Below are 288,358 nucleotides of genomic sequence, written 5' to 3'. Positions count from 1 at the left end.
CCCAGCCCTGTGAGGTGGGCACAAAATGTACCCAGGAGCAGCTGATTCTATCAGCCATGAGTTTGAGCAGCAGGGGCTGCCAGACCTGTGCTGTTTCAGAGAGTTGAGGAAAGCTTCAGGAAAGCTCCCTGGAAAGGCCCAAACTTTGCAGCCTCAAACTTTGGAGTCATCCAACTCAAACTCCTCAGCTTTGGAGTCATCATCCTTGGAGAGGTTCGAGATAAGATTGAATGTGGTGTTTAGTGCTGTGATCTAGTTGACAAGATGGTAATCAGCCAAGAATTGGTCTTGATTATCTTAAAAGTCTGTTCCACCCTAAATGATTCTGTGATTCTGTGACTTTACAAGCAAAGGATACAGCAGGCAGGACCAGTGGGGCAGAAAAGGAGGCAAGGAAATGATGCCAGGCAGTGTAGAAAGGGACCTGGTGTGGGTTTTTCTAAGTTAGCATAGAGGAATTTTAAGAAGTAACTGGAGAGATGCCAGGAGATTTGCAGGATTCTGCTCTAGAGCATCATCTAAATGGGAGTGGCAGCTGGGAAGAAAGTGGAGGAGCACTTGCTGGGCAGTGGGGAAAGGATGGCTTTGGTGGGGATGGGGTCCAGGAAAGGCCTTGAAAACAGACAAGCAAGCTGTGTCAAAAAGCTGTGCTTGGAAAAGAGCAATGAAGCAGCAGAGAGATGCAAGAGGAATAGAGCAATGACCAGCGCTGGGCTGGGAGAACCACCAGCACAGCCACCTCCAGGAAGCTGTCCCTGGGAAAGCCACCTGCAGGAGGCCCAGCAAAGCGCTGGCAGCAGCCAAGCTGTGGAGCTCTTGAGCAAGACTTGGGGCTCTGAGGATGCCCTGCCAACACCGGATCACGGATCCTCTGCAGCAAGTGTGTAGGGAAGGTGGGCTCTGCTGGTGTCCATCACAGGCTGCTTCCCCCTTTGGAAAGGTGCTGAGATCTCCCTGTGCTGCTTCCCTGCCAGCTCACAGTGCAGGCAGACCGATAGAGACAGAGATTATTCAGGACTGACTGACCTGGAAGCTTCAGCTTTCACTCTGTCCTGCCTGAGTACAGCCTGGGTTTCAGTTTGACAGGATCATGGATCAGCAGCACACAGGAGAGAATGGAGTTTGTGTCTGTGAATGAAGAAATCCCTGAGGAGAGGTGGGTCAGGACAAAAGGAGGAGAAAAGTATGGTGTTCCACACTCACTGCGGAAAGTTGGAAGTATTTGGGAGTAAAACAGCTCATCTATGAAATTCATAGATTGGAGAAGTTTGCTGAGAGAAGCAGAAAAAGAGGTGTTGTGAAGGATTAAAAAGAGTGCTCTGAGAGATGCTACAAAGCACATACCTTTTACCCCTTACTTCATTACAAAATAGTAATTATCAGCCTTGTCCTTTTTCCCCCTTACTTCAAAACAAATAGTAATTATCAGCCTTCAGTCCTAGTGACTGAAACAAGTCCTGCAACTGAAGGCTGTCTTATTACTGACACTGAGTGCATGCACAAGTGACAGCAGCAACATTCACAGGTGCCAAGCTCTACAAACCCATTTAAATCAATACAATATTCCCATTGATACAGTCTTCACACGTTCTGGCTGAAGCTGTGTCCCTGTGGCTGGGTTTCAGCATCCCCTGGTGTAAATCTTTAGAGCTTGGTATTACCAGGTTGTAACACTACAGGAGGCAGAACAAAAAGCAGAACAAAAAGCAATCCATAACCTAAAGGGATAATACCTTGGATATGTTTCTTACCCAAGGTCTAAACAGAGTGAGAAAGCAAACGCTCTTTACTGACATAAGACATAGCAATAGAACTAGAAAAAACCCCAAACCCTATGAGCAGAGAAACTTCAGTTGTCAAATTTCCTGTGGCTTTTTCTTCCTGTTTATGTTCCTTTCATGCCACACATACGAAGGGGTGAGGTCTCATCAGGGTTTTCTGGGTGCCTGTGCCTGTGGCAAAGGACTCTTGTGCATGTTTCTCCATCAGGGAGAAGGTGAGTGGCAGCTGCTGAGGGTGATTTGCTCTTGCACTGATCATCACAGGTGTCTACAGTGGCCCAGAGACTAACAGAGTGTTGAAACCTGTGTGCAGCTGAGCAGAATGAAAGCAGTGCAAAGACATTGTGACCTTCTACTATTCCTTCATTTTAATGATGGAGGTGATTTAAAAAGAATCTGCATTTCACAGGACTGATAATTACCCCATTAAACTTGCCACTATCTTGCATTTAGGTTCCAAGTATGAAGCTTTGGGGAGATTTGCTGGGAGCCAGTTCACTCATTGGCCTTACCCTGGATTTGAGCTCTAAGCCGTGTCCCTTAGACTCACACCTGCAGTTGAATCATGATAGCAAAGAAAAATAACCCCATGGTGGTATCACACTTAAGCTGGGAAACAAGGTTCCAGCATGGATGTACGTGTAGATGGGGCACTGAGCAACAAGATATTTCTGGGCAAGGGCCCCGCAAAAGATTGGAGAAAAATGCCATGAACCTCTGCAACCCAAAGAGCTGAGAAAGTGTAAAAATACAGAGGCAAGCTTCCTCCACTTCGGCCTTCTTTTTTCAACCGTGTCCTGATCACTCCATAACTGCAAGAGATACGGAGTATCTGTAGTGGAGTTCACCATTTACCTCCTTTCTAAAACAGAGGGTCATTTGTTTTGCCATCTTGAAAAATATTGCAAAACACTCCAAACACTGATTGCAGGCATAAGTCAACAGCATTGCAGGTGCTGCCCATGGCCGGGCTGGTTTTGCTCCCTGTACATCCGACACAGCAGCACAGCCACAGCCAAACTCTGCAACTCAGCTCCCTGGGGTCTCGTGGGCATTTGGGTTGGGAAATGGGAAAACTGAAACTCAGATCTAATGAGATAAAGTGAGATCCTGAGTGGGGGCTGGGAGGGGATGGGAGAAAAGGCATTTTAAGGCACAGGCAGCCCTGCCAGCCGCATAGGCACAGTGTTGGGCAGCGAGGAGAGGCCCTTCCTGAGGTCTTACCTGTGTGCCCCCACTGACTGCTGTGGTACCTGGCAGTGCATCAAGCCCTGCTGTCTTACAGAAGTTTAACTTCCAGCAGGGATTAGCTGGCTTTGGCCTGGTAAAATCCAGACAGCCATGTTGGGTCAGGTGGGCTGGGGGCTGTGCATCCACTATTCCCAGATTTCCACAATCATGGAATAACAAAGGCACGTGGACAGCAGTCCTGTGATAATGGACACTCTATGAATCCTCCAAGCCCTGTGGGTTTTTTCCTTTGTGCATCTCCTTTAAGTTAACAAAATAGCCAGCCATAGTGTGCAAGCAACAGCATTGAAATTCTGGCACAAAGTGGGAGATAAGGATCTGAAGAGCACTGGGCTTTTAGGGAGAGGTTGTGTTTTCTCCAGAACCATGAACAAAGTGGGACAAAGGGGCATTTTGAGCAACCTGTCCTTTTTTACCTTCCTCATGTCTTCAGCTCATCAGGGCTATGACAACTACTGCATCGAAAGCAGTGTGGCCAGCAGGTCAGGGGAGGTCACTCTGCCCCTCTATCCCACTCTGGTGACACCCCCACATGGAGTATTGAGTCCAGCTCTGGGGTCCTCAGTACAGGAAGGACGTGGACCTGTTGGAGTGAATCTATAAGAGAGACACCAGGATGTTTAGAGGGATGGAACACTTGTCCTATGAGGAAAGGCTGAGAGAATTTGGGTTGTTTAATCTGGAGAAGAGAAGGCTTTGGGGTGACTTATCTGAGGCCTTCCAGTACCTGAAGAGGACCTACAGGACAGATGGAGAGAGGCTTTTTACAAGGACATGTAGTGACAGGACAAGAAGGAATGGCTTCAAACTGAAAGAGGGCAGGTTTAGATTAGATGGTATGAAGAGACTCTTTACTGTGAGGGTGCTGAGACACTGGAACAAGTTGCCCTAAGCAGCTGTGGATGGTCCATCCCTGGAGGTGTTCAAGGCCAGATTGTTTAAGGCTGTGAGCAATCTGGTCTAAGAAAAGGTGTCCCTGCTCATGGCAAGGGTGTTTGAACTAGATGATCTGTAGGGTCCCTTCCAACCCAAGCCATTCTATTGATTTTATTAATCCAGACCTGTGACTTAAGGAGAAAAAACAATAGTGTATCTTGATCAGTTCTGGTTGGTGTTATAGTTTAGCTGTGCTGTCAAGCTGAGGGACAGGAAAGCAACAGTATAGCTGAAGTTCTTGACATGAGTAATCAGATGTGATGATAGGTCATGTAGTGAAGCTGTTCTCAGAGCTATCTTCCATGTCTGCTCCCTTTTGCACATGAAACCATTCAATGCACTGGTATTTGGCTCTGGCCAAGGGAGAGAAATCATTGGCTGGGCAGGCTGTGACTTCTCAACAGTGAAGTGAAATGTTGCTGCTGAGAGTGCCAGGTGCTAAAAGTCACACTGCTTTGGATAAGTGGTCATGAACCAGTACCAGCAGGTGAGCAAGTACTTGCAGATGAGCTGAAATGTTCTGCTTTCAAGAAGAAGAACAAGATTCCCCAGGCTGGGAAGAAAGAGGAGAGAATGTGATGAAAACCTTAAATATGCAGTTCAGTTGGAAAAGAGTGGGGAAGTCTGCACAAACACTGCCAGCAGATCTTCTAACAGCTTTTGTGTAAATGTTCTCTGCAGCTATTCCACAAACTGTTTACAACAGGTTTATGTGCATTAAGATTTAGCTTGTCAAGCAGTGAAACACTTCCCTTCCTTTGAAGCTGACTGGGCACTATTAGCATCTGCTTATCAGACTTTTATGAATCCAGCCCAAGGTATAATTTTTTAAGGCCTTCATATACAGAGAGCTCTTGACTCTTCAGCCAGATCCATTCCACAAGTGAAATGGCAGTGCAAGAGGAAAAGAAATGCACTGAAATTATACATAATTGCTTTTTCTCCACCTCTATTATACAGGGAGCAGGTGAGTCAGCACTCCCATGGAACTACTTTACTGTGAAAGAAGGAACTCTGCCTCAGCCTGGTGGCTGTTTACTCTTGCCTCTCCTTTTGGTATCTGCATACTAAAGCTTTCCTGCAGGGTTGGTTACTGCTTATAAGCATCATAACATGCATACCTGTGGAGTATTCCTTTCATTAGAAGGAGGATTTGCCACCCCACATGTAATTACTGAAAGCAAGGTGCAAATAGTGACCACAAGCACCTGAATTATGTTTTTCAAAATAGTCCCACTGTCATAATGTACTACTGAAATCCAGTTGGGTTCATGGGTCCAGGTGTCATGCCATGACTTACAGAGCTAAGGAAGCAACCTTTCTCCTAAATTTGCACTGCCTACATTGTTGCTTCTGATTGTTGTTGATTTATTTGAAATTCTAAAAACACAAGCACAAATTAACTGTGCTACTGGAGAACCCCCATACAAAGCAATAGTATTTCTTGTAGCACTGCACAAGAGCAGGATTCCTGAGACAGAGACACTATTGTACCAGACTGTAACACTGAGTAAGAAGAGACAGCTGTTATCTCTGGGAACTTATCCTCCACGTAGTCTGAGAGAAATAAAGGTAATGAGGAAAACTCACAGCAGGCAGGTAAGACTGGGAAGGTAACTTAAATTTCCTGAGTCTGAGCTGGCACTGACTCCACTAGCCTACCTTAAGAGACAGTCCCTCTGAAGACCAAGGTTGATTGATCTCCTGGTTATTTTTTAATTTGGGCATTTTAGCTTGGCCTATTCAAACCTCCCCTGCATGGCAATGGTCTTTTATCTGTCTGCCTCTCTCTGATCTGTGCTTGGTAAGTCAGCAGGTAGAGTGCATCACGAGCCTTGCCTCTGCATTGCATGTCACTAATTAAAGAAGCCATTCAAAATAAAGCTCCTACTCATGTTCTCTATTAATAGCCAGGAGTTTTCCTCCACCCTACCCTCCCACGACCTCTTTCTTTTAAAGTGATAAAGCAGCCCTGTCCATGGTTTTGAGATCCCTTGCACTCGGATACCAACGCAGCATTTTTCCAGCTGCATTACAGCAGTTCTCTGAAGAACTCAAGGCAGTTTCCCGAAAAATATGCCACATAACACCCCTGTAACCCTATCAAGACATCAGTAGCAATGGAAGATTCTGGGAATAGATTACCTAAAATTGATGTCAGCTTTTACTGTGCCATGAAAGGTTTCTTATTCAGACCCTGACACTGATAATCCACTCACTTCTGAAAGCCTCACTTCTGTGGGCTTAGCAAACGTGAGAGCAGGGCAACGGCCAGAGTGGCAGAAATGACTTGTCAAAAAAGAAATGCAGCAAGATGGGCTACAGGAGACATGAGTCATGGATGAGCTGCATTCCAGAAACAGCTCAGCAGGGCCAGCTGCTGCCTTTCAGAAAATTAACTTGCTGGACTCGACAAGCCAGCACTGGAGGTGCAGCAGAGGAGCTCAGCTTCAGCTAGTAGTGCATCCAAAAGATGCTGTATCTGCTCTTGCTTTGAGAGGATGGTCAGGTGGATGTGCAGAGGGTATGGAAAAGCACTCTGGAGATCAGCGTTGCCAGGCCACATACATGAAGGCAGTCAGCAGACAGGACATGTTATCCAAAAATTACCCTTTTGTTAATAATTAAACACTGATTAGAAAAGGTGAAAGAGCCAAAGCTTTAAAGACAGTGGTGAGTTGAAAACAAATTTGTAACTCGTAGTGACCATTTTAACTTCAGATAGAAAAGCCTTAAATTAACTGTTTATAACTGGGTCCCTCTTTTTTTTTTCTCTTTTTGTGGTCACATTGGGTGGTGTTGCAGTATGAGCTGGAGAGTGCACCAAGGAGGAAAGGCTGGAGCTATATTTAAATAGACCCCCAAAGTTGTAGCATAGGAGGCTGCTGCAGGGTCCGACAAGCTGGGGGGCACACAGAGAATTTCCTCTTTTTTCAGCAGGAAACCTCTTGAGGAGGACCCCCCTTTTTGACACCCCTATGCCTCCTTCACCATTGGGAGGTGAGTGAGGTGACATCCCAGCACCTCTTGCCTCTCCTTCTGAGATGGGCAATGGTCCCTGACAGCCCCCATCACCTCATGACAAGTGGGGATGGGAGCTGGGATGTTGTCTGTCCATCTGTCAGGGGATGCCCAGCACAGTCTGGGGTAAGTCCAGTGCGTGGGTTGGCTCCCTCTGTCCTCCTGTCCTCCAGTTTTGGAGGGCAGGAAAACACCCCTGTCATGGGGTGGAACTTTTCTCCCCACAAAGCCGTGGGACCATGGCAGGATTTAAGGAACAATATCATCTGTTTGGGAGAGTGATTGATGGGGCAATGTGCCTGGTGAACATTTCTGCAATGCATATCCCTGCAAAGTATTTTAATGTGAAAATCCACTACAAAGAGGAAGGTGAAAAGAGAAAAGTGTCTTTCCCCTCTATGAAGAGAATTGAGCTATTTTAAACAATAAATACATTTTTAATTAATAAATCAAAGGATGTGTTCATACATGTGGAGAAGCAAAGCTCCTAATACCTGATTATTATCGTGAAGAAACATATTCATTCTGCTTTGTGAAGCCAATAGACAACATATGACTTTTCTTTATATTCTACCTCAGTTTCACTGGGAAAATTGCCATGAAAGCTTCCACTTCATTGAAACACTCTATTGAAGCAGAGCTAAGCAGGATCACTTTCAGGTGTGATCTGCTGAAGCAGCCTGCCTCCCATCCAGGCTTTCTCTGCCAAACTCCACTCCAGCCCTGAAATGTCAAGATGCTGTTATGTGTTTTTAAAGGACTTCTTTCCTCCCTAAATTTTGATGTGTGGGCCAAGAGATGTGAGTAACCAAAACCACCTCACAATGCTGTTAAGCAAATTCCTGGTTCCCTTTCTTGTCTCCTATTAAATAAAGTGAATTGTGTCCAGCAGCTGAGCTGGCAGAGCCATGGGCTGAAGTAGTGCACCAAATAAAAGCAGTGACAAGTAATATGAACAGGCACTATAGTCCTCAATAGTGTTCTGCAATGTCATGTGTTTGGTTTGGGCTCAGGGGACAGGCTCTTCCCAGTTACCTGTCCTCCTGCAGCACCTGGCTGCAGCCAGACCATTGTGATTGGGAAGGCATAACAATTTCTTAGTAGAATAATGTCTGTCACAGGTTATTGCTTTATCTCTTGGCTCTTTCTGACCGAATTTGCTAAGGGCTGGATAAAACAACACCTTTGTGAAGACACTTGGCTTTCCTGAAAGTACAAGAGGCTTTGAATTGCAACAGAAAAGTTTCATTTTGCAGTTTAGAGAAGCTACTCTTTAGAGATCTGGTCTGAGCAAATAGATTTTTCCATCTGGAACGGTTTTCTGTAATTATTACCAATAAAAACAAAGCCATACTCCCACCATCTCACTTCTTAGCAATCAGAAGAACAGCACAGCTGGAATATGAGAGCTGAGAAGTACTCACTAGTGCAGGCACCCTGTTAAGCCTCTCATAGGTGGGTGTCCCTGCTGGCCCAGCCCAACCAAAACCAAAGGAAATATCCCATGGGTGGATTTGCTCCAAAACGTAGGCACTCAGGAAGATGTGGGTAATATTATTAAAGTAAGAATTATATGACTCTTGCAATTGATTTATTTTCTTGATACTGTCCTGTAACATAAATTAGCTTTCCCACTTTAATGTATCAGAAAAATAAACAGGTCAGCTGTAAGGGAGTAGGTAAGCTTGAGTCCCAGCTCCATGAGAAAATTCACCTTTTCTAATTCTACTTATGAATAGTCCCAATGCCTGTGACAGTGATTTTAAGAACAAAAACTATGTCAGCTCAACGTAAAGACAGGGTAAAACCCACAAGAAAAGGACCAGAAAGGGAAGATGTAATGTTATTAAACTTTTCAAAAATACTATTAAACTTACAAAACAAAACAATCAAAACAAAAACAAACAAAAATCCACAATAAAATGGCTGGCATATTGCATATTTATTTACCTTCTGGAACTTAAGGGATTCCCAGTCTGAAATTTTTTTCTCACAGAAATGAACTCCAGGCCAGAAAAAGAGACTCATTTGTGAAGAAAAGGCAGGATGCTAATGGAAGCAACTAATTCCAGTAGCCAGATCCCTAAAGAAGGTTGTTAAAAGAATAAGTTGCAAACTTTGGCAGTTCTGCAGAAGAAAGGCAGTGGATATGTGATGCTTCTGGGTTAAATTCTCTGATTTTAAAGCTGCCATATCTCACTGAAACAGCAAAGTCACAAGAGGTTAAAGTCTCTTTGTGGGGGCAAAGAGTCACTGCTGAAAGTTAAGTTTAGAAAACTAAAGCTGCCCATTCCCATTACCTTTCAGCATTAAAAAAAGGAATCACAACAGAAGATTTAACTTCTGGTATAACTTCTGATTTTGTGGTGCTAGGAGCTGTGTAGGGAAAGGCCTTTGTCAATGTACAGAATGCATCAAGATCTTGAATGTGCTCCACTGAGAGCAGGTGAAGGTGGTACTAGAAAATGGCAAGAGCGAGCTGCAAATTCTGCCCAATGGCTTGGCTAGTGTGTCTCAGGGAAGCTCACTGTTTCCTTTGACCAAAACCAACTCATGTAATTCATAGCAATGACACTTAGTGTTCACTGAATGAGACATTAAAGTATTAAAATGATGGTATTTTTTCTACACAACATTTACTGATACATAAACTACAGTATTTTTCACAGCTGGCTCATTCTGCAAACAAATTAAAAGCTCATACTAGAAAAAATAGCAATGTCTGAGTATTGCAAAAGCCAGCCCAAGTCACTCTACTCTTTGCTTGGAGGGAGGTGTTGGAGTAGCATTCCTGCACTGAACCATTCGCAAGCATTTCTATTCAGGCAGGACTTTTTGAAGGGTACCAAAGAGGTTCTAGCCCCTAGAAGTTTGTGGCTTTGGGGGCTGTTTGCAGCAGAGTTGGTGTCTTTGCATTTAATAGACCTTGTGGAGTTTTTTTGTTCTGTGAATGTGTACAGGTGCTTTTTTGGGATCCCCTGTGAACTACTGGCACCTCAAAGGAGGATGCATGAAGATCCACTTCCTTCTGTTTGCTTTAAATGGGCCACCTGCTAGTTTCACTTGATGCTCTCTAGTTCTTATATTAGAAAAGCAAGCAAATAATCCACCCCTACTCCTCTCTACTCATTATTCTCTCTGGTCTGACTGTTTTCTGTTGTTTATCACTTCTCCATCATGTATAATCTTGGTCACTTAAATCCTTGTATTACTCTAACATCAGGATGGCTCCGTGTTTTTCTTTATGTTTGTTGCTTTTCTCTGGATCTTTGCTGTTCCTGTTACACATGGGCCAGAGCAATGGAAGCATGTTGCAGCCCTCCCCATTCTGTTCTTTGCATTTCATCCTGCCATCTTCCACCAGCTTTGGGACAGCTTCTGAGTGCTGAACCAATTCTTCCATGAGTTATTGCAACTGTTAGATCTTATTTCTGAGTGGGAACAAGTTGATTAGAAATTTCTCATTTTCAATCAGTTTACTCCTCTCTAATCCAACCTGGCCATAGTAACTATCTCTAGCCTGGTCAGAGGGCACTAATACCCTACCTTTATCCTAGTTAGACCTTCAGTCTGTGAAAATTTGCTTTTAGTTATTGGAGTTTTCTGATTTTGCTGTTATTTTGTCATGGAGTTCATAGCCCCTCGCCCTATAGCCACAGCCTGGTCTGACCCTCCTACATAAGCTGTGGTCTGTCACTACCATGTCTTGCTAAATATTTCCTTTCCCTGCACATCTATTCAGTCAACATGCCAATCTGAGCCAGGTGTCCCATAACCCTCATTCTCATTCCACTGTGGCTTCATGGAAAATCAGTCTCTTCTGGAAGTGTCTGGGAGTATCAGCCATGTGAGTAGGACCTTTCTTGCTTCTCTTGTGCCCCTGCTCTGGGAACCTGTGTCCCTCCACATGAATGTGGATCTCTCCTTACTGCTGGGAATGTTTCTAGAGAAGTTTAGAAGGAGATGCTTGATTTTACTGTTCTACCTGGCATGTTATGTCTTACTTCCCAAACCTCTTCCTTGACCTTTCCTACTTCACTGGTGCACATGTGGACCACAGCCACCTTCTAGGCCGCAGTGGTTTTTTGGGAGGTGGTAGATTGCTGACATGGTCTCTGCCAACCTAATTTGTTTTGTGATTATGTTCTCAGTGCAAGGAAAGCCTTTTCACAACAGGAGGTCTCGTCACCCACAAGGGTGGACTCCCTGTCTCATTGCTAGCTCGGTGTCCTCTGCATGTCCAGGGATGCTGCCACAAAGGATCCTCAGTGCCCACAGCACCTGGAGAACAGCTCCCCCTCCATTTGCTGTACAGCTGGAGAGCACGCAGCTCCTTGACCACTCCCCTGTGCCACTCCTTGCACAACACTGGGGTCCCAGCACTTCTCCCAGCCCGTGCATCGTGTGCAGCACAGGGAGCTGCACCGCTTGGCTACCTGAGTGCCTTGGATGTTTGTGCATACAGCACACACATAGATGGATATGTGTGCGAGGGAGATATATACACCTCTCTGTCTCCATATACAGCCCTTTGAAATGACTACATCTTATATCTCCGCCAGCCTCCAAGTGCTCTTTTCCTTTCTCATTTATGGCTAGAGCTAGGAATGGCACATTGCAACCTCAGTGGATTTTATTTACTGTAGTTTGAATCGGGATTATCAAAACCCTGTAGAAAGCTTTGGTCTCTACATTGACTCCATAACTAACGGAGTTTGTAAAATCCGTTGAAATCCAAGAGCTCTCTCTTGAAGTAAGCCAGCTGCTTGAGCCTCGCTGGGTTCAAAGGATCTGATCTGTAATTGTCCTCGTTGTGGAACTACGACATTGTACTTTTCCAAAGGCAATGACAGCTCTCGCATGCGCGTGTACCAGACCGAAACCAAGACTCCCACCTCAGCAGAGGGGCTAGAGACGTAAGGAGCGATTCAGTCCGTGCTGGTGGAGCTGAGCGGCAGGGATTCCTCTCTGGTCTCCGGGAAAACCTGCTTTGAGCGCTGGGTTTGTGCGTCCCAGAGCAGCGCTCCCTCGCTCCTCGCTCCCCGGGGCTGGCTCCGGCTCTCGGTGCAGCCCTGCGGGCCCAGCGCGTGTTGCGGGAGCCGGTGCCGGGCGGGGGTCGGTGGCGGAGTCCTGGGCTGTGCCGCGCTGTGCCGTGCCCTGGCGCTGTGCTGTGCTGTGCCGTGCCCCGGCGCTGTGCTGTGCCGTGCCGTGCCCCGGCGCTGTGCCGTGCCGTGCCCCGGCGCTGTGCTGTGCTGTGCTGTGCCGTGCCGTGCTGTGCCGTGCCCCGGCGCTGTGCCGTGCCCCGGCGCGGCGGTGACGGGCTCAGCGCTTCCGCGCCTGCCGCCGCAGCCCTGCCCCCGCCGCCTGCGCGGCCGGCCCGGCCCGGCGGAGAGGCGGGGGGATTTCCAAGCGCCGGCGGCCTCGCCGCTTCCTCTCCTTGTTTTGCTTTCGATCTGGCCCTCTCTCCGCCCGGGCGGAGGCACTGAACTTTTAGTTTTGCTCCCGCGATTATTCAGCGGCTGTTTTCATTTCCATTTCGTGTCCCCTGGCAACGGAGGTAACCTTGAGGAATTATATAAGGGCCGCGAAAACGGGCCGGCAAGGTAATTTTGAATTATTTTCTATTTTTTTTCCTATTTATTCTTTTCTTCGCGTTTAATTTTAATTTTATTTTTCCGCATTGCTGCTTCTTCCGTGTGCGGGGCAGCGGGGGCTCCCGGGCAGATGCGCATCGGTTTTAAAAACAAAAGGTCGGGCTGCAGCGACCGGGGCCGAGCCCGATTCCGCCGCTACGTTTGAGAACGGGGGGGGAAGGGAAGAGGCGGCCGCGGCAGAGATGGAGCGGCCGGGGGGTACCGCCGCCTCCCGGGTGGGGAGGCAGCTCGGGCGCACAGACAAAGGCGGGGGCGCTGGGCCGGGAGGGCCGCGGCGCGGGCCGGGTCAGGCTGGGCCGGGGGGCCCCGCACTTGTTGCGGGGCCGGGCGCGCGGTGGCTCCGATGAGGGAAGGGAAGGGAAGGGCAGGGGAGCGGCGGCAGCGCGGGCGGAGGGGCCGCGGGCGGGGGTCGGTGCGGGGGGGGGTGGGGGGGGCGCTGCCCCCGCGGGCCGGGGGCGGGAAGGGGCGGGGCCCGGCCCGCCTCGCCGAGCGCCCGTTACACAAGCGCGGGGCGGGGCCTCTCCCCGGCCCTCAGCGCCGCCGCCCGCCGGGCCCGGGAGGCAGCCGGGCCCGGGCCCGGGATCCCCCCCCCTCGTGAGGGCACGGCCGTGGCAGTACGGAGGGGCAGACACGGCGGGGCGGGTTCCGCGGGAGCAGCGGAAGGAGGAAGTGGCGCGGGCGCTCGGCTCCCTGCGGAAAGGGCCTCCCGTGCGGGCACGGCGGCGCGGCCGCCTCGGCAGGCGCTGTCCTGCCCCACGCTAGCGAGCAGAGCCCAGCGCTGCCGTCTAACCCCAGAGGGAAGTTAGCAACAAGGATTTCCTTTGTGCGCAGTACGCAGGGTCAAATGTCCAGCGTCTTGCCATGGCTGGGATCGAATTTGCAAGTACCTGAAGGGTTGGATCCCTCGGCCCAGATTCCCAGAGCTACTTAGGTCTTTGACTCTCGTTTTGATTAGTGTGAGCGCCTAAGCAGCGGAGTCTGTGTCTTAACCTTAATTCGTTAGACACAGAGCTCAGATAAAGGAATTCCGGGGTGCAGAACTTTCCTTCCGGTGAGTGTACGGTTGTAATTTATAGCCCACCTTACCGTGCTCAGGTCTTGCAGACAGCATTCTCTTGAAGGTATGAGCAGTTGTAAAAGAAAACCTCAGTTTCTGGAGATGAAATACAACGTGTTTAAGTTTACAGTTATTTTATTTAAGTCTTAACAATCTTTGCAGAATGCCTGTGTTAGTACCATAAAAAGGGAGTGGAGCAGCAACATTTAAATTCACCCTAACACAGAGACAGTCCCACAAAAGCAGCAGAACTGATCTCTGAGCAGATGGTCTCAGTCTGAATCGCAGTCTTTCTTTGCTGCCAGCCCCTTCAGATGCATCAGTGTCCTTCTTTGGCCCTGTTGGTAACATGCTGCCGGGGAATTACTTCATGTGCCCCTTTATTTTTGCTGGTAAGCCATGATGAAAGGTGTGAGAGCTCCACCTTCTTAGGCACAGTACATTTCATGTGCCACACTGCAGCTCTTCAGTGAGGTACAGGCATGGCAAGGTGTCAGCCTGTGAGCCCTGTGTTACCTCCCTGAGGCTGGGGGTCCCAGCAGGTTGGCAGAGGCAGGCAGAGCAGTCAGTCACTATTATTGTTTGGCACATGTATTAGCACTGCTACCCAGTTACTTGCTGATGACAGAAGTGACAGATTTTAGGAGCTGTCAAGTCAGTCTCTAGAGAAGAGCTGCTCATCACAGACCATGCTGTGTGGAAATGGGTAGCCAAGAGGTATGAGAAGTAACATGCAGGCTATTAGGAAGGAGGGGTTAAAGGCCCCTTTCTCCATTGAGGAAAGGTCTTAAATGTGTGGGACCAAGTGGAGTTAGGGGCAATTTTAATACAGAGTTGAAAAAATTATGAAGAAAAAACTCTACTAAGATTCAAGAGAAAATAAAAATCTTTATTTGAATAAATAGAGTCTACATTAGAAGAATAGGCTTTATGTAAATAAATTTGCAGCCAGGTTATGTATGCCTTCAATGAAAACATGTGCTTATATATACAGTATATATAATAATATATCTTCAAAAACCAAACAGTGGGAAAAAGCTGATGGATAAGGATTGTAAGGTTTGTCATTATACTCTCTCTTGAAGTGATGCATCACCTTCATGGTGTTAAAACATCTTCATGGTAGAATACTTGGAGTATCAAAAACTTTGTGGGTGCATGGAGACTGAGTAGGACTGAGTAGCTTGCACACGCATAATGTGGGAAACTTTTTGTTAAGGAGGAAATAACTGTTTGGGGAAGTAACACAGGGTCCCATGTCCTGATGTCCTAGGCCTGTGCAGGAAGAGCAGAGAGATTAGGGTTATGTGACTGCCCAACCTAGATGTTGGCAATAACTGTCACATATGAAGGGAGCGTAGAGAAATTCCAAGAGTAGAAAATATGATTGTCAATGAGGGCCCGCAGTTGCCACTGTGTAGATTATGTCATGGTCCAACATGAAATTTGCCCAGGTGCCAAAAAACCCTACTTTCTGGGTGTAGCTTGTACAGATACACTGGGGGAAACAACTCTGGACAAGGTACTGGCCAGCAAGAATTAAATTCAGAATTTTGCATTCAAAATCCCAGCAAGTTCTGACATGACCCTGTTCATAATGTCCTTAAAATCAATGTTGTTTCAGGAGCTGCAAAGGCAAGGATTGTTGTAGCAGTGTTTACTCTTCCAAAGTAGTTCTTCATATAACGAGGAAAGAAGTTAATCAAATGGTGAGAGGCAGCCAAAAGTGTAAAATTGTTGCAAGTGGCATGTAATTCTTCAAAGACACTAATAGTAAAGGCTCAAAGCAATTGTGTGTCAGCTGTCAAAAATACCAAAAAAGCTGAGCAGGCTGACAAGCAAAGTAAAGCAGCTCAGTACAAGTAAAAAGACCTCTTTCAAATGTTAAGATTTTGTCTTCAAATGGGAAAGGTGGAAAAGAACATAACAAATGCCAAACACAGTTAGATAAGCCAAAGAGTCATGCAGCTAAAGGCATGAGAACAATTAGAATGTACTCTTTGCAGCTCATCAAACCCAGGAAGCTTGCTGATAAGTTATCCATGTGTAGAAGGAGTGCCCAAGGAAGATAAAGTCAGTGTAAGAGTGAAACAAATTCTCTGAGCCTTGCTTCACCAAGAAAGAGTTTAAAGAGATTCTTTTGCAAGTGGCTTTCTCTTTTTTTAAAGGAGTGAACATGTCCGGGAGCTCTCCAAAGTCAAGTGTCGGTGAGAGAGGGTATGAGAACAAACCATTGGGAAGGATGAAGCAGAAGGCAGGAGGTGATACTTGTTGCAGAGTTTTGAAACAACCGAAATGGAAAGTTGCTGAAATGTTGCCTCTTGTGTATAACTCCTTGTGTAGGCCTGCTTTGATGCTCCAGAAATAGAATGTAACAAATGAGCTGTCCCTTTTCCAGGGTTTCTCTGGAGACTCAGAACTCGAGGATGGGCATTTTTGTTTGGTTGGTTGATTGCCAAGGGTTAGTGAATGGGACTAGTGAACATGGGTATAAATGTGAAACAATGACAAAGACTAGGCCTGGCTTATGTTGCCAGGGAGTTGAGTGTCATGACTCTTCTGGCGTTCTCTGAAGGTGTTGCTGAGCTGTTGTCTGGTTGATGCAGTCCTTACTAAAGCAGGGCCAGCTTCAAGGTGGGATCAGTTTGCTTTGGGCTGTGTAGTCACGGCCAGTTTGCTCATTGAAAAGAGTTTGTACTCCTCACCCCAAGTCTGCCCGGGGCCTGTGCGATTCAAGGGATGGAGGAAGGGATAGGTGGGAATGTGACAAGTTTTCCAGTTCTATTAACTCATTTGGAGCATGAAAATCCCAAAGGCTGAACCACAAAGTCTGCAGAAGAATCTTATTTTGAAAGTGTGGGTGTAAGTTTGCAGATGAAGTTCAGTACAGACCAATTTCAGTGTAATACATATGGAAGGGATTGCAATCCTAATTTTCTATACACAAAAATGAAGCATGAACTGACTTTCTACTCAGGAAAAAAATCATACACCTTGTATAATCCAATGAAAGGATAAGCTCTGTGCCAAGATGTGGTTAGTAAAGGACAGGACAGGTTAGGAATTATTAGGAAGGAGTTAAAAAAAGAAATAAAAAGCACCATCGTGGCACTACAAATCCATGTTACTCCCCTCTCCTGATTCAGGAAGTAGTGAAATTTGCTGAGCTACAGAGGAGGATGTCAAAGATGATGAAGGGTAGCGATGAGCTTTTGTGAAAGAGCAAGTAGCTTGGAAAAGAAGTGACTGAAGGGACCGTGGGGATATTCTTTAAAATCATTAGTGTCATGAAGAAAGTGAAGAGGCAAGATAAATGAGACCCAAATAAAACAATTGGGAGGCAACTTCAAAAAAAACAGATGCTCGTCCTGCAATACGTAAATTGTGGTGCTCACAGCCACTGCGTGTTTGTCAGGGGTTTACTCAGGTTCACAAGTGATTAGTCAGTCTTTTGGAGAGAAACTTGCTGTGCAACTTAGCAGTCAGGACAGTTCAGTATCAAATTTTGGGCACTGACTACTGAGAATTACTGCAGATGCTGATCAAGAATTACAGAGAATTACTGCAGATGCTGATCAAGAATCATTGCTGAAAACTGCTAGTAGAAATTTCCACTGAGAAGCATAAGCTACCATCCATTTGCAGATAGCAGAGAGAAGCAAGGCCGTTTATTGCCCTTTGTTATGTGAAACTTGTGGCATAAGATTTTACCAAACTTCCAGGGGAAAAAATAGCCTATAATGATCCTTTTTAATGTGGGCTTGCTACCCCAGCCCTTGCTAACCTGACGCCAGTTACAGTCAGGTAAAGGCAAACCTTACAATCCGTATCCTGTATGCATTCAACACTGCATTGGAGTGGTAGCCCTGCAAAATTCCTCTGACATTTGCAGGATTAGAACCTCAGTTTGCATTTTGTGCATCGTATGTTAAAAGTCATGGTCCGTTTCTTGGTAAAGATACAACACTAATCAGGTGTTATTCCTGCTTATCTCTGTGTCTCATTTGTAAAGATTGTTCTTTTGAAACCTGATTCTTCAAAGGCCTGCAATGATTGTGATATTGAGGACATAAACCATGATACAGTGTTTACAGAAGTTTTATTGTAGCTAGTGCTGCTACAAACTGTGATTAGTGCAAAACATTTTCCGGTTTGTCCTTTGAGATCTCAAGTGCAAAACAAAAGAATAAGTAAGCTTAAAAGATTCTGGATACAGTGAATGAGAGGAACAGATTTGTTAAGGTGCATATTCCTCATGTATGAATAGCATTATGCAAAATATTATTCCGTTTAATTAAATAAGTTCCTCTTGGGGTTTTTTGGTTTTGTTTTGGTTTCATTTTTTTCAGAAGTTTTATTGGAATGTATGAAGGTTCTTCTTTGTATTGACTATGTGTAAACTCTTGTGTTAAGATGAAAATAGCCACTAAAAAAACCTGAAATCAACAATTAACAGTTAGTGGAATGGAATCCATGAGACCAGTTTAGAGTTTAATATCAATCTACATGTATGTAAATATATATATACAGATGTACATATCTACGTATCTACATATATATAAAATTAAGATAGTTTGTATATAGCAAAAATAATACATTGTACAGCACATACTTCTTATTAATAAACTGTGAAAAGATTTTAAAATTTGCTCTTACAGTTAGTGCTGGATATGTTTGCAATTTCTTGGAAGCTCATGTAAAATTTCTGGTTTTTTGAATGACCCAGAGAAGAAAGAAAGAAGTGGTAAGCAGTACAGTAATGTTTGATTTCTCAATTTGTAATATATTGCAAGCCCAGCTTTCTGTATGCCGGAAATCTTCTGATCCCTTTGTTTGCTTTGGAGCAGATTGCATTAAATCAAGTGCAGCAGTCTTTAGGACAAAGGAAACATTTTATCTTGTTGCACCTTGGACACACATCCAGGAGCAAATCTGCCTGCATGTGGAATATTGTTTCACCCCAGGTGCAGAATTTAAATTTTAACTCTGGAGTTGTTTTAGCATTCAATTGTTGCTATATAGGTTGCTATCTTTCAAGATAAGCTTGGAAGTAATAATTTTCATATTCCTGTCTATTAAAGAGGAGGGCATATTTCTGTTTGATGGTTTTTCAGCTAACGTTGACAGGCTTGGTTTGTAGCTCCCAGCATATTTCTGGTGTTAGGAATGGCATTAAGGTGTGTCAAAACTGGTTAAATTTGTCCTTTGTTCTGAACTGCACGTGATAGTGGATGTTGTCCAACCATTTCCCTTTTGCTGTAAAATTATTTTAAGTGCTTTTAAAAGACTTAGATACTTAAGATTAATGCAGCACAAAAGAAGGAAGGGTTGCTTACGCATTTGGTTTTGAAAAGTGTGACCTGTGGTTAAGTTCTGCTTTCTCATACATATGGAGGGATAGATGTGACTTGAAGGGCCTGATAAGTGCACAGAAGACAAAGCCTGGACTGTGATATTTCTGTTGATATTGCATGTTGCTTGACAGCATTCCAGGCAAGCCTCTTACAGCTTTATCTAAGCAAGACACTGCCTTTGTTGGTTAATAAATTAAGGTAGCAGTAAATTCAGCTCTTTATGTGCATTTTGTGCGTATATGTATAACACATTTCGTGCATGGCATGGGCTTTTGTGCATTTGGTGTACTGGCTGTCTTTTAAGGTGTTTTGTTGACTCCTGTATTCAGGACTTTATATGCAACTGAGACATTAATCAAGTGGAAAATAGTCAAGTATTGAATTTAATTGGATGAGGCATATAAATCTGTAAAATCAAAACTAAACAGCTCTACCCCAAAAGACTTTCTAAAATTGTGACAGCATCTTCAAAAGTTTATTTAAGGTAAAAATAATTCTGCAATAAGAAAACAGGGAGGATAGGAGAGCAATGTTTTTAAATTACTGAGAGTTTGCCTGCAACATCTGAAATCCCAACAGTGTTACATGAAAAAGATGAAAGCAAAACTTGAGGATAAAATTGAAACCAAATATAAACAAAAGTGAAACCAACTCCGTTGGTTTTCATTTCCCAGTTGGCAAAAATGAAATAAGCACAGAGCAAAGAAGCATGAGAGCTTGAAAAATTAATTCAGTTTTACCATTTATTTAATCTGTCATCTAAATTAGACTGCTGCCTGGCAGCACTGCCTTAGCAAACTACACAATAGAGGGTAGGGGCTGCACTCCTGGTTTATTTAGGTACCACTTCTCACAGCCAGAGGTCTGGGCAAAGGTCCTGCAATATGGGAAGTGGTGTCTTCTTCAGTAACAGAGGTGCTGTTTTGAAATCTGTGGCAAACATGTACACGGAGTACAGTGGAAGTGATGACATCCAGGACGATGAAAGGGAGTCAGTAACTCAGCTGGCCAGAGCACTCGAGCTTTAGTCTTGTTGAGATTTGAGTTGCTAATAAAATTTGGTATAAAATACATGGTTGGCTTCTTTTTTTTTTTTTTTTAATTTCACCTTTGAGGTCATCCACATAGACTGGGGCCAGATGTACGGTAACCAAAAGATGTAATCCAGTATCAGTTTTGCTGATGGTATGAAATGACTGTGAATGGTTTCACTCAATTTCCACAGATCAGTCAACAGCTAGAATGTACTTTGTGATGTTGAGAACTACCTGGTGAATTAGTCGAAAGATGGGCAAACAGTGGATGGCTGTGTAATCTCAAATACATTAATCTGAGATTTCATTTCTCCTTCTCCTATTTAGATTTGAGATTTCATTTCTCCTTCTCCTATTAGAGATGCATGCTCCTGGGCTGCATTGAAAAAAAGCTTGGGTGTTGACGAGAAGCTTTGACAATCTCTGCTCTGCTAATGCTGTGCTGGGGTGAAATGAAAAACTTTATTTCCAGAGGTCCAATTCTCACACATTTGAACACATTGCATTTAAGCATATAAAACCAAAAATTTTTGGACGCCAGAGCAATTCTGAGATTTGAGATTGATGAGAGAATACGAAGAAGTCTAACTTTGTTTAGTTTAATAATATTAATGCAGCTTAGATGAGAAATGAAGATGAGTTGAGTTGCCTCACTCTAGCTCAGTAGTATTTTAGGAAACTTCCAAGATAGAAATAGCTGCTGCAGATCACAAAGTGAGGCTAATTGCTGTTGGTCTGTGGTCAGCACAAAACCTTTAAATTAAAAGCATATTTTGTAACCAATGCTATTAACTATTCATATCCTGTGTGTCCTGTGGCATAGGAAAGAGTAGCACTTCTAGAAAAAGGAGCATTAGATCATATTATTTCAACAAGCGTAAGTACAAGCATTTAATACTTAGTACACTTTAAGTGCACTTCTTTCAGTTGTGTGTACAAGAGAAAGATATTTCTTTCTCAATTTCTCCAGTATCCAGCAGAATCTCTGTAATAACTAATTCAATTTATTTTTTGTGCTCAACACATCTGTGTCTTTCATGGTGCTATTTTTGTAACTGTAAATAAGTTCATGTGACAGACATGTTTCCAGCTCACAGTGGGTGATTCAGAGGATTCCAACCTCCAAGTATGCGCCTGCCATGATCTGTCTGTAAAGAAAGTGTCTAAGTAATCATTAGAGTATTTTTTACAAATCTGAAATAGTGTATACTTTTCTTGAATACCTTTTCTTAGAAGTATAGGAGAAATTGCTGAAAGGGCTGCTTTTGCTTCTCTCAGTGAAGTTAGGCAGAGGTAGTTTATGCCTTTTGCTGCTGGATCTGGGTGCTGTGCTAACAATTACAACTTTGGATAGCAAAGGTATAGTTGTGGGTTAGCTATTAACTTCAGTGGTAGAAACTGCCCTTGCCCAGACAATAAAATGAAAGCTTTAAGCAAATATTAAATCACACTTCAGTGTAGTGTGCAAATAGTTTTTGCTGTGTGTTGCAGAACAGTATGTTATACAAACAAAGGTAGCTGTGGGAAACAAGCCCAGTCCAGGAAAGGTGGATTATATCAGGTGCAGGTCATGGCCAGTGAATGTGAAAACTCTTCCTTGAACACATTTCTCAGTGTTTGCTGTTGGGAATAATTTCTCTCTGCATCCATGAGTGCCTCTAAAATATCATTGACTTCTTGCAATCCTGTCTGAGCCTCACAAGCCATCAGTGTGGGAAAAATGAGATTAAGCACTTTTGTTTTACAACGACTCTTTTCTAACGTATAGCACCCTATAAAGCACTCACCCTGTACTTAGGCAAAGGAATGTTAGGCAGAACACTGAGATAAAGACTGCCCAAGCTTTAAAAGGTACTCTCACAGTTTAAGTTCTGATCCTGCAGGTATGTGCATGCATAAATTTCCCACTGCTTTCAGAGGGATCCAAGTAGTAAAAGTGCGTAAGAGTTTTAGGGATGTCTCCTGTAAACCTAGTCATGGAGCTCATGAGAATGCCGGGGTCTAACAGAACCATGCCATCGAGTTGCATCAGTGAAGTGATTGTTTATAATTGTTTGAGCTTTAATAGACTTCTAGTTTTCACCTTGGTGGAAAATTCTTTATGAATCAGGTGTCAAGTGCTGAGTTTTCCTGGCAGCTTTAAAGAACACACAGAGTTTGGCTTCCATGGATTCCAAATGACAGCTAAGTAGCAGCAGCAATTACCTGTGGGTATTCAGGAGTAGATTCACATGTGAGTGTTAAATTCCAGAATAAAATTGATTATTTTGAGGATAACTACTCTCCAATGCAAAGAACTAATTGCTCCCTGACAACCATGACAACAAATCCCTTGTTGTAAACAAGCCCCTCCCAAACTTGTCCGAGTGAAGTACAGGAAAGTCACCACCTCTCTTTTAGGCAGCGCTTGAGAGAAAAATATTTAGAAATCCCAGATACTGAGGACAAATCATGGTCAGTCGTCAGATGTAACACAAAGCTTAAGAAAAAAACTAATCAGATATTGGACTGATTATAAATAATCGATTTATGGCTGCTTTTGAGACTCCTGGAGGAGCTGGCAAGATGTGTTGTCATCCTGATGCCAGCAGATTCTGGCATCTCCTATCTTCACTCCCTGAATACCTGAGAAAAAATATGAAAGAAACCTCCAGGAAACAAAGTATTCTTGTAAAGCTGAAACTAAAGCAATCATTTTGTATTGTCACCAGACTAGCAGACATCCATGCTTGTGCAGATGAGCATTGTGGCAAGGATACTATGGAGATGATCTTTAGCAATCTGTTAAAAGCCTGGCCCAAATTCCCAGCTGATGTAGGTTGCTGCAATGCCAGAGAAGTGGATGTGCTCAGCCACAGACATTGTGTTCTTCAAGTGTTGTGATAGAAAGAACCATCACAAGGGAAATTTCATTGTGGGTACTGGGAGGCTGAAGCCTTGCTTCATCATGGCTAAGTCCAGAAGCAAAAAAAGAGCAACCTTCTGGGTTTATTGTATTAAAATAAGATGGATTTTCTTCGGTGAACTTCTAGTCTGCAAATCCAAGGGCTAACTTTAATGAAGCCTGAGATCACTGCAAAATAACAACTCATGTCTTTGCTGCTGAGGGAGAATAAGCTCTGCATGGAAACCAAAGGAAAGAGTGTGTTTTGATGTGTAACGTTTGAATCCCAGCCAGGGCATGTTAACACCCTTTGGGTGGAACAGAAATGCTATAGGGCTGATGAAACACACTCCATATACAGTGTGAGTTCTCACAGTACATTTTCCTGGGCGTGTTTAACGTACAGTCTCTAATGCTGATATCAGTACATGTTTAAGTTACTTTTGCCTTTGTTTTCTTTGGTTTTTGTTTTGCTTTCAGGGAAAGACGGGTTGGTTGTTTTTTGCCCTCTGTTGCTTGAGGATAAAAGGGCTTTTCTTCATTGTACTTTGTGTATCGTTCTTGGGTACAGCAGCAGGAGAGGAGTGCATGCTGAATGCTTCCTTCCTCCGTCTGTCTTGCAATGAGGTAGGCACAACCTGGACACTGCATTGCAGGGCCTTGGAAGGTTGGGTAGCTGTTGCTAGCATGAATCTGTCATGGAGAGCTCGATTTCCCAGGTTTTCACCCCACAAAGCTTTCCCCTTAGCAGCTATAGTCCTGTTGTAGCCCTGTCATGTTTTCTTTGGGAACCTAGGGAAGCAGGTGAAGTATTGCCTGGTGGTTGCTTGTACAGGTTCTTCTTAATGGCCAGGCCATGCCTTACACCATTCTGCCCAGGCCCTGTGCTCTCCCATCCTGCCTGCCCTCCAATTCTTGGCTTTCTGGCCTTTCTTGATGAAGTTGCGTCCTTCCTGCAGGCACCAGAGTAAATAAGGTACCACCTTTCCTGGCTGCAGTGAACTCTTGGTGAAGGACAGGAAGGACACAGTCTTTTCTGCTGCCACTAAAACATTAGGAAAAGCAGGAAAGATATTGCTGTGGCTACAATATGGATCAAGGTGTTACAGCCAACACAGGAACTGGGTCTGTGGAGCAGACTGGGCATGATGAATACTCTAATGGAGCTTACAGCAAGAGGTGCTTAGTGAGAAACAAATCTGCCAGTGTTGTCTCCCCCATCCCTCCCTGTTCATCAGGGCATCACTGACAGAATAATGGTGAAGAAAAAAGAGGCACCATTACATGCAGTTAAAAGACCAGAGAGTGTAGGTTTTGCTTTCTATCTAGCTATGAGTCCAGAAAGTCTATTACTGGCTTTTATGGGTTTTCTTGCTTCATTTCTAAGTGAGGATTTCACTTTGAACCTGTAAGCCTTGTACCTCTAAGAATGGCAATACCCACTTTTCCTCATTTACTTCTCTTTAATGAAGTGTTTTGCCGTTGGTTCCAAAAACAGATGTAGGATAATTTGGGATTATCGGAAAGAAGGCATGTTCTGCAGCACCTGTGGTAAGATCCTTCTCCACCTCATGGCTGATAGGAAAGGTACCAGGCAGAGGTCTTGTCTCCCCACACACTGCAGGCAGGGGGAATTCAGGTGTCCACAGTCAAAGCAACTGAGTAAAGTGCACTTCTGTTTTCCTTTCAGTATCAATCTCACATTTCTGAAGTATTTCTGGCTAGATGAGTCTAACAGTTTTTTTTACCTGAGAGAAGGCTCTATCCCTCTGATGAGTTTGACTTCTAAGCAGGGCTTTTCTCAGAGTACAGATGGTGAAATGTTTGAAAGTGGTATTCACAGCAGAATAGCTGAAAAAGGTGGTCATATTGCAAAATCCTATATGAAAGCAGAGTTCAGTCTGTGACCAAAGAGCAGAATTTTGCTCCAAGTAGTTCTTTAAAAAAAGATCATGTTTCTGTGTATGCTGGAACAGTCTTGGCAGAGACACAAATACAGAACCCATTTCTCTGAATCCTAAATTTAGCATATGGTCTCATTTCAGCATATCTCTTTGGTCACACGGGATGATTGATGCTTTTCTTAACTGCATCAGCCTTAGTAAACAAAGGGAATAGTTTAAAAGTTTATCAGCAAAGCACAAGTAAAGATAACTTCTCAAAAAATAGTATTACCCATTCTGTATTTGCAGAGAAAAGATAAATTGATACCCTGCAATGTTCTGCACATATCCTCTGAGGAACAGATGTTTTTCCACAGCTTTGAGCAGAGGCTGTGACCTGCTTCACAAATGTGCCTCCAAGATCTTGTCCCACCATAACTTTTCACAGCCATTAATAATATTTCCATATACTGACAAATCTTTTAACTGGGTACTTTGTGATAGGGAAAGAAGAGCTGCTTTTCCAGAGGTTTTTTGGTTTTGGGGTTTTTTTTGGTTCCATAGGAATATACTTTTAAGAAAGTACCCACAGATAGAGAGTAGTTTGTGGTTTTAGGATAACCTTTGTGCCTTTTTAGTTATCCAGATGCTGCCAGAGTGAAACTGAAGGAAAGAGAACATCGTGTACTGCTCAGATGTAATGCCTGCCATGCCATTGCTTTCACTTTCTGTCTACAGCTGCTGTAATTCTAGTGAAGAGCTCTTCATTCTCAAAGGTTACACTTTCTGTATGGCAGGAGTGTTATCTCTGTGAAGGAAAAAACAAGTCAGACTTACTAGAATGTTCTTGCGGTGAGTAGGGAGGGACTACAAGCTCTTTATCAATCATTATGGAGTGAAAATATGTGTATATGCATATTGCAACCAGTTTGTACCTTGCTGGGGAGTAGCCTTCACCGTGTTCTTGAAGTTTCTCATTGTAAAAAATAGGCTGAACTGACCACAGGACTAGCATGAATAGTGCAGTGATTAAAGCTTCAAAGAACATCAAAATAATCCCTCCATAAACTGTGGTGGCAGCCAATCCATGGGCCATGCTTCTTGTGTGGGAATGGCTCTTCACAGGTTCCCAGTGGGCTCCCCCTCTATGCAAATCCCAGTGAGCTGGGGCTGATGTCTTGCCCACTTGCCACTGGTTTGGGAATAATTTTATTGATGTCTTCATGTCCATCGATATATTTAAGCTCCCACCTCTGAAACAATGCCCCTGACTGTGGTCCCCTCTAATATTAAGTGGTTAAAATAGAGCAAGAAAAAGGAAATTAATTTCTGCAGCTACCAGTCTTAATACATTTGTAGGAGGCACGATTAAAAATACTGATTTTTGAAGACTGGCTGTCATTACTAAGAATGCCTTACTAAGAATTGTAGAGTGATATCCTAGCAGGTAGTCTTACTTACAGTGCTTAAATGAGCTCCCTTTTTCAGATGGGGTGAAAAAAAGCTTTCTGAGGTCCCATCTGCAGTTAACTGTGTTTCTTGGTGATTAGTCTTCCTTTCCTACACCATGAGAAACCAGAAGAAAAAACAAACAGGAATTATTTTCAACATAATGCCAGAAAGACTTCAAGTTTGGGTCTCTGGGAATATTAATAATTTTCCTGTGAAGCCTGCTAAATTCCTGGACTTCTTCAGAAGGCTGACAATGTGAAGAGTAGCATTAGCATGCAGCAAAACTGGGATGGGAATGAAGGGTGATGGAGTACAAGGTGCTTCTTTGCCACTGGAGGAACTGGTGCTGCACCTCCCCTCTGCTCCTTCCTTCCTCCCAGGCTGCTCTGCTCCTCTCCCTGCCTCCATCCATGGTCTCTGCAGTGTGGAGGAGGATGGTGCCAAGTGACCCAAGGCAGGCATTAAGCCATTTCTCTCCTGGTAACCAGAGGGTGAAGGTTCAGGCAGCCAAAAGTAACCAGGCTTCTGGAGAGGTTTGCTTAGGCCAGCAGATGGGTACCCACAGCTCAGGAGATCATGGCAGCAGTGAAGCCAGTGGGACCTGGATGCTTTGGCAGCTCTGAAAATATTGTTAGGCATGCACTTGCCCCACGTACAAAAAATTCCAACAGCTGTATGTAGCTTCTTCTAAGTGAGAATGTGCTCTTCTAAGGGGAAGTGCAACATTGAGGCTGACCAGGAGTGGGAGATAGGTGGGTAAGTGCTTCTAGTTTTACAGCCAGCTCCAGATTATAAATGTTGATGTTTTGTTGTCCTTAAAAGGATTGACTGTTTCTACTTTTTTTCTTTCAGCTGGGTAAACACTGGAGAGAGGCTGGCAAGAAACTTGGCATACCTGCTGTTTTGTAGGGCTTACCTTAGTTTCTGACTTTGTAGGTTTGTTTAATAACTGATATATTCTGATGGATGGTGAAGCTGGTGTGGTGTTAGGCAATGGCCCCTGAAACTTCACCTGTATTTGCTACCTATTTTGGATCATTTCAAATATCTTTACAAACTGGAATGATTCTTAAAGTCAGGTGATTTAATCTGTACTCACTGATGGATGGACTCCAGATCCTCCCACCTGGAGTCAGTGAAATAAGGCTTCAAGTGCACCCAGTAATCCCATTTATGGACAGACAGGAGCTACTTTTAAGGCACTGCAGATGCTGATGTTTCTTTCTGTACAAATAAATCATGCATTTGACAGCTCTGGATGGAGATAAGGCACCTTCATTTCCCACGGCAATTACTTGGTAGAGTTGACTTGGTATTTTCATCAAAAGAGTCTTGTTAACTTACAACTGACAAAAACCCTGCTACATTTTGGCACCATTGTGGTCATTGCTGTCCTGAGGCAGATAGGTCTGGGAATGCCTTCTGAAGCCATCCACCTTTATTTTCATCAGCATGTGCTCTAAAAGGAGCATGGGGTAGGGATTGTGTTTTGATGAGCAAAAGCACAGCTGTGCTTGCTCCTTTGTGAAGGACATAACTCCAGAAGATTCTTGCTGTTCCCTCCAGCTGGACATTATTGTAGGATTATTTTTACCTGGGTTTGAATTTACTTTCAGATGAACAGGTCTTGGGAGCCTCTCTTCTCACAAGCCAAACTTCCCTCCTGATTACCTTGGATTAATTTGTCTTGGTGTGGGTGATGGATGGGAAGGTGTGTGTTGACAGCTGCAGTTACTAATCCCAGAGGAATCCCAGGGTGGCAAAAAGGAGATGAGGACCTCTCAGCAGCATCTACAGGGGAGCAGCTGGGGAAGCCCCCAGGGATGTGGGAGGGAAAAGACAGGTTGGCTCAACTCTGCTGTTTTGGGCAAGACTGGCTTCCATGTGGTAGCGATTGTTGGCAGCTTACTCGTTTCCTGAAATGTATTGCTTTTGTACAAAGGCAGCTTCTGTTTCTTCCATGTTGTCTGTCCCAAGTGGGATTCATTGCTGCTTTCAAGATGACTTTTTTGCCTTCTGTCTAAGTTGTTCATTCAGATGGGCTTGAAATTTGTCTTAGGGGCTCATTACCCAGAAGATAAGTCCGACTGCTAAATGGGAACATTCATACTGAGTGTTGAACCTTATGCACAGTGTTTCCAGGAATTGTTTCAAAGTGCATGCATACTCAAAGATACCTTAGAAAGAAATGCATCTGTTGTAGATAATTGTTTTTTCCTTCTCAGACAAATAAAAATTTGCTCATGTTTTTAGTACATTGCCATTTGCATTTTTCAGCTTTGACTCAAACCATAGTAGGGGAAGATGGTAGAGATCTCCTGTGCACATTCTGCAACCTGGATGAGGATTGTTGGTTCCAAGGGGAGGGGGGTGCAGTGGCTGTTTGCCACCAACCTGGGGGCTAAGTTGAACCCACATCACCCTTGTCCAGAAAACAGCTTCCCTCTTACACAGAGAGGGGATATGCACAAAGGCTTGTCTGCTCTTGGATTCCTGGGGCTGGCTGTTTTTTAATATCTGAAGTGAACATGAAAGGGAGCTGAGCAGTTGCAGCCGTTTTCTGAGCTATTTTAGAAATCTGTAGTTTACTGCAAGAGGCTGCAGCTGAAGCATGAGTGACCAGCTCCACAGAGTAGTAAACAAAATACTAATATGTTTGCTGAGAGATTAGTGTGAGCATGGCTGCTGGTAAATTCTCTGAACACATCAAAGAACCTTATTGTTGCATTCAGATTTTAATTCCTTATTAGTTTCAAGGAAATACATGTCCTCAGAGCAATGAGAGGAAACTTTGAACGTTTTTCTTCCTCTTGTGCTGGGTGTGGGCTTGGTACTGCCTAATTGTTAGTCTGTCCCATGCCTGTACTCCCATAGGAAGCGAGAACAAACCCATTTACATTTGTGCCATTCCTGCGTGCTTTCAAATTTTTCTTTCTCTTTTTTATTTTTAAGATCAAAGGTGACAAGAACAGTGGAGCAGAGAGGTTACAAATGATGCAGAGAACACAGATGTGAAGACCAAAAGAGAGAGAAAGGAGCTGAGCCCAGTGCAGAAGGGGCAAGGAGAAGCAGCAGCCTAAATGCAAGTACTTGAATGTGGAAATGATGGGTTCCAGGGTGTTTAACAGGCATTTAATGTGGTGCTTTAATCTGCACCTAGTGCCAGTTGGTTAATGTTTTTTAAAATTTTCTGCCTCAGGTTCAAGACTTTGGACTCTTAAGTCAATAATTTACAGCTCTAAACAGGGAAGTGGCATTGAGGTGATGTGTGCATGTGTGTGAGAGAGAGAGAGACAGAAGAAGAAGTCAGTTTGAGTCTTAACTGGATAATAAAAGGTGGCATAGTGTAGTTGAGGGGTGTGTGAAGAACTCACTTCATAGCTGAACAGCATTGAAATGTAAAATAACAGCTAAAAAATCAGTGAGTGGATTGATCAGAGAAAGCTGGAGGTTGGGGGTCAAACTACTCAGCTAGAATCAAAGTGGTCAGTTAAATTGCTGTGATGTAAAATGTACTTTTATTAATTCTAGTCTAGTTCATGGGACTGAAACTGCCATTTGAAAGCCCTTTCATTAGCAGAAGCATCATTTTAGCTAATACAATGATGCCTCCTGCATGTGTTATTTTTTCATTACATATGTTTTCCTTGGCAAAATAAGGTCTGCAAATGCAGGTATGTGGACTGAAAAGAGGTGTCTCCAAGAGTGTAAGTGTTTTTCTTTGTGACTTCTGGTATCCCACCTGTATCAGCAGACAAACTTTTGCTGATATTCTCTGCCATCTTCAAATGAAGGTTTTCCTAAGACAAGTGTACCAGAAGAATATTTTCTGCCATAAAGGAGACTTCATCTCAGTTGCTTTTAGGGGAGGCTCACACACAGAGCTAAAATAATGTTTATATTTACCATGTTCAGTGCCTGCAAAGCTGTAATAAGTGTACTGTGCAGAGGTGGGGGAGCTGCCTGGGAGTGCTGCCTGGCAAACAAGTAACCTTGTCCCTTGTTCCCTGCAGCTCCTTCCCAGGTGGGTGACAATGCCAGTCGAAAGGATGCGGATGCGGCCCTGGCTGGAAGAACAAATCAACTCCAACAGAATACCGGGGCTGAAATGGCTAAATAAGGTAAGGGGGGGTGCATGCATGTGCTGAAGGGGAACTTGATAGCAGTGGCTGAGGTCTGCATAGGTAAATCAGCTCATTCCTGGTTTTCAAAGGGGTGACAGGGAGGAAGGGCAGAGCTGAATGCTTCCTGCTGAACCTGTTCCTCCGGTCTCGCCTGCCAGACCTGAAGCGTCCTGCTTTGGCCTGGTGGATTTGTGGCTCATTTAAAAGCATTTTCCAACTCTTTGTTGTTGAAGTGAGTGTTTCTGGAGACTCTGCTTGGACTTTATTTTTAACCTAGGAACACATTGTTCAGCAAATAGCATCAGAGGGATGTGTTCAAAATACCCTTCTGTGTTAGGTTCTGAGTTGAAGCAACAATCAGCTGTTTCAGACTTGTGTGACTTCTCTGACACTTCTCAACTTGAGAGAAAATAGAGTGACTTTTCCCCTGTCCGACTCAAACCTAATATCCCTGGTCCTGAGCTCTTACTAAGTGCTCAAGACATTTTGAGAGTGCAATCGAGAGCTCAAAAATGTCAGCGCCCAATTTGAATTTATTTTGATTGGTTGAGTAAAATCTAGGAGTGTATTTGAGACTTTGAATAGTAATGAATTGTGGAAATGTGGCATGCTTTCTGCACAGTGCAGGAGAGTAATTCACCACACTGAAAAGCATGAAGCTGTTTTTGCTACAGATGCTACTTTATTATCAGAATGGGTGGAAATGCAAAAAATCAGGGGCAGAAACATAGGAACTGCCTGTCTGGTTAAGTCACTAAGACAAATAGTCTGGTATCCTCCCTTTAGCAGTAGTAATTGTGGTACTCAGGTGCTCATTTTTAAAGTTGAATAATGACAATTGAAATTACTACCTTTTCTTTCATCTTTCAAAGCTAGAAATGCTCAGGACTATGAAATTATCAGGAGCGCTTTAAATTTCATCTATGAACCTTGTTTCTCAGTAACTTCCTGCATCAGTGAGTCTCATGCTGTGGCTGGGTAAATAAATATTGCTTTATCCATTCCCTAGTTAGCTACACTGTGAATTTGAGTAGGTCCTTGTTCTTGCATAATGGGGTCACAGCTGAAGAGGAGCCCGGTTTTTATTGTTGTCTTTGTCATTTGAGTCCCATGTTCGGGTCCTTCTCCTTGAATATCCCTATTTTGGTGTAAAGTTTCCTACTGACAGGCCATGTCTACTGTCCTTTGCTGGGTGTTCCTGCCTAATCCTGAAATAATTTCTCTGCCTTGAGGTTTATTAAACTCTGATTCCCCACTTCTACCCTCTGATTTGGCATCAGCCTGGATTGTCTTTACTATGCTCAACAAGAAAATTGCACTCCTGAGCATTTCTGTTTAAAAATGTTTGCACATTCATTCCAGCAATGGATCATTAAACCAAAAATATTTCTATTTTTGCTTTAAATCCTGACCATAAACAAAGCCATGCATGGAATCAATGAAGTGTCACGTGTATCACAGCCTGTTCTATACCCACAGAATCAACTTCATAGGCTGTAGTATTTTAATCAGAGTTTGGTAAAGGATAGTTCACAGTTTAGATAAGAAGGTGTGTCAGATTATCAAGAAACTGAAACTCATGTGTGTGCACAGCTTTTAAGGAAATAAGGTTTAAATATGAAAGAAATTATTACCATTCTGGGTTGTCATTGGCTGTCTGTTTTTGGGGATTTTTTCTGAACTGAAGAAAGAATTAAACCTCTCTCAGTTAGAAATGACAAATCAGGTACAGGTGACACATAATTCTTTCCCCTACTGTCAGTTCATCATTATACCTCCAGAACAAACCCCTCCTTATAGGGCTTAAAGCATAAATACTTATGGACCTCTTTGGTGAAATTGTTGTCCTTCTGAGTGGCATGAAGGAGGAAGGGAATTTCTTTACCTTCCCAGAGAGACAAAACTGGGAGCTGTGAATGAAACAACATCATTCAGCAGAGGGGATGTGAGGAGGGGGAGTGAGAGAGGTCAGTGTTCCTCTGAACACTGGAAACAGAAACACCTGAGCTGTCATAGAGTATGTAACACAGTAAAATGTGTATTATAAAATTATAATATACATAGCTTCTGTGATTTTGTAATTTGTGTTATAATTTCATATAATTATTGTGCTTCAAGACATCTGGGATTGGGAAGAACTTCCTGTAATGAGCAGAAGCACTGTAATGACCACTTAGACTGCTGTCGAGTGTCCTTGCAGCTTCTTTTGAAGCAGTGAGTACAGTTGATGATGACAGGATGCTATGTCTGGAGTCATGTTCAGTCTGCTAGGTTTTGAATTATCATATGGTCTATTTTAATCTGATCTATTCTTAAAGTTCTTGTTGATAGAAACTGTTTTCTGTCGAAGTGATGATTTTTTTTTTCCCATGCTTATTATAGTCTATGAAGAGTAAAGGCAGGGAAGCTTATTCTAGATCTGATGAATACAGTGTGTTGTGGACCCCAAAAAGTGGCTTTGAGGCTTTCTTTTGACTGCTTTGAGTTGGGGAAAGAAGCATCTGTGATGATGATTTACTTATATGTAGAGGGAAGAGTAAAGAGGCAAAAGACATGTGACAGAAGTGATGTAACTACATTAAGAGGAATATTGAGTGTGAGGTCTTGAGGGGTCTGAGGAACATGTTAAATAATTGTTTGCACCAAATTAAAGATGAAACCAAGCAAAAAGGGAAAAATGCAATTCTGAACAAGCAAATGTGATGGAAAAGATTAAAGACGAGTTGAAGGACAACAGGCAGGCTCAGAAGAAGAAAAGATCACATGGAAGGAAGGGAAATAAACCTAACCTTGGCATGAGTGAAATATTAACCAGACAGCCAGGAAAGAAAAGTGGGGAAGGGGAAAGGATGAAGGATTCATCTCACCCAGCCAGATATCTACAATGCAGTCATTTAAGTGAGAGCTGCCTGTCTAGAGTTGTATGTAGTCAGTAGAGAGAAATAGGCTCTTTTAGGGTGAAATTCAGGCAGCATAGCTCAGGTGGCTGCTGCAGGAGGAGGGTGCATTTTGCCCTGGAAGTACTTTTCTCTTCATAGACTGATAATTGGATGTGGACCTGCAGTGACAGTTTATAGTACAAGATGTCTGCATGTGAAGCCAGATAAGTATTCTTCCCAACAGGGGATTAAAAAACAAGTGTTGTGGAACAAGCTCAGTTTGTATGGCTTTGCAGAAAACAGCATGAAGAGTTCTGAAGCAGCCCTCTAGGTCAGGACAGAGGAATTCATTACCATGTTGTATGACATAAAAGCACATCTGATCCAGCATCCTTCTGGTCCAGTATCTTGTGTGCTAAGTGCTTGTGGAAGGAGTGTAGGAAACATGTTATTCAAGCTCTGAAAGTCATTGGGCCCCCAGAGCTGGAGCTACATGCTGAAACTATCATCTTTAATAGTTGCCAGGGATCTTCCATGATCCTTGAGGAATGATTATACTGACACCATGTAAGGCATGCCCTGATTTAGCTGTGTGTTAAAAAACCAAATTTTTAAAAAACCTTCCTTTGCATTTCTTAAGATGCACTTTTATTTGGTCTAAAGTTTCTGAACTAAAATGTGTTTAGGTATCTTCAATACACTTCTTCATGAGTGTCACTTCACATGAGTGTCTGGTTTTTTTTATCCTCACTGCAGAGATGTCTACTGCTGATATATTCTTTTGCTTGGCATACAAATTTGCAAGATCTCTTTTCTTCACCATGCTAGTATTTATTGGCTGAATTCTAAAGCCTTGATTTTGCTCTGTTCCTATGGTTGTTTTGTTTCAGATCTATTTTTGCTAATCATAAAAGTGTCTGTGCTGACAAAACTACCCTTTGTATGAAAGCTTAGAAATATGTAGTACTGCATGTTTTTTCCATGCGTCAGCTCGGAAAGCTGCCAGGCTCATCTTCCGTGGAGTGGCTTCTGAGTATTTCATACTCTTGGACTCTGTTCTGCTTTGGTGATACCAGTGGATATTTTCCTGCTGATTTCAGTGATACTAGAAGGGAGCAAAACACTTGGAGATGCTGAAACTGTGCTTATAAATTAGTGACTTAAAATCATCAGAAGATTCCTCAAGTCTATCAGTGTCGGCATTTCCTGTTTGTTTTCCCTTCCAGGAGAAGAAGATTTTTCAGATTCCCTGGATGCATGCTGCAAGACATGGTTGGGATGTTGAAAAAGATGCTCCCTTATTTAGAAACTGGGCAATTCACACAGGTATTGGAACTCTTTTTTTACAGGACAGATTTTCACATTGTTTTCCCTTTTAAAGTTACATTTTCCTTCTTTCTTGTCTTTGCTTTTACTAACACAGAGAGTGAACTGAAGTTTCCAGATTTGTGGGAGGCTAAGTGTTTTTTCATGGCCTATGGTACTCTCTAGCTTAATTGAAGTGCCATAACTCATTTGCATTGAGGAACACAGTAAAACTTAATTGATTTAAATGTTAGCAATTGGGTTCAAAACTGTCAGGAGTAGAGCACAGTCAGCACTTTGTAGACATAGGCCCTTAGGCTTTTTATGCCTTTCTATGGATTTGAACCTGAGATAATAAAGGTAAATGCTGTGCAAGCTTTTCCACGTTGTTATGGAGTCACATCAGATCTGCAGTGCCCTGGGTCTTTCTTGAGCACAAACCATTCATCATCTGTTCTAGAAATGTGCATGAGAATGAGATCACAGCACTCTCTTGCAGCCTCAGCTATTGTTAGAATGCTTGCCATGGGAACCAAAGGCTGATACCTTGAAGCTAACCTGCGCTGTTATTAATTTGCCTCAAATCTTCAATCACATGTTATATGTGCCTAACTTTTCTTTTCTTGCTCAGGGAAATACCAGTCAGGAGTAGATAAACCTGATCCAAAGACATGGAAGGCAAACTTCCGCTGTGCTATGAACTCCCTGCCTGACATAGAAGAAGTGAAGGACAAAAGTATAAAGAAAGGAAACAATGCCTTCAGGGTGTACCGGATGCTGCCCTTATCTGAAAGACCTTCCAAAAAAGGTAGAGGGGAGAGCTTGTCAACATGAAATGCTCTTAGGGGCATTGTGTTGAGAAAAACACCTACTGCAGGTAGCTCAGTATGCAACAAGCCACCAATGCAAGCTGCACATGGTGCCCTGGCTGGCTGGGAAATGTCTGAAACTTAGGAACAGCTGTATGAAAAATGGGCTGCATTCAGAAGAGAGGATCAATGAGATGTGATACCCCCAAGCTGTTGATATTTGTCTGTTAAAGCTGCTGGAGTTGTGTTCAGAATCTAGTCCCGGGTCTCCTTCAGTCAAGGAATGTGATTAGGGGGTGTTAGAGCTCAACACATTGAACTCAGTAGGGGTCATTCAGAATATGGTGGCAGACATTTTGGTATCTTTTTTCAAGCAAGGATACAATTAAACTGGCTCTGTCTTGAGAGCAGTACACTACTCAGAACACTAAACCACAAAACCACATTGTTAGTTACAAAGACCATGGAAAACCAACCCACAGAGCACAATAACGGTGAAATGGGAAATCATCTGAATCCCCAAATTTAGGAATTAAATCTCCTGCCTGCCAGGAGAAGGCCTAACCACCAGGTCAATCTTATGAGTATTTGGTTTCTTTCAAAGTAGAAACATTGCTTTATTTAGGTCTCATTAGCTTTCATATGGCTTCCTTACTGGTTTATGCAGTAGAACAATGGTTTCCTTAGTCCTCTGGTATCCTGTGTTGTCTAGAATTCTGGATTAAAAGATAACCTGCAAACCAGACACAAGGTGTTCCTCTAAAATCCAATTCAGTTCACCTGTAGCTACAGTTTGCTACTTTCTTAGACTGAGAAGTGAAAGGCAGATTTTCAGTTTAAGGTCAGTGTTACTGGCAATTATGAACCATGGCATTTTTGGGGCAGAATCATACTGTGAAAGGAAGATCAATGTGCAAAAGGTAGAACATTTATCTTGAAAGTGTTTTCAGTCTCTTGTCAATAGTGTATTTTATATGTTTAAACACATTCCCCTGGACCATAACATGTCTCTTGGCAGTAGATTCCTGAAGGAGCTACGAAAGTTCATCTTTAAAGCTGAGATTCTGGGAACAGGGGCTGTAGCAGGAGAAGATTCTGCAGAAAGTCCATTTACTGTAAAACCCTGACATAGTTTGGACCTCATATATATTTTCACATGCCCTTTTTTTGTGTCATGTGGCTAAACATTTGTGGGAGCAAAAGAATCTGGCTGCAAACATTTCTAATTTTCTGTGGTATCATGTAGTAGAGAAAAGCTCCTGGGAAAAGCTCCTGGGACACATCTGTGCTGACACTGGGGCAGAGCTGAGCTTGCACCAGCAAGTCTGAGCTTCTGCATCAGGTCAGAGCAGGGGCAGCAGCACTAGGGTCTGCCAAGGTGCATAACATTTTGTGAAGGTCACATGCACTATGGTTTTTGGGATTCCCAAGCCCATCATGATTGCATAAACCACTCTTGCATGAATTGTATTTCCTTACCAGGTTGCAAATATTTACAAAAATTTTGGTTGAAGTTTATTGTGTATTATTCTCTTTTCACATTAAATCAATTAACAATCTCCCTTTTCCTGTAGCTACAGAGAAAGCATCAGAAATGTGATGAGGCATATATTTTGATTTTTCTTCCCTTTAAGAATATTTTTCTCCCCCTTTTTTTTTTTCAAACAGGTCTTGTTTTTTAATTTGTCATTCTTCCATATTTTCACTTTGATTTTTTGACTGCGGTTGCTTTCCTTTGTCCTATAGTGGTTCTCTTTTGTAGCCTTTTAAAAAAGAAACACAAACCCAGCAATTCAAGGTGAATTTTTTGCTGCCCAGGCCTTAAGAGAAGGGTAAAATTAAGCAAATGTGCTCTCCCTTAACTAGGAAGTCCTGCCATTTTGAGGCTCATTTTGGGGCTATTTGTTGGTGAATATAGAAAGTGTGAAGGATAACTCATGGCTCACAGGACCTTATGAAATCTTCCTTCTGTTGTTGCAGGAAAAAAGACGAAATCTGAGAAGGATGACAAATTCAAACAGATTAAGGTAAGAAGTGTCTGTTTAATGGTGCAAGAGCTTGTGAATACAATCTGTTGCAGATATTTTTTAACAGCCCTAACTGTATGTTGTGGTGGGTACTTGCAAATGCTTGTGGTTTGGTTAAGTAACTACAGTTACCCAGGATGTTTGGGGTTGTTTTTCTTGAAATGTGAAGGCTGTTAAAGCCGTCACTTACGTCATCAATGGACACAGCCCTTGTGTTACAATGCCTGGAGGTTGGAAAACTGGCAGTCTCAGCAATACATTTGCCATTTGTTTGTCTCTGTAAGGAGAAATACAGTAATTAGGGAAGGAATGCTTCTGAACAATAGAGCTACCTTTTGGAGCAATTAATTTCTGTGTGTAAAGCACTGGAAATGCATTTTCATTTAGGCAAGGGTCAGAGCTGCACCTTGTGCTCATGTTTGTCAGTTAGAAGGCCTCAGCTGTAAAGCTCTTCAGTTGCAGCCTGAGATTTCTGCTCATTCAGAGTGTGGGCCCAGACTGATGTCTGCCCTCCCTGTGAGGCATGGTGTTTCCTAGCTTTCACACCTCTGCCAAGGGCCTCTGAAAGGTGGTCAGTATTACACACCAGCAGGAGCTAGTCCACCTTCAAATTTTTAACAAAAAGGGAAATCTCAGAGATTTCAGACTCTCAGCTTTCAGTAAAATTGGTGTCCTTGGGCTTCGTGTAGCAGCTGTGTCTACAGTGCAAGGGCAGCTTGGTCCCCTGCTGCTCACCTGTGAAGGGCTGTGCCACCCATGCCTGGGTTCAGGCTCTGCAGGCTCTGTCCAGGAGATTCTCTGGGCCAGGTGAACCCAGAAATGTGGGGAAAAGTCCTCCACTGAAAGGGTTTGGAAAGCAGGTGCTGCCACAGCAGTTGTGACTTGTGCAGTTACATGTCAGAATGCTATGACTTTTAAATTGTCTTAAAAGAACCACTTTGTAACTGTCCTGTGTAGCTCTTACAGCCACATGTGCTTGTTATCAAGTGACTCTGATGGTAGCTGATGTTCAGAGGGAGGCAGTAAAACTGCTTTGGTCAAAGCAGAGCAGTGTGCCAGCACATACACCTACCTACCAGTGATACCTCCTGTTAGTTCTTGTGCTCTGAGCTGGGGCCAGGTAGTATTCCTGTCTGTTCCCCCATTCTGACAGAAGTGTGCAGTGGCTGGTCTGGATTGGAAGAGGTGCTCTTCCTGTACTCAGCCACTCTTAGGCTGACTGTTGGATGTTGAAGGCTGTAGTAGTGAAGAAGGGTAGTAGGTGAATTAAAGCAAATGCACATTTCTGAGCATGAAAGCTTCTTATAATTGCTTTGCTTGGTGATGAGAATTCCTGAGATCCAAGTTGCATGTTTTGAATTGAATCCCTTACAGTTACCCTGAAAAATGTCTTTTAGTGGAGCCCAGTGGGAGGTTACTCCACACTTTGCCTGCTAACTACAGTGGGGTGATAGCAACAGAGGGAGAAGCTGAGAATATGAGCACAGATCTACAAAGGGACTTCAGCATAGCAAAAGCCTTGCAGCAGCTTCCCATTGTTGCCACTGCTGGACCCTGTGGGCACCCACAGCAAATGCTGGTGGGCTGAGCTTGGGCATGGTGCTCAGGGCAGTTGCTGCTTATCCCTGTGCCTGTGAGAGTGTTGGGCCTTACCAAATCCCTGCTCCACCTTAGCAAAGGGGCAAGCAAATCTCCCACCTCACAGGTAGGTCTCCAATCACTGGGCTTTTGGGCAAATTGTAATCTGTCATTACAATTCATTAAATTCTTTTAAAAGGAATTCTCAATAATGGGAAGGAAATGGAAATGTCAGAGCAGCCCAGATAAAACCAGTCTCTTTTGAAACAAAGAACTGAACTGAGGCTTAATTTCTACCTTATCCTAGCCGTATCCTTTAGACCATGCATTCCACATTGAGAGTTATTTTTAAAATCCTAGTGACAGCTTTCTCCATGCATTTGGCTTAGGGTAGACATCTGAACACTCAAAATTTAGGTGATTTAACACCAACTGTGCCAGTATCCAAGTCTCTTTGTGGATCTGGCACCATTACCTGAGTTCTAAGATGCATATTTGTTTCTGAAGATTGAAAGGGGCTACTAAATAAACTTCTCAGTAATCAAGCCTCAGTAAAAGTTGAGCAAGTGCTGCCTGCACAGTGTTTCCATGGGGGCTGCTGAGTTTGCTGTGAATTAAAGCAAGCAGCACCAGATACTCAGGGCTCCAGTGTGCAGCCCTAACCTATCTTTGCAGTTGTGACCCTCAATGGATCAATAGCAGCTAATTTTATCTTTTCAAGCTCTCAAGTCTTTGACCTGTAGGGCAGCAGAATTGGTGCATCTCATCAAAGACCTAGTTGCCATTAACACTTAACTGTCCACCCTTCTGATGTGCCAGGAATGCTGTGACAGGGTGCTGTTTGCCTTGCTTTAGTGTCTGGGAAGGTGCTTGTGTTGAAGTGACAATTCTTTTTGGGTAGATCACAATCACAGCATGTGACATCCAGGAAAAAGCCTACCACAGTGCTCCCAGTATTTTGTCCCAAGGATAACAGTTCAACAGTACTGGGATGGGCTGGCACTGCAGGTCCTGAGGCTTACCTTTGCCTGCCTTTGATGAAATGCTTTAGAGCAGTGAAAATGAGCACGGTGTGGACAGCTCTGCACCTCTCTGTGGGTGAGCAAGCAGGCGACAAGTTGCAGCCTTGCAGGGCTGGTAGAGTAAGAACAGAAGACTTTAGACATTGTAACCAATAAACCTGTGAGAGAGTCAATAGTGGAGAGGAAGTTGCATGTGTAGAATAATCCTTTTAAAGAAATCCTGAATTAATGGAATTAATTTTTTGGTGTCTACCCTGAAGGGATTTTTTTAGATTCCCACTCGAGTGTATCAGGCTTACAGAGAGGCATCTTGTGGAAAGCTCAGTCTGTGTAGAACAGGTGGTGTTTTCCAAATGCTGTTGCCCTGTGGTAATGTTTATGATGTGATCTAAAAGGCTGTATTTAGTGTAAACACTTTGGTTTGCTTTCAGGCTTGCTGTAGAGAAAAATTAAGGCTAGAATTTAGTAATTGCTGTACAGAAACTAAGACTTCCTTTTAGAGAGTGCAAAGAGAGCATATTTGGAAGGGACTAAGGATGAATATTAAATAGAGTACTGTTTTAAAGCAATGCTTCTTCCTTGTTTGTTTCAAATGTTAATCTCTTGTAGTAAATAGCTTGCTGCTTCCTTGCTCTCTGAAGGCTTACTCTAAATTTGAAGATTAAAAATAGCTTTCCTTTCAAAGCAAAAGATTTGGAAATGAATTAGTCCCAGTCTTCTCCTCACAGAAATATTTGTTCTAAGACAGTGTCCTGCAGAGAGCAGGGGGTATATGGCAGGCAGAAGTGATGGGATTTATTACCATCTCAGAACAAAGAGATAAGATATCTCCTAAAATAAAGTAATCCTGACCCAACTGTACTGTTTTCATTCTAGCAAGAGCCAGTTGAATCATCTTTTGGGATGAATGGGCTAAATGCTGTCACTTCTGACTATTTCCTGTCCTCCAGTATAAAAAATGAAGTTGACAGTACAGTGAACTTTGTAGGTAAGTACTCCTATGCTTTTTTTACATACTAAATACACAGGGGACTTCAAAAACCCTTCTGGTCTGCCAGACTTATCTTTCCATCAGCATTTTGCACTTCAGGGAATGCCACAGTTGCAGTCAGGTAGACCCATTTCTCAGCAGCCTAGGCCATGCAAGATTGTGGTTGCAGGCCAGCCCCACCATCTGCAGAGACAGTGAGCAGTACTGTGCCACTGGGGTGGTTCCCTTGACAGTAAAGCACTTCCAGGCACTCTCAGCTGGCTTCTCATGGTGGGGACTTATTCCACAGGATAGTCCTCAGCCATGAAGAGGCTGTAGCCAATGTCACATGGGAGTTAAATTGCAATCAGATGGCAGTTTCCCATTGCTTAAAGCAGAGGTTTGTATAGAATACCATTTTATTTGGGTGTTCAAACCAGCAGGCAAAATGTAGATACTTGGTTCTTTTCACTGACACCTCAGTTACAGAGATAGTTCTTAACATCACTGAGCTAACAAAAAGAATCATCAAAGGCTGCATTTAGAAACCAGTACATTAGAAATAAGCTGTCATCTCAGCATGTGAATAATTGATCCTCAGTAGACTAATTGGACTGGGCTTTTGACAGCTCTTTTTTGGCTAAGGTTGTCATTGCAGCAAGAGCTCCTAAAAATATGACCCACATACTATTTTGTCTAGAATTCCATTTTTAAATATGACAAATATGTTAGTATTCTGCTTGGAAAGATGGCAGAAATCATGTGCAGTGACTACTTTGATCCCCATTTCTTAGGTCACAGGGCTTTGCATAGTCATTCCCCTGAAGTACTTGTGTGGCTGAGGAGTTTGTGAGTAGTTTTGCTCTCTTTATGGCAGCTCATTTAATCAGCTGTTGCTTTGTAAGAGTAGTAGAACATGCTCTTACTGTTATAGCTTGAAGGAGTAGCACCAAAGTGCTATTAGTGCTTCCTGTTCACTGACTGAGGATCAGGTAGGAAACTGTCACTCAGTGTTGTTTAATTATTGAGATGTGAGGTGTGCTGCTTATCCAGACTGGAGAAAGAAACTGTTATTTAGGATTGCAGGAAGGATTTTAATGTAAACAGAGAGGAAAAAGTAAAATAGAATTGTTCTGCAGAAAGACAGGAAATCAGCCAGAGTGGATGAAAGGCAAACAGCATCTGCAGAGTTTCTGCCATAGGTGCAGCTCACTGGAAACTGTGGCATATTGCTCAAGTGAGCGGTAGTTTTTGCTGTGCATTTTATCTCTCAGGGTGGGTAAGAATTTGTCAGGTATTGAGGAAAGAGATAAAACAGTGCAGATGGCCGCTCATTCCCTGAGTGGCTTGCGCAATATTAGTCTCTCCCAGATAAAAAATTACCTGTACATGCTCTTGCACCTCTCTCACTACACTCAATAAAAGCTGATTGTTTCAGAACCGGGAAAGGTGAAATAAAAGTGTAACAAAATATCTGAAACATAATTATACTAATTGTAGTGATCAACTTTTAAAAAGTCTATCCAGTATGTATGTAATTTTCTTTATGCTGGCATTGTTTCTTAAAATCCGCATCTAAGTTTTGAAGATTTTCCAGGGGTAACCTAGCACTTCACAAAGCAAAATAATGTGCAGCTTTTCCCTGGGAAAAATACCCATCACTTTTCTTTTTCAAAAAGCCCTGGCTAAAGATAGAATGCCGTAGCAGATTGTGTGTATAGACATGTGCATTCATGTTTATTTATCTCAGTTCATGAAGGAATAGATGCTATCTTTTGACTTTTTCAAATTTAATAATTAGTATATTCAGGCTACTTAATTGAAAACCTGCAAGATCTGTTGTATTTCATTGCCTACGTGTTTTTCCCCTCATGGATCAGGAAAAAAATGGACTGTTTGAACAACACAGTGTTGTGTTTGTACAGAATTTAGCCTTTTGTTCCTTGTGAAGCTTTATGTTCAGTGAAAAAATATCTATAGTCTTTCTCTTGGGTAACCATGGTTTCAGGTTAGCCATCCTCTGAGATGGCTCCATCCCTGTGCATTCTTCTGATCTAACTCGTTGGCTTTCAGTTCTGTGCTGGATTAATGCATTTGTCATGTGTTCATAGAGCTGGGATTAAAGGAGGAGTTGTACAAGACAGGAAATTCTGTCAAGCAGCTTCAGACGAATGGGATTCTGGCTTTTACCATACTTTTGCTCTGCTCAGTAACTTCTTGGTACCTTGGTTTGTCAACCTTTTTCAAAAGGTTGTAGTGTAGAACAATTAATATCTGCAAAGCATTTCAAGACACTTGGAAAGCATCCATGGTTGCTTCACTTTGTAGAAATAAGTAACACTCCTTTGATATTAAATTTCATGTGCTTTTTTGGTATTAAATATCATGTGCCTGGGGGAATAGGAAACCCCTCAGTTAATAACTAACCATACTGTAGCTTTCTGTCACAAACTGTGGGGATTGCAGGTACAAATTTGTTTTCTGCATACCATCGATAACATTGCAAGGGTCAGTGAGAGTAGCCATCTAACTGGAGCAGAAATTTTCCATAGATTCATGTCATATGTACATCAGAGTCCCACAGTGTTTTGCTTGACCCCATGGCAAGGTTTTTGCATGCTGGTTCTGGTCTTCTGTTGTAAAGTTTACCTTAGAGCATTCAGAGACCATGGTTTACAGCTTGCTTGTTGAGGATCACAGATTTCCTTTAGAACTCTCACTGAAACTTATATCCCCTGAAAGCAGGTGGTGGGCATGGAAAAAAGTGCTGAGACTGTTGAAGACTCAGATACCAAGCAGGTTCTTAGAGGTTCAACAGAGTTGAGATGTTATCAGTAATCAATTTTTTTTGTTTCTAATCCCAAGTTGTAGGACAGCCACACCTTGATGGCAGCAGTGAGGAGCAGGTGATAGTTGCCAACCCTCCTGATGTTTGTCAGGTGGTAGAGGTGACAACAGAAAGTGATGAACAGCCCCTCAGCATGAGCCAGCTGTACCCTCTACAGATCTCCCCTGTCTCATCCTATGCAGGTAAGCAACTTGGTGTTTCTTTACATTCCCTTTTCTGGAAATGTTGGGAAGACCCTGGGAGAAAGAGGGCTCTTCCAGGCTAGCTAATGAAGATTCATAAATGTGTACCCATCTGCCTTCTGAATTGTTAATGAAACTCAAAAATGCACAGTCCTCCGCTCATTTCCTTGGGAAACAGCTTGACAGATCTCAGTTTGGAAATGTGAGCTGCAGGCTTTATCTTGTGAGTAATGGAAAAAGAGCATTAGGTATAATGCAGAGATCTTTTAAAGGGGGATTTTTAGTACAAGTGACATGCCCCCTGACTTACTAAAGATCAAAGGTCTTTCTTGCTCTCTGTTTACTCAGTGTCTAGCACAGTGTGCAGTGCTAAGGGCTGCACTAATGGTATATATGCAGATATATGCTGAGGGCCTGGGGGGAGTGGATTTGTCTTGCTGCAGTCTAGAAGAGCCATGCAGTGACTGATAACAAGTGATCTTTCAAGCAGCAGAGCTGTGGACATCTGGCTTCCAACGTCTGCCTGCCATCTGGATTCTCTGATACCTAAAAAGAGGATGCAATAACAGGCTTCCCTCTACTCCCTGTGAGGGTGGTTATGGTTTCCCTTTTCATCTGGCCCCTTATTTTCTTATAACTGTTAGGAAGTCTTTGGCACTCTTTGGCACCCTTATGCAAGTCTAACAGTGTGTTCAGAAGTTTCTAGGGGTGAACAGACACAAATGTATGTGTGGACATGCTATATAGAGTTCCCACGATCATATAAGTCTTATTTCTTAGGAAAAAACGAATGTGACAAATGTGTCAAAGCCACATTTGAAAGTAAAAAGGTTTCAGATCCGAACTGTCCTTTCTGTTTTAACATGGTGCTAATTTGCAAGCCTTAGGAGACTGGGTAAAAACACAAATGTCACCTTTTAAGGCAAATTTAAGTATAAATAGTTCTCCATGCATTTTATTATTTTATGCATGGTTTTGCCTTTGACTTATTAGGCTGAAATTCCTTCCAGACACATTTTTACAAAATATGTATTTAGTAATTTTTATCTTTGGGTCCTAGTGAATTGTGTGATGTTCCTTTGGATTGTGTCCACTGTTAGTCTCACATATGTTGATAAACAATTATGCTTTCCAATGTGTTTAGTCTGCAATGACCAAAGCATTTAGAAGACCTTTGCAAAGCATAAGGCAGGGAGATAGGAGAGTGCTTAAATTTATTAGCAGGAGGGAGACAAGGGCCTTTGAAACATCTTTCCTCTTTACAAATGCATCTTGGAAAACTTTTCCATGTCTGCAAACATGACAATGATGCAATCTTTTATCTTCAGCTACAGGACGTAAATTCTTGAAATGCAGACAGAAGTCACTGTCTTGGTTTGGAAGTCATGGTGGTTTCTTGGACTGGAATGATAGAGAAGGGTGGTCTCGTGACCACCTTGACATGAGCAAATCATGAGCTACCTGCCCTTAGGTCATTGCAATCAGCCTGCATAAGGAAAAAGATTGAAGTACCTCTGCTATCCCCTTATGCTGTCTTAGTACCTTGGTGGCCTTCAATTGTCTTAACTTATACCTGGACCTGCTAGCCCAAAACTCAGATAAGAGTTTCATATCACTGGCATGCTTTTGAGCACATTTCCAGGCAGCTCTTGATGATCCTGACTACTGTAGCTAGAGGCCAGTAAGAAGTGAAGTACTGCAAGGGTCTGTCCTGGGGAAAGTCATATTTAATATATCAATGAGCAGAAGATATGTTAGAGACATGTTTGTGAGCTTCAAGGGGACACCAAATAGGGTGCACGAGTTTTTTTGAGGGCAGAGCCATCATCCAGAGAGTCCTGGAGAGATTGCAGGAATGGATCAGCAGAAACCTTATGAAATTGAGCAAGGGCACATGTGAAGTCCTGTGCATTGGAAGGAAGAGATCTTTACAGCAATAGCAGGGGCTGATGGTATGGAGAGTCGCTCTGCAGAAAGGCGGGTAGGCAGTGAGTGAGTGCGAGACACCAGAGCACCTCAGCCACAGGGAAAGCCACCAGTTTTCAGGAGCATGGCCAGTAGATCTAGGGAAGTGATTATCCCCTTCTACTCCGCGCTAGTTGCACTACTTTAAAAGTACTGCATCCAGTCTTGAGCTCCCCTGTCCAAGAACCAAACAAATGGGAGCAAGTGCAGAGAAGGGCTATGCAGGGTATGGCCTCTCACTCTGTGAGAAGACAGAGGGACTGGGGCTTGTTCAGCCTGGAGAAGAGATGGTTTTGAGGACTTCATAGCAGCTGCCTCTACTGCAGGGATGTTCCCAAGAAGGCAGAGCCAGGCTCTTCACAGCCAGTGCATGGTAATAGGATGAGAAACAGCAGGCTAAATTGAAACAAAAAATATGGTCCAGCTGAATATAAGAAAAAGTATCACCTGTCCTTCACCACAAGGACAGTCAGGCAGTGGAGCAGGATACCCAGAAAGATTGTGCTACCTCCATCCTCAGAAGTTTTCAAGACCTGAAGGGATTTTACCCAAGCAATCCAATCTAGTCCTGTAGCTGGCCCTGCTTTGAGCAAGAGGTGGGGCTGTAGACTACCTGAGGCCCCATCTAACCTGAATTGTTCTGTGAACCAGTTTTTTTTTAAAGGATGTATTTGCTCTTGAGGCTGGAGCAAGGACAGAAATCTGTGTGTTAGAACCCTAAAATTTCTAGGACACTCTTGTGACTATTTCTGCTTTGTCTTGCTCCACACAGACCTGTATAGAACCACAGGAACTTTGGCCCTGTGCTTGTGGTTTGCTCTGTCAGGTGCTACTGGCTGAATGGCAGGAAAGAGTATGACCATAACAGCTGTGCAGGAACAGTTAGTTGAGCTCTTCTAAAACAACAACCAAAAAAAGTAGCCAGATATGTCAGCTGTCCTACATAAATCTGGTTTATTTCAAAACACCCCTGGTTCCTTTCTGAGGTAACTCAGGCAAATGACGTGAGTCGCCCATGTGAGTTTTTTCATATATCCGCTGATGTCTATGAAATCCTTTTGGCTCTTATTACCCAGGCTTTTGTCAATGTTTGACACTGATTCAAATACCCTTCTTGATAGAAATAACCTCTCTAACTTTCCACGCCTGTGTGGCCAGCTTCCCTGGCTTTGCTAACTATAGTGCTATCTCTTACTCAGCATTTTGTTATGTATAAACACCAAGGATGGATTCCTTTTCAGCTGCATCACTCTGTTTTTGTTGTGGCATGCTTCTTCATGTCAAGGAATATCTGTTACTTGTCTCTATGTGTATTCCTTCAATTGATTCTGTCTTCTTTGTGTGAATTAATTTTTCCTCTCCTCTCCCCAGTATGGCTTAATTAGCCAGCTTAGTCACATTGGCACATCTTTCTCTGCCTGGGTCAGTGAAGGAGAAGCCCTGCAGTGCATGAGCTTCTCAGGGCATTGCAGCTTGATTTAATGTTTTGGACTGCTCCTCTGCTTACTGCACACTGTGGTGGAGACTCTGGCACAGGAGAGGTGCTGGCTTTGGAAGCAGCAGTCTGGAGTAGCTGGGCTGGAGTAAAAGGACTTTGGGTACAGTTTAGACCCTGGGGGCTGAAACAGTGGTTCAGCCCATTGGTTTACAGTCTCCTGCCTAAACCTAATGCTTAGCCAGGCCTTGAGAGGATGGCAAGGTACTGCCAGTCTCTCTGAAGGTGTGCAGGAGCACGATCCATGAGGCATGATCCATGCACTCTTAGCACTCACATTATGTCCAGTGCAGAGCATGAGACTGGGCTCTGGGAAGGCAGAGTTGCAGTGGCTTTGCAAAGCAGTTTGCATGGACTGAAATGTATAACACAGAGCTGAGGGTGAAAACTGGGGCTTCAGAGCTCTCTTGCCTGCTGTGATAATTCATCACATCATTCCCTGAATTGTGTGATTTCTGTGTTCCTTGTGGATGAGCCCTGTCTGTGCAGGGCTCAGGGGGTTGGAGTGCTGGTATCCTGATAGATGCCATGGGTTATCCTCCCAGGAAACAGGACACAGTGGTTCAAAACCCCACAAGCTGAAGAAAACCTCCAGTCCAGGCCTCCACTGGATTAGTCTGGGAACCAGTGGCTGTGCTGAAGGCAGCAGCCATCACTGCAGACTGAAAAGAGGGGTTTCTGCCCTGTCTCAGAGGCATCTGAGGCACAGCAGTCTCAACCACTCATGGGCCAGGAGCCTGACCTTAGGAGACGTGTCTTCAGGCACACACAGGCTTGAAAATACAGTAAAAATTCCTGGATTTCAGGCTCTTCTGCAAGCGAGGGCTGCAGCTGCAGGAGGATGGCTGTTCCACTGGAACTGTGCTCCTGTATTTGTGCTCTGGTTCAAGTGATGAGGGTGAGGGAGGCCATGTGCAGTGGGGACAGGTGATGGGGCTGGAGACTGTGGTATTGCCACTTGCTCAAGTGAGGGGTGAAGGGTTGAGAAAGGCTGGGGAGTGGTAGCAAAAGCAAAACTATACCAGCTGTACCAGAGTATGTCAACAGTAATAAAGCCCCAGAAGTGACAACAAGCCCTTGAGGTGGCAGGCTGAGATAACAGTTAATGAAACAAAACCACATTTATCTCCTCTAGGATGGAGTTGTTACTAATTTTGCCAGGAGATAAAGATTTGGACAGAACTTTGTCTGTTGCAGGGCCTGGAGTGGCTGTAGAGGGACAAGGGAGAGGGGGCATCCCTGCTTGCTGGAGATTCTTCCCAGAAAGCACATATCTACTTCTTCCCTCTCTATTGCTGTCTTTTCCAGAATATAGACATGTTGACTGTGATAACCATGTGAATTTACCCCAGTTGTTCAAGGCAGCTGTGCTGTCTAGCCCTGCTGTGGCAGGGTCTCCATGCTTCTCCATTGTTTTCTGGTTGTTTGACTTGACTCTGTTTGCTTCCACTTGTTGGACATACCTCAGGCCTCCTGAGCTGGAATTTGTTACTATAGATAGAACAGCATGAGTTTCATTTTTGTTTCTATTTTGTTTGACAGAAAGTGAAACAACTGACAGCGTTCCAAGCGATGAAGAAAATGCAGAGGTAAGTGCTTTCTGGATTTTTAGCAGTTTGGACCAAGGTCTCAAGATCCATGCCCTGAGATATTTTTGCCCCTTCTCTACTGCAGCTCTGTCTACCAGTGGAATATTCATTTTGGTAATAGCTAGGGAAGAAAAACAGACCAGGAAGGTTCAGGGGATACAGACATTTGAATGATTGTCACAGAATTAGAATCTCTACAAATTAACTTTTCCTCATCTGTCCAAACAACAAGATTAGTTTGCACAATAAGATGTTCTGCAGTGCCATCACCAGTGCCAGCTAGTATGTTAACATGATGCATTGACCTTGCTGGGTAGTGAGTATTTTATCTTGGTTGAAAGCTTGCTCACTTTGTTTTCCTTAAATGGCATGTGAACTCATATAACTGGAGGAAATGCTTACATCTATGACTGAAATGAAGCTAGAATGTTTGAGGTAGGTAGGGCAGAAAGCTTTCCTGAGCAGTCATTTGGGTATTGCTGGGTGAAAGGAATCCATGGAGAAAATAACCTAAGCTGCACGTATACAAAAACACCACTTGCCTTTTACTTTGGGGCTGCCATCAAGGTACCAGACCTACCAATCTCCATGTGTACTTAAAGGCCAAGTGAAGCTCATTGAGGGCTCTTGGATGCCCTGTGCTCCAGCTGTATTTTTGCATAAGGCCTTTTGCAAAGCTCTCTCCTGCTGTGTCCCTCACCAAAGGCTCTCTGAACCCTCCTTCTTGGAGGACCACCAGTTGTATAACAACACAGCTAACCCACCTGGTCTCTGGTGCCTTGGCTGGGGTGGTGCCCATATGTAGACTGCCAGTAGTGACTCCACAAACCTCCTCCAACAGAACATGCCATTGCTGCATCTGTGGTGGGCAAACAAGATGTGCTCATCTTCCCTTGATGAACTTCCCTGTGATGAGGGATGCACTGTCAAGTGACAGTGGTTTCCCAGCAGCCTCACATGTATTGCTAGCTTGGGTAGTGTTGGGTCTCTGTGCCTGCCTCTTGGCAGGAAGATGCTCTCTCTGGTAACAGAGGAGACACTACCATTTGGAGTTCTAAATGTCTGTATCCATTTTTGTCTCTGGCATCCTGGGAATAAGGCCTTTATTTTCCATTCAGAAGAGCAGATAGTGCCCCTTGAGTGCTGGAGAGCCAACAAAATTTAAGCACATGACTTCAGAAAAGGAGAAATGGCTGAGAGACATCCTAAGCTAGTGGCTAGAGGCTCAGGCTCCTAGAGGCAGGATAATTCCTGTGCAATATGTGGATATTTCTATCTTCATCTTGTTACTTGGAGTACTTCACAAAGTTGTGTTCATTTACAGTCTTCGTTTGTTTCTTTCTTCCCCCATTTCTAGGGACGACTTCATTGGCAGAAAAAAAACATTGAAGGCAAACAGTATCTCAGCAATCTAGGAATGAGGAACACTTCTCATATGCTTCCCAGCATGGCAACTTTTGTAGCCAACAAGCCTGACCTCCAAGTCACTGTCAAAGAAGAAAGCTGCCCACTGCCTTACAATAGCTCCTGGCCTCCTTTCCCAGACATCCCTCTGCCACAAGTCGTGTCCACAGCCTCCACAAGCAGCAGCCAGCCAGACCGTGAGACACGGGCCAGCGTCATCAAGAAAACGTCAGACATCACTCAGTCAAGAGTCAAGAGCTGCTAAGCCTTTGACAGTGTGGTTTTTTAGCTTTGTTTTGTTTGGTTTTGTATTTTACGTTTCTCTAAGAGAGGTTCATCCCTTGACGCACACCAGACAAACCCTAAGGTAAAGCCTTGGCAATAGAAAACATTGCAGCGTCTGACTCCAGTGCCGGAGTGGTTTTAACTCAGGACTCCAGCAGTCAGTGTGTATACCTGAACCCATCTTTCCAAGGTTGCTACATAGGAAAAGAACCCAAGAACTTTGGCCCACTCGCAGGTTCCAGTGTTTCATAAGAGGACCAACCGACCACAAGGGAAGTGGTGCTGCTGCGCTTCTTGCTGTCAAGGCTGTGATGGAACTGAAAGCCTCAGAATGGGAGAGAAAATGTGAACTAGCTGGAATATTTTTAAATAAAGAAAAATCTATTGTGAATATTGTACATAGTGCAGTACTAGCAAAGTTGCAGTCTGCTTCTGCACCTTATTAAGAAAGCACTTACAAAAGGCCTTTTATTACCTTGCTCTACTTAATGGCACATTGAAGGTCCCTCTCCACCTGTATTCTTTTCCAAGGCTATTCTTGCTAAAGTGTCTTTAAAGAATAGAGGAAGGGAAAGGAAACTAAAACTTTCCATGTGGATTTCATATGTTCTGAGACTGCTTTCATCATGTTTGTTTCTAATCTGCTATGCTTGAATGCCGCGTGGTACAATAGAAAAAAGAAAAGAAACTTATTACAGAGATATTATGCAAATTCCCAGATTTAAAAAAGAAGAAAAATACTCTAATTCTAACCAGAGCAAGCTTTTTTATTTTTTATACAGGGGAATATTTTATTCAAAGTAAAATTCTAAAGTGAATATAATTTTTTTTAATCTTTTCTACAGCAAAATTTATAATTTTAAGATTCAGTCCTTGGTTATCAGCAGTTATGACATCCTTGTGGCACATTTTTTTTTAATTTTGTAAAGGTGAAATAGCTTTTATGAGCTCATGTAGCAATCAGATTATCCTGTGGATTGATAATAAATATGGTATATAGTTAAATTTTTAATAATCCTCTTGTTTGTCTCTCATTTTTAATCTTTCAGAAGCCCCAGATGGTATGGGTTTGATAGGTGAATGTGACCTCTCAGAGTGAGCAATTGGCATAAGCTGCCTGTGCAATTTCTGGAGCACCCATCCAACAGGATGGGAAGCGCTGTGCTTGAGGCAGCTCAAGGTGGAAAGAGCAACTAGAACTCAAAGGTGATTTATTCAAGTTTGGCCTCAAATGTAGAGGTTGGGAGCTGGGCACCTCTTCAGCTGTTACTCCATGGCTGTGCTTTGAACAAGTTACCTCATGGAAGGGATCGTGTCAAAATCCATTCCCCACCCAATGCAAGCTCAGCTGTACTTCCACTGTTCCTCATAGATCCCCACATGGCTTGCTTGCAGTTTCCTTGTCTGGAAAAATCTCATTTTGCAGTTTCAACCAATTAATAGAATTAATCAGAAATCAAGTTAGCATTGATCAGGGCTTTCAACATTGCTGCATGATGGCAAGTTGTGATTCCTGGAAAGCTGTAGTGTATCTCAGTAAGGGTGCACAGTGACTCACAGGGTTGTGGCAGTGGGATGTGCCCATTGCAAAGCACTGTGCACTTTGGGCTGGCATGGACAGAAAGAAGTTGAGAGCACTCACCCTTTTGCAGTTTTTTAAGCTGTTGGGTGTGACACAGTTTGATTCAGATACATAAAATACGTGGACAGAGTGCCCTTCAGATGTGATTACCATTCTCTACCAGCCTGACAGGTGTGTGAGCTGAGAGCAGAGTGTATTGGGCTGATAAGCAATAACATGCACACCAATGGCTGTGTCACAGGGAGAGATGTTAGCTGGCTACTGAAAAGGGAAAGTAAACAGAAAAATTTTGCTGTGTTCTTAACCTGATCCTACAGTTCCAAGTTTCTTCATAGGTCCGTGTAAAACTTGTAATTTTGTCACCCACTGCCTGGTGGCCTGGGAAGACAAGGTTAGAGGTTTGGTTAGAGTTGGGAGTGAGAGGAATGTCCAAGCTGTATTTGGAATGGATGTAAAAACTTGCAAGGGTTAAAATTATGTATGTAAACTGTGTATACTGTCCTTTTCATTTGGTCCTTCATTTACCTTTCCAGTTTCTTAGTTTTCTAAGGCTGATTCAGCTGCCTACATAGAGCCTGACCCCCAACAGGGCTGCCAGAGCAGAGTGAGGGCTGAGCTGTCTTTTCTGTGTGTCCTGCCTGACCTGCCCTCAGTAAGCCTGGCTGGTCACTGGGGTGAGAAGATGGTTGTCCAGGGGCTGCCCTGGGGTATACAAATGCTTGTTTGCAAAGTAAGAGCTACCACTTGCCAGGAGAAGGATTTGCTGCTCTTAGCATCACCTATCTGAAACTCAGGAGTAGGCAGCAGGGAAAGGCAGGCACCCTCAGCTTAACCTACGAGTTAACTTTGACATAGCTGAAGGAAGTTAAGAGGTCACAGCTCCACTTTGGTCATTCCCTGTGAGAGTTGATACCAGCATGCGGATGGCCAGGCAACCTGGCTTGGTCTCCTCTAGGTCCTGCAAGGAGGGCAGCTGAGTTGCAAAACCACTGACCCCCACCCTGCTCCAGAAGTGAGCCATAGGAGACACACACGCCGCCCCTCCCCAGCTCTGGGAGCAGTGTGTGTGCTTGGCAAAGCCCCCTCTTCCCGGGGCTTGTATGTTTGAAACATTTCCAGGAGCTATGCAAGCATGGCAGTTACAGTATGCATCCATAACTGATCCATCAAAGACAGCACACACCTTGCAGAGACAGTGACACCTCTGCAGCATGCTCAGACCAAATGCACTGTGGGGTGATGGAATGCAACAGAGGATTTCTCTGGGCTGGGACATCAGACGTTCATTCTGAAATCCAGGGGTCAGTGGCGTTTGTTACCCGTGCTTGCACAAAGTCATAAAAGCCATCCAGCCTTTCACAGCAGTTAAACTGCTCTTTGACCTGCCAGTTCAGCTCTGAAACACTGGGAGCCAGGTGCCTGTCCATTAGCACTACCAGCAATACCAAGTTAATCTTGTGCAATGCTGTGATGTGCTCAGCCAACAGGCCTGCAGGAATCTCTGATGGGAGGCTGGGAGGGAGGCAAGGGCCAGGCTCTCCCTGTGCAGCTACGCAGTGGCCAAGGCACTGCCCGTGCTTGGGACACCCATCTCACTTCCTTAGATGTTTCCCTTAGTCTCAGGGGAACAGTCCCTGCCCCTGTGCCCCTCTGGCATCATCCCACTTGGTAGTGCAGGTGGCAGGCCAGCTTGGCTTCATTCCTGCTGCTTTTGCAGTCTGTTAATTACTTTTGTCAACTGGATTTATTACAAGGGGCTAGTGAGGGGACTGCTGGCACATGTGTGGGTGTTTTCTTAAGCCAGAGAGGGTGCATTGTCTCCCTGCTGATGCTACAGCAGAAGAAACAGCTCAATGACCTTTCTGGTGAGTGCTTTGAGGGGGATTTCCACCTCTGCAGTAACAGCAGCAGGTGCACAATGTTTCTGTCAACAATAATGAAAATAGTAGTGGGGAGGAAGGAAACCATGGGCGCCACAAATAGTGCTTTGCACAAGACCCCAGACTTTCTGAGGAGGCAAAGGCAGTTGCACAAAGGCTTGGGATGCACAAAATTCAGCTATGGTACATTACAGCTTTTCAAATGAACTTTTCCTCTGTGTGTGGCAGCTTTAAATAACTCAGCAAAGGCACAGAAAGCCCTATCAAAGTTTGGTGTATTACTTTTTGATGAGTAGCTGATGATAGGTAGCTCCTTTGGGCTAGTTCTGCTCTCAATTACACACCCATGGTCAAAATAATTCAGCAGCAGCTAAAAGGTGCATTGCCAAGCTTCTCACCACTGCAACTCAAGCACTGCCCAGCCTTCTTGGTGAATTTGTGTTCAGAGCTAATTTTGGAGTGGAAATAGCTCCTTGTTTTATTCAAACTAATACTGGTGTAGAGACAGTGGAGAGGAATCTGAGTCACTGATTTTATTTTAGTTTTGTAAGGAGCACCTCTCTCAGACCTCTGAGCTGTAGCTGTTCTCTGGAGAGCACCTGATGGTGCCTGCCTTCATTCCCTCTGCTCTTTTGAGGTGTGGTTTCTCAGCTGATTTATGCACCTCATCCTGCCCTTTAAAGTCAGTGCCTTTGTATATGTTTCTCCAGACTGTTTCTTAGGAAAAGGTGAACTTTTAAGATGTCCAAACCCAGGTAGCAGGATGGGGATTTGCCAAGGTGCTGCATTATTAACCCCTGACACTTTGTGCCCTGAAAGGTGGGGGAGCAGCAGGAAGTTGGGCGGCTGCTCTGTGCCCGTTTAGAGATGTTATCTCTCACAGTCACTGGTGTTAAGTTTCAGTTTTCGGTTGTATTTTTACTCTCGGGCAATTTCTTTTTTTTTTTCCTGCCCCCCCCCTTTTTCTTTTTTTTTTTTTTTAAGAACTTTAAAAATTACTGTCACACAAGCCACTGTAATATTTTAAAGGCCACTTTTTGTTCCTGTTGCACATGACAAGGCACAGGTCTGTCAGATCCAGCAGCTGAGATACTTTTCTGAATACAGTTCTCTTGAGGGCAAGAAAATATAGAGATATAAACAGGGGTGTGGGCTTGTTTCTGGTGCAAGCCCTGAAGAGCTGATGGCTGTTAAAGTGTGTTTTGGTGCCTGGGGTGGGGTCAGTCTCAGTGCCCCCAGAGGCTGTGCCAAGCTTCCAGGTGGTCATGGCCCTTGTGCGCACACTCAGCCATCGGGGTATTTATTTGTGGGGCTGCCGCAGCCCAGCCCAGCTCCTCCTGCCTTCATTTTTGTTTTCCATTTGTTTTCCCGTCACATCTTTGGTTCCTTAGCCAGGTTTCAGCAGTGTCACACGTGCACTGTGGAGTCTGTCTCATATCCTTTCCAGTCTGGTCCTCCTTTGTCCCTCCTCCCTGGCTGCCTTCCTGCCCTCTTCCCCCCTCAGTCTGTAGGGCCCTGCCAACCCCCCCACCCCACCCTCCAGTTTTCCCCAGAGGTTTGACTTGGTGCTTTCATCCTCTCCTAAGCAGCCTCCAGCAATGCTCTGGGCATCTGTAGGGAATACTTCCATCCTGTACCACCCTTGGGGCAGTGTGCTGGTTTTGGCTGAGGCCAAAGTCTTGGACTAAATGAACTTAAATGTACATTCTATGGACACTTTATGGACATTTCATGGGCATTTTGCAGGGGTGGTCCCAAGGGAATGATATCTGTATATCTTTCAAAGGATGGGAAGGGGGTGATGGTTAATTAGGATTTATTGGGTACCGTGGGACCTAAGCATGACATAAATGGTGAGGGATAAGGAGTGGAGAATGTGCTGGTTTCAGCTGGGGTAGAGTTGATTTTCTTCACAGTACTAGGAGGAGGCTGTGTTTTGGATTTGGAACCAGGATTGCCCACTGTGCCACCAAAGCCTTTTTGCCTCCAGTGGACACCCACGTGATGGAAGAGGATAAACCAATTCACAGAGATTGCATAAAACATGGCATGGGGCAGCCCTGAGGTGAACTCACCAGTGTGGGGCTTTCCCTGCCCCAAACCACTGCCCTGCTCCTCCCAATGCTGTTCATGGAGCACCAGCTGGGGGCTGTGCACCCACCCACCACCCTCACAGCCCCAGGGGTGCCTTTGGGGTGCTGCACCTTCCCTTGGGGTGCTGTGGTACCCCACTGTGCACAGCCACATCCCTGCTGGCCCAGGACAGAGGCCCTGGGTGAGGTGAGGCCATTCAAGGTGGCTTTCCCTAAAGCCATTTCCCCAAGGCTTCCGCTGCCCCAGCACACGCGGCGTGACTCATCCTTGTGTCTGAACTTTTTGCAGCTTCCTTTGGCATTTACCATACTTTGCTGGAGAAAATGAGAAAATTCCTGTTTTGCTGGAAGGCCTTACAGTGCCATGGCTTAGTGCATTTTGGGAAAATATTGCTACGCCTGTTTGGAGACACAAGTTTCTTGGTATCACAGAGACTTTGTGAGCATTTGATGTTTATTGGTAGTGGAAAATTTACAGGGAAAATGTAAATGATGGACATGGCCAAATCTGATACAAGACCTCTTTATGAGCATTTCAAAGGGTTCTTCTACAATGAATGATATAAAATTAATTCTGTAGAGTAATAGAATCTCCTGAGGTTGAAGGGACCCACCAAAATCCAACTCCTGGCCCTGCACAGGACAACCCCAAGAGTCACACCACGTGCCTGAGAGCTTCGTCCAAACACTTCTTGAACTCTGTCAGGTTGGTGCTGTGATCACTTCCCTGGAGATCCTGTTCCAGTGCCCAACCACCTTTTGGGTGAAGAACCTGATATGAAGAACCTGATATTCAATGTAAACTTTCCCTGACACAGCTTCCTGCCCCTCCTGTTAGTCCTGTCACTGGTCACCACAGAGAAGACATCACTGCTTGACTCTGCTTCCCCTCACAAGGAAGCTGTAGACCATGGTAAGGTCTCCCCTCAGTCTCCAGCTGAACAGACCAAGTGACCTCAGCCACTCCTCACAGCTTCCCTTCAAGGCCTTTCCAACAGAATGAATACTTCTAAAACGAATGGTGTGTAGATGTGGCACTTAGAGATGTTGTTAAGTGGTGGGCCTGGCAGTGTTAGGTTAAAGGTTGTACTTGATGATCTAGGAGTAAATGATTCTATGACTAAAATATAAGTGCAACCTTTCTGAAAGAAAAAAAAAAAGAAATATCAGTTTAGAATCAGTTACCTAGAGATGAGCAACCCACTCTGCCATGCCTGGCCCCTCAGCTGTTTGGGGGAGTCTGCCTGGGCACCTGCATGCCCTGTGTCAGGCTGAGTACACCCTCTCCTGGGGAATGCCCCCAAATGTCCCAGCCAGCTCCTGCCACAGCTGGAGTCAATGTCCTCACACCTGGCGCAGCAACTGGAAACTGTGAGCTGGGGAGCTCACGACACTGGGACAGCAGGGCTTCCATCACACAGCCCAGTGGCCACCTCTGCAGAAGCTATCCTCACCTGAGCTTGTTCATTTTATGGTTTTATACTTTCAGATTCCAGATGGGATAGAAGAAAATCAAAACCAGAGCAGCATAAATAGTAAGGAATTACATTTACAGCAAGTCTGCATTTATTCATGGAAATCTGGTTAACTGGGTTCTAAATAGTTTTACTTAAATCTCTTAAGTTTCCATCTGAACAAGGTCCTTAAAAGCAGACAGATGATAATAAATGAAGTTCACTGCAGGTTTAGCTGCAGGGACAAATCATCCTATCCCACTGATCCACTTTGACTGCAGCAAATGCTAATTTGTGGTAACATAGCCTCGATGAAGGGAAAAAAAGGGATTAACTAAAGGAACATCCATCCCAGTAAGTCAGGGTGATGTGATTTTTATTTAGACGCTTTCCTTAACCAAACACCATCTTCTTGTGTAAAGAAGCTTCTCACTGCTCTGTGGGACTCAGAGCACTCAGGTGCAGGACAGTGGTATCCAAGCCCCCTTCATCAGAGTTACTGCCTCTCTCACTCTCTGGGCACATAATCACCACAGTCCTGCCAAGCTGAAACAATGTCCCAGCTGGGTCACTTCAGGTGAGGCAGCAGGATGTGCATTGGCTTCCTTTCCCTTGGCAGCAGCACAAACCTCCCCAGCAGTGTGCCGGGAGCGGTGCCTGTGACCAGATGCATGCTGTCCAACAGTGGCTGGCACCCTCCAGACAAGAGCTGCTTCTTTTTCTCCTGTGCTAAATGGCACACAAGGCCAAGCCATTCTATTACCTTACAAAAGAAAGCCTGGTTTCAGCAGGCATGAAGCTGCCTGGGTTATTTTGGTCCTCCTTTGGATGTTTCTTAATGTGCTAACTTGAAGTAAGTTGTTATGAAAATAGGCTTCAGCTTCAAAGAGTGGTGTGAGGAAGAGCAAGCTGCCTGCCCTAAGCCACTTGCCCCCAGTGGAAGAGGTGAAGGTGTCAGGTATGGCTGTCAGGTCATCAGGTACAACCCCAAAGCCCCAGATAAATCTGTACCCAGCTGGAGACCAAGCATGGAGGAAAAGTGTGCTTGAGGGTTTCCAGGGAACTGCTGTCATGGGATCTTCCAGCTGGTTAATTATTACAGCCATAGCTTTACAACAGGAGGGACATCCTGCCCAGCACCTCTGTCAATTTTTCCAATGGCTTTTGTTGATCTGGAGACAAGAACATGGTTTGTCCCTTAGAGCTACGCCAGCTGTCATCTTGTATGTCCCTTAATATGTGCTAAGTGACCCCTCAAGTTCCTTGTTAGGACAGAGACAGCAATCATATCCTCCAGGATATCCTCCAGGATATCCCCACATCAGCTCAGATGCTGGGGTGCCTCTGCATCTGGGGTGCAGGGCCTGGATGGCCATACCCTGATGTCCAGAGGGCTCAGGCTGTAGGAACTGCTATAACTCACAAGCCAATTGCATTTTTCCTAGACACCTCTCCTTGCAGCAAACCAGGTCTGCTTGGCCAAAGCTCAGGTTACCCTTCTGGATGCTGTGTCAGTTTGGAAAGAGTGGGGACTCTCTTTTTTGGGAGGGTAAATCATGCTCTTGAAGAAAAGTTTGTGCCAAATTTATGCTGAGAATTTTATCTGCCTAATAAAATTTATATGCATTGGTTGAGGCCATTCTGGATTTTTGGCAGAGGCCAAATTGATGAAGACCTTACTCTTAGTAGTGTCCATAACCTCCAGCTTCATCTGAAGATCTTTTACATGCTCCTTACTGTAGCAGCAGCGCCTTTCACAAAGTACAGAGTCCTGTGTCCAGGCAGTAACGTCCTTCAGCTGACAATCTGCACACCTTCTTATGCATCCAGAACATTCCTGTAGCTGCTTTTGCTGCAGTGCTGCCTTGAAAACTCACATTTGATTGTTTCTGCAGTGGGAACCCCACACTGCCTATCACCTCTGCTTCCCAGGATCCAGGGAAGAGCCTGCCCACCTTGTTCCCAAGCTGCCTACCTTCAGGCTTACAAAAAAACCAGTATAAATACTTCAGAAACTCTTTAAAAAATGAAACATTATTCTGCTTTGACCCCATTTCTACTTAAAATCCTGCCAAACTGGTTGTCTCCTGCAAATATGGGTGCAGTTACTGTCAGATGGGCAGTCCTGCCCAACAACATTGAGCTCAACTCCATTTTTGTCACAATTGGGCTGCAGTTTTGCAAAAGTCCAACCGTATCTTCCACTGACACCACACCCTCATTCTGCTTTTGGGAATCTCTGGTAGGTGTTTCTGCTGTGCTTGGAGTCAAACTCCTTTTTTCATTGCTTTCCCTGACTGAGTAAATATGTACTCAGTGCCATGACATTGTTCTTTGGGCTTGGGCTGTTTCCAGCTGATTAATTATTACAGCCATGCCGTAGCTTTTACAACAGGAGGACGGGGATGTGCGTCAGATTGCTGGCCTGAATGGACCGGTATCCTGTCCCCAAGATTTTGGATAAGTATTTGGACAAGATTATTGGAGCCAGGGCAAGTGAATATGACTTGCCAGAGTGAATTTGTCCTTGGTAAATCCCCCTGCCATTTGCTAATCAGCATTTTGAAGAGTTTGTGAGCTGGAGGTTGTATCCAACTGATTATTTAATCCCAATGGACACACTTTGCGCAAATGGGCCCTCTGATGTTCCCTGACAATGAGTTTCTTCATCCAGATATACATTGTGTAAAAAAGCACTGCTCTTCAACTGCTTCAGAGCAATTGCCTGACAATTCAACCATCAAACAAGCATTCTGATTTTGTCAGATGTACAAGCTAGGAAAGTGATGACATGCCCTATATGTTCACATTTCCCAGATGGGTTACACACAGCCACTGTGTAACCCATCCCTGCTGTTCTGGAAGCGTTCTGGAGCTCCCTGCCATTGTGCTCCCTGCCTGACCATGGGCTAGGGCCCTCTGCAAAGAGACAGTGCATGCAAATGTCTTGTACATCTCTATTTCCACCTATGCAAAGAAAATAGCCCATTGTGTGCAATCAACAAACCTATATTTGAGGTTTTTCAAAAAGCTTTTCTTTCAGACCGCTCTCTGGTTTTCACTGAGGAGTGTTACTTTCTTTCAAAGAGGAGGCAGGTGCTTAGAAAGGATTTGTTTCTGCCATGAGGGGGAATTGCAGGAACACTGGGCCATAGCTCAGCCCCACTTTGCCTGATTCAGAAAGCCTTCAGAAAGCCTTCAGCAGAGCTATGTGTGATGAGCACCCCTCTCCTCAGGATCTTTTGCTGGTCACCATGACCCTGAGGATATTAAAAGTCTCTTTTCCCACCCCAAGTGCTTGAAGAAAGAGTCAGACCTCTCAGTTCTGTCTCAAGGTTGTTTATTGTATCTTATCTATAAAAAATTTTTTCCAGCCCTGCTGAGGTCCAGCAGGACAGTTCCAGGCACTCTGTCTGCCCCTGGGGCAGTGTTATGTCTTTATACTAAAAACTACATTTACAATGTTTACAATTACTTTCCAATACCTATCACCTGTGTTAGACAGTGAGCTTCTACTCTAAACCAATCTGTGAGTGCCAACACCACACATTAAGATGGAGGCCAAGAAGGAGAAAGGCTGGACACACCCAGATCCCTCCATCTTGTCCCCTGAACCCCCATTCTAGAAAGCCCAAAATCTACTTTTTCACCTTGTGATAACTGCACTATTATTCTACCTAAGCTGTTGTGGCTTGCTGACCTTCATATAAGGTTGGTAACTTGCTCCAGGGATCATAATCAAAACCACAGGTGTTTTGGGCTCCGTGCCAGGGCTTCTGAGCCCCCTGGCAGGGGTCTTGGCCATTCTGGACAGCCAGAGGGATGTCCTGGGTTCTGACACCCTCCCAGCCTGCAGGGTGGCAGCAGGAGCAGCCCCTTCCCCTGGCAGCCCAGGGGGAGAGGGGCACAGCTCGTGCCCGTGCCCTCGTGTCCCTGCACACAGGCTGTCCCTGCCCTGTGAAGGGCAGCAGGCTCTCCTCACCTTTTACTGCCTGGTAGAAAAGAGATAAAAGAGAAATTTCTATGGTGACAAAACGGGCCTGGAAACAAGTGTCACTGTCAGTCATGGCTGGACATGGCACCCTGTACTTGGGGAGTCTCACAAGCTTCATCCAAAAGTCTAGACTTGACTGGGATGGGAAGGGGGAGGAGAGGAGAGGAGAGGAGAGGAGAGGAGAGGAGAGGAGAGGAGAGGAGAGGAGAGGAGAGGAGAGGAGAGGAGAGGAGAGGAGAGGAGAGGAGAGGAGAGGAGAGGAGAGGAGAGGAGAGGAGAGGAGAGGAGAGGAGAGGAGAGGAGAGGAGAGGAGAGGAGAGGAGAGGAGAGGAGAGGAGAGGAGAGGAGAGGAGAGGAGAGGAGAGGAGAGGAGAGGAGAGGAGAGGAGAGGAGAGGAGAGGAGAGGAGAGGAGAGGTAATACTGACTTGTTTCTCTGTCCTTTTCTTTGGTTACCCTTTCTTTCCTACTTGAGTGAAAGTGGCCACTGGGTTGAGAAGCTTTTGAGCAGGATTTATTAACTGCTATGCCACCTGCTTCTCCACAAACCTGGCAGAATACAATTTTTTTTTCCTTCTTATTCACAGGCTTTTCAAAGAAATAAAGACAGGTGATCAGTTTTAACCAGAGATTTATTTCATCTCACTGCCCAACCAATACTTTGACCATTTCAGAGCAGTTGTGGACGAAATGCTGCTTCATCACACAGGAATTACTCCCAAATGTGGGCAGAGGTCCCACTACCCACCCTCACCTTCTGTGGCAGTGGTTTGTGTGTGTGCTGAGCCAGGGTGTCCATGGTGTCTGTGCCCAGATGGGTGCTCTGTGTGGCCTTGGGAAGGAGCACACTGAGCAGCAGCAATTCCCAGGCTGTCTGCTGACAGTGACCCTCGGGGCAAGGCCAGCACAGGCTGAGGAGCAGGGCTTGGTTCCCTCTCAGCACCCCTTGGCTGGAATTGCTCAGTGCCAGGGCTGCCTGGGCACAGCCTGCTCGCCCTCCTTCCCCTCCTGCAGCAACTGCACAGGCCTGCTGGATGGAAGGGAGGAGAGAAGAGAAACAGGAACTTCTCTTTGGAATCACATCAGCCCAAAACTGAGAGAAGAAGCGAAAGTTAAATAAAAGAGACTGTTTTTAACAAAGCTTGTTGAACTTCCTAACCTCACAGCGAGCAGTTCCTATGCTACAGTCTTTGGAGGCATGGCTTAATTCAGTGCAACATTTTCAGCTCCATATTTCCTGTCACTAATCTGTATTAATTACCAGCTGGCATTATATGAAACATTCTCTTGGTGTCTTCTGATGCAGAGGGAAATCTCAGACTATCTCTAGAGTGAAATTTAGCAAAAAAAGTATGAAAGTCTCAGCTTCTGAGTTACTAGGGAAGCATTGGATGAAAGTAGAAGCAGCTTTCTACACCCACTGTGGTTAGTATGACATATCACATACTTAGCTTAGCCCAAAAAAGAAACAGCACCTTGACTATTCTTCAGTGCCTGCATCGCTCACAAAACTCTGGCACAGGAGAAGTGTGGGCCTGATCTTCAGATGAATGGTTCATACAATTTTCAGTTCTGAAGGCTGAGAGCAGCATAGTGGGAGCTCACACCCAGTGGGACTTTCAAAAGTGGGTGGGTGGTAAGGTTGAATGGCAGGTCAGGAAGTTTTTAGCATCAACTCTAGTGCAAATCTAGCAATCCTATTAAACTCTAGGAAGAGAACATGTTAGCAGGGACCAGTGATCTCACAGGTATCACCAGGCACTTGCAAACTCTGCTCCAGTGTGAAAAGGACCCTGATATTTCTTCTTGTTTCATCACTGCATGTTCCAGATGCGGTCAAAACCAGTTTTGATCAAAAGAGGTAACCTTTTTTTCAGATTGCAAAAGAAAAATAATGGGGTAACCACAAGCATTGTTCTGTAATGCATATGACTAAGCCATGAAAGATGCACAGATTTACAATTTCCATGGGAAAATAAATGAAAACTATGGCATGCTCCCCCACAGCTTCCATACAGTAAAACTTCATTGTGATCCAGGGATCAAAAACCAATGTCTCCTGTCAGAGAGACTCAGGATAAAGAGTTTCTTGAAATATCATTGAAAAAAACTGTGCTGGGCACTTGATAAGCTTCCCATCCTTAGGATGATATTCACATCTGTTGCTCTAGGAATAAGAAAACATTTCCTATTTCTGAGACAAAACTAGGCTAAGATGGAATTATAGCTGGAAGCAGATTAATAAACCCCAAAAGTAAAATATATTACATGACTAGCAATTATCTATCAAAACAAAGTATGTTAAAACTCCAGAAAAATCAGACTTACAGGTAGATTTAAATAGAAATGTAAACACATGAACACAGAAAGACATAGGCAGCCAAGCACAGCAGGGATGATGGTGCCTCTGTGAGCATGGTGTCAGTCCAACCCCACAATTTTGGGGCAGCACCTGCTTCATCTGGTGTGCTCAGCTGAGGGCCCTGGGGCCATGTTCTTACACAGTTTTACCTCCATTTAAATGAAAGTTTGTGTTTTCATCAGGTCCAGACATTATCCTGGAGCATTTACCCCTTAGCTGGTATAGACATTAGAGTATGTCAGTCCAAAACCCCAATTTTATTATTAGTTCTATGAAAGGTCATACCACCATAAGACCCTGCCTTACCCCATCTTTAGCTTTCCAAGCATGCTGCCACATTGACTTTTTATACATTTTTAAAGCAGTTATACCATCTCTTCATTAAGCAGTTATATGCCCCTGGCATTCATGGGAAGATAGACACCAAATCTCTTATTTTCTGTTGTCCAGACCCAGCTTATGATTGGTTAGATGGCATGCCTAGTTATAGCTCCCTCACCCAAATATTTACTCTTGGCTCTAGTTACCAACAGCAATCCCACCTAATTCATACCTAAGGAGCCAGAACCATCAGCCAACCCCTAGCTCCAGTTCTGCCTGCTGGCTGAGGAATAACCTTTCCCCCTCACACAGAGATTTCTTTAAACCCAAACCTGTACTTTGAGGTTGGAGTTTCATGTCATTTTTAGGGCAGACTGAAAAATGCTTCCAGTAGCAATACAAAAACTCCCCACCCTCCTTTCATTTCAGCTAAGTTTAAAAGAGATCTCATCCAAGTTGACAGTGTAAAAAACCTCTCACTCCCTCTCTCAAGTGGTTTGATGGGGTTTTACATCTCTGTCTGATCTGCAGGGATTTTCTCCGCGCGTGTGCTGTCCCTGGGGCCAGTAAGCAGAGCTGCTTCTTCACTCTTGGGCTTCGCTTCAGCTCCTTTCTTAGAAAGTACAAGCCATGCAGAAAACCCTGCTGAAAAGTCACTGCATGCCTGAGAAAGTGAAAAACCTGCTCTTGGGCAGGCCCTGAAAGTCTGACCGTCAGCACGGAAAGCTCAGGGGCGATGGAGCTCCCGCAGCCCTTGGGAGGCAGTGGGTGGATGCAGGGGTGGCAGAACACCCCAGTGCCACCACCCCTGTGGTCTCCTGTGGCATCACCCCAAGCAATTAGGGAGTAACCATCATGCAGTTTAATCTCATATTACTTTATGCAGCAGAGACAGTTTAAAAATAGGTTTCTTGTTGCCAGCCCAAGTTTCCCATCCCCTGACGTGTGGCTGAGTCTGGCTGTGACAGTCATGGAGGCAAGAGCTTTGCTCAGTACAACATGAACTGAGCAACCTTTTCTAGCTAGTTTCTGCAGATACTCTGAAGGGTGCCAGTGAAGCTGCTGCTGGGGTGTTGTCTATATTCTGGAACTGAAATTTATCTCTAACAAAAGGGTAGAGGGAAGAAGAAACACTGGAATCTCCACTACTGCAAGCTCTTTGACAAAGTGGATTTAGATGCAAAGTAGGTGTGCCACAGCCTGGACCAGAGTATACAGAATGAATGTGACACTGATGAGCAGAGACAGCCCCAGCATCAACAACTCCTCCACAGGAGTCCTCAGATGAGGTGTAAGGAAGAATCAGGTATGGCTGCCCTGAGGTGGGTGCATTTCCATCCCCCTCTCCACCAAAGCATTTTTACCATTTCTGTTTTCAGGATGTGCTGCTCAAACTTTTGCAGAAACCCAGTTACTGTCCCATAGCCCAAGGTTGCCTTACTGCTCCCTAGCAGGCTGAGAGTGTTAAGATCATTCTTGCAGTGCATGTCCCCATGGGAAGGTTATCAGAGAGTACTTGTTTTGCCAGGTGGGTGTGAGACCACCCCATGACCCACTGGCATACTCCAAAGCCAGTACACACTTTGGAAAAACTGAACTTTGCATCAGACTGACTTGAATTAGATGTTTTAATGAGAACAACTCACAGGCACCGCCTGTTCTTTCAATCTTCCATATCACATAGAGGTTTGCAGATGGTTTATGAGATGTGATGGTCTGAGCTCTGACAGCTGCAAGATGTTCAGGTTGTTTATAGAGACTAGCAGAGAAAAAATTCAGCCTTGGCCCTTTCCCCACCTACATGTGAAGCTAAATGTGGAACAAAGTGTCCAATGTTTGCACTGAACCTCGCTTTCACTTGCAGAGCTGAAGACAGGAGGAAACAAGAGCAGAAGACTGCAGGACCTGAACACAATCACAGACATTCACTTGAGGCTTCTTTCAACAGCCCACTCTGCAATCCAGCTTTAATATTTTCTCTGTTATTCAGATTGATACTTCTCTCTGATATGATCTTACTGGGGAGAAAAGGTGCTTCCTGAGGGGACCTACAGCTGTGCATCCACAACAGACCCACTAAAGTATCTGTAACCTCAACATGACAGGAAAAAACTTTGCTCTGCCAACACCAGCCCCTCTTGGGCTTGTCATCACTTGGCAATTTTTGGTGTTCAGACATGCTGCTGACAGAAATTGTGTGAGTTGCTTAAACAGGAGAATCTGTGCTCTGGATAATGGCAGTGAATCATCATCAAACTTCTGGGAAAAGGTTTTCACCAAGGTTAGCCAACAGAGCTGTAAAGTCAACTACCTCAGAGAAAAATGTCACACTTAGAGCAGCAGAGGGGAAAAGTCTTGGCTAAGTGAGGGGAAGGCTTAAGAATCAGCATTACTCTCTGAGGGAATGGATAACTGTCATGTGCACTTTTATTTGCTGTGAAATAGATTAGACACAGCAAACAGTAACATTTACAGAGAATTCTGCCTGGTCCTGTAACAGCTATGAAACCCAAGACTACCAGAAAAGCAAAAATGGAGCTTTTGCCCAGTGTGTCTTGAAGGGACTGCTCCAAGCTGCTGTCTCTGATGGGTCAGCCTTTCCCTGCCCCAAAGTGTGCCAAAAGCTGACACTGCATTGTGGAGGTTGGTGTGGCTGAGGAGCTTCATCTGCAGCTGAGAATATGACCTAGCTGCCTGAAGGAAGAGCAGTGACATCTGAAGGCTTGTGTTTCATGCTCCCAGAAGAGGGGCTGCAGTGACCAGGAGCCTGCCCCAGGCTCTCTTGCTCTGAAGCAGGTTTCTCACAACACAATGGGACATGTCATTAGGCAGAAAGCCGGGTGAGAATTCTCACTCTTGGATTAAAAGAAAAAATTATTTTCACAGTTTCCAGGAGTTAATGGTGAATGGTAAGATCAGCTAGGATGATTTTTGTGAACATTATGTTATCTGAGAAGAGCAAAATGTGACTGAACACACATCAAAAGAGTGGCTTGCTCAGGATTTTGTAGGGGGCACAGCTTCTCTTGGGACTCTGACAGCAAAATAAATGTGAAATGTAACAAACCAGGACCCCCTCTGACTCCAGAACAACTGAAAGGTCCATATGGAATTTTGAACCACAGAGGTCAGAGATAGATTTCAGGGCACTGTATGGCTGAAGCCATGAAAAAGTGTTACATTTAAGAGACTGCAGAACACAATACCACTGCCCAAGTAAGGGATCATGCTGCAGAGATCAGGAATGGCAGAACAGGCAATGAGCTAAGGCCTAAAGCTTTGCCTTTGTGGGTTCTCAACTCAAAACAAGTGCAACTCCTGGATTCCGGAAAAAGAATGGGCGGGAAGGAAGGGGGAGGGGAAGGGGGAGGGGAGGATTTAAAATCTAACTGAAGGAAATCCTACGTACTTGTTCTGAGTTAAAAGCTTAAAAAAGCACACTCACTATAGCCACAAAGGCACTAATCTTTATGCTGTTTGACTGGGGAGGCCCAGAAATTCCGATGCACAAGGCTCCTGTTTCTGTGTCAAAGTGAATATTGCTATGAACCACGAATATTTTGTTCATTTTGGCACTGAGAAGATGGCAAGAAACTGGAAGGGATTCAAACAACAGTAGACGTGATTTAGGAGACACTGGAAGAACTGGCTTGAGAAACAAGCAAACAAATGTAAAATGGGATGAGCAATGTGCTAGAGCTCTTTAGAGACTATAAAACCACTGAGAGAGGAACTATTTAGTTTTATAGAACAGAATATAAACAAAATGAATGTGCCATGAGTAACAAAGAGCTCTGCAAAATTAACTCTCACAGGTCTCACTGCACTGATTTAAGTTACCAGTCCTTTTTCTTGCATCCCAGCTACACCAGGGGCAGCAAGACAGGCAGGGCAGCCTCCCCTCTACTGGCAGCCCCCTGCATGGTGGATTTGAATCCTCATTTCTTCCAGGCAGGGCAGCCTCCCCTCCACTGGCAGCCCCGTGCATGGTGGATTTGAATCCTCACTTCTTCCAGGCTAGAAGGGCACGCCAAACTTGGGTGAGCTTGGGTGGCCAGTGCAGTCTGCTGCCATTGTTCCTGCCCCAATATCTCCAGTAGTGCAGGGATGAAGGGGAAACAGTGGTTGGCAATTTCCACAGCTACCCCAGCAAGGGCTTCTTGTTGCTGTGAGTAACCCCCAGCAGCAGCTTCTCTGTGGGGGTTTTCAATAAATCTGTATGGAGGTGAGGTAATAAAAGCAAACTCCTTGATGTGGTGCCCCACACCAGAACCCCTCTTTTGAGGACTGCCAGCTCCAGTATGGACTGGACATGACTTCACCTGCTCCCTACAGCTGCCTGACCAGCAGCTGCTGGGCCCTGCTGTCCTCCTTGGCTGCATTACCTGCAGGGCATCAGCAGAGCAGTGAGCCCAAACAATTTCAGAGGATCTCTCCCGCTCCTTCACAAGCCCTGTGCACAGCAGGAGAGAGCACCAACAGGAGGGGTGGGCTGCCTCTTCAGAGTAGCCCACCTTTGAACTCCTGAGTGCCTACTTGTGTTTTGTCACCTTCATGACTTGCACATGCACAGAGAGCTGGCAGTGTGTCGAGCATCCTTGCAGCTCCACCCCCTCCCTTTGCAGCACTCATTCCTATTTCTAAAGCAGGCATGAAGTTGCGGATGCCCATACTGAGCTCATGCAAAATATTTCAGCCCATTCACATCAGACCTTTGCTGTGAGGCATGGATTGCTCCCAGCTAGTGGTCCTTTGTGGCATGCTCATGCCTGCAAGTGATCAGAGGGGTGCTGTGCCCCCAGTGGGATGCCTGCCCTTGCATCCATGCACTCCCACCCCATGCACTCGTGCAGCAGTGCATTCATGCACCTGCACACCCATGCACCCACCTTCCCCTGCACCAGGACTCCGTGTGCCGGGGAAGCCACAGCAGCAGCACCTGCAGCCCTGCAGCAGCTCCTGCCAGCCCTGCAGCAGCGCCTGCAGCCCTGCAGCAGCTCCTGCAGCCCTGCAGCAGCGCTGTTTGCTGCCTGCACTTCAGTGGCCATGGCAACTGTTGTTGTGTAATGAAGTGTTGCCAGGATCCAGGAGCAGAGCTTTGTAAAGGAAATGAAAAATAAAAAAAATCAAGCCATGGAAAGGCATGATGTCAAGCCAATGAAGTCCAAGTCCCCCCTCTGCCCGGCGTCACGCGTGCTTTCCCACACGGGCCGCCTGCAATTCAGCCTCGCCACTGCTGACCCAAGGAGCAGCAGCTGAAGAGTCACTGCTCAAACCAGTGCATGTGGTTGTTTGTGCCACTGTGTTCTTTCTTTCTCCCAGCAGTAATCGAGAACAAATTGTATCCAGCACTCATCTAGATTTGTTCTTTAAGGAAGTGGTTCAGACAATGAAACACATCTTACCGAGCAGCTAAGCCAACAGAACAGGCTACCTACTGCAGGATACCAGGCTGGGGCACCTTAAATACTTGTTCTTTTGACCCAGAGTTGTTTGCATTTGCTTTGCTGAAAATCCCTTCATTGAAAGAAGAGGGGTTTTCAAAAGTGCAAGAGCTTGAAGGTCTCTCTAGGTTTGTCTCCATGAGGGGCAAATTCACCAAGGAAGCAGGAGGCCTGGATGCAGGGATGCCTGAGCCCTTCCTGTGCCAGCCAGTTCAGATGCAGGAACCTCATCCCTGCTGTGGGGAGCCCTTGCCAGGCCAGGGGTGTCCCAAACAAGCATATGAGAAGTACACTGCACCCTATGGAGCTGCAACTCAGCTGGGTGATTCCTGAATGCCTCTCATTGCAAGACAGGACAGAAGGAAAGACAGGTGCTGGGCAGGGAACCTCTCACACATTAAAAAAAACCAAAACCCAGAGGGTGAAAAAGAGGAACAGAGGTGAAGGAGCAGGTATGAACTGCCAGCCTTTAATCCCTGCATTCCACAAGGGCATCTCACCTCTGGAGCCTGTAGCCCTTGCCAGGCTGGCCTGCCAGAGAGTGAGTTTGGGAGAATGAGAGGGAAATGGGGAAGGAAGGCTGTTTTCCAAACAAGGGAAGGGAAATTGCTTCTGTCCCTAGAATGGAAACATGAGGAAATGCTACGTTTTCACTGGGCAATTTCTGTTTTTCTCTCAGGGTTTTCAGTCAACACTAACCTTGGTAACTGGTGTCTGTGAGCCAAACAGTCTGGGACAACAATGCTGTGAGGAGAAAAAAAAACACTATTGGAGCTTTAAATTACTTGCAAAAAGTACCGCGGTGAGTGCTGTTCCCTGCCGCTGCTTTCCCTCGCTGGAAAACCCAAGGTGCCCCATCAGCCTGAGCTCAGGAGAGCCCACAGCTCGGGGCTGTTTCTGGCCCACAGAAGCCCAGCGTTTCTCCAGGGCAGCACTGGCAGCTGCTTTCCCTCTCCATGGCCACGAAGGCTGGCGGCTGGCAGCCCTCCCTGGCAGCCAGATCCTCCGGGACAGCCTGGGCGGGGAGCGGGGAAGGGCCGCTCATGGGCTCCGGGAGGTGTCAGCCGCCTTCTGCCACGCCTGGCACAAGGGCAGCAACTTCGGGTGCGAGTTTTCACGCCTCCAAATGTATAATAAATGCGTGTTTATTTTAAAAGGGAGTTAGTGCGAGGCCGCGGGAGCTCACCCCTCCTTTCCCCCTGGCCGCTCCGTGCAGGTGCAGGTTCCTGCCGCATCCCCAGGCTCCCCGGCAGCTCCTCCGTGCTCGGGCTCGGAGCAGAAGCTCCGGCGGGTTTGGGCTGACATCTAGTGTCGGCATGGAACGGAGCCTTCCCTCCCGACAGGGGATCTGGCAGGAAGAATGAAGAGGAGTTTGCTTTGGATTAGTACTTTTAATCTGGTTAGAGACCTGACCCATAAACCCGCGAGTATCTTTGCTCCGTTAAAGACCGAATCATAATAACAGAATCAATAATCACAGAACGCTCAGAAGTGGAAAGAAATATTGTTAAGGAAATTTCCCTAGCCCAGATTTCCTGCAGCAGAGTGTCAGGGGTCTGATTTCAGCAGGGGGGAAACATGAGATAACTGATTGCTACAGCAATAGGAACAGCTCAGCCTGGGGGCTTCAGGGAGGGACCACAAACAAAGGAACCCCCGGGCTTCTATACCCTTACAGTCTACCTACCTGTTCCAGTGGTTATTTTTGGGTCTGGGGTCTTCCAGTTGTCACTGGCTGGACAGTTATCACCCTCTGTCACCTTTCACCTCTGTTTTTCTATTTTTGATTTAGATCTGTTCTAACCTTTCCACATGATACATTAAAAAAAAAAAAAAAAGTTGTAGCAGGCATTTTATCTGAAGCTGCAGAAACAGACTTCAGGCTTGTAAATTTGTGAAGGAAGAGGAAGAAGAGGAAAACGTGTTTGTGCTCTACTTTCCCCAGAAAACTGGGATAGATTCTTGTGCAAGAGGGTTCTTGTTGGTCAAAGTCTATAGTGTTTATGCAGGAGCTGGCTTTGCTAAAAGGATCAGACAGAGTCAGGAGTAGATCTTATCATCCTGACAGAGCAGGCATCCTGCCATTGAAGTTTCCCCAGGAAGTTTCCTGTTGCTGTTTAACCTTTAAATATGTGGTCTTTCTTGTCAGATTTCCCATCAGATAGCCCACTTCAGACAGCCAGGGAATTCATACTTAAGTTCAGATGGAGCAGGGAATCTTGTGGAACCATAAACTGTTTGCTCTTACACACACTTGAACTTCAGAATGTACACAGAGATACTTTATATTAAACTTTGTCCCATTTAAGGACAAAATAATCCCCCATATTGTTTTAGTTACAGTATCTTTTACTTCATGAAGCATTCAAATATATGCATATATGCATTTATGGCCACTGTTTATGTTTGATAGAGACCCTCTCTTTATCTTCATGGCCACATTGCTGCCATCACTCCACATGCAATCTGCCTCCCCAGCACAAAACCAAAACAGCAGAGAGTTGATCTTGGCATGTAGAAACAGCCACTGGAAACCAACCTCTGGAGAGGAACAAGCCTATCACCAAGCCCTGCAGTTCCTGAAAGCATCCTTCAGTGACAGGTTTCCTCCTGGCTCAGCCATGATGCTAAGGGGTTTGGATGGTGCATCCTCCAGGGAGAAAATGGTCTGACACAGCACAAACAAGATATATCAAGGGTAGTAGCAAAGGCTGGGGTTTCATAACCCTCTTCTGTGATACCAAGGCCATCATAGCACTTTAAGAATGAGTTTTCTTCCAGAAGCCTTATTCCTGAGCCAGCTGCTGCTGGAAGTACCCACTTGGGCAAACACTGCCTCTGCCTTGGCAAACTGCAGCACAAGGGGCTGTTTTGAGACCACACCTCAATTATTAAATCTGATGTGTTGGCTCAAAAGAAGACAAAATCCACTTCTCTTTTACCATGTATTCTTTTAAATTGAGTGTTGTAAAGCATTAGTGGTTTCACATTTCATAAAACCATTTAATGCTTGTTTTGAGGAAAGACATACTAGCAGCTGCACAAGGGCCACATAAAAAACAACTTTGGATGAGTAATCATGAGTTTCTGCCTATGGGCTATCCAGCATGAAACCTGCTTCAGAGACTGATGCTTCTCTTCTCTTCCTCAGAAGAGCTTTTCTAAGCTCCTGTGATCAGTATCCCACAGATGGAATTGCTCAGTCCAGTGTTTTGGCGGCTTGGAAGTGCTGACTTGCTTCCAGGGCACTTTAGAGTCTCTCTCTTTTGGCTGATGGCAACAATGCTGTGCCACCCACAGAGAGTTTTCTAAGGAAAATATTTCACACGGGGTATGAGCAGCATTTACCTTCCAGTTTCTTTGGCTTCAGATGTGCTTCAAGTGTCATCAGCAGGAAAACATTTAATGGCTCATGCAATGTATCTTTAATTACTATTCATCCAGTGTCTTACTAATAGATGCTCATGTCATACATTTTAAAATAACAATGCTTGCAATTCATGTTTAGAAAGTATTGGTCCAATCTACCACTTGTAGGTGATTCCTGTGGCATATTCCACCCTGGCAGCAGTGCTATGCTATGAGGACTGAACGAGCAGGGAGTGGTACCGCACAGCACTCCCAAGGGATGTGCCTGACCCCTGTGCAATACTGGTTCCCAAAGGAGAACAGAAATTGGAAATCACCTTCCCAGCCTACCAGAGCCAGGAGGGATGGTGGAGATGCTGGGCACAAGGAAGAGCCTGGGGAGTGGCACAGTGACTGGCAAGGGGCAGTGTGAGCTGCCAGCACCCAGATGAGAGGAAACCACATCAGAGAGACTCAAGCTGGTGTCAGCCTCAGTGACACTGACTCCTTCCCCCAGGAAAGGGAGTGGATAACTCCAGCACTGTGCACAAAGCATGGACTGCATGTTGGCACAGGCTGTGCTTCCACAGGTAAGGACCATCTCCTGGATTTGGGCTTCACACCCAGGTGTGGGGACCTCAATATTTCTCCAGTCTAGCCAGGGTGGACACAGTTTGAGATGCTCCCTTCCTGCTTGCAGTACTGGAAATATTCCTGTTTTTTCCGAGACTCTGCTGCCTCCGGTGCAACCATTTCCAGCTTGTGGAGGAAACTGCAGCTGTGGGGAAGTATAACAAAAAACAAGCAGAGCAAACAAGCTCTTAACCTTATTTCTTGGAAAAAAAGATATCCGTTTCAAATGTTTCTTGCACCTGTGAAACGCACTAGCAGTGCTGTTGTATCCTGAAGGAGCAGTCCTGATGAAAGAAAAATAGCTTCTTTGTTGGGACCTGGTGTGCTTGTGACAGCTATTCAGGAGATGATTTACAGCTCTGTGCTGGAAGCTGGACAGCCACACTCAGTGCTCACATGGTTGCTCTCCATCGTTTCCAAACTTCCTTGAAAGAGCTAAGCACTTTGCCATCTATTTTCTCTTTCAAAAAAACCTCAGAATGAGGTTTTGCACGTGTTGGCTATGCCAAGGAAAATAAATCCTTATTGGGAACTGGAGGCAGAGGGCCATTGGCCCTGGAGGTTATTACAGGGTGTCCAGTTCCAGGAGCTGAGAGTGCTGCAGGAAATCTCAGACGTTTCTTGCTGCCATGCTGTGGATTAACACATCAGCATAATGTCAGGAGGAAAAACACAGAAAATATGAGCCACATGCTATTAAAACAGACTGAGCAAAGAGCTTGGTTGGCATCAGGCTGCTCCAGTGGGCTGGTGCTGGAGGAACCACCCATGCTTTCCACCTCGGGCCACCAGCTGCCCCTGCTCTGCCCACGTGGCCTCAGCCATGCTTTTCCTCTCCTCTGCACAGGAGGTGGCCAGGGTCATGCCTAACAGGATGCAGCCCAGAACCCAGTACCACAGTGCTGGTCAGCCCTGGCCCGTGGCAAACAAGAAGCCATTTTTTCAAATAGGTTTTCACTCAAAAAGCATGGTGAGGCAGGGGGCTGACTGCTTCTGACACAGTATATCAGAGGAAACACTTGTGGCCTCCAGCACTCACAGGCACAGCACAGGGCTCCCTGGAAACAAGGTGAAAATGAACTCTGGGAACATGAACTACTTTGCCGTGGCTTTCTGTGGTGCCTACTTAAAGTGGCAGTGGGAGCACGTCATTTTGTCAAGATGCACGTGCCATTTTTGTGGGCTACTTGTTTTGGTGATAAAAGAGGAAAGATGACAAGGATGGCAAGTTTTTACTGGTTATCCTGAGCAGGGGAAAGGGCACATTTTCACCTGCTTCTCTGTCAGTGGTCAGCATGGTGCCTTCCAGCCCATCCCACTCCTCCCTGCCCTGGGTCAGCCTCAGGTATAGATAGCTACAGGGAACAGTATGGGGAAACAAGAGCCTGAAGTGATTTGGCTTCATGACAACCTTCCTTGTCCCCTGAACAGGTGATAGATCAGGCAGCTGATGTTGGAGGGCTACCAGAAGAAAAGCACCTCTCAGAAAGAATGCAAAGTACTGTGACTTCAGGGATCCCCTGGGATGATGGTTGCCCAAGAAGAAGTAAGCCTTCCAACTGCTTATTTCTCTTCACTTCAGGTAATCAGAGCTTTGTTTATTTTCTTCTCCGAGAAAACCATAAAACTACCTGCAGCTTTAACTCCTCTGAGTCATTCCAGCTGAAGGGAGCACTCAAGAGCAGCCCAGTCACTCAGGCACAAGGGGCAACACTGTGCATGTCCAAACATGCTTCACACATGCTGCCCCTTGGCTTGTTTGCCAGCGTCCAGATGGGCTTATCTGGGCTAGAGGAAAAGCTGTGCCACAGAGGATGTGTAAAACAGCAGGACAAGCAGGATCCCCTTGGCTGGAGGCAGGGAGGTCTCTCCACAGGCAGGAGATGGCCCCTGGAGTCCAGAGTCATTTACAAAAGAAGGAGAAAAGGAAAGGGGGGGCTCTTCAGGTTTTCAGCTTCTCCTGGCAGCATGAACTGTTGCTTTTTAGAAATGGTGATATTGATTGAAAACATATTGACTTCAGGATGTCCATACAAAGAGAAAAGTATTTTTACATATCACTAAATAGGAGCCTCCACACTGGGGGCATATTTCAGGGAAAAGAAAGGTATGATTTCACTCAAGTCTATGATAAGGGCTTTGACAGAGAGCAGAAGAATGTCAAATGACAGACTGTCTTCACTACTGGAATTGAAAAATGTGATTACAAATCCCAGTACTGCGGAGAAGAGCAGTAATACAAAACCACAAAGTCAAGGTAACAGAAATGGGATGCAGATGTGGCACAGTGAATTCAGAGCAGACTAAACATCCTATCTGCAACATCCAGATCCCACTGAAATCCTGCTGAAGTCTGCTTGGACTTGCAGTAAGAGATAATGAGGACAGAAATCAAGGGAATTTATCTCAGACAGAGACCTCTGAGTACTCAGATGGAAAAATCAGATCAGATACCCCAGGACTGAGGGCTGTTCTAGCTCCTGTCCTCAGATCAAAGATTCCTGCCATCACTGAGACCAGCTCCAGCCATAAGTAATATGTTAGGATTTCCCAACCTGAGCCCACAGCTGGTGAGAGAAAGTAATGCTGATCCTGATGACCAGATATGACCCTGCCTTCCTGTAGGGAAGGACGTCATCCATGGTGCTTGGGCAGGGATGGGACTTTGCCTGTAATAAAATCTGATGCAGATAAGGCTTTGCTTGAGAAGTTGTAGCTTGTTGATGGAGAAACACCCAAAGCTGGGAAACAGATATCATGAGAATATTTCTTTACCCAGAGCAGCAGTTGGGTTGTAAAACAGCTTTCTCTTCTCTTGGGAGCAAATTCCCCAGGGGTGACTCCGCGCTCAGCAAGATGAGAACCAGACACTCGTAGTTTCTGAACAATGGGCAAAATTGAGACTTTAATTTGTGTCCTCCAGGTGAGGATTTCAACCTCCAGCATAGCCTTACTAATGAATAAGATACAGCAATGAAAAGCCAGGACTGATGAGATCAAAAATAGGAAAGCTAAGATGGACAATTTGTGGTGACACACCAAAAAAGTGAAGGCAGCTGTAGGCAGCAAACTCTCTCAGCACAGGGCATGCTTGCTGCAGGCAGCCTGTCAGAGACCAGCCTTTGGCACCTCATTATAAATATTCTCAGGTTAGCTTAAATAACTACTGTCAGAATAAAGGCCTGTTTCTTTGTTAGATCATGAGGCAATTCCAACTCCCTCAGTTCTAAGCACTAATGTCAAAAGTTAAAGCTGAACTCCCTGTAACCTCTGGGCTATAAAGGATGCCAAATGCCAAATATTTTTTGAGTTTTAAAATTACATTTTATGCTAGACCTGGATAGTTTACTTTGTAGGTATACTAAGTTCAAGCCAATGTTTTAAGTCTCTTTGTGCTCCATGTAGAAATCTAGCAGAAAGATCAAACATAGAAAATTTTTTTTGTTCTTGGAAAGTGGGCACTGGAATTTTTTCCAGATATTTTAACCTCTCAAATTACCCCTCATTTAATGGGAAAATATGAAACCCAAATACTTTTCTGTATAGGTCTACATTTGACTAGCACTAGATGTCTGTAAGATTGTGCAAGATTGTTGGATTTAATCTCATACTTTCATGTTTTAAGGCTGATGCTCGAGCAAGAGAATAAACTGGCAGGAACTGCTGTGCAAGGCACTGGTGGATGTGCAGAATACCCTGTTGTTTTCTTGGAGGAGCCACTGGCACATGCATAGGTGTGTTGAGTTCAAGTGCTGAGGAACATGTTAGTGTCTCTGCACAGCAGGATTAGTGACACCTACTTTATTTGGCTGATTATAGTTTTGTATTTTTACACTAAATAAATGAAATAATCTTGATCAACCTGCTTAGCTTGCCAAGTTTTCATTCCCACTCACACTATTACATATTGACACCAGTCTCTAGAACAGCAGTAACCTTCACCACAGTCCCCCCCTGTATGAGAAAGGACCACACAGCATAGATGAAGTAGAACATACAGTATCCAGGTGCTTAGGAGTGACTATCTGGTTTTGCTGTCTAGCAAACTTAACTTCTCTGATTTCAACAGAGAAATGCATTGCACAAGATTTCCTCAATGAGATAAAACCTCCTGTTTTTATCTCCTGTTACAGAACACCAATGTTCAGACAAGCACAGTCTTGGGCTAATTAAGCAGTAATGTTGCAGAGATGTGAGTTAGAAATATTGGGGAAATAGTGGTGGTGGAGATGGGTTGATATCCAAGCAAAACTCAAGCTCTTTGGAAGGGTTGAAGACTAGTTTCAGTTCAAGAAAATGAGTCCCCTTGAGCTGGACAGTCCTGTGCTCAGGCTGCCACATCATGGGCTGAGGGAGGAGGTGGTTTTGTGTCACATGCAGCCATCTGCTGGTGCAGGCTTCCCAGGGATTTTTGACCTGCACTCCTACATATCTTTCAGTGACAGAGGTTCCCTGTGTAGTGAGTTTAAGCCCACTGGTGAACTGTTTATTTCTCTTAATTGCCTTCACAACCACTAGGTAGTAATTCATAACCCTCCGTGGCTCTGCAGGGTTCAGGTCAAAACTGTTATTCCAGCCCACACTAGCTGTATGAAACATGCTTTTCCTTAGGGACCTCTTTTGGGAGCTCCTTTGAAGTGATATTTGCATCCTCTCCTTCCCACCTCAGGTGTGCAGAAGTGCAGCCTCTCCTGCTGGGCAGCACCTGTCTGATATAGGGGCTGACATCAGGCAGCACTGCCTGGGTTCAGTCCTGTTGGAGACACATCCCCCCTGCTGCTGGCCCCAGAACCCTTTTCTTCTCTTCTTGGCTATGAATGTGCACTGCAGCAGTTCAGATATCTGTGTAAAGTGGGCAAGAGTGAACTGCAATTAGTGCCCAAGAGAAACCATTAAGAGAAGGTGCTCTTGGAGCTCTGGGTAGTGATCATACAACACTGGGTTAAGAGAGGTGCTAAGCAAAACACGTGAAAGGTTCTCCTAGTAATTAAATACTCCTGTTCACCCTCTGTAAGAACACAAAGTTCTAGGATGGCTGGAGTGTGTGCTGATTGTGTTTACCAGCCCTGGGTGCCCTTTTTTCCTGTGAATCTGTCCCACCTAAGGTTTTAGCAGTCAGGGTTTCCAGGCAAAAGGCCTTGCACACCCGAGCAGGCTATGGTGCCAAGAGCCAACCTCTTTGTTCATTCTAGTTACACTTAATGAAAGCACAGCCTGTTCCCCAAGGACACCATTGTCAGGGAGCATTCACAGAGCAGTGCTGACAATGATGTACCAAGCCCATGCAGCTCCTTGCAAGGAAACTGGAAGCCATTGAGGGGTCTCCACTAATTCATTAAATTTCTTCATGTCCAAGAGATATTCTTCACCTAGGAAAGATATTGATGTGATTGTTGTAGTGAAGGACAGAGTAAGAGATTTGGAGAGGTGCTCTCTAAATGTCACAAATACCCGAATTGAGGAACTTCAAAGAACATTAAACAGCCCCTGGCTGTCAGTCAGGGTGGTCACTCTCCTACTTTGATGTACTCCTTATTCGGCATGTGAGTGTTTTCAGTCAGGCAAGTCTCATACCAGATAGTTAGGTCAGAGGAAAAACTTTGCCTCAAGAAATAGGGAAAGATCCCTGCTTTTCTCCAGGAAAGCTGGAGTTTCTGGCTTTGAAATGCTCTGTAGCTAACAAGTGTGTGACTTTATCATATATACCTGTACATGACTGACAGCAAGAGCAAACCGCTTCTTATGTCTTGAATTCCTCATGGATGAACTACTGCATACCACAAGATCACAGAAATAACTGACTTGACATAAAGTATCATCCAGGAAGAGCTAAGGGACAGCAGATGCCTTGCCTAATGCACACCTCCATGCAGAAGCATTTGTGAGAATGCACACGGCAGGAGAGCAAAGAAAGTGATACTAAACTCCTGCAGCCCAAGACTTCTACCAAGCTAAGACCTTCTGTCAGCTCAGAAGCTAATACAGGTATTGCCAGAGGTTTTCTGTGGAAGTCAGCAGTGGGCCTAGTACCACCTGTGACTTTTTTATCTTGGGCTTGGTGGGGAGAAGAGGAAGAAGAACCTTAGACCAGCAGAATTAAAACTTCAGACTGGCACAAACCCTCTTCTTCAAAGAAATGCAAGCAGCTCAAGGCTTATATGTCTGGATGTGGCCTGCATTCTTCTCTAATGACAGAAAAGAAACAACCAAACTAGTCAGGCTGTATTGGCCAAAGTATTCAACTACTACTGTGTGTGAAGGAGAACGGGAACTGAAAAGGAACTACAAGCTGTCAATGAGTCATGTTATGATTTCTCTTCTTTCTTTCAGAAGAGAAAGAAGGACAAGTTTTCCTCTTAGATTTTCTAGTTCATTGGGAAAAAGGGAAATTTTGTTTTATTTTAGCAGCTGTTGTTCTTGCATGTGCTCCTGGACCTAAGAGCACAGATAGAGTTGCACTGCCAGGAAGGCTGGTGTATCTGACAAGGCAGACTGAGCTGCTGGTGTGAGCCCAGAGAATTTTCTTTCATTTCTATTGTAATGTCTGTGATTTCTGTAGGACTGGGGGAAAAAAAGGATAGATTCAAGGACACTGGAGGCAGTTTCTGCCAAGAGGATTTTTTGAACAATCTAAGTGGCTGAGGATCTCTTCTCAAATAATTTTGGATCAATGGGGTGTCTCCTCACGTTCAATTTGGGTTGAGGGATTTTCTTTCCTTTATGCATGCTTCTTCCTAAACCCTGTCTAACAGCTAACTAGTGAGGACTGTTGTCCCTAGACACCAGCTCAGGCTCTGTTAGCTTTTGTAAGAGCATTTGTATCAAAATATTGTTGTGCTGGAGTCTCCACGGCCATCTGGGGCTTTGTGCAGACAGGGTGCTTACAAATGAATGTGAACCAAAGCAAATCAACATTGCTTGGCATGAATGAAATGTATTGCTAGGATCTGTCTCTGCCAAGCTAGAGACTGTTTGGCTCCAGTCCCACTCTTCAGGGGGATTGTCTGTCAAAACACAAGTTGGTATTATACAGCATCATGGTTACATGGCTCACTAGTCCTTTAACCCCTCCCAAGCCTTACTCTTATTTGTTGAGTGGAAACCTGTAAATTCCAATTCTTAAGGCAGACTTTGAGCTCTGATACCTTGCTCCAATTGTTGCTCATGCCACTGTCAGCTCAGATAGAGCTTTCTCTTAAGGGGCTGTTAAATAAAAGATTGCAACCCTTTTGAAAGGAAGGCATTATTTCATAATGCCTTACAATGATAAGAAGACATATATTTTGTACCATCCCATGATAGAAGCCTGTCTTCTTGGTCTAACCACCTCAAAAACCTTGTCATCCTTTCAAGGTGAGAGAATATCTCAGACACTTTACTGTCTCTCCTTTATTATCCCATTCCTTCATGGGCAGCAGCTTCTGCTGCTGAGCCCTACTGCTAAGCCCAGAGGCCAAACATTAGAGGCCAAGCCAAGCCATCAGTGTGAATGACCTCGTGGGTCTGCCAAGAGGTGCACAATAATATTTCCCTCCCCATTTCTGGATGTATTTCTGACTTCATTCAACATAAGTATGGACATAATAAATTACCACAGTGGCTTGGCCAAGACATGACACTACAGGTGGCTCCAAGCCCATAACATCCAGTTTTTGCTATAGTGAAAATCCACAGTGAGCACTAGTGCTCACTGTGGATTTTCACTATAGCAAAAAATGCTATAGTGAAGTGCTGTATCTGAACACAAGTTCTGCAGGGCTACCTCCCATCCTGGAAGCCCAGCCAGGGGCAGCAGAAGAAGGATGTGCACATTCCCCTCAGGAGGTGGATGAAATGGCAGATCCTTGGCTGAGACCCCGTGGAGTCTGGAGCTGGCTGAGAAGAGCAGTGTCTCTCCATAGGTGTGCCAGGCAGCACGTGCCATCCCTCAGGCCAGCAGCTGCCCAGAGCAGTGCCCAGGCTGTCACGTCTCCCAGCAGCCTGGTGCAGCTGCAGCTCATCCCTGGGGGCAGGGCAGGGGCAGCCTTGCACAGCCTGGGACGCTGGCAGAGCACGGACCGACTGCCCGGTCACGCAGCCTCATGGCTTTCCCTTGCACGGCAGGATTGGTGTGTTCTCCTCCCACATCCAGGCTAGAGCATGCCCATGTCTGCTCAGGGGACCAGGACCTTTTATCATCCCGGGGACCACAGTCCAGATTGCCCTCTCATGGACAGGAAGCTTTATGGATGGCCCCAGGGCTCAGCTGTCTCTGACACAGGTGTGGCACAGCTGTGTGACCCCAGGTTGGTTTTTGCTGAGGAAACTGCTGCTGCACTATGAGAAAATAAATTAGTTACAGCCAAGCAAGATAAAAAAAGTCAAAACATAGAATTAAAGTTGTCAAGATGATGATAGCTAGCAATGCAAGGCTTCCAAAGTAAATGTTATGTGAAGAGGGATAAAGCCCCAAATGGCTAGGTCCCTATGTTGCTCTAAAGATGCCTGAGCTGGAGCTTAGAAATGCTCCAAGTTCTTGCCTCAGGTTTAACTGATGTGAGGGTATCTCCCAAGTGCTGGACTCCAAGATGGGAATGGAAAAAGGGGCACATGAAAAAAAAGGGGAAAAAAAAGTGGCTGGGCACATGACACAGAGGGAAATGTCGAAAAAGAGTGCATTTAGTCTGCTGATGGGGAGGAAGCGTGAGGAATTTTACTGAAAAGGTGAACAACAGCACCAGTAGCTGAAGGGCCTGTGCAGTTCTGCTGGGCTGCACTCATACTCCATCCTCTTCCACCTTCCTGGAATGACTACCTTGTACAGAAAGTCCCAGCACCCTTTCCCTGACAGAGCATCTTTTTTCTGGAGCTGGAAGCCCTGTGGGAGGAAGGCATGAACAGAACATCCCCAGCCATGTCCTGGGAGCAGTGACCTGCAGGCAGCAGTTTTGGCTCATGGGCACCAGCACCCCGTACAACATTGTGCAAAAGGCACAAGCTTTTGTGCAAAAGGCAGGCCAGGACATGAGGAGGGTTTGCAAGGGGCTAAATAAGAGTTTGGTGCAAACGGGGCTGAAAGCTGTCTTGCTGAGCTTGCACCAGCACAGTATTTGGTAAGAGGTAACTGGATGTGCTGGATGTGCAATGGGGAGATTTTTAAGGAGCAAGGAGAAGTTCAGATGCCCACATTGGAGCGGTGGCCAGCCATTGCAACCTTCCCCTAGTGGAAACATCTGCAAAAGGCATTTCCCACAGTTAGATGTTATGTTATCAATGCTATGAAATTCTTTTATTTGGCAAAAAGAAATAAAGTAAAGAAAGTAAAGTGTAGTTATGGTGTACAACAGGTGCTGGAATTGCATTAGAAATATAGTTAGGTTTTTGTGAAGGAGAGGCACCTGGTGGTGACTCATGACTAAAATGTGAGCACTTTTTTATTTTTAATATGAAATTAGGCACCATCCAGCACTTCATATTTAAATAATATCAACAGCCAGAAAATACATGTATCAATTATTATCTAGCTGAAGCTAGATTTTTCTGCTGGTACATCAGGAGCAGGGCAGCACAGACGAAACCGAGAGGACAGGAACCTATGTAGGGAGTTGCATCTAGGTAGAGGAGAGGCTGCTCAGCTGGAGCTCTGCGGTACCGCCATGCCATCGAAATGCTGGACCTCAACTCACATATACTGCACTTCCCAGCTGGAAAGATGCTTTGTCTTAACCTCGCTCTGAGTTCTATCAGAAGCCACAGCCGGAGAGATGCGAAGAAAGCCGGCGTTCGCGCTGCTGGGGATGTGAGGCTGTGTTTCAAAGGCTGCAGCCCCTCTCTGCGAGCCCCCGGCTCGGAGCGGGGCTGTGCTGGGCGGTGAGCGGGCTGCGCTCCATTCCGTGCCGTTCCGTGCCGTTCCGGCGGTGGGAGCGCGCCGGGCTCCCGGTCCCTCCTGGCCGGGGCCGGCGGGCAGGGTGCCCGCGCTGCCTCGGGAGCGTCTGCGGAGCGTCCTGAAAGGCTCCGGCTACTTCTATGCTGGATGTTCCCCATCGGTGCGAAGCATTTTTTCCTGCAGCTGGGCAGGACCAAGCTCTTTCCTCAGCTCGAGGTTAATCATCTGCCTGCAATTAACCAGTGACCTCCCACGCCTGGCGTGCAGCGCTGTAGCTTTAACGCGGGCGCTGCGAGCGGAGGGGACAGCAGCGCCAGGGCCGGCCCGGAGCCGCTCAGATCCCTCAGATCCGTCTGCCATGGGGAGCCGCAGCCTCCTCGCCGCCCTCCTGGCCGCTGCCCTCGCCGCCCTCCTGCCGCTGCCCGCCGCCTCCTCGGGCCACCGCAAGCTCCTGGTGTTCCTGCTCGACGGCTTTCGCTTCGACTACATTGATGACAGCGAGCTGGAGGATCTGCCGGGCTTTCGGGACATTGTGACCATGGGGGTGAAGGTGGATTACATGACCCCAGACTTCCCCAGCCTCTCTTACCCAAATTACTACACGCTGATGACGGGTGAGTACCTGTATTTCTGTGCTGAGATGCTCCTCAGAGCTGCCAGCTCCCTGTGCCAACGTGGAAGGCAGCTCCCTGTGACTTTTTCTTCCAAAGAAGTTATAAAAATAACCCAAGTCGTGCTTTTAGCTGGGAGTTTAAAAGCACTGTGGCATCACAGCTCAGAATTGTTTCTCTGAAATGTGTTCCAAATGTGGAAATGCCACCTGGAATTAATTTTCTAAGTTCCCTTTTGCTCATGCAAGGTGTAGCTGGGTCCCAGCCTGCTGCCAGCTCAGCATCACGGCCAGCCCACCTGGTGCAAGCACCAAGGGGACTACTGCATATATATAGAACATAGAAACAACTGGGATTACGTGGGAAATGAATACAGAGACTGCTCAGGGGCTTTAATAAAAATGCATGTGAACCAAGTGTGGCTACACTAAGAAGTTATTTTCAGTCAGCAGGTCTGACTGAAAATTTCAGTCAGCAGTTTTGGCAAGTTCAGCATTAAATTTCTTTTTAAATTTAGTAGATTTTCTGTTTTCTTAAGTTTGCTACAAGTCCTCATATCTGTAATAACTCAAAATAGCCAAATGGAAAAACAGTCAGGATTTTTGCTTTTCCTCCCCTGCAGTTTTTCAGAATGTCCACAGGAGGCTTTTAGAAAATTGAGAGGACAGACATAATTTTCAGGATGCTGATTTGCTTTTAATCTTATGTGGAGGACACATGATTATAGTGACACTAGGAAGGTGCAGAGAGCAGAGCTGGGCCAATTCCTTCAGAGGCAGACACCAAGGAAGCAAAAATTAAATAAAAAACCCAACAAAACAGGTTGGTTTGTTTGTTTTTTTCTTCTGGAGTTTCTACTTGGATTTTTCTCTGGGACTATTGAATAAACAGGAGTTTCCAACCAATGAGGAGATGTAAGAAAATCTATCCTCTCCTAAGATATGTGGCATCTTCCGCTATTCTTGGAACAATGCAGTGCCCAGTGATTCATATACTGCTTGCTGGGAAAGCAAATAGATGCCATTGTAAGACAAAAATCTGACATCAGTTGTGCCCAGCTTGTTTTGAAACTGCTTAACTCCTTCTTCCCTCTCTCTCAAGAGAAACACTTTTCTCTTGCTCATCTCTGATCAGAGAAGAGTATAAAACCATCACAGGGCTGGTTTAGATTCTTTTTCATTATTTGGTGCAAATATATGAATGTAGAATAAATGTTGTGACAGAAAACAGAGGTGTTCCACTCCAGGTCATGTTCTTTAGGTGTATGTAGGCAAACCGACCTAACACTTCGTAGGTGCAAAAAAAACTTGGATGGAGCTGTTAAAGAGAAGAAGAAAAGTGAGTGACATTTCACTCCTAACCACATTTAGTCATCATTCCTATTAAATATATATATATAAAGTGAAGTCTATTATCAGCCTTTTGAAGAGTTTTGAAAACCTCCTACTTTGTACTCGGAAAGAAGTTTTGTTGTAAGAGATGAAACACCACTACTGGACTTTTCATATTTTTAGTAGAGTCTTGCACCTCAGTCTGAAGCAATAACATAGTCTGTGAGACAAAACAGTCTTATTGCAAGTCTCCCTGACTTTATGATAGAGATATCAATGCAAATACAATTTAATTGCAAATAGCAATTCACCTCCCTAACACATGAGTCACAGTAGTATTAAGTAGGTCAGGAACCAATTGAGGACTAAGTTTAGGTGAGGAACATCGCCCAGAGGAACATCCAAGTCTGCCCTTTGGCCCTTGGGGTGTTAGTTAACCCCATGACTGTGTCTTGGCATGACAGCAGGGTAACTGCCATAGCTGCACTGTTCTTACCCTTTGGGGTCATGGTGCCATTTCCACTGAGATTTTATGGGATGGTGGGGTTAGGAGTGCAGAGCCTGTGGCAGATGTAGTGTTAAGCTGTGTTTAGTCTGCATCCATTAAATTTGCAAAGCTGGGACAGGTTTTGGAGAAAATTCAGCATGGCAGGGGGACACAAGCACCATGCCATAGTGACCTGCTTTGGGAATGGCAAGCTACTGTTTCCCTGGTGCTGCTGTATGGGCATGGGGAAGCTTTCATCACATCTCACCAGCCATGCAGCCCCTCTGCTGCAGGCAGACACAACTGTAACTGCTTTTGGTTCTGTTTGTGACTAGGATGTCTGGGAGTTAAATGCTGCCATAATTTCTTCTGAGAAATCAGGAACAAATTATTTTTCGTGTCTTGTCCTACACTGCTGTTTCAGGAGCTACTCAGAAAGTCTCATTTTAACTTCCAAAACATTGCATTTGTCTTCATTGTAGTATATTGGAGTCTTTCAAATCAGTTTAAGAAATTGCACATTGCCTGGCTTGTTCATGATTTCCTACTTTGGGGTTTTTGTGTTTGTTTTGTGATTTGATAAATACTCCTGTCCCTTCTTTCTCTGCTCATTCACAAGGCCTTATGGCTCCACAGGAGCACTCATGGCTGCCAGGTCTTGGACAACATGTGCATAGAAGAGTTGTAGTTTGTGTGTATCTGACTTGCCTCTGCTCATTCTTGTGAGCAAGGCCTTTCCTTTCTGTCTACTGCATTTCACCCCACATCCATGCAACCTTCAGGACTCCAGAGCAGTTGAGTTGTTACCAAATATGAGAAGTTCTGACTCGTTTCTGTGGCTTTGGAGGAGGACAGTGGACTCTGCCCCTCAAATACCATCACTGTTGGGACTGGTCAGTCTCTTCAGACATGAACTCAGCTCCTCCTCCTGCCCAGACCTGCAGGCAGAGGTTGTGGAGATCAGCAGCATCAGCCCCAGGGCTTCTCAGCGCAGATGCCAAGCAGATGAAACCATAACTGTTGACCAGAAGCCACATATCTAAAAGCAACTAATGAGAACCACATCCCTTTCTGCTGAGGTGAGTTGCTGGGTGAAGCACTGACACAGCAGGACAAACAGGGTGCAGCCTCTGGAAATTTTGGAAGGAAAACATGGGAGGGACGTGGCTTGCTTGTGGTCATGCAGTGCTGCAGGGCTATGGCAGAGCACTTCATGGGTCCTCCTCCTGCTGCTATTAACCTGTGAGAAGATACTTGCTGGAGCTTCCCCAAGACACACAGAAGGCCCCAGCCCAGAGGTCTTTTCCTTTCCTACCCCAACTATGAGAAAGAAAACCAGAGCATAGAAAAATGTAAAATCACTAAGTAACTCAGAGTTTGGGATGAAGCTCCAGTTTTCCTGCAAGCCAGGGCATGGCATCAGGACCTGCTATTTGCTTGAAGAAGCATCATACAAAATCCAGATCAGGGCTGGTGCAAAGGGATCTCACTGACAAGCAACCAGAGAAGCTGTTTAGTTGCAAAAACGTGGTGCTGTGCAAGGTAGCTCATGGATGTGCTAGCTTAAAATCCAACTCTTTGAAAAGCAGTCTTCTCTGGCAACTTCCAGCATGCTGTGTTTCTTAGTATTGGCTTCTACTGAGGCAGAAAGGCTCGTTTTTAGGTGGTTGGGCTGCTTTCTGAGCTGCTGGACTGAATCCTGCCTGGTGTGCTGGCTCTCCATGGTGCAGTTACAATATTGCAATTGTTGACCTGAAAAACATGAAATGGAGAATTAGGTAGAAGGAGATGTTACAGCTGTGACAGAGCTTTTGCAGGACTCTGTGGGCTTGGCAAGGGAGGTAAGAAGTCCAAATATGTCTATTCGAAAAGGCTCCCTTAATCATACCATGTACTGTTTGTTTTGGAAAGGGAGGAATTAAGACCACAAGCCATCTTGGGTTGTTATCCTGTGGGGAGTTTTTAATTTTTCCCTTTCCCTGCTGCGTCCTGGCTCTGCAAGGAGCTCTCATGCCAAGTTCAGTGGAAAATCTGAGGTCTCCCCTGTATGCACTGCAAGGCAGGAGTTACTGCTTCAGAGCACTTCAGCCACATCTGTCAAGAAAAGCTGCTCATGCTCTGGTTGGGTCTCCCTTACCTGACAACCTGCAGGTGTCGGAGGGGTGATGAAGGACTCCCTGCAGCCCAGCTCTCCTGAAGTCTCCCCCAGCTGAGAGCACTCAGGGGCACCTCACATTTCCAGCCAGCTTAAACAAGAACAGAGAGTATCACATCTGAGATAGAAATCCAAAAAGGATTTCTTTTCCAAGATCATAATTAGAAATGAAGTCTTTCTGGCAGGTCTTCCATGTGGGTGTGCCAGCTGCCTGGTCAGCTGTGCAGCCCCACATCCAAGAGTCACTTGGCCTCCATGGGAAGCAAAGGGATTGCAGAGATGGGTGGGGAACTGCTTGGAGAGGAGCCAGCAAGGCGCCTCCATGTGCCTCTTTGGACAGGACCTGATCTTAAATAAGTGGCAGAGGGGCTGTGAGGTCCCCTGAAGCTTGAGGGGTGGAGGAAAAGGTAGACCAGAGGACATTTTAGTCTCCTGCACCCCAAGTGAGGGCTGTGGCCCTTTGCGGGGGTGCCCAGACTTGCTGTCACACAGTGATGACACATTTGGGTGTTATCTAAAATACAGGGGTGGTTTGTGGTGTTTCCTCAGCCACTGCAGCTCATCCCTACATATGCCATGACCTCTTCCTCTGCATACCAGTAGGGAATGGGGTGACATGGCAGAGCTCCCACGGATAGGTGACATCAAGGTCCACTCTGCCAGACTGAAGATTTCACCCATCTTCCATGTTTCAACAATCTTCCCTTCGCTCCTCACTCTTGATGTTGGCATACTTAACTGCTGAGGGGCTTTGGTGGATGATGCCAAAGTCTAACAAACAGTCTACATCTGTTCTCCCCTGAGCACAGCAACTCAACATACACTGCACCCCATTTATTCCATGTTTTCTGGGAGAAAATACCCTGTGGGCTCCCAACCCTGGAATCCCCTGCAGTCTGGCTGATGTGCACACATACTCGTACTGTTTACTGTGAGAGGTTTCCTGATTAAAAATACAGCAGCTCCAGGCTCCTTCCACCCAGTACCTGAAGGAAGCCCAGCCTGGTGATGGTTCTAGTGGATGCCTCTTTTCTGCTGCACAGGTAATGGCATCCTGACTCCAGCCTGGTCCAGAAAAGGATGCTGACAATTTCTGTTCAGCAGTTAAGCAAATTCTGTGTAAGCAATACCTGCATGTTTTCTGAGGAGTAAAAAAAAAGGAAGGATAGGAGTACAACAGGGAAGTTTATTACATACACATGAACTAAAACTATCTCTACTTTATGAGCTAGAAGCTTAGAAAAAATCCAGAAAGACACAAAGTGCACGATGAGTGAAAAGGGAAAATTACTTTTTCTCAAAGATGTTTCTCAAACATCTACAGATGCCAGCAGCAGCAGAGATTTAAAAGATTCTGTTTGTGACATAAAGCTCTGAAATCAAGTCTCTTCTTGGATTCATTAGCTTTCCATTTCTAAAATTCTGTGTTGGGAAGCAAAAGAGCATGAGCTGTGGTAATACTGTTAACTGGCAGAGAAAGGGTACTGTCACAGCAAGAACAGGCTGGAAAAGTTAGTGGGAACCAGGAGGATTTTTTTTTTCCACATTTTTCCTCTCACGTTGTTTACTCACCACCTGCAGAAAAGCTGCAATGCCAAGCGTCAAGATTTTTCTCTTTCTCAGACAAAATATTGCAAAAATCTGTGTTTGCTTCTACCAGTTAAAAAATTGGAAACACTCCTAAAATGTAGAACAGAAAGTTTTTTCTAACCCATGTTCAAGTAACAACAATGCTACAAATTAAAATACAGAGCTTTTTTTCTCCTCATTAGCTACAATCTCACAGCTCACAACCAGTGTACCTACTGCCAGCTGTTAGCTAAGTAGACATTCACATATCAAGGTATTTCTTAGCCCAGAGCTGAAGTCCCTACCAGAGGCTCATACTCTGCTCAATAATGCAGGCAGCAGCTTTGCCCATTGTTCTGCCCTGTGCTTGGAACTTCAGTGCCCTCAAGTCACATCCAGCTCTGGGGGTTCAGGGGTCCCAGAGTGGTCCCTGAGCCCACAACAATTCAGTAGAACAATCAACAGCTCAGAGTCCTGGCTCTCTAGGGACACAAGACCTGACTTCCCACACAAGAAAGCATCTGCAAAGCCTCAGCTGGATGATTTATTAGCAATTTTTGTGCACCCCAGCCCTGGCCCCATTATGAAAGCATTAAAGAGTTTCAAGGTCTTACTAAATGAATTCCCTTTAAGGAAAAAAATAATGCTGTGTATAGCTGAGATTTTTTCTGTGCTTTTTGATGTGATCCTACTTGAATTGCAAAGTCTTGCCTGACACAGGCTAAGGTGTTCATGCTTTGGCTTTGTCTGATATTAGAGGTCATGAAAATTTGGAAAGATTTTGCCAGCAAACTCCTTTGGAACATGAATTGCCCATGCACATCATGCAAATACTGTTTTTACTTAGGGGTCTGCAGATGGCAGGGCCACTTTGCCCAGGCCAGCATTCCCCCGAGACTTCTCATGAGCTCTGGCCTTCTCCAGGCTCCTTAAGGTTTAGCACAAGGGTTTTGTTTTTACCCTGTGGTCTTTCTTGTCAAAGCAGAGCAGGTGACACCCATCAGGGGAACAGCAGAGCAGTGCATAGATCAAAGCTTAGTTCCTGGGGACAGCAACTGCTATATCTGCTCCGGAACAGGAATATGGTGCTGGCGACTTTTAAGTCCTGCTTTCTTCATCCTTATAGGAGGCAGCATGAGCAGGGCAGAGCATTTCCCAAGGCAAGTCATCCAGCTGTTTGCATGGAGGAATTTCACTCTTCCCCAGACTGCATAGCCCTGTGGCAGCCTTGCAGTGCTTGCAGCTGCCCCCCTGACTCTTGCCACTTTCCAGAGAGTGGGGACATCGCGGTGGAAGATGAGAGGAAAGCTTCCACCATAGCAGCAAGGCACATATATAATATTGCATAGTACATTTAGCTAAATGCAGGTACTGGTCTTCACCATCAGATTGTGGCACCTTTGCTGCATTGGCTAATAGACACACTGTGGGTTCTCTGATAAATCTGCATTGCTCAGTGCAGAGATGGCAGATGCCCCAGGAGTGCACATGCTGGTTTCTGGATCTCACACACAGCCAGGGCAGGGTGCACAGCACTCAGTATTACTGTGCTGCTGCTGTGGGTGGCCCAGTGGCTGTGTGTTCTGCTGGCTTTTTAAATTTCGTCTTTGTTTTGCAGAGATTCATTTGAATGCTGACAAAAGTGCCTGGAGACACGGGAATGTGCTTTAGACAAATGCTGTATGAAGTGTAGTGTCCAAGTAAGCTGGAGCATGCAGACTTGCAAATGCTTTTGCTGGCTCTCCTCCAGAAGGATACAGCAGTTATCATATTCTTGGGAACTATACCCTCTTTGTTTTCATCTGTTGCTTGAGAAAGGAGTAATTTTTACTACAATTACAGTGAGTTTAAATAGTGACATCTGCATGCTGAAATTGCTTTCTGCCCCGTTTCTATTTTTGAAACTCTTAAGATAATGTTTGATTACTGAGGAAAGCTACAGTAACGGAAGAATTAATAAATTCTGAATGTTATGGTGACTCTCTAACAACATGTTGCTATTTTGATAATGATTAAGGAAGTACACCAAAGGCAGTTTTCTTAGGCTGGAGAAAACAAGTAAAAACGGGATATAAAGAAAAAGAGTTGGATGGGTGACCCAAAAGAAACTTGAGAAATGGCCTAAATTCTGTGTACAAGTATCCTGGGGGGAGGGGGCAGGGGCAGAAATTCCAGTTATTCCAGGGCTTTTCAATCTAGTGAGCAAGGCTCAGAATAGCCATGGTTAAAGACTACCAAGGTCAAAAATAAAATTAGACATCAGGCATACTTTTGAACATTGTTAACTGATGACAAATATTGGGAGGAAGAGGTTAATTGCTTGATTACTGATGTCTTCCAAGGAGGTCTAGGGGCTTTCTGAGACACAGGCCACAGGTAAGCAGGCATGAATGGCATTAAATGGTCATATCTTTGACGTGTTGCTCACCTGATCTTCTATTCTGACCCTGTGAACCAGGGATGTCTGCAATGAAAACTGATGCCTTACAGTCTTCCAGGTCTCTTTTTCAACAGTAAAAGAAAGGATTTGGAGTCCATAGAAAACTGAACTAATCAAATGTGGAGAACAGAACACCGTCCTCTGTATTAGTTCAAACAGTTAATTAAATTTCCCAACAATACTACAAAGAACCATCTCCAATCTCTTCCTTTAAAAAGTGGACAAACAGCAGATCTTAAGTCCTGTAGGATGAGTAGCAGCTAGAGCTCATTAGCTCTATATGAAGACTACATTACACATCATACAGATCCCTAATATGTAGGTTTCACACTGATAGAGCTTCAGCTCTGACCTGTAAGTTTCCCAGGCTGGCACAAATTGCCTGCTGCAGTTTATCATGTTGATTGATGCTTAGGAATACATGGGATTCAAGAAGCTGAGGTTGTCCTGTAAATTGTACAGCTGTGCTTTTGATGCACTCTAGAGACTTCCCTTCTCTCTCTTTTGAGACTTACAGAAAAGAGAGCACTTGGCAGCCTGAAGAGAACAGATCACTGCCCATCCAATCCATCAGTTCTCCTATATTAAACCTGTTTGGGTTAGTATGATAAGTATTGACTGCCACAAACTGGGACCACTTTTTTCCTCTGGGAAGGAGGAAATGTTCTGCATGATTGAAATACTTTTTAGTAGGGAAGGAGAGTTCAAAATCCATTTCAAGATCACATGCTCCCAAAGCATAGAGAGTCCTCTGCATGAAATGACATCTTTTCAGAACAAGAATACCAAGGTTATTTCAGTTCTGATCACCATGCTCAGGCTCAAAATAATCAAAGCCTGTTATCTGAATCCCTGCAATAACATGACTCACCAGCTAATGAGGACAGTGTCTATCACATGTCATTGCTTTTTAAGATATGTAAATAAGGAACTTCCAGTACAACTTATTCTTCAACATTTCTTTTCCCATTTATGTTAATTCATCTTCAGAATAATTATTAAAATATAGCATCTTCTCTTCTGAAAATTACAAGAAGTCAAGAAATAGAAGATCTCTCTCAGTTATGATATACTAGTTTCTTGTAATATGAAGTTGCCCAAGGGCCCCTCAGTACAGTAAGAAGCCTGAACATGTCTGATGAAGTTATTGCTGTGCCCACAAGCAAGAACAAAGCATGATCATTGCAAGAAAAAAAAAAGAAAAATGAACAATAATGGAAAATAACAGTAACATATAAATGTTTTTGCCTAGGCTTTGCCCGTTTGCAGAAAAACAGTGTGCCCTATGGATCAAAGAAGGAGAAATACAAATTTCTCAATCTTTGTTTCTAGATTGTGCTCTTATCACCTTCTGTTCACAGCTTGCTTCCCACAGCAGGTTGTGAGTGCTGATGGGTACCTTAAAATGGCCTCAGACTTGGCAGGTGTTGGGTGTGTTGAAGGAGCCAGGTGTCAGCCAAACATGTGGCACCCATGGGCTGCTGCTGACATAGTTTCTGTGTGGGGCTGGGTTTGAAATGTTAAGCAGGACACGGGGTGCAAGGTTTGTTTTTTCTGGCCTCAGCTGTTTAAAATTTGGCTGCCTGAAGCTGAGAAAAGGCTGTGATCTTTCTCTATCAATAATTGAGAGCGTGTGCACCTCCAGATACCCCAATGCCTATCTTAGGGTGGCACGAATTGCTTTCTAGACATGACTCTTCTTATCTGTTGATTGTGAAGGGAACACAGGGGGCTGAAAAACTTTATCAACTAACTTTTGGGTGCCTGAACTGGGGGATTTAGTAATCAAACTGAGCACCTCAGTGAAAGGTAAGAGTCATTTCATGAATGGTTGCAAGGTAAGAGATCCTGGAATTCAAGACAGGGCTTTTCAGCTGATTTGCTGGATGATCCAGTAGTAGCAGTGGTGGTGATGCCAGCATCCTTCTACTGAAGAACACCAGTCTGATTGTGCTGCTTTTGTCTCCACTCTCGAAGGTCGCCACTGCGAGGTCCATCAGATGACTGGAAACTACATGTGGGACCAGAAGGCAAATGTATCATTTGATATTGGTGTGAATAAAGAAAGCCTGCTGCCTCTCTGGTGGAATGGATCAGAGCCTCTGTGGGTCACTATGATGAAAGCTAAAAAGAACGTTTCCATGTACTACTGGCCAGGTTAGTATGTGAAAAATTCCTACAATGCACCTTGACATCTGAGCACTCCGTATGCTGTAAGAACGGCTCTCTAATACAGTTCTGAAATACAGACAGGAATTTTATGTGCTTTACTAAGCAGGCATAGAAATGAATTAGCTTTTCTTCAGTCATGATAATTTGCATATGCTTAGAAAGGAGAAAACTGAAGTTCAGTAGAGGCAGATTTCCACTAAATGCTAGCTTCAGGAGGATGCTGGCTTGATGAGCATCCCCTCCTCCATCAACTGCTTTTTCCTCTTGTCCACCTGTAACTTCTGCTATGCTGAATGGTTGCTCCATGGTTCACGGTCCAATCAAAGTTAAACAATAACCACCTCCCCCAGTGTTTCTTTGGTTTTAATGTGGAAATTAGTAGCTGAGAGCTGAAGATTATCTGCTCTCTGAGAACAAGAAAATCCAGCTGAAAGCAAAGCATCCTTGTCTTCTGGTCCTCCTTCATTGTTAATTCATCTGTGGTCCCAGTTGGTCTGAGTCTGGGCCATTATTTGGAGGGACTGGCCTTTCTGTTCCTCATTTGTTAGATATTGGACCACTGGAATGACTAGGGATGTGCAATAATGAGTCCTTTTTATCAAACAGAAGTATTGTATCCCCTTAGACCACACGTTTAGGGACTCACATGGAAATAGATGTTCCAGCTGAGCAACCAGACCAAATCCCTTGCAAAGCACCCAGATTCTCAACATTTTTACTTTCTAACTGCTCCCTACCCTAAGCAGTCTGCAGATACCCTCAATGTGCAAGCACAGGCTGGAGGACCAGAGAGCTGTTAGGAGAGCTGTAGAGCACAGCCAGTGCCAGCAGCACAGCACAGGGCAGTGGCAGCTGACTCATGCCATGGGCTCCTGGCCAGCTTGTCTCTGCATCCCAGTGCACGTGTGCCTGGCCACAGGCTTCCCATGCAATGTGGCTAAGGGTGTCCTGGCAAAAAGCCCATGATTCTAAGGAATGGGAAGAAAGAGTGAACCAAGATGAAAAACATTGAAAAGCCATCCAGAGTGTTTCTACAGTGCTGAGGAGCAAAAAGATCTGAGGGTGACAATATTGCTTTATGGACTCAGAGGCAGTCAAAGAGTTTACATCAGCCCTGAAAAAAGGCTGCTTCCTACTGAAGATGTCTCAAGTGATCTAACAGCAAGGCAAATAGTAGGATATACAAATTATACAAGAATGTACGAATTCTTCTAAAAATTTACAAAAATACCTCTTTCTGTAGACTATTCATTTTTAACTACTATTGTAATTGCTCTCAATAGGTATAATTATGTACTGAATAGATGTAACAGCCTACAGAGAGCTGTTGAAATCCAAAAAACCAGTATCACTTTTCATTAAATGCCTTTGGACTTCACCTAGCTCTTCATGTTGCCCTCTGAGCAGTGTTTCCCAGGGAATATATATGTATCCCCTGTATATTTTCACTCTGCCTGCAATTTCTAGCTGAATATTGCAAGGAACAAAAGAGACCCCCTTTCCCCAGTGCTTACACTCCCAAATGTATGCATTGAACTATCTTATGACACAGAGGGGGAATTTTTGCATGGATCTGGCATTTTAGCTGTGGACTGTGACATGTAACTCTGTCTATCCTTAATTATTTATCTGTGATGGCTGACCTTTGGCAAAGCCATCAGCGCTTCAGTTCAGCAAAGGCATGAAGCACATGTTTATTTTCAGGGTACTCATGGTCTCAAAGGACACATTGGCCATACAGGGTCAGACACAGGAAGCAGAGTGAAATGTGGAACTACTGAACTAAAATACAGGGCTGTTGGGCTGCAGTAGGACTCCAGGTATAACTGGGGTGAACAGAAGTCTCTTCAAATGCAACAGCATTTGTTATGTTTTCCCTATGATTTTTTCCCAAGCATTTTCTTGTTCCATAGCAAGGACAAAATCCTTTCTAAAAATTCTACATCTATCATTTTAAAGCTTAAATTCTTAACAAGCCATTTGAATGGGGAGCGATACCAAACAAAATGAAAATAAAACCCCAAGATTTAATAACCAAGGTGAGTAGAGGTCCCACAGGCATTTGTACTGCATATGATCTGCTATTAGTGATTAGCTTTCCAGCATAAATACACACTGCTGCTTAGTAATGAATCTTGCAATTATGATAAAGATCCAAACAGAAAAGTTTGGGAAACTCTTAATAGGAACTGCAATATGTAGCCAAATTCATTCCACTTTGCTCTGGAAGATGCTATTTTCTCTTTAGCTATCAATAGAGACAAACAACATCAATGAACCGTAGCAGGAATGCATTGGAAACACCGGAGTGCTGATTCCCAAGATTAACTTTTACCAGTGTCATTTCCTCCTCAGAGCCAGTTCCAAGCTTTGCAAAGTCTAAACCCAAAATCTGCTGCTTCATTTTCTTCCCTATGTTCCTCTCTCATGTGTAGTCACTGCCTAAAGAAATAAAATCTGGACCCCAGCACACAGGAACACAGAACACAGGAGAGCTCTGGGATGCAAACAATCACACAGCTTTATCTGTGAGCCTAACATAAACCCAGCAAAGACAACTCATGAGCAGAATGCATCTGAGATCTCATGATTCTAGAAGCAGAGGAGCCAAACTATCACCATGCTGGGTGTCCCAAACACCACTTCTGCCAAAACATAAGGCCTTGCCTTGTAGGGATGTTTTTCTCCTTTCTTCATGCTCTGTGTGGGGTGAAAGGAACAGCCTCACCCCCAGGTTGCCTGTCCAAAGCACTGCTGCTCCAGCAGGTGGAGAATGCCCAGAGGAGCGCAAGAGCATCCTGGTCAAAACCTTGGAGTGGTCCTTGCCCTCAGCCCAGTAAGTGCCATCATCCCAGATGCTCAAGCTCCTTCATTTTCCAGCAGCCCATGCAACTACTTCAGCTGAAGTGCAGTGAGAACTTCTCTAAACACTGAAATGAGAGACAGAGGGGCAAAGAAAAAAGATTCTAAACTCAACTTTTGCTATTTAAACATAATATTTACCAGACCATACAGCTAGTCTGGAAAGTTTTCAAAATCTTTTGTTATGACATGAAGTGTCCAACTGTTAAATAAATGTTTAGAAATGTAATTTAAAGCTGGCAGAGATCCAGGTCTCCATGTCAGATAGATAAAGAGGGGTTTATCACTCTGAAAGAAGTCCTTATTCCTGCGCCAGTAGTTCAGGTTTTTAAATAAAGGTTTAGCATCATACAAAACAATGCAGAGGTATCTAGCATTACATCTTAGTAAATACAGCTTAACTATTTGTAGTTTAACCAAGAAAAACTTGGCATTCCCTTTGGCTGCCTCCAAATCTGTTTAAATTTTCTTTCCCATAATATCTAAAAGAAAAAACTTACCATCTGTCCTGGCCTCTTCCAAAATGAAATTTAAATATTAAAGGGTCTTCATAGCCACTATTTTGGACTTGTAACAAGCCTTGACATTAAAAACCCTAATTTAAGTTCTATTCATCATAGAGGCAAAAAAAAAAAAAAAAAAAAAAAAAAAAAAGAAGAAGCACACTTGAAAACCACTATTTCATGGCCAAAATGTTTAAATTATTTCTAATTGTTGCTACCCTGTAGTCTTTTACGTCATGCTCATCACTTGACAACCTAGAAATAGCAAAGATAGCTCAGAAACTTAAATATCCCAGATCCCCAAGAGGTTAATGCTCCCAGTTAAAATTATCTCATGAGTAATTCTGAGGAAAGTTATTTGAGAAAATTACAATCTGATGTCAGTATCTGAAGAAAGAAGAGGCAAAATGATCATATTAGTCACTGGCTATGAGCAGTTATCCAGCTGCAGTTAAACACAAGGTACTTCTAACGACTTTCCAAACACATTCTTAACTTCTTGCCTGTTTTTCAAGACAATCTTGAGCCAGACTCAAGTATGAAATGAGAAATTGGCTCCAAAGTTCCAATTCAGTCCTGAAATACTAGCAAAGCCTGTAGAGGACAACTGCATCACCTCTAGCATCTGAGGTAGCTGAAAGCCCTTGTTTTGCTGCTGGTAGCACCCAGGACACCCCACAAAAGGCTGGATCTCTGAGCCCTCAGGGAAGGGCACTTCCTGGGTACGACTTCAGGCCATTCATGGAATACATTTTTCTGATGATTTGGTTCAGTATCAGCTCAGACCCATCTCTGCTGCACAGTGTAATTTACTGGGGACACTGTGTGCAGATGTAAAGGAGTTTTATTGTGGGGTGACCTAGACAGTCAGTTATTGTCACATAATCTGCTGGCTGCTTATCCAGGCTGCAGACAACTGTCATGGGGAATCATGGTGGAGAGATGAACACTGAGGTACTCTCATGCAGAAAGTGGAAGATTAAGTCCTATGTTTGGGGCAACAGGGGAAGTATGAAAAGTAAGCACCATCTCACAATTTTGATACAAATAAAAATTAGATGTAGCTTCAAGAGTAGGCAAATGTGTTTTTACAGGAAAATAAATCAGTTGACTACATTAGATGTTTATTATTGCAAATAAGCAATTAATCATAACAGATGGGGTCGCTTGAAATGCACAAAGCATGTGGAGACCTGGGAGCTGCTACCACAGGCAGAGACTGAATCTGTCATGTGTGCTATGACCCTTTTACTTTTGGAAAGGATAATTTCCATCTGACTTATCTGGCTTTCTGCAAATCATTGAAGGTTTTAAAAACTTCCTAAGCTTAAACACATAAGTTTTTCTAATTTTTCATAGTACTCTTGAACTATCACATCAGAAGACTCCTAGCCAGCTTGGCCTGCAAGCGGTGTGCTTTTCCCTACGTCCCAGCGCTGCACCTGAGTGATGTGAGCTCATGGGAGCTGAGATGCAAGACTGACAGACTCTCTTTATTGAGTGTCCCAGTAAGCAAACCACTGTAAATCACCTCTCTTGGTAGCTCTACTTGCTCTAGGGCCCTCTCTCTACTTACACCTCCTTCTTACACCCCCAGCAACAAGTCAACATATGACAGTCCTTAATGCATTTCACTTTCCTCCCAAAGGAGAAGCAGAGGGACCCAGATGTATAGATTCAGGCTTTGGCTTAGAGCTGCCTTTTTGACCAGACTGTGTTGCTGTATGCAGAGGCCATTTTGCAAAAGGTGGGGTTTTTTTTGGTTTTGATTCCTCCTTGTGGCCCTTGTTTTCTGATGTATTTCTGAATACATCAGAAAATGTCTAACTGTGATGGGAGGACTCTGGGGTTCTGGAATGATAATTTGCATTAATCTAGTGTTTCTGGAAGCATACTTCTTTTAAATATTAATAGTATTCAGCAGCATAGTAACTGGCGAGCAAAAGGGCAAAGAAACCTCACAAAAACATGTTTTTCTATGTTCAGGGCCATGTTCTCCTGTAGGATTTGTTGCCGTAAATTTTTAGGCCACAAAGCAGACTTTATTTTGCAAGAAAGGCTGCAAGTTACCAAGAGAGTTAATTGGTTTACATTGTTTTAATAGGACCTCCTGGGAAACAGATATAACAGTGGAGAGCCAGTATCACATCATAAAACACAGTTTATAGAGGATATTGCAACGTAAGAGACAGTGTGTCTAACTGGAAAGTATTTGCTGAAGTTTCAGAGAACAATATCTAAATCTATTATGTTGGAAGCCTGGAAATGAGGCTATATGGCCACAGAAGTTAAAATATAAACAAGCTGGTGATTTAGGTGGAAATGGTTTGCCATGAGGGAATCAAGCATTTTATTGTGGGCAGGTCACACAGAGACCTTCCTTTTAGAGAGGGAAATAAAAGAGTCCAATGTACAGTTTGCTACAAGCACTTGTCAAACCAACCTCTCTCCCCTTTTCCCTTGTCAACCACATGGTTTCCTGCAGGGAAGGCATACGGTAAGTAATGTCACAGGGAATTTACAGACCTGAACATGGACACCAGGGTGGGAGGTCTGTGATCAAGGTGAAATAGCAGAGCTTACCACATTTTTGCTCGTAGGTTGCGAGGTGGAAATCCTTGGAGTCAGACCAAGTTACTGCCGCGAGTACTTCAGTGTCCCAACAGACAGGAACTTTGCAGACGCCATCAGCGATGCCCTCGAGTCTCTGTGGTACGTCACGAGATTTTTGCAGTGTGGGGTTTCCTCTCTCTGGGACAAATCTTTGGATTTACTATCAGGGAAATTTTCAGGATGAGCTTTCAGGTAGGAAGATGAGGGCCAAGAGTGCTTTATATAGTATCATCATAGAAACAACACCATAACAGAAATAGACAGTAAGAGTGGAGGGAAAGATGTGCTCCTCTGTTTCTGTGTAGTCTGCAACAAGGAGGAGACATCCTGACTTAACTGCTTGTAATTTGCTGTTTCAAACAACTTCAGGATGAGCCTGTGCATGTCTACTCCTGCAAGAAAAGGGTTTGAAATGCTTGTATTTAGAGAGGGAATTTGGAAAATCTGAAATTCAGCTCCAGTCACTTGTTTATGAGACTGATGGTCTGGCTTTTTCTTCATTTTAGAACATCTCAAGCCAAATATTTTTGGACAGGGCATTCATTTTGTGCAAATATGGGAATAGAATAGAATAGAATAGAATAGAATAGAATAGAATAGAATAGAATAGAATAGAATAGAATAGTTCTGTTGGAAGGGACCTACAACAGCCATATAGTCCAACTGATGGGAATATATCTCTCAGACAACTCCTAGGAAAAATGTATGCTCCAGACCCAGCTTTCAAGTTCCACCATCTCTCATTCAAACATTTACAAAAGACAATTCCAAATAGGGTGTAAAATCAGGGAAGATTGCACCATCATATGCAGCACCAATGTCTTACTTGGGCAATAACTGAGCTCCTCCTTTAAAGCCTTGTTGGTTCCATAATTAATCCAATCCTAGGAAACCCTTCTGCTTCAATACTTGCAACTGCCATAGCAATTTGAATCCAAAAAATTTTGTATTCAGGAGGTGAGTGTTGATTGTTCTTGAAATAAAGGCTCCAAGTTCATGAGAGTGCTGTTGGGGAAGTTGCTCCCAGTTCCACACTGGGTCCTGCTGCACAGAGGCTCACAAATAAGTGTTGTTTGCAGCATGGGCTTAGACAGAAGCTTTCTGAGACCATGTGAGAGGTTTTATCCTGAAATTATTTAGCTTAGATTTAAAGAAAGTTACCTGCATGTGACATGAGGAAGCCATATGTGTCATAGGAGGCTTTCTGGAGCATTTGCAATGCTTTTAATTCAGTGAATAAAAAAGGGAATGGAAGATGTAATACAGACATTGGCTCTGACTTCTGGTGGAAACCCAGAATTAATGTAGAAAGATTTTTGGTCTGGTATCATTTTGGGATGGGTCAAGATATACTTGAAGCTTCTTGCCTGGTTTCTGTGAAGCACAGTATGTAAGGGTGCTCAGTGCTGTTTTTCAGCTCTGTAATTGTGAACACGGTGAAACATGAGGCACAAACTGCTAAAAGTACCAGCACTTCAAGCTGTTATTTTGGGTAGTTGGAGAGTTTCAATAGCTAATTCTGTCCAAGCCACAAGGCTGCCTGTTGCTGTCTGTGGTGGAAAAGGAAAGGAACACAACAGTGTTGGTGGAACAACTTGGAAGAGGTGAAAGCTGATGATTTCAAGAAAAGTGTAAATCCCTCCCACCAAGATGTCATAAATAACAGCTACAGTCTTCTGAAGTGCCCAAATCCCACAGATCATCCCAGTGCAGCAGGAGGTCCTGTCACTGGTGTCTGTTTACACACCATCCCTGGTGAATTTCTTCCTAAGTTCTTTTCATTTGAACTAAGTGCCCTGTATCCAACAAGGTGTGAAAGAGGAAAAATTAATGGTCTTACATAAAACTAATAATCAGGTTTGGGTGTGAATACTGCAGGGACTTAAAGTAAGAAGGGAGGGTAGAGAATGAGAATATTAAAAATCTGGTAGATTTTCCTTATTCTTTCTCTCATCCATCCTCTTTGTTTATTTCTTTAAGATTTAGAAGAAGTTCCATGCTGCTATGCCAGCCCATAAGAAGTAAAGCCTCTGAAATGCTTTTATTGTAGTCATATTCATTTAGGAGGATTTAGCATCTCCAGTAGAAGAGCCTTCAGCTTGTCATCTATATCTTTCACAAGTGCTTTTGACTTCTGGAGCTGTTCAAAGGCTGGCAAATGCAGCGTGTTTCCTTTCCACACCCTAGGTAATTGGAAAAGCCCATTAGGCTGAGACTATCCTTAGCTCTCTGTGAGAAAACAGCCTGTGTAAGGGCAGTCTGTTGCCTGGCAGTCTGTCGCCTTGCTCAGCAGCCCTAATGGCAGGTATTAGTAGTTAAAGAACTGCATTTGTGCTCCCACCATTAGCAAACCTTGCAGGGACTCCAGGGTAAAGTATCTAACTCATCAGGGAGCCACTGAGCTTCTCTTGCAACCAAAGGAAATCAACCTTCAGCAATACTCTCCAGTGTTTTCAAACAGGTGCTTCAAGACCACTATTTGGACCAAGAATATTCAAAACAAAGTCAAGCATCTGTTTTTGGCAAGTGAAACCTCCCTTGAATCTTTTCAACAACTGTAACTTATGGGCTGTTGTAATCGACCTACCTTCCTGGGGAGGTGTCATGAGGTCTGCATTGTACTTGCAAAGTGTGCTGGTAGAATGTAAAATACTTTTTGGTGTTGCCATCAATGCTGTCCAGCTTTCTTCAGCATTCTTTTCTAAGTCATTTATTTGGAAAGTTACTGGTGATGGAAGAAGACAGGACTAACTGAATGCTTCTGTCTAAAGACAGAATACTTCTCCCATACAAGCCATGATAAGGGTTTTCTTAGAAAACTTAGAAAACCCCTTTTTTCCATAGAAAAACAGGCAAAAATGGAAACAAAGTCAAGCCCCAGACATGCTGTACCAAATCCTGCAAACTCCTAAGCATGCTGCATTACTGGAGCTTGTCCCATAGAAGTAATTAAATATTCTTCCTTACAGAACTGAGGTCTCATGGAGAAATCTCACCACAGCCTAAATGAGATCACTTGCTTTATGCAAAAAATCTCTTTCTTAGCTTCTATCTTGGTCAAAATGATAATTTACTTTTAGGTGAGAAGACATAAATTAGTTTACATAGATTATAACACAGGTACTGCAACAGAAGAGAACTATTTCAATAGGTTCAATGACTGTGTATGCAATAGAGAAATTACAGGGTCAAATTTTAGAAAATAATTTATGCCTCATACAGATGGAAAGTAATGCTTAAAATGAAACTGGGAAGACGGGAGTGCCGCTTCATTTAAATTATTTTAAAACCTTGAAGAGTGAGGAACAACACTGTTCTGCAGGACCAGCAGTGGAGAAATTCCCACCCCAGCAGACATCTTCAGCTTCTCACAGGACTGCTCCTCTGAGGCCTTCTACAAACTGAGAAATGCAAATGACAGACCCTAATTCATTCACTCAATCCCTCATCTCTGATTTTGCCTCTTCTGTCCCACTAATTACACCAGACTACCCAGGTGTCTTTAATCATACATGCTGGACTAACAAGTCTTTCTGTAGAGATCTTAATATGGATGAGAGCATGTAATATGGATGGCATGCTCTGCCATATATTAAGTATAACACAAAAAGACTGGGTTTAGGTTCAGGAGTATAGGTTTGTGATTTTATCCACACAACTTCTCTCAGGGAGATTTACAGAGAACAGTAAAGTGGTCATGAAAATGAAATTAAGCACTGATGTGTGCACTATCCCCTTTAATGAGGCTGACAGCAATCAATGCAGAAAAGTGCGATCAGCTAAACTTGTGCAATTTTGAGATTACCTTCATTTCCCTTGCTCATGTTCCTGAATAAAACTCCTTCCGAAAATCTCATCCCAGTTCATACTGCTTGGTATTTTGTAAGGCAGAGCACATCCTGAGTTGACCTCTGTGGTTTGGAAGACCTCACACAGGAGAAAGCGAGAAGTGCCAAACTTTAATTAAAGCACATTTGACTGGTAATTCCCATAATCCTTTTAATAGGGGCATTCAGCACAGAAATCAGAATTTCTTTGTTCTTAAAGGGAAAGCTTCTTTCCTGATTCAAATAGGTTAGTAGAGGAATGCCAGGCCAGCCTGCACATGGCAGTTTCCACCTGCTGCCTCTGATGGGAGTCTCAGGTAAACTCAGGAGACTCTGGGTGTGAATAATGACCTCAGCAGTGCAATAGGTGGTAGGACAGCACAGGCTGGAAGCAGAAAATGGGGTTTTGTGGCTCTACATGCTTGTGAAGACAACAGTGCCAGCAGCCAGGAGCTCTCCATGTGTGTCAGCGTTTCACTCCCTGCTCTCTCCCACCCCCAGCAACAACAGTGCCGAGATGGCCGCAGTGTACTACGAGCGCATCGACGTGGAAGGCCACCACTACGGCCCTTCGTCCCAGCAGCGCAAGAAGGCTTTGAAGGAAGTGGACAAAGCCTTGAGCAACATGATCTCACTCATCAAGGTGAGTGGCATCCATAAACCCAGCTCCTGGGTGCCTTTGGACAAGGCTTTTAAAACTGGTCTTCGTGGCACTGCCCAGAGCCTGTTTAACACCTGTAACTGAATGCGGTGGCTGTAAATTTTTCTTTCCTGAGAAACAGGTTACTGAGTTCATGTGGAAGTCAAGGCACCATTACCCTGATTATTATTTTCATTGATGGCATTATCACCCTCCTGGTGGATTTATACCAGTAGCCCCAGGAAGCCACAAACCAATATACATGTTGCTCTGTTTATGACTTGTGTTGCCAGCTGGACTTCATTGTAGGTGAAGAAATCAAAACTGTGTTTCCTAAGGTTTGTAGAATCAGACTATTAACTTTTATAGCAGCTTTTATGACAGCATTCAGAACTCTGTACTTTAAACTTTGTTTTAAAAAAGCGTTATTGAAATGATTTTCCAGCGAGAAAATCTTTTGGGTAAATGGCAATTCTATGAATATTTCTGACAATGATAAATGCATGTTGGAGTTTTTATGTGTTTCAGTGAAGAGAGGAATATGCATCTTCAATTTCACTAAATATTAAAAGCTCTAATGCTAAGTGCTCATGTTTGGGAGGGAAAGAGAGAAACACCCCTTCCACAAGTGGTATCATAGCAAAATTGCTGCGCAGACTTGTTTAGGAAAAACTCTGGTGCTAACCTCTCAGACTCTTCCAGAGCAGCAAGTAAAAGTGGGTATCCACCATTATGGGTGGTGGCAAAGCACATTGCAGGACATTGATGGATGTGATCCTTCTGGTTAATTTCCACAGAAACAGTGGAGGTCAAAAGGTGATTTACATTTTCCAGCAGGCACAGACAGTGCCAAGCTCTTACATGGCCCTAAACGTTATCATACACTTTCCTCACAGAGCAAAGGCCTTCAGAATGATATCAACGTCCTCCTCTTCTCTGATCATGGGATGACAGACATCTCTTGGGCAGATAAAGTGATTGAGCTGAAAAACTATATCAATATGAGTGACACCATACAAATGAAAGACCGAGGTCCTGTTGTGAGCCTCTGGCCAGCTCCAGAGAAGCATGCAGAGGTGAGTACAGCCTAGTTGTAACCCTCAGTTTTGTGTTTTCTCAGTTTTTATGCCAGTTGTGTCTTCTGTTTTCTCTTAACATCCAAATACTGCTCTCAGAGATGTGTGCAAAAATCAACTCTTATCAGGAGTCAGACTTGGATCCTGTGACATCCTTGTGATGCTGGTTTCTGAAGGAAAGTAACACCAGGCAAATTAAAAAGCATGAACTTACACTGTTACATGGCAAGGACACGTGCTTTTAAACTCCACCCTCATTAGCTTCTGATAAATAGCTAAAAGATTTTAGTTCAAAATGCACTTTTAGGATTTTATATATATTAGTCAATTTATTGACACTCTAGCTAGGATGTTCAAACCATCTGAAGCAGGTTCAGGTATTTATATTCCAGTAAACTTTCACTGAAGAACCAACTCCATTAGACCAGAATTGCAATATTGTCCTTGGAGGAATTTTTGATGAAGCATGTTGGATTGAGTCAACCATAAAAGCTCAGTGCTAGAGCTTCAGGGTTTTGAGGGATAAATTAAAACAATAGAGAAAAGATTTGAAAACCACTTGAAAAGAATTAAAATGTAATTTCTCTGACTAATAGACAAGTACATTATAGTTTAACCCAAAACCAATGCATGAGGAGTCATTACTGCTGTTCTCAGAATATAGATGAGTGGATGTACAAAATGGGCAAGCTGTTCCCCAGGCAAATAATTTTGGTTTCTACATTATATTTTATCCAGTTACAGTATATTGTAGCCTGTGCAATTTTTAAAAGAGAATATTTGCTGATCTTTGCACCCAATCTCTTTAGGAATTTTGTGTCTGTGATATTGTGAACATTTCAAATTAGTGCCAGAACTGAAAGTTGTCTTAGAGGCATGAATGAGCAATTCACTCTCAAGTGCATCACAGGAGATCACAGCATTGATGTGCTTAACCCAGAACTCCCTGGTTTTGTAGGCCAGACCTTCAAACAAAGGCAAGTTGCAACTTCACACAGCCATAGGGTTTCATCCAACAAAGCTCTTTAGCACATGCTTCTCTCTTGTTAAACACCCTAATATTCCTAAGGAGAATAAAGTACAATGCCTTATACTATTGTTTTGTTTCCTTCCTTCATTTCTTTTTAGGATTTCTTACTGGAGGGATGCTTTTTAAGCAAAATGAAGTTGATTTTCAGTTTCCCAATAGCTAGATTCTCTATTTCTAATGAATTTTAAAGCGCTATGTTTATGAGTTGGAGTATATTATAACATAGTGGTTATCATCTCTAAGAATTACCCCATTTCAAAGCACCAGTACTGGTGACCACACTCTAGCCCTGGTCATGGTGGGAGAAATTGTGTCATCACACCCTGGTGCTGTCTTTATGGTCACTGCACATCAGTGCACATACCTGGCACACATATACACACAAGGGTGACTTAGCTGAAAGGCTAGTGAAGAACCTTGCATTCTTTGAAGAACTGAGCTATTTATTCCTGAAGATTATTTATATTTAACTTATTAAAGAACAATATAGAGTCTGGAGGCTCCAAGAGCTGCCTTCTCTTTGGCATATGAACATCTTTTCCAGGCATTTAAAATCTATTTACTGAATAATTTGTGGTGCAATGACATTTGTGTGATTATATTCCAGACAGTATAATTAATATTAATAAACCACTTGTATGGCATTGTGCAGATTCAAAGCTGCAGGCTTTGGCTAATTAATCTCACATCAGATAACTAACGAAGCAGATAACTGAGCACTATCAATCCCTTGATAGTGATTGACTGGGTGAGTGCAGAAACACAGGTGAGGTGACATTCATTCTCCACTCAAGAGCACAGAGGGAATGAGTGGCAGACAGTAAAGATGGTATCTCTTTTCCATGCCTGTCCACAGTCCACATGGTGCCCTTGAGTGTCTCACCACTTCACTCACTGCCTCCTGTCTCCACAGGTGTGGTTTCTCCTGGTCTGTTTCTGTAGGCTGGTACACTCACATGTATACATTTGTGAACATGTGTATTATAAATACACACAATACATGAATTCATGCATTCCTATGTGTTTATGATTCGAGTTTTTAGAATCCCCTAAAACACACAGGCAGGTTTTGTCCAGCCATGATCTTTGGACAGGCAAAGTCCTGGTGTGAATGTGCTGAGGATTAACCATTACAGAGGATTAGCCATTCTGCAAATCCAGGTGTTTCCATGTACCCATTAGTGTTTTTATGATCTTTACAGCCAGATGGTGTCCTAACATTCATTTGTTTTGCAGATATATCAAAAACTAAAAGCTGTGGAACACATGGATGTTTATAACATACAGGATATTCCAAACAGGTTTTTCTACAAAAAAGGAAAATTTGTGTCTCCACTAACTCTCGTGGCTGAAGAAGGATGGTTCATAGTAGAGGTAAAGTATAGAAGAAAAATACTTAGACAGGAGCGTGGAAAGGTGCAATATATTACTGATCATTGAGTTAAAGTCAATGGGCTGACTACAAAACAAATGTCAAATTCTGCTGTGTGCTTAAAAGAACTTAAATGTATTGCAGCTATCCTAAAGGCAACCAGTTAAATAGTCAAGGTGCCTCTTTTTTCTCTGTTGTCATAAAGCAGTAGTTCTTGTATTTCACATTCCAGTTTTGTTGCTTTACTCTTCTTCTCCCCCCTTGCCATCTACTTTCATTTCAGACAAAAAGAGTGTTTCCATTTCAAGTCCTTACTATCCTCCTCCTCCTTATTATGCTTCATTCAGCAATTGTGGCAATTTTTCCCTCTGCCTGGCTTTCCTCCCATCAGACTGTCCTGAAAAATGCCCCATTTCTCCCAAGCCCACCAGTCTCAAAAGGGTCAGACTGGAGATTTACTCCTCAGAGATTCCCATGCACACACTGAAAACCTGGGAACTTGTTAAACAGAGAACACAAACATGAAGAGATTTTTCATACTAACTTATTTTTTTACTATGAATTGTTGTTGTTACTTTGTCCTCTTGTCACCACTGGGCACCACTACATTACAGATACTAATTGCAGCTCAGCACAGCTCAGAGGGTGAGACAAGTGTGTATTTTTTAAGGAGGTAAACTGAGCAGTGTATTAAGTGATTTGCCCGAGGCCACACATGAATTCAGTAAGTTGGCAACAGAATCACGGAGTCCTGGGTTTCTTTTGTGTCCCAGAATAGTCAGTGCACTTTGTTGCCTTGTAGGTTATTGTAACTCAGCTCAGCACCTTTCATGGCCTTCAGAGCTACTGCTCACCAAGCTTTGCTCAGTCCACACTACAACATTTCTCACTAGCCAACATGAATTTAGCATAATAGCTTCTACAGCTGAATAAAAATGCACCTCTAGAAAAACCTGATGGCTTTTGAATACAGCTGGATGAGTACCACATTTCTGATAAAAAAAAAAGTATAAAAAACCAGAGTTAAGACTGAGACAGGTAAAGTAAGGATCTGAAACATTTTTCTCCAAAATTACTTTTAAAAAATACAACTAAACTCTCTCGTACATAAGTTCAAAATAGAACGTTTTTACATATTCTGTAGAAAATAAAAAAGCACTTTAAAAATCATTGAAAGTCTGACAAACCTTAATAACAGTGCAGCAAACACTGCTGCTATGATAATTATTTCTGTCTCTCTGCCCATTCCTTCCCATTGTTTCTGATTTTCAAGAATGTCCTCTCATTAATGCTGTCAGATTTTCCTTCTCTTCAGTACATTTTCATTATCTGTGAATGGGATATGAAAATGAAAGTTTCCTGTCATATTTTTAAAGAAATTATTGAGCCTTTTATTATACTTCCTGCCCAAACCAGTGAAGAGAGGATATGCAGCTCTTCCCTGTCATGCTCCCAGGGCTTTTTAACTCTCTGTTAGCTAATGGATAGCTAAAACCTCTTTGAAAAAGGGGATTTTTTTGATGGTGGTGGCTTTTGAAAGAGACAAAGGAGGTGTATCTGGAAAGTTGTTTCCCTCATCACGGAGCATAGGAACTGAAGCCCATCTATGTTTTGGTTAAAGCAGGATGAGGAGGGATTTCGTGCTGTATCAAAGCTGATCTGCTCATATGCCATTGTTCCTTTCACATGAGTGAGTGGTCCCCATCCTTTGGGCATTGCACACTCAATTTTCTTTCTTAAGAAGATAAAAATCAGACAAAAGAAATGTTTATAAAAGGAAAGGGATCCTCATTTAATCTGTTTCACCATCTGCATGAGCTGCAGCATTTGCCTGAAGTGGGAATGTGGGAAACTCTTTTGGGGCATCTTCTGTCCTTCTGTACCTGAGTGAGAAGGCTAGACCTGGACACTCTAGAGGACTGTGCAGCTCCTTCTCTGTAATTATCAGAGAAATTAGTGTCATGGGTCTGTTGAACTGTCAGTTGATGGTCTTTGTCTAAGTGAAATTCCTGCCACAGTTTTGGGATAATGTGGAGTGCCACATCTGTCTGCTGCTATCCCTAAGGAGCACAGGACAGGAGAAACTCATGGACAGGTTGGTCTAGCATTTGATCAGCCCCTAGGGACTGCTGCTCTGACAGATATGGCACTGTTGTAGGTAACAAGCTGTTGATACAAAGCAGAAGAAAGTAAGGAAGGAATTTAAGAGTATATCTTAAGTGCAGTATGGGCTAGGAAGAACAAGATTTATAATGATAAATTAATAAAGCATAGATCCACTGAGCAAGGAAATAAAACAGAGCACAGGCCACAGAGAGTGGGACTGTCTCAGGTTAGAACCAGTGTTCCCTGGAACAAACCTCATTGCTTTAATATAAAAACAAGTGGGGAGAAGAAATAATGATTAGAAAATATCTAGTAGGGGGAATATTTATATTATTAGGCTGAATAGTCAAATGGAGCAAAAAATTACTTATTTTTTTAAGGTGTCAATGGCATGTGGGACAGAACAACTCCCACGGAAGTGCATGGTGCTGGGTGGGAGGGCAGTGCTGCAGGCATGGGGAGAGGGACAGCACCTTCCTTACACAAGTCACATACGACTGTGGTACTTCGTGTTTGTGGCAGAAATCTACATGGGTTGTCCTCCCCTCCCTGAGGAGGGGGAGGTGGTTACTCACTGAGGCAGCAAAGCCTGTCAGGAGGGTTCACCCCTCCTGGGCATGAGCTCCTGTGCAGGTGACAGCACAGTGTGGGGCCTGAAGGGGTGGTACAGCACATGGAGACACAGCATGGCACCCCACAGTGCCCCAGCACAGCCCAGCAGGCAGGCAATAACCTGCTCCACTGTTGTCACCCAGAGCAGGGACAAGCTGCCCTACTGGGAGAACGGGACGGGGAGGAAGGAGGCCTGGCAGAATGGCTGGCATGGCTACGACAATGAGCTCATGGACATGAGAGGCTTCTTCCTCGCATATGGCCCAGGTACAGTGCCACCATCCCTGGTGTTCCACTTCCCCTGCAGCCCCATGGTCCTCACCCCTGCAGCCCTGCAGCCCCTGGCACATCAGGACCCCAATGTAGCACTCTGCGACACCCAAAAATTACAAATAGGTGGCAGGATTTCCTCACAATGGAGGGGTTGTTGCACTGCATCTATTTTATAGCTGAAGAAACAGGGCAGAGAGATATGAAGGGATTTAGTCAGCCTCTCTCTGATGTCCCAGTGCAGTTACGAACTCTTTGCCATATTTTCCTAAATTTTGGCCAAAATTTTCAATTCTATTTGAAACGCATGAATCCTGCTTTTGTCAGGGAATTCAGACTCGCTACAGCAGGGCACTTTTTTTGGGAAGGTTGCAGCATACCTCACCCATGTGTCTGATGGGCAGACACATAACTCCTGGTTTCTACTTCATCAGGCCCTTTAAACAGGGCAGAGCACCAGGCAGAGCACCAGGCAATCGTATTGCACCAGTGAAAGCAGAATGTGCAATACAATTATGTCAGGCTATTACACCTATCAAGCACATGCAAAGTGTGCTTCTAATTTGCTTCCAAATTACACATGCAAGCACATCTAAAGTAACTCCTGTACTTAAAACTTCAGAGCTTTCTTTAGTTTTTATAATAAAATTGGCCTAGAAGTAATAATAATGAATAAAATTGTTTAAATTAATGTTTTTGCTGAGCTATGCTCTAAATTGTATAGCATGCCACATCCCAGCCTGGTGGGTCAGTCCCAAGAAAGGCAAAGGAGCCCTTGCCTCACAGCACCCCACATTCCAGGGTTGCCTGATGCCAACTCCTCTCTTTTGCCTGCAGATTTCCGATCCAACTACCGAGCGCCTCCCATCAGATCTGTGGATGTTTACAACATCATGTGCAGCCTGGCAGGAGTACAGCCACTGCCCAACAATGGCTCCTGGTCCAGGGTGGAGTGCATGCTCCGAAACACAGCCCCCTTGGCACCACTCCCCCCGCGCAGCAGCTGTGTCCTGGCACTAGCTCTGCTCTCCCTGTTCTCCAGGCAGATCTCCTTACTGTGATCCCTGAACAATGTCAGTCAGTGTCACCAGCAACTCCATCCTTCTCTGTTTGTTTTTTTAAAAGTTCTTCATTTGAATAATAGCTTCATTAATAGAGGACTGTCCCCCACTCCTCCATTGTGCTCCACCAGGCATGAATCTGACCCATCCTGCATTTATAATGGTTTTAACATGAAGCCAGGTTTTGTGCTGCTCCAAACACAGCTAGGGACAATGGTGTCACTCACCTAGATTTACAGCACTGGCAGTGAGGGCACAATCCTGGCTGGGTGTCCACAAAGTTTTCTGGTGGGTGCACATGGGGATCTCTGAGCATCAAACACATCTCACCCCAGCATCTTTCACTGAGGAGCTCACTCTGGTTGGCCATACTGAGAAGTTCAGGAGTGGAGACAACCTCTCTGTGTGTAGATGGGATCATCCTGGTTCACCCCTTCATCTCCAGCTCCAGCAGCAGCAGAGCCCCATCTTCTCCTCACAGCACCAGCCAAGCCCTGTCTATACAGACACAGTCCTTAAAGAGCCAAGAGCTTTGCTAAGGGACCATAATGCTGAGAGAGGTGGGTCAGCAGGAGAGCAGTGAGAGCATCCTACTTCTCTCAGCCTTTCCTTCTTTATTTTCACGAGTCCTGGCTCTGCCCATTTCCAGGGCCAGGCTTTCCTCACAGACCACAGTGGAGGGAAAGGCTGGGAAAGAAGAAAGTGACAGAAATCCTCCACTTCAAAGCCAGTGGGAAAATGAATAGACATCTGGACACACAAGGGTCAGGAGAACATAGGATGAGGAAGCCTGGCATTTAACAGCCTCTCTGCTTTTCCTGGTCAAGATAATATCATCTGATCATGTTTTATACCCAATTGCATTTCTGAAGTTTTTTCAACATTTACTGCTCTTTTATCTGCTTTTGCTCTCTACAACTCTGCCTGGTCATCAGCACATTTCCCTTTATTCTGCAGCAGGGAGAGAGGTCTACACTGATAGATCTCCCACCCTCCCAGCTAATCCAGGTGATTTTTTCCACCATGGGCTACCAAGCACAAGCAAAGTTGTAACGACAAAGTTAAATTAAACAGCAGGAGAGGATAGAGCTGTTGCCAGAGGTGCCTTTGGGAGTGCACAGCGCTTTATCTGATATACCTCTGAACCAGGAGCTTTCAGCAACAACTGCCTTTGGAAGGACTGAGGTCCCTCCCCATGTAAAACAAACCTCTAGGACTCACTACTCTTCTGGATCCAGGGACAAGCACAACTCTGGTATGTGTGCTACAGTGCATTTAAGGGTGAATGATTACACTGGAGGGGGGGAAAAAACAAACACCAAATTAAACTTGACAAAAGACTTCTGTAATAGCTGTAAAGATTTATGTAATGTGTTATTAAAGCTCAAGTGAACCATCAAATCAGTTGGGAGAAAAATGGAAAAAATCAGGCTTTGTTATTAGACTGTTGAGTATAAAAGGCAATTTAGTGCTTTCGAAGCATTTGCAGTAACTGTAAAACAAGCACCTATTGTTCAGAGTTCCCTGTTGCTCTTTAATGGACCAGGCTCAATGAAATCACTGGAGCACATTTTTAAAGAAAAAAAAAAAGAAAAAAGAAAAAAAGAAAAAATTAAGTCAGCTCACAAGATAACTAAATTACCAAGTTTTATCTGAAAATCATCAGGTTAAGATGCCATCAGTGCCTGCTAACCCCTCCACAACATGCCATTTTAAGTCTTACCAGAGAGCAGAAGCCAAGGTCTTCTTACAGAAGAAATGTTTCTAAAAGTATAAGGGTACATTCAGCTCCTCAGTTATACAAACAGAAACTGAAAATAACAAATTGGATCCCTTGAGTTGTTCCATGGATGGGCCATGACACATGAAACCAACACTGATTCTCGTGAGTACTTTGTGTAACTCATTTTTGTCAGGGTCCACATGCAAATTCTGAAGGGTAAATCCAATTGCAATATTATTTGTTTGACCTTAATGCAAGCCTTGTGTGTATGGTAAAAGATACTTGGTCTATAAAAGCAAAATTTGATGGCAGACCTTCAAGAAGCTCGCTAGCTTCAGGAGAACTACAGCTCATTATTTTTTGGAAATTGCATCTTTCTTCCTCAGAAATGTCATACCTCTGAATCAATTCACATTATTCTCATTCAAAAATCAAGTGTCTTAACTCTCGCCTATTTTTCTGTATACTATGCAATGGAGGTGGGTGTATTTTAAAACCTATTTCTGAATGATGTTTTTATACAATGACTGATTGTGAATGAGTGAAGAATTCTAAAAATGGTGTTAGAAAAAGCACTTCTTTGTAAATACTGTACGATTTTTGAAGAAAAAAATAGCCCAAAACCTTCCCTTCAACACTTTGCCTTTCTTGTCTAATTGCTGCATCAAAGTGTGATAAACAGTGTTTGAAGCTTGTGCTGATTAATTATCAGAAAGACGAATGATAACATTGTTTAGAAATGGCAAAGTTGTCAGCATGTAAATTAAGGACATTAAATGCATCACATGAGATGATGTAGCTCTTATATGCAGTCCTTTTTTCCAGATGTATTTCATTATTTAACGTTTTGAACATCCATTCAGGAGCACATCATTCCCACTAGGCAATGGACATGACAAGACATTTTGCACTTCTAAGAAGAGAGGTGAGCCCTGGATGTTCTCTCCAGACCCACTTCTCTAAGCCTCCTGTGTCACCATCACATCAGCTGCTTGCACAGAAATTAAGAACACTGTCCCTGCTATGAGGGTGCACTAGGCTCAGGCTGTCTAGAGCCCCCCTTTCCCAGTGGGAGATGGCGCAAATGTCAACAAGACCTCAAAAACCAACCCTAGAGGCCTCAAGGACAAGGGGGCCCTACTCTACTCTAAGCTCCACAAACCAACAATGTCCATGGAAGAGACTAATTTAATAGAAACAAGTCTCCAATCCTACCCAGTAGAATTTATCTCCTTTTCCTTATATTAACTGACCACAGAGCAGGGAGTGGATGATGGAGGAGGACCAGTGCAGGTATGCCAACAAGTCCTTTAATTCCCAGCAGGACTCCCTCTGAACCAGGAGCATTGCCAAGGTCTGCCAGAGATGCTCCCCTCATGTTCCATGAACATGGGTCCTCAGGAAAGGGAGGTGCTGAGAGACTACCTGCACAGGAATAAGTCTGTCAGCTCCCCATAACAGTGCCAAAAATGGCATTTTCACAGCTTACTAAAATGAGTCCATTTTACCAATGACCTTGGTGGCCATGCAAGTGGCATGGCTGGCTAAGCCTCAGCGGGTGAGCCTTCCAGCATCCCTCTGGATGCAGCCTGCATTGCCTGCACAGACTGCAGCACCATGGAGACACTTTCCATTGGCCCAGACACTACCCTTCACAAGTACAGAGACTTTGCAAATAAGGGGTGAATGAGAGGGTTTTGCGGTGCAGGTCATCTTCCTTGTCTCCTAACTAATACATCTCAATACATCACAAAATCAGAGTATTCTGAGTTGGAAGGAAGCCGCAAGGATCATCAAGTCCAACTCCTGGCCCTTCACAGGACCATCCCCAAGAATCACACCCTGTGTCCAGCAGTATTGTCCAAATGCTTCTTGAACTCTGTCAGGCTTGGTGCTGAGGCATCTGTCAGATGTTAGCCCATACACCCCAGGGGAGTTGCAGACCAAACAAGCTCTGGCCACTGGGAAGTGAAAGGCATTGGAAAAGCTCCATGTAACATTTCCTCGCCTTCTTTTCCCTGTAGGGCTGTAGCAGAGAGGGCAGGTAGCAGCAAATCCAACTGGAATTTTTTAAGAAAACATGGCCTAATGAGGAGGAAGGTGTGAAACCCTGTATTTTAGCATAAGAAGTCTTTTAACAGCTGTTTTAAAAGACAACTGTCACATACACAGAAAAACATTTTTTGTGTAAGTATTGAAACAAATCTAAGTTAAGGCAAGGTTCAAAAATAAGAACATTTCAGAATTACAGTTGACTGAACACAGTAATTCTCCAGCTTCATAGAGATGGACTGCATGGATTATATGGACTGTATGGATTATTCTGGTATTTCAAATACATGGAAATTGATATGGACTTAAGAACCAGTTGAGGTTGTCCCAAAGCCGTATCAATTACACCAGTTCAGGCCTGCCAGCCCAGTTTCATCAGGAAACCACTGTGAGCGGCCAGGCGGCCTGCCCTGCTCTGTCCCACCGCAGCCAGGTGTCTGTCTGTCCGACATGCGGAACGCCTTGAGCAGCCGCAGCACCGCACCAAGGCTGCTGCGGGTCTGCTGCCCCCCGCTGGGCCCGCTCCAGGAGCTCCACGTCTCTCACGTACCGAGGAGCCCAGAACAGGACACAGATTCCCCCACACGCCGCCTGTCCCCCTCTCCTGCCCATTCCCCGCCCGCCAGGCGGGGCCGAGGCCGCGGCCCTGAGGGAGGGCGGGCGGGCGGGCGGGAGGAGCCGCGGAGCCCGGCCCGGCCGCGCCCCCTGGCGGCCCTGCCGCCAACCGCGCCTTGGGACAAGCGTGATCCGTACCTTGGTGAGGGGAGGAGGGACTGGGACTCTCCTTCCCTCTGCGACTCTCACCGCAGCTTTTCCTCGTTCTCCCCTTTAACTCTCCTGGTACCCTTTGCGCTAGGGCCGATTCCTCCTCACCCCAAACCTGCTGCCTCCATGTAGCACTCTGAGCTAGCTTCCCACCTGCTCCTGCTTCCACGGGAGATGAGTGGGCAGAGCAAGACCTTCGTGTGTACATGGCCCTAAATGATCCAAGAGAGGAACCAGCTGGATGTAATCCCCACTCTCAGGACTTGGGCTGCGTCTCCAGCTGCTTTTGTTGTCATTGTAGTCTGATCCCACTGGTGGGGAACAAAACACATAAAAGCAGGGAGGGGAGGGGAGGGGAGGCGAGCAGGGGGGTCACCCACCTGTTGCTCTGCTACTTGTGTCCACTTGAAGCTTGGCTCGAACGCAGAATCCTTGGGTCAGATGTCCCAGCAGTGCCACACTGCAAACTCTGAGCCTTTGTCAGCACAGGGGAACTCGGACTACAACAGTCACAGGTAGCAAAGAAATGGAAGAATGGGCTGAGGTAGAGGAAATTCAGTGCCCACTTTCCACACCAGCACAGATCAGGGCTTAGCTGAGCTCCAGGGAGTTGATTTTGATCCTCCCTTGGTCTCAGCAAATGAGGCATTTTAGTATTGGGATTGTATCTGTCTTCAGGAGCAAGGGACACCAGTGCACGCATAGAGGATGTTCCTCCGTCCCTCACCAGCCAGCCAGCCCCAGAATGTCAGCATTCTCTGCTGGGAACACGACCAACCAAATTTCTGTGGCTGCCAAAATGGGCATTGACAGCTCTTGAGCAGACCTCTGCTTTTCCCAAGAAATTAATAATACACTAAAACATTGCTCATCACTTAGACACATTGTTCAACGAATATTAATTAAGGCACAAAATTGGCTGGGGACTGTGATTTCTTCCTTGCCAGACAGAAAAAGGGAGGCTGAGGTGGTATCAGCTGTTGCAAAGTCTTTGGAGCATAGGTCAGGCTTGCAGGGGATCATCCACAATCCCTACTGAACACTCAGCCTGCTGCTCTCACTGGGCTGCCTCCAGGCAAAGGCTTCACATAGGTGTATATAACCAGGCCATGTGTCCATTAGAGGCACTTTTAACCTTTCTTCAGCAGCCCCACGTGCTGTTCATCCTACAACACTGAAACAAGCAGTGCATTGGCATGCACTGTACCCCCTGTTCAGGTTAATTTTAGCCCTGCAAGGACATGACCATACCAAGGGACTCAGCAGGAGCCTGCTTCTGATTCCTGAGAGGTGCCTCACACCCTCTACATGATCCCTGGGCAGAAGGAGGCTCTGACAAATTGAAGATTAATTTTTTTGGAAGGGCTTATTTGCCTCCCAATGTATCCATCCACCCACCCATCCATCCATCCATCCATCCATCCATCCATCCATCCATCCATCCATCCATCCATCCATCCATCCATCTGTAAATTGCACACTCCCTTGATACTTCTTCCATGCACTCCATACTGGCGGAGCTTTGGTGTGCATGACTTTGTGCCCTTGCTTTCCATGGTAGGCATCAATGTGGTTCTCATCTTACAGCTCATTCATTGTCCATGAGAATGTGAGGGCTAAAAGAGGGGTAATCCTGCTGACCCCATCTCAACTGAGTAGATTCTGTAAGAGAGAGGGATAGCAGCCCTTGCACATCCATGGAGGGATTCTCCAAGAACAGCTATAACAAGGAAATAATTTTGGTCTTAAAAACTAAGATTTTGTAGTAGTCTTCAAATAGCAGCTGTGGAAGAAGACCAAAAAAAAGCTGAATGTTTTTTAAGGTAGGATTCAAGCAGTTTCTGAGCTGGATTATACAAACTGCTTGCTTACACTGCTGCAGAGGCTGGGTGAAACACCCTGAAATATTCCCTCCTGCCTTAATCTCAAGTGGTTCCTTACAAGAACACTGCTGACAGAGAAAAATAACTATTTTTCCCCCTCTAAACAGAATAAAATTGTGAGGGCACTGAGCTTTCTTTGCGTTTCATACAACTTCTTTTGTCAAGAACAAATGGGACGAACAAACCCAGGTCCTACAGAGAAGAAGATATTTAATATCCATAAGGTGGGGAGCTTTCCAGCAGGAAAAAACTCAGCAGAAATAGCTGAGTGCCTGTAAAGGCCTAGCAATTAATCACGCACTTGAAGAAATACAACACGCTCATAGAGGCTGAATTTTAAATGCTTGCTGCTCCGGTTTGGACAGTGACAAATTAAGGCCCCCACAAAAGCAGGTGTGATTCTTGAAAAAGCCCTCTGAGGGCAATTAAAAATGGGAAACCAGCTGGTAACTGTGCAGATGTGACAGCTAGGGCAGCTCAGGAAATTAATACAAAGGAGGAGGATGGAGGAATAAATGGTGTAGGAGCTGAGGCAATAGAAACAGGACCCGCTCTCCACAGGGGGTTGCTCCATGGCAGGTGAAGTGCCTCATCATGTGGGATGCACAAAGGGGGACAGCCACGTATCCCCATTGCCCTGGAGAGCTGCCAGAGACAGGCTTCAAATGAACCCCACACTGAAGGACCCCAAAAACCAGAGGAGCTCCTGCTTTGTGTGTCACAGAGTTTCCCCTGGTGCCCAGGGGACAGTGGCATTCAAGGATGTCTGAAGCAGATGGCCTGGGCACATCTGAAATTGTCTGTGGTACCCTCTGATGGAAATGGCAAGGGATGAGGTCAAGGGTGGATTTTCCCAAATCAGCTTCAATGAGCTCCAATCCAACAGGTAATATCCAGCCAAGTTTCACATACAGTGCTTCATTGTTCTGGTCAGTTAATTGTCTCCAGTGTTCACTGTTCTGAATCAGTCAAGAAAATGGTAGTTTGTCCCATTGAAAATACAGCAAGTAATTCAGACACATGACAGATTATAAGGACATTCCATTAGGAGTACCACTGAGGAAGTGTGAGCAAAATTATAAACAGTGCTATGCAAACAAACTGTGTATAAGTACAAGCCAGAGCTCCTCATCCCATTTGGAAAATGATGTCCCCATGATTTTCATCACAATTGCTCAGTGCTGTTCCTCACACGTCTACTCCTACTCTGCCTTCCTCCACACATCCAGTGTGTGTGAGGCATCACTGGGACAGAATTTACCTTCTGCCAAAGTGCAGGCTGGGGGACTGGTCCCATCAGTCTATTCTTCTAAAGTAGTTTGTTGATAAAAATATCTTTCCTGTTGTGAATTCTATGGACTATTTCTCAGAAAAAGCTGTCAGCACAGATCATGATACATTACTTTTTTGGTTGGTTTTTTTCACTCCTTGTCCATAGGAAAGGTGTATTCCTGTTAATGTTAAGCTTTGGCATCCTTCTAGGAAGATGAGCAAACAGTATTTTATTTGAGACTGCTGATAAAAGGGCAGAGTAGACAGGTTCTTACCAGTCTCAACTGGCAATAAATAAAAAGATCTCTCTAGTGAAGAGCTGCTCGGCCACTTGCTTGGCTCTGTGAAGCTGAGCATTCTCTTCTCTCTTGAAAAAAAAAATAAAATTCTTGTTTTGTGGGACCTATTTCCAGCACAGTGTTGACAGCGTGAAGCATAGGAAATTTTCTGTGTAAAAGGAGCTCTCTTTCTGTGTTCCCCTTCAACACTTGCTGCTTGTCACCAGTGTGGGTCATGACAGTCCTAACAGTGCCATCCTAGCCAGAATGCCAAATAATAAGGCAGGAGGGCAGATTCACTGTAAGAAAGTACCATCCACAGTACCTCAGTACCTGGGCACAGGAAGTCATTGCAGCACAGAAACCCTCTCTAGCCTAGCAGCTTTTATATGATAAACACACCCTAAGACTGAATAACTTTTATAACAAGCTCAGCAACCAGGGTCTCAGCCAGGGACAAGGGCCCCAGCTGGCCAGGAACAAACCCAGCCTCAGAAAGCAGGAATTTTTTGCCAAAAATGCTGCAAGGGTGGGAGAAAGGATGCAACCAGAGAGAGCCGTGAACACAGCCTGAGGCTGTACTGAGCACACCACCAGCAGCCACAGGGTGGAGACGATCTCTGCCAGCACTTTTCCTCTCTTTGAAGTGATGGTAATGGGCTAATTTGGAACTGGCAGTGGGTAAACAAAGAGAAGATATAAGATGAATCTTATAGAATGATCTGAACCTGTTCTGCATCCCCCTTCCAGTTCCCCTGACAATCACAGCTAGAAATGGAGAAGCTTTCAAGTGATGTTTAAAAAGTTTCATGTACCAGCATGGCAGAGCCAACAACAAAACTTCCCAGCCTCCAAGAAGGGACAAGAGGAGAAGAAATTGTTTGGTGCTCATCCATTTTCTCCTGTAATCTGTGGTGACTGGTGACTGCAGCCACGTGCAAACATCTGGGATGCACCACAAACCTTCTGCTGGAGAGAGGAGATGGTTTTTTGGACACAAAATAAGTTTGGAGACACTTAACAGGCCTTGCAAGGGAATGAACAGCAAGCTATTGCATGTATGATAAGAATGGGGGGAAAAGGGAGAGCATTTTATTCTAAGACAAATGTGGGTGCCTTGATGGTGACCAAAACTTTCAGGAGCAGAAACCTGCACACATGAGGAGGGGGAGGCTGATAGGTTGAGACAAGCAATTATGACTTGTGTTTTAGGGGCCTCCCTGAGCAGAGGGGAATACCTCACCAGGTTTGCAAGATATGCCTAGTTCCTACCTACTGGGTGAAGGGTGGCAAGTTGTTCTTCAGGCCAGGAGTTAACCAGGAGTGAGGAGGGGCCACTGCACTTGAGCACAGAGAGGAGGAGTCCGCATGGCAGGACTGCCAGATGGCTCCTACCAGGATCTCTCTCCATCCTTTCCCACAGGGCTTTCAGGACTCCACTCTGCCTACAAAGAGGGCACCTCCAGGAAAGCCAACCTCTGCTTCCCTCAGTGGCTGCACCATCTCCTGGCCCCAGCTGGGCATCACTCAGGGACACCAATGCTTACAGTACCACCACAGACACCTCAGAACATTCCAGTATCAGTTCCTATTTATTTTAAGTCTGTATAAACCATGAAGGCAGGCACATGTAGTTCCCCACCTCAGCTGGCTTTTGGGAGTTCAGGATCCTCCAGCCTCCCAATAATGCAAAGAATTTTTTCTTCTGTCTTGAACTGATATTCCTTCTCCAGCTGCTGGTCCTAACTGTGAATCCCCTGCTACTGAAGAACATCCTCACATTCCTCTGTCCTCAAGTTTTCCTCTTTATTTGGTGAACTCTCTCAGGATTTTAAGCCCTGATATTCCAATTCCCTCATCTTCCTTATAGAGAACAGTATCCACCCTCCTTCTCTTCCCCTTGAGTTGCAGAGATCCCAATTTGGAAGAAATCTGGGCAGAAGCTGGTTCCTTCTGCCTGCTGACCTGTCTGTTCATGGAGACCCATGCCAGAGTTGCACCCCTGACTGCATTATCCATGGCACAAGGCAGCAGTCAGGAGACACAGAATTCACATAGTACATGCCAATATAGTCTAGAGATTATACTATTATTTTTATTTTTATTTTTACCAAGAAAGAAAGAAAGAAAGAAAGAAAAAAAAAAGACAAAAAAAAAAAAAAAGGCTGGCAGGTGAGACTAACTCCCTTGCTCTTCTCCTGAGAACCTGGTGGTCTCAACTGACTGGACCTGACGACCTGCTACTAATCTATTGTCAAAAAAGGCAGCTTCCTCTTCCACAACATCCCAAGCAACTCATTTTTAGAAAGAAAAACAGTTCTGAAACTGCAATGGTCTAAATATTTTAAGACAATTGTCTTTCATTAGTTTCTGGATCAAAAAAGGTCTACCCATCTCCCAGCAAGTGTTTTAAATGCAGTGAAAGAGCTTTTCAAAGCTGTTTGTCATTCTGTACAGCTTTAGCTTTCTAGGATTTTTTTTTCCTTACTTCTGTGTGCAAAAATGAGTGGGTTTCTCCCTTTGGTTTTCTTCCCTGTGATTTGGTGAAACTTGTTTGTTCCTAACAGCAAAGCATGAGAGGTAATTGTCTCTTGATATTGGGTTCTAGATAACAATAAAACCATAAAGGCAAAGGGGTCTACCTTTAAGGAGGAGCAATAAATATATTGCCTGCCTTAGGTCTGAGGACTTCTAGTTTCTTCATCATGAATTAATAATAAATCTCCAGGGTCCACTGGCACCTACTTACAAATAAAGCACTGTGGTTACAAGATAGAATAACTTTCTTTGTAAGTAAGAAGTAACTGGGGATAAGATGGGACACTAGTCCCATCTAGATGGGACAGAGCCCATGATGCTGGGAGGGCTCTGGGGAGCAGTCAGCCTGCCAGGTGCAGGAGCCATGGGACAGCAGAACAAAGCTGAGGAGCTTTTTAGGTTTCCTTTTCTACTTCATGGGCTGGAGGTGTCCTCCTCCCCCATGCGGCAAGGCAAGTGGAGAGGGTTGCTCTGTGGACTTGGCACCTCTGTTCCTCAGGCTGGTCACCAGGGTGGCCTCGTGCACTTGCATCATGATGGACAAAATAGTTCCTGCCTCTCTCCTCCTGCCTGCCCTGATGCTTGTGTCACAGCACTCCTTTAGAAGAAAAGAAAAAAACATACTGCTTTGTCCAGGTTAAAAAAGAAGAGGGAAAAAAAATAGGTGGTTACTGTTTTACTGAGCTGTGCCAGGGTCATGCTTTAGGTGAGTTTTACAGCTGGACCAGTTACAAGTATCTTAAAGTCACCATCAGCTTGTGTCACACAGAAGCACATTAAACTGCAGCAGCTGGATGTACAATAGGGCTGCTCTGACAGCTTCACCTTGGGGCCAAGCCAGAGGCTTGCACTAAACTGGACAGAGAAGAGCCTCTCCCTCAGCACAGCCTCCTCATTAATTAATTTTAATGGACTGAGGGGCGTGAGTGGCAGCAAGGGGCTGGGGCCCCACAGCCCTTCAGGGAGGAAGCTGAGACTGGGGATTTGGTTCAAGGCTACTGAGCAAGGAACAGCAGTGCAGAGGGAAGGGGGAGACCTCACTGTGGAGGCAGGGACATCTACCATCTGCCATAACCAGAAAGTCAAATGTCCCTCCCTGCTGTCCTTTTCCTTGTCACTGCCCATAATCCTAAGGCACACCGTGCCCAAAGGTTTGCACTTCTGAGTTCCTAAGTTTGCAGTCCTGATGGCCGCTGGCAGTCACTGCCCAGTGGTACATGCTCAGTGTGTGCAGGTACATGGGTCATGGGTGGGGTTTGCATTCAAACCCTTCCAGTGCACAAGCTGCCCTGTTAAGTTAATTACTTAGGTCCTCATTTTCCAAAACCCAGCTAACAGGACCCAAAAAGGCTGTAGTGCTGTGGCTCTGCTCCTGATGTGCATCCTCTGGTACAGAAGTTTCATCAGCAATTGGTGCAGCCCATCTGTGCTGAGACTGCAACTGGAGCCACAGCACAGAGTCACAGAGTGTGTGGGCACCCAGGACAGCCCTTGCTGGAGCACAGCCCTGCTTCATCTCAAGTGGCAGTGCTGCTGTACCTTCTGGCCTCTGCATGAGGAAAGCCCATATCCACAGGAGAGGCCCCTGGCTCTTGCTTGTCCTCTCACTACTGGTACACTACGGAACACACTGGGAGCTGCTACTTTGCAGCTTCCTGCCAGAGTGACCCTCTTTGGTACTTAAAAGGCAACCGGCCTAATTTACCAGCAACAAGCACAGGGACAAGAAGAAAGAGATTGAGAGAACTCAAAACAAAAGGCTTCAGGTTTCCCTAAGCAAGCAAGCAACCAACATATATAACTATTTCAGTGTATGCACAGCCATGTTGGTAAATTTATTTATTGTCGTCGCTTACTTTCACATAGCTGGCAGAACAGGGTTAGGTTTTATGTGCTTATTAGGATGAGAGAGAAGAAAAAAGATATTAAATAAAAGTATGTGGGATTTCCCATTCCTTGTCCTCATTCATCACTTCTGTGACAGCTGGGCTAAAAATACTTTGTTAAACATGAGGACCTATGGGCATGAAAGGAAGTTGCTTATAAATGCAAGCTCAGCCATCTCCACACAAAACAACAGGCAATTATCAAAGCACCAGCATCACTGACTGCTCAAAACCCTTATCTCTTTAAGTACCAGCTATAGTGAACAGGAGTGTCAGAGCCATGGGCTCCTTCCCTGCCATTTAGGACAGGCTAGTAAGTTGAGGCCATTTTCTTCAAATCCATTCTGCAAAGCACAGCTGAATAGATTGCTTTTTTAAGCATTTACCTGAGGCCTTGCTTGATGCCCTGAGGAAGACAGATGTGACCTGGTGTTCCAGTACAGTTAGGGGTTTTGTGTCTTCTCTTTCAGCCCTCAAATCACAGAGATGCTGGAAAGAATAGCACATAGTCTTAACAAAAACCCCAGGAGCAGCAGACAAAAGGAGGAAGAGAACAGAAAGGACTAAAATATGGGGGTATATTTACATTCCTAAACATTTTTAAAATTATAAACTGCAACAGCATGGCCTGAAAGGAAGTGCTGACAGGAGCACTGCACCTATCCTGAAGCAACTGACCACCTTTTCTTCTCTAAGGTCTCTCTAAGGAGCAGGGAAACTGAAAAAGGGAAAGTAATGGAGAAGTGGAAGATTAGGCTCTAAGATTAGAATGAGGTTTTGAGAGGGTAGGATGAGAAATGGGCCAGAAGAACCCTCCTGTCAAGTAATATGTAGGGAAATAAAACCCCAACCTGAAGGAAAGCAAATGTCAAAAAGAAGCAGAAGATGAGGGGATTCAATAGAAGAAGGGTATTATAGAAAATAAGTTATAAGGAAAACAACAGACTAAAGAAACAGTTGAGAGGCTGATGGAGACAAAACCTGGAGAGAACATATTTAAAAAAGTTATCTTACAGAGGTAAGATATCTGTAGATACTGAGGGATGTAAATCTACACAGTGCTCTCAGCAGAAAGGTGTGACCTAACAGCAAGAGAGTACTTCTTCAGCCAAGCAGTGGCCCTAGACATTTTCAGTATATTACAGACCATGTTTGACAAAAAAGATGTCACTTGATCAAGATCTCCAGTTTACCTGTCAACAGAGTAAGTATAAAGAGAATTCAAGCCAGGCTTGCAAGCAAGTTTTAAAGTGTACTGTGTGGTAACTTTGGACAACAGTAGTTTCTTTCTAATTAATGATTCGGCTAATTTAGCACCTAAAACACAAGCACACCATAAGGAGAGAAACAAAAACAAAGTGCTCTGTGAGGGGAAATAGTGCTTGCAAACTTCTCCAGTAATACTGAAAAGGCCTTGAAAGTTTGAGTCTACAAAAACCCAAAATTGACTTTGCCTGTGCAAAGCACTAGTGCTGGCATAAAGCCCTAACCAAACCCTGTCTGGTTTGGGGATTTTTTTGCCCCTGTAATTCAAAATGCACAATTTCATGAATATGAATTACAGTGGAAGCAGATGGATGAAGGGGAATGAGCTAAGACTAGGAACAGTGTGGTATTAGTATGTGCCATTAGCAGGTGACAAGCCAAGGTGCTTCAGACAGCACCTATTTTCAAGAGATGCTGCTCTGTTTTTTATCTTATAAATGTTGTAAATTCTCATAGCTGACCTTGGCAAACAGCAGTTGTCATGACACAGCTCTGGCAAATCTCCTGGACTCTAAACTTCCTCCAAACTTTCTTCCAGGTGGTGGTAGAAGGTTGGAAAATGATACTTGCATGTTACATTGTCCACTTGGGCCTTTCCAAATAGCAGCTATCAGTTTTCTTAAGAATGTTAAAAAAACTCCTTCCTAGAACCCTCTCTCTTGGATGCACCAGGTCCTTCTTTAGCTCATGAGGATGGAGAGGAGAAGAAATGAGGGACCTGACACCCGTTGCCCTTGGCATCAGGAGGTCCTAATGCACTTCTCATTTCTTGGAGCTTGGGTGCATCTCAGCGGGACACTCACATTCAGTGGAGATCACTCTCCCCCTGCAGCTGTCAAAGTCACATCCAGTCCAAGCCAGAAAAAAAGGTGTATTTTCTCTCTTGCACTCTTAATGGCCCAAAGAGCGTTTATAAAGTAAAGGGGAACACAGCGAGTTGTTACAGTGCTTGTTTATCTGAGGTTTCTGGTTTGTTGTGCAAGGTTTCTTAAGTGAGGGAGAGAAACGGCATGTTAAATGGAAATATAAGTATACTCTCTAAAAATCACCGATGAGTGCAAAGAATCCACTTAGAACATATAACCAAATGTTATTTAATATCTTAAAAAGTAACACAATCCAAAATGGATATTTCACACAACACTACATAAACAACATGAACACAATATTACCATATGGAGGGACTTTCAAATATAGACTTACAAAAATCCCTGTCCTTTTTTTTCCTTTAAATTATTATACTAAGCATGACAAGTAATCATCATTTACAATATGGTACACTGACACAATAAAAACCATGTTACAAATGTGCTGTTATAAATCAGTAACGTTAGGGAAGACATTTCATGAACTGCAATTATTTCATATGAAATACTATACAATATAAACAGAACATCCATCTTGGATGACCTTTACAGCAACCAGAGACCAAGTAATTTTTAAATTTTTTTTTTCAGTGCAAACACATTTATACAAGGCAGTCTTGGCTGCAAAACTCCCTTCTAACATACAGTAAGTCCCACTTGCATTTATTAACTCATTTAAACCTAATGCAACAGCCACATTCAGTCACTCACAGAAAATTACCTGCAGAATTATGATCCCTTTAAACTTAAAATCTCCTCCACACATAAAAGTAACATCTGTGCCAATTACTCCAAGGGCCCTTTCATACATCTGGGTGGGTATCCTTTGGGTGGCTCTAACCGAGGGCAGTGCACCACATGGAGAATCACCCTTGCAAGGCGGGGCACGCTGGCGGCTGGCCCGGATCCCGGCTGGGTGGCTGTGCATTCCAGCAGGGATTCAGCCCAGGCTGCCCTGCCAAAGCCAGGTGCATTCCAGCAGGGATTCAGCCCAGGCTGCCCTGCCAAAGCCAGGTGCATTCCAGCAGGGATTCAGCCCAGGCTGCCCTGCCAAAGCCAGGTGCATTCCAGCAGGGATTCAGCCCAGGCTGCCCTTCCTAAGCCAGGTGCGTCGCCCTCTGCTCCGTCTCTGCCTTTAGTGTCTCGGGGCGGGGGGAGGAACACGGAAACCCTCAGCTCAGAACTGAGCTTCAATGGAGTTAACGACCCATTCCCATCTCTCAGATCCTCAGAGATCAGGGGAGTTATGCCAGATTCACACTCGCATAACTGGAACCAATGTTTAGAGCGCCACTATAAAAGACATGTGATAGTCCCGTTTTCTTCTAGCACCAGCTTGGCTTTTGGTGGGTCCACTGCATGTGTCTCATGCAGTAATGATGCACTTTACTTATGCTGGGGGGAACATTTTAGATATATAGCCTTTTTTTAAAAGAATTTTGTAAAAAATAGAACTTTTCTCTCTAATACTGTACAGTTTTCTTCAGAAGAGCAAAGAGAATTGTAAACTGTGGGTATGACACCAGATTAGGAGTGCTATTTGCTTTCTCAGCACAACAATTTGAACAAGTGTTTGGGAAAAGCACTAGAAAATGTATTTGAAAAACAAATTTTTAATTAACATGACTGTTTCTAAAACCACTGCTGCCAGTACTCATATGACTGCAAAATTGTTTTTGGAACTGCTAATCCAAGAGTGTCTACAGGGCTGTAAAGTAGTTTCTTGCTTAAACAAACTGAATGCGTCAAAAGAATAATTTCAAAATATAAACATTAAACACTTTGGTTAAGTTACTTCAGTAACTTTAAAAAAGCAACTGGTTAATAAATTAGTCTGCAGACTCTTAGCCTTTGCTTTTTCCAATGGGTCCAGACAAAAAGTAGGGTCAGTGAACTCTGCCTACCTCACAGGCAAGTGCTTTGAGACCCTCAGGCAAAAAGGTGTGATTTAAGTGCAAAGTATTACCTGTGTTCATGATGGCCTCTGAATACTGGTTTGCTTGTTCTCTTTCCTAACAATGACTACTGCTGGCAAGCACTTCGGCCACGGTTTTAATTAAAATGTTTGTTTTCCAATACATTTTTATTTTTAAAGTTGAGTGAATGTTGTTTCACATATAACAGTCATTTTACAGTGGTGCTGGGAGTCAAATGGCTAATGATTTCTTCTAAATTTTAACTGAAATACTTAAAATGGCAAAATTAGCTCAACTGATGATTGTTTATTAATCTGCATCAGGATAATGGTACTAGGATTGCTGAAAGGTGTTCATAAATCGGGATTTGTATATAATGCGACCTGTTTAGGTTCAACTGCCACTTTCTTCCTTTGGTTTTTGGAAAAATCTTTCTTTCTTCCCTCTTGAAAGGTGGCTTGTTGCAGCTGGCTACTTTTCAAAAGCCAGCTTAATTTCTCTTGGAAACTTGCCCACGTTCTTTGAACAATAGGCACATACCTCGAGTAGGGACCCTAATACTGCTCCCAGCAACATCAGTGAAAGGCTGTTGGTAATTTCTATAGGAGCAAATGTTTTAGATGCACACAATCTAGAGACCAGAGTGCACATCATTAAAGGAAGAGTTGTTTTAACACCCTTGCCAGTTCAGAGAAACCATGACGTACTAATGTTGACAAAGATGGAGGCAGAACAGGGCCCCAAGTATCTGAAGGCTGCCAAGAAAATACCCAGAGTGTCTTCTGTTAAACCCCAAACTGTCAATCATATTTCACAGACTGTAGATGTTTCTAATTTGCTAAATTACAAATACATTTTCAAGTTCTACCAGGCAGAAATTTTAGCAGTAACTGGGGAGAGGATGGAAGGTTTCAGCCTCCCTTTCACTTTTATCCCAATTATGCAGCCTTGTCAAAGTCTTAAGTGACTCATCTGAAAGCCATCTTCTTAACATTGTAGAAGGAAATTGTGGCAATGGAAACATGATGACTTCATATGCAAGCTTTGACACACAAGAGAACGCCATGACCTAATGCTTCAAAGTTTCTAATCTTGCTTTGTACAATACACTTTTCATGTTGCTGCATTTCATCAAATTCATGGAGGTAGTTATATGTGTAAAAAAAATTACCATAAAAGTAACATGTTGTATTATAATAATACATATTAAGTGTGCAAAATGCCGACAGATTTGTGTTGACCCTTTACAGTTGAACACAACACAGATTCAACCTAATCTAACTCTGTAAACCTTTAAATTGATACATTAGAATGATAGATAAGCAACCACATAATACAAGGCTATGATTTCATCAAAGGATTAGGGTGACATAAAGCACTCAAGCTCCACTCTCGTGGTTTTGTTACCAGAACCTCAAGATGGAATTTTCTTATTTTCCATTGTTGATTTTAAAAGGAAAAAAGAAAATCAAGATTAGAACGTTTCTATTTGAAACTTCTGTTTACATTCCATATTCCAAGAGTCACATTAATATTGGTACAATGCCATGTCAACATTAATATGACATTTATGTTGTCTGCTGGTCTCTGGGAACTTTAGGAAATAACATACTATACAGTTTATAGGTATGTACTATCACATTTTGTTGGAATTATGTCTTCTGTACAACCAGCTGCCTGCACAAATTCTGATAAGCTTATGACAAACAATTATTTCTCCAAAGGTGACACCTGTTTCTGCTCTTCACATTTTAATACTGCCATTAGTACTTCAGATCATCACTGTAAATTTTTTTACCATTTCAACATTTCTATTTACTGAATTGATACATAGTACTGATGTCAGAGCTCATCTCAGAAACAAAATCACAGTCAGCCACTGCATAGTATATGACAATTCCCCACAAGAACTCTGAATCTACAGTTCGCATGGAATAAGTACGGCTGGAGTTACATATCGAATAAGAAGATGCATCATGCAAAGCATTATATGGTGATTAGAGCACATCTTGGAAGGTATGATAAGGCAGAAAGCTAAAGGCCAAGTGACTTTGATAACCAACCAAAAGCACAATAGTTTCCTTTATGTGCACTGAAAGGTCTTATTGCTCCTATGAAATGGAAATTATACACTGAAATCAATGAAAACAGACCTGTGCATTGACTGTGTATTCTTGACAGAACTGATTGTGTCCAGAGTTAGAAAGCTGTTTCATAAGCAAATGATCTATATCCCATGGTGTAACATAAGGCTGAATTGTCAGTAAAGATTTCCGATCACAAGAGAGAACATAAGTGAAGCTCAAATGACTTTGTATACAGAGTAATAAATGTCACCAGAACCTGATGAAAATACTGGGTTTTCATATGTACAGTTGGGTTTCATACCTGTGTACTACAAGAGCTAGACAGGGTAAATGTCCCTTTTCTATGGAACAATTTGGGCTGTTGCACATTTTAGTATCTTTGTTATTATTCCACCAATTCGTCTGTTCTGATAAAAAAAAGTCAGTTTGTTGCACTACCAGGTTGCATGAGCAGAATGTGACCCTATACCTAAAGTTACTCTTGGAGTTTAACTATCTGTAGAATTTACTCTGCAGTAATTAGCATAGTACTAATTACATTGGAGTAACAGTTTAGGGAGAGCAATTAGGATGTACCGTGCCTGCAGGACTCAGATTTCTACTGCAAACCAAGTGGACACATTGAATTTCTAGAAACCAGACATGTCCATAAAATGGTAAATTGCAAATAACATCCACTGAATAAAAAGGCCAGAAGTTTATAATTCTCTAAATTTTGTTCTCTGATAATCATTACACTGTATGCTATTTTTAATAGCCTAATTTAGGCACTCTATTTAATAAGCTACATAAAATAGTTTTAGGTCCTTCCACTAGAAAGAAATCAATTCTTCAGGCCATACTTGTCATTTATATCATAAAGTATATTTTTGTTCCAAGAAATTAGTTATCCTGATTTCTATATTAATGGCAAGTTGCAATACCAGAAGTGACACAAGAATTAGATTATCTTTTTAAAATAAGTGAATTATACTGAAGACATTTAATATATTTCGTGTCACTCCACATTGTGGCTCCATGACAGTTACATCTTTCCCTTCCCTCCCCACTCCCCCCACTCTGCAAAGGCCCACCTCCTCACGGGTGACTACGGAAGGTCAAGTAGCAGGTCTCATTAAGTAAACATCTCTCGTATTTTTGAAACAAAAGGAGGAGCTGCCTCCCTTCCCACCCTCCATACCTAGAAAAAAAGCAAATCAAAACAAACCCCAAACCTCCTTTTACTCGCTTAACTAGGTATTTGTAAAATTGTGTCACAAAAATGCACAGTGAAAATGACTGATTAGTATCAATAATTCACATATAGAGCTGAGGTCATGACTTGTCATGTTTGGCATTGTTTTTCCTCATGGTGATCCTGGCTGGTTACTTTCAGCAGTGGCTCAGTTTATGAAGAAAAAAATGATGAACTCTGCAGCAGAGTTTAGCCTCTGACCAGGGGCATCACACATCTGTGGCATTTTTTAAATGAAGTTGGCAACTGCATGGACATTGAAAATGCAGATTACACTTACAGTGTCTAGACTTTCATATATGTGCTCAGTTACAATTAAGTGAAGCAAAAAGTGTACATATTATCCCTACTGCTATTCTGTTGCTACAGAGCCGCAAATGTGAAAAGCAATACCTTGAAATAAAGACTTCTTTGTTGCCCCTAGTCTACGTAGCAGCACAGTTTAAGTGAACACTAAAACTGTGGTTGAGATGCTTGTTTTATTTTTCCCCAAAGATGTAAACATCAGTCCCAGTGTCGTAAACTTTGCTGTATAGGATGAGACAGACGATCTGAGGCAGGCTGACTATCAGACACTAGTGACAGAAGCTTGCAGGCAGTTACCAGGTTTCTGCAGTTTCTCAGCTTCACTCGTGGGTGGGTCTGCAGTGGCTCGGAAGTTGAACGTTGGGCCTGCGCCGCCGTGTGCAGGGCTCAGAGCGGGGTTCTGACGTCTGTTGCTTTCAACAATACTTGAAGTGTTGGATGCCAGGCTCTCACGAGTACTGGAATGGAAAAGAAATATATATACACACTCATATATGACATGCCTATAGATCTATGGACCAGACAGGAAAGGAGAACAGAGTGTTTTATAATGGGTTTCCTGTGTTTGTATGTAATGTCACATCAATGAAACATCTCATTTTGATAGAACACATATGTTACTCCCAAAATGTGTCCCAGAGGTGCTCAGCAATCATCATACCGTAACACAGGTATAGCACTAAGCACAGCTCAAACTGTCACAAAGACTATAAGCTGAACCAGTATCAAGCATCTGGATTTTTCACTCAAGGAAATAGCTTCCATCTTGCACTTGGAATGTGCTAGTTTTCTTTCCTAGCTGATGCAGTTTTGCACAAAGTAGCTTCATCAAATCAATTCTGTGACTAGGCAGAGTTAGGACAGCAATCATATAACACAGTATCCTCTGTTGTCTCCTCTTCTACCTATGTTTTTGTACGCAAAATACTAAATAAAAGTTTTACTTTACATTAAACCCAATGCTTCTAAACGCAACGCTTCAATTTTGCTTTGCAGCTGAGATGATCACAACTTAACAAGACAATGAGAAATCTTAACTGCCTAGTCTGTGATCTTGCCTTGGACAACTAGTGCTGCAATTTCATTCACAAAATGGACAATGTTCCTTTAGTTCTAACATATAATTTAACCACAAGAGTGACAGGACACTTAACACTTTTAAAGATTAGGCCTTTTAATGATACGTCTAATTATGAATGCAGAGAAGCTTGTATTTTAGTCTACAGCTTTTACAAAGCTCAGCCATGACATGCTAAGGGTACTTTCATCAGTACTTCTGCTTCTGTTGTCTTTACACTAATAAATAATTTTTGATCTCTAAATAATGTGTGCCTGTTCAGGAACAGACTTGCTTTCAAACATCCATGGGGCCCCCTGGTCATGTATCCTTCACTGTACTCCTACTTTTTGTAAAATGACATCACCACTTGCTATGGAGATGTTTCACAGAATAGATTTAGAGGACTGAATGCAGTTACTAAATAAGCACTAGAAACGAGGATACTAATGACAAAAGTTTCATAGTCAGTTTAAAGTCAACCTAAATTTACCTGCTACTGAAAGGGGTGTAGTAGCTCTTGCCTGCCTTGTGTGGACCTGACCCTGCCACATATTTCTGCTGCTTCCCTGACTAAGCCTTGCAGGCAGCCAGACAAATCAGGGACCACTCTCAGTTAAATACTAGCCCTAAGAAAAAATAAAAAATTAGTCCTAGCATCAAGGGAAGAGTAGGAATGCACGGCTTTAAATGTGGCAGGGGAGTGCACGGCATAAGGGAAGGAAAAAACACTGTTCCTAGTCATCAGGACAGACTTAAATAATCTTAAACTGACTGAGTCTGGAAAATCAATGAGGCTTTTAGGAGAACTCTCATAGATCTTTTAAACTGGTCGAAATGGATGGTACTGATATTCTTCTGTCAATGATTGTTTTATATTCCATAGTTCCAAAGAGCTATGGTGGGTGACACACAGAGTAAATGATTCCTGTGAGCTGCAATGATGTATGGTGCACTTCTCTTGCTCATTTTTTTATTCCTCTTCCTCTGCTTTTTAATGAAAACAGATGCAAATCTCAGTTTTCAGAGATGATTTAGTATTGTATCTTTTTTTTTTTTGGGACCACCAATTCCAGATCTTCAGACATGCTCAACTCTGATATTACAAAGTGACCATTACAACTTGTATACACAAAAACCGCATTGAAAATTTTGCATGCAGAGTAATGTCAAAATTAGCTTTCTTTAGGTGACAAAGGAGCAACAGTATTATATAAGCCCTAAAAATAAAGGAATAAAATTAATCGTGACAGCTAACATTTTCTATATATAACTTGCATAAAAGCAATGCATGAAAAATTGTGAGGTTTTTCTTCCCAATGATGATTAATATCTTCACACATTTTGCACACAAATACTTTGGAAGTCAAATGACCATTGCAAATCTCTTTAACTGCAGCCATTTCATTCTGATTTTTTTTACTGTCCTTTTTTTCAATTTATCAGACTTTAAAAATGTGTTTTTTCTTTTATAGTATGAAATTGGTAATTTTGATTCCCCAAACAATGTTGTATACTTCAGTTTGAATGAAAAGATACCACCCCACCTCAGGAAGCAGAGTTACATAACCAGTGGAAGCTAGAAGAATATACTTGAGGAACATCACTATATGCACAAGCTGTTTTTATATTCTTCCCATGGCATCTTCTGAAGGACATTGTCACACCTAGCTGAATCTTACAAGGGATGCTGGATGGCTACTTTGTATTTCCTGGAAAAGGGAAGTGGAGTACCTTTTTTATTATAAGGTAGGATAATAATAACAACATGGTACTTTTAGCCAAAGGGCTGAACTCACCCTCAGTTCAATTTAGTTTTGGAGACTTATGTGAAGAAGTGACCCAAACTCAGCAAAATCCCCAAATTTAATTATTTTCATGCAAAGCTTATCCAAAAGCTTTGAAATATCCTATCCTAACTATATGCCAGTCTCCCAAAACAAAATACCCTATAGAATGTTTTGGCTTGGTTGTTTTTAAGCTTACTTTATGTGACCTTGCCAAAAAATGGTATTTGTTAATAAGTAAACAATAAAATTTAAAAAAAAAAGGATGTGTGGAACACAAATGTAATTGAAAGTTGCTCATCTGTTTCCTCTATGATTTAAACAAGGTGGTATAGCAGCACTAAATCCAGTATGTTCACCACATCCTGTTCTCTTGCTAGCTAAGTTTAACATAAACAGAAATTTTAGCTTTTGTGTAAATAATTAGGGAAGAAAATGTCTACCATTGCATTAATCAGAAACACGAGTTTGATATACAGCTAGCATACAAAACAGTAGTCCAAGAACTGATATTTAATCCAGCTGCCACCCTGTCCTGGAGGTGACTCTCATACTCTGGAGTGAGACAGGCTGAGCAAGAAGCAAACACCACAACATACTCCCCCACAAAAACTGACTGCATGTATAGCACTTCAACTACTGGAAGACATCGCATTTAAAGAAGAAAAGTGCAAACAGTTTCATACAACAGTTCTATGTGAGAAAGATGTCAGGCATCTGCAGAACAATCAATAACATAAATTCAAAGCCTTCTCAAGCTTCTTTTTTAGAGCAGACTCAGTGTTAATGGTATGATTTACTCAAATAATTTTTCAGCTTTTTTGCCCAGGAAAAAATATTCATTCATTAGAATCTCACTCTAGCTTGATACATCACTGCAAGCAGCATCAGGCTCTTGAATTTCTCTCATCATTAACATAAGAGGGAGTAACCATCAAATGCAAAGGAATTTCTTCCAGAGTGACAGGACTTAGACTGAAATTGAAATTTAGTCCTGTGTATAAACAGGACATCCTTCACATGCCTGAGAACCCTTGCTATTGATGTAAAAAATATATATACTCCTGAGGAATAAGAACACCATTTACAGGGGAAAATAAAAAAAAAAGTGACCAAAAACCAAACCAAACCAAACAAAAAATAAAAACAACCCCAAAACAAAACAAAACAAAAAATCCACAAAAAAACCCACCAAAAAAAAACCCCCACCAAAAAAACCCCACATTTTTTTCACATAATATAAAATCAGTCTTGGAGGTTTTATTTTTAAACACAGGCAATAAATAATTTAAGCTTAAGTAAGCCACTCTAAGAGAACTACTACTGTACATTATTTCTGTGTTCTTAGAGTCATTGTTCTGAACTCTGATGAGTTGCTATGCAGGCCAAACAAAACAGGTCATGCTCCGTTCCATCAAGGACTGCCAAAGGTCAGACAGACAAGGAAGAAAGCTAGCATAAAGGATTCTTAACCTGGAAATGAACTTTTGAAATCTCCAGGGCAGGGCATGCACCAACAACTCTCTCCTCCCTACATTTCTAAGACTTCTAGCACACTGAGACTTCCATGATGCCTGAAATCCTTGGAATAGTAATTACTAACCAGCATCACCACATGCAAACATCTGGACTCTCTTCCCAAGTATCTTAGACAAGGCACCTCTCTCTCAGCAGTGCTAAGTCACATCTCAAATATCAAGTTCAAATATCCTGAGCACTTTTAATTTGTAGGGGGAGTGGCTATTCCAGTTTCACCAGCTTGAAATTGTGACTAGATACACTTTCAAAACTTTTGAAGAAAACAAACAAGGAAGCCCAAACACAAAACAATATCATTTGGTTTTCTTTTTGGCTGAGCCAAAGATTATGCCACCTGGTCATGCCTAGTCTTTCCATTAGTCTTGTTGACGGTGCCTTAGAGGGAAAGGGAAGAGTATACAGGAGCTCATCCCTTTTATTCTAAAAGCACACACAAGTTTAATATAGAAAAAGAAGGATACAGGGAGGTTTTCAGCAAACAGAAAATGAACTAATACAGAGTCAATGCCACCAGTGGTCATTGGTTTCTCACTGTATGGTGGGAAACCCACACATCTGAATAGAGGATTCCAGAGCTGTAGAAAAAACACTGTCTGAAAATGTGTGAAATTTTTAAATACAGCCCTACATTTTGTCACCAATATCACACACCCATAAAACCATAAATGGAACTTCCTAGTCTGTAAAGCTGCAATGAATGTGACAGTCCTACCGTGGAGAGTTGAACCCGCTGTCCACAGTAATGCTGCTGCTGTCCATGCTGTCCAGGCGGGCTGAGTGGGTGGCTCTCTGGTTGTTGCTATTTTCTGTTTCCTTTGGGGTGAGAAGAGTAAGATTCTTCTCAAACTTACGCTGTAGATCCCTTTCCTTTTCTCTCTCTAGGAGCCACTGCATGGTACCAACATCATCCCTGTTCTTTTCTTCCTCAGCATTTTTGTTGGTTCCTTCCTCTGAGTCATCATCATCAGATACATTGTAGTAGTCAAAGGAGGCCTCCTGGTTCCCGGTTGTCTCCTGCTGTCTCTGAGAAACAGGCATGACTTGTGTGACTGAGGTTACCATCGCTTGTTCAAGTTTCTCACATCTGACAGGCAATGTGTCAGAGGGGGTCTTTTGATGGGGCTTTAGCAGAGGGGTGTTAGATTTATGATAACTATTCACAGAAAGAGTGTTGTGCAGAGGCTTAAAGAGTGTATCCTTGCTAAAAATTTCTTTCCTTTTATCAAGGCTGCTTGATTCAGTGCTATGGTGCTGGACCAGCCGCCCGTTAGCAATCACCTCTGGAGTTTGGCCAGCAATCACTGAACCACTGCTTGGGCCCTTTGGGGACTCCTCCTTGTGCACCCCAGGCTCCCTAGCAATATGTTGAGACTGTCTTTCTGTAGGAGTCATTTTTTTTAGCCCATCTGTCCCTGTTAGCGTATCATGATCCTCTTTATTCTTTCCCAGTGGTGATGGAGCGGTAAGCACAGTCTCACTGGATGTGTTGCACTGAAAATAGTCATCAACTGCAGATTTTGTTGTGCAGGAGTTGAGCTCACTATATGATGGCAAATTCTCTGTAGGCTTGCCTTGTTCCAATAGGCTACAAGAACTGGGGGTTTCTACACTGCCCCCAGCTATTTCAGGGATGCAAGTCTCTTTGTAGCTTGCAGATGAAATCAGAGCCCTTTGATGACTGAGCGACTGAGATGGCCTTAAGGTACTATCATCAATGTAGGTTTGGCTAGTTGTTTGGTCATCTGGGCTACAGCCTTCACCTATATCTTCAGGTGTGCCTAAAGTAGCTGAGCCCAGAGGTCCCTTGGAGTTATCCATGGATCTAGACCTTTCTTTAGCCTTACTGGACCGCTCATTCCTTGATCGTCTATCCTGCGTATGGCTGTGGCTCCGATGGACCTTGGAGTGGGAGCTTCCCCTGGAAGGTTCAGGGAAAGGCATTTCAGTTCTTCTTTTGGCCAGTTCACCAGACACATCCCACTCTGGTGTCATGGGAAAGTGAGATTCAATCATGTTAGGATTGCTGTGCATTATATAATTATCTCCTTTGTGTTCTATTATAAAACAGCCTTCCCGTGGGGATCGAGTCAAGGGATCATAGAACTCGTACTCTCTTTCAGCAGGTATATCCAAATGAGAGCCATCTGATGGGTCTCCTTTGGACACCCGGGTCTTGCTGTGCGACCTCGATTTCCCATGAGACTTTCTGTGATTCCTGCTCTTTTTACTTCGTCCACTGTGGTGAGCTGAAGACCCTGCTTTGCTTCGTTGAGCTTTTTCTTCTTCAAGTTTCTTCATTAGTGCAGTGTGTCTCATGACATTTTCCACAGTCAAGTCTGGGTTAATGCGCCTAATAATCTCCATTTCTACCTCTCTAGGTATAGTGGTAGGGGTGTCCTCATCCCTTAGCGGCCACTCCTCTGGAGGAAACTGGGCAGAGAAATTTGCCAACTGTTTGGTCTTATCCTTCTTAAAACTTAATCGGAATAATTTGAGTCCAAATTTCTTAGACTGCTTTTCTACATCCTTAGGCTTTGTGAGTGTCTCTGATTTATATGAAAAATTGACAGTACTTTTACTTTTCTCAGTAGGTGGGACCTGACATAATGAAGGAGGACAGTATGAGTCTTTACAGTCTTTTGCTGATTTCCTCTGCAGGGTAGATGCATGCATGCTGTGCATGTCTTCTCTGCAACAATGGCAGGAGTCGCAGTGGTTTTTGGGTAGTGTTCGGTCCCTGACACATCCCGAGGTGGAGGGAGTTATAGTTCCTTGTTGTGGAGAGGTACATTGAGACCTGTCAGGTATCCTCTCATCCAAATGGTACCATTTACTGTTAGTTCTTATGAGAGATGGTGTTATAAAGTAAGTCTGTGGGGTTACAATGAAATAACCATCCGGAGTTGGGTATATTTTCCTCTCCCGTACAAGCATGTTCAAAGTATGTCGAAGGATTTCTGGACTGGGTGTTGGAACTCCTAGAAATAACAGTAAACACATATCAGGAAGTGCATAAAACTGTGCAGGACTCTCTAGTTTCCCCCTTCCCAGCAAAAAGCTAGTTTTCCCAATGTGCAAGCTGGAATATGCTGAACAAACATAAAGCATTTTGTTAGGTATTCTCTTCTCTGTTTATTTCTCCACTTATCTCCTACACTTCAGACATATCAATTATTAATTAAATAGTAGGCCATTAATAAAGAGCTAAAAAAAACCCCAAGAGAAGCTCTAGTCACTTCCAATGTGCAGGTGACCTTAAGCTAAAAGATGGAATCACTGAAAATCAGAGTGTCAAGAGAAATATTCTACTTTTATTCTTCTTCCAACAAAGCATTTATATCCAAATTCACAAGAACTATTCTTATAACGCCTTGTCACATATAAAGCAGTAGGTATTTGTTACTTTGGATGACTAAGCTGCTTTTCCCACAGAATACTACACAGAAAAAAAAAAAGTTCCTCAAACTGTCCCTTTATCACAAACCTGATTTAACTGATTTGCTCTCCCATTAAAATATGTTTCAACCACATCAACTGCTTCAAAACAGAGACATTCTGAATGATCCAGTTCATCTTACCCAGAAAGTCTTTTCCATCAGGCTGGAAATTACAGATTTAGGTCCCAAAAATTTGCTTCTCAGAGTTCCTTGTCTTTCAGGTGAGACGTGTGGGACACTATCTAAGTGCATGTATTGCATACCAAGAGAGGGATGAGTGTGACTACCCCACACCAATGGCATATGATACACTTGGCACTGTGAGCCAGATCCTTCCCATTACCAGTGCACCTGCCGGATTCAGTGATGCTTGACCAAGTCTTCAATACTTCATTAGATAAAACACTAAGTTGCATGTTGTGTATAGGGGTAAGTTCCATCTAGAGCTAAGGAAAAAACAACTTTACTTCACAAACTAGTTTTAAAAAGTTTGTTCATGCTGAATAAAAAATTAAAATACTTCCATGTTATAAGTGGAAAAAGCTATCTTCAATCAATACATTTTTTTTAACTAAAAAGCATTTTAATTCTGAGTATTAGTCTGGTTTACATTTTTAGAATGAAGGACTTTTTTTCAAACATTTGGATGCTCTATTTTAAACAGAAAAAGTTGAAATTATTTATTCTGGGTCTTAGTTTTAAACAAAAGTAATTTAGGGAAAAAAAAAGAATCAGAGAGCAACTTAGTTTGGAAGAGAACTCATGAATTAATCTGGTTAGCATCTCTACTCAAATCCTGGCAAATTTAGATGAGGCTGGTCAGGACCTTGTCAAGTCAAACTCTGACTTGAAGAATAGTATTTCAATGCATGCAAAAACATTTCAGTGAAGCATATGCTTTTTTACAGAAACACTTTATGGAGAAATCTCAGCCGGGGTACCTGCCCCAAACACAGCATCTCCAGGGGCACACAGTGTCCAGTCACCAACTCTTCTCCAACATGTCAAAGGCTGGAACCTGTAAGCTCACTGATCTCCTGGTGACAGCAACACCCATTAAAAGCAACAAGAAAAAGAGAATTTGGACTTATCCTGTTTCTTGCAACTGGGTTGGAGGCAACATATTCTTATGTCTGACTCTGAGTGTTGTTTGAACTTAGAGACATGACCATACTACTCATATCCATAACTAAAATCTTAAAATGGAAACACAAAGGGTTAGGAACAACATGGACATCAGTGAAAGCAGTTACAGCACAAAAGGCACCAGGAAGAAGTACACAGGGACATGTGCTGGTTTTGACTGGGGTAGAGTTAATACAGCTCATCCACAATCCTTAGAGCTGAAATATTGGGGCCACTGTGGACACAGGAAGTGAGACGCCAAGATAGCATATCATTTGAGAGCATAAATGAGAATGAAAATTAGAAAAAAAATATGGAGAATCAGGAGCTTGCATTTTCTTCCTTTTTCATGCAGGTGTCCACAATTTCTGTAATAATCTGAGTGAGAGTAACAAAGATTCCCCAGAATCTCTAGATGAGTTAACATGCCAGAAACAGCAACAGGTGGGAAAAGCTAGAATCCAGAGAGCTGGGGGAAAAGAAGGACTATTTGTCCCGAGCCCAGAATTCTGAATCTCTCCGGACTAAATAGACAATATGCTAGCTTCCTGTGGATTATGAAGCAAAGCAGGCTGTCCTCTGCATGAGCTTTTGATCTCACATAGGAACATGAAGAGTGATTTCAATCCCTGTAACAACCAGTGGTCACCTAACTCTTCATTCCTGCAGTGGAGCTGCTGTGTCTGCTTGGGCAACGCCACCCCTTTGACATGATGATGTGCATCACAACAAGACGTGGATGACTGCAAGACTCAAGCTCATTTGTTTCTCCATCCTGTGCTGAATATGCACTGCAGGGTCCAACCATGGTCCAGCTCAGGTGCACCTGCCCTGTGGCAGCCAACCTCTCTTCCTTCCCCTACACAAACAACCTGCCCCACCCACTGCACTCTTCAGAAGCTTACAAGTAAAGACTTCAACACATACTTAGCTTTGTGAGAACCTGGCTTTTCATCCTTATTTTACTAAAAAGACTTTTCTTAACATACTGTTTCAAAAACATCACAACACAAATAAAAGGGATGAAAGTACTTCTCCTGGGAGCTTAGAGAAAAGTTAGGGAAAGAGATTGAAATGGATATATCGATGTTTTACAGCAATTTAGGCAAAAATGCACTGCAAATACATGGCAAAAATAATAATATGCATTTTTCACCCAGTAAACCATAAGGGCTACAATGTGTTGGGTAAGTCTCTAAACACTGGATGCACAGTAATTACATTAATTGAGTAACTCCTATGAATGGAGAATGTGCAAATAAACACCAAGTTAAAAAAATCAGCATGCCTGGCAGTCAATGATGCTGTAAAGTTAATTGTGTCAGCCTTCTCTCTGGAGTTGAAGCCTATCACTTTTATCACTCCCAGCATACAGTCCAGGCTGTGTTTCACTAAACCAGCAGGGATGACAGCAGATGCAGATCTTGGAAGCTCAGCACTGTCAGCTAAGGGTAGCTATGGATTTTATTCCAAACTCTTTTAGGTACTTACAAAAGTAGAAACAGACCCAAACTCAGCTTAGGCTTTCCTGCATGCAGACAGGAGCAATGACATTAAAAAAGGAATAGTGGGATCCAGAGTGAATACAGATTTCTTGGCTTTCTCAAGACTTTCCTCTTTAAAGCAATCTACCCCCCTGCACTCAAAGGTCTCCTTATGGTCTCCCTTCCTCCATTAAATAGGAACAAGGGAAAAAACCCCAGTGACTTACAGATTCTAGCCCTTAAAATATTGCATGACAGCAGTGGTGTTATTTAAGATTATGTAGTGGTTTAATAATTCAAAAGCAGAAACTGTCTGGACACTGAATCATCAGACATGTACATTTTCTGTATCTCAAGAGAGTCTACTATGCCATCCACTGAGCTTCCAGACAGAAGATTATGTCTTGTTTGCTGCTCACAAAGAACACTGACCTAGAGTGAACTCAGTTAATGTAACATACTTCTTTTAAGTGCTACACATATAATTCATATATTTAAAGAGTGAAGTTATAAAGGTGATTGTCAGAGGAATTTGCCAGCTTTCAGAAAAATGCTTGCTTCAAAAGTAACCTAGGCCAATACACAAGTATTTTCTACACCAAAATTTTGAAGGTCTTAAAATTATTTAAACATGTATGTGGACAGAACTGGTGAGGAAAAGAAAAAAAAAAAAGAAGACAAATATCCTTATTAAAGGCAGCACAGACTAAGGTTTGATGTTGTCTTTGTCCAGGTTCATACAGATAAGAGGGTCTGGTTGCCAAAGACAGAACAGGGGTTACATTCTTAGCTCCTTATACTGGATTTCAAAGATTTACATTTAATGTATGGGATTTAAACCATGGTCAATAAATTACAAAGCAGGGCTGTACAAACATCTCATTGTTTAATTCTAAGTTAGAATAATGGAAGCACGTGCAGGAGCAGCCCTCTTGTTTTTTAAAAACCCAAAAAATAACAAAAACCACAAATAAGATGTGCATTATCAATACAAACTTTTTGAATAAAATAAATTCATGAAAAATACATCTGAAGTAGTACTTAAATGGTGTTAAATCTGCTAAAATGATTTTCTCCTGAGCTGATGCTAAAGCTTAACAAGGGATAAAAGAAAAACTCTGATTGGCTCATGAAATACTAGTTAAAGATGTGGAGTGGTTGCTATGTGATGTTATAAATAATTAGCATACCTTATTTCAGACAGAGCCATGGCCCAGATTTATGCCTGCACAATGGCTCAGCAAACTAGAGGGCTAGACAGCAACTGTAAGAGCCTGCACTGAGGAAAAAGGTTTATTATTCTTAGGCACTTTTGAAAATAGTATCTGGGGTCTTAGGAAATTTATCTTCACCATGAAACGCAGTGAAGCATCTGTTCATTAAAGCACAAACAACACAGGCAGACAAGTGCTGCTACAGGAAGAGATACAGAGAGGTTATGTGATAATAACAGACACATGTACAGTGGTAATGCTCTTCTCTCCCTCAGAGCATCAGCACCTAGTTAGGAAAAATAAACTATCAGAATATGAGAGGACATATGAGAGGCTATTTTGCAATAGCCACAAAGAATACAAAGGCTCAAAAAGCTACATATTATTTATTACAGGGATTTGGGCAGAGAAGTGAAAAGTGTCAGCACAAGAGTTCTTTTTATTGGAAAGGAGAAAATTTCTGGATAATCCTCATACACTGAGAGAACATGTATGCTTGCTATATTAAATATGTCATGGCTGGGAGAGAAAGGCATTTCTCTAGTGAAGGGGAAAAATTGGTCAACAAAGGGTGGATTTTTTTTCTTCAAATAACTTTATCTACATTTTGGGAAGTAAGGCTCTCCCTTTTTTTTTCCTTTTTTTTTTTAAATCTCAGAATTGAGAAATTCACATGATAATGGCTAGTGGAAAAAAAAAAAAGGCAGCAAGAGACTATGTGCTAACTTGCCTCAGGCTTCGTCTGAGCAACGTCTACAAAATAATCCAGCCAGTTGAACAATTTTTCATGTTTGGCTCTGTCTAACAAGAATAGCACAACACACCAAGTGAACTGATAATCATGCTCCCAGGAAACTCAAGGCATGTCACCAATAAATTATTATTCCCACCATGCAAAAATGGTTATATAAAAATATTGATCAAATAATTGAAAAAATACTTGCAATCTATGAAATTCTTCTAGTACATAGCATACATAGAAAAGATAACTTGGGAAAAAAATAATCAAAATTAATTAAGAGAATGACAATAGTGAACTTTGCCTTCTTCACATTCTAACCCTTACAATTTTTACCACTATTTTCAAAATCAGCCTAATAAACAAAATAACAAATAGGGAGAGAAAGCCAGTATTTACAAAATACGCTTGCAGTATTTTTTTCAAAGTGCAATAATTAAATGTCAGACAATTTTTTATTCCAAACATAGCACTCAATTGAGAATTATTAAATTCTCAGAACTCAGCATCAGTTATAGCAAAAGACATGTAAATTTCAAGGCTTTAAGTAACTCTTGCTCTAAAATGTAAGCAAAAAATTCCAGACATCAAAACATGGCTGTGGTTGGGCTGCCTAGATGAGACCGATGCATCAGGAATTTTCCTACTGAGGCATTTTTAATTAGCTACTTTTTGCAGCTATAAATGAGTACAATGGAGAAGTTTCTCAGCTACTTTAGAGAACTGTAAACTCAGAACAGATAACATCTTGCCCAGGATCATACAAAGCACAAATGAAGAAGTTCTGCTCTCTTGAGCCGTAAAACCTCTGCCCAGTGCCTTAGTGCCTCAATGCAAAATGTCTCTACTAGATGCATTTTGCATTATTCACCCACTCCAGATACAACCAGTAGAGAAGCAGCATGTTCAAGAGTAGATTCTTTTTATAAGATTCCCTTTTTGTGGTGTTACAGTATCTCTAATCCAAGACAATTTCCATTTACCATTTGAGAAATATCAAATGCAGACAACAACACCTTCTGAACAGTACACCAGCATTTGTGAACACAGCAAGTGTATCTATAGCTCTCCAAAACTTTTAGTTTAGTCATGGAGAGAGATGTCTTTTTTTGTTGCTGTTTTTCAAGCAAGGGCAGTACAGAAGGAAAAGCCAGTACTGTGTCCAGGAAGGATCTGAGAACTCTTGGAATGCAGGCTGACACAGTCCTTTCACTTTAAATATAACCTCTCCCCAAAACAGGCACTTCATTGTTACTGGACTCTACTACTTGCATCAGGCCACACACTGAGAGCCTGTTCTAGGTGAAGGAAGACATGCAGCTGTGTGGGAAACCTGGTCTTTAGAAGGGAGATCTCTACAGAGATCTCCATGAGGTTACCTCTTCAGAGGTTGGACAATGACTCTTGAACCGGTTGAATGATGCCAACAGAACCCTTATAAGTTACTACAACCAGCTTGAAAGCCACAAGGTGAAATGAGTTTGCTCTGGCCATGACACGTCATACTTAGTTTCCCATAGTTACTAAAGAACCCTTCACTCCTTTGGCTATGATGATAAAAAAGGTTATTTTGTGAGAAAAAATCACAAACAAGCTTATTCTGATACTGTCTGAAAAAAGAAACAAGCCAATATTTTGTTGTTTAGTACACCAAGTAATTTTTATTACTTATATCAAGTGAGGAATTTGCTCTGCAAAATGCATTCCACTTGAGTGGTCTTACCAAAGAGAACTCAATTCTCTATATGTTTAAGGATAAAGAACAAGTTCCAAGATTAGAACCCTAATGTCTCCTTTTACTTTTGGTTAGAATATTAGTCAATATTCCCATCCAGAAGGTACTGAGGATTCTTTAACTGCCTTTTTACAGCCATGTGCTCATCTGACTAATGATTTATGAATGACTGGTTACCTGGGAAGCAGGTGGTTAGGTGCTCCATTAGTGCTTCTTGTGTGACTTGTTTCCGGGCAGAGTTCATTGCTGAGATGGCCAGGCAAAGGATTTCCCCAAGTGGAATAAACTGTGACTGAGTGATGGGAGACATGCTGATGGGTGATACATCACCTGTAAAAAGACAAAAGATGTGCAATGAAGCATTTTGTTTAAAAATCTGCTCCTAGGACAAAGAGGTCGAGATCCAGCTGATGAAAATTCAGAGATCTCTAGTTTTTGTACTGAGCTGGGGATAAAACCCTTACAATGGAGAACCATCACCTTATTTCAAAACTTAAGACACGGAGAAATTAGGAAAAAGGGAGATGCACACTATGCAGACAGTTTCTCAAAGGGTACAACTGACAGACTCAGAAAAATGCCAATAAATTAACACTCATGGTTGCAAAACCTCCTGTTAACATGCTACTAGGTAACTGCACAAACAAAACAGTTGCATGTATTTCTCTGGACATAAAAGGGGAAATTTCACTCCCCTTTCATAGCATAGATCACCCACCATTCTCATTCGATATAGTATTTTTTATTAATAGTAACAAAGATAAAAAAAAAGTTGCTAATTTAATGAATAACATTTTAACTCAGCTGATAAAGCACAGAACTCTTTAGAGGTCCAAAAGCATCAAAAAACCTTAAGACTGATATCCTGAATAAACCTCTCCCAGATCTACATGTCAAATGTCTTTGTACAAACTATATATTTTTTAGAAGAGAAGTTTTAGTGGTTTCAGGATGGCCTGAAAAGTGAGTTTGTTGTAACTTTTCTCATGTTGTCTTACAAACTATTCATTCACCTACAATTAAAAAAAAATCATTAAAAGATCTTAAAGTTATGGGAGAAATTACAATTTGATAATACTGGCACGACTACACATATACAAGCCCATTTTAACATGCTTTATCCAAGTACATAAATCTTTGATTCTGCTCTGTAAATCTTCTTGAAGTGGTAACAGCTCCCCAGTGATGTCAAAGAGAGGAAAGCAACAGGCTAAAATATTTTCCGTGCCAGTGAAAAAGGAGTAATAAAGAGTAAAAGACAGAACAAAGGGCATTTAATTATGAATCCTATTCTGCCCACAGGTCAGTCAATATCCAGGGATTAAGTTCTACGTAAATGGCTTTGAAATGTCACAAAAATCATCTTATTTCTGCTGTCACAGAGCAACACCTTGTGATCACACCATGAATCAAATTACTAGAAATTAATTAAAATTCAAATTTTCATTCTCAATTCAGAAGATCTAATATTTGCCCCATTAATTCTATATTCCTATTATGTCTACTAAACAAGAGCAGCAGCTTCCAAAATTGATTATCAAAATGCATTTACTCTGGCATTATACTCAGCACTTTGGTGGGAAAAAACTGGTGAGAGTAGTAAACTGCATAGCTGTCTCAGTGAGACTTATGAGCAACATTTTTCAATCACAAGCTCTACAATCTGCTCTACAGCAGTGATACACATTATCCAAGGCACAAGAATGATTTAAAACAACACATTTGTGCTATGCTATCTCCTGATTGCTTTTGCTTAATCAGGCCTGACCAGATCAATGCTGCATTCCCTTCCCAACACAGCAGCAATCCTCCCCCTTCAACACAGTGAAGCCCAAGATCCCACTCATTCTTATCTGAACACAGAATTATGACCTTAAAATATAACATTCTCTGGACATTTTTTACTAAATACACCTAAAAGTTCCTGCCCCATGCATTACAGAGAACAGCAAAGATGACACACAGCTTACAGGGAAACATGAGAGATATGCTTCCACGTGACATGGGAGCAACACCATTTGTTCCCTCATCATTTTAGTATGGATAAAGAACACCACAGTTATTATATTGATATTTACTAATAATTATGTCTGCTGTGTCAGTTTAGACTCATTCATAGACAAATCTTTGTAATCAGCCAGACACATAAGTTTACCAACTTTGATCACCAGTCATCATACACTTTGTATAGAGGATCAGTTTCTTTAATGATTAGTTTCATGTCTAAGAAGCATCAGAATTAAGGTAAGAATTATGTAGATTTAGCTAAATAATTTAAGACACTACTGTCTTTAACACAAAGATTATGTCATGGGTATCCTTGGGAGAACTACTAAATTAAGTTCAGTGCAATGTCAGACAGATTGGCATATAGTGGCCACAGCTGATAATCTTATCAAGTTCACAGGGCACTGAAATGGGCTCTCTGGTGTCCTGGTTTTGCCTGGGACAGAGTAGCTTTAAGGGCATCCAGGTAAAGGGCAGCAACTCCTTAATTGTTCTATCTGTATCATCAAAGACCTGGCAATTTCTCAAACCTAAGCAGCCTGGCAGGAGTATCCCTGTGCCTGTTCCCAGCCATGCACTCTCACTGTCACCTACACAGGTGCCAGGACAAGAAAGCAGGAGGAAGACCTCTTTCTTTCCGTGGTATGGGAATGATCCATTCACAGCTAACCAGAATGAAACTCAGGATGTAGAGAAGGGGCCATAATACCATAACTAGCCTCCTACTGGTTGGGAAGTGGGAAAGGGACTCAAGGAGTTCTATACCTGAAGCTTTGCTCTGCAGCCTTGTAGTTGCCCACAGAGGGATGCTTGGACAAGAACTCAGAAACCAGTTGCTCTGCTCATGTCCAGGAGTAGCCCATCCCTCTCCCATGACTGCCAAGAGCCTGCAGAAATCCACTTCTGAGATCACTTCCAGTAGGGACTTGTTAACTTAAAACTGGCTAAGTACAAGCTAAGAAATAATAAAATTTACCTGATTTTAGTAACTTCACACAATTCTCCCTTTTAAAGTAGGCCTTCAGCAAGGAATTGCTTTCTAGGTTAGTGAGCAGAAAACACTCACTGACCCCCTGCCAGTAGGGCTCTTGTCACCAGGAACAAGCCAGGGATTTCCACTGCAATACTAACTATAGTTCACATAACTCCTCAATATGAAACATTCAGTAGTGGTTCCTCAATGTTAACACAATTTCTAGCACAGCACGTTATAGTTAGTATACCAGGGTAACACACACCCTGCTTGCAAATATATGGGAGCTTAACAACCATTTAATTAATTACAAAGATTACTATAATTGCCCATTAAATTTTAACTTAAATGGCTTTAAATGAAATAGAGATGTTTAAAAAATATTGGTTTATGTGAGGGCCTTTCTGGTTTGTAAGGGAATATTGTGAGTTAAGCCTTATTCCTTTCCACTGAGTGCTCCTCAACCTTCTTCATTAAGACAAGGAAACTTGTTTCAGCTCTGTTGTGATAGAATGATCTCCACAGCTTGTTGTTCATAACTGTCTGCTGGAGATAGTTACTAGCTCTTGTTTAAAAAGGCTAGCACATATTTTGAGCAGACCTAGTGATAGAAAGCCAAACTCCCCTCACTCAGGGAACCTCTAATTTGCCAGATTTTATCTTGACTGTCCCGTGGCTCTGGGAAATCACACACACTCTGTGGTTATAGTTAAGTCAACAAACTTCTTTGATGCACAGAAACAGCAAATATCTTGCATCTATGAGATAATATAATACATTAACATCAATTACACACATAAATACCATTAAGGGTGTTGAACAGAAGGTTTGCTACAACTTCTTTAGGAAAAGATCTGCTCAAAAAAAAAAAGGCAAATATGCTTTTCCTAATTTTTTTGAAGACCACATCCCTTACATCTAGCATATGGCTCCTGTTAGCTCTGACTGATGCTTGTCTCAAGTAGCTTTCTTTTGAAATCAAATTACTAGCCTCAACTTTCATATGTTTGTGTTCCCAATTAAATGAAAACTAGAGCTCAGAGAGCAGTTTTCACCAGCTGACTGCATGTTTTGTTTAAATATGAGATATATACATATATATATATATATAGCTTCAGCTCTGTTTCTGCAATGTCTTTCCAAACCTCTCTCTAAATAATTTTAAAAAAAGTTTTCTAGAATTCTTGTATTAAGTGACATTCAATTTTAAAGAATGTCTAAGCACATAAGAAACAGTGAACGGGAATTGTACTCATTTATGCCTTGGGGATTTGTATCGCTGGCCTGGGGGGGAAAATTATTTTTATTACTTAGAACAAAAGATAATGTAGCACATAAAATAAACACTTAGCTCTTACACAGCACTTTTGTTCAGTGGTTTTAAAACACTCTGAAAAACTGGGAACCATAACTATCCTTAACATACAGATGAGAAATTGATGGTCTAACATAGCTGAAACCCACATCCTGAACCCCTACCAGCCAGAACTTTTCCTGTGCCAGGGTATCTAGTGTGTCTGTTCTCTGCAAGTCTGAGTAACACCATTTTGAGAGGAAATGAGGCAGACTACATTCTGTACCATGTATCAGCAATTAACTATCAACTACATACCAATGACAGACTTTTTACTAGTGATTCTACTGCTGGAAAGAAGTGACCTGGAAGTCAAACTCTTTGTCTCATGAACTTTGCATAAAGATTACTTGAAAAATCACCTCTTGACTTACAAATGGAACCAATTCAGTACAACCACTGTAAATGAATTAAAGAAATTACAGTGCAAAATCATACTATATTAGAATTTATACACCCTATTTCTCTGAAACAGGGAGGAGACCCTCTGATTTACACACTGCATCCTGTAAAGTACAGGAAGTCAAAGCCCTTCTTTTAGGCACTCAACACCTTTTTAATCTTTTGTTTCCTATGGCTCAAGACAACCTTTAAACACAATTTTTAGCCTGGTTTACACAGAAAATGAGGCTTGCACAATCACAATCTGTGTGTTTGTATGTGTCGGGGAGATTGAGCCTCACTAGACAAGAGTAGGGATTCTAAAACAAGTGCTTGCTACACTTGTATAGATGAATACTTTGTATAGATGCTACACATTACATCTATACAGAGCTTCAGGCATAGCAGCCTCCCACTACACAGGACAGAATCCAGTCAAAAAACACTTGACAAGGGAACTCTGACTTCACTTCTTTTGCTGCTTACAGAACTACATTATTAATCAGAAAACATCAAGCTAGAGCACAGTAACTTCATGGCATCTCATGATTATAGTGGTGGCTGCAAAAGAAATCCCCTACAAAAATTTTCTTGCAAACAGCCTGTTGTCATCAACACTTGTCTATGATTTCATCCCGGGAAGAACTACAGAAAGGTGATTTTCTAACAAAACTACTTGAAATGGGCAAAGGAGGGCCTAGAATATTATAATTTTTTCTCAATAATACTGAAAGTAAAAAGTCTCTTCTAGAAAAGTACACTTTCAGATTTACTTGATGAAGGGACAGATGCTGAAGAAGTTACATGTCTGGCCTGGGTTGCACAATTACCCCATTTTGCCCCAAACCCCAGCTTGACTGAATTATGCTAATTAAAGAATACCTTGTAAGTAGATGCAGCAAACCTATTCTAATGTGAATTCACAACAAGGAATTGCCATTTTAAGTTAGACATTCCCATTTGACTGAACAAAAGGAGGGAAAAGGAGGAATATGCAGATTTCTTTGGTATTAATCAGACTACTGTGAAGTACCTTGAATCTGCACTAGCATGCTAACACAGAAAAGATCACATTTCACTGACAAAATCAGAAAAAAAGAAAATTAGAAGAAATGTTGCTTGTTCTGTTTCCAGACATAGCCTAAATCCTCCTTTTAAGCTACATTTCCTGGAGTATTTTATGAAAAACGCTGCAGGTTGTGTTTACTGGACAGATATACATATTAGAGGACGGATAACAACAATAAAAAAATACATTAAAGATTTTTCCATTTATTCCTGTTTAAGAGCAGCTTAAACAAAGGCTCCACAAATGCAGTAATACATTCATTCACTAACCAGCAAGTTCCCTCTGCATCTCTGAAATGCACACCCACCAAAATAAATAATGAACACTTCCAAGAGCGTGACCACTCCAAATCTACACAGCCTGAAGAAAACATATCAAACTTACCATAACCAATATAACAAACCTAAACAGAGTTCTAGTTCCTTACTAATTATTAACTTCAACTGTGTAAATTGATCTTTTTAATCATTCAGAACCAGCTAAAATCATGATCTCCAGCTTCACCAAGTGGCACCAACTTTCAGAAACAGGTGCTAAATTACCCACAGTCAGCAGACTCACATGCATTCATCCTGTGTATTTCCTGTGCTTTAATTTTCCTTTTCTTTGTTCATGTCCTGTGGCCAGCTGCCTCCTGATCCAAAGTGATATACCAGCACGTGTTACAACTATGATCATAAAAAGTTTCTGCTGGAGCACGGAACTTTCCCAGAGGATTCAGTTGAGGAGATTTCTGTAGCGTTGCTTATCCTGGGAAGGAGGTGTGGGGGGACTGTGTTTTTTTAATATATTGTGTGCTTTAGAATGTGTTTCCCCAAACAATATTTTTCAAATGCATTTTTTAATAAATGTCCATGTCTGTATTCCTGGCACACAATATGTTAAAAAAGGGGGACTTACCTGAACCCCTATGGTCTGGTTCCATGCTCCAGTACAGTATCCAGAGAAGCTGTGATGTAACAACAATGTGCATATTGGGGCTTTATATCACTGTGGAAGCTGGCTGAATGCAGCATAGGTCAGTGCCACAGGACCTGAAAGAAGGAAAACAAAGCATGCTTTTAGGCATTAATATGCTGAACACCCACCTCTCAAAGCAGGAAATAGGGGCAAACTGAAGAAAAAAATGCAGTTATCTATGCAGGTCCACTGAAAGGAACACTATTTCATGCAATTCTCATATAAGCATGAGAAATAAATGGTTAAGAAATTACAGAGGAGGTGGAGAAGAATCTAAAAGGGACTACAAATATAACTCCCACACAGTGTTTTGAAAACATCTCTCTCTCTTTGCCCTGTTTCCATGGAATGGCTGAAATCACGTTCTGATACCACCCCCTGTTCCGAAGGCACTCACAGTCTTTGCAAAGCACCTCTCCACTGCAGTGCCTCAGGATTCTGCAGTGTCACTCCTCTTCTCCCTGGCTCTCTGCAAAGTGAAGTCATAGGAATGGATCAGCCAACCTGACTTCTCACTACCCTGCCCAGAATCCTTTGTGAACTGAAATGAGTCATCGCTCTGAAAAAATCCACAGCGCAATGTTCCAGGTTTCTCCCTGTGTCTGCGCTGGCTTCTTTGTCTTTGAAATGAAGTGCCTATGCTTCTGGAACAGTGCCCAGCTGCATTGTACAGGATAACAAGCCAGCCTTCTCATTAAGTGGACAAGAAAGCTATTTACATGCATTAGCACAGACAAGTTAAAGCTTTAACCCTCTAGTCAAGATAAAAAAAATCACCCTTAACATATCTTCTTGATGTAATGCACAACTCCCCCTATACACAGAAACGTAAATGCACAGACATACATGGGCATACAGATACTTACACAGAGCAGTATTTTCTTTAACTATTCACTATTTTTCATGACACTTACCAGTTTTAGGTCTATTAATTAAAAAGAATGATTTACTCTCTTTTGTCAGTCCTGAAGAATGCTGCAGATCTAAATGTAACAAGCAGCTCTGCTGTACACTAGATCAAAGTTGTGCTGCTGTGAACTGTTAATCAAAAAATTAGAAGCAGTGGACAAGTTCTTGTAAGCTTATTTTTCATTATCCCATTCACCATTTGGGCTTAAAACAAAGTGAGCCCTGAAACCATGCCAGACAGAAAATGTCAAACTGTTCCAAGAGCCGAGGGCCAGCAGAGCTGCTTCGGCTTCTGCTACCACTGACAAAGAAGGTAATGCTCAGAACGAGGTCACTGTGTCAGGATCTCACTCCCAGTGCTAGGTTTTCTTTTACTTGGTGAGGATATGCTAAGGTAAAGTATCAGGAAGACACAGAAGAAATAGGAATAGTGTACAAGATGAGAGACAGACGCTGCTGTTTCAGAGGAACATTTTTAGTTGTTCTGAGATATTATTTTAAAAGAAGGAAACACTTAAAATTGACTTTACTGTAAAAGAACTATTTCTAGTCATGACCTAACCATCAAAATCAGACCAATATGCCAAAATGGAGGTGCAAAAGGAAAAAGGAAGTTTTGCTACAAAGCACCTCTTTAAAGGTTCCTACATTCCATGCATTCTGAAATGGTTTGAAGCAAAGAAGGCACATAATCCACAGAACTTTGAAACACAGCACTTTAGGACTCACCTGTGCTATGCTGGAACAGGCAGTTCCCCTATGTGTTTCACCAAATGAACACACCAGGTGCTTAGGACTGAATGAAATACATAAGTCACTACCACCCTGGCCCTTCAAAAACCCTGGCAGTGAAAGAATCCAACCAAGCCTTAAACAGGTCTGTGTGTTTCAAGAGGACAAGTAAATAGCTGGGTTATACAGCTACAGTTTGTTATATGAACAAACATCACTTTTGGCCCCAGGTCTGTGGGGGTTGTTAAGCAGCAAAGCCATACACATCGATTGACAAGTGTACCACACTGGTAGTTACACAGTAGCCAAAGTCTCAACATTAAAAGCTGGGGGCTTGCTATACGCACAGTCAACAATTTTTGTGTTCCCTGAAAGGCCTCCTTCCAGCAAATCTTCCTTCAGCTTTACAGAATTTTTGCCTTCACTGGAACTGCAGCATCAGCCACAACACCTCTATTGAATCCAACTTGACATTTACAATGTTTTGGGTCCCCTAGGATTGTCCTTCAGCAACTCTGGTTGTCTACTAAGTACACACCCACTTTACAGCAACAAAACCCATCCCATGAAAAAAAATTTAAAAAGTGAATTAGAACAAGCACTTATTGAAAGTAAAAACAACAGTTCTGATCTCCTTCCCCTTTGCACCAGACAACTGCCATGCAAAGCTAAATGGGCTCATGCATGCAGCACTGTTTTCACAGACACGCACAAGTTCTTGCTGCAGCAGTCTTGCAACTAACAGCAAAGTTAAAACACTGGCAGAAGAAAGCTAAAGGTAATACTGCAGCCTAAATAGCTTTTCTCTCTACCAAATTTCTGTAGCACTTGAATCCATATTATATGCTCAGGACCAACTCAAGTATTCTGAACAGACTAATACAACTGCAAGCTCTTTCAGTGAGACAATTCCTCTAGTATGTGTGATGCCTATAGATACCTGGAATGCACCAAGCACGCATAGACATCTTGTGTGCATGCACCTAGGCATGCCTTTACTCAAATTCCTCAGTTTACAGCACTGTTACACAGCCCTTTAAGCAGTATTAACAACAAGAAATACCTGATACCTCAAGCATAGCAGAGAGCAAAAGTGAGAGACCAGCAGTGGGGAAAATATAAATGAGAATGTTTAGAAGAGCTGAAGTTGATGGACAAACCAGTGCTGCCATCATCAGTGATGTCACAGGACATGGCCTCACAGGAAGAAGCCCTAGCCAAAATCCCACATGCACTCCCCAACCAGGGCAGATGCTCTGTTCCCCCATTCCACATCTCCCCCCGTAGCACGACGGAGGTTGGTACTAAAACAAAAGCTGCCTTACTGATAGGATACAGCACAAATACACCACATGCTTCTCTCTGTATAACTCCATGCATGCATGTGCATCCAAACAGACCAGTACAAAATGCAGTATAGCTTAACATCAATCTTCATCACACACGGAGGAAGCAGATGATGTAAAAATCCCAATTTCTTTGTTTGCACACACTCCTTTGTCAAACTCTACATTAGCTTGCATGTATCCTTCAGTCTTCCCAAGCTGGGGCCTGGGATTCCCCTCCTTTGCCACAGCCCTTTCCCGATCACTAGAGGGAAACTCAAGAGAAGGAAAGGAATATGCTAAAATGGGGATACACACACACAGACCCACACACATGGTAACACATGAGAGAAAATAAAAAAGCTTAAAAAAGAACATGCTCAAAAGAAGCCAAGGAGGTTATCAAGAGTGCAAGTCCATCTTGCCTGTACCAGTTACCCAAATTTCAGAGGCTAAAATCAGCTATCAGTGCTCAGCAACTGTAGCTGCAGAGACCATAATCATCTACCAGAGGATTATAGAATATTCTGAGTTGGAAGGGACCCACAATGATCATCAAGTCCAACACTAGTAAACAGCTCATAAACAGACCAAACCTGCAACCTTGGTGTTTTTAGAACCATGTTCCAACCAACTGAGCTAATTTCAATGTTGGTCATCATGATCAGCTCCACAAGAAGGAATTTCACAAAGCAGGAACCACCCAGACACTACACTAGGAACACAGCCCAGGAATCCTGTGGTCTCAGAAGAAACCAGATTGAGGAACATCAGAAAGATACCAACTTACACTTCCATTTCTTTAGGAAATCTCTTAATGCAAGAAATTCTGACATATTAGTGCTCCACTAACAACTTACTTGCAGTATGCTAATAAGTTCCGCTTGACTTACCTGAACAAATCTCCTGGTTCTTTAAGAAATCACAAGAGGAAACATGATCAGGGTATTAAGTTCACTAAGATCTCAATAAGTAAAGCCCATCTGTTTCTGTGCTAGCTGTCTAGGAGCTAAATATCCTTCTTTTTTTTTTTTCTTACTCCTGCTGCTTACACGCCAGTTTATTAGCAGAGAACACACCTACACTGCAGATCTCAGTGCATTGGCCTTTAAAAATCACACTCTTCTAGAGTTCTTTTCTATGTCTGCCCTTCCTGTCCCTTTAATCCTGTTAGAGGACTCCTCTACATTTACTCTAACTTACGTAATTTTCCTTTAAAAGCAACAACCAGCATTCTACACCATATTCTAGTGTTCCAGCTAACCTCCCACCTGCATGGGAAATTGCAATTTCCTTACTTTTAGTAGAAATACCCTACTTTATACCCTGCTTTTTTCCCCACAGCTGTATTTTATTGGGGGCTCACTGCCACCCTACAACTGAGCAAGCAGTTCCAGTTAACCTTTTTATGCTGACTGCAAGTGAGTTTGAAGCAAATATTTCTAGGTTTGACTCCCAAGACCACGATCTTCAACAGCTCGCTCTGTGGATATGATTAAGGATCTTTGATCATCCCGTTTTTCTCAGCTGTTAGCCATTTTTAAGCATCTCTGCTTACCGCATTCTAAAATAGAATCTCAAAACCTAGGACCAAAAACAAACAATGCTTTAAGTGTTACCTAATGCAGGACAGAATCATTATCCAGTGTGACACTTGCTAATACAACCAGCCAGGAAACAGCATTTGAATGAAAACATCAAGTCTTAACGGGAGAACCAAGGCAACCAACGTCCCTCCCTCAAAAAGCCCACTAGGTAAAACAATTGTGTCTTTTTAGAATTCAACTACTAAATGAGTCTTCTTTAAATTATAGCTCACTGGAAAGTATGTGATATTTTAAACCACACAGAAGAATTCTGTAACATATATGTTGTCATTAGGACCACAAAATGAGATAAGAGGAGGGTTTGGGGCTTTTTCATAGAAAATCTGCTACTATCAAATTAATTTGACTCATGTTAATGCTATATTGTAATCAACCATACCAACACCCCACTCCCTCAAAAACAAAGCCTGCCTGTTCTCTGGCAGCAAACAGCAAATGAAAGGAAAGATAGAAGCATTTTAAAAACCTGACACTAGAGGAGGTTTGGCAAGAGAGAGTAAGCAAATGAGAAACAAAAGAAAGAAAACCCAACAAAGATAAACCTAGATGTTTTCTTATAGAAATTTTAAAAACACAGATAAAAATGCTCCTTTCCAAACACTTCTGAAAGCACAAAACACAGTTGTTGAAGGTCTTAACAAGATGTTCTTCACTATCCTCTTCAGTTTAGCCAGAACACATGCAGTATGGCTGGAGATGCTGCAGCAAACATTCAGCAAGAATCTAGTCAGCAGAAAAAATTCTTGAAAGGTGAAGTGATAATTAGCAACACAACCCGAAGACATAGTGCACTCTCTCTCATTTATATTGACTGCTGTAACCATTAAAAGATTTTCAGCCCAAAGACAGTACTGTAGTGGTTACAGCTTTTCAAACCAATAGTGATGACTGGCAGATAACATCAGGTTAAAATAAGAACCTGCAACACTGAACACAAGTCCCATGGTACTGCAGCAGCCTTTAACAGCCCAGTTTTTCCTGGCTAGGAGAGAACTGATGAAAAGGCCAGGCATGGAATCAATTAACTTAGTGCCGAAGTGCTTTTAAAAAGAAAAGGTTAGATGCTCCAAAGACTTAGCAGTTGAGAGTTTACTGGGTCATTTTTTCCCTGTAGTTGAGAGTAGAGTTTTCAATATGGCTGGAGTACCTTTAAGAAGATGTACTTTAAAGTGAAATTGAAATATTTTACACCTCAATACATGAAGAAGCTGTATTAGTATATTCTGCCCCTATGCTCTACCTGCACGAGGTAGATGCAATGACCCCTGCTTCCCACAGTGGTTCGAAATTCTTTCAAATTGTGTCCTTTGGTCTCACCTGTGTGGGGATTAGCTGTGAGGATGGGAACAAAGGAAATGCCATGGCACAACAGTTCAGCAACTCACCAAATCTGCTGCCTGCCTCATGCTCATCAATCATTTTATAGAGGAAGCATTAGAAATCCAACTGCACACATTACCACTACTGTATACTGCACCTTAAAGGGAAATGCCTGTGTTTCAGAAACAGTTGAGATCCTCAGGGACTGGCATATTTTGACTTTTTATCCCAATGAGTATAACTATCAGCAAATGCAGCAACCAAAACCTACCTCCCCAAATAAATGACCTGGAACCAGGGGTTCCCACAATTAAACAACTCACTGGATGAAGTATTTCCTCCTGTCCATTTCACAAATCTTTTACTTTTGAATTTTACTGAGCACTTATTTACAGGAAGCAGTAAACTAAAACCTACAACAGACATTTTACTACTTTTTAAACAGCAATACATCTCTACCTGCTGCTCTACCATTTAAAAATGAAATCTCAGAAATCTGAAAATTGCCTTGTACAGGAGCCATAAAACCATAGTATCCAAAAGGATAAAATTACCAATTTCACAGAGCAACCTCTCTTGTATGACTTCTTGCTTACCTCCTCATTTATAGCCGTAAGTTTAGACTTTTAATTACCACTCCTGACTCATCTAACGCATTCACCGTCTCCAGCAACACGCAGAAACCATGCTCCTAAAAAAGCACAAAACTTAACCAATTTAAGCACTATTTTGTCAGTGCCCACTGCACTGCTTTATCCTACAGTGCTGATGTCACTACTCTGCAGAATTGCTCAGCTGTTTCACTCAGCTGTCGCTAGTCTCTTCAGAAATCCTCCTCAGCAGTCTTAATGAACCTGAACAACTGCAATCTGACAGACAGGGTTACCACTTCATTATACATTCCATCCTTCAGATTTTTTGTATAGCTATTAAACCCCAAACATTTGGTATTGATCCCTGCTGCACAAAGCACCATTAACCATTTACAGGGCCCAGAAGGGGCCATCCTTCTTTTTTCTCTTCTCCACACTAAACTGAGCTTGACAAGACTCTTCTTTTGGACTTCCACCAAGCATTTATAAAGCACTAGAGCGTGGAGTTCTTGTGCTCCCTGAGTGTCGCTATGACCCAGTTTTCTGAAAGATGAGAGCACATAAAAATAGTTGTCTCTTTGCCCTCTTATTCAGTATAGAGACACCTAAACTAGGATATCAAGGCTAGATTCCTGAGATGATCTCAGGAGCTGATGATGATCTCACCTTCAACTGAACTTAACCAAAAGGCTAGCAAAAGGAGAAGCAAGATAATTTCTTTAACAAATTTCACAAGCAAACATAGGACACAGTGAGAAAAAAATAATGTATCAAAAAAGGTTGAGATCAAAGCATAGAGGATACATAAACCCAAACTCTGAATTACTACATTTTACGCCATAGCAAGATAGTTATTTTCTAACACACATTAAAACAACAAAATAAGTCTTTCCTTATATCTTGTCACCATGTTGTAATTTCTTACTCTCGGCCATTAAGAAAAAACTCCTTATAGTTACCATCGTGTTCTTTCACCAAGCAATCTCCACAGGCAGTACTTTAACTCACCCAGATCTGAGGGCCTGAGGGCACTCCCTACTTAGGTGAAAACCTAAGTTAGGTTTTAGTTAGGTCAGAACCAGAGCTTGAGAAGGCTCTCTGCTGCAAAAGCACTTCTGATTATCAGTAAACATGGCACTGCACATGGTGAAGGGGATGGTACATGCTCCTCTCTCACCTGGCCACTCCCTTTGTGAGGCTGGAACTGCAGCACAGACCAGCCCTCAGACACTTCTACAGGGGATGCACTTTTTGAAACCCCTGCTGTTCTTCCTATCTGACTAGCTACAAGCTTTAGAGAGTTGATACAGAGGCTACCTAAGGAAAAACCTAGGCTATAAAGATTGAATTAGCAGCAGAAGACGACAGGAGAGAAAAACAAGAAACAGTATAAGAAAGAAAGAACACAGGAAGGTTAAAAGGAAATGTGAGGAATGAGCTGATTTTTGTTTTATTCCTAAAGCAGATAATGCAGCATATGAGATGTTACTTCTGAAAGAAGACTTGTTAAAATAATCTAAATGCTTAGCAGGGCTAAATGGATGCAGAAATAATAACCAAATGTTAAAAAATAAAATTAGTACCTCCAGCTGTAGGAAGGCTGGGGAAAAAATAAGGATCTACAGGATTGCTGGAATAAGCAAAGTCAGAACGGCTGTGTGTATCAGTGAAGAAATAAGTGAACAAAGGACAGTTGTTTTGTGACAGCTGATCTGCATGTGCTTTGCATCCACTTGGTGCTTGCCTTTGTTTTGTTTTCTGGGCTGACCTTCACCCCATGCCACACAAAGGATTCAGAGAAAGCCTCCACTCAAAGTCTCAATTAAAAGCCCGAAAGAACAAATGTTATCTTGTGCTGCAGACCCAAGCCCGAGCCCAGGTGCCAATGACCCAGGAAAGGCAGCATCCCCAGCAGAGCACCAAGCACCTGCCAAGGGTACCTACATATTACTACACTGCCTTGGAAAGAGCCCTCCTCCCCTCCCAGTGCCTGGAACAGGCAGAATAGCTAAAAAGAAACATTTAGCTTCATATCCAAAAAGCTGCTTCTAAGCTTTTATGATGAAAGATCAAAGCTAGTGGAAGGGTGGGAGCTTACAGGACAGTAAAAAAAGTTGAGAGTAAATTAGTAGTGTGCATGCTAATAAGACACACATACAACATCACTAAGGGAGCATGTTAATGGTTTGGGTAGTTTGAACAGAAACACGTGAAAGCAGTTCAGCATGTCATCACCAATACTGTCTTTAGAAGTGTTCTGCTGCATTCTGAGCAGCTCTTAAAAACACACATGCACGTGTAGTTTCATAAAAAGATGGTGTAATCCACAAGAACTTGAAAATGTGAGGCTACCCAAAGGGTGTCCTGCATGGTCTGCAAAGCCTATGCATAATGCATGAGAATTTTTGCTTTAAACTGTGGTATTTCATTTCTGGTACTGCATTTGACTGAGTTATTCCAACATGGATTTGTTATGCAGTATCCAGTTTGATACAAGCTCGGAACATAATTTGAAGAACACCTGTGTAACGGGGATAAGATGGAAAATGACCTCAGGACTTTGGTCTAAAAGACTAATTTACTGTCAGAACCATCTTGGTGTAACTATACCTACATAAATAGCCATTTATTTTGGAGTAAGAGTATTTTGTTTAACCTGATTTAGTTTGTAAAACTTCCAGAAGTTTTATCAATGGGGTTGGTAGTACATGCACAATCCTGCTAAATTCATCTGCATGACCTGTTGTATCATGCACAAAAAGGTGAAAGTTAAAAATGGAATAAACAATAGTAAAAATAAAATACTAATTTTGTTACAGGCAAGCATATATCTTCCTGTTGTTCAATCATATGATCATGACGCATTCAAAAACTAAATGTTTAAACAAAGGAATTAACTTTCGACTAGTATTTTTTTTCTGGGTTCTGATAGCTTCAGTCTTCAAGAGTACATAACCATTGACATTTAGAGTTGCAAGTACTATTTCTGTAAAATCTTCCTGTTACAGGAAAAGGCAGAGATAGTAAGGGAGGCAAATGTGGCTTCTATTGCCATATGTTGTTTCTAATAGTTGCAGCTTGAGTTTCAAACCTGATGTGGGTTTTCATTTCCCTTTATCTCCATTGAGTGCTGCTGTACTATCAGTACTTCTTAAAATCAAGACTTACTAAGAGTGCCTAATTTTAGGCACTCATTTCTGGAACATGGCACAGAAGCTTACACTCAAATGTAAAAAGAATCCAGGCATGTAAGGTATCTGGAAATACCTGAAAGTCTTGGACACTTCTCCTTCATACTTCAGTTTACAAACAAGAGCCTAAAAGTCTACTTTAGGGCATAGAGGTTTGTATGTGATTTACATGTCTTTTGCCTTGCTCCTGATAAACATTTTTTGATGGAAGTTTTGATGTAATTAGTGTTTCCAAGAAAAGTTTGGGGGTTACAAAATTATATTCTTAAGGTACACAGAGTAAGTAGTTCTTGCTTTAGAGAGTACAGTTCTGGTGTTCTTCATATCTTTGGAGACTGAGGATACAAAAGCTGAGTGCAGCTTCCCAGTGACAGTTTTCTTCCTGATAACATCTTCCAAGGGCAAAAATAACCTTGAAAACATAATCACCGCATATTTTCCCCTCTCACACTGCCTCTGATTGTCTCATTCATCACCTAGGTAGACAGACATTATGCAGTTCTGTTTGCCAGATACTGCTCCTTAGGAAGCACTTGCACAATACCAAAAGGATATAAACTGCCCCCAGGCCTCCAGAGTGGGTCATCTTCAACTATGGCTTCCATCAACAGTGAAGTCACAGTGTTGGCTTTCTGATATCACAGCATTCTCTGTAGCAACAGCCTATGAGGTCACAAATAAAGGATTATCACTTTGTTGCAGGATTAAGGGAACTAAGAAGCTGGTCTGTCAGAAGATGGGTTTTACTCCAAATAATGGGCATTAAGAGAATGCTGAAAATAAATGGGTTGTAAATTGTCTTTGTCTGGCATGTACCCTTTTTTCAATAATACTGTAAAATAAGATATTGCTTTCATTAACAGCTCCTAAGTAATGGAATAAACTGCAGGCTACCTCCTGAGCTATTACATGGGAGATGAATTCTGAAACTTTTATACCTTTGGACTCCTCAGTCATTTGATTTTGCAAGCATAGACATCAGTCAGACCACTCTCCTCAAGGGTCTGCTAGTTAGTTTATTCATAAGTGTTCAAAGCTAGTAATAAGTTTCAGAAAGTGACTAGAAAAAAAATACAAAAGGAAGTCTAGAAATATCTGCTTGGGGAAGGAGGGATAAAAGGAAGGGTGATACCAGGTGACAACAGACACCTACATTATTCACAGAAATCCTATGGCCCATGCATGCCTACAGATGCAGATTTTTCCCATATTTTTGAATTACTCACTTTTCTAGACGCCTGGCAACTCAGGCTGCCTGATGTCTGGAAACTAGCTACTATATGCATACAGTCTAATCTCACATGAGCAGCAGGTCCAACACATCAGGTGTACTATGTATGCATAATTTATCCCTCAGGGACTGTCCCAGATTTTAAGATTAAGATCTAAAAGTCCTAGAACAGACTGGCTCACAATCTTCAGTCTGACCTGTGGTGCAAGCAATTGTACAGTGTGAGAGTATCTTGCAACTTCAGGAAGAATCTTTACTAAGGCCCTACAGGAGCTGGAGGGGGAGATTCTTCCAGCACTATGAGTGTAGGCACTAATACCAATTTCTGTTCTAGAACTGGAAGAAAACATTGGACAGATTTGCAGTAGCTGATCGAGGCTTTACCTGGAGTCTCACCCATCAGTCTGGAAAATTTATACTTCTATTTTGCAGCAGGACAGCTATTAAAAACGTTGAGAAAAAACAACACAGACGACTGACGAGATGCTTCAGTGTACTTTAAATAGGCTTTGAAATTTTGCAACCTATTTAAAAGCGTTGTTTCTTTTGCCCTCCAGCACTAGCAATAAAGAACCTCAAAGGAAGTGCTTAGGTAGACCAGACTTACTCGCTTTGCCACTAAGCTCTGCAGCTTCCTAGGGCTGAGCCGTGCCGTGAGACACGATCCCCGCGCTCAGCCGCACCGAGCGCTGCCAGCGCCGGGGGCGCCGCGGCCGCCTCCGTGCACCGGAACGCTGCAGAGCCGCTGGGCCGCTACCGGCACCGGCACCTGCCAGCGCCCCGCTGCAGCCAGGCCAGGCTAATGCCGAGCACCGGGCAAGGCACCATCCGCGCCTGCCGGGGGAAGCGCTGCCCCGCCGGTACAGCCCGCCCGCCGGTACGGGCGGGAGCGCGGCGCAGCCTCACAGCGCCCCGCGCTGCTGACGAAGCTTTTATCGCGCAGCAAAGCGGGCAACCGAGCCGAATGGGCAAGGACCGCCCATGCCAGCCCGGCGGCTCCCCGGTACCGGGACGCGGCACCTACCGAGCGGTACCTACCGAGCGGCACCTCCGGCAGCGGCCAGGCGCGACTGCCCGCCCTCCGCCGCGGCAACGCGGGGCCCGGCCCCCACAGCTCCCATCCCGAACCCATCCCCGAAAGCTGCCAACGCTTCAGGGCCCCGAAACACGGAGAAAAAGCAATATGCGCCTAGTCGGAAGATGGGACGTTACTCCCACCCTTGCGCGACATTTTCAACCAAAAGCCAGCAGAGTGTTCTCCCCTAGCAAAGGCCACCCACGCCCCAGCCATTTTGGATGCATGAGCAACTCCCACAGGACATGCAACCCCCTGCGTGCTGCTGCTGCTGCTTCAGAACGGCCAAAATCCCAGACAGGGAGAACTCGGAAACTAAAATAAAAGAAGGGAGGTTTTCTTTGGCCTGGAGGTCGTGGGGCTTTCTGTTTTTGTTCGAGGTTGTCGATCTTACATGATTGTAAAGCAGATTTCCATCCGATTCATCTACAAGCACTCACAAGAAACCCTGGGGTTGGTAATCTAAAAAAGCAGGACAAAGGGACAAAAACCCCTCTGCCTCCCTGAGGGCAGTGATGTGATGGGATGTGTGCTGCTGATGCCAGAAATAAATCTGAACAGCCACTGCGATTAAACCCACCTCCCACTTCAAAAGTACTTCAAAATACCCATCAAGTATTCTATGCAACTTTCCAATTCAACACGGCTTCAGGACTGATCCAAGGTTTTTGCTGTTTTGTTTTTAGAGTTTAAGGGGGTCAAAGGACCAACAGCAAAATGCTCCTCTCTGGCTGCTATTGAGTAGAATCTGAATCTGAACTTGTGCAAAAATTTCAGCTGATTAGTCACCTATATTTAGAAGTTACTGTCTGAAAGGGCAACCATAATGGAAACGTTTTTGCACAAGAAGTGTAGAAAGACCCACTGCCTCTATTTTTAATGGATGCAGAAGGTTCTATGACCAAAATATGGTTTGTCAAAACAGTGATCAGCACACATGCTGAAAACCACAGCTATAGAGCAAATCGAAAGCTAAATCAAACCACATTGTCCATCTCTCTTGGCTTCATCAAAAGCAAGCAGGAGAATAAGTTCATGAAGGCAAATCACAGGGTAACAATAGGTGCCTGCTGTGGATCCTGAGCATGAATTTGAACTTTCTCTGAACCTGGGCTGAGGGCTTTCTTCACAAGAGTAAATGCACATCTTGGTTTTTAGGGCTGGTATATCTTATGGTCCTCAGGCATCAGCAACATGCACAGCCTAACCACACCTAGCTGATGGATATTTACAGGAAAGCTAAAGCAGTAGTCACAGTAATTCGGTGTTTGGGACACAGCTGGGCAAACACTGGTAAGACACAAGAGGTGTCTGCAGCGTGCTGTGGTCAAGAATCAGCACCATGACCTCATCTGCCTCCAGCACTCGCACAGAGGGACCGGAGATCAGATTGGCAGCCTATTAACCACTCATTCAGCTTGAATTTCAATATTCCTCTTTTTATAAGCTCATCCATTGTTTTAATTACTTAAGGAAGATGTCCAATTTGTGCTTTAGTGCACACATGCTTTAATTCCAAACTTTGACATACAAACTATTACTGGAGATGAGGTGAACTAAACAGAAACTTTCCACTTGAACAATGGATGAAAGAGATCAAGAAGGTAACTCAGCAGAGTAATATCAATTTTGAAAGGCAATTCCCAACGCCTCCAAGCAAGACTGAGAACTACTGGATGGAAGCATAAGTGCTAGGATCTCCCTCACCCTGCAACTACACACTGGAAATGGCAACTACACACTGGAAATGCACACACAATACCCACAGGACCACTGGCACTGCCCTTTCATAATAAATGAAGAGCTGAGTGGAAAAAACCAACCAACCAACCCCTCTATAAATCAAATTTCCCCATGCCAGGCAGTATAAAAAAGCAAGAGCAGGTGATTCCTATGATCATGCAACCTCTGGCATACAGGAAATCCCAGGCCAAGACTCAGCACAGAAGCTACAAGTGAAGACAGTGCAAAGTTGCTTTAAGGAGCCATATGACCATACTGTGCTGAAACATTTTCTAGCCTGTACATCAATTTCACATAGTATTGCTTTGGCTTTTCTATTTGCCAATAATCTCCAAGACCTTTACATCCTGGCAATTGTATTTCCTTCATTAATGCCACTGACATCCACTGCTTTCTCTACAAGTCAAATATGAGGAAATGGTTCTTTGGTGGATGACAACAGCTCTGTCTGGCATTGTACAAGATCTGGATGACTGGTACTGCCTGAAGGACTTTTCAACTGAGCTCAGACAGAGCCAACGTATTTCAGATACAATGGTTATCTGTGAGGCCATGGAAGCAGTAAGATCACTTTCTCCTTGCAAGCTTCAGCTTAACATACTCATCGATTACTGTTATTTTAAAATTTCTTTTGGAAAAAGAAAAAAAAAATGCTCAAAATTATTTTATCAGTTTTGGTGTTTGACCTTGGGACCAACCATCTACCTTCAGTTATTAAACATTTATGATTCCCTTTTCCCTCAAATACAGGAGGAAAAATGTGGCAATCAACTAGGGAGGACAAGCTGACTGACAGTAGCTTACAGCTAAACTAGCAACTGCTCAACCAAATTGTACCATCCACAGAAGATATGCCATGAATATTAGCTTGAGGATGATAAGCCTATAATTAATAGCCATAATTTTTATTGGCACATCTTGTTTGTATTTCAAGAAAATAACAAAATAATCTGATGGTCACATATTTCTGCAGTATCTGAAAGCACAGAATCCCTTAGCTTTCTCCACACAGTTTCTGTTAACTGAAACCCTGGAATTATCTAATTACTATCTCCATATATAGGATTTGCCCAGATACTAAAATTCTGAAGCTGTAAGCTTACAGGTGTTTTTGCTCTTTTCTCCTTCACTGCTAAATAGGAAAGATTATGGCAAAGATTAACTAGACTAGGCACTCAATTTGTTCCAACTTCTTACCCCTCTCAGATGCTGGTTTAAAAATGTCAACCTGAACTGAACCAATGATCATCAAGTAAATTAGTTACAGCATGAACCAAATTTGAGACCCCACACTTACCAGTAAGGACTCCAGGAGTTTCTCAAACAGCAGACCTGGATTCTTCCAACCACCAGGAAAAGCTCCAGGACAGATCTAGCACACTCTACACTACTAACTCCTGCAGGCTACTTTAGTTCCTAAACAGCACCAGGAAAACAGCTTTGATTCAAAAGCAAGGGATGGTCAAGATGTTGGAAAGCTACTCAAGACATCTGTGCAGCATTCAGTGCTGTGAGTGGAATTAACAGAAATGTATCTGCATCAGTTTTTGTAGTCTGTGTTGAACACTGTGGTTCAGCAGTTACTTGGCTCACATTAACAGAGCTGACCAGGTCAGAGAGAGCTCTGGCCTGCCTATACAGCTCCTATTACATGCCATATCCTAGATATATGTTTGCCCTCCTTAAACTTCATTTATTTTGAAATTTTAAGTGTCTATAAAACCTTATTGAATAGTTTATGCAAAATGGTATCTCCCATGCCAGAAATCTTTCATTTATAAGAGAGTAATAGGGTTAAACAGGAAATAAAAAGACCAAACATACCCATCCTTGAAACACTCACATCAATGTATGACGGAAATTATGTACTTGTCTGTGCTAAAACCTGACAAGAAAATCTGGAAAATAATGTTGGATATCATAATCACTACTTCAGATGGCCTGAGGAATCCATCACCATGCTGGTGGTATTCTGTGGTACTTCTTCTTTGTCCACAGGAAATTGAAAGCCCTTGCACAGATAAGTCATCATTTGTCAAAGCATTTATCATAGATGCCCAACTGCACAACAGAGCTATCTATCCTAAAGGCTATCTATCCATTGCTGTCCTCATCCAGGCCAGGACAGCCCCCATTTATGCTTGATTTGCTCTCATGAGTTAGTTTGGGGAGCTAACCTAGCAGAAGGCTACTCCTGCCAAAAAAAAAACCAAAAAAACCCAAAAAAACAAAAAAGAAAGAAACAAACAAAAAACCCCATTGTATGCCAAACTCCAACTGGGTGCCCTGTCTGTTAAGACAGAGGAGATCCTGTCTCAGGGCAAAGTAGGAGGCAGCCTGCACAGGCAGTAGAGCCTCCTGCTCTCAGAGCTGGCAGTTATGGGTAAGAACTGCTCAGTTATCACAAAATTGCACAGTAATATGGCCACTCATCACTAAAATGACTGACACAGTCACCATCCTGACAGCAGGTCCATGTGACAGCTGGAATTTTCAAAGGGCTTTAAAAAGGCTTACAAAATTCCATTCATTTTCATGGCATCCGGGTTCAGGTCTATCAGCACTGGTTTCAACTACAAAGAGCAAGTTTTGCAAAAGCAAGCTTTGTTTGTCATATCCAGCAGACCATCAAGATTTAAAGTATGGACATGCAGCTGGAATAAACAAGGAAATAAGTAGCAAGCACACTTTCCAAGAATATGTTTAAAAATAGTGCTGTTCTTACAGAAACAGCATGTACCCATTTTCATCAGTAGTTCCAAAGATCTGGTAAAAACCATCACTTGCAATAACTGAGCTTCCCAAGGAATATGGTCTATTAGACATCAGATTTTGACCATTCTAGTGGAATATAACATGCAGAATACAGGAAGGATCCTGCATTTCTCCATCCACTGCTGCAATATCTTCCCAAAACACAGATGACATAGTCACAAAGAATGGCAGACATCCTACTGTGTAGAATACAATTCCACTGATATTAAATTGTATTAGAAAACCATACTTTTTTACATATTAATTTTAGAAAGAGGGAGAAATATTTTGACAAATGTCAGAACTTCCTGTTACGGCATTCCTGCAAGAAATGTTTCTTTCTCTCCCTTTAAATTAGTTTGTTCTAAAAGACTGCATTAGGTAGAGCAATATTTAAAACATTTAAACAGTCAAATTTGAAACAAACCAGTCTGATCCTGCTGGAATTAAGTGTTCTATGTGATCTAAAAATACTGGGGTTTGGATTTTCTTACACATGAAATCTGTCTACTTTGGAGCTCTGTTTCAAATCAGAAAACAATTTCCTTAGAATCCCAAAACCTCCACAAAATAGAGCCTCTGTCTACTAGTCAACAGTATGCAAGCTTCAAATTTTACAAAACAAGTTTCAACATATGTCCTTACAAGAACATCCAGTATCATGTATTTCCTCATGTGAAACTTGAGAATCTTAACACATTCGTTTAAAATGAAAACTTTCATTTAGTCTGAGCTGGATTGAAGTGTTTTTGCCTTGTTCTGTATCTCAATCTGTGTGAGATTAATTTATCTTGTGAACACAAGTCTTGATTGACTCGCATGTGTTTATAAATATGTATGTACAATTCAGAGTAGGAAAGCAGGAACAGCATTACATCAGCCTCAACACCTGCACCATGTTGACTGAAGCAGAGAAGACTGTCTATTGTTTCTCCTCCTTATTAATGTCTGCCTTCCCAGCCTTGCAAATGCCTTACTGCTCCGCCAGTAACATAAATCATGCTGACTCTCTCTAACTTGCAATTTCCACTGTGACTGGAGAGGCAGGTCTTGAAAGAAAAAAAAAATAAACAAAACCCCAACAATAATCAGTGAAAATATCTAACAAATATTCTAATGATTTTTATAATGACATTTGCCCCAAGTGCCCATTTGTGTGGAAAATGTTTAAATTGCTTCATTTAAAAAAAGTCTACAGTCCTAAGGGAGCTTTTAGAATTATATACAAAACATTTTCATACAGATGGAGGGCATTAAGTACTTCATGCATGCAAGAAGGAGAAAAAAAAGCTTGAAGAAATGTTACAAGAAGAAAGCAGAATATTTTAAGTCTGAGACAGAGATCTTGTTCATCACACTCACACAGAAAACAAGCTGAAAAGAAACCAAAAGGAAACAGCTGACATACTATGGAACAGATTCTCTCCAAAAACTTACTCAGCATCTAATGTGACCGTCTAAACAATCCTTCTTCTCAGTTAAAATGTAAACCTTAAAAAATACCTAATTTTACACCACAGAAGTTTGCTACTCTTTAAGCTGAGCTATGCATTTAGGCAGAACAAATGGTAAGGATCCAAGTCAGCCAGCACTGGGGGAGACACTCACCATGCGTCACCCAGAAAACAGCAGCTTCAGCAAACAGCAAATCCAGACTGGAGCTGAGACCATGACAGCAGTGAGTGATGGCAGAGTCTTTTAAGAGGAACAGTGGGGACAAAATTTGGTTTTAAAATTGATCACTTATGGAAAGGTTTAACGGTCACCTGCAGCAGTTGCAAGAGGTGGGACTCAAAGACCCCAAGTGCATCTATCTTCAGAATCAGGCCCCTACCAGAAGGCAGCTGTGGGAAGGATGCTAGTTGGAAAAGCATCTGAATACCTGGAAAACAGGCTACAAAGGAGCAAGCATTAAGACAAACCCCTGCAGGGCAGCAGGACTGCTTTGAAAATATTTTTTTGGAATTTCCATCTTGATTCTGAAGTGATAACATCATGCCACAAGCAAAGGAACCAGAATGGCAATGTTGTCTAGAGCATGATTTCATCCTCCCCACCTTTCAAGTTGCTTATTGGCTCAGAAGGACACTGACAAGCTTAGCAGCACAGGCTTGCTGCTGGAAGAATGTGAAGCTAGCAGGGTTTTTCAGGTCAGGCTGGAGCTAGTACAATGCTGCAGATTAAGCAACTTCCGTGAATGAGGTGGGAGTCTCAGGAGCAGACAATTTGCTCCTGGGAAGAAGATTTGGGGCACCTAACCAAGCATTTAGGTAGGAAGGGACTGCCAGCTCTCAGTTTGTTCCTACTTTGATGCTCAAGGGATCTGAAAGGGTAACCTTTCTGGAAGTGAACAAATCATACTGAGCAAAGCATTCTGTATTGCCCATTTCTAAAGTATACAAAAATACCCTGGAAAAACAAGTTTTGGTTGCATGGCAAAAGTTCCCAAACTGTTTTAAAGATCTGCTGTGGTTTTGTCTTAAAGCTCATCAATGCTCAAAGCCCATGAAAAGCTGTCATTTTCTCACTGCTTGAGAGCATACCAAATAGCAATTATACACAAGCATTGTGAAAAGAAGATCCAACTGGTGGACAGGTTCTTGAAACCTGAACACAACATTCAGACATTTTTCTGTAATTTCTGTGATCCTATGCCTGAGGTCTGCTGTCAACAGTAGATTATCCAGAAGTCTTTCTATTGCCTCTTATTGGAGCCCAGATCCTTAATAGCATCATTTAATATTCATTATCTATTACCAATATGTAAAAGAGACAAGTCCTGTGACATAATTCCTGCCTGTCACAAAGTGAAGCACCTAACACCAGCTGTTTTAAATGTCAATTTAATGATAAATAGTGTCTCACAAAACAAGGCAGACATACCACTGGAAATGTCCCCATGTTCCAAATGCCTCTCTTGTATTGGATGCATCATTCTCGTAACCTTGCAACAGTCAGGGCTATTCATTAACCAGCTATTAGCTGAAAAAAATAAAATGTCCATTAAAAAGCAGCACCAACTTTCTGAAAGTGCAGTAAACTGAGACACAGGTAAACTTTCAGAAGCAGAAAAGGATTTAGGCTAGCAACTTCATCCTGAACCTCTGCTTTATCTAACGGGAATTTGTACTTTTGTAGAAAGTTGCCACAATAATCCAGGTAAATTCTGAGCACGTGAAAAGGAAAAAAAACAGGAAAAAAAATTATGATCCTTCAGGAATACCCCAGATGCTGCCATGCAACCTCTTCAGAAAGAGAATTCCTTATATTAGGAGTTGATTTTGTACCCCCTGCTATTATAAACTCAAAGGATGCACACAATAATATATGGGTGAAAGTGATTTAAAATGTGTTTCTAATAATGCCTGAATAAAGATCTGCTTCTGGAATTATTCACACAAACTATTTCCGTTTCTTAAAGCCATTATCCCTATTCTTTGACTAACCCCCTCTGCACCTCTTTCAAAAGAAGAAAAAAACAAAACAAAAAAAAAAAACAAAGCAAAACCCAACAAAACCAAAAAAACAGAAAACAATTTAAATGTTTTGATGTGACAAATGCCAGACTCCAAAGCTCATAAATGTGCTCGAACAATGCATTTGAAACTCTCATCCCAGCATCTTGCATCTTCAAATAATCTCCTGAGCTCATTCAAAATGCAAGCACTTTAAATGTACAAACATGGAAAGAACCTTCCAGCTCTTGTAAAGAAGATAATGAATCACAAAGTTAACTTTTTACTTTCAAGATGACTCTCAATCATTGCTTCCGTGAGTTCACTTTCAGCCTCACCCTGTGCTGATCCTGGCATGTTCTGCTCCAGAACACACAGAGAGATCAGAAAAGCTCTGCTTAAGATTCAGAAAGAAGATAAAAAGTACAGGTAACTAGAAGTGTGCTCTATCCTGCCTGAAAGGATGAGGGGAGGGCTGATAGTGATGGGGGACAGCAAAAGAGCACACAAGAGCACACATGATATAATAAAGGGAAACGCTCTTCCAGAATGAGATGGAAAATGAAGGAAGCAGGAGTAGAGGGGGAGCAGGAAGGGATCTAAACAGTTATGAAGAAAAAATAAAGACAGTTTTTAAACTCATGAGAGAAAAAACATCTACAGCTTTACGGAAATGGATGTAATTTTTAAAATTTAAGCTGAAAGGCAAAAAACCAAAAGATTTAAAGTAAAAGGTGAGAGAGAGACCTATCCTGAGCAGGTTTCCAGTAGATGCTGACACCATGCATTATGAAGCCCTGAATTTTTAAGGGGAAGGTGTCTGGAAAATGATTTTCCTTCAAAGCAAACTGAATCTATGATCAGCGCAGACCTACAAGCCAACAAGCATCAGCACCCTTGGCTACCCAGACCAAAGAGACAGAACTAACAAGCTCTTCAGCTGGCTGTGGGAATGAAGGGATGGCCCTCTGTGGATGGCCATGTGAACCACTGCTAAACAGGCATCCTGAACACATTTTCCAAGCATGTTTGGATACAGGCCTCTGCTGCTGGCCTGGATAATGGCAGGACTGGAAGCAGAGTGGAATCTACAGCCTCCAAATGCTGCTCAGCACTGCTAATCACAGGATAACCTGACAGTGTGGAGAGGAAGAATTTCTGCTCAGTTTACAGCAGAAGTCAGAATTCCTCCCAGGCAGCAGCACCTTCACTTCATTCCCACAACCCACTACCCAAAGCTGATTCTCAAAAACTTTTTTGGAGATTGGAGGTTTGGTCATTTTCAGGTTTTTGTTTGTTGGTTTGGAGGGGGTGGGTGAGGTTTGGGGGCTGTAGGATTGTTTTGAGGGGTTTTTAATATTGTATTTTTCTTTCTTGGTCAACTATCAGGGTGTAATTAAGGTTCAAAGTCAAGAATAAAAGGGAACCAGCTCTGTGTCAGCAATCAGCTCAACATGCTGTTAATATCTACCCATAATCTCTCCCAGTCTAGGCGTGTAATCTACCTGAGAGGTAACTTAATTTTCCAGTGGTTGCCTCCATGGGTTACCAATCTCTATTGCTTGTTATACATTTAGTTACACAGGCATAACGTCTCCTGAGAATACACAACCTGGTATTACACTTCCATGAACCCCATTCTCTTCACAGTAGAGTTTGTACCTCCACACAAGGAATATAAGCTTAGTTAGAAATGAGAAGCCCTATTTCCCCATGCACTAGGACATCCCTTACTTTACATATTTAAAGAATAATCCAACTGAGTACAAGCAGCTAGAATTAACCTTAAAAGGTTTTGGGTTTTTTTTCCCTTCCAGTGTTTTAACTTGTTAACAAATCAAGCTAGTTTCACAGTCTCTAGGTGTCAGTTCTCAGGAAAAAAAAAGATTAGCAAGTTTAGTCATAGCTTTTAACAGGTCCTCAAAGTTCCATAATACCTCATAAAACAAGTATCACTTACATCCCCACCACCCAGCAGAGTGATGCATACTGAACACGTGCCACAACAGCGAATGCACACCATTTCCCTTACAGCACCGTTCAGTCAAGTCAAACTGACACGTGAGAATAGGGTACCCCACATTTCCATTTTTTCCCTTTTCCCTTCCTTAGTGATGACAGGTATCAGGTCTGTAAACCAGCTTTGTCTTGAACAACCCTCAGGCAAACATTACCGAGTCTCTCCTTGCAGACCATGAGGGACTTCACCTGGCACTGTGGTAGGACCCTTCTGGCCCTGCTGGTAGCCACAAAGACTGGGAGGCAGACAGGCAATGCCCATTGCTCTCCCAACATCTTGGGAAAACAGGGATTAACATCAAATCAATAGAAAGAGGTGACCTAAATGATAAACAACATCCTACATCCTCACTGCTGACAGGACTATTCATTTCAGAGTGGACAGGCTCTATTGTACCAACAGTTTTCTCCATTTATATACACACACTCCCTAACACACACATGCACACACACACAGGTTCCTATTATCAAACAATGGTTGAATGATCAAAGTTTAAGAATTACTCCTATCTCTTTTTGCCTTCTTGATAGTTTTAAAACAAAAATCAATTCAATGAATGTATCATTTATAGAAATTGTTTTTAACTCAGCTGTTACACACAGCGATTAGGAAGGTAATGGCTATGCTGCAAAAAGAGGGAATAAGAGCTCCCAGGCTCCCAAAGGATGATTTCTTCCACACTACCCAAATTTCAAAGTGAGGTTTCTCTTGCACACAATAGTTAATAATCTGGATTCTTCTTTGCTGCACTATTATTTCACTGACAGAATTTAATGGCAGTATAAAATGCAGGAGAATATTTTATTCTGCATATATTTTGCTCCTCCATCTCTTTTGCATCTTATTTCTCTTTCAGTACATAGAGTTTAAGACTTTGCAGCATTTACAATCCCTTATTTTATGTGCCCAGCACAACAGGTATCCAAGTGCAATAAAAAATAAATAAGTACAACAGGAATAGAAGGGCATTTTCTCCTCAGCAACACATCAGGCACCTGAATTCAGGTGAAGTCTCTGTACTTGTAGAGTCAAGACTTGAATTGCTGGTCATGGACAGGTTACTGACAGTATGGAGAGCAGTGCTGTGTTGGGATAGTGAGGAAGAGCCAAGTCCAAGACTTACCCAGCAGAGGTCAGGCTAAACCAAAACTTCACTGTCATTATGGGTCCTAAGAAATTGTCTCTTGGTCCTTCCCACTGTTTCCCCTCAGAATCAAACTACAATTATTTTTACAAGTATTTTTAGATACCTAAGAATTACTCTGAAAATCAATTTAAAACAGCAAAGACTTAAGTTTGTTGGACAAAATACCCTTGAAAAAGACTAAGACAAAAGCATCTGACACCAAGCAGTTGAAGAACTAGAATATAATTGTTGGGCAAAACTGTATTACTTAAATGAAATAAGAATGAAAATCCACTGTAGCAACATAAACAAAACATTGTGCATGCTCTCCAAGAGTATTTGAAGCAAATTTTGTGCTGATACATAAGGCATAGTAAATGCTTCTAAAAACATATATTGATATAAGTATTTGTAATGACAAGGGGAATTACGAAGGGTCTCAAGAGTTTGGGAGTCATCTGTCCACAAAATGAGAACGAAAGCATCATGCATGTGATTTAGCATTTAGCACAAAAAGCAGAAGACAGAAAACACTTAAAACAAGACGCATGGAGATAGAATAAAGTAAGCCTGCATAATGTGCTCATATGCATGACAAAGAATCTACATAGGCCCCCACAGCTTTCAAATAAAAATGTGAAAATACTATAAAAACCCAACAAAGGAGATGCAGTGTTCAGTATCCCAGTAAGTTGCATTGAAACAAACTAAATAGTAGAGAATGTACAAAAACTGCACAGAAAAGAGAAAAAGTGCAGCATCAAACATGTCTGTGTACTTGTGATATGTACACATACACGCAAACATGCATTGCTTGTTAACTTTTCTTCTGCAGTCAACATAAGTGTTGGGGGGGAGGTCTGAAGCATGTGAATAAGATTTTAGCACAGGTAAGATGTTCAGTAATATTTCTTATGACAGTTAACACTAGAACATTGCAGACAATGCTAATTACACCCTGAATATTGTTTGAATCAAGGGGTTTGACAAATCATCCAAGACTGAGTATGGCAAGCAGCAACACTGCATTTCACAGGGGAAGACATCAGAGCTGTTACTCAGTCATTATCTTAAGGAAGCAAAGCGCCCTATGTTTGACCTAAGCAGTTGGTAGGCAGTGAGCTGTTTGTGGTTAAAATGCCTAAGTTTACAATCCAAGGCAATGGATTTTACAGTCTTTCTTTTTGCAGCACAGATACCCACACTCTAGGTTTGCTCTAGTCTCCTTTTGTTGCTGCTTACCAGAGATTGGTGGAGGCAACTTTGGATCGCTTCTGGGCCCTTCCCTTTGCCCTGCTCTGTGGTCTCAGAAAGGTTTGATCTCAACCATCTCCCTGAAGTTGCATGCAGAAGTCTTATCCCAGAACACACCTTTTTGTTTTCCTAATAGTCACCCAACTCAGAGCTTGTGCACTGTCCTCTAAAGGCATGCCTAAAACTGCTTTATGGTCTCTGTGCTGAGGACAGTTTATTTTCAAGCAGATCACAGGCTTTGAGACACACCTCTATCCCTCTTGTTCCACATTAAGTGGACACAAGCAGTTCAAAGGTTTTCAATGACAATATTTAGAGCAAAACTAGAATTGGCTTGCAGCCTACCTGTATTGAAGGGCTTTTCTGAAGGGCTGCTTTCAAGTCTTGGCTGCACAGAAAGTTTAAAAGAAAATGTCCCATCTCAAGGGAAATACCAAGTTCCTAAATCACTGCTCTATTTTTGAAGGACACAGAGTTTTATCCACATAACACATGCACAAAGCTTTCAGCTCTGATTAATAAAGAAAATATGGTCACATAAAAGGTACTGCAGGGATGCCAGACACTGCTCTTTTCTAAGCAGGATCCACATTAAACATGACTTCTTTAGCATGCAACTTCTGCAAGGACTTGAAAGACTACACCTGATATCCTAAAGAGTGTTATATTCATTAATTCAACAACAGTTTCAACTGAGGATGAAATTAAATACAAATGACTACTAAATACTACCATTACTCTTTAAATATCTCTTCTGCAAAGCCAGAATCAATTACAGTGATTGCAAAAGCTGGAACAGCCTCCCTCATTACCTGAAAACTACTCAAACTTGGGATGAAGTCAAAAGAGAGACACAATTCATGTCATGACAGCAAGACAGACAACACCAGTGCTCCTCCAGACATGGCCCATGCATCTGTGCATCCTGCAGACAATTTTTCTTCTATCTGCTATGCCAGCCACCCTTGTTCCATCTTGCAGCTAGTGATTAATTACACTTCAGTGCAGCAATTCATCCAAGCCAGACCTCTGAAACAAGAAAGACACTGTGGGAATCTTCTGCACTTTTTAAGCACTTTCCTCCACTGGTCAAACTGAAAGTAATAAAGCCACATGGTATCAGAAAGTAGTATTCCTTTATTTTTGACTGCCTTGTGGTACAGAGAACAAACCCCAACCTGTTATGCATCTTCATATTAAGTATTTAGCTGTCATTTATCACATCAATGTTCAGTGAAAGTTTCTCTGAGAGAAGGGAAACACTTTTCAAATCCAAACCTATAACACACATGTTGTACCATGTGTGTTATAGGTTTGGATTTGAAAAGTGTTTCCTTCCATCAAAGAAGCAACATTGTTCTGCAGCAATGTGTGCTGATATCCCAGCTTAGTACTCACTGCACTTTGCCAGCCATGGAAATGTCTAATTGCATTCTGCTTTTCCAGTCCAGAACTCCTTGTACTGCTGCTATCACCACTTTGTTGTGTTCCTCCACGCTCGTTTTGACAGCTCTTGTTAAAGACTAGCCAAAATGTAAGCCTGGTTTAGACAGGCAAATCACCTCACTCATACAAAGGCAATCTTCAAGCCTGCCTCAGTGAATTAAACTTACAGTTATAAGAAAATAATGAGAAGCATTCCCATGGGCTCATCTGAAATGTGGTGCTAGCTATGAGATGCAGCCCTGAATAATTCCAGCACAAGTCCACGTTCAGAGACAAAATATACAGGATTTGAGAACAGGGTGGCGTTTTCCCCTTCTGCTTTGTTTATTCTTTCCAATGTAATTACATACTGTCTTGGGCCAAGAAACATCAACAAGTCCCGAAACTGCATGAAAAATGCAAACAAAGACACAGAAGTATTATGCAATCAATAAAATCATTATTTTTGCAACTAAAGCAATAAATGGCTATGTTTAACAAAATACTCTTCTAGGCAAGATCATTAATGACAAAATGAGTAGTCCTTGAATTAACTTTACTTTAGCATGGGCTTTGCATGTAGTACTTTAGCAATGTGATTTGCATGTAATGCTCCCCAAATAAATTAATAGAATTTACTTTGATTTAAAAAGCATTGTTTGAGCACAAAGATTCAACTCCTTTTGAGAGGAATGGCATGGCCTCACATGGAAGAGAGTGGACTGCAATCACCTGGGATCCATTCCAATGTGAATTTTTCCTATGATCTTGATACTTCCAGGTGCTCATTCAAATGCCAGTCTGTATAGGCTATTGGGATGACTGGAGGCAGGGTCTGGAAGAGCCTGCACACTCTTATTGAATGCAATAAAAGTTCTCATGCCAAACTTCTTATGCATGTCATAAAACACTCAACAGCAACCAGTATCAGGCTCAAATTTGCCAATTCAATATACCTGTATCCTGTGACTCATGCTATCATCTTGGATGTGTTAGCAACAGCTGTTCAAGTAACAAAAGTGTAAAATGTGGCCTTGATGCCATTAACCTATGTATATTTTAACAGAATATTTATAATGAAAAATCATAAGTCAGATCTAAGTAGTGTTTTTGTTATCTTGCCTAATGCACTGTTAGATTTTGCTAGTGATGCTACAGAGTTTGTGCATGTTTGGGATTTTCTCCTTTGTTTTGCTGGCAGGACCAGAGAAGTCCCAGGGCTGAGACTGGTGGAGAGGCAGCGTTCCCAAGGACTGTACAATAGAGCAGTGTTTCCTAAAGTAGGTTATGTGAAGGACGAGCAGAAAGGCATCAGAGGGAGGGGTGACTGTGGAAAATATGGATGATGTCATCCTCAGCATTAGCAGATCTTTGAAAATACATGGCAGTGATTTATTATCCTGGTAGATGATAAGGAGCTATGCTTCCAAAAGTTGGGAACCTATCCCAGTGTTTCCTTGTTTCACTGAATCCTTTTAACCAACTAGTTCTGGAAACATGGACAACTTGGTTATAAATGGCCACGTGCTCAGCCTTTGTCTTAAGCCTATGCCCAGATGACCCATTTTGCACATTTCAACCAAGAATAAAGTGACCTCATTTTCAAAAGTGCTGAGCACCAGCTGTTCCTATTGTATTCACAAACTGCACTATAGGTTCCTGTTTTCAAATTCTTGACCTCAAAAGAATTTTGAGGCAGCAGAGTGGTTATATGTTCTTCCACTTGCCATATGCCTATTTATTTTAGTTCAAATATAAAAGTCTGATTCAACTACTTTAAAATCCTGAATGCACTAAATCCTGAACAAGTACTCTTGCCACTAGAGCTTAAGTGCAACCTAAGTGAGCCACGTGATCTAAAAAAAATATTTTTGCACAGAAGAATGATTGAAAGTCAGAGTATTTAGGCTTTTACTCCTGGTTTCTTTTTTATTTTCTTTCTTTCTAATGAATGGCCTAAAAATGGGGGAACAACAGTATCCTAGATGCTACACCTGAATTTGTATTTCTGGGATTAAGTTTGTTTGTTAGTTTAAAAAACTCAAGATCATTTTGCTATAGCTTTTGGCTAGTGACTTTTCCCTAACAAACAGGTATTTTGTAGTTTTAAACTGTTACTTAAGTAGTTTTAAACTATTAATTGAACATACCACTGTCATCTCCAGACAAAATATCACACTGCTTGTGCAAACAATAAATGCAACTACCTTAACTCTCCCCCAAACCACAAAGCTTCAAATCAGCAAAATCAACAAAGCAACTTACCCACAAATCAGAAAATGAGTCATGCTGATGATCAGTGCACAATATTTGGTTTTGATTTTCAAATTAAGCTGGTTTTTAATAAAAAGATAGCAAGAAAACCTCAAAATAGATTGAACTTGCTATGACTTCTTGTTGATCTCTACTGAGAAGATACTGATTTGCACTGCATTGGATCCCAGTAAAAAAGATCTTGACTATGTGTGAGGAAAGCACTACTGCTTTTGGGCATAAGTCAATGAATCTATATAAAGACAGTACATAAATGCACACCACCCACTAATACAAAAATCAAAAATATTCTCTCTCCAAATACAGTATTTTATTATTCACAGTATTATACTCTCCACCTTGAAGAGAAATTGATTGTACTCCCAAATCCAATAGATCTTGATATTTTGCTTATGTTGATTAGTCAGCGTTCTATTTTGATTCCCCTGTAAAAGTAAACCTGGTCTTGCTTTGTACTTGTAGCTCTGCCTGTGTTTTACAACAGCAGAAGGCAAAGTTGTGGGAAGGAAGTTTTTCTAGAAAGCAGGGTCATTGGGTGGGACCAAGCACCCAGAAGAGGAGAGGGTGAGATAAAAGCAGGAGGGTCCAAGGTAAAGGCCAGGTGCAAAAATGTTGCACAGATGGACTCTCATCCCTGAGAACCAGAAGCAGAGCAGATATAACAGTAGCTCAAAATCATTGGTTTGATACAGTTTTCCGAAATTCTGCTCATACTTGCTGATATTTTACAGGTCAAACTCTACAAATGCAACAGGAAACTATCTGAAACTTGCTGGTGAAGTGCATCTAAAGAGTGGCTTTTGAAAATAATTCAGAATAGAGACACTGTCAGATCACCAAAAGTCTGAGATTTATGAAGGTGTCTAAGCAGACACCACAAGATAACAGCAAAGGAAACAAATAAAAATGGTCTCTTTCTCTTGGTGACACAGTCTTTGAAATACAACTTGTTTCCGTGGTCTGAGAAAGATTTGTCAGTGACGTTTTGAGAAAAAATGGCTATAAATCCTGCCAAAAACAGCTTATAAATCCCTTCACACATCACTACTTTTGGCTTCACTTGTTCCATACTGCTGATGCTCTGAGAATCACCAGAAAGCACATCCCTCCCTTGACCTCCAAAGCCAGACCACAGTATTTCCAAGCTTTGCACTACTGGCAAGGCACAGAGATTTGCTAATATCACAAGAAGAGCTGGCTGGTCTTGTTTGATGAACTATCATAAGAACAGCTATCAATTCAATATTAATTTGATCCTTAATGCTATTTTTCCGTGTAAATTATAGCTGCAAACGCAATGAGGTCATCTTCTCTAATCATGAATGCATGACAAGCAACATAAGGTTCCAACTTTTGTGATTCACACACTAAATGAAAAAACTATGCAGCAAACATGAATTTCTTATCTACAAAAGCAGGTTATGTCTTTTCCTTTTCAAAGAACAAAACCAATACAAGAAACCTACCCATACCAAGAAACAGCTGAGCATAACTATGATTTCTAGATCACTTTAAAGAAGCCATATATATACTCTTTATATATTCTCACTGCTGCTCTGAACTGGTTTCAGGCAGCTTTTACAATTTTTCAACACAGCAGTAGCCATGATATATTCAACAAATTAGCTTGCACTACACCCATCCTTTCACAAATGCTCGGTCAGACAGATTTGATGGCGGGTCATCAGCTCCTTGTGCAAGGGATCTCAGAGTCCCACCAGCCCACCCAGGACTAAACAATCCAAACCCTTTTTGGCTGTGAAAGAGGTGACAAGAGGGCTGGCAGAGGATTTACACTCATATTAGTATTTCTATACAAAAGACTTCCAAAAATGGCAAAATTGAGATGCAAGTACTAAAGAGAAGATTTAAATGCAAGTGCCAACATCAGTTCTTGCAATTAAACTCATTAGACTTTGGCCTTTTCCTTCTGACTACATTTGTGTCTTCAAAGATAAAAGTAGTCAGGCCAAGAAAAATACCCAAAATGCTCACACATAAAATGCAGCTGCTTAGCATATGTCATTACCACACTCACTTCAAAAACACTGAGCAACTTAAACCTGCAAGCCACTTGGCTTTAGCTACAGATAAATGCCTGAGATAAGAGAGGTATAATTGTTCAATGTAATACTGTAGCATGTTTTATATAAACATTTGCTAACACTGCACTTCATATATTTCATTTCAGTGTTGTGAAGTGCTGCTGAATGTTCCAAGTTTATTTATGGTCTGCTTCTGTAATATTTACACATCCAATGTTCCCCCTGATGCTGCATTAAATATACTATCCTAGCTTCAAATAGAAAGGAGCACGTATGCTTTACAACAAAGGGCACAGCCTACAGGTTTCCAGTAGTTACCCAGCTTATTCCTCTCCACTGCTGAAAGAGGAAAGGGGAAAATCAGAAAAGAATGTGTTAATTTGTCAAGAGAACATGAAATTGGGATTAAAGGTAGCTTTTGCATTTAGTAAAATGCTTTGGGTCTAACCATAATTTTTCTATAACCTAACTATTAAGTAAATTATAACATCTGAAATCAGGATCTCCACAGAGGAGACATGTTTGTAAACTTCTTGGACAGTTTGGTTTCATAATGGAATGTGTGGTGTGACACTGCTGGCTCTCTTAGCACTGTTCTTCCATATCACAGCTCTTGGAAAGCCTCAAGCAACCGTGACAGAGAGGGGAGCAGCCTCAAAGGTCTTATGTTCCCACAAGTCTTGGTGACCCACCACAAGGTGTACTGAGGTAAGACTGAAGCCAAAGCCCAGACATACAAAGAGACATCAAACTACCTGGAAGGGAGAGATGAGAGAAAGGGATGGAAAACACAGCTCACAAAGACTTCCTGGCTTTTTTTCACTTTAATAGCTCATTGTAACTACCAGGGAAAAGTTCTGCAACCTCCACTCAAAGAATTCTCCCATTGAATACTTCAGTTTTCTGCCTGCTTTTCTGCTGTAAAAAGCAAGGGGAGGCGCTGCCATATTGCAATGACAGCCAGGCAGAGGTCAGAATCATGGGAAGGAAAGGCAAACTTTGTGATGTCACACCAGCGCACATTTCAGCAAGGTACGACATCACACCACAAAATCAGGCACCTTGCCCTGATTTTAGAACAGTCTACAATACTCAGCAGTAACCATTTCTGGCTCCAGGTCTTCCCCTTCTGTCCACCAACATGCTTTGGACATAAGTGCCTCAGGGTCCTCCCCTCTACCTGAGCACCAAGAGCTGCAGCTCCTCCCTTCCACCCCTGTGCAAGCAGGGGATTGCCACCTACAATGCACATGGGAGAGCACACTGAGGGCAGCACTGCCACAGCAGTGACAGCACCCCTTTCAATGATAGCTACTGCAAAGGGAGATACTCCACAGCAGTGTGATGATCTTCCTTTAAATCAGACAATTAGGAATAAACCAACACCACTAATAAATGCAGGACTAAAGCCTGATGGCTTTCATACTGCAAATGATCCTTGGTCTTCCCTGAGCACCATCAAGTGAAGTCCAATTTTGTTGCCTGGCTCTGTCTACAGAAACCATCCTACTGTTGCCAGCAATGAACTCAACGGCCTTGCTTTTGTTCTCATGCTAGCAATAACTCAGGTAAAAATCAATAGAATTGTACTGGTATACAAAGAAGAATCGGACCCCATGGTAAATGAGCTGATTTTTAATGATCCTATAATTAGAGAAACTAAATTAAACATTTAACAATTTACCTTTGCTGCTGCTTCTAAATTAGCTAATAGAGACTAAAAGCACATACTTTTTTCAAAAATTTACCAAAAAAATGTTTCAAATCCTGCAAATGACATTTGATATGTTTTCAATGTGCACTAGAGTTTAAAATGCTATTTTTTTAATGTGGAATAGTAGCTTCAGACTCTAAAATCATGGACTTTGGAGGTACTCTGATTAAGCACTCACTAGACAGATTGGATCATGGACTGGAATGGATGAAAACCAATGTCCTGTGAGAATCTCACAGCTACAATGGTGTTTAAGAACAGTTCTGCAAATAAAACAAGTGACAAATTCAGAGTGCTGAGAGGAAATTCTTAAATTTTTTTTAAACTGAAGTCTATTATGAAAATTTCATCACTTGTTATCATATTTACTGCTTTCTATCCTGTATTTTCTACCATTTGCATTGTTTTTTTCAATGTTTATATTTTACTCTTGTTAGAAAACACATCTCCAACATCAATTACAATTACTAACAGCATGCACGTCTAAATAAACACCTGCAGATGTACACAAAGCATAAACAAAATACACTCATATTGGTATAAAACACAGCCTCCTCAAGTAAAACATATTAAATGGATGTGCTCTGATGTTACATTAACAAGTAATATACAGAAATCTTCACAAGAAGGGTGGAGATTAAAAAGAGCAGTCTTAAAAAGAACATACATATAAATATATATGTATAAAGTAAAATTATATAAACATGTATGAATATATTATGGCACTCAGTACATGCAGCAAAGTTGGTTTGTACATACACAGCAAAAATATGATTCCTGTGAGCATCAGTGAATGTGCATGGTGGATCTCTTGGGAAGGCTGGACCATGTGCAGTGTATACACAGACAATCTCTGAAGAATCACCACACACAGCTGTCTCCATCCACTTCTACACAACACATCTGAAATTTATTTCAGAACACTTATTTCTCTTATGCTGGTCTATGGATTGACAGGGCTTGGGGACATAATTTTGATGGATACTCAGGCAGTTCTGCAGAGAGAATGTTGACTGTATTCAGCTCCACACTCCACCAGTGTTTTCAAAGGCAACCCACTGAGCACATAGATAGAGTTAGTTCAGGCCCATATGAAAATCCAGGTATGTGAATTTTGAAATCCCTGCAGTCCATCAGCCTTCAGAGATGCTGAACATTTGCCTTCTTCAAAAAACCAGCACTTTTACAGAGACACCCAATGTGTCATAGGCTCAGGAAGCCGTGCTGTAAAGTTATGGCCTTTAGCTATTAGCTGAACCAAGATCAATCTTGTGAGCTAGCCAATGCCTTCAAAATAAGGAAAAGGGATACCTTAGAGACATGAAACATTAGGATCCACTTCTGCATCCTTTTCTCAGGTCAACAGCTGTCTTGAAACAGCAGTTCCACTTTACCAATAAGCAGGAGACTTGGAAACAACTAATGCCTTGGCACCAGATCCTGCTTGGAATTTGAATCAGGAGTTGATATTTTTTGGAATGTCAAGAGTTGATATAACAAGAAATTTCTGCTTAATGCAAGCCTTTCATCTAGGCATGTCACCTTCAAGATGAGAGGGCTCCTAAGGCCCAGAATTCAGAGGGAAAGGAAAGGAAGGAACTAAGAGAAGAAAACTATGTGAAAGGAGTAAATGGAATTACAGAAATAATTAACAAATGCTTCTTTCGTGACTTCAGAAGAGAATGTGTGATGACATGAATCCCAGTTACAGGAATCTGCAATGTCTATGTTGTTTGGAGACATGGGATTAACGCTGCCTCTTGACCTAACAGCTGATCTGCTGCTTTTCCACCACCAAAAATACCAAGAACCTGAAAACCTCCTTCTCATGTGCATATATTCCTCATTATTAGGAAAAGCAGCAAAAGAGGACAGGATGAAACCTAATGCTAGTTTAGTACTGACAATGCACACAACTTGGGGCTGCCACAGTGCAGCTCCCCTCATGCAAGGCGAGGTTGTCACTCCCCTAACACTGCCTGGTATCACAGAGTGCACCTGCAAGCAAAACTTCATGAGGACTGCTAAACAAACTGTATTGCCTGAACCAATAGCAAAGGATGGGAAGCATACCAGGGGGAGCACCAGATGCACTTGCTTTCTCTCTCCACTTCCTTAGATACCTGTTTGTGGTTATAGTTGGACACAGCAGAGTGGGCAAGGCAGACCAGGGTCTCAACTGGCACAGCCACTCTCAGGTTCTTACTTGTTGCTGGAAAAACATAATCCAAAACTGCTATTGAAAGACAACATATACCAGAGCAGGTTTTAGATGGTTTTTTTCTCCTTGCTGGTCCCCCACAGCAAAATACCCCTCCCAAAGTTATGCACAGCAATCACACACATGCATCCATCCATTCAGGAGTACATAAGAGGTCAAATGCTCTGATCTGAGGAGCAGGTTTGAAGCTAATTTGCTATTAGAGATAAAATGACACTTCCCATGGGTAGCTGTGCTGTCAGACAATTTTGACATGCCTAGTACTGACAAAGCTTGGTCTGACACGGACACACTAGTAAAATTCAGTATCAACACCTTTTTGTATGCTTTCTCACTGCTTGATCCACACCATCCTATTCAACTGCAACATTAATTAGTGAATGAATTATGATGACACAGGCATGTTGAGCTTTTTACCTCAACTCTTTTAACTTACCTTTTCATAATTTAACTCTAAGTGTAATCTACAGTGAAACACTTCATTGTACTTAAGTACACTGTTGTAGGTGTGAAAAAGGGATCACTGTTAGGATAAAAAAAAATAACCATAAAAAGCCAAGTGTTGTATTGTAGAGCCTGTTGGTCTATTTGGAACAATCAGCACTGCGATGAAAACCAGACGAGATTATCATCTTGTAGGCAGAGAAAATATTGTATCAATTTTGAAATTAGCTCAGAGACATGCAAATGAAAGACCAATAGTCCTGATTTAAATACAGCCAGGTTAAGGACTTAAATTGAAATCTGAGGGTGAGCTGGTAAAAGTGAAGCATACTTCTCATGACCAGAACACAACAACATCAGCCGTCTCTGGCAGAACAGCAACTCTGCTCATGACTCCTCTTTTTGTGCTCTGCCATCATACCCGCCCTTGTTTCTGGTAAACCTGTCCCAGTTTCTCTAGCTGTCCCATCTGTGGCCCTAATTCAAAGGCAGACTCCAATTAAAAGGGAGAATTACTCAGCAGTTACAACTACATTCTTGTCAGCCTTTCCAATTCTCCTATGGAGGCAAAGAATACGTGCAAGAGAGATGAGTACATGCATTGCTCATGGAAGGATCACTGCTGTGTGTTAAGGTTTCCTATCTAAGCAGTCAACCAAAACTCTGTGCACTTTCCCACTAAAGGACAGAGTCAGACCCTTGGGGCCTTAAGGTACATTCTCATGTAGAACCATCAGCACACACACACACAGAGCACAGGCTCGCCACGTATCCAATTAAATAAACTTACATAAATCATATTTTACTGTGCTGCACAACAGGCTATATGGCTGACCACATCTGGGGAAAAGTTATTGTATGTGGCTCTAATATAAACAATGCCTCACATAGCTACTCCAGCCTCTTGTGAAAAGAGGTAGTTAAGAATGTGATTTTTAAAGCCAGGTCTCTGAAACATGCCTGAATTTTACACCTATGGTTACTGAAGAATATTTCTGCAATTAAAATAATTACACAGACTGAACCTAAGATCGATTCAAAGGAAAACGCCTCATGATTTTAGCAACAAGCAAAAAATGCAAAATATTTCATTTAGGGATGGCTATATATTTTTCCAACAAAATTGGAAGAAGTTGTTCAGAAACTGAGATTTCATTAAACCTGGAAGGAAAAAAATGCAGAAAACCATTTCTTGCTTCTCTGTTCTGTGAAAACATTTCAGTCAAATCCATTCCTATGCAGACATCCCATGCAAATACAATTTTAAGATTTCACTCTTGAAATTCATTGCTTATGGAACATTTGTATCTAAATAGAAAGAAAAGTAACTACATCCATCCATAATGAAAGCAGAGACTAAAGATCTATTTGTAACATATTACAAACCCCTGAATATTCCCTGAAAATGGACTTCCTTTATTGATAATTTTTGACTGGACTAGTGCAAGGGGAGGAGGTCAGTGCACAGACAAACAGCCAGCCAATCTGCTCCCACCTGTAATCCCATCTCCTCATCCATGAAACTGCCCTGAAACCAGAGGCTGAGGGATTGCTCGGGCTTTGGGTGAACTTTCCATGGCCACTGGAATTTGTCCTCCATCCCTCAAAAGAGATGTACTGCAGACACGCCCAATTTACAAGTGGAGGTTGCAGCTGTTCCGAACTTCATGTTACAGGCAATAAACTTCTCTCAAGTTTCTGGCCACTCTACTCACCCAGCCAGCAATGCAGTAATTACACCCAAAAGCACACAAATCTGAAGAAAAACTCGTAAAAAAAATATTTCTGCTTCACTCCGTTTAAAAAAATATTTAGTTTAAGGTTCACATTTTGTGAAACAGGCCACAGTATGGTCCAACAGTGCAAAATCTCACAAGAGCAGAATTTAGAATGTTCTATGAAAATGAAGAATGGTACTTCACTCTGAAATGTCATGAAAATTTAAGAGGCAAAGTCAAGTATCACAATGAAATTTAGTACATCATCTTTACTGGCTTACAGGATAAACAGTCCAATTTATAGCATTTACAACATTATTGCATATGGTCAGAAGTTCATCTACAAACTAGGTCACAGGTCATCAACAGGAAACTCATAGGAAATTATGGAGGAAATTAAAAGAACACAAATGGGCAAAGAAACTAATTTATACAATCTAGATTCTCCCAGCACAGCTTCCTGTGCTATGATGAACTCAGCTTTCATACTGAACTTTGCCTTTTCCAGGCTGCATTAAGTATTTCTGAAGTGTCTATTATACTCTCTAAGCCACAAAATGTGCAGGTCAGATTCACTAAAAAGAGCCATTCCGGTTTTTTTCTTTAAACAATATAGCTGGGAAAGGAAATGGTAACTAGAAAAGATGTTTTGAGATCATTAAATGCAGATTTATCACTACTGGCACCTGAACAATGGGTGTACAAGATCCTTCATTGACACAAATACCACAGTGAGGACAGATATCACCGAAACACAAGAAGATATTCTCATATTCCTTCAGTTCCAGCATCCCAGCCAAACTGCACCTGCACTTCTGATCATGTTTGAGAAGATGACAAGTAGTATCTGTGGGCCTGTTCTACTCTCACATTAGACATGCTTTTCAAAATAAAACCCCTGGTCAGTAAGGCATAGGAACAGAGAGAGCTACAGCTCATCTAGGTTATCTGGACAACTTTTGAAAAGAAAAACTGCTAAACAGAAGCAGTTACTGCTTAATTGTTTAGAGCTGAAAGCTGAATGCGCTGTACTGCCTATACCTTTAATGTATCACACAGAAACAAAAGTTAGGAGTAACTTTGCAAGACATGCAAAATGAAAGACTGGCAAGATGCCTCAGCTGTCTCTTCTTGCTCCTTTAGTTAAATAAAAAGACCTACTATAAATGTGATCAACTTTTCCTTCATTCTTTTTCACAATACCCAAATATCCACATAAGGTCCACAAAATAAAAGCAGTTTAAGTTTATTCTTACTCTGGTGCTTTTACACCTTATGAAATTTAATAAAAACATCAAGATGTGTTTTTCAATATCAAAACTTAAAATTTCTCATAAATTGTGCATTTGTAGCTATCTTCTGCAGATAGTATTTCCCACTGAAGCAACAAAAAAACGCACATATACTTTAAAATTTTAGGAATCACATAATCTACAATTTGATGAAAAACAGAACTATTTTTGTTGATCTGAACACGGGATTTCACTTGCAGAATGAGGATTGCTATGTTCACACTGAACACACCTATTACTGGATGTCTGTTCTTACCTGCCATTACCAAATCAAAGCCTGGGTTGAGAAAGGATCCTTTTTTTGTGATGGGCAATATTACAGTATAAAACAAAGGAAAAGGTTCTCCTACTGAACTGATTAAAACAGAAGCACAGAGAACTGCAGAAACAGTTAAAAGTACCCAGGAAAACAAAGTCAGTGACTGATACAACTGGGAATACATCCCTCACCTACTAACTTTCAAACCCAGTGATTTTAATCTCTCTTTGAGGGAAGGAAAAGGGGAAGTTGCTATCCTCTTTATAATGAATTCAAGCCTGTTGAAAATCAAGTTTTCTTGTTTCGGTTACCTTTTGCAGCCTGTTTAAAAGCTGCCAATACAGATCAGGATTCTGTCTAAACTAGACTGCTCTACCCACTCCATCATGCTGCACACCCAAATATACTTGCTGTAAAGCCAGGTCTTCCTTTTCCCCCGCCCCCCTCCACAGGCAATTTGAGCAAGATAATTTCAGCACCTATATGTCATCCAAGAGTGAGATACAAAACAGCATCAGTAGAGCAGCCAACTCAATAAAATATGCTGAAAAAAGGAAGCTGGTAGCTATAAACAACTTTCATACCCTTTCATAGTTACAGGCAATCACTTGGGAGCAACAAATTCTGGTTTGGGAAATTCTTGCAACTTCAATATTCAAGCATTTTCCCTAGGACTACTCTGGTTGCTACTGGCCTTGATACCAAAAATTCTACAAGAACAAGTACAGAAGGACAAATTCCTGAGACTCTTAGAAAAGCTTTTAACCCTTGTTTCTGCTTCCTGTCCTATCTAATTAATCTAGAAAAAAAGACCTACAAATGAACGTGTTCAGTTTAAGTTCAGGCACTCAGGTCTCAGTTTTAATGATGTCTATCCTTTTTCCCTTTTCTGATAAAAACTAAACCCAATGGTTGGACAGAATTGCATGAAGCATTAATTAGCTACTTCTTACAAGGGGCAATCTATATTTCCAAGCGAAGATTTACATCTACACCACCAAACCCATCAGATATCCAGTTTTGGTAATTTAATGGTAGTTTTGTCATTTACACTAATGGAAAGTATAATGTTTTTCAAGGAAAAAACCCAAATATCATTGTGTTATTTAGCAATTCTTATACAAGCTCTAACTTAGCTGACAATTTTTGATCACAGCTGATACTGTCTGGCCACTTCCAACTATGTAAAAGCATGCTTAAGGGGATCCAAGAGTAACTGTACCTGCAATTTTTTTCAGCACTGCTTTACTTGAGTCATGGCCCAGAATTTGGATTTGATTCTGTTTTAATGCTGTTCACAGAGATATTTTACAACCTGCTATGGGATATAAGGCAGTCATACTAAAGAGCCTTCCAGAAAACTGAAAAAAAACCCCCAATTTTTGGAGGATTTCTACAACGTGCTTAGCAAAATAGACTCTTTCTGGTCTTCTGATGGTACTTTTACATCTTTAAACCGTGCAAAGAATGTTACAAAGATACTAGTTTACTCTGGGCTGAACTTTCCAGCATACAAATGAAGGCCTATTGTTGCTCATAGCTGAGGAGGTTATCGAGCTAACCCAAGGTGATCTGCAGAATCCTCACATTTCAGGCCCCTCCAACAAACAACGCATTTTGCAAAGATGTGGCTGCTATTCAATTCCAAAATGGCAAGATATTCAACACCCTTCAGGTTCATCAAGTGTCACCAATGGGGTATAACCTCTACATCTGTGAAAGACTGGGAGCTATTCGTGATGAATCAGTACTGTGTTTGTTCTGAACCCTTGTCTACTCTTGAAAGAGGAGCTTCCTGTATCTTCAGTAGTCTATCATGATAGTGTTCATATAGAAAAATTACTTCAGTCACAGGATTACCAGAAAGCACAACTAGAAATGTATTCAGACCCAGACTGACATTCCAATACAAATGTCAATGACAGCCTTTGGTGACTTGATTGTGGAGTGCCTCTGTGCACCCCAACCTGGCCAAAGGTCCAAGCAAACCAGCAGAGAGACCATGGAGACTTTGAATGCACGCAAGAGCAAGGGGCTAGGAAGGAAAAATAACCTGGAACTTAGCCCTGCAGAGATGAGTGCTTTGAACTGAGATAGAAACATGAACAGGTGTAGGTAAGATAGGCACACAGTCTTCTCTTTCTTTGTTGTATTCATTCCTCTTTGATTTTACTTCTAATGCCATGAAGAAAAGAGACTCTGGATGCCCACACTCAGAGGTCACAACAGCCAGAAAGAGCAACAGGTACTCAGCTGCAGTTTGGTCACACAAGCAGTGCTCAGGACACTGCCCACAGCTCAGTCTAAAAGTGAACTCACGGGCATGCAGAAAATGTCTTGGCACCTGGTGGGCAAGGACCAGGCATACACGTGACACAACACACAGGCATGGGCACAGCACTGTATGTGAGTTAAACCACACATACAACCACAGAAACAAAAACCAGGGCTCTACAGGAGAGAAGAGCTTGTCTTTTGAATTCTTTTAGGCAAGAAACCGGGGAGAAAACAAAATGAAGTAGAAACTGCGCAAAAATGACTGGTCCGTGAACTTGAACCAAGTTTGTGGTCTGAAGACACAGCACACTTAGATCCTTCCCCCATGTCAGGATGCAATGAAAGTTCCTAATTCTCTGTCACAGTAAGTGGATGCCACAGAGACCAAAAGGGACTGGAAAGACACAGTGAGCCCAGCAGTAACCTCCCAAGAAATAAAGCAGGCACAGCCCCTGAACTAACTGAACAGAGTGACCCCCTCAGGTTCACCAGCTCACCACAGACTGAAGCAAAAGAGACAGAGCAGGATCCAGGAGGTAAAGCTGGTCCTACTAGCCACTGACACCCATACACTCTCAGGTTTTATTGTCCCAGCAGTGGGTCTGGCCTAAAACAACACAAAACTACTCAGAATTCAGGCAAGCAAGGAGATCACATTACTGTTAAGAAGATATATGGGAAGCTGTTTCTTAATACCACATTTAAAAAAAGAAGGTGATGCAATACTGATTATTCCATTAAATATTAATTACAATACAGCTGCTTTCAAGCTACAACATATTCCTTTAGATAACTGAATTAAGGGACAGGAGAACTGAATGAGCTTTGTGTGTATTTGGCACTTCTCAATTACGTTAAACCGAGTTCTTCAGCTCATGTGTAATTATCTCCAAATATTAATCTTTAGACTTACAGATTCAAGCTTTAAAAAAATCAAAACAAAAACTTAGGACTCTCAAATTTGCTCAGATGACTCCCAAGATCCTTCTTACTGTTCAAGGAGCTTCAAGAGTTTATCTTAGACCTTTCATCAAACATTCCTGAAAGAGAGAATGAGGTTACCTTTTCCTCCTACAAATTTTGATTTGCATACAGATACCATCAGTTGGATAGCAGGGTTACATACTTCTCTCCTTTCCCTTCTACTTGAACTTGGTAATCAAACTCCAGTAACAGCAGACAACGAGACTGAATTTTATTCTTCAACTTTGAAGGACTGAAACCTCAGCAAGGAAAATGTAAAGCAAAGAGCAGTAAAGTAGCTGCACACTTTTCAAAGGTAACCTCCAAACAACCATGCTCTGGAATTAGTTTTTTCCATTGCAGAAAGCTCTTCAGACATTTCTTCATGCTGTGACTGTTACCCTAGACCATCTCCATCTCAAACTGACATGTTACCTCCAACACCAGAACTGTCAATTAAAGTAAATGAAGAAGGCTGCAGGAAAAGTTTTTTCTTTCAAGAGCATTACTCAGTTCCAGTAATATTTAATGGCTGGGTCAATCACAGGATGCAGCTCCCCTCTCTGCTAAAACAAAATCCAGGATTTTCTTTTGTGTTTAGAAGGAAAAAAAGAGGAAAAAAAAAGGCAAGAAGCTTCCAATATTTGAAAAGATATATATATATATATATATATATATATATATATATATATATATGTATAAAATTTCATTTAACTGTTTGGAGACCACCAAAGTTGCATTAAATTTTATCCTGCTTGGCAGTTGCATATGATTTCTTTATTTTCCCTTGAATTAAGCAGCAATTCATCACAAACTTCAAGTATATTTCCCCCTTTTCAGTAAGAGGTACTGTATACATGTATATGAATTGTATTGGATTCAAACTTTCAGCCTCTCTTCTCACACAAGGTCAAAGCTCTACATTGTTGTAATTTTCTTTTTCAGTGTTTTTTCTCCAAGACAGTCCTCCACTGGGAAATTAATATTCTGCATGAACAATGAACTCCTTGCATGGCCTTTGAACCTAGTGGTTGCTAGGAGGCCTAAAGAAACCCTGGAGTACAGCCTATTTAATAGCACGTATCAAGAGATTATTCAGAAGCAAAAATGTGTGATTTTCTAAATTGTCTGCTTTTTTCCCTCCTTACTTCCATCTCCATTCATCTGTCAAACAATCTTTAGATTTCATATGAATTGCATCTGCATCAATTTTCTATAATTATGGGCAGTTTGTTCCCCGAGTATTGAAAATGTGACTGGCCAGCCACCAATGCGGCTTCAAATCAAGCAAATATCAAACTGCTCCTTACTCAGTTTTACTGAAAAGGCTGCTTAAAATCAGATGTGCTTCACCACTGTAGCATGAGGTTTGCACTTCCATAATAAACATGGTTCTGCTTAGGGACTGTATTTTCCTCATACAAAACACCATGGCATTGACTGCAGAACCATTACTCAGTATTTCTCTGTGCTGAAAGAAATATATATAGCTTTTCCATTCAATTCAGGCATACTTGAATATTAACATTTCAAGCTTTTTAGCATCTTACTGAAGGTTGTTTGATTGTATGCATTTCCATATTTCCCCAAGCAGACTAATTGAGGCAAAACCCCAAGGTTTCTTTCCCACCCTCCACCCCCATTCCAAACAATGAGGCATTTAATTAAAAGATAACCACAACAATGTTAATGGTGATGAGGTTAAATGGTTGGATAAACAGAATGCAGCCCTCTGAAAAGCCCATGTGTTTCAGGACACTTTCTCCCCTACAACACTCTGGGTGACAAAGAAAGTATTTGTATTTCTGATCCTCACAATTTTTACACCAGTGGACTTCCTACAAATTTCCTGCAAGGAAGAGAGTTTCCTTCAAATAGTGAGAAGTGTACACAGTAGCTATTTCTCCCAAAACTAATATTTGGAAAGGCAGTGGACAAAGATCCTTTAAAAAAAATTAATGTGGCAACTATCCATTATGAGAGAACAATTACATTTCCAGATAAAAGCCTTACAAGCTGTTGTTAAGGTTGAAAAAACCAACAACAACAAGAAAAACCCAAAACAACAAAACCAACAAATATTTGCTGATTTTAATTTTCAACATGTTCTCCCTCCAAAAACTTTAACAAATTAGTAGAACTTAACATGACATTTGTTCTTATCTTCAGTTGTTGCAATTGAAATGACTACCCTCTATAGTCATAAACAAGTATTCTTGGTCTGGAAATTACTTTAAAATATCTGTAGCAGATTAAAATTCTATGCCCCCTCCTACCTCTCAAGGACACGGGTATCTGCCAACAAATGCAGGGTGACATATCTGATTCTGCAGATTGCTGGTGTTCGACTGTCTGCTTGGTTGGTACCAATCTTGCCAACATAAAGCTTTCACAGAGCCAGAGCACTTTGCTGAAGAATTAAAAACAAGCAAGAACCACAGCACTTGGCACAAAATGCTCACGTGAGCTCCTTCTCTTTTAAATATGGCCTTTCACACTGAAAGAAGAGCCTAAAAAGTACTGACTTCAACAGATCTGCCACAGGGTATCTTACACTGGGAATACCAGGACATTCACCCAGAACAATAAAAATATTTGCAGTATTGTCAGATTCAGCTTTCCAGACACTTTCACGTCCTGCAGCACCAATGGAACAAGTCAACCACTTCACCAACACAACCATTCTCCTCTTCAGCTGTCCAAGCATAAATTTTCCTTGTTGTTTCTACTCACTATGTGACTTCCCAGGAACCAGAGCACCAATTGCCAAAATGGCACAATACTCTTACACAGGCAGATTTTTCAATGAAATGCACATTATTTCTCTTGTACTTGGGCATGAAAGAAAAAATAGTCACGAGGCACTTTTAAAACATGAAAAACCAATCCTGACTGAAGAGATATGTTTATTAGGGCCAGGGACAGGAAAGTGAGCATATAACTGAAAACCACAATCTTTGGCTCAATCTTTGCAGCAGAAATGGGGCGGAAGGGGGACAGCAGTACAGGGCTGGAGACGTTTTCAGTAATGCATTATAAATACCTTAGTTTTCTCCTTTCAAGGAATCTGCCTACTCAACCTGAATTGTGCCTCAGAGGGAGAAACGTGCCTTTGTGATAAATTGGGATTTGCCATCATAGTAATGAAACATTATGTCCTATCATCACAATAAACAGGCAGCAGAACAACAAAGGAGGTTTCCAGGATTTTCTGCCCCCGGCCCCCTCCCCATCAGCATTTTCCCAAGTCGTCTTTTGGATGTTTATGAAATGCCTTAATTCCAAGGCCATTAAGATGCATTTCTGGATGGAGCAGATTCTACAAATAGTACTGAGGCTTTCCAAAATCTCACCAGCACTCCATCGGAGGCCAAGCCTCTCCCTGATGCCTGCCTTTCCCTGCGCTGTTTTTTGTTTTGTTTGTGCTTTCTCTTTCCCATGCACAAACATGTTGGTGCAGTGTCCATTATTTCCCTACGGCCTTCCTTGAAAGCCACTGACAAATGAATATACATGCACGTGTGCGTTCCACCACATACAGAGGTCTGGTCTCCTTCTACACCTCAAAAAATAAATGCAAATGTGTTTACAGTCATTTTCACCAACACATGCCTTGACATTGCAGAAACATGCAGCTGAAAGCCTGAGAGACTGTAACAAGACAACTGCATTTGCAACCACAAGTAACCCTTTTCCTTTCCAAAATGGAAAAACACGAAAGCCTGATGAATTAACTAGAGCTAACTGCATTTTAAGAGGAATGTGTGGGAGAGCAGTAAATATCCAGCACATGCTTTTACGCACAAAAGGCGCAAAGGGCTCCATGCTCTGCACATCCAGTCATTTTTGTCTGCTCTTCCGCAACAGAGATGCAACCGTTTCTCTCATACATTTTATTTCACTAGACTAATAGATTTTAAACACCATATTGCGAGGACACCGCTGTGAATCTTGCAGAGGTACAAAATGGTGGATGTATGCTATTTTTTTTTTCATTATTCCTAACAACTCAGCCTCCCGATCGCAGGCTCCCCTCCGTACCCACCAACACATCCTTCCCAGCCAGACACACATCCCGAAGCAGCCTCGCAATAAAGCTCTCTCGCATACACAAATTATGTTACAAACCTGATGTCATGTAGCCCCGTGATGCCTGGGAAATAAAAGCTGGGGGGAAGTGCTTGTGCAGTCGGTAGTCCTTCTCGCTGCGGGACCTCATGCGGTCTGAGGCCCGGTCGGAGAAGTCGGAGCTAGGCCAGGCCCGCCGCAAGGTCGTACTCCGCGTCTTCTTCATCCTGAGGATGGCCGAGCCTACTCCTCCCGCCGCAGCATGGGTCAGGGCTGCGCGCTGCCGGCCATCAGCCTAGCGCGGCCACCGCCGGGCCGCAACCTGCGCGCATCTCGCCGCTCCCTCTTCTAGGGCGCCAGCCGCGGGTCCCTTCCTTTTTTTTTTTTCTCTCCCTCGAATGATCCAATTTTACACACGTCCCACAATGCATTACACTTCATTTGCAATCGGTCCGGCTTATAGCTCCCAGATTTGCGTGGAGGAAAGGCACGTTATGTGGCTTCTCAGGCAAAAAAAGGAACGGGGGGGAGGGGGAGCTGGAGGGGGGCTGGGGACGAGAGATGTGCAGCGTGGGAGCTCGGGGGTCCCGAACAATGGCCCGATTCAGCCCGGCCGTGCTTAGCCAACTGTGAGCCCCGACACAAAAGGCCCAAACAAACGAGGAAAATCCCGCGGCCGCCGGCTGCGACCCCGACCGCGGCGCGCCCGGCGCTGGGGAGGAGGCGGCAGCTCCCGGCGCGGCGGGAGGAGCGGCGGGAGGAGAAGGAGGAGGGAGAGGAGAGGAGGGAGGGCCCAGAGACGCCTCTCTCGGCCGCGGGACGAGCGAGCGGATGCAGCCACGACCCCCCCCCCCCGTCCGCCGCCTCCTTCCTCCTCAGGCCCGCGGCGCCCGGGCGGCCGGCAGCGGCCCGCGGCCCCCGGCAGCGCCGCGCCTCGCCATGGTCGGCGCCGACTCCCGCCCGCCCGTCCCCGGGGCTGGATCGCCGCCGGCTCCGCGCTAGGGAGGGCCGGCGCGGGGGGGGAGGCCGCCAGCCGCTCCGCCCGCCTGCCCGGCCCGCCCGCCGCCTGCCCTCCGCCTCGCCGCGCTGAGAGCAGCCGCTGCCGGAGCGCCGCCCGGGCTCATGCCACTCCCGCCGGAGCCGCGCTAGTCCCGCCGGGCTCCGCGCTCCCCCGCGCGGCACCGGCTCGCAGGCGCCCGCGTACGAAACCCCGTGCGCGGCAGGGACCCGGCCCCCTCCCGCCCGCTCCCGCTCCGCCTCCTTTCCGTCCGTCCGTCCGTCCTTCCTTCCTTCCTGGCCGGGGCAGTGACGGCGGAGCGCCGGGCCGGGTGCGCAGCGCTGGGCACCCCGCACGGCCGGGCTGCGGGCAGCGGGCAGGGAGAGCGGCGGGCAGGGCGGCCGTGCGGGCCGGGCCTGGCCATCGGCCCCTTCGGGCAACGCTGCCGCCCCGGGCCAGCCGCGGGGCGAACGGGCGGACACGAGCGAGGGAAGGGCGCCGGGACAGATGTGCATCCCCGGGGCACCCTGCGCAGAGCCTGCGGGGCTCACCCTCGCATCCTCCGCCGCCTTTCCCCATGGGCGCCTGAAGAAGCGGCTCTCCCCAGGAGGGCCCAGTCAGCCACACCGCCACATTGAAACCCAGCACACTCCACAAGGGTATCCAGGACAGCCGGGCTGCCCCCTCGCTGGCGGGAAGGGGGTTCCCACCCTCTCACAGTGGCTCACACATCTACTCCCAGGGCACCCTCTTGAGTGGGGCCTGGCCACCCAGGCATTTTATGAACTCCAGTTAACCAGAACTGTGCAAAGGGACTCGGTTCCTCCTCTGCAAGACGGCTCTGAGCACGCCCGGTGTTGTCAGGTGCTGCCACCGTTATCAATGGGGACAACTGCAATGCAGGGATGTAAAAATGTTGCTTTTGCAGCCTAGTTAAATTACTTATACATTTATATTTTTATAATTAATCCTTCTTACAGTGGTTTGTGTCATATTTCTAAGAGCATGGGAAAACAGAGGGCTGTAATTTTGTAACTGGCACTTTTCAATAGAGGTGAACCAGTAAAAGGATGACCATCAGTGAACGAACTTGATACCAAAGGCAGTGGACCATGAGATACTATCCCTGGGCTGCCTTGCTGCATGGCTATGGGTGAGTCACTTCAGCAGCCACCTCAGCCCATCTGCCTGCGCTGCTGCGGGCAGCACACACACCAAAGAATTATGCAAGGGCTCGGATGCAGCAGTCCCTTTCATATGAATAGAATATACATTAATGAAACTCAGCAAGAAAACTGAAAGCTAAATGCTATGGGGTTCTTTCTCATTCAGCCTCATCTTTTTCCAGCTGTGAACAGCAATCAGGAAAGACATGTTTCCACTGATACTTTGTATACTGGTAGCAACAGGAAAAAGTTAAGATGAGAAAAAAGATGGCCTAGAGCTCCTCTAGTAAAAACATAAGATTTTCCCTCATGAAACTTACTCATCTAGCAATTTACTCATCAACCTACGCAAAGCTTATAATAGAGCATGTTTTCACCCTCAGACCAGAAAAACCATAAGAACTTTTAGAATCATTCCATTTTTCTCCTTGAAGGCTGAGGTTGGGGTAGATTGGTTAGCACTACCTAGATAAATCAAACCTAAAAAATGTACCTATTTTACCAAATGTAGAAGCAAATTAAATTCTATTTAGGAGCATAAATTCATATTCCACTATCTAAACATTGAATGAATGATGGCTTTGCCTTTCCAGCAGTCAAGAAGTGGTTGGATATAGTTGGCCAGCTAGCTTCAACTTATTGCTGAACTAAACTCAACTTTTCTCCTAGTCTAGACACAGCCCTAGATATCAATCTGTTCCATTAAAAGATGACATGAGACAAGAGACAAATAGGAATCAGCAATGAGGAGGAAAAATGAGGTCAAGAAGTAGAAAGACAGAACAAAGCAGGACACACACACACAAACACTCTTGACAATAAACAAGGCCACAGTGATCTTTACACTGGCTTTTTGTATAATTATTCCCAACTAAAATATTCTAACAAGTATCAAATAAAAAAATATGGGATGGCTCTGCAAGTGTCAGATAAAGCACACATCCCAATTCTTTTCAAGCAATGTGCTGTGCACTAATGAACTGGTGGCTGCACAGAAGTCTTTCAAGTGGCTTTAATTGACTTAATTTGTACACTTCCATGAATTGTCACAAGAGTCATACAGTACAAATAATTAACACATGGTATCATCTACTTATCAGTTGTAGGAATTAGACTGGTTCACAGTTTTGGGTACAGATAATAACCCATTTTCAATGTGTGGTAATTTTAAATGAATAATAATTTGCTCCTACAACTACGAAAGGAGGAGGGAATGAGAGAAATAAGCAACTGTAGTGGTTTGGCCCTCTGGCAAGATCAATTTTCCCTTCCCACATGTGAGGAGATCTGTTTAAAAACAAATTAAAAACATCTCAGTATTGAGACGTTGTTCCTGTGGTCACCTAAAGTTCCTTTTATCAAGTCTTCTCACAGTTATCTTGTTTGGTTTCAGCTTAAAGTCTTCTGACATGGTATCTGAAAGAGTACTCCTCTTTGAAGAGAGGAATTCAGAGCAAGTTTCCTCCTGCTCTTGAATTGTTTGAAGTTAAGTGTTGTTACTGGGATGAATCAAATATATAATTAAAGACCAAGTTTAAGATTTGGCTGTTTTCTTTGGAATAAGAGCTAGAACTCTGAGTGTAATTGATTTTTTTGCTTCAGTGGCCAAACTGAAATAAAACTATTTTCTTCATGTGATCTGAAAGCTAAAACTTAAGTGCTTTAAAAAAACAAAACAAAACAAAAGAACAAACAAATCCACGACATTTTATTCTGAGACATTTAAGTTTACTTGTTTTTTAATGAAGGAAAATAAATTTCTGGATTTGTATGGCTATGTCAGAGCAGAGTAAGGAAAAGATTCTGAGCTATGGAAATTGTCTAATAGAGCTTGCTAGAAGTAAGGAAAAATTCTTCTTCCAGGCATGAATTATACTAATGGGAATCTGAACACTTGGTAGTGATGAGAAAAATTGAGATGGTGGCAAAGCTTGTGGTTTTGGTTTTTTTATTCATCCATAATTTTTTGGAGGGGGTTTTGTTTTGGGTTTTGATTTTTTGTTTGTTCTTTTGGGGAGATTTTTTGTTTAATAAGGGAAAGGTTAAACTCAGAAGCTTTTTATTGAGAATAAGATAAAGCATTCATTTTTATAATTTGGTATTTAGTGTCCAACAGGAACCATCTCTATCTTGCATTACTAGAGGGAGAGGTGATGCTTGGATAAATAGACCATAGAGATCTTGGGGAAAAGGTCTGAACTAAACAAAAATTAGACATCCTGCCTGCCTCATAACCTAACAATTCCTTATCAGGAATTGGCAATATAATAGCAGCCATTTCAAAAGTATAGATTTAACAGTATGAATTTCAAAAAAGAAGCTTAGTTCCATATCAGACATTACAAAGGATTCTTATATGTTCCATCACAACCCTTCTTCAGCCCAAGTTCATAAGGAGCCTGAAGTCTTTTGGAGAAACAATTCAAAATCTTTGCTTCTGAAAATATGTTTTATCTTTTAATAAGTGAGAAAACAAATCTTACTAAGAATATCTATTGCATGTGATCTTCATAAACACTTACTAGTTGCTGAGCAGGCCTGTTCGCGTTTTGTAGAAGAAAAACAGAAAAGGACATAACTTGCCCAGAAAAGTGTAGGAAACCAGTGGCAAATGCAGTGTTAAAACTTTGGGATCTCAGCTCTTATTTCAAAGTTCATTTTTCCTTATCTGAAAAATAATTATGTAGCAGAGTACAATATGGTGACCTGTATACATATTTCTCTGCATGTGTATGTGTATGTGTGCTTGTACGTATATGGCAATTGCTCTCATGTAATGTGGTATTTCAAGTTTCAGCTGGGACTACTTTTTTTTTCCTTCCTATGACAAACAAGTTTCCATAGGGACAGCAGCAGGCTTCAGTAAGAGGGTGGGCTGGCGTTACTGCCTTAGCTACTTCCTTGGCTTGGGGACTGACTGCATGAGGTTTTTCAAATTAAATAAGCACACAAGCCGAATACTAAAATAAAAAAGGCAAAATAATAGGACATGCAAGGAGGAAATCCCCCTCTTAACTAAGACAAGCTACACCTCTAAAATAATTTTCTCTCAAACTATGCATTCAAAGCCTGGGTTCTCCCTTACCCTGTCTCTACCTTGCCTGTGGCACACAGCCTGATGTGGCTGCCTCACGGAAGAAATTAGGAGAGCTTCACTTTATTACTGCCAGCTGAGCTGGTGCCTGACAAGCACCCAACACCACTGGAGGAGCTAACACTCCCAAGATGCCAAGTGCCACACAGAGTTTTGTGGCATCACACTGCAGGTCTATCATAGGGGTCCTTTTCCCCTGCCCAGCCTCAGCAACAAACACTACAAATAACATTGGTAATACTGGGACACAGGGGAGACTTTGCACTAAGGAAGGCCACAGTCACAGGCAACCAGGTAAAACAGGGAGCAGAGGGTCCTTCTGTGGCCTATGAAAACAAAACCATCACAATCTGTAACATTTTAAAAGGGGGAGATTGGATGCTGTGAGATTCTGGGAAGGAATTGCAGGGTTTTTGAAAGTAGGAGAGGGAGAGCGGAAAGGAATAAAAAAAAATAAAGTGGGGAAAAAAGCCTATAGTACAAACAGTTGGAAAGCAGAGGAGGAGGAGGAAAAATGGAGTGTGAGAAGAGGTGGGAAAAATGTAATTATGAACTTGTGAAAAACCCCAAGCTCATGTATAACATCACAGGGTTTGGTAATCTATAGGTTTATTAGATTTATAGCCTTGCATAATAGTGTTCCTGAGAAAATACATTGCCAGCATCTCTAACATTATAAATCCACGAAGAAGAAAGTTTTCCATGTCGTAAACTCACCATTTTCATGTGTGGATTCTTTTATCTCTCTATTAACAAAGGTTAAGAGCTCAGACTCTGAAAGACATGTTTTTAAGCAATCTTTTACAGGTTAAGGCAGTCTGGCAATACACCATAATTGTCTTTGTCTGTAGGAAGCACTACTTTTCCAGATATTTGCAATCAGATATACTAGCAAGAACAAACCAGAAACCTCACTCACACCCTTTCACATCAGTCCTTAGACTTCTGACACTAACACTATTAATTTGTAACTTCTCACTAGTACTTGTTGTTACTCAAATATGCAAGAGAAGCTAAGTAATTGTAATCCATGCTTGTGGTCCAGGTCACAAAAAGAGGGAGTCTTTCTTGATGGATTTATTGGCAAAGGAAAAGTTGGGCTTGCCCAGACAACTCTCTTCTTGGAGAGAGCATTTGAGAAACTCCACCAAAAAGGGAAAGAAAAAAACCCCAAGAGCAAAGGTATAAGTGAAAAAATTTCCAAATAGAAAAAAAGAAAAATGTTTCAAAGCCTATCACAAGCAAGTCTTCAGTCTTGCTATCAGGTTGTGTTATACCATGGTAGTAATCCTGGCTTACTTACAGCACCTCTTAAACTAGTTTCAGATCATATTTCTCTCAGTGTTATGCTTTGGGAATGTGTGATGACAGGAATGCAGCGCTGCTGCTGCACACGTGCTGTAGTTCACCAATTCATTTTTCTGTGTGCTGCCTTATGTGCTGTGGTATTTATTTTAACTTGCATGACTTTTAAGAAAAACCTGTCTGTGTAATGAGAAGAAAGGCTCCCCTGTTTTCGTTCTTTTTTTTTTCATGCCAGACCTTCTGATTGCATTTGTGCTTCCTCTGCACAGAAGACAATTGATGCAGAAGGTTTCTCAATCTGGATGCCCAAATCTACCTAAAAGCCAGTGTACAAGCAGGAACACTTGTAGGATACAGCTTTTGTTTTGATGCATGCTTTTCTTCTCCTATTATCACTGACTCAATGCAAGTTAGATATAATGAATGGAAGCTGGGCTTGTAACTCCTCAGTGTACAAAACTAACAAGAGAGGGAGACAAGCCATGAATCCTGCACAAATTTCCTCTCACACATAACAGAATTCTAAAACTTGGAGATGTGGACTTACAGCAATTCAAATCACAAGTCAATTCATTCACCGGCTGTTCTTCCAGAGGATATAGTAGCAAAAGATATGCCAAAAATGTTGGTCTCAGCTTTCTTGTTTTCCACTGGTGTCACATATCATTAGTACCCTGGTATTTAAGTAACACACTGATATATGGGGACCAGCTGTACTGGAACTTAGAATAACAGCCTAACCTTCTGCTTTGGGAGTTGAAACAATGGAGAGCAAGAAGTCAACAGCCAGTGTAGGTCCCACCAGCAGTAAAAGCCATCACAAATTATCTTCCTAGAGATTAATTCCCACATCTCTGTGTCTATCTATTCTCATTCCTCCACAGAGTCTATGTTGCAAAGATGGCACCATGCATGTGCAGGCCTTGGGCTCTTGTGAAACTTCTGGGTGCTACATCAATACAAACAAGGAGATTCTGTGTGTCAGGCAGGTACTTCTTAAAGAAAAAATGCACTAAGAAAAAAAGGCCCTTGGTAGTAAGAAGTGGGCAGTGTTTTGCATCTTGCATGGCTTGCATTGTCCTGCAAAGAGGACAATGAATATATTTGATGGGCAGTCCTAAAAGCAGCATACCAAGGAAACTAAATCCCAGCAGCTGCTATAACACTGCAGAACATTTGCTGAATAACCCAGTACTAAGGGCCCTCTCAAAATTCTTGCTTATACAGCTGTGCAATATAGTGACTATATTTTATAGTTGTATATATATAGCATGTACAAGAGGCAGAGATCTTTAAAACCTTAGAAAAATTGGGAGTAGCCTCTTGAAAAGAGGCTACTCCACCCTTTGTAAACAACCTCTTATCATTCAGTTACTTCCATATGTGCACAAAGCTCTGCCTAAATTAAACAGGCTTTCAAAATAGTGGTTTAGTACTGAAAATGTATGGTTTCTACCAATAAGTTTGAAAAAAATGTAAGCAAGAGATAAACTTACAAATAAAAAAGTACCAATTTCCCACCTCACAGAAAAGTAGTTCAATCACTTCATGGATGTTTATTATAGTCTCAGATTCAGAGGCTGTCTCATTGGCACATACATTTGGGCATGAAAAAACTCTAGACAGGAATCAGAAGAACAGACAAAAATTACATGACTGTACACATGCCTGACCCAAGGCTTCTGGAAAATCAATGCAAAATCATCAGTCTGCTTGTCCTCTGGACCAGACTGCAGCACTGCAGAGGCAGTTTGTTCCTGTGAAGGTGGTACTCTTTAGTCGTTGGTTTTCAGCAGGACCCTGGAGTTTGTCCCTTCTCCTCTGATTCTGCAGTAGCACCCATCAGAAGGACAATTCCACTCCTGGGACACCTACCCTGACAAGCCCTGGTTACCACAGCTTGCTGCCCTCCCCCACTTGGCCTTTGAAGCTCTGATATTACCCACCTGTGTGCAACCAGAGACAATTTCCCATTGCCCTGTTCAGATGAAGGTTTATGCAGGCACTACTTGCACTTGCCTCTGTAGAAGCTGTTCTTAGCACTTCTCCTGAATGCAGAGATTTTTGTATTCTAGTAGAGGAACAAGAAAAAGACATTTTATAGCACTGGGTCTCAAACTTCTCCACCACCTAGTAAGAAAGTTAACTTCTTCCTCAGGGGTCCAGTGCAACAAAATAATTTTTGTCTTACTAAGTGACACCCTATACAACAGTAGCAATCTGCTAAAGCAAAAGTATCATCTCCAGGGAGCTCTGCTACTTTCTATTTCTATAAATCCTTTTAGATTACTGTGGGGCTGTCAGTTGGTTTGTTATTAATTAATATTGTTTTAAACACAAAGAGAGGCTTAAATCTAGGAGAGCGCAGTTACTTCCCAGATTTCTGCAGGTCACTGCGAGATCTTTGACTCCTCTGTGGAGCTAAGTGGAAGGGAGCAGCATCCAAAGCCTCACCTTAGCAAAATGTTTCTGGCACAACACTGCACTGTCACACCAGATACAAGAACCATCTCTGGTGTGAATTTTGCAACCTATAACTTTCTGGCCAGATCAAGGATAATAACAAGTGAAAAATGAAGATGTTATGGAGAAAAAAATTCTCTTATGACAAAGGAATATTATTGTGAAAATAAAATAAAATTGTGAAATTAGAGAATTAAATTAATATCAAATTAGAAAATTTAGTAAGAAAAGTCCTTTGTAATTCTGAAAAGCGTACTCCTCACTTCTACCACAATACCATACTTACATCCTTTAAAGCACATGAATTACAGTAGCATAGGATAAAATTTCTTTCAAAATGCTTTATGTATTACAATGAACTTTTGTAAGGCACAGAGAACCACTGACATTTAAAATATCCAGAAACCCAAAAATATGTTTCTCAAAAGAAACAAACATCTTAAGTGAGACCATTTACACGAAAGTAAAATTTCCTAGCATTAGAATTCTATTTGAAAGAATCATGTACAAAATTAAGAGCTAGAAACTCTTTAGTCTTCATTAAAACTGATCACTATTGAGCTGAACTCAATACCTACACAACCCAACTGTGGTAAATCTTATTAGTTATGGTGATCATCTCAGAAACTTTAGGAAGGAGTCACCATGTTCCCATACATAAAAATTTCAAGTGCTTTGTACCCCCAGCTATTCCAGGAATCAGCAAATACTCAGGGCAAAGGTTTCTCAGATTGTTGTATGAAGTAAAAGAAACTCCAAATGCAAGGTGCTCAGCGACTTGCCTTTGATCTTTTTCTTAATGGGGGAGATGTTTAGTAACCTTTCCATCTCTCAGACAGTGTAAAGTAGATCAGACAATCTGCCTTAACAACTGGCAGGGTTCAGATTTGTCAGAGCATGATGCTAGTGTCAAATTGTTTTTGTCTTCCTTCCTCTCTAAAGATGGATCTTAACTATTATCCCAGCTGATGGAACCAAGACAAAATAAACACAGACATCAGGACTGAAACAATGATAGACTATCTGAAAAGGCATTTAAGTGCCCACAGTCATCCAAAGAGTAAAAAGTTATAAAAACAAGTACTTTTTTTAATTGCCCATATCCCCATGTCATTCCTGAGGTATTTAAAAAAACCACAAACCCTATGGATTTCTACCCACCGCATAGTAATTACTGAAATAACAAAGAATTGGAAAAAAGTATTTCCAAAGCCTGATGCTATTACTGAACTGCCAGTGAAAAAATTCTCCCTAACACCCCTTAAGTCTATCCTCCTGCACTCCCTAATCTGAACACAAAAGGTTGGGTTTAAACACCCACCCCCCACCCTGAGATTAAAACCGCCTGCAGTTTTCAGCTTTGGGCCAGCACTGACAATACTCTAAATCCTTGGCTACTGGCTTCGTGAAGACACAGCCTACAGAGAGTCCCTCAAAGTTCTTTGAAATGTTAAATACAAAGCAGGAGGAGGTCATAAAGGAAATATTCTTTACAAAAGGAATGGATATCATATGCAGGCTTTTCAAATACATTTCTCAGTTGCTTTGCTTCCAGCCACCATTTTCTCAATCCTGCATTGTCTGAAGCTTTTGAAATAAAATTCAGGAATTAAATAAAGCACACAAATTAGTGTTATAAACAGCTGCCAATATATGAATTTGTTACCTTTTAGCTCTCATAAATCTCTCCAATGTATATATTGTATCCTAATTCTTCTCTGGAAAAATGAATTATTTACCTAGTAAATGGTCCTACAGCAATTACTAAAAGCCCAGCTATGTAGAAGTAACATACAGGTTTTATTGCATCATCTTCTGTAGCATCTGCCCAATTACTGCAATAGAAGCCAGTGTGGTTCCCTGCTGCCCTGGAAATCCAGCTATCTTTCTGCCAAGAGCCTTCTAGCATGCACAAAAGGAACAGGGATTGAGAAACCTGTTTTATCCCCTCTTATCCCATAAACTAACAAGCCTTTTTCAACTGCAGCTTTTCTCCACAAAACCAGGTAATTATGCAGGATGGGATTTTCAAGGTAGATAAAAGGAAAAAAAAGCAGTCAGTTCAGCATATCAGCTTTGCCAAGTACTGTCATCTCAAACTCTGAGGGGCTTGCTTGCATTGTGGGGGAGCAGGCAAACACAATGATGCCCTGCCACTGCCATAGGGGCCAGCTGTAAGCAATGAGCTTTGTGGTTCCAAACTGTTGGGAGGTGGTTACATTTTCCTGTCCACTTCCATTCTTCTGGAGGCAAACAGGATGATACAAGCCTTATTTCTGTCCCTTGTCTCACCCTGAACACTCAGTGTCTCTCCTTTCTCATTTGGGTATCATAAACTCAATGATAAAATGAGTTTTACATTCATTTTTACATTCATTTTGAAGAACTTGTGTTTGGCTTACTTGTCTCATAAGGTCTTGTGAGCCTTATCCGTACTAGGTTCTGACAAGATGTTCCACCAAACATCCATAAAAACATCCCTGCCCAAATTTACAAATTGTGTACTTGAGGAGAAAAGTAACTGGTTGTCATAGTGACGTTCACAGTCTGAGGAGCCTTTGGACTTCAGTGTCATGAAAGGTACCAGGAGTTTAAAACCTCCAACTAGGTGAAGTGGTTAATGGAAGCAAGTACTCCAGCCAGCAGCAAATGCATGCTTAAATCACTGGTGATCCTGTAGAATCAGGCTGCGGCACTTTGAAATCATTTAAGCTGTTTAATTTTGGGTTATCTGCAAATTAGTACAGCCCAGCTCACAGAAACTGCCACTGCTGTGACTTACATGCATGTCTGGCAGGCTGCTGTCCTCTGCTTTTGACATCAGTCTAATATTGGGGTACCTTCACAGCAGGGAAAGCCTGCTGACAGAAATGTTCCAGCTACAAAAAAAAAGACTGAAAGGTTACAGCAAGCTCAGGAACATCGCATGCTTTTGGCAAGGTGAGACACAGGAGGATGAAAGGCAAAGGAGGGTGAGCAGAATTATTGTTCCTCAATGATTAAACAAGCACAGAAACTATGATTACAGATCACTGACATCTTTTATAACATGCCAAACTAGCACACAGAGAAACATGCCTCAGTAATTCAGTCATACAGGCACTATTGGCTCTCCACAGTTTGAAAAAAGATGAGGGTCTTCTGAAACAGAGGCTTTGCCCTGACTCCCTGCTTTAGGCTAGTGAAGTGGCACAAAGCCTTTGAAGCATCTGGAGAGCAGGCACTGCTAGATATAGCCCTGGCAGCCAAAAATGCTCCTTGCACTCAATCCTCACTCTTCATGGCAGGAATCAACTCAAGATACACGGTGATCTCTGCCTGTCTGTTGGACTCCTTACCTCTATAAAACAAGTAAGAACAAACTCCAAGCAGTTGTAACCTGAACCTAGGCTTCAGCAAAGCAAACAGCTAAAAAAGCATCCCTAAAGAAACCCTAGCAGGAAGGCAATTTATTCTTGAAGGGGATCAGGTCCATAGAACTTCTGAGGAATGAGAAGCAATGATTCAACTGACACAGTTCAGTCTTGCCTTGCCTCACATTGCTCGTAGTATCAACCACCATCAGTCTGCCTGGTTTATCCAAGAGGAAAAGATAATATTTCAGTATGAAATGAAACTCCTGGTTCTCTATGTGCTCAACTAAAGTAACCAACCATGCATTATTTGCAAAAGAATGTTGATGACTCAACAGTATTTGGAGTTTTTTAAATCTTTCTGATAAGACTTGTCCATTTTAATGAGATCTATACCAGAAACATTATAAAAGTAAGATTTTTTCATAATTGTATGAAATTGTATTCTTGTTTCTGTGTTACCAGTCAAAGAAATTTCCACTACATTTTATTTTGTTCCTATTTAAAGAAAAAAAAAAGCCTAAACCAAACAAGAACACTGACCTCTGAGCATGTGACTACAATAACACATTTCTCTTTTAGTGAGCTGCGGTGTCGAGCAGGCCATTTCAAAAGTGACAAGATCCTGGTTCAGAGGATGTCTGAACATATTCCTGTTTATCTTTACCACTTCAGAAAACTGCATTCTCTCTGACTGCTACAACCTTGAAAATCAGTGCAAAGCTTGGTGATTTCAGAACCAATAGATTTTAGTCCAAGAGAAGACAGTTAGAAACACAAATTTCACCATATCCAACTTCTGATAACAGTATTCCACCACCCCAGAACAAACAGGTAAGAAAGTGAAACCTTACAATCATATAAAAATGTACAAGAGACTTAGGCATACCAGCTGTGAGTAAATTCAGTGGACAAAACAAAAACATATTCAGAAAACATTCTATCTCTGCCTTCTTGAAGAAAAAATATGATACTATGCACCTTTGATGGCAGGAAGTGTACAATCCCTTTTCAAAGCAGAGGGATGGAGTCAGTTATAGAGATATAAACAGCAACGTGAATGTAAATTACAATGCAACGTGAACCTAAGTTCCAAGAAGAGCTACAGGCACCAACACCTCCCAAACAGTGGAGGCAAGTTATCAGATACTTAATGCTCCTATTAATTATGTTTACACAAGTTTCAAGATATTCCTGCACAAGGTAGGGTTTCACATTTACTGAACAGGGGGTTACTCATTCTGGATGAAAATTAAATAACACCAGCTACAAAATAGTTATTCAGACAAACTGGAAAAATCATGTTTATAATTAATATATAAGTTCATGTTTTGCTTGGCATTTTTAAGTCAATTTTTTTCTGGATATCATGATTTTCACAGTCAGAAATAAAACATAGACACTCAACATTCCCAAGGATGTCTGCAACAAAAGAATTATGTGAAGATGGCAAGCTGAAGTGCCTTCATTTGGATACATTTTTGTATCCAAAGAGCAAGCAACAAAAACAGAGTCACAGAGAGAAACAGATGGCCAGTGAGTTATCACTCCTGATCTGATGACTTATGTGGGCTTAACTTGTTTATTTACTCACATATTTGCAAAAAAGTAACTTTCCTTATGTTAGCAGCAGCAATATTGTATATTATGTATATTATATACACAGTACATACCTCTACCTACACACAACACAAGGGTAAATAGGTATTTTACCCTCTAATTATGGGCTCTCCCACAACCATGAAGTCACACCTGACCCTTCCCAGGGCCAGGGAGTTAAATGACTGGTGTCTAACACCACAGCTCAAGAAAGGGTTAAAAGAGGATCAGTGTTACAGCTGCCCTGCTCACTGGCTTGGAGACAGGACAGAAGTGCTCAGGTCCTCAGGGGCAGGGAAGTGAGTCTGTAATTACTGGCCATACCCTTTACACCATCCACTCTGTAATTAGTGGCTATATCCTTTACACTCCTCAGGAACTGCTACTTCTCTCCGTTCACTACTCCCTGTTGATGCAACCCCCATGCTAACCTTGCATGATGCATGACAAAAATACTGTCATATGGTCCTGAAGCAACAGGCACCATTTGTTTGTCATTGAGTCCAAATGAACCAGCCTCAAAAATACAGATTCTTCTTAGATCATCTCACCCCCTCTTTAGGGCTGATCTCATTATCTTCACTTTAATTGTTCTCATTATCTTCTGGGCATAGAAAAATAATGCAGCCTTTCTAAGGACATTAAATCAAATTATGTAAAAACACAGTGTTGGGAAAAAGAGTTAAAATGTTTTAGCTAACAAATTGCTGAAAATCAGGAAAGATCAGTGTGTGACCATTTAACCCCCCTGAAAATCACCAGGAAGTATTTTCTAGCTGCAATTACAAGAATGCTACTGCCCTCAGCTATGGTTAATTGTAAAGGCAACTGATAACCACCTCTTAGCTGGCAAAGAGCAGGCAATGGACAAAGAACTTCTGCATTATTTTCCCACTAGCAAAGTTTCACTGTGTTTTTGTGGAGCAACTAAAGTAAGTAAAGGATTCAAAGTAGTCAGTGTAATTTTATATACTGGAAGAGTCCTGAAAGTAGAGCAAGATATTTTTCAGTAGATTCTTCAAATTGCCAGGATGTAAATGTGATGAGGAATGTGTTTATAGGCACCCTCACAGAGCAGTGTGTGCTGGTAACATTGACGTGGGATGGCTGCATTGATCAGCTGGTTAAGGATCAGATCCTCTTCATAGGTATATTACCATGGGGATAGATAGGGGAGTGTCTTTGAATAAACTACTGAGCTCCAAACAGCTCCTGCAACAATATCCCTGCAGTCCTGAGGACTTGAGTGGGACCACAGGTACAGCAGATCCCACAGCAGCAGTCAGGAGACTGAAACCCAAAAGAAGGAATCAGGTACAGTGAAAAAAAGCTGAACTCCAAGCAGGATGCTCCCTTCTGACTCACCAACATCTGGTGCAAGACAGCCTGGTGCTGTATCTGGTGCAGCATCTGAGCTCTGTGACAGTGCAGAGAATTTTACTCCCATCATTCCACCCACTCTGTGGTGTAGGAAGTGCTGCACAGACAGACTCATGAACACCATCTGCTTCAACTGTGGCATTTGACTCCCTTCCTCCAGCATGTAATATTCTGAGATGGTCTAAGCATATTGATACAGTCCTACATTTTACATATCTGTATGTCAAGCCATTCAAAAACAAAATCAAAATATATTTTTCTTCTCCCGTAACACTGCTTCTAGTTATTCTAACTGGATTTTCTTGCAGTGTTTCTTAAAAAAAAAAACAAACAAAAAAAACCATAAAACTCTGGGGGATCATGAAACTCTTATTTCAATAAAAATTAATAGGCATAAACACATGCAACACTTACATCTGCACAGTAATGTAAAGTCTACAGAGGAAACAATTTTTTTTCCCCATGGTACCTTTATTCTACTACAAAGACAGAACACTAAATTTCATACGTTAATGCAAACACAACAAAAACTTCCATCCAGATCAGGAAAAAAACCTTTTTCCTAAATATGTGAAATCACTAACTATCATTTTCCTATTCACATCTGTACTTCAAAATAAAAAGAAAAAAAATTTCCAAGTACTTGGGTTGTCATGTCACTGGGGTTTATTATAATCACACACAACTGTATCATCTATTAATTATAAAAAAGATACATATTACTTACAGCATTTCTGTAGCTTGGAATGCAAGTAACTGAAATAGCCCCCCAGTGCTCTTGGAGATACAACAGCAAGTTAGACAGAGGCACACAACATGGCACACTCTCTTTTTAAAAGCTGTTCAGTGATTTGCAGTGTCCTTAAGGATCATATTTTAAAATTTATTTTTAACAGAAGCCCAAAGTCCCACAACTGAAAAAGTAACCACTTGGCTCTTATTAGGCTTCAGAATGGGCAAAAAAACAAGGAGAAAATCAGTTCCCAGCAGATTCCAACTGTTTCCCCTAAAGGGACACACCCCAGCATACTGCTTGCTCTCCCAAGTGTCCCAGGGAACTCACCCAGCATCATGCTGGGAGCAGTGTTATAAAAAGTCCTCACATCTTCTAGCACCAACCAAACATCTTAACATGAGATTAAAAACATGTTCCTCATGCATCTATTGTCTGTGGGCTACATATCAGCTTTCCCTAAACCAACAAGCACTGATAGAAGGACAAGGTAGCTTTTGACATACACAGATAAAAATTATCTCAATCTTTCATTTATCTTTAATGCAAAAGCACCTGTACAATGCCTTTAAAAAAATTAAAGGATTTAGATTTTTGCTCAACTTCATGATAAAACTGTTTTGTTCGACATGGGGAAGAAGGGCATAAGAAAATAAGGAACATGCTTTTAACACCGGAGTGACTTAAGGGAGGAAGAAGAAGGAAGACTGCTCACTGAGCTCATCACCACACAAAAACCTTTCACCTGTCAGAGGAAGCCCCACCAGCCCCAGGCTCAAGCTGCCATCAGCTTACATCTGAAAACGTTCTGCCCCACCTCAGCCCCCTTCCCAGGGGGCATATTGGATGTCTCTAGACCATCCCAGCAGGCCCACCACGGGCACTTTCCACTCTGGGCTAGAAAGAAGGAAAAAGCAGAACATGAGATAATGATGCTGATATGAAATTGTATATGCAAATAAGCAAAAGGGCTAATTCCAAGCAAAGGGATTGTTTCTGATTCTCATAAGACACAGAAGTTGCCAAACTAAGAAAAATACAAAACTGTTACATGAAACACAAAAGGGTTACACAGATTGAGTATTTGCATGTGGACAGGACTGGCTTGTTTGGGATGATTAAAGCAATGCAGATCAAACCTCGAACATGTACTTCTGAGCACCCTCCAAGCCCAGGCAGGCCAGCCAGCCATGGAAAAGCCCAGCCAAGCAAAAAGATGGCAAAAATATGGCACCCACCACCATGAGCCCCCAGTGCCTGCCTGCTCCAAGCACCCACAGCATTATGGTACCCCTGGCATCTGCTCACCCTGCCCTGCACGGGCACTTGCTGGCAGCGGCAGGAAGGTGAGCGCTGCTCAGGCAGAGGAACAGCCCACAAACAGGCTGGGTCCCTGTTCCTCCAGTGCAAACCCCTGCAAGGGCTGCAGCTCCAGTAAGATGGGCTCCCCCCCTCGGTACCAACCCGTGCAGGGCAGGGGAGATCACACCACACAGAGTGAGAGGCTCCTTTAAAGGTGTCAGGCCATGTCTTTGACACCAGCACTGCTCTGCTGGACTGAGATGCAGTGAGTGTGGGACGTGCAGCTGTAACTCCCTGCCAGGACCAGCTGCCTTTCTGCTAGAAGACAAAACTGGACCTACTACTGTGGCCACAGGACGCACTTCAATTTAGTCCAGAATTCTATGTTTTGGTCATTTAAATAGCAGGTGGCATTTGTAACCAGCTCAAATAGCATGATTGTCAGGATAAGACATTAAAGAAAGCAGCTATTCACCTTACTAATCGAACATTCTGCACATTGGAGATGTATTAGTGGACCAACTGAATACAAGAGAGTAGGGATGAAACATAAATAGCACAATTATTTGGTTCAAACCATTCTAGAAAGTTACTCAACAAAAAAGTGCAAGAAGGTAGCATTTGGAAACATTTGGAGAAACACATTCCTAAGTGAGGCTTGAAAGCCATCTGAAATAAATACAGCAGAACTCTTCCAGAGGCAGGGGTTTATAAATATGATTTATAGTCTGATAGCAAAGCAATGAACGTAGTCTGTCATGCACCTGAAATTGCTTTACATTTGTGATTCATTTGCACAAGGACTGCTTTCAACAGCCTGGTTTTTTTAGATTTTAATCATAACTCCATTAAAATAGAAGAAACTCCCCAGCGATCCCCAGTACAATCTACTCCAATATTTAGTCTGCTAAAGAGGCCAGCAGTACACAGCCAGGGGAGAATAAGGTGGCACTTACACCTTCTCGTAAGAGTCTCTGTCTCGCTCCATTTTCAGCTCAGAGGATTTGCTGTGCCTGCTCTGGTTTCTCTATTGAGTAGTCTCTGTGAGGCTTCTCTGCCAAAGGAGTGCCCAATCTTTCCATCAGCCTGTGTAAACTTTCTGCACTCACAGCATCATCTGAAGTCCTGTAGGTCCTGCCTCTGGCATGAAGAATTGCCTCCTTTTGCTTTTAAATCTCCATCTCCCTCTAGTTTTATTTCCCCTCAAATTATTTTAACTGAAGAAGCAGTTCACCTCATCTCTTACTATCAAGAATGGTTTCATCCCTGACATGTTTTATGTAAATGCAATGAACTATTGCTTTATTTCAATTTAATTTTTAACCAGGCAAATTGAATGTACTCAAAAGATGGTAGTGATATAAACTACTTTCTAGTGTAGGGCTATGAAACTTGGAATGAACCATCACACACATTTTTTATATCATACAGCTTCCAGAAAAGTTTAGATTATTTTGATATTGAGAGAAGTGATTATGTCATTGTGCAAAATATCATTGCTGTTGAAATCATCAAAATATTTCTGTCTCCAGTCTTGTGGTGGCTGGCAAATTCTTCAGACTTTAGCCCTGATTTTCTGGGAGTTCATCTACATCATCATTGTAGGATGAGAAATCTGTCTAGGTTTTCCCCAGTTTCCCCATGGTTGTGCCTGGAAACTTATGAGGAATCATAATGACAGTGATGACTGCAAATCAACTCAGAAAATTAGTTGACATAAAATTTGATATTTTTTTTCAAAACGTAAACCTGGTGACAGACTGTCCTTGGATGGGCTGTCTCTCTAAATTTTATGAAGACAAAATGTAATAAATGTGACAAAGACGCACAAAAAAGTAGTAGTCAGTAATTGAGACCTATGAGAAGTACTCTTAAGGCAGCAATCTGGGTAATGAAGGAAAAAAAATGCAGAATTTTCCTGTACTTTAAAAGCTAAGCACCACTTAGTGCCCTCTGCTGCATACAGAGGTAATATGCAAAGCATCACTGAACAATGACATCATCTGGTATTAACACGATATGTTGCATCTATGACAAATATTTATTTCCTTAATTGCCCTTGTTTTCTAAAAATACTAATAAATTATGCAAATATCTTCAGTACCAGCTTAAAGCAGGTGCTTTTTACATCCTCTCTTCCCATGTAGTATCCCGTGCTCTGCCTGCAAGCAAGCTGTCACCTCATCTCCCACATCTGACATAGTGGGAAATGCACGCTGAGCAAGTCGAGGTGCTGGGTGAGGGGAGTGTACAGCACCCTCAGTGTGAGATTTAATCATGAGATGCTCATGACAGCTGAGCAGCTCAGTGGAATGTGGTCCACACACCGCCCCTGCCACTCCCACGGAACTCAGGGGAGTGGGAAGTGCCCCTCTCTCCCTGCTCTCAGCTAAAAGAAACAAAACAAAGACAAACAAACATAGGGGAAGGTCAAGCCTCCAGTGCAATTTTCAACTTCCAAATAAATGTGCATTAAGAGTCTATAAAAGGTCCTTCATGCACAACATGAAAGAGGTAAATGCAGACAAGAGCAACTGCGACCCTGAAGAGGATTAATTGTCAGACAGAACTGAGGAGGTCTCCTAATGTGGAACACAAATATTTAATCTGATTCTGAAATCTTATCTCCTGCCTTTGAGAAGATTAATGGAAATTCTTTTGCAGCAGACTATTATTTCTATTATTTCTGATCCATTTCATGAACTAAGCATATTTTCCAGAAGTAAAGTTTGTGCATTTTAAATACTTTATTAGCATTCTATTCAAAACTAAATCAACAGTTGATCATGATTAAAACCTGTTCAAGGAAGTGGGGACATAAAAAAATGTCATTTGCATGCATTCAAATTGCATTAAACAGGCATGCCACACATGTGCACAGACACAAAAATGTAAGATGTGAAAACATAAGGTATCTAATTTTGCAGGAGATATGAAGCATTCACGATCTCCACACTGTACTTGAACAAAAACTGGCACAAAGATGTTATGGCAGTAAAGTTGTTCTAAAAAACCTTTTTCCAAACTGATAATCCTTGTTCTAGCCTGGTTAAGGGAGATTTCATAGAAGGAAGAAGAATTAATTAATACATCCTTTTTCTATCTTACACAGACTGAGTACAGGCAGACAGTTGTTATCATTGCTGTGCTTGCTCTGCCCAAGGAATCTATGTAACTGGCCAAGTTTCAGGGTTCTCCTTCATTTTCCCTTTGAATAAACTGACAAGTATAGCCAGCTGACTTCCTCTGTCCAGCTTCCTTCCCCCTGGAAGAAAGCAAGGGAGCTGTCTTTCCCACTTCTCTCATTCCTGCTAAGCCAGCATTCTCCCAGATAGTCCAGTCCTAAGCTTTTGGTGTATTTTTTCCTAGAAATCCAGGGGCTCCAGTAGGGTCTGTCTGAAGCAAGAAGAGCATGGTAGGCACTACAGTGGACAAAAGGAAAGATCACTGCCATCACTCCTGCCTCCTAGAAGTCCCTCTGATGATCCAAAGTGAGACAAGATGCATGGGGATCTGCTCCATGGTCACAAGCCACTCCATCCAGCTCATCCTGCAGCCCTGCTGAATGCTTGGCATCTCTGCTGGGTGACAGGAGCAGAGCAATGGTGATGCCAAACATCTATTTAAATCAGGGCTGAGAAACACTGCACATCAGGCAATCCTCAAGAATTTGGCTATGTTGGCTGGTTGAATTCAGCCTGTTCTGGTTTAAACTGAGCTAACCTGCATTTCATTGCTAAGTAAGGCTTTACCTGGGAGTTGTCAGCAATGAAACCAACCCGGCAGCATACAAAACTACACTCCTCCTTTTTTCTCAGTAGTCAATTAATAGTGAAGCTACCAGACATCAGCTGAACATTCTCTACACTATTAACCCCAGGGCTTTTACTTGAGATGCCAAATAATTCAAATAACTTCACATTTGTCCTGAGCAAAGAGTATGCATGCAGTTTCAGCACCTCACATGACTCAATTTGAGCCTTTAATCTAGAGAGGACTTTGATCCAAGGGCAACTCAAATCAGTCCTCAAGTAGAACACTGTGTGTGGGCTTCTGCTTGCTACCTGAGAAGGTAATGTAATGCTCCACTTGTACACATGAATGCCTGCATCTTTCCTGTAGTCAAGGAAACATTTTTATTATGCTTTCATTTTTAAAAAGTCCAAAGCACATTGTTCTTCTAAAGCCTCTTGATAGTTCTTTATATTATCTAGAGCAGAAGTACTTCTCTTTCACACTGAACAGTACAGAATGACAAAGACATGGGCACAATGCCTCCTGAACCCATGGGAAACCCCCCCACACACACACACACCAAAATCATCCTCTTCAGCAGGGTTTAATGAGTGCTTCACAACCATTATTTTTGCACATAATAACCACAGTCACGAAGCAAGTCTCCCCTACAGCAAAAAGAAAGTATTTAATAAGGATCCTTGCATAATTTCAGGTAAAGCATGTTAGCTTCCAGTTCTCCCTGTACCTTCTTATGAAAATATCCAGTCAGTGAGAAGATGTCTGAGTCCCGGAGGTGATGCAATAATGCCACAAGTGCATTGCCTTGTGGACAAGGACACCCTTCCCAGCACAATAGCCCAGATTCAAGCATCCCTCACTTGAATCCCCAGGTATTTTCCCTCACATACCTGTGTGGCTGGTATGAAACAGATGCCCTGGAGAAAAACACAGTATGTGGTCATGTATTTTGTCATGCTCTCAGCTGTAAAATGGCAACTGTAACATATCCCTCCCTGAAGGACTTTGGTGATCACAGAAAAATGTCACATACATTCTGGTACAAAGATAGCACAGTCCATATACATACTCCAAAAGAGGTTTTGTCCATCATAACCTGCAGGCAGGAGAGCACCAGAACTTTAGGTTGTACCAGAAATTAAATACCTGCCATTTCTTAAGCTGAAAGCAGTTGTCCTCAGAGATTTTAACTTTAGGTTTCAGCACATAAATGTCCAAAGTATCTTAAGAAAAACAGAAAGACTGTTAATTACTTGCACATCCTGCACTACATGCATACAACCCTAAACATCTGCTTTGTTACATTGTGGAAAGCCATTATCCCAGAACATACTGCCCTGATGGGCCTCATGTTGCTTCTACCATTTTTGCCCCCAAGAGTGCTTTGTGCCAAGTTTACAGACTTTAAAAGTTATTCTTTCTTCTTTCCTGATCTTAACCCAAACCACTAATTTTCTGTGCAATATACCCAGTAATCTATATGCAAAATACCTATTGGCACCAGCAACCACTACATGACATAAAACTTCAATTAAATTAAAAAAAATTCAGATTAGACAGATTATATTGGATGTTACCCATGGAACTTGATCCTGAACTTCAGCAGACGTGTTCTCATCTTGAGCAACATGAGATGATGGGGAAAGGCTGTGGTTACTTTGTGAGGACCAGGAGCAAGAGAGAGCTGCCTCCCCAGCACTGAAGGCCTGCAGGGTGCTCCTGGGCAGCTCCCAGCTGGAACTGATGGCTTTGTCAACCCTTCAGCAAAGTACCTGAGGTATGCACTGCCTGCTGGGAAGTTCTCCTTAGTCTTGCAATTTCTTAGGCAATCCCAGAACCTTTCTGGCTGCTGCTACTTTAAAGGCTGTGTGGTCAGACAGAGCACATAGTTTCCAACACAACTAAAGTTTCTCAAGGAATGTAGGCCACAGTGAGAAAATTTTCCTTTTCTAGCTCTGTCTTAGTAAAAGCAGAAGTTCCCAAGTCAAAGAAAAGATACTCCCTTAAGCCAAAGGCAAGTTATATGCTGCTGCAAACAAAACCAGTTTTAGAGTTCCTTTCTCTCACCTCCTGCTTCCCCTAAAAAAGGAAAAGCCCCACATGCTCATAATGCAGTGCATCTGGTGGCCTAAATATGGGTGTTACCAGATTCCCCACTGACATAAAGAGGTCAGAATTTGAGAAGCTGAGAAAATGACTTAAGCTTCCACATGAAAACTTGACCTGGAACAATTAACCTGAGAACAACACCAGAACAATGTCCCAGAAAGCTCATTTCCAAGACAAGTTTCTGCTGGGAAAACTTTAGTACTTCAGGACTGCTGAGAGTAAGTTCTCACATTTACACCTGACACAACGAATTCATCTGGACATGCAATACTCTTAGAGCCCATGTGAATAAACAACTACCTTTTGCTACATCATTTCCTAACCTCCTTACAAAAATTCTAGGTGTAACATGCCACCATATCTAGTACTTTTGGCATCTGCCTACAGTATAAAGGAAAATTTTTTTATGCAGTTGCAAAACCATCAAGCTCCTTTGAGAAACGTCCTTGTCTTCCAGGATGCTTCTCAGCCTGAAATCTAATTACCAAGGACCACTCCTGATCACCTTTACCAGTTTTGATATACTTAAAAAATGTTTTCCTCAACTATAGTCAGCATTTTTAACTTTTTTTCCTCAAATGTGAGAAGCAAAATAAAAAACTGTGTTCTGTCTTTAAATAAAATTGCCTACACAGCTACTTTTGATCCACAAGTGCTTGTTCTCCCTCCCAATTTTCTCTGCCAACCACCCCCCACAAGACACACTCAGATTATTTGATTGGGTTTTTTTTATTAGCCATCTGCTGTGCAGATGAACACATGAAAAAATTAAAAATCAAAGAAAGAGAGGCAGATAAATGGGCTTTCACTAACCTTTTGCCAGGGTGGGGAGGCTGAAAGGACCTGTGAAGGCCGAGCCAAAGGGAACTAAAGCAGGCAGCAGGTTTGCTCCAGTTGGTAGGTGAGCAAGTGAACAAGCAGGAAGAGCTGGTGGCTTGGGAGGGAAGGAGGAGCACACCAGGGCAGATGAGTCATTAGCTACTAAGTTAGAGAATAAGCAGCTTGGAGTTGCAAATAACTGTATGCAGTCTGGAAGTGGAGAGGAAGAGACACTTTCTGTCAAACTGCCCCAGACTGACAAACATCTGCATTTTTCACTCTGTAGGGAGTCTGCCCCTGCCTCCTCTGCCAGCCTTCCCTGTGTGCCAGCAGAAGGCTTCTTCCCAGCAGCTGCAGACCCTGACTTTCATTGGGAACAGCAGCTTGGTTTGCAGGAAAGCACAGAGAGCTGGCATGTGGTACACACACCTGGGAAGGAGCGCTGGAGAGCCGCAATCGCTCCTGGGCGTCCCTCATTCCTGCAAACCTTCCATTGTGGGAGGTGCTCTCTGCACCACTAACAAGTCTTTTTATGGTCAAGGTAGTTGCAATGTTGCCAAAATGCTGAGATTGCTGAAGCTGCTTTGATGGCCTAAGAAGGTCTGCAAAAGCCTGAAGCAAGGGAGACGTGATTAGTCTCCACAATAAAATTTTCAAATACTCTGGTGAGGAAAAGTCAACGAATAAAAAGCAAACCGCAACCTATGACCCACACCTTTGCTACCTAATTTTCTGTTAGAACATACCTCTGCTGACTGTAAAACCTAAAACTTGTAATTATGAAGCTGAATACATTTTTAATATGGTTGGATGGTTACGGGTGAAGTAACTTTTAAAAGCAAAAGGACTAGAGACCTTTCACAACCAGAATCTCAGATGTCATTTGAAAAGCAAGAGGATTCAGATTCAAACCCAACAGTTTCAAACCTGATCAAGACTGTGCTGAAGCCAAAACACCACAGACCTTAATTTTCCAGACCATACTAATACAGGAGAAGAGATTGGGGGTTTTTCAGTGGGGTCAACAAACTCCTCATTGTACTCAAAACATTTCTGGTCTAATATAACCAAAAATTTGTGAGAATAATCAGATATTATTTATATAGAATTATATTTTAATTTATTTTGTATTATATTTTATTTATAGGTGATATATATATATTTTACAAAATCTTGCAGGGTGTGCTCACAAGATTTCAATGCCATTGCTGCAGATTAATCAGGGTCTAACCCTCAGCCCACATGAAAATAACACCTCCTCACACCCCCTCTGAATAAAATTATTAGTCTTAAAGCACCCCATCCTATTTTGACTGCTTTTTTGTTCACATTTCCACTCACAAAATAATTCCTAATCCCTCTTTTTGAGCAGGCTGTTTCTGCTTTGTTTTCTGTAATCATCCTCACAAGGTATGACAAGGGAACAGGTCACAGCATCACCGTGCCCCGCTGCCCTCTCCAGCAGCACCCTCTGCCCTGCCTTGCTCCAGTCCTTGCTTAGTGGTGAGCATTAAGCTTTCATGTTAGTGACTAACTTACACTTCTGAGAGTCTGTGGTGCCTTGCCCAGGTTTAGCAAATACTTATGCTTTTAGTGTGTCTGTTTTAGTTGATGGTAAGACCTGAGTTCTTTTCTCCTGCTAGCAGAAACGCTAATACCTATTAAAGTAAAATGCATATTTTCCATTATGATTTCTAGCTTTGCAGTCTTCTACTAGCTAGTTCCACATATTTCTGTTTCTTGGGCTCTTTGTAGCTGATATTTCTCTTTAGACACCTACAGCTATATAGCACAGGAACACCAAATTTATCTCTATACCCACCTCAGATCACTTTTTGATGACAGAAATGTTACAAACAGTCTGGCACACATTCAGTCTACAGCACATCTATTCTGTGAATATCAAGGGAGACTTTGCTTTCCAGTCCAGTCAAACCAACATATTTAAATGGTTAAAGGGAAGGAGGAAAAGAAAAAAAAGGAATACTTCTATAACATAATTGCATACTTATAAATAGCATGCTTTCCATGTGTGTCAGATATCAAATAGCTTAATGACAACTGATAACTGGCTGATTTCTGCAATCTGCCATCAGCTGCTATTTTCAAGAGAACATGAGCTATTCCTAATACCAAGTTCAACTCCACTTAGTTGTGTAGGAAGCTAACATTTTTCAACCAGATGGCAGGTATATGCTATTTTAACCAAAACCCTGTTTTAAGAACAGTGGTTGGTACAATGACAGTGCTTGACAAGCCAAGAGGAATTAAAAAAAAAAAAATTAGATAACTACATAATACCATTTAATATTGGCCTTTAAAAAAATATAACATACTTATGAACAGCAACAGATGGGCCAGGCAATTAGGCTGCATGACCTCATTTGCTGGGAAAAACAAGGTGTTTTGTTTAGTTTTTTTTAAATTAAACTTCAGCTTTTATTCTCAAAATATACTTTGTAGAACTAGGATGTGATTTTCCTTGTGTGTGTATCAAGCCAAAAAGCCTCTTCTCCCTGAGTCAAGCAGGGATGAGCTGTTTGGCTGCATTATGGTGTGATTAATCCATGCAACTGGTTTAACACCCAACAGAGGAAAAAAGCCATCTCTAGAATACAGGGTTTGATATGATACAAATAACTTGTTGTTAAACATCTCTATCATTAGAGCAATGTCTACTAATTAGGAAATAAATAATTTACACTGGCATTTCTACGGTAGCAGAAGACATTATCCTGTTCTTTTTCACTGATGTCTCCTAAATAGCAACAGAAACAGTAGCTGTGAAATCCACTTTACATCTCACAGAAGTGAAGTATTTTTCTGAAGTGCCATAGCCTGAACATATTTTTTTTTTCTGCACCCCAGTAACAAACATCAGTGCCTTTTGGGATCTGACCCACTGCAGTCTGATTTTGCTGCCCATAACATAGACATGGTTTCCCCCTCGGTACTTACATTATGTCTGGAATCCTCTCTTCAAGCACAAATGGAGAATCAAGGGGTGAAGTAGAGTCTGGGTGCCTGAGCAGCACACTAAAACACCCCAGGTGATCACTGTGGCTTCTCCTCTCTGCTGTGTCAGAGATTTCCCTTGTATTCAAAGCTCATTTCAGTGGGGAAGATCCGATATCCTACCAGTCAAGCACACTGAGCCTTCAGATCCTTTAAAGCCCTACCAAAGCATTTAGCAGTAGATGTCTCTAGATTTACTGTTGTCTTTTTTTGGATATACGCCTATGCAAGAAGGAAGCAAACTCTCTTTATATTTCACACCCATTTGCACTACTTTTTTCAGGGTGTTGCTGAAAGAAAAAATTCCCAAGCTAGCTCAGCTCCAAATGGCCAACTACACAACCATTTATTTTCCTTTGGTTATCCTGACTGAGTTATTTTCCCACACGTTCCTGATGTGGTGGATGACTTGTCTGAGCAAGCAAGATAATGCTTTAGGCAGCAGAATAGAAAAATGCAAAATTGCAATGAGTCCTACAGGCACCTCCTGGGTTGCCTCCTGCCAGTGAGGCTTGGTCTTCTACCCCAAGCTGAAGCTGCAGGAGGTGCCCATCTATCTGAAGGCTTAGACTGGGGATCTGAGGCCCTGAGTGAGGTGCTGCAATAGCCTCATGTCCCAGCCCTGTGTCTGAACATAAAGAGAGAATTATTTCCACTAGCAGTGGACACCAAGGCTCAGCCCTGCTATTAACTGCAGTGACAGCTACCAGGTTGCTAATCCACGGCAGACTATTTCAGCCAGGACAGATGGATCACTTTCTGGGGAGAAAGGAGGACAGCCCAGGACCACCACCATTCCTACTGCATCACTGGCTGTGGCAAAAGGTCAAGGAAAACCAGGGACAGAAGGGGTTGGACTGGTTTTCTCCCCCTGGATTGGCAGGATGGCTTCGCTTGCCCCATACCTCCCCCTAAAAAAGGACAAAGCAGGTCCTCATCCCTTGCACCCACCCCTTCATGGCAGGGAGCACCATGTAGAAGTGTCCTAGACTTGTGGGATCATTACTTAAACTGCCTCCTAAACAAAGAATCTCGGAATATCTTCTACAGAGAGAACAGTGCCACATATTTACCTCTGACCACTCTAAGTGCCACGTGGTAACAAACATCAAAATATCAAGAGTTTCCTAGAACTGGCTGCCCAGCAGGGATGTGCTATCCACATCTCTGGAGGAGACTTCCCAGTCTCATCTGACTGGATCAAGCCTTGAACAACCTTGTCTGATCTCACAGCTGGCACTGCTCTGACAAGGAGCTTCTGGAATCCTCTTCTGTTTGACTGCACTCAAACAAATGCATTGCTGACCACTGACTTTTCAGCCAGCAAGTCCTCACAAGCTCAGCACCCTCACAAGGATTTTGGAGCAAATTAACTACAAAAGCACAGCAAGGTACCCTCCTCCAGCCAGGAAGGTCTCCAGACTAGGGTTCTCCTAATGACTAATAGCTCACAGTGAAGAGCTTCTAACACATACAGGGCTGGGAGTCAAAAAGTGCAGAAATAAACAACGTCTCAGTTATAAAGAAGGATTTTCTAGATCTTTCCATAAGCTTTTACTTCTACTACTTTGTCCGTAAGCTTTTACTGTAGAGTTTACTTTTTTTCTTTTTATTTTTGCACTGATAGAAAAATCTATATGGAACTATCAAGAATAAAAAGATCACTTTTTACTATTTAGAATAACTGAAAATTTGTTGTCACTTAAAATCTTTACTGGAATTGGGAGTGAATTTTACACATGGCAACAATGAAACAATGCTGAGAAGGAACACCCTGACACCTCTTTTCACAGGCTCTTCACTTGAAATTGCAATTACAGTGATCTAAGTAGAAAACAATTCTGACATTTAAAAAAAGCTGTAATAAAAGAAAACACTGTTTTAATTTGCAGGGAGATCTTGAATCGCAGGTGTGCCTGATCCATGGAGTACACCCCAGCTGCTGGCAGGGTGGGTCTGTCAGCTGCACCTCACCACCCTCCCCCAGTCACTGCCTCAGACGGGGCTCAGGAGCTTGGCTGAGACACCAGGGTCACATCCCCACTGTTCAGCAGTGCAGAGTCCCCACTGCTCATCATGACACCCCCACTGGATCATGGGGACCCACAGGGTCACATCCCCACTGTTCAGCAGTGCAGAGTCCCCACTGCTCATCATGACACCCCCACTGGATCATGGGGACCCACAGGGTCACATCCCCACTGCTCAGCAGGGCAGAGTGGCATGACAACTTCTCCCAGGCAGGAGCATGGTTCGGGGCAATTGCAAGGCAGTTGCAATCTATTCTTGCTGCAAAGATATCCCAAGAGCTTCAGCATCTCACAATGCCAATCAGTCTGGCTCCCTTCCATCTGACTCATGCCCACGTACCAACACAGCTGGCACATGGCTCTGCAGCAAGGGAAGCCACGTTTTTCCCCTGAGGGGAAGCTTGATTCATGCCAAAAGGTATTCCAGCCTGGATCTCAGGAGCAGTATCCACCTGTGCTCCCTAACACCAAGGCTTTTTAGCTCATTCCCTGTGCTCAGCCCAAGAGCCTCAGCAGTTTGGGGTCACCACACCTGAGCAGCAGAGGTCCCATGAGGGGCAGAAGGGTTCATGGATGGAGTGATGTACTTCAGACATTCAGAGTACCCACATCCCATTTAAAGTTTCACAGCGGGAGAGGAAAGGGAAAAAGAGAAGAAGAAAAAACAAAATTAAAAAGATACAATAGATGTGTTCACAGAACCCTGAAACACAGACAGACAGCAGCCCTGTTATCATTGCTGCAGCTGGTATAAAGACAGCACGTTTTCACGCTGCAGTCACATTTCCAGTTTCTTCTCAGACCTACCTGGAGGGACTGAATAATTTGCATCTCTCTTTTTCCCATATTATTTGCACATTCCACATATTATTTGCATTTATCGTGAAAGGGTGGAGAATAATAGTGCTTACTGCAAGAAATAAATACATTTAAAAAACAAATCAGTCAGTGCTGCCAGTCAGACAGATGCAAAAGTTGACAAAATACAGCCTTTCATTATTTTTTCATTCCAACCAATGCACAAAATACATGAAATATAAAAGAGTGCCTCACATAGATTTTTTCCAGCTGAATGGAGCTTTGACAGTAAAGAACACTGCATTTTTCACATAATAAAATGTGATTTTCCATCAATTTTACCAGTAATGAAAATGTAACGTACAGCACAATCACTTGAAAGCCAAGAAGTTGAAGCCAAGGGTGAGGTTAGAAGTTGCAAAACTGGGAGCCTCAAGGGAAGAGAAGTGGTGGATAGACAAGAACTGGTTCTCTGCCATTCACTGAGTTTTCTATAAATGTCACCCCTACCCCCCAAAAGGGCTCCCCCCCCTCCTGTTCCTGGTGCTCAGTGGGAGGGGCAGCCAGAGCAGAACCATCCATCTGGTTCCCATCACAGGAAGGAGTGCCTAGGCTAGCTCCTGCCAAAGCCTGTCATTAGCAATCAGCACCAGAGGGAACATGAGAAAACACAGCACAGCTAAGACAACAAACCTAATACTTTTAATACACTAATCATAACAGCAGTATTCAACTTTGCTCTTTATAGAAATATCACAGGAGTCAGATGGGTCATCCTGGTAGCCTCATTTTATCTGGGAAATTAATGTAACAGGCAACACAAATGTTATTTTCTTATGCCACAGTAGATCCATCAGCCCCTATTAGAAGCATCTACAGGAGTGAAAATATGGCAAAGAAGGATAATTTGATTAAGCAGGTGCAAAACCTTGCTACCTATTAAGACACTTTGTCTCCTTTTAGCTACAGCATAATAGACACAGCATTTAAATCCTAATGCTGCCACTGTAGCCCAAGATCTAGTATTTTATGAAAGCTTGGAGAGATGACCATCAAACTGCTCATGTTCTCTTCCCACTGAAGTTCAGCACAACCCTTCCCACCTCCCTTAGCCTTGCCAACCATGCAGAGCAATGCCAGCACTTCCACAGTTTCCACAAACTGCCTGTCTTGCATATCATCCTCTAAAATCTATTTTATCACTCTTTCATTTCAGATGGCCAGGGGCAAAGGAAAAAAAAGCCAAACCTACATCCAAGCAGTCTATAGCAATACCTCCTACAGCTGCTGCCATGGGAATGAAGATCTACAGGGATTTGAGGACCTTGTACCACTGGGTACTGCACACAAATGAAAGCAGTATTGCCCGCTGGACTTTGCAGGCACAACTGTCCCCCACCCCGGCAATATAATCACACACTCCCCTAATTACTGAGTAAGAGTGGCTGCTAATTACCCATCCAGAGTAATGAAGTCTGACTAGGGTCAAAAGTGATCTGACAGTAGGGAACAGAGAGAGGCAGCAAGTCTAATCTTTTGCTGTTCTCCTAACATGCCTCAAACCCTAAACCAGTTCCCTCAGGAGTTTGCTCTCCTCCCCACAGGCTACACAAACTCCCTGTGTAGAGTGCTTCTCCAGGTCTCTGAGAGACACATTTTCCCCATCATTTTGACAAGAACTGCCTCTGCTCCTCTGGCACAATCCTGCCACCCTGGAAGAGCACACTGGAGCAAATGAACACTTTGGGATCTCCAGGAGAGCAACCCGAGATCAGCTTTGCATTGCAATGCCTCCCTGGAGCTCCTTGCACCAGAGCAACAACAACAGCACAACTAACACTCACACAGCAGCAACCAAAACTGATGGATTTCTTTATAAACACCTCCCCGTCCTACAGTTTCCTGTACTGCAAGAAGGGGACCGAGATGGGAAATAAAGAAACCTCCTTCAGGAAGAATTACCAGGTCTCTGCCTAAGGATGGCATGGCTCAAACTCCCTCAGGACTGTCCCAGGCACATCACTGTCACCTGGCTTGCCTCTCTCTTTCTCCCTGCTTTTGTTAGGCTGTTCCCACGCACATCTAAGAATATTCTGGTGAGGGAATATGAATAACAGCTCTTTCTTCCTCCTTTCAGGAAACTATTTCCTCATTTGTTTCTCTCCTCTCCCTGCTTCGGTATTTAGCTGCAAACGTTAATGACCCATTTAAGAAGAGGAAAGCACCTTCTAGGAATGACTTGCCCCAGGTTATTCCATGGGCTGCTCAGAAGTAAATCCCATAATTTATACCCTCTTTGGTCAAAGGGGAACATTCCCAGGACCAAAGAAAAGCACAGACAGACAGAGAGATAGAAAGGGAGAGAAGATTCTCATGTTCTCTCTTGCACACTTCACTGTTTGTTATTCTAGTGCTTTAAAAAGTAAAGATTACTGGGATATCAGGGCTGAGCCTCAGGCCAAGTCTGCTCTGACTTGCTGCCATGTAATCAATGAGAAACTTTTCAAAATGTCTTCTTTCTTCCCCTTTGTGCATTTATGTCTCAGCTTGCTACACTGAAGCTAAGAAAAGCCTCCAGAGGCTCGGACAGGCACCAGTGCCACATCTCAGGATGGGACCACACCTGAGGGTAAGGCAGCTGCAGGAACCTGGCAGTCCTTACCCTTGACCTGGCTGCCTTCATCACACCTCCTGCTCTTCATTCCTGCTCTCTTGGCTTGACATTGCACACTCACCTGGTAAAAGGCTGCCTGCTGGCTGGACTCCTTCAGGTTCCTTGCTGTATCCTGATGACCATTCCCCCTGCCAGGAACAAGATGCACAACCATGGGATATGTGCAGGAACAAGCCATAGAGCACTGCACATCCAAGAGAGCTGCAGAGCAGGACAAGATGCAGAATGAGGACAGATAGCTCTGTGAAAAGCAGCTTTGAAGGAAGAGATACGGTGGAAACAGAAGCTGACCTCTAAAAAATGGAAAAAGAACAAAGAGGGTTGTGGAAGGGCAAGCCATCTGCTGTAGACTGGGCAGCTGGGATTGTGAAAGAAACAACCAGGTTACTGCTGATGGATTGATGAATGAGCAGGTCAGTTTTTCTCCAAGACCTCCTATGATAAAGATGAAATGGTGTGTTAAAATCTTCATGAGGTAGAGCTAATAGAAATGTATCTCCCATTTATCCCTTAAAAGTCATGGATCACAAAGGGATTTCCTCCCTTTCACCATTCTTCTCACCTCTGAAGCATTTCCTCTGTCTTTCTGTACTGTAAATCTACACTTTAAAATAGTAGAAGATATTGTGTATAGGTAGCCAGCCTGCTGTTTAGATAAAGTCAAACCTAAACAATATAAAGAAGAAAAAAAGCAAAGGGTAAGAGACAGGCAGATGGGGTGAGCTGTGTAGACAGGCATTGGAGCCTGGGTGTTATTGAAACATGTTGAAGCACCATTTGCACAACTTTTAACTCCCTAGTTTTTACAAGCGTAAAAATGCAAATACAAAATCTGACTGCAAGGCAGAAAGTTGGGAGCTCAAGTTTCAGCTCAGAACTACATTCCCAGTGCTGTTGTACTTAAGGTTATGAAAACAATACATCTATACTGAAAAGGCTGATTTGGCATGCCTCTAAACAAAAAAAAAAAATTAAATAAAAACTGGTATCATTTGGAGCTGTAGAAAAGGACCAACAGTGTAAAACATGCTTTTCATCAGTTGATCACGTATCACTTGTTTTTAAGTGACTACACACATACCATTTTAACAGAAGTGTTTGCCAAAAATTCAATAAAGTTTCTGAAAGGAAGGAGTACCTCAATACTCTCTGGTTACCCTACACTGGCAAAACAATTTTGGACAGATTTTAAATGCATAATGCTTGCTATTATATAGACTATGTACACTACACTTAGCAGAATAGTACCCAAAACCAGTAAAAAGATATCCAGGAAGATTCATGTTAAAAAACCCCCATACTTCCCTTCCTTTTCACTTGCAATTACTGCAAGGCCAAATGGAGCAGGCTGCAAGGAGAGGGCAAGCACCCAGCAGCACCTTGCTTGAGAACACACCAAGCACTCAGGCTCTGCTCTCTGCACCCTTCCCAGAGCCCATCTGAGATCCCCAAGTTTCAAACTACATCAGGGCAGCTGAGCTGTGATGATCTACCCTCATTAATGCTGAACTTCTTTGTTTTGATGAGGTAAATGAAAAATTATGTTTGTGCCCTAAGTCGACTATAAATCACCAAGGCATTTAGCCTCTTACCTTAGTACTGTCAAACATACTTTGCAATGGCCAAACACAATCCATATGATGAATTTATGTAGCTGAAGTCTTCAGACCACCAGTAATTTCTGCCTTAAAACCCTCATAACTAAGAAGATAGGCAGGACAAAAATGAAAATAGGGAATTGTGGGATCTCAGCACATCGTTCCCAATGTCCAGAGATGCCAGGAGAACCCTTGGGGGGTCTCGAAAATCCTGGAATGTTGCCAAGAGTGTCTGGTGGCTTGATTTTGATCCATCCACAGAAATAACAAGAGTTTGAGGACAAGAGAATCACTTTAGAGTAAAAGGTGTAAAAGGGACACATTTAGAAGGTGAAATATAGATTTTAAGGTTTTTGGGTACAGGGGGGTTATGGAGACAAGATGGAGGGATCAGGGTGTGTCTTGTCCTTCTTCTTCCTTCTTCTTGTCCTCCATCTCCTGTGGTGATGTTGGCATTTGGGGTTTGGTTTATGGTGAAGGTGCACTTGCCAACATGGGTGAAAAGCATTGGGAAATAAAGGTAAATATTATGTACGTAGATATTAGTATAAAAAGACATGACCGCCCCGTGGGTGGTCAGAGAGTGCCTGTGACTGCTTGCAGATCAGACCTCTGTTGGGCAGACAGAAAATTTTGTAGATAAGAAATAATAAACAACCTGAAGACCGAAAAGCTGAAGAGTCCAGACTCATCCTTTAAAACGTGTGCCACCCAAGAACCACACTACCCGTGTCGGGGCAGAGACAGACAGCCGAACCCGACAGGGAATAAGTGAGTACCAGTGACCTGAAGTGGCACAGATTTCCCAGAGAATATGACAAGTGGAGGCAGAATAAATAATCCAGAGCTGCAAAGAGGAAAAGCTGAATAGTGGAAATACTTTCAACTTCACATTTCTGCAATCTCACATTGTGTGTCAGCAGAAAGACAAGTGATTGCAGAAATAGCAAAACATGGGATCTGTGGAGGCTGAGCCACAGATCAGATTTGGAAAGGACTCTGCCTTGGTCCACTGCTGGGGCAGACGTTTCAGCTCAGCTCACCTCCTATGGGGTTTGTCTGAGGATCCACTAAGGGGACTGCTGCCAAAGAGCCCACAAAAATAGAGGGCCACAATGCATTGCCTCCCTTTTCTCAGAACCATAGACTGCTTTGTGTTGGAAGGGACCTTTATAGGTCCAAACCCCAGCCATGCACAGTGACATCTTCAACTGGATCATCATGCTCAGAGCACCAACCTTGCTGACCAGTCTGACCTTGACTGTTCCCAGAAATGGGGCATCTACTTCCTCTCTGGGCAACCTGCTCCAGTGCCTCACCACCCTCGTAAAAATTTCCTTGTATCCAGTCTAAATCCCTCTTTTAGTTTAAAACCATAACCACTTGTAGTATCAATAAATGCCCTGTTAAAAAGTCTGTCCCCATCTTTCATAGGCTAGATATTAGAAAAAAGGTTTTTCATCCATAGGGTATTGGGAAGTGCTCATAGCACCATGCCTGACAGAGTTCAAGAAACCCTTGAACAATATTCTCCAGCACCTGGTGTGACCCTTGGGCATGGTTCTGCCCAGGGCCAGGAGCTGGACTCGATGATCCTTGTGGATCCCTTTTAACTCAGCTTATTCTGACATTCTTATAAGCCTCCTTTAGGTACTGGAAGGCTGCTCAAAGATCTCCTCAGAGCCTTCTGTTCTCCAGGCTGAACAACCCCAACCCTCTCAGCCTGTCACCACAGAAGTGCTCTAGCTCCCCAGTCATTTTTATGGCCGTCCTCCAACGTGTCCACGGCTCTGCTGAGCTGGATGCAGCACTCCAGGTGGAGGTCTCACGGTAACGGAGTAGAGGGGCAGAATCACCGCCCCTGCTCCGGTCTGCTGAGACGACCTCTATCTTTAAAGAGGCCGGATCCGACTGCAGGACCCTCCCCCGGCGCCGCCCGCCGGGGCCGCGGCAGGGACGTGGTTCGGCGCTGGTGGCGCCGTGGCCGCGCCTGGAGGGGCCTCTAGCGGCTCTGCCGGGCGCTCCCGAGCCGCGCACCGTCCGCAGGCACCCACGGGGCACGCCGCACACCCACGGGGTACCCTGCACACCCACGGGGCACGCCGCACACCCACGGGGCACCCTGCACACCCACGGGGCACGTCGCACACCCACGGGGTACCCTGCACACCCACGGGGCACGCCGCACACCCACGGGGCACCCTGCACACCCACGGGGCACGCCGCACACCCACGGGGTACCCTGCACACCCACGGGGCACGTCGCACACCCACGGGGTACCCCGCACACCCACGGGGCACCCCGCACACCCACGGGGCACGTCGCACACCCACGGGACGCCCCGCACACCCACGGGGTACCCTGCACACCCACGGGGCACGTCGCACACCCACGGGGTACCCCGCACACCCACGGGGCACCCCGCACACCCACGGGGCACGTCGCACACCCACGGGACGCCCCGCACACCCACGGGGTACCCTGCACACCCACGCCGCACACCCACGGGGCACCCTGCACACCCACGGGGCACCCCGCACACCCACGGGGCACCCTGCACACCCACGGGGCACCCTGCACACCCACGGGGTACCCTGGACACCCACGGGTCACCCCACACACCCACGGGGCGCCCCACACACCCACGGGGTACCCCGCACACCGCACACCCGGGGGCTGCGGTTCCCAGAGCCTGGTCAAAGCGCAGCAGCAGAACCAGGCGGAGCTGGCGAGGATGCCGAGCCACCCGCGGCTGCCACCCACCTGCTGCCATCAGCCCCGCGCCCACCGGACACTAGCTCTGCTGCTTGCCAAGGGTTTGCCATGACCAGCTATGGGTGGCCCAGCCCCTGACCTCTGGAAGATGCACCCCAACAACTGGACAGCCAGCATGCTTGGGGTGAGCAAACTCCAGATAGCCCAGAAAACATTAATCTTATTTTTCTTCCCATTTCCTGCAATGAAACCTGGATTAGCAGCATTAGCTGGGTCAGCTCATACAGTATATCAATATTCACCCATCAATTTGGAAAAAGGGGATAACGGCGAGGCTGAAGGCTCAGATAATTCCAGAGGTGTATTTGCTGCATCACAGATAAACACCCCGCTCACCCTGTCAGTGTTCCCCCACGGGGATGCACTTAGGCAGGAGTCAAATGCTCATGGAGACATTTGTGGTGACAGACTTTCCCACTAACACCAAGTTCAGCACAATCACATTAGAGTCACTTTTTAAACCCCATTTAGAAGTGGAATACCAAAGGGAATGCAAGCACAGGCCCCACTGCATTCCACTCACTTCCAAATCCTGTATTTATGGATAATGTCTCTAAATAAGACTGTGGAAAGGAACCTTGGGAAGTCTGCAACTTCCTGCTCAAAGTAGGGCCAACCCTGACTTTGTGTGATGCTGCACAGGGCTTGGTTTACCTGGGCCTTGAAAACCTCTGAGAACAAAGCTCCTACAGTCTCTTTAGGCGAGTTATCAATGCACAATTTTCCCTATGGAGATATTCTTACTTTAATATTTTCTCTGAAAATCCCACTCCAGTTTGCAATCCTTGCTCCTTGGAGCTGGCTACATCGTTTCATCAGCTTTCCCATAGATAGGGGCAGGCTGCAGTAAGGTCTCCTGCAAAATCATCTCCTCAGGGCTGAACAAAGCCGTGTCCCTCAGTCTCTTCTTCCAGAATACATGCTGCAGGCCCGTGGCCATCAGAAGCCCAGCCGTTTGACTGTTTCACACAATGTGCCACTCATATTTTATAGAAAGTAACAAAATAGCTTAAAATACATGTCTGAAGCCACAGGTCCAAATTTCAATAGTTCTCCACCAAAAATGCAACAAACCTACCAGCTATGCATTTACTTAAAGGAAAGGCAGACAGCAGAGGCCATCTATGTTTAAAATAAATAAAAGCAACCCTCCTTCAAGGCAGCAGAGGGAACCTACTTACCATTTTTCACTTAGCTCTCTGTGAAATTCACATGAACATACTTAACTCCTTAAAAACTTAATGCCTTCAAGAGAAGTCATGCTCCAAATGCTAGCATGCTTTATACCAAAAGAGTCTTCTGATTCACACACCAACAGGAGTATAATGTGTTGCAGGTAAATTATTTGCAGGAAGGCTGTATTAGAAAATAACACATTGTGGTCCCAGAGACTGTGCTCAGTACCCAGCACTTGGGGAAACACTACAAGAATGATTAGGACCTTTGTATTTGTTGATGGGAAGAGCAATAATTAAATATTATGAGCTCTGAATACAACTCCCAGGTGAAGAAAGCACAGGAGGCATATCTGGCCAGCCTGGGAGATTACTCTTGCAGCAGTCCTCCTCCTCTGCTACAGCCACAAGCCACATCCTTGGGCAGAGCTGCAAGAAGTGCCAGTCAGAGCAAGTACTGAGCCCAAGCCTAGCTCTTGTACATGTTCAGGGGCCCTAGCAAGCCACTGCTGCATAAGTAGGAAACCCAGCCTCTATGCAAAATGACATTTGTACACACATTTGAGTTGACACTGTCAAGAGCTGCCACCTAAATGGCACAAACACAGCACCCCAGCTCAGGGACACCAAATAAAACAGATTCAGCTGCCTTTTTGAAATCCAGGAAGCTGACACCAAAACCACCCAGCCAGGCTGGTTAGCTGGCTATTCCACTCCTCTGCATCACAATCAGGATTTCCAGCCTCCTCCCCAAGTGAGCTGGAAAGATGAGCCATCACCATGACAGAGCTGCGTGGGGATATGATGAAATCACCAGCAAGGCTCCTGTTGACCTCAGGTAAACTCTAGAACACACCATGACAGGCTCCAGAGAAACTTGTAAAGACAAAAATGAATATCACTACTCTTTTGGATGAGAAAAGTTATTTCTTGTTCTTTTCCCATACATTCTTGGGACATCACTTGGAAGCTTCTCTCCAACTAATGGCTAATCACTTTTTTTCCCCCCATTGGTTATATTTCAAAGGTAAAACCATAACACTTATTTAGACCAAGAAGGTATCAGAACAGTCAGTGAACAGTGCAGACTCTTTGAGAACTACAGTTGATCTGGAAGACACATCTTTATTGTTTCAGCTGCAAGCAGTCGTTATTTTTCAAACTAACTAACACAGGAAAAAAAAAATCTCCATTACTACTAAGCATGCCAAAGCATACTTGAACTGCTTCAACACGCTACGCTGGAATTAAAACAAAGAGTTATTTCAGGTTTGTTTTAATTCATTACTAATGTGTCGACTGTTTTAGGATCCTTTGCCAAGAGCAGCTACCCTTTGCTGAGAGCTAATGAAGTTAAGATCAAAAGCCCTGAGTCCTGCACCAGACCAATGTCAGGGATCAGGTGGAACTGCAGGGCTGAGCAGTGCAGTGCACGGTGCCTGGCAGAGATGTGATGTTTAAAGCAAGGACCAGAAGTGAATTAAAGTTTAGGATGGTTGCTTACTGTACAAGATTGACTTCCCCGGGTTAGCTACTTCCTGCTTGGCTACCCAGGAGGGTGTGTACAGATCAATAGCTGCATCTATCAGCAGCAGGTCATTTCTAAACTGGTGTTAACCACTACCTCTCTGTCTCTGATTGAGACTCTTGCAGGGGAAGTCAGCTAAGGAGCAAGTATGGTTACAAACAGGGAGTGCATGATATGGATATGAATGCTGTGTCCTGGGTCTGCAAGAGTGAGCTGCAGTGCTGGGCAGCAGCAGGGAGCCCTCCTCCCTTCTGATTCCAGAGATCTCTACAGCCCAACATTACACAGACTGGACAGCAGATACAGCTTGCTGATGCCCTGTCCCCCCTGCAGCTCTGCACTTCTTAGGGGGTGGTTGAGAAGAGGCTGTGAGGCACTGATGCCCTGCCAGCATTGGAGGGAAGAGCCAGGAGGTGGTAATGGTTCAGTGTCAAGGGCAGAGGCAGCAAAGAGGAATCTCACCCTGTGTGCAAGAGGCTACCAAAATGCTTTGAGGATGACCCAGTGCACCATGACAGGGAGACAATCTGAACACAAACACAACAGATCAATGGAGAGACTCCCACCTGCACAAGCATGTTCACAGCACAAGAGGTGTCACAGCACCCAGCCAGAGCTGGGACCTGGCTACAAAGGGCTGGCAGCCAGGGTGCTAATTCATAATGCATCCGTAAACACCTTTATTTCTCTGGAGCTACATCAAGGTCTGGAAGCAGAAAAAACAGTTACTCCAAACCAAAACTTGGCACAGTGCCTCCACTTGTGATTATTTAAGAGCCAACACATTCCCAGAACAGTTAATAGCTCTGTGCTCTGCTCAGAAAGAAGGACTCCACAGAAACAAAAGTGGAATGAAGAGAGAGGCAGCAGTGCCACTAAAGTTATAAAATGGTTTGGAAACAGGTCAGGCATCAATGCCACACAGCTTCTGCAAGGACCCCCAAAGCACAGACTGGGAGGGTATCATAGGCACAATTCAAAAGGCAGCTATTTCTCTCTGCTATCAGCTGTGAGGCTTCAGATGAAGACTTTGCCCAATCTGGGAAATAACCCTTAAAAAAAAAGGCAGGCACATTTGGCCTAGAGTCCAAAAAGCAAGCAACAAGAGCCAAAAACATTTGGAATCACAATCTACAGCAAAAAGCTCAGATGCTTAAGAGGTTACAGAGGTGGCAAACACATCCTGAGAATATAGAGACCTGAAGCCAGGTAACTGTTTGAAAAGGATGGTCAGCAATTGCCCTACTGCACAAAGAAGAACAAAACCTTACTATACACCTAATCATTTTTGAGGGCATCATGAAAACAAGGACAGTAAAGACCTAACATAGGATTTGTCGATGGGTTATGAAATCAGCCTCATCAGAGGTTTTGAAGATAAACATCTAGCCTTCTCAGGGGCAAGGAGATGGATTAGAAGATATCTTTAAGTCGCTTCCGGCCCTGAATTTCTAAGAGTATTCCATTTTCACTGGTATACCCTTTCTTGTCAGTAGGCCTTGATTCTTAACCTTAAAACAAAAAAAAATCTTGTCCTTCCTTGACTTCTGTGATGCCAATTCTAATTTTCTTCCTTCTTATTTTATTTAGTCAACAGATTGTACCCTTCTGTATCAAAAACTTCTTGTTTTCATACACATAACAAATATGATGGACACAGAAGACACCAGCCCTGCCAGCTTTAAAACAAAATATATTGATTTACTCCATGGCTGAGTCTTGCACAACACCCCCAGACACTAGCTTATCAAAAATAAATAGTGAATTTTGCTGAGCAGCAGAAAGTCAGAGATGATGGGCAGCAGGGGATAATTGAAAGATTTAAAACCAATATGTAATAGTCAGATCTGTTTCCTGTTTCCAGAGGTAAAGGAATTTCCTGTTTCCAGAACTGGCTATTTAAAGAAAATCCTGACAATAGAGGGTTTGGGGTTGGGTCGTTTTCCTAATAATGCCAATGAAAATAAATTAATAGGGCTGGTGTTCCTGAGTTCATTCTTTGGAGAGGAGTGGCTTCTCATCTGCAAGCCACACAGATCACCACACTGCCAGGTGCCTCGGTGATGGAGGATGAAGAGGAGGTTGTGGCCCTGGAAGCCTCTGCAAGAGGGCTCTGCCATCAGCCTCTTCTTTCAGTTCATGCCATAAATCCTGAGTCAATCCAGACTGACTGGAAGGAACACAGGAACAGCAAAGGGCCCTACAGCCAGCTAAAAATCTTAGCTGCTGCAATTATTTGATGAAATGTCCAAAGGCTTCTTTTCTCCAAACATGAAGCTGGATCCTTTTTGTTCCAGCTGTTTTTGCAGTCAGTCAAGGAGGGGGAAATAAAATATTTTATAAAATCCTAGATTGTTTACTTGTGGAGTATTTCTGTCATGCTGTCATTTTAATGGTTTTCATCTCTGCTCCAGAGCAGTTCAAACAGCTAAAAAATGGGGTGGAAAAATGTGTACTGAAAGGTGCAGTCCTGCTGGAAACTGTAGGGGAGATCTGACCTCCTCACTATAAAAAATGTTTGATATTGGAAGTGCACCTGTGTTGTACACTGTGCATTTTGAAAATGTGAAGGTTTCATAGATTGTAAGTAGCTAAAATTGCTTTTAAGTTTTTTTCTTTATTTAAGTTACATTTGCAGGTTTTCAACACTTCAGAAGCAAAATTCTGTCCAGGTTTGGTCTTGAAGAAACAAAAGCTGTGTGGTCCTTTGTATTGTGTTGCATCAAGATTTCACAGTAATTTGTGAAGGAAAATCAAACTGATTGGTTTGCTGGGGTTAGCTGGGCCCAGGAACTTTTACACAGGAGGTTATGAAGGTAGAAGGAAGCTGGTGCTTCTTGAGGACAGAGCCAGGCAGTGTGTCATCCACCACCCTGCTCAGCTCACACGTGCACAGGCTTGCAGCTAGGTTCCCCTCCGTGGTAGTAGAGGTAAAAAATACACAACAGGGTATTTCTAGGGATGGAAGCAAGGCAGCCTGTGACCATTGTTCTGCTTCTTGCTCTCCAGGGCCCCACTTTATTCTTCCATACATAAAATGACACAGGGCTCAAAGCTGCACACTCCGTGTTTTCATTTTAATCAATGTACAAAAAAACTAGGACTCTGAAATTGTCCTGATCTCCAAGTAGAGAGCAGAACCTGAGAAGTCCCACCAGTCTTCATAGCATAGGAGTTTCCCAATGCTCCTCTTACTCCTGACTCCACAGGAACACAGTCTTGCCCACCTGCCAGTTAGGCAAAGCACATTTAAGCAGGCACAAGTTTCAGGGAGAGAAAGGAAGTGGAACAGGACTGCCACTAAGTACCCTTCAACTACCTTGCATCACTCCTGTGATTAAGGGAACTGGAAAGATTTGTTATGGAGAAACATGAGGGATGCCCAAATCCAAACAGAGGAGCAGGTGGCAAAGACAAATGGGTAGAGGAAAGGGGATAAAGCTATTTCTAGCTTCACATGATGCAGGGCTACACATACTGCTGGTTTTGCAACACTTGTTCTGGATGGAGGCAATTTTTAAAAAAAAAAAAAGTTCCTTCAGATATTTGTAACATTGAAATTAAGCATTATTTTGTTATTGATATTATCTCAGCTGTGAAATATTTGGGGCATTTGAGTCAATGAATAGACAAGGGTCAAAAGGATTGAAAAAGCAGATTTCCTGCCATTTTTCACATTGAAACAGATGCTGAATGGAAACTGGTCTTCTCACCCCAGCTGCCAAAACCCAAATTGCCTATTGCAAAAGCCTGGTCTATTTTTCCTGGACAATTTTTCCACCTGTTTCCTGGCAGGTAATGACACCCAAGAGCAGGGAAACAGCAGTGTTTAAGGGTCATGGTCATAGCACTACACACACGGATCTGTGCAAAGTCTGTACCCCACATCCACTCCCATGGCAGATGCTTTTACCCCATCACACTCCCAGTTTGGATTTTTTTTTCCAAAAAAACCCCATCCTCACCACAAGCAATCTGCCAGGGATGGCCTTCCTGCTGCTGCCACCAAGGAGGGCTGACATGGATATCAGAAAAATGACACTTTGGCAACACCAGCTTGCTGAGCCTGCTCAGAGGTGGCCCCTCAATGTGATGGGCTACAGAAAGACTGTCCCAGGCAGCCCCAAACACAGAAACCCCTGGGTTAACATGACACTCTCTTTCTAGCATCCTCAACAGCTCAGTGCTTTTTTCTGCTCTGGAATTTCAGAGCGGGCCAGGCACAGCCAAGCTAAGGACACACAGGAAGGTTTACAAAAGATTTTCACAGTAGCATTTGATTTTCTTCCCACAACTTACAAAACCTACTTGCAGCCAGCAGCTATCATAGAGCTTGCCAGAGTTGTCATGATCAGAGCATGCAGAAGCTGCAAACATCATTGCATGCATTTCACAGAGACTATGGTATTTGCCATGATGCCATAGGACTCCCAGGGTGCAACCACAGCAGCATTCCCAGGATCTCAGGACTTGAAAAGACACGGAGCTTGGGGTGTCTTCACACAACTCCAAACCATTAAAAATGCTAAAAGGCAAATTCTTACCTCCTCGCTCACTGTCCCCGTAGAGGAATACCAAGATGGCAACACCAAGCCCCCAACAGCATCACCAAGAGCCATGTGAGACTTTTCCTACCAGAGAAGGACCAAAGCTGCCTCCTGAGTGACTGACCCCCAGAAACAGAGCAGACATTGAAACAAGGCTGCAGTATCATGACCAAAAGTCAGGGTTAATACAGCACAAGTTGCTACTTGAATAAATTATTCAGTAATGTGAAGCATCAAACCTCCAAGACCTGCAGTCATTCAGAAAGTCTGGAAAAAGGCAAACTCAGCTCAGATTTCAAAAGCAGCAAAGCAAGTGCAAGCTTGACAGCAAGCATTCTGCAGTTCCCGACCTTTGGAAAATATTGGAAAAGGCATTAAGCAGGGGGGGAAAAATTAAAAATTAGTACATGCCTAGACTGCCTCTACCCTACTGTTTTACAACTTCCCCCAACATACCTCTCCCATGAGGTGGAGGTGGCTGGCAGGGATAAGAAAGGAGAGCTCCTGAGGTCAGCAGTAATAACCTAAGTGACATGACTAATGAGAGCAGAAATCAGGAAGCCTGACTCACATGCTCACCTTCATCACTGCTAACACCAGTGGGAAGCATTTGCCAAGACAGCCAGGCATCTGCCACCAGACTCGCTTCACTGGGGATACGTATGCAGAGGAACCAGAAATTATGTTTTCTTTTCAATGTCAAAATCATAGACCAGAGCAAGTTGCTCCAGTTCTTGGCATGTAAAGTGTCTCCCACATAACACAAATGAGGACATCAGGTATTAAACTGAGGGCTGGCTGAATGGGAAATTTTAAGTGTGGGATGGTGCAGGGTTTTCCTCCCTCATTATGTACAACTAGTGGCCTGGATCCTGCATATTTCTGGCTTTTTGCACTGTGATTTAATGCTACAGTGACTTCAGTCAGAATTAGTAAGACAGCTTGCACACCAAGAAAATATTTAGGCAGTATTTAAAAACAAGTTCTGGGTTTGGGGTTTAGGCATAACTGCAAAAAAAAAAAATCACAGTATGTAGGCTAGGTGCTTGAAAAAGTTAGTGCGAGAACTAACACTATTCCTGCAAAAACTTTGTGATCATCACGAACTTCTTGGTGCAAAAATAATTCTCAAAACCTAGGTATCTGCAGACCACATGCAGTATCTAAGTTATTCAGGCCATTCAGATAAAAAAAGCAATTGCTTATGGCATAAAACCAAATAGAGGGTCACTTCCATCTTGTTCTTTTAAAGCTAAACCAATTTCATTATATGTACTTAAACTTTTAATTGCTGTTGAGATACCATTTACATTTAATAACTTCTATTTCACATAAAAGCTGTGGCAGCCAATGGAAGACACAAAAGCCCTATGGAGCAGAAGGAGGAAAGATGGTGGCGTACACACACAGAAAAGATATCATTTGCATCATCTCCCTGAAACAGGAGAAACAGCAATGAAACTATAAAAGAACAAAAAAGCAGAAGGGGAAAAGCAAATAATATGTTAGGTAGGTCACACTACACAGGAAAATGGCTAGGCTGAAACTAGCTCACAAACAGCTGGAATGCTCCAAAAGTCAGACTTTTTCCAGATCGCATCAAAAAATCTATATTTCAGCTACTTAAAAGAGAAATCTGCATTCTCCATTCTATCTGGAGGTCATCAGTTTGTTACTGGAAGATACTGCTATTGGCAGAAACTGGATAAGAGCTATGAAATCAAATATTTCTTTTCCTGTAAATTCAGGGGCACTAAGAACCACTTACACTTAAATATTAATCTCCCCAAAATTTTCATGGAGTAACACGTGACTCTGCAGTCAGGTTGTTCCTTAAAAACATCATAAAAATCACATGACTTTGAAGATCAGCTCCAACACCCCTTAAAGTGATTGCTGGCCTCTTTCAGGTGGAGCAGCCTTAGAGTCAGGAGACTGAGGAACAACTAATGACAGCAAGTCTTGCATTTTGAAACTGTCTTCTCCTACATGTGGTTTCTACTGTGAGACTAGGACACACTGGATACTCTTTAAATCCAAGGCATAAGCCTTTGCCTATAGGCTTGGTAGAATTAGTGTAATTATATGGCACAATACAGTTCTTAGTACAGTTGCTCCATATTACACTTTCTTCTAAACTACTGGTTTATTTTCAAGGTTTAAACATTTTCCTTTTAAATTGGAAGATTTAAAATAAGTATCAATATTGTAGCTATATTAGCTATTGCATGTCATGTCTATTTTTGTTTTTTTTTAATATAAATATATACACCTGCTCTCAGAAGGTCAGGACACCTCTGGACAGCTACACATTGCTATCAGCCCTCTGGGGCTGGTTTAGCCTGCCTCCAAATTTTAAAGTCTACTCTAGAGCAGATTCCTCCTGGGATAAGTTTGATCCTGTAAAGAGTAGTAACAACATGCTATCCACGCTCACAGAGTGTGCCTCAAGACCCCAGATCTGAAGAGTCATTCATCAGTAATTTGCTAGGGAAAGAGAAATTGCTATTCCCACACCCTTTGACCTTGCTTCCCATACCACCCAGGGAAACAGGGGCACTAATATGCCTTGACCCAGACCCACACAGCAACTGCTCAGGGCTGACAGATGTGTATTTCACCACATACCTATGACAACAGTTTACATGGATTAGCTGGTTTGACTCACTTCTCTTTTGAAACATGAATACATCTTAAAATTACCTAGGAAGTGGCACTGCCTGTGTATCCAGGCTCCCTGGTCAGAAAAGAAAAAGGTTCCTTTATTCAGGTTTGAAGCATGGTTTCCCCCTGCAAGTTTTCATTCCTTCTCCCCCTCACCTTTTGAAGTGGCCAGCTGACTAATGCCAGTTGTATTTGCCATGCTGTAGGTCACAGCCCAACTGGGCAGGCTGGCAGCACTGTCCAGGTAGATATGGGAAGTCCAGGTTTCCCAAACATGGGTGTTCCTCTGCGTGGTCAGACAAACTGAGTACATGTAGTAGGCCAAATAATTATATAGCAAGCTCATATTTGGTGCTTTTCATCCATACACTCCAAACACATGAAAAGAGAAGCAGTGTATTATTACTATTATTGCTGTTTGCTATATGGGGAAACTGAGGCACAGAGAGATGAATTTCTCTATTAGGTTCACCTAGTGGGTTGGAACAAAGCTTGGGAGGGGACCTGTAGCACAAGTTTGAACCTAAATAGCAAAGAAAACGAACTTATTATCTGCATTCCATCAACTGCTGTACCATATGGTTAGCTGTGGGCACGAGTCCAAGCAAAGCACCCAAATGACTCCCTGAGCTCTAATGCAACAAACAAAACCCAAAACTTACATCCATGTATTAACCAGTGTAATCCCTTAAGCTTTGCCTGTGTTTCTGCTGACACTATGTTATGAGGATCTATGCTGAAAATTTAATGAAGGATAAACCCAGCAGATGAGCACTGTCTCTAACACTACATATACCTGATCCCACCTTCCCAAAGCTCTCAGCTTCCAAGAAGATTTTTTTTCCTTTGACTACAGGCTGTTTCCATTCCTGCTAAGATAGTACTTTACAGTATACTTTAACAAAGCATTTGTTAAAGAGCTAAGAGCACCTTGGTTCCTGATTACATCTCAAGCACGTGTCAGGAAGATACTGCATATCCTAATTACTCTTTATCTGAATCAGAGATTCTGAGATTTAATAATTCAGAGTCTGAGACACAAGAATGAGCAAGTCTTCTGTTATTAAATATTGTACAGTTTACCAAATAGAAGAAAAAGGAAATGAAAACCAGATATAAATGGTGTTTGTTTCCTTTGAAAACTGCTTTGTTCTGCAGCCCCACTGCTTGAAGCAGATGAACTCATGTACACCAAGAAATGAGGAAAATTAATCAAGAGATGAAGGGCAGGAGAGGGAAGCCTTTACATGGGTGCCCTGTGCTGATGGGCTGGATATGCAGAGATTTTTTGTTATGTTTAAAATGACATTTTCTTGGGCTTCTGCTTTCAAATCTTGAATCAAGCAACCCTGGATTGCAAGTTCTGCCCTTGAAGACCTGCCAGAGGGCCTTCAAGGAGAAGCAGGGAGAAGACAAAAGGACATACCATGACTGCTCCACTGACTCTGAAATCAGACAAGCATGCCCAAACCAGAGTGGATGCAGCAACACTACTTCATGTCTCACATCCCAGGGCTTCTGCTGCTCTGTATATTAAGGGTTTGGGCATTTTACCCAAGAAACAAGTGGTGACAATGCTCACCATGCATCCAGGGTAGAAAAAGCAGGTACATTGACAAAAGGCTGTTTCTCCATGAAAGCTTACTTTTTATGTCCTCCATAAATTTGCAGACACCCTGCAAGTAATTTCTGAAGTGGATGGGTTTTTTTGTTTTTTCTTACAAAGGTCAGCATAAGAATTTAACCTCACTGAGAGGCAATGTCACACTAGGGATAAGTTCACCAGAGCTGTTAAAAAATATTTCAGTACCAGGTTAGGATGCTGTTTATTTCCTAGGCTAGACTAAAATGTGGAAGCACCCTTATGTAGAAAGGTGCCCACCTGCCTTAGACCAGGAGGTCAAGACAAGGAGAACCAAGGCGAACAACAAATCAGAGCAGCTGTGCCAAGGCTGGGCATTGACAAGGGGCTGGACATGCTACAGAAATGGCATCTCCACACCAAGGTACGAAGGTATCCAGTGGAGGCAACCACTGGGGGCATTTCAATATAGCAAAAGTAAGGCCCAGCCAGCCCAGAAAGACACTGCAGACACACACAAATGAGCCCTTCCTCACCAGCTTGGTGGGCAAGGGTAGCACAGGGAACAATACCTGGCAGACAGGAGGAAAATGAGGCAGGGCCTGGAGGAGCTGAAAGAGCTGTGCCAAGGGGTAGTGACAGCAAGTGTCCAGTGCGGGTGAGCCGATGGCTGCACAGGCTGAGGCCGGGGAAGCAGGGCTCTGGTATTTGTACACGTGTGTGCCCGTGTGCCTGCGTCAGGGCAGCCGGCAGCAAAGAGGTCCCAGTGATGATGGCAACAGGTAATTATAGCCTGCAAAGGTTGGAGCTCATAAAAATGGAATTAGATTTCCTCGAAAGTTTGCAGCTGCCGGTTTTGCACGTAGTCTGGACGCAAGGGATGAGCAAGAGACTGAACAGCCACTCACTTTGTGTCCAAATGGGATAGGCAGGCAAAAACTGTGATAGGATCAAGAAAAGGCGTTTGGGAGGGAGGGGTAAGGAAATGGCTCATACCACCAGTAAGCTACTGAGAGGAGCATCAAGAGAGAGGCAATGAAAGGCTGAGTGGGAAGCAATGAACAAAGAGAGCAGGTGAGCAGTATGGAAAGGGGAGCCAAGACCATAGAGCAGGCTGGAGTACAGCAGGCAAGAGACTGGACTGGTGAGAGCCAACAGGAATCTGCAGAAAAGGAGCTGGGAGAACTGAACCAAGGGCCAGCAAGACATCCAGAGAGGTCAGTGAGGATCAAGAGATAAGGAAGGAGGAGAGTTGAAAGCAAAGCAGTCAAACACAGATGGCAAGAGGTCACAGTGGCCTGGCCAAGAAAGGGTGTTGAAACAGAAAGGATGTGCATATAAATCAAAGTTCAAGGAGAAAAGTTTCCTCATGCATAGCGAAAAGACTGTAGGGAAGACAGAGGAAAAACCCCAGAACTTTTATATATCACAGATATCAGAACCCCAAACAGACATAACCCACAGGCACAAGGCAGGAGTTTATACGGGTGTTTTACCTTCTGCCTGAGCCTGAAATACTTCAGACCAAACATACACATTTTATAGGGTACAATTAAACTCTGCTCTCCTTCCCACTCCTCTGCAGAGGAAAACCAAAGCCTGCCAAGATCCCTTTTACTCCATCATTTCCTTTCTTACTACACCATGAAACTAAACAAGCGCAGTAACAAGATTCAGAGAGATCCGTGTTTATTTCCCTTTGCTGCGTAGGGCGCAGTCCAGCCAGAACAACGACGACAATTATTTCCTACAATTATTACCACATTTCACACCCTTTCCTCTGGGTTATGAGAAGCAGCACCCCTTCCTTGACAACACCTACAGTGAGTTTCCTTCCTCACCAGAGACCTGCCATTGGTCTCATCTTTATGGATTTCTCACTCTGCCCCCTCCCCCTCCATAAAAAAATTGAGTTTCCTTTTCTACCAGAAACAACTCAATCCTCAATTTCATCAAAATAAAAGAATTCACTTGGCAGTTGTTAAAATAATTTTAAAAACAATCAAAAATCTCATTTACACAATTACTGCCCCATTCAGAAACAAAATCTGGTTCTTTAAACCATCACTAATTTCTGGCACAAGGCCCTGTCTGGCCCATCACAAGTAACACAAGGCTGTCTATTTGTCTGCCCAGCAAAGGGGACTGTTCTGCATGTTCTCTGCAAGAACGGCTTTGATTTATCTTCCTCATCACTACTTGGTGCTACAACACTATTCCCTTGATGACACTACCAGTTACTTTTAAAGGGGTGGTCATTTTACCCCTGCAAACTTCCATCAAATGCACTAATTTAGGCAGAAGGGATTTCCCAATCTCTTGGTGCAATTCTGAACTGGCTTAGTTGCAGATCCTCCAAGGGTGTATAAACACTGAGCCAGAGAGCACCAGCCACTTCTAAGGGCTCTCCATCAACATTCCTGTCAAATTTACTCCAAGGGAATGCCATAACAGTAGAAGGACATGCAGTAAGGTCTTCAACTTTATTTTCATTTTATAGATGAGGATTCTTGAAACAAAAACACAGTTTGTTTTCCCAAGGCCTGAAGAGTCAGTCACAAGTCACAAGGAAAAATATGGTCAGTGTGAGATGTTAAAACAAAATACTTTGAAACAAATAGACATGCTTTGCAGGTCACATTTAAATTCCATGCACCTTGTCATCTCTCTGTATGGGAAAATAAATAATTTTATAGGAGGAAAATGCTTTATCTCAGTTTGACCTAAACACCCTGTGCATTAATGGGGGTGATTTGACCAGAGTTATGCAGAAGTTTGCACCAAGGGGCAAGAAACCTCTTCAAATCACAGTGCAAAATGAATGTTTTTGAACCAAAAACCTCCTTTTTCAGTACAAACGTAGTCTGATAGCTAGAAGACACTTGCAGGCACATCTTTGCCAGACACTGCCCATCCACAGACCCAAACACATCCTCCCTTGGATCTAGCTTCAGCTTCCTGACCCACCTCCCCTTCCTCCTTTCCTGGTAACACTCTTTTAATTATAACTGAGATAAAATAACTAAATGGCCACTAGCAGGCTAATAAGCACAACACACCTACATGCCTAATTTCAGAAGATTACATCAAGCATTCTTTGTCAGGCTGAAACTGCTCACAGGGCTGTGGGATCAGCACTTAAACAAAATATGTGTATTTTGCAGGGGAGAAAAAGCAAGAGGGGTAGGGTCCTGTATCACCTTTAAACAAGGTCATGGGAGAAAAATACAGCTATTTCTTAGTCTTCTTTACCTGTCAGATAAAGTGTGTGTGTCTAAAGTGGGCTGTGGCTAAAACACAGCCCAGCCTGACAGCAGCACTCAACCACCCTGCATTCTTCACTGGGATAATTACACCCGTAATAGCTGCCCCTCTGTTCTGCACTGCGTCAAAGGGGTTTGCCTTTTGTAACATAAACCCAAGAAATGGCTTAGAGCAACATGAGTTAGGCTTTACCAGTCATCCAGCAAGACACACAAACCTGCACTTCCACAAGGCTACTAATAAGCTGGACAAAGCCATCACAGAATCACAGAATCAATTAGGTTGGAAAAGACCTCCAAGATCAAGTCCAACCTACGAGAGAAGCAAGAGAGAGGGTGAAACCAGTACGTTTATGTAGGTCAATGCAAGTGAAGATGCAGGCTGGAGTGCTGCTCTGTAATAAAGTTTACCCACAGCAAAGATAAAGGCCTGATTTTACAACATTCTGCCTCTATTTTAGAAGTGGAGAGCAAGTACCATAATGCCAACAGAACACCACAGGGATAAATCCTCCAAAATACACAGCAAAGCAACCTTACACAATGGCAAGGAAGCCCACTGGATTGCACACTAATACATCTTACCTCATCTGGGATTTTTAGTGGGGAAGAATAGTTTGGAAGGAGAGAAGAATGGGAATCCAAAATGCAGTGATGAAACTCACCTCCTCAAGAAGCCACTCTTGCCTATTCTGTTCACATTTTGATCAATAAATACTCTACATGCAATATCACATTATGCTTACAGATTACTTCTAAATCTTTAAGTCAGAGAATCTTTTTGACATCCTGCTTACACAAAGGCCAAAGCCCTGAAACCCCAGCCACAATGAGGACATACTGCCACCACCACAGCACAATATACACATGTACATGTACAAGACCCACAGGATGACTTACATGGGATTTCCTCTCCAAATGAATCTATAGCCCAGATGTTCTCTTCACTTTTATTATTACTATCCCATTTCTTTCTTTCCTTTCTCTCTTCCCCCTGTTCTCCATAACACTGACACCAGACATAACCCATACAGTGATGATGTCTCTTGGCCACCAATCTGGTTGGCTGGGCCAGCCAGATCATGCAAAGGACTAAGCTCTGATATCAGGATTCACCTCTGAAAGTTTTCATTTTCTTAAGCTTGAAGACCAGATTCCCTTGCATGTAGATGCAGCATAAATCCTCCTTAATACACAATCTTACTTTGTGTTTGCAGGTATCAGTGCAATAAATGTTTTGTCAACAAACTGTTTGGTGCACTGCCCAGCAGATTGAAGCATAAGAGAGTGGTTATCCCAAAGCATGCATGGGATTTAAAGATTTCTCCTAGGATTTAGCCTTTCACAAGGTGCTTTGCCACTGTAGGACTTGGTCCGGCTAAGCCACACTAGCAGGTACAAGTAAAGATTTTTAGAAAAATATCCAATAATGCCAAAGCCACTGCAGCAAGGAAAAACTACTGCAAAGGAGTAAACATTCCAAAATTTCTTCTTTCTGCTCAGTCTGCCACACCAACATCTGCAAGCCTTTTTCCTAAAGCTGCCATAAGTCTGTCTTGCACACAAGCAGAGCAACTAAGAGTGCAGTCCCTAACATGCTCAGCTTCCCCTCTCACTATCCCAACAAATTCCCAACACCCAGCATGGGCTGGACCTTGCTCCCCAACCTATGGAAGTGAGCCCTTCCTCTGTTTCCACCACACCTGGCATTTTGGATATGCAGGGCTCAGCTGTTTGTTTGCTCTAGGACTGGCTAAGTAAAGCAATTTTTGGGGACACACCATTATAGGTTGTGTCTGGTCTAGGTAAGTTCTAGGAGCACACTGAAAAGCTCTTGCCTCAGCTCAGTACATCCTGTTCAACCAGTCCTTGAGCAGATTTGGGCAAAGGAAGATTTCCAAGTAACTGCTGCTCAAACCATCACATGAGATGGTGTAAGAAAGGCCTCTCTCAAGTGAGCATCCTGCTACTTGGAAATACATTACTTATAGAGGGCCCAGCTACTTCTGTCCTTTCTACTACCTGTTGCATACAGTGCTATACAACAAACCAAAACTGGGAAGTCATTCTTACTGGCTCACCCAATCTTAAGGAGTGACACCAATAGAAAAAAAGCCCACTTTGGCTGTCTCACACCATGTCATTTGCCATGCTGAATTATTCCAGAAGGAAAATATAAAAAAAAAAAATAATAAAGGAAAACAGAACAAAAAACCAAAAACAAACAAAAAAATTCCTAAGCAACAATCAGAAATTAGCAAAAATCCTAAATGAGATCCTGTGTGAGATCCTGTATTCCACAGAACTTCAGCAAGTATATTTTTAATTGTCAAATAGTTTCACATCACACAGGTAGCAATAAAGCATTTTTTTTTATTGGAGGTGCTAATGAACTGTTATCCTTGTCTTGCTCATGCTATTCAACAGACATGACAAAAGAATTCCCTACATTTCCCTAGGTTTGCATGTTATTCCAAATGGTACTTCATGGTCACGCTATGGAAAATATTCACATGAGTAAACATGAGAGTCATTGTAAGTATCCCTACGAAGAGGCATTTCATCTCCTCTGCTGGCATTTGAAGAGACCAAAAACCACTAATGTGCTGAACTCAGTTTGTTCCAAGCTCAGCATTTTTAAATAAAACAGCCCATTTTGAAATCAATACTGTAGCAAATACCTCCTTTCGTAAGGAGCCCCTGACACCAAGAACCCCTGGCTTCATGTAGGTCTTTACAACTCTATAATGAGCTCCTGGGAGGTCCCCAGGTTTTTCTTTCAGCACTGGGGGCAAATTCCTTAAACTCACTTTTCTGGTCCTTGAAGCAAATTATCAGATGCAGAAAATGATGCGTCTGTAAAAGCAGAAGGAAGATCGTATAATGGGCGGCATACCAGTGCACTGACCCCCTTCAACCCACGAGGGGAATTCAAACCTGCACCTCCAGGCTGGCATCTCCTGCTCAATGCAGCCATGCTCTGCTTCTCATGGAGGAGGGGCCCTGCCTGCTGTGCCTACTGCCCCCCTCTTAGCCCAGCCACACTCACACAGCTCTGAGACTGCAGGCCAGGTACTGCCCTGGCCCTTGAGACTCGGTGGCCACTGGCACAACCCAGAGCAGAAAAGGAGCATCTCCACACACAGCTCCCAGGAACTCTGCTGGGAGCCACCTGTGGCTACAAAAGCCAGCTCCAAATTAATCACAGGGAGCCAGGAATGGTCAGGCAGCACACAAAGAAGTTCTTGTGTATGCCAAATTTTTCTTCTGTGAATGTATCCATTTACTTTTGAAGAGAAAAGGTTCAGGTTTGGGGGGAAACAGGTTGTTCTGTTGTTTGGGTTTTTTATGAGAAATCTTTCATGTAAGATATGGAGAATACAGGAAGTCTAAGACATTATTTATTCATTGTCTTATTATTTTTATTATGTTTATTATTTTATTTTTTATTATGTTTTCTGAAAATACTGCTCTTTCGTTTGTTTCAGACTTACCTCCTATATTTTAATTTGATGCCCCAAATCTTTACATCAGAAAAAAAAAAAAAGCCCAAACAGAAAAACATCATTGCTCAACTTCTTTTCTCCCAGGACTTATAATGCAGTTGGTCTCCACAATATAGCTGCTACATGCAAAAATTATTCTCCAAACCTCAAGAATATCTGTCCTTGCATCTCTTCTAGTTTTCTGGCTTTTTAAAATTAATATTCTACCACCTTCCATTTTATTACCTAGTTCTTAAACCATCGTTGTTGGAAAAAAACTCCTAAACATACATTAAGTTCAAACCAAACTGGCAAAACACTAAGTTTCAAAAAAATCAAAGAGGAAGCTTAAGTTCCTGCCTTTGTTCTATTTATTTCTATTCAATTTATCTTTTTGTTATCAACTTAAGTATGTTCTGAAATATTTTCCTATTCTTTAGACAGAAAATGTCCAAGTACTTTGCTGCCTTTGCCTCAGTACTTCAGAAAGAAGACTGAGCAAAAACCTTTAGTCCAGTTGTCTGGTCAGCCAGAAAAAACACTAGAACTCCTGCAATGGAAAAGCTGTGAGCTTCAAAGAAAAAAATAAACCTAACCATAGCTAGAAGGTGATTCACACCCTTGCCTTTAAATATACCTAACAAACATGCTCTTGAAAGGAAAAAAGACATTTTAATTGCATTTGTCGTGCATCTGCATTCTCAGTATTGTCCAGTCATCAGCATGGTCATGAATGCCAGGAGTGTGGGTGCCCAGGCCACCACCACAAACAATAACAGACAACCTGACATCCAACACAAACATGGGATGAGGAAAGAAGTTATTTAAATGAGTGGTAAGTGGACTGAAAGAAGGAAATACAAACTGCATCAAACAATAATCCTTTTAACATAACATTTATATTTTCCTCTCCTTGTTTACAATGCACAATAATAAATTTTGCAAATTTCCAAAGAAACAGAATGGTGCTTTTACTTTCAAGATGTCAGGAGTTAACAGTGTGAGATAGCTTGCCCAGACACTGCTAGCTAATCAGAACAAAAAAAAAAAGTGCCATCGAATAAAGCCAAAACACAGACTCCTATCTAATAAAGTCAGGCATGCCCTTACCAAAGTATTAGTCAGACAGGCAGCTCTGGATTCTACATTTAGAAATGTAGAAAATCTTGTATATATTTGCCTGGGCTTGCAAATGCCACTATATCCCATTTCTAGCAATGCTTTGGGCAGTGTATTTTGTATGAGTTGCACCATACAAATGAAAGGTATATAATCTTGCTCAGTTGGCAGCAAACTTTGCTTACACATATAAACTTCTCAGTTGCTTAAACGTCAAACAGAGTAACTAGGACAGCTGAGCAGAGAATTGCTTGATTTTATCCATTGTCCCTTCTACAATTCACTGAAAACAGCCACTTTAGCACCACAAATAAAGCTACAGTTTGTGCAAAAGAGAATAGAAAAGTGAGGAAATGGATATTAAAGAAAGAATCAGACAAAGTGCAAAGTCTTTGTTTAATATATTCTTTTTCTCCTGTGCTCCTCTTAGCTTGAAGCATCTCTACTTCTCATTTCACTGAAAATACCTTCTAACTCCTACTATCAGTAGGAAATTCCCACTGATGGAAGTAAAAGTTGGATATTTCATGTAAGAAGGGATGGGAAGATCTGTAATTCCCAAGCCTGCCTCTTCCAGTAACCCACTACAGTTTAAGTAACAGCTTCTACAAGTACAAGGGTCATCCATCTACTTTGCTTCTCCCTTTAGCAAGACCCTTTTCAGATCTGCTGTGGTGCAGATGCCCAAATCTACTGACCAGGCACACAGAACACAGCCAATCTCACCAGGAGCAGATTAATAGATCTGCTATTGTATTAGAAATTGCAGCAGATGAGCCAAAATGCTCACAAACCTTGTATGTTTTCTGTGGGTTTACTGATGTACTGATATACCCTATATATATATATATATATATCTAGGGTACTTTTCTTTCTTTTTGTTTTTATAAGTCACTTATTCAGACAATGAATTCTGTGAAAGTCGATGAGCCACATTTTCACAGTCCAAAGGGTATCTGTCAGACTGCAGAAACACTAATTAAAGTATGAATGGTCAAGGTTTCCTCCTCCCCTCTATTCTGAGACCAACTTCAAGGACTGCAGCCTCCATTAAGTGCTTTCTGCCACAGCTGAGGGAAGAATAAAGTAAAGAGATAAGAAGAAATGTTGTCTAAGAGTAGTTTGAGAGTCTAAACTCTGATGAAGAACATGATTTAATGATCTGATTAAAAAGACTGTGATTGCACAAGGAGCAGGTCAACTGCAGACAGAAAAGTCCCAAAAGAAGTGGGAAAATGAGGTTATGAGAGAAGAAAAAGCACTTAATGATTTATTTTCCATAACTTCCAGTCACCAAGTCATTACAACTTCTCAGTATGTAAAATTAAAGAAAGGGCAGGATTACTGGACATTTCAAAAGATCTATCAAGATCACCTAAAGCAGGTATTGCTGAGACTCTAAAAAAGCTTAAGTCAGGGATTAAGTGGTTCAAAAAAAAAATCTTTCCCAAGACAAGCGTGGTAAGTAAAGCTCCTATAAAAAGCTTCTGGCAACTATAGGTCTGTCAATCACCTTAAGGATCTGTCAAAACAGAAATATATCTGAGGCAGGCTGGGGAAGGAGTTACACTTCTTTTTTTTAGACACATTTCAACTAAAGGCAACAGCTGCCTAATCTCGTTCAGAACTGTGCATTCAAAAAGGTATTCCATGTGCCTCAAGAAAGCCAGTGTCCAAACAGTGTGGGTGGAAGAGACAGCCAGACAGCACTGGGTGCTCCCAGGTCCCCCATTACGCAGAGCAGCTGGAGGCAGAAAGACCAGGGGAACTTGTTAGGCAGGAGCCAGGGCTCCAAAAGCACCTGTCCACAGCAAAACATGTGGGAATTGGGGAAATCATCCACCAGAGCTTCTGTTGGCTGCTGCTGTCTTCAGCAGGGCATTACAGGTTAGATGATGGGAACATTTTACCCCAATGTCATGGCTGTAAGCAGGAGGTCAGAGCAGAGACCCATGGAGGTCTCTTCCTACAAAAATTACCTTATGATTCCACACATATTTTTTGAGGACTATAATGCAGAGAAGATAAGGCAGCAGGTCCACAGTAATTTATCCTGAACTCTCTTTTCCTCTCTCCTCACTCCAGGTTAGGTTTTCACCTTTGAGATGGCTCATTGTGGGCTCCCATGTCAGAGCTAAGGTGTGCTGACCCACACCTGCTCAAATCACTGTGGCAGGGCAGATCCAGAGGGAAGCTCAGTTCCTGCTAAGTATAAGGAGGGCTACAGTACTGCAGTCAAACATCTGGAAATGGACCTGTGCCTTCCTCAATGAAGTGTAAACAGAAAGAAAAAAGGCAAGTTAGGGACAGCACTGGCACAGATCAACTCAAGCACTTCCCACATCTATCTACTAAGTCCCTGTGTATGGAATATTAATCCCAGTATTTCCAGGTGGGATGTGCCTGGCCTCGTCTGACCCTTGCTGCTGGGCCAAAGGCGGCAGCTGTGGTGTTTCACCCCAGAGACACCTTTGGCCGGCTGGGTGCTGCAGCTGGCACTCGGAACAAATCCAGGCATAGTAGAAACTCAGTTTACCTCTGGTGGAAAAGGTTCAGGCGATGGTGAAGAGAGAAAGGAGAGGATTCTATTGTGGAGTCTTAATCCAGAGTTTTATTGCAGGATGGTAGACCTCTGAAACAGCTCCCAACAGAATCCAGACCGCATGGTCTCGTGTCCTTTTAAGCCCCGGGGACAGGGGGAGGGGAAGGGACAGGTGAGGCACCAACCAGGTGTGAGGAGGGGAAGGCTCAAGGGATAAAGACACTTGGACAGGCCAATGAGCCCGGACCTGAGGGGCATCTTTTGAACTTCTGCCAACCACACGACGCCCTTGCTGGAATGTTAAGATTGATGGACGGCTCTTAGCAGGAGGGCAAAGGGGGAGGGGAAAGGTTGGCACACCTGAAATGGCATCACACTGCAACACCTGTGGTTGGTTTCTCAACCCCACTTTTCCCACACTGTTTGGCATCATGCCCTGCCTTAACCATCTCATGTTTTTAAGAATCAAAAACATGCCCTTTACAAAACACACGGTCTGACTTCAAAGCATAGTATGGATATCACCATATCCATACCAAGAGGCAACTTTTGAAGGCTCAGCCCCAGCTAGCACCTAATGCAGCCAGTGGAATTTCTGGAGCCATCAGGAAAGACGAGATGTCTCTGAAGAAGGTGGATTTTGTAGAAGCAGGTAGAGCAGAGCCAATAGGAGAATGATGATGCTGCAAGCAGTGAGGCAGGTAGGCTGTGAAGGGATAGGCTGTTCAGGGCACTTTATCAGACTGGTGTGATCCTGGCACAAAGCCATTGCTGGAGAAGATGACAAGAGCTTACATGCTGGCATGAGCTTTTAAGCAGAGAGATAGCATTGAGAAAAGGTCAGTCATGGATAAAGGTAAAAGCCAAACTTGCTAAGCTCACAGAAAAAGAAATTCAAAAGGCAGGAAGCAAAAAGCCCTGAGGAATTCACTGCAATAGCTCAGTTTGTAAAAGAGAGTTACCGTATCCCAGCACTGCAGTCTGGATAAGGCCAAGCTGGCTTTAATCCAGGAACTCAAGTCTCTTACTGCAGCAGCTCATCACAGGCTCCCTGAGCAGCAAGGGGAGTTAGACACTGCTGAAAACCATAATTATTGCTTGAGTTGAAGAATGCAAACCACACCTGAGCTGGCTACTTCAAAACTAACTCAGATACACTTATGTTCAGCTGAAACACATGCAGGAAAAGTCAAAGAGCCCAAGGCTGAAAGAAACCTTAGTCATCTTGCAGAAGCACTGAGACCTGTGGTTTCAGGAAGGGAAAGGAAAGATACCCCACAAGATACCACTTCTCTTTCCACCTCTGCTTTTCCAGGACAAGAGTAGCTCACTTCCACAGATGTACTTCTGAGCATTGCCACAGAGAGAAGAGATCCTACTGACAAACCTTAAAAGGACTGCACAGACAAGCATTCTTCAGTAGAAGATGCAGAGATGTCTTCAGGGGCAAATTTCGTATTTTCTTACCACAATTAGGAAAGAACAAGCCTGCAAGAAGCCATATACAGTACTAAAAGCTACAGGTAACACCAGACGAGAATCACTATCTTGCAGTTTATTAAAAGAAACATCATATAAACCATGAGAAGCTCTAGTCCCCTCCTGTGCAATCACCATATTATATGGTATATTGGTCATATATCAAGAGTACAAGACTACAGACTGGGACAGTATGACATGTCTCCTCTTACACCTCTTGACCCATTGGGCCCTGCTCCCATTTTCTTAGTTAACAACCAGAGCACATAAAGCAAGGATAGCCCATTTATGCACTATTACACATTTATGGCTCCAGATTCAAGCCAAACACATATCTACGTATCTGCAATTGCAAACTCACCACAGCTCTACTAAAACTTTCAAGACTTATGCATGCAACTCATTCATGGAGCAGGCTGAGGACTGCCACAAAAAGTAATTACTATTGCCCAAGTGGTGAGAAAACAAGTATAGCAAATCCAGGCAGGTTTTGAGCAAGAATTCTTTGCCTAGCTGCCTATTTCCAGATTACCTCTCATTCACTAATAACCTCATATGTGTGTATTACTATATAAGGTTTTGCACTGTGAGAGCACCTAAGGGCTTTAGCCCCAGCTCAGCACTGCAGTGCCCAGCACATCAGTGTGACAGAGCCACCAAGTTCTCTGCCCCAAGACTTGTGCTCTCAAACACAAGGCAAGGAACAGTGCTTGGACCAACCTTTCCAGCCTGCAGTCATCAAATTCCCAGTCATCCCTGCTGCTCCAAATGTTACCACCACAGGTGTCCTTGAAGAAAAGAAGACGAGGAAAAGGTGCAGAGCTCAGAGTAGCTGTCACAGACGATAAATTGTGAATTATTTGAAGGGAAAGTTTGGTAAGTCTGCAGCATACTCATAGGGGATCACAAGCTTCTGCTGTGCAGATACCTGCACATTCAGGTGTAAAATGGTGAGGTGGGCGAGGTCAGGAGTTTTCAGCTTGGGTCTGCAAGTTCCCAAGTGATTTGTACTCTTTTCCAAATGGTCCACAAAAAGATAAAAGTGAAAATTACCACTTACACTTGCTGTATTTTCACTGGAAACTCAGCAATCTGCAAACTAAAGAAAAGTGAAGATCATCACACTAGTGGATTGTTACTCACCAGGACAGGAGGTAGCATAAATGACCCAAATGGGTGCACAAGCCAACAAGCAAAAGTGCTCCCAGCACAAAAAGAAAGGAAAAATTGAAATAACACATCCCAGTTGTTAAATATTGTCCTAGGTAGTGGGAAAAGTTCTGTCAAAATTATTTCCTTTTAACCCCAGTCACTCATCACAAAAATGAACACTGAAGCCTGCACTCTCTTTTCTTCCATCTCACCAGATGATTGGTGTCTAGTGGTTCCCAACAGACAGGATATGTTTTGACCTTTCTCTCAATGCAAACACTGAAGAGACTGGAAAGATATCACTGGGATTAATTTAAGTAACCACTGAAACCTGAAGCCCAATGATTATCTGAGCAGAAAAATTGAAAAGACTCATGTGCTGGCACACAGATGAATCTTCTTTCCCCCTTTAAGAACAAATATGTCATTGAATTAGACTAGTTATTGACAGAGAAAAGCAGAACAATGATAGATGTAGTGATTCTGACACTGAAACATTTTACAACCATACTGCACTTGAAAGGCAGCCAAGAAGCAAGTCCCTACAGACCTTCCAACAGCTATTTGGCATCAGCTTCACTGAGGAGCTCTATCTGCACACCTCTAGCAAAGACAAACTAACAATAAAAAAATACCTCGGAAACCAAACCAAAGACCTTGAATTAATAAGAAATCTATAAGCTAAAGGCTACAAGCTGCTGCCATAAATAAAAAATGACAAGATGATAGTCACTAATTCCTACACAAGGAAAGAAATCAGAATGATTGTAGGTCAAGTTGCCTACTTTTTACGACTTTTTATCTAGTGACAGAGTATTAATTAAGACTTCCTCTTCATATTTTTATTGCAGTATTAATTAATACCTCCTCTTCATATTTTCCTGAAGTCACCAACAAAAGCTGGGTAAGCTCTTCTGCTATTTCGTTCTCAGAGTACTATATACATCGAAATACAAATGCAAAGAATACCAGTTTTGGATTCCCAAGCTGAATTCTCAAAGGGCTCCTGGTTTAGACACAGATGACCACTCTGGGATTAACCAGGAAGAGATTCCTCTGGCAAATCTCTTAACAACAGTCAGGTAAATGCAAGAATATATGACATGCCTATATTCAAAAATGGTGACTCCTCTACCAGACTCAGACTTAACTTACTATAAGCACATGTGGGGATCTGTACTTTGTTGAATCAAGACCACTCAAAGTAATGGAAAACCTCTGTTCATACAGCACTTAAAGCACTACACACACCCTCACACACATGTCTATATGAAGCAAGCCCACCTGAAAATTGCGCTAAGCTTTCAGCAGGGAATACTTAAGCACACAAAATTTCTTCAAGAAACACTGAAAAGCTTCATGGCCCTATGACCCCTATGTTCTTCCATCCCCATGCTGCAGACACATCCCAATCTCCCAAAAGATGGAGATATCATGTAGCTAGACCCCCTAAGAGAATGCATCAAGTACAATTAAAGTATCCATTTCTCATAAAACCAGAACAGACCTGACACCTATCTACCTTGCTTCCCTACCACAGTATGTCCAAGATTATCTCATTTCACTAAAAGGGCTGGCTGCCTTCCCTTCTCTTTTGGTCTCCCACCCTTTCCAGATGTTCATTTTCATAAAGGAGGATTCCCTACAAGGCTGACATCTGGTCTGAAGATAACTGTTTGAAAAATAAACTTTTTTCTAGAACATCTAAGATTGCAGAGCTTTGGAGTTATTTTTCTTCACTCTGTTTTCATCCACTGTTTAGCCCTTTGTGACTTTTCCTCTCTGCAGCTTCTCACAAAACTACAATTTTTCCCTCAAGCTACCTAGGATTTTTCAATCAGTAACATCAATAAGATATTTCTTTTTATCCAATAGGATAACTGTGATAAACCAGGAATGATGGCAGTGAAGTTTAGTGTCCTCAAAGCTTTTTCCCTCCCCACTTCAGGGAGAGTGGTGAATGTGCCCCTTTAAATTCTTTTTTCTATGACTAAACCAGGGAGAAAATGCCTTCTCCCTTTTATTTATTTTCAATAACCCCTTCTGCTAATAATGTCTAGGATGTTGGATACTGTATCTGCTTTAAAATAGATCTTAAAATCCTGGTTTTCAACTGGTTAAGCCACCTTGTGAACATGTGACTAACTAGGACATCCCTATAGCCCAGGTGAGTTGCTGACTTCCCAAAGCTAGACCAGGGCCATTCAGGTGATACCAGGCATCTGTAAACATCTGCTCAGGTTCATCCAGCTGTCTATAACTTTCTCCTCCTTTGAGCCATATAAACACTGCGTAAAGGGCAGTCCACCAGGACCTCCTTCCCGGTGCTGTGAATATTCCACCCTCTGCTTTGAGCTTGCAACATTGCCCACATCAGCCTGGACCACCTCACTGGACAGGGACTACTTGCAAAGCCTTACCAGGAGTAGCAGGCACACCAAGTGGATGGAAATCTTCACATGGGTGCTGACCTACTCCTGATTTCACCAGCCAGCACCCTCAGATTTAGCAATGTGTACATGTTGCCCTGAGCAGAGACTGTGGAGACAAAGGAGGCCCTTCAGGGAAACCCAAAGAAAACACTTGGCTTTCTCTTAACGCCAGGTATTGTTATTTCATCTGTCAGTGAAAAGGGAACTTGTTTGGGCATAGCCCAAACAGCCATAGCCCATTTAGCCCTGCAATATGCACAAGCAGGAGAGCAAACATTTAATGCCAGAGTGCCAGACTGGGAGTCAGGGGCATGGTCCAGTTCTACACAGGGTGAAGAGTGGATGGAAGGACTACTGGCACCCAAAAACCAGAATAAGAATCATTTGAGTAAAACTCCCCTGAAAGAAAAGCAATTAAAAAAACAGAAAAAAAAAAAACCAACTCCCAAAAAACCCAACTCCCACCCTCAAAACTACAAAAAAGCCCCACCAAACATACAGAAGTTTGCTGCAGCATCACATGGAGCTTACAGGACTTCAGTTACTCCTTTAGAACTCAAACACAAGAAATTAATAGACAATGATGAACCTTATTTATGTCAAGCTGATCTCTTTGTAAAGGGACATAAATAATAAACTATATGCCCTGCTACTGGCACAGTAGCAGGACTCTGTAACCTCATGTACCCAAGGATACTGTTAACACAAGGTAAGTAGACATGATATATTTATTAGGCCATTAAGCCTTTTTCCCAGTGACCTGGAGAAAGGCTGCTGCATCCAGAAATGTATTTCTTCCATATTCTTTGCATATAGAAATATATCCATGGATATTATGACCTTGATTATATTTCAATGATAATCTGAAAAAGTGAATATTAATTTTTCTTCTTTAGCCAAAAGTTTTGCTATACTTGCTATAGGGCTTTTTAAAGAACAAAATTAAAAAAATCCATTTTTAAAAAAGAAATACTCATTTTATAGCCCCTCAATAATACCTAAGATTCTGCTGCCAAATCTCAAATACACTGGCAGCACCCAGCTTGTTCTAATGCTAATAATACATTGCAAGTTTTACAGCTCCAGTGAAAACACAGTCCTTGCAGTTTCACTCCTTCCCAGGAACCTCTGAACACCCGGTGAGAGAAGACATTGCAGCACGTGCAACTGCAAGGCAGCTGATAAGCAGGAGTTACTGGAGCTGCAGTTACTGATGAGGATGGACACAGCAATGCAACTGCCCTGCTACCAGTGCAGGGGAACAGAGATACTTGCCCAGCCCCAGAACATACCTTTATTCACCTTCTGCTGGCACCAGAAGGAGCAATCAGCCTGTCTCGTGGCCAGCCCAGTCCTGGAGCCACTGTGGTTTAGGCCATGTAATTGTGAAAGCCATTGGGTCACCATCCAAGAGCCCATTCTGCTCTCTCTGTGGGATTCCCCACACTGGGGCCAGCAATGGGTCCTTCAGCATTCTCATCCTCCTCTAAAGACATGCATGAGCCAGAATATGTACCCTCTGAAGCACTAACAGTTACCAAAAATTGCTTTAAAGCTTCTGGAATATACCCAAACCAAGCTCTTTGGGTAGAGGCATTTTACACAGTCACAGTATATTATAAAGAACGAAATTTGGAGTTGTTTCCCAGAGCTTAAGTGAATTGGCTTCCACTTCTAAAAGAGCAATGTTTGATACACCTGCAAGTCTCTTTATCAATTATCTGATGGTGGAATTCAAGGTTAAGCTAAAAGGCTGCCGTGTTTTACTCCAACTCCTGCTATTTTGGTACCCCATCCTGACTGCACGTGTGAGAACAACAACCAAGTCTCATATTGCTGGATTAGAATTCTGTCCAGAAAATACCTTACAGAAGTAATTACTCTGTGCATTAATTTAGTGCACAGAATTCTAACTTGCTTTCATAAGAAAACCAAATATAGCTTAATAAGTGTTGATAGTAATATTGCACCATTGCTTTTCTGTTACAGGAAAAAAAACCACAACTAGAAGAAGCCCTATTCAGATTCAGGGTAGTTGTTGACTTTTGAATGCATGCTCAAAGGCTACTGTGGCTCAGAACAGGACCCCAATTTAAAAAGGAGGCGTGAAGACCTGCTCGAATATCAACATGAAACCACTTTGTTTCATCAAAATATGTGTGTTTGTACATTCTTTACATTCAGATACTTCTCATCCCAGGTCTCAGGTGAAATCCCAAGTCATAAATAGAGGGATCAAGTACAGCAGACAGAAGAAAGCATGTTTACATATTAGGTGAAGGGATTTTATTCTAAGAATGTAATAGCCTTAAAATCTTTCCAGATCTGGCCCACCCAAGGAGCAGTTTCAATACCGGAAACCAGAGACTGTAATAACATTCCCAGCAGTCAACATAGTTAGAAAATAATCAAAATATTTATGTTTTTGTATTTAAAACAAAGAAGAAAAAGTTTGAAGACAGCTTGAATTTTCAGAACCCTGTTAAATTTCTGCAGAAAACTATTAAGTTTTCCTTCCATCCTCACATTTCACAGCGTCAGTTTCTGCAGAGGAAACCACCATCTGGTTGCAGTTTTCATTTTCTCTGAACACTTTAGGCTTTCCTCGACTACTAAAAGGAAAGAGAAGTCTGCCTATCACGTTTGCCATAGCCAAAGGAAGGAGTGATGTTGCTTGGGAGGCAGCTTTTGATGCCAGGAGTTTTGGAGGACACCCAGTCCACCTGGGTTGCACCTTTTCTGCCACACTCTCCAAAAGAGTGTCTAAAATGCAGACAAGAATGTGGCAATGCTTTGGCATATCCTGTCGGGGGACAAGCTGTGATTCTGCTGACTTGCAGAAAGGAGGAGAGATTTGCCATCCAAACTCATGGCCTGAGGAAACAGCCCCAGAATTGCTGGGGGAGAGCGCCAACTTGGTTATCATTGCCTTTACAAAAGAGCTGAAACAAAAAGCTGCCAGTCAAGCCCAGGGACAGCAGTGTTTTCAGACACAGATGACCCTTCCTAGCACCCTTCTCTGTGCACTTAATGCACATTTCTCCAGGCTCAGGGAGCACCTCTCTCATAGAGACACACTGAGAAGACTCTGGGAAGGCCTTCTAGTGCCTTTCAGTACCTAAAGGAGGCCTGCAAGAGAGCTGGAGAAGACTTTTTGCAAGGGCATGTAGGGATGGGACAAGAGAAATGCCTTAAACTGAAAGAGAGAAGGTTTAGCAGAGATACTGGGACAAAATTCTTTCTGTGAGGGTGGTGAGCTGCTACAACAGGTTGTCAAAATAAGCTGTGGCTGCCCCATCCCTGGAAGCACTTAAAGCCAGGCTGGATGGAGCTCTGAGCAACCTGGTCTGCTGGAAGGTTCCCTGGTCATGGCACAGGGGTTCGAAGGAGATTATTGTTAAGGTCCCTTCCCACTCAAGCCATTCTATGAATCAAAACTCATTTAAAGCAAAATTTTAAACTGTGGCAACATGCATAGACGGTCTGTAGTTTGTCAACTAAAATCATTACAGTTTGATAAGTAAAGTATTTAACAACATAACCATTTAACAACATGCCTCTTATTAGCAAATTACAAAGACGGACAAAAGGGGAAACACAACTGAGTTTTCATGCCACAAAATGGTAAAACTGAGAGGGCAGGATGGAGGTGCTTGTGACTAGCAGCTCCATGGTTATCCATTGCATGGCCCCTGGACACCTCATTCACCTCAGTCTTCTTAAATCCAAAAATGACTATGTAAAAAAGAAGAGTGGGACAGATGGAAAGGTGATTTAGTGACTGGTCTGGTGGCACATGATGCTGGCAGCCCAGGAACCCACTTAAGTGCTGGGAATAACACCTGACAAGGGCTTCATTCAGTGCACACCTACTGTGCTGCTCCCTGGCAAAGACAAGGGCCCTTTGAGGAAGGGAATGAGGAGCATTTAATTAAAGACCAGACCCTCATGCGCAAAGAGATGGAGAGAGTGAGAGATCTCTTGCTTTGTCAAAGCCCCATGGCAAAGAGATGGAGAGAGTGAGAGATCTCTTGCTTTGTCAAAGCCCCATGGCCAAGGGCTGCTCCCGGCCACCACAGCTCCTTTACACATTGCTTTTCACACAGAGCATGCACTTAACTTGCAGGGCTGGATGACTTATCTGCCACAGGAAAAGATGCTTTGCTACACAATGGTGCTCTTTGTGGGGAGGAAGGAGGTGGGGAGACAGTACTAGCTGGCTATTAACCGTATAAATCCTTCCCTTGAGTTGCACAATGAATACCACAGATCTGTGTATTTGACTTTGCTTGTTCAAGAGAAGCTGCTTTGAGTGAAAAAATGAAATTAAATAGGCCATATCTTTCCTTCCCTTGTGTTTTTTACTTTCACAATACATTTTTGATGACTAGCACTAGCCTCGCAGGCCATCCACAGTTTTCTTTAAAGAGCAGAAAGCAATTCTGACTCTAAGACTTCTTTCCCACAACACAAGCACAAACCACATACTGAGAAATCAGGCACTTTATATGCAGTCCATACTCATTTAGCTCTTGTGTCTGTCTCCCCAGTCTCTGAAAGCTGCTTTTACAGATTACATTAAAGGCCCAACCCAACACTTGTGAGCAGTGAAGTTCTTTACTCAGAGTTGGGAGTAAATTCATAAGCACTTCAGCCTGGCCATAAGCTTAAGTTTACCCTTTATTTTCAGGCTGCAACAACCACCTCACAGTTATAAAAAGTGCTTAGTGAATCTCTAACTGGCTCTAGGTTGGAGTGGTAGAGAAGGAGAAAAAAAAATTTGTAGTTTAAATCCACTGAATTTCCCATGGTAGGAATACAATTCCATGTCAGGCATACAAAAGGTGTAGTTGAGTGTGTGGTAAAGTCAGTGGAGGTTTTATTACTATGAAACCTAATGCTCCCTCACTGAAAAGAAATTTTCATTATATGAAGGAGATAATGGGGAGAAAAATTTCATTATTTATAAATGCCTACAGATGAATAACATTTTATGTCCAACAGTCTACACTTCACCATAATCATCCACTAATGACTGCAAAACTTATTGTGAAAATTACCAAACCTAAACTGGTGGGGTGTTAATTTAATTTTTTGGTGGCATGAGAGGATATGGCAGGGAGAGAAAAGAAAAGGAGCACTTAGCTCCAACTCCCAGTGTGGCAAAAAAAGTTTCCCCCCTACGCCTGGCCAAGCAGGAACAATGCACAACAGCCTGGCCCTGCCAACTTTGCTGAATTATAACTCCTGCTAGTTAGTTTAATTATTGCACATACATTTCTTAAAAACTCCATCTGAACATCAGCCTTCTAATTGGAGAAATTGCTCTGGGCATGGCCAAAGGGTTGTTATAAAGTTTGGTCAGTTCTTTTCAGGCAATCTTTACAGAAGGGCATGGCCCTTCTGCGAAGCGTATGAAAACTTCTCAAAGATGCCCATTGTCCGTGACACAGAAATCAAGAGAGAGAGATACAGAAGGAAGTCTCATCTGGGAACACAAAGGGAGATGAAGACATGAAAATGAGGCGGAACATCCTGCCAGACTGACAGCACCTGGCACAGAAGAGCTGAAAAGTTAAAAAAAAAATAAAGAAACAGCTCTCAGGATGACAAATATTTGTGAGTGCAAATAGAAGGTGTGTCAAAAAAAAGAAATCTTATTAAAATACTAACGCTCATTAAAGACTTAAGTTGCAAAAGTCTTGCAAAGTTACAAGAGAGCTCCCGAAGACAATGAATTTCATCACTGGACCTATAGATTTGCATAAAGCTTCCTTGACCCCCTAAATCAACATATTAAGCAAGTGCTGGTTTGTGGATTCTGTTTATTCAAAGACTACTTATGTTTCCCAAAGTTTCCCATCTGCCAACTTATAAACCTCGATACACCCAACAATTTCCTAATATCCGAATAACTTTGATCACCGCAAAACTGGTAACTGAGCAAGCTTTTATGGTGTAACCATTTAGTTCAAGAAAACTGCCAGAGGAGTAAGTTTAAAAGTCACACATGAATCACTTCATCTGCCATACCCTCCAGCCCTAAGATGTCAATGCAATAAGCAAATTTCTCATGTGCTTCATATTCCTCCTGTATTTAATTCTCAGGTCTAATTTTATAATTCAAATCTTCAGAGACTGGAATCTCATGTGGATTTTAATCCATTCACTTTGTAGCTCAGGTACACCTGCACCGATCACAATAGGACTGCCCAGTCCCTGCTAACTACATGCATACTTTCATGAACTTTTCATTATCAAGTCAGGATTACTTAAAGGTGGGAAGACTATTCAGCAGTGAGTCTCTCCTGGTTTACATTTTACAATTCCAGCAGCAGAAAACATGATATGCACACTAGAGATTTAGCATTCCCTCTTCCTCACCAGCTATATTTTCCTCCAGTTACTATTTCCACAGCTACCACAACCCACCAGAGCCAAGGCACTTGACCACAATGTAAAAGAAACACCAGCAACACCAGCAGAGGCTTGAAAGCCAGGCTGCAGTTGTGATTTCTGGGTCAAGTTAGCACTTAATATAGGGGAAGTGTTGTCCAAAGCTCTCTACTACCCATGCATGGAGGTTGTGCAGCTGAGGAGACCTTTCTGTCCCTCATCCCATGCTAGACAGCAGCAGGAGGTTGGGATGCTGTCCCCACACCCACCCTGGGGCAGGAAGCTCTTCATCCAGCTACTCCATCCCAGCTGGACTCCAGGGGTGGGTGAGGCAAAAATTGCCCCCACCTGACTGCACAAAGAGACAGCCAGCTGAGAAAAGAGACAAGAACCAACCCAACAACTCATCACAGCATTGTCCAGGTATTTCAGTGGCCCTGGGGTGCAGAGAAAGACCCTCTGGTCAGTTCTCCCCATGCACACCCCCCCCACTGCCCAGGCATGGCAACCCCTATGCCCCCAAAGCATGAGGACTACCAGCTGGACCCAGAGCAAGAGAAAACAACAATGTCACCTTCATCAAAAACACTATGCCACTTTTCCCCCTTGACCCTACCAGTTATTTATTAACAGGAGTAAAATATTACTATTCTGCAACTCCCAGCAGGCAGGTTTTCCTATCAGCCTAAGATACCAACCACATTTTTTAAAGCTGAAAAGCTTTGGAGCTTTTCCTTTCTGTCTATGTGTTGTTTGCTGCTTTAATGAAACAAAGTAGATAATAAACTGTGAGAGAGTTCTTCAATAAGTCACAGCCACTTACACATTAGCTACCTAATTATGTTGAAAATACAATTACATGCATTTAAGCAGATGCTCATGCCCACAGGCCAAGCCCATTATTTTGACAATTCTTTAACTTTACAGTAAGTGCAAGTTGAATCTACTTAGATGCAAGACCTGAATTATCAGTCTGGGAGTGGAAAAAAAAAACAACGGAAAAAAAAATAAAGTCAATCAGTTCCTTCCATCATATTTAGCACAGCTAAGGCACTACACAACAGGCAAGACTCCAACAGGTCCCTGCTCTTCTTTCATAGCCTTAAATCAAATGCTGAGAGGCATTTGCTATTTTTAAAGCCGAATGAAAAACTCTGGCTCCAGTCTTTTGTAAGTTTGCAGCAAAGATAACCCCCAAAGGAATGCATATTATTTGCACACCAGTGAGCTTACTTATTAACGTGAACTTCTAGCAAAAGTTTTGTTTCCATATTTTAAGATAGGCCACAAAGAACTGTTTACATTCCTGGGTGGCTTTAGTAAAGTCAAGGTCAGAAAGCACCTTTCCATAGCCCTCCTGGGCAGCAGGCTGAGGAATGTCACCCAATGAGCAAGGTCCAGGAACACCCCAGAAATCAAACACTGACCCTGATACTCCATCAGGTGACAGGGCCAGTCCAAAAGCTCTTCATCCTCCATCCAACTGCAGCCAAAAAGCCCAGATGAGCTAGGCTGAGCAGCTAGCACTAACCACTGCCCAACTCCTTCCCTTCTCCAGATAGTGGTGGACCACACAAAACTTTTCTATCATCAGAACAGGATTAACCCCCTGCTCTGCAACACTGTCTTGTCATCTGAGGTTCAAAGGAAAATTTGCTATTATGGGGAAAAAAGGTCCAACAGCTCATTTTTAACAGGGCAACTTGTCTTGACCTCCGCTCTCAGCCCAGAAAAAATTGGTAATATTCAAGAAAATCTGATGGGGAAATAGTGAGTGACAGACAAGTGTCTGACAACTCTGCAAGAGACAAGACTGCTAATAACCAGAAATTATATGAGTCAGCATTGCTTGTTCAAAAGGACAAAGGCAGCTAAAAACATTCAAAAGCCAGATTAAAAACAGGAAACTGGGAAACCTCGAATATTTAGGTTCCATTCTTTTCAGGAACCTTACTCAGCTAATTTTTTTTAAAAATAAATGCATGGAAGTATCCTGATTTAAGGGTCTGAAACTCCCAGCACAGAGAGAGAGCATCTCTAGTTTTGTGACCTGTTCATGGCGCCTGCTGCACAGGACATAGATGATATAAACTGTACACAAGGAAGAGACAGTTTGCCTCACCATCACTGCAGCAGCCACGACAAGTAATTAAGCCAGCAATAAACCAAATTCTCACCATTTTCCTTCTCGCTACAAGAGAAGCTGCATGTTTCAAGCTGTGATGAATGTTGAGTTGCCTTAAATCTTAAGAAAAACTTCTGCTCTGCTGTTCTTATACCCACTAAACAGCCACAGCTTTATATCTTAGGGTTTTGGGGTGAGGGGGGACGGGGGTGGAGGGGTTGGGTTGCTTTTTTTGGCCATGTTTGTTCATTTTTTTCATGTCAAAATAAGTGCTGAAACATTTTTGCTCTCCATGCTAGGATTTTTTCGTTTCCCAGAGAAAATTCAGGATGAGGTGTGCTTTGTCCTAGGCCAACGCTCACTGATGGGATTCCCTTAGAGAATCACACTGTAACTTGAAACTTCAGCCCATCACGGCACAACAGCCTTGTCGTTGATAGCCTCAAAAGCCACCTGCTTGCACCGCAAAAAAACCACGTTATTCATCTCCTCCTACTACTACTTCTTGCTGGGAAAGACACCTTCACAGCAACGCTGGGATACAAGTTTGATATAGCACATAGAGCCGAATATAAAGGAAAATATTGTTTCAGCACACCTGGAAATACTGAACAAAACTTTTAACTCCCGAGCCAAGCAGCCCTGGGAGCACGCTGCGGGCGGAGCCGGCCCGTAGGTGGCCAGCGGGCATTTCACCCTGCAGGGGTATATTCCAACCCTTCCAGTTTATGCTTCTACCCTCGCCCGCCGAAGGGAACGGGGACCGCGCCTCTCCTACCGACCGTACAGCCGCGGCCGGCAGCTCTCCCGGAGAGCACCACTCAGCCGCATCCCCGCAATGCCACCGCTCCCACCCCGGCTCACCCCGTCCGCGCACATCCACTTTGGGAGCTAAAACCAGGGCCCCCTTTACCTCCCCCGCTCCCTGACCCCGCCGGGCCCCTGCGGACGGTGCCCCGGGGCAGCTCGGGGGCCCGGCCCGGCCCGGCCCGGCGGCACCTACCCAGGCACTTGATGTGGAAGCCGCTGGGGGGCTTGAGGGAGCGGCGCGCCCAGCCCTGCCGCAGCACCTCCAGGTGCTCCTCCTTGCCCTGCACCAGCAGCACCTGCTCGTCTATCCAGCCCAGGAAGAAGGTCTCGGCCACCGCCGCCGTGGCCCGCCGGTCCCAGAAGTGCTGCATGTTCTCCCGCTTGAAGTCCGCGAAGATCTCGTAGCCGATGCGGTGACGGCCCAGCTCTGCCGCCGGCCCCGCACTGGCACCGGCACCACCGGCACCGTCGCCCCCCGGCCGCCCCCCGGCCGCGGCGTCCAGGACGATGGCCAGGGAGTGCGGGGCGATCTGCAGGCACTTCTCCACCCTGCGCGGCATGGCCGCTCACCGCCCGCCGCCGGACACGGACACGGACATAGCTCGCCGCGGCCGCGCTCCTCCCGCGGGCGGCTGTCCGCGCTCCGCGCCGCTCCGCCCCCGCCGCGGCGCGGCCCGGCCCGGCCCGGCCCGGCCCGCTCCGCCCCCGGCACACCCCCGGCGCGGTCCGGTGCCGCGGGCGAGGCGGGAACGGCATCCCGCCGCTGTCGGTCCCGGGAAGTCCGCACGCCCTGCAACCCACCGCTCCCCGCCTGGTGCTTCCCTGTCCCAGCACGGGAGCACCATCCCTAGAAAGGAAACGAGCCCGGCTACTGGCCCTGCTGGTAGTTTAGGCTTCTCGGCACCATCCCCACTCCCCACCTTTGGGAGACCCCTCACCCTTCCCTTCCACCAGTGAAGCATTCCCCAGCCACAGCCAGATTATCCCAGCAAGGCTTATAATTCTTTATGGTTTTGTTTCTTCCCGGCGCTACACATCTGTAAGTAACATACACAGTGAGCAGCACTGACCCTGCCATGTCCAAACGCCTCTCTCTTCACTCGGTGTAGTCCTGAGTCACTTTGTGTAGTCTTAGTAGTACTGAAATATTGAGTAAGTGTAAAGTTCATTCCTTGCTTCTGTAGCTTTTTCCCAGAAATTTAATATTTTGCTTCCTCTGCATTCTGGATCACAGCTGCCTGTGAGGCTCAAGGGAGAGCTCAGCAAAGCTGAGCAAGGTGCAAGCAGAACTGGAGGGGCCCTTGCAGGCAGTGCAAGGCTGGCAGCTGTGTTGTGCATCAAGGTGGTAGGTGGCTGCTGAGCTGCGGGTGCCAGCAGCAAGGTGCTGGTCATGCTTGTGAGAGGGCAGATGTAGGAATTTCACTCCTATCTTCTATAGGAGTGAAAACCCACAGTATAACTGAGTCTCAATTCTGAAAAGACTCTTGAGTTTCTGAATGGTCTGTAGCTGCTGGACTCCGTGTGGTGTGTGAACTGTGGGTGTCCTCAGCAGCAACTCTCATCTTGCCCCAGGGAGCAGGGCACTATGGCACTTGGGCCACGGGCAGTGAAGCATGAGAAAGCACCAGAATGACAAATGACACAAAGAAGAAATCTAGTGTAGAGAGGCAGGGGCAAGAATGCAGGCAGAAGAGAGGTGAGTGAGAGGAGGGAGCAGGCAGCAGCCTCTCTGCCAGGTAGCAGTATGAGAGCTGCTACACTCACAACACTCCATGCTATGCACAAACAAAAATGTTTTACCTGTTGCTTCTGAGTTCACTCACATCAACATCCCTTGACATGTTTGGCCCCCTTAAACTATCACCCATTTGGTTGCAATCTCATTCAAATCCTCTGCCACTTGCCAGCTGGCTTCATTCAATTCCTTCTCAGGGTTTCATTCAGTGCTGTCACTGTATTGTGGAAGGTCAAATTTACCAGTATCCCAAAGAGATTTACAAGGAAACAAATTGTATGAAACCCATGTTTCATACAGAAATCAGAGGTTAAATAAATTATCCAGAAACACTGGGAGTAGTTTTGAGCCAGGAGCAGAGAGTATTAATACTCAGTTTGCAAGTCTCTATCCCTTCCCAAGTATCCAGCACAGCAAGATCTCAAGAGGCCCCTCACCACAACCAGGAATAGCTTTAATGTTGCTGCTGTCAGGATTTCAAAGGAGGTCTTTTATTAAGCTTTGCAAGAGGACCCCTCTGGCACCCTCATTGTCCTCCAAAATGCTTCCCAAAGTTCAACTGAACCACTGGTTGTCTGTTGAAAGACCTAGTCTCAGTGTGTTGAAACTACTGTCATGATCTTGTCATATTCGTGTTATTCTTACCTTGTGCCTTCCTCTTCTGTATTATATCAGGCTTTTATCTCACCCATCATACTTGCATTTCAGTTCTCTGGGCAGGGCTCACCTTTGTGTAGCTTTTATGTGGAGCACATCACATTGACATCTCAACTGCTGAGCAGAGTCACCAGGTAACTTCAGGGCTTGGATGAGTTTTCATTTTTATTCCAACCTGCAGAACAAAGGAGGCAAATTAAGCCCTTTAACTGTTTTTAGCCTTTTGCACCAGATGCATCCTGAATGCTTAGATGTGGAGCCCCACACTTTGCCTATAGCCCCCAAATCCCAAGTGCTAGCCAAATCTGTGACCCCTCTGCTGCCTCTGACATAAACACATGTTCAGTGCGGCTTGCCCGTCAGCCTTCGGCCATGGCATCAGTGTAGCTCTCTCCATTAGCTGAGCTCCTTTTCCCTTCACTACTGACTTCTGAAGCACTTGGTGTGGTGAAACGTGCCACACAGTCATTTTCCTCCTGCTTGCACTAGTGTTTGTGGGTGTCACCTCTTACCTCCTGTAAAGGCTGTCCCCAGCCTGCTAGGCCTCTCCCACCCCGCTTTCAACATCTTTTCCTTCACGCCACTCCAGGCCTCTGTGCTCACTATGCTAATGAGCACAGAGGCTGGACCTCCCTCCTTCCTCCCTCCTTCCCTCCCACCCTTCCTCTCCTTTTCAGCATGCTGCCCCTCTCTGCTGCTTGCCCACCTGTAGTGTCACGCACAAGTGTGATGACAAGGCAATGAAAGAGGGCGTGCAATAATTTGTCCAACACTTGTCAGATGAAGCTGTGGCATAACCCAAAATACAGAGTGTGCTAGGGGTTAGGTGCTGTCCCCATAGAAGCCAGTCCCAGGACTGCTTAAGCAAGATCGTGAGGGCCTGGTTGAGAAATGCCCAGGGCCAGGGGATAGGCTGTGGACAACAAATATGTCACTGAGTAAACAGTTCATCATTTCATCATTCATTAATTCCCTTTTTTTCCCACCTCCTTATTGAGCCAAACATTTTTTATCCTCAGAATTTGGGGTGTTTGGTTTATTTTTGTTTATTTACATTTTTTGCTTGTGGGTTTGATATTGAATAGCATCTCTTCCCTTTTCAATCACTCACTTCAAGGGACTTGTTCCAAGATATCAACATCTATAGCCAGACTAAAGCCCATCTGGTATTTCCCAGTAGAAATATAAGGAGAAGACAGCCTACAATCTTCTTATGGCCAAATTATGAAAGCAGGTGAAGTGGAACTCCTAAGTGCCTCTGAAGTGTTTGGAAAGGCAGAAGTTTATGTTGCTACCAGGACAAAACCCCTGAAGATTTAGGTATGTCTCTTTGAAATGCATCAGTGGTGCAGGAGGTCTGCAGCAAATGGTGTTGTCCATTCTGGGAGGGAGCAGAAAGCCAAACAAACTTGACAGAGCTGTGTTCTCTGGCTGTCTGTACTGACCCAAATATCTGGAGTGGCATATCTGTCTGCTGCAAACATTGCAGCATTACAAAACTTCCTGGGAAAGGGGTATTCCCCCAGAATTCATCCAAGGCCACAGGATGGAGAAGCAAGGCTGAGGTGGAATACATAGTTATTGTGTGTCCCTGGATTGTACATAATAAGGCAAGTTACAGAATTTCACAGCCTACACAGTATGTCAGCAAGTGATCTGCTTCAGATGCAGTACTCAGGCAGGACGTCAGCAAGTGCCTTCCAGGAGAGGTTTTGAAAGACTATTTCCTATCAGAAAATTATTTCTTAATCTCTCTAGTCATTTTATACAAGTAGAAATGGTACCTTCCCTCCCACTGTCCATCCAGTGTTGCCACCTGTCAAGACAGTCCTGGGTACTTCCCAGCCCAGTTGTCTGGCTCCTGGGAAGAAGCTTCTCTTATCATTGTGTGGGTCTTCGTGTGGTTGAAGCGTGTTTGGCACAAAACTGCCAGCTACAGGGTGATCCTTTAAGATATTTCTGACAGGTTATTTTTTTTAATCCACCTGCATGTATTCCCATGTGCAAGGCTGACTGAAGCTTGAGACTCACACCGGTGGTGCAGTCGCACAGCTCAGTGCAACTGCTGTTGTCAGAAATGGCATTGACTGCAGCCCTAACGAGACCAGAGCATGCAGAGCTCAATAATACATTTTGAGAAGTGTTACACCCTCCTCCTGCCCCATTTGAGACTTACGTGAGCCTGGCTAGACTTTTCTGGACATGGAGTCAATGTAAGCTGGTTCTGGCTTTGCTGCTGCAGGTGTGCAGGAGAAGGGCCAGCAGCAGGTCTGCTGGAACACACAGGCTGGATGCTGCTCTTCTTGTCATACTGTGAGAAAAAGCAGGAGAAATCATAGAAGAGTGAATGCTCTAAAACAGCAGATCATGAACAGTGGTGGGGACTTGCACCTAAGGAAAGCAAAATGGTGGAAGGGGCATACTAGTTGTTCCTTAAAACTCTTCCCAGAAATGTGGCATTCTTTTTAGGTAACTGTACCTCTACATTCACCTAGTTTGCATCACTTGATGACACTTATTTGCCACCAAGAATTGCTAAAACAATACATGTTAACTTCACCCTTTTGTTTTGGTAACCAGTTTTTGCAATACAGGGATAATAATACTTCTCACATTTGTGAAGTCCCTTGAGTCCCTGGCTATTAAAAATCAGGAATGGCTATTTCACTGTCTCTGCTGTGTTAGGGGCCAAGTACTTCTGTGCTCAGTCCTGTCCTGCCATCCTCCATCAAAAAGCCCTGCTCAGAAATCCTTGCTCAGTATTCCCAGTGAAGCCAATGGGAGTTTCCTGGTGAAGAGTGATGAGCTGGGTCCAAACTAAACACCCAACTAATAAACAGAGCAGGAAATAGCTGACTGCATCATTTTTAAGCTCTGTGTTTTTACCTGACTCAGACACGCTGGCATCAAGAAGGATCCTGGGGGCAGGATGCGACCCAAGGGAGGAGAGGAGATTCCAGGTTATGGGCAGGCGTGTCTATCTTCTTCTTCAGGAAAATCTTTGGCAACAGTGTTAAACCTTTGCAGCCAGGTGAGTGCTGCTTGCATAGGTGAGCTGGTAGGTAGGCTATTATCTATTGTCTGCTTAACAATAGCCTACACATACTGGGGAAGTTACAACTGACTAGGAGGAAAATCACTTCCCAGCAGACACTGAAAATAAATCCCCACTTTACTCACAACACAGGGTACAGATTGCTCACATTGAAACTCAGGTGCCTCTGTTTAGACATGTAAATAACACAGCACTGAAACACCTGGATTGGAAAGCCCTTTAATTTTATTTATGTATGAATTTGCAAAGAGGGAAACAAGACCTGCAGATGTTTTTGTAGAAAAAAAAAGTTGTACAGCTGACAAGAGCAGTATGGGTTAAAGGGGCCAGAATAGGTTTTCTGCAAAGGAAATTCTTGACTCTAAAATAATAGAGGCAAGAGAAGGGTATGTTTATATGTTGACTTTCTAAATGTTTTTTCTAGAGATGTTTTTTATGTGCCTTCCAACCTATATTTGCCTCTTACCTGCTATGGTATTGATGATTGCTTTTGGCCAGATTACAGTCAGAAACTAAGGTGGGGGCTTAGGTGATGTATTTGACCAAGACAGGATTTATTTCAAACTCTGCAATTGTAATCTACTGAAGCCATAAAGGACTCAATACTTGGAGGAAACATACAATTTTAATTATGGAAATGGCACACCAGTTTGCCTTCAAAAATATGTGCTTGTCATGTTGCCTTGGAAGAACTACTGAAACACTGAGGCAGCTCAGGCACTGACACGCAAAAAGAACTAGGGTTTGTTTTTATGATTCCCCTACCAGTGATAGAAAGAGCTTGTGAATGAAATGGCCATTAATTTTCATGAGTACTTTGGAAGGAAGAAATAAAATCTATTTCTCCACCATTATTCATATTTCCTTTTACGGCCTGTGGCCTGAGCCAGCCTAGCAAAGGCATCCCTGGTTGATCCCTGGCAGATCTCGTATTGCCAAATTAATGACACCAAAGTCAGACCAAGGAGATCAGAAGCTCTTCCCCAGCCTTGCCATTTTAATCTGAAATTTCTCTGCTTTGAATAGAATGCTTTCCTCCTACAGTCCCTTCCCATGTAGTACAAGGCAAGTCCTGTAGGTGCTGGGGGCAGTGCAAAACTGCACTCAGGAGAACAAAATTCCAATGAGATACCTATACCCTAAGAGTATGCAAATGTAAATGGCATACAAAGGCAAAGTGAGATAAAGGGAAATCCTTCTTCATGTAACATGCACAGCCAAGAGCTCCAACCCATACTGGCTCAGTTTTCCTGTAGGAAGCCCATTAGACTGTGGGCCAAAATGGGAGAATGATCATCTGTGACTCCACACTTTTATTTGGGAAGTACATTTTGTGCCTAAGCAAGAAAGCAAGGTAGGCAGAGCTGACCACTTCTAAATAAACAGTTAAATGAACTCTTCTACCTTCCAGAAGAATTTAATCAGGAGCTGCTATTACAATGACACCTGGGGTAAAAAAGAAATATAAAATGGGATTCTGCACCACAAGGCACCCTGCAGGCAGGCTGATCAGCACATAGGGTGAGAGAGCCAGAGCTGGGCATGGCTTTGTAAGCAGCCTTTGCTCTGCCCTGGTGGCAGAGCTGTGGGTGACAAGTAGACATTGGTCTGAAATGAACAGCTCTGATGTGAGCTTGAAAAGGGTAGGAATACCACATCTGTAGCTCAAATGCAGCTATGAAGAACTGCATTGTTGGGAACCATACAGTCCATCCCTCGGGCAGAGGTGAGGGACTTTCACCGGTGCCCCCTGGCATGGGGGGAGCTGGCACAAGGTGCTTGAAGGACAAGTTGGTGCATGATGGCTTCTCTGAGGATCCCATGGTGGCACAAACATGGGGAAGCTTTCCCAGATGACAGGGTGGGAAAGCTCTACAGTCATCTGTCTTGCCAATTTTTGGGTGGCAGCTTCTCCTTTCTGACTGGGCAAAGGAAAAGCAACCAGCGTTTCTGGTTTCAGGTAAAAGCTCTTTGAGATTTTGTCCTGCTCTTCAGACAGACAGGCAGACACCCATACTGATACACAGCACAGGGATTCAATATACAAGAAGGCTTTACCTGTGCCACAGCTTTTTTTGCTCTTCCTGCTGGGAAGCACAGGCCGAAGGATGGGCTTGTTCTTTGTACCTAGCCTGCAACATCTTCCCACTTTCTGTCTACTGATCCACTCACCATGACCAAGTTCAGAAAATGTGACTCAGGCTTACAGCCCCCCTCTGGGCCTCCCTAAAGCAAGGGCTTGTCTTTCCCACCCACAGAGCTTTGCAGAAAGAGGATTTCTACAATCAGGCATAGGAAAATGCCTGTGGGAAGCAGAACTAACCCCTACCACAGTCTTTGGAGGTAGGGAAAGGCTGGAGGCAGCAAAGAATGTTGGATAACATGCCCATCTTGGGTTTTGATTCTCTGCTCTCCTTGCCTCTTCTCCAGCCACCAACCAACCAGCATGTTTTTAACTCATCTATGCCTTTTCTTGATCAGGATACCAATTCAATTTGTGGTGTTTCCTCACTTGATACCAATGCCTCTGGGAAGGGACAAAGTATCCCTGAGAAATAAATTACCATCATGGCTTTTTTTCTCCTCTTTTTCCTTTACAGAAATTTCTTATTCATTTTGCTCTATTCAACAACCTCAATTCTCTTTTCACTCCAGGCCTTAAGTTGCTTGCTCTTCATGAACTAGTTCAGTCAAAGCTATGCTTGGTTTACAAATATGAGAGCAACAGGCACATTACAGCTGCCTACAAGAAACAACTATTACTTTTTAAAACAGACCTGTTACACTGTGCTGAAAAACATTCCCTTTTGTTCTTTTAACTGGTGAAGGGTGATGGAATAGCCCAGCAAATGCTCATGTGCACAGAGGAGGAGGTAACAGATCCCTCCTCCAACAGGACCTGCCACAGCTCTTCCAGTACTGGTTTTGTGCCCGGCGGGTGAGTGCCAAGAACTGGCACACATTCAGGTTACAGTGTCAGCCAGCCACCAGCTAGCTTCTTCACTCCTCCATCATTTTCATTTCACTCAGAGCAAAGGGACAAATGTGAATGCTGATGGGCTAGATGCTCACCTTCAGGTCCCCTTTGGCAACAAGGAATTGGTGAAAGGGGTGGTGGGGTGGATGTAAGAGAATTTATTCCTGGTTTAATAGCCCTTCATTATAACTAAGCCTTTTGCATAAACAGCAATTTGGCTCCCATCTCCTGAACATTGCTCCCTTGTATTAGGCCTTCTATAATGGCTGTAATTACAGTTGCAAGCTCTGCTTTTATTTTATGGGAGCCAAGGTAAATCTGCCCAGTGTCCCAAGTGTTGATCCTCAAGTACAGCCACGTCTGTGAGGCAGCGTCTCCATGCAGCAGATCTAATAATGGGTGAGTCACAGCAAAGATCTGCCAGTTTCCTCACTAGCCCTGCCTGCTCTCAGGACTGATCTCTCTTGCAGGTAATTTTAAGCAGCTACCATGCTATTCTCCTGCCTCTTCTCTTTGCCTTGGCTTGCCAAGATTAGACAGTTTAACCAATGACCCCAGTTGTCATCAATCTCAATATTGAGTGCACCAAGATAATAAGGCACTTCTCTGTGAAGACAGGCATTTATGAACTATTTGTGAAACCATTTTAGCTAAAGAAGACAGACAGCTCTATTTTGTGCCTAATATTGTCTGACAGGTGTGGACACACCCTGGGATGACTTTCTTGTCATCCTGACTAGAAGGTCAAGAGTCTACATTTGACAGAGAATTGCCTTTGGCACTCCAACAAAAAAAATGAAAACACAGCAGCATCCAGAAAAAAAAAACAGCAAACCCCTTTGTAAACCAGATGTGCCAGATTTAACATTTCCCAGAGCTTAATTCCTTTTAAATTTCGTAGCTCCTCTTTGAAGATTATCCATGGACCCAACACCAGGCTAAACCAGAAAGTTTAGCTTTTGTTCTTCTATTAGCCATTATCAGCTTACTGTTTTAAACATCCTAGGGATGGTGGGCAGTGTCTTTCTTCTCTCTCCTCCCCTCTTCCTCCATTTTCATACTTTGCCTAGGGACCTCTATGTAATACTACCATGCATTTCCCTGCCATTCCCAGAATGCAGCTGAGATCCTCTGTGGAAGAAGAGAGCAGGGGCTCACCTCAATCACTGCAGCAATGCTGTGGTTCTGGGGAGAGATCTCAGTCCCCGCAGGATAATAAGGTTGAGTTCAGAAATGAAAGTTCACCAAAAGCTCAAGAGCTCAGTAGTGGGACCATAAGACATATCAGGTAAGATCTCCTGGGCTATTTCTTTGGCAATGCACATTTCAGCAACTAAATCTGAGACCACTCCATTAGTAAATGTCAGACCCAGGAGAAAATAGTTTCCTGCAAAGGTAATAAAGATTCTACCTATAAATGAATTTTGTCTTGGTTTTGAAATGAGGTTCCCTGCTTGTATAAAAATGGACACATTACTGCTTCATATTTGTGCAGAAGAGAGTTACATGTTAGTAGCCAAGAATCAGATCATTTTTTTGCAAGGAAGAGGTGGGAATGAGGTGTTTTTATCATGGGTTTTATGAGAAAAGCTTTGCCAGGGTATGCTTTAAATTTAGAAAAAAACTCCTAAGGCTTTTCCTTCTCTTTGCCATAGGAAATGCTGCAAGTTACAGACCCCAACAGCCACCTTTTGTATTAGCTGCTTCCACACACTGAAAGGGCACATTCAGAGATGCTGCAGCAACCAGCTGTGGTCAACCCATACTTGACTTTTTGACCCTTTTTGAGGCCAACCTACTGCTGCTTTCAAAGGCTGGATGGTTTCCAGGAGGATCACACCAACCCAGGCAATGGAAGGGGGGAAGGAGAGAGGAAATCTTAGGGTTTCCTTGCTTCCTTTTTAGCTCACACTAACTCATTGTACAAAACACTTGAGGCAGTGTACCTGGAAAGACCCCTGTGGAGAGCAGAGCTGGAGGTCACCCTGCTCCTTGCTGGTGGCTGTGGCAGTCCTGCTTCAGCAGGTGCCACTGGATGGTGCTCTACAGAGGGGAGCAGGAACAATTGGGTTTGCTGCTAATCTGAGCCTCAGCAGCCTTTGTTTTCAAACTTGATCTTTTTTGACATGCAGAGCAATGTGCACAAAGTCTGTGGCCATCTGTGGGGCTCAGGCAGAGAGCACTGAGTCTTGCCCTTCATCCTCAGCTATGGGTAGCCTTGGGGAAAACCTGAAAGCACAAAAGGGTACAGCTGACAGCAGAACACCAACGGGACACCTGGCAGGCACTGAAAACCAAGGATGGAAGAACTTCATTTGAGAATGTCCTGGCAGACCCACTGCTCCACCATTGCTGGTTTAGGTGGTCCTAGGAGTTTGGCTTCCATTCGTTAACTTCCTCTTCTCCATCACCAAAGGATAAGAAGGGGAGAAGGGAGGTGGCATCCAGGCCAGGGTAAAGAGGGGATGGCTGGATCAGCCCTCTTCTTGAGGCTTCTTCAGGCTCCAAAGCAGGCAAGAGTACTTCACAGTCAGGGATCATCACTACTCATTGTCTACAGTTTCTCAGGATTCCTTGCCTAGTCCTCCTTCCATGGCCTGTTGGGTTTTTCTTTCATGCTGTTTAACCATGACAGACCCCAGCATTCAGTTTTTCCCTGCATTAATCTTTCAATCAAACCAATCTTCCTTCCAGCCTTTGTGGATGGGGTAGAGGAAACTTCAAGAGATCCTGATTGTGGTTTCCAGGAGACAGTCCTTGGTTTTACAGCCTAAGAAGGCAGGTTACCTCCAGTAAAGTCATGCAGCACAATTCAAACAGCTTGCATTTGTAGATCTTCTCACATGGATAAAGTAATAAAACATCAAATTAATTTACCTAGAAATAGGACAGCAATCACAAGCCAAAGTTCACCACAATGATTTGCATTACAGTAACTAACACAAAATTTAATCATAGCTGTACATCTCTATTTCCCTTCAGAAAACACTATGCCCTCTGCTCATCATGGATAGCTCATAACTGATCATGCATGTTACTAATTCTGGTTTTCCTCTAGCAATGAAATTCCAGGTAAATCCCATGTGCTCTGCTCAGCAGTGCATGCTTCATCTCATGGAGTAACCGTGGCACAAAGAACACTGTGCCAGTTCCCCCCAGCTGCAAATGGGCACAGCTCTTTTCCAGTCAGTGGAGCAGTATCAGGTTGCTCCTGCAAAAAGCATGGAATTAGAATAAAAATAACCAGGAATTAGAAAAACATTTCTGTTAAAATTAGCTGGTGTACACAGTAGTACACGGCTGAGGAGATAAGAGCATTCCTCTCTCACTACCCAAAAACTCCTTCACTGAATTCATTAATCGTTTTTATCAGCATCCCTTTGTTCCTGGGCTATAAGAGTACTTGAACTAAAAGTTTCTCAAGCCCAAATCCACTCTAAGTGATGAGTATCTTTGAGGTCATAAACTAATGCAAGCAATTGTTACATTAGCCACATGAAAGTCTTCAGTGGAAGAGCGGTGACCCTAAGAGAGAGGGAGATTTTACTAAAGATAACTTTTGTCTGACTTCTGCAACCTCTTAGCCAGGTAAATATCTTATAAACATCTTATCTTACAAGGTGATTGTGTAGTAGGTAGAGAAGAATTAGCATTTTTTTCCTGTTAGAAAGAGCCTGGTGCTTGAAAACTGGACTAAAATAACTTTGCTTTATAACTTCCTAATGTTGGTGCACAGAGAAACCATTGTATGGAAAACCAAATAGGGAGCATTCTGATATCTTTGAGTACATTTCTATTTTCCTTCCGTCTGTAATTATCATATATGTTTTGATATTTATCATGACAAGTGTGTGCACAGTCACTTGTGGGCTATTTTGAGAAAGCAATCCATTACTGAGCACATAAGTCCCAGTCCCAAGCTTCAGGAGATGCTGAGGTGGGATTCCTTGATGTCAGTTACAGAACAGAGGATGTATATATCTATGTATCCACATGTGTACCTATGTGCTTATGCCAGGCTTACAGCTGGTGGCTCTGGAGGGACAAAGGACTGGCTGCTGTAAAGCAGGCCCATGGTTTTGTTTATTTTAGGGCTGGAGCAGGCACTTGGAATGCTCCTAGCTGAGGGTACAAGACAGCCACCCCCACCTCGGCTGCTCATGAAAACAGGTGCCAAGAAGATTTTTATTATGGTGTTGTAAGAAAAATCAGGCTAAGTTCATCCCAAGCTGCAGGCTATTGGAATGTCTTCTGTGTGGGACAGGGAATTGAAATAGAAGAGGTTTTATCCTCCTGTAGGTATTCATTGTTCTTTTACTGGAATTTATTTATTTCACTGGCATACATAGGTATGAGTGCATATAGATGTATGCATAAATAAAAGCTACATAATGAGAACCAACTGGATTCAATATATTTCAGCTAATTAATTTAATTACTTATTAAAATAGTTTGGGAAATGCGTAGTTTAAATACTGGTTAGCAAAAAAAAAAAAATCAAGGGAAAAAATCTACAAGTTCAAGATTTACCCTTACCTACCCCAAAATATTAAAAACCCCACAGTCATTGCTAAAGAGTACAAAAAAGTTAAACTTTTGTATGCAAAATTATTTATGTGGGGAAAGTGTGTGCATGTTCTAAAGTAAAAATACTGTTGGAGGAGGAACAGTTAGACTTCTAGAAAGATTAACTGAAACTTCAGCCTTAAGGTCAGCTTTGAACATCACAATGGAATCAGATACTTCTCAGCAACTTCTAAAACAAGGCAAAAAAAGTGTCACCTACAAGTTTTAATTTACTTTCCAGGGGTAAATTTCTGATTCTCAGATCTTCCCATCCCACTGGCAAATTGAGACAATAGTAATCAACATGCATAGTTAACATAGTTTTGCATTGATACAACACATCCTACAAGAATGGCCACACAAACTTGATTGCCTTTGCATAGTAACGTGTTCCTCAGCAAATTATACAGAGATTTGCCATGGAAAATTTGACATAATTTTCTTGAAAATAACTAGAATAAAACGTTTTGTTCAGGTGAGGGAATTAATATTGTCTTCAATAAATCTTTGGGTATTTTAAACTTTTATTCAAATACATAAATGCCTGGGTTTACTTCTCCAACACTTGCCATCTCTTTGGCAGAAAAACACCAAGACATGTAGAGTTCTAGTTTCCTAAAATCTCGTTCATTCCTATTATTATTTGCAACATTTATTCCTTACCTACCCCAAATTAATACTGAGCTTCACAAAGGCTGCTGTCCCCATACCTCATCCTGCTGCACTGCTCAGTCACAGCTTCCACCACACTCTGTGGGGTAAACAACGACAAGTCTCAGAGCTGTGTGAAGGTTGGAAACTTCCCTGAGCCCTGCACCATGCCCGGGTATTTCTACAGCAGAAGGGTGCATATGCATGTTTCCACATGGGACAATGCCAAGCAGCGGGACAACGTCATTCATTCCTAGGCTGAGGGAGCTATCTCACAGAAGGCTTTAATCAGGGAAATACATAGGCACAGCCTCACAGGAGGTTCCAACACAATCTGCTGTAGAAACAAAGTAAGGGTTTTCCCTGGAGTATTTTGCCAAGCAGAAAGCTAAGGCATGTCTGGCATCCAAGGTGGTGAGTTCTGAGGCCTTGGAAAGGCAGAGATCTGATAGTTCTCTGACTAAATGCAGAAATTAGAGTTCATTCCAGAGGAAATTTGCAGAACTTTTTGAGAAAAAAATATGTCAAGAAATACAATAACCTACAGACATCAAACGGAAGGCCCCAGTGCCCTCTGGAAGCCAGCACCTATTTGCATGGGCAAGCAAGCAAGCAGGAAGGCCAGTGCCTGAGTGTGAAGGGAACCTTCAAACAATTTTATTGAGAAGCAGTGAGCTTGCTTCTGTTGAGCCCTCTCTGGCAGCAAGGGGAAAGGCAGGGAGTCACATTCTGCATGGATGACATTCTGGGCAGTAGAGAAGATTGCTGACATCCAAAAGTACGGAACAGCTGGGATAAGTTTTGACCAGCTTGCAACAAGTCTAGACAAGTCTTCATCTATAGACAAGTCTCCATCTATGTTATCTGAAGTCAGCTCTGTGGATTTTTCCAAGCAGACAGATGTAGCCCTGCTACATACTAGCCCTTAAATTTAGCAGGATTAAACAGGTTCTAGGTGGCATTTAACACTTCTAATAGGTTTCTTCATCTCTAGGGTTTACTCCAGCAGAAACCTCAAAGCAGATGAAACTACTTTCCCCCTTATCTAGTTCTTTCAGACAGTACCCAAAACCATTCCTGCAGAGAGCTCTAAAGAAACCACTCTCTGAAATTATTTTACACATCATATAAACTTATTTTCTGGATTTTCTTTAAGCACAATAATTGGGATATACACTTTCTTACTGACAACACAACTCACTTTACAGCTACTCAACAACCATATTCCTGGTGAGGTAAGAAGTGTTATAATCATGAACTATTTTACAACCCAGGCCACCGGGACAAAGCCACTTGGTCAGCAGGAGCTGCCTGAGCAGCCCAATAAGCCAAGTGTCTGTGAGGGCACACCTGATACACTGAAAGCTGAGAGATGCAAAGCACTCTGCATGAGCATCCTGCATCTGAGAGAGCTAAACACAGTCACAAGTCCTGCACAGCTCCCTATACTCCACTTCAGTTAACCAGGTAGCATGCCTAATCATTGGAATACAGCAGAGATTGCCCCCTTAGCCCTAGAAGTCTCTTGCCAAAACCATCCCTGGAGGAGGACTGGGAAGGTATTTTGGTGTAAGATACCCATGTTGCTCTCCTTTAGCCTAACTTCTTCCCTGAAAAGACATGAAGGAGCAGGAGCTTGTTGTTGGAAAACGAAGCAGCACACCAGGTTTAAGGAAGGAGGTGCCTTTGAGATTTTTTTCCCTCTTCTTCCTACTTTAGACACAGTAACCTCAAACCTGAAGGAGGGTCCAAGCAGAATATTCTTACCCCCAAGAGGCTTCCAATCTCCCAGGTGAAGACAGAGAAAGCATGAAAATAAACAACTTGTTCATTAGGATATCCAGAAAGGAAGCTGGTAGAACCTCAAACTCCTTTATAAATCAACAATTTGAGAATATTTCATGTAAGACCCTAAAAATGAATCTAAAATTAAAATCTTCCCTTGAAACTTTTACTTTTCCTTAATTTCCTACAACTAGCGTTCAGTGGTTGGAAGCAATGGAGAAGGAACAGAGTACTTTCTCCACTCCAGACTTTGCTGTAGGCTAGATCAGAGAGGATGGGAAATGTTCTTCCCCTCCCAAGCACTGAGATGGGACAAGTTCTCCCCCTCTCATGCAGCAAGTAGCATAAAAGGGGAGGAAACTACAGCACTAGGGCTAGGTCTCCAGCTCAGTAGCAGTTTGAACATGTTCATCTCAATCTTTTTTCCCTGAAAGCCATTTTTAGACTTATATGTAGCTTCTCCTTTCTTTGATACTTAATTAGTTCCAATTAAAATAGACTACCTTTATGTAGTATACATTGAAGTGTGAATGGTGCTTATTAAAATATAGTAAATAATAAAAAAGATTGCACTTACACTGAAATATATGTGCATATCTCCTTAAGACTTCCAAAGGGATTTGCGTAATGAATCACAAACATTCCCCTCAGCATTAGAATCCTCTGAGTCAGAAAGACAGTCATCATTAATCACTTCTCGAGCATTTTTAACAAGGTGGCTCCTGCTTGCTGCATGTTTTCATTCACATCAGTCATTTACATAACATAAAAGGTGTGCCCAGCACTTTAGAGACAATTAGCACAAAAATATTTGCTTTGTAGTATTTACAGCTATAGTAAGATCATACAAAACAAGAAAGGATTCCCTCTGCAGATGAAAGAACAGGAATTGTGACTATGGCAAAGTAGCAAGCTTTTGCCACGGTCTGGGATATGCCTGCATTCCTGTTTTTTCCATATTATTCTTACTACTCACAATTTTAAGTAGGAATGTATTTACACAATTCCCTAAAGACTTCAACATTATTGTAACCATGAAAACATTTTATGTCATCCCCTTTCTCAAAGGGACAAAAATCACTCTTGGACTGTTTTGAGGGTGGGGGAAGGCACCCAATTCTCCACCAAACACTTACACTACTTGCATCAACATGTCTTTCAAGAAGAAGTAACAAGAGGTGCCAGCATTGCTGCAACC

General features: G+C 43.0%; 3 protein-coding genes across 6 annotated transcripts; 2 read left to right on the top strand and 1 right to left on the bottom strand.

The window, feature by feature from the left end:
* Window positions 1-12,355: 12,355 nt before the first annotated feature.
* On the top strand, window positions 12,356-51,804 carry IRF2 (interferon regulatory factor 2). Its single transcript, XM_066549072.1, has 10 exons — window positions 12,356-12,592; window positions 29,260-29,389; window positions 30,321-30,428; window positions 34,537-34,636; window positions 35,247-35,423; window positions 37,405-37,451; window positions 40,928-41,039; window positions 43,887-44,051; window positions 49,054-49,100; window positions 50,458-51,804. The coding sequence occupies exons 3-10, from the start codon at window positions 30,342-30,344 to the stop codon at window positions 50,767-50,769; spliced, it is 1,047 nt and encodes a 348-aa protein (XP_066405169.1). The 5' UTR covers window positions 12,356-12,592; window positions 29,260-29,389; window positions 30,321-30,341; the 3' UTR covers window positions 50,770-51,804.
* Window positions 51,805-83,898: 32,094 nt separating this feature from the next.
* On the top strand, window positions 83,899-115,012 carry ENPP6 (ectonucleotide pyrophosphatase/phosphodiesterase 6). The gene is made up of 8 exons (XM_066548318.1): window positions 83,899-84,377; window positions 94,334-94,513; window positions 100,494-100,605; window positions 104,835-104,976; window positions 105,870-106,049; window positions 108,316-108,453; window positions 111,313-111,436; window positions 112,277-115,012. The coding sequence occupies exons 1-8, from the start codon at window positions 84,122-84,124 to the stop codon at window positions 112,498-112,500; spliced, it is 1,356 nt and encodes a 451-aa protein (XP_066404415.1). The 5' UTR covers window positions 83,899-84,121; the 3' UTR covers window positions 112,501-115,012.
* Window positions 115,013-127,241: 12,229 nt separating this feature from the next.
* STOX2 (storkhead box 2) lies at window positions 127,242-272,294 on the bottom strand. Of its 4 annotated transcripts, none has more exons than XM_066548314.1 (4): window positions 271,928-272,294; window positions 146,867-147,019; window positions 137,668-139,933; window positions 127,242-133,030 (listed from the first exon to the last, which is right to left on the bottom strand). In XM_066548314.1, exons 1-4 carry the CDS (start codon window positions 272,292-272,294, stop codon window positions 132,835-132,837), a joined length of 2,982 nt encoding a protein of 993 aa, XP_066404411.1. In that variant the 3' UTR covers window positions 127,242-132,834. The 4 variants fall into 4 exon arrangements, with proteins under 4 accessions (XP_066404411.1, XP_066404412.1, XP_066404414.1 ...); XM_066548315.1 differs by lacking the exon at window positions 271,928-272,294 and adding an exon at window positions 198,529-198,875; XM_066548317.1 differs by lacking the exon at window positions 271,928-272,294 and adding an exon at window positions 153,831-153,899.
* Window positions 272,295-288,358: the final 16,064 nt, after the last annotated feature.

This window comes from Molothrus aeneus, chromosome 4 (genome assembly GCF_037042795.1).
Source record: "Molothrus aeneus isolate 106 chromosome 4, BPBGC_Maene_1.0, whole genome shotgun sequence".
NCBI classification, from domain to species: domain Eukaryota; kingdom Metazoa; phylum Chordata; class Aves; order Passeriformes; family Icteridae; genus Molothrus; species Molothrus aeneus.
The sequence above is the reverse complement of the archived record's forward strand: the minus strand, read 5'-3'. Positions and strand labels throughout refer to the sequence as shown.

What these genes read in the sequence shown, in the direction of transcription:
- IRF2 (XM_066549072.1), top strand. Translation starts at nt 30,342, where the DNA reads ATGCCAGTCGAAAGGATGCGGATGCGGCCCTGGCTGGAAGAACAAATC. An exon ending in TGAAAGACCTTCCAAAAAAG is followed by an intron (nt 35,424 to 37,404) that starts GTAGAGGGGAGA and finishes CTGTTGTTGCAG; the next exon opens with GAAAAAAGACGAAATCTGAG. An exon ending in ACAAATTCAAACAGATTAAG is followed by an intron (nt 37,452 to 40,927) that starts GTAAGAAGTGTC and finishes TTTTCATTCTAG; the next exon opens with CAAGAGCCAGTTGAATCATC.
- ENPP6 (XM_066548318.1), top strand. Translation starts at nt 84,122, where the DNA reads ATGGGGAGCCGCAGCCTCCTCGCCGCCCTCCTGGCCGCTGCCCTCGCC. An exon ending in CTCCAGAGAAGCATGCAGAG is followed by an intron (nt 106,050 to 108,315) that starts GTGAGTACAGCC and finishes TTTGTTTTGCAG; the next exon opens with ATATATCAAAAACTAAAAGC. An exon ending in AAGGATGGTTCATAGTAGAG is followed by an intron (nt 108,454 to 111,312) that starts GTAAAGTATAGA and finishes GTTGTCACCCAG; the next exon opens with AGCAGGGACAAGCTGCCCTA.
- STOX2 (XM_066548314.1), bottom strand. Translation starts at nt 272,294, where the DNA reads ATGCCGCGCAGGGTGGAGAAGTGCCTGCAGATCGCCCCGCACTCCCTG. An exon ending in CTTCCACATCAAGTGCCTGG is followed by an intron (nt 147,020 to 271,927) that starts GTAGGTGCCGCC and finishes GTCTTTTTACAG; the next exon opens with GTGATGTATCACCCATCAGC. An exon ending in AGCGGGTTCAACTCTCCACG is followed by an intron (nt 133,031 to 137,667) that starts GTAGGACTGTCA and finishes TTTCCATTCCAG; the next exon opens with TACTCGTGAGAGCCTGGCAT.